Genomic DNA, 278,539 nt, shown 5'->3' on the forward strand with positions numbered 1-278,539 from the left:
ACTCTTGACAGGTATATCCTCTGCTTCCTCCCAAGGAGCTGCTGCTGGTTTCAAACCACTGACCTTGTGGTGAGCAGCCCAACATGTAACCACTCTGCCACCGAGGCTGTACAGCCTCTGAGAGCTGAATCAACGGGATGGCAGTGAGTTTTCAAGGTAGAAAGGAGGAAGGAAACTATGTCAGCCTTGGACGGGAGGCCATACAAGCATGAAGGTCATCTGAGACGTCCAAGAAGAGGTGGGTGGGTGTAGGGAGCCCCTGGCCCAAGTGATAAGTGAGGAAGTCAACAATTCAACCTGCGGGGCTGTCACTGGGTTTGCCACAGGGATGGCCGGCAATATAGCGAAGCATGTCACTAGACTCATACAGACCCAGGTTCAGATCCCGGCCAAGCCCTGGGACAAGTCCTGTTCTTTCCACCTTATTTTTCTCGCCCCTGAAACAGAGATGAGACTCCCCAGCTCGCAGAGCGGCTGTGAGGAGGAAGTGAGAGGATGTGTATGCAGACTGCGCCATTGTACCTAGGACACACTTCCCAAAATTGTGTATCGAATCTAAGCAAATGAAGGCACTGGGTGTGAGCCTCATTCCAGGGGGTTAATCACAGGGGAGGGAGGCATTGCACAACAGGCAGGGAGAGCAGAGCGGGTGAAGGGAGACGGTCTCATTGTTTCATGTTGAGGGAGACCTGTGGGCCTTGGAGAGCAGCAGAGGAGGGACGCTGCCAGGCCGGGCTGATGATGGAACATTCTCAAACCCATGGTGGTGGCGGCTATGCCACAGTGAATCGTGCAGTTGAACGGGGAGCGGATTGGATGGCATGTGAATTCTATCTCAAAAAAGCTCTTTGAAAAAAAAAAGTAGAGGCTGAATAGAAGCTTGAATGCCCTGGGAATGAGGAATGGGGGTGCTGAGGACGAGGGACAGTCAGAGAATGGAGGCAGAGAAGATCCTGCACTCCTTCCAGAGGTGCTAATTCGTGCTGTGTGTACAAGCACTAGGGAGACTGGGCCACCTGAGGGTGTTCACAGGCCTGGGGCGAGCCCACCTGGAGCAGAGTGATGGGGGGAAAGGTGGCAGGAATGAAATGGGAGCCAGGAGGAGCTGCAGAACAGGTGGTATACTGTTGGGTGTGGCTGCCTCTGGTCTCCACAACTTCCCTGACCCTGCCCTGCCCATCTCAGCCATTACCACCTGTGTCAGGGGAAGCCAGCCCCTAACACATCATTACGGTCCGGTAGGCGCAATTGTGCAGCGATAATAAGTAAAGATCATAGTAAAGTTATAGAGAGCATGAGAGATAGAAGTGAAGTATTGAAATAAATGGAGTCAGACACAATTCATGGTAGCATGCTCACCTCATCCCGCTTGATGGTCCGCATGGAGGGAGAGAGAGAGAGTTTAATGGTAGCCCCGGCCCCTTTTATATTCTCTGGGGACATGCAAGCCCCCTAATTACAGGTGGGGACATTCGTCACAGGAAGGGGCTGTACTATAGGCAAAACAGTAATGGGAAGGGGTGGTCTCGGGAAATACACGCAATAGGAAGGGGCGGGATTGGGGTATACATGTGACAAGATGGGCACTATAGGCAAAACAGTAATGGGAAGGGGTGGTCTCGGGAAATACATGCAATAGGAAGGGGCGGGATTGGGGTATACATGTGACAAGATGGGCGGACCCTAGCTCCAAGATGGCGACCTAACCTTGATCATCCTTGGGCGGGTTTGACCTGTGGGGTCTCCTACAAGGAAACAGACAACTACTATCCTTATCAGAAGGGAGTGGGCCCTATTTGTTGTGGGATAAACAGTGGTGTCTGCTTGCTCTAGATGGCTGATAGCTCTCAGGGAGAATAACCCCTGACCTACTTCTGATGACCTCCAAGTATAGACATTCCCAAGCAGCTGTCTGGCATATATTTGGGGGAGGAAGCTTGGGAGAAATCCTTCTGTATCCCACACACCTGGAGTAGATTCAGCCTCCCCATCTGACCTGGGCCACTGATGGGATCAGATGGGCCACAGGGGCGGGGGGGAGGGAGGGGTTATAGCCAAACTGGGACAGTAGAGGGGCAGGGGGAAGTGTCCCATCTAAAAGACCTGCCTGGGGAAACCCCAGAAACTGAGTCCTGAAACCCCCAGATAATTTCTAGGATACCAGTGTACACAGGAGCCCTCGGATTAGGCAAGGGGCAAATAACCACAAGGTCATCGGTTCAAACCGCCCAACACACACACACAGCCTCTCCGGAGGAGAATGATGAGGTGGTTTGCTCCTTTAACGATGTGCGGTCTCAGAAGCCCTCAGGCCTGCTTCTACTTTGTCCTGGAGGGCTCCTGTGGGTTGGCTTGGTCTCGGTTTCTCTGGTTCCAAAGGTGTCCAAGACTGGCAGCTTCAATCCACCCAGCGATGTCACAAGAGAAAGCATGATCCACTATCATACAAGTCTAGCCCTTAAAAGCCCTATGACGCACAGTTCTACTCTGGCCTACAGGGGCTTGCAGGGAGTCAGGATCAACGTCCCAGAAGCAGGTCGCTTGGCTTCACTCCATGCAGAGTGTGTGTGCGGTCTGTGTGCTGCAGTGAGTGTTGGCTTACCTGCCAACCTGAGGCTGCAGGTGGGCCAGGTGACAAGTCTGTAGGGAGAGACCTGGGGGGGAGGGGGGCACAGAAGAGCCACCTAGTGGACAGACCACACGTGACTCATGGCTCCCGATGTCATGAGTCAATAGTGGGGGGTTTGTACCCCAGCCCGACTAGTATCATGACTGCCTGACCACCACCACCCAGAAGTGGGCACAGCCTGCCTCTTCACGTCTGCCGAACTGCACCCACGCTGGCTCCTCCCTGGGCACCAGTCACCTCACCTCTTCCTGTCCATTAGGCAAACTGAGGCACTGGCCCAGAGGGAGGGGCCCAGGGGGCTCCTAGATTCTAGCCCTGACTGTATAACATCCCCCTGGGCCTCAGGGTCGCTTGCAGGGTGCAGGAGGTGAGTCTGCTGGAAGGATGACGCCAAAGTCACTGTCTGTTGAATTTTTGTACAGTCTGTCGGCAGAAAGTCCTAAATCCCTGCAGTGGGTTCTAACCGCAAAACCCTTTTTTTTTTTTAATAAGCTCCACTTTCATGTATCCAAATAGCTGCCAGACTAAAACCCCGTGCTAATTTGCCTTTTGATTCCTCTAAGGCGTGCCAGTCAGCACTGCCATGATGCATTGGCCCCTCGTCCCCTGGTCTCAGCTGCACCTGCTCCATGAACGAGTGCTCTGGCCGCTGCCCAGTGTTTCCTTAACAGCTTTAGTGGCAGAAAATTGTCATGTTGAAAATAACTGATAAATTATCAAGGGTTCACAACGGTGGGCGCGTAGGGGAAGGAAGGGAAAAAAGAGGACCTGGTACCAAGGGCTCACGTAGAAAGAAAATGTTTTGGAAATGATGATGGCAACCTATGTACAAGTGTGATTGATACAATCGATGTGTGGAGTGTTATAAGAGCTGTAAGAGCCCCCCAGTAAAATGATGTATTAAAATAATAATTAAATAAATAAAACACAATAAATTACTTTCATGTGAAAAAAATTCTCATACCATGCAATTCAACAGTTCAGTCGCATCTAGAAGAGTTGTCCCGTCATTGCCACCATCAGTTTCACTTTTTTGTTGTTGTTGTGCTTGTCACTCCCGTTGCCTCCCAAGCTCTCCTTCCACATCCCCAAGGAACATTAACCCAGGGACTGTCTCTGTGGCTCTGTAGCTCTTCCTAGGCTGGATTTCATATCCAAAAATCTCCTTAAAAAACAAACGAAAATAATGACAAAGTAAAACAGAGAAAAACCTCCATCGAAAAGACAGCAGAAGGTATTAAGCACTAGAACAAATGTAAATGGCTCAGATGGGAGACATGTGCAGCAAAGCCACTTTCCAATGCGCTCGGCACGTTAGCAAGGCTGTGCACAGCCCTGGTCTGTGGTCAGAGGAGATGCATCAGGTGCTTAAACCTTTTTCTAAGAAAAACTGAAACAGCTTTAAAATGAGTCAAAAGGGAGATCAAACGACAGATACTACATGTTGCCCTAATTACATCTGTCGTAATCGACGTTACAATGCTCTCTGTCCGGTGACAAAGCTGTTCGCACCCCTAAACTATGCAGGAAGGGGGTTCATAGAGGCGTAATCCATGGGTGGACCCTGCACATGGACATGGGGCTTCCAAGGTTGGTCCAGTGGCTGGTTTTGTCGCATTTCCTGGTGTTTCAGTGACACTGGGAGCCTGGAGGGGTCGTGGTCACACATTGGGCAGAGAAGGGCAGATCCGAGGCTTGAAGCCACCAGCGGCTCCCGGGAGAAAGACAGGGCTTTCTACTCCCGTAAAGAGTGACGTCTCAAAACCCACGGGCAGTTCCGCCTTGACCTGCAGGGACACTGTGAGTCAGCGCAGACTCGGCGGCAGTGGGTTTTTGGTCTTCAGTTACAACACTGTGGATCTCTAGCGATAACATTTTCGAGACTGAAATAATAAGGAAGAGAACGGAGAAAAGGGCTTTTGCTCAGGTACTAATAAGTTTGCTAAAGAGTTTACTAAACAACCACAACGTCTGGTTGCTAGCATTCGCATACTCTAAGAAACACCACATATAAGAAATGTTCAGCTGAACTTGCCCGGTTGCCTCTCTGATAAAAACTGATCCGAAGCCTTCCTCAGGGTTGTGTCTGGTCTGGTGCTGTGGGAGGGGGTCCATTGGGGGGGTCCATTGGGGGCCGGGGTGACACCATAAGTTACACCAGCCCTGGTGACCCCCCCGCCCTGGCAGTCTCCTCACCTTATACACAGCTGGGCGTGTGGAGGTCTGGAGCACAGGACCCGAACCGGACCCCCAGGTTTGTGGTTGGAAGTCAGCGCGTCACTAACTCAACCTGGGCCTCACCTGAGGGGAACTCAAAAGGTGCGTGGAGAAGTGGAATTAAAAGATAATGGGACTTTCCCCTGAATTTTTTGAAGCCTCCTGGTAGGTCCTCCTCGTGGCTCACTTCTTTATGTAAAACAATGGTCACCTCAGAGGTAGTGCCAGGATAAAAGGGGTTCACCCATCGAACGCACCTGGACCAGGCCGACACAAAGGGCTCAGTGGTGGAGGAGGTGGGGGTGGCGGTGTTAGGTTGGTCCCGATTCATGGTGACCTCACACGTGCAGACTAGACTTGCTTGTTGGGATTGCAAGGCTGCAGCCTTTCGGAGAGAGCCCCGGTCAGCAGTTCAAAACCACCTGCCGCTCCGAGGGAGAGAGATGAGATTTTCTACTCCCATAAAGAGTTATCATCTGGGTTGGTCTGGGTAGACTAGAGGAAACAAATCCACAGAAACTCATGTATGTATGAGAGAGAGTTTTATGTAAAGGGTAAGTGTACATTCAGAAAGCATCCATCCCAACCCAGTGCTGTCCAAGCCCACACGTCCAACTTTAGCCCATTTGTCTGACATCAGTCCACAAAGTCCTCCTCCATCTCACAAAACACACATAATGACACCGACTGCAGGTGGAAAGCTGGCAGCAGTCTCCACACGGCTGCTCCAGCACCCAAGGCTGCATCGGCGTAGGTCCATGGGGCTTCTCCTCAGAGATGTCTGGCAGGAAGTGAGTCTTGCCAGCTGAAGCAGGGAACTGGCTGAGGCAGCTGCACCCTGGTCCGACCATCTGGAAGCAAGAGATTGAACGGCGAGGCTCGCCGAGCCATTGATCTCCCCGCCCTTCAATTAAACTGCCCTCCAATGAATCCCACCTGTGTTCATCAGGAGGCTGGCACAATAAACCTTCCCTAGCACACTGGCTCAGAAACCTGCAGGGGACGTACTCTGTCCTACTGAACCGCTAAGTCAAACCCACTGCATGGCTGTGAGGTTGGTTTTCTGTGTGTGCGTGTGTGTCTGTTTGTGGTTTTAATTGGTTTGTTGTTTTTTTGTGTTGGGGGGTGACTTTTCAGATAGAGGCCCGTCTTCTTACGTGCCTTTGGGCGAATTCAAAGGACTAACCATCCAACTAAGCGCTGAGCACTTAACCATTTGCACCCCCAGACACTCCTCAGACAAGGTGAGCGGGTTTTCACTGTGGAACCCAGCGCTGGGTGCCTGGACCTTGACATTGGGATCCTGGCACTACCATTCTTAATCTGCACTTCTAAATACGCACACTATGTGGCTGTTGTTTGAGTAACCCGGTCCTCTGCAATCGGAATGACCCTTTCACCTTGGGCCTTTCACCTTGGGGAGTTACCCTCTCCCACACAAATGGCAGGTTTGAGCCCCACCCACCCCACTGTTGAAAGTGCAGAGCCCTCTGAGTAGCCCAGAGTCGGGGGTGGGGGGGTTGCTGCCCCCGACACATGCTCCCTCACTGAAGTCCTCCCCTTCGGGGGCAGTCTGTCTCCCAGCCTCGCCAGCCCCCCCCACCCCCACTTCCATGTGTGTGCCGCCAACCTTTCACAAAGCTCAGGTGGAAGGCAGGGAAATCGCAGCCCAGAGCTCGAAGCAAATACAGCATCCAGGTCAAGCAAGAGGGGGTTCAATACACCCAGTACATGCACAGGACTGAGGGGAACAGGAAAACAAACAAACTAGAGGAACCGCCTGTGCAGGGTAAGTAAACCGGGAGCTGCACATTTGCAAAAGAAAAGGGCAGTGGCTGGAGGGGAAAGACTGCTGTCTACGCCTGGCCCTGGGCTGCTCCAGTGCTGCTGGCCAAAACATTGGCAGTTCGAGGTCTCTCAGGGACACCTCGGAAGAAAATCTTGGTACCCACCACCAAGAAGGCACAGCTCTACTCACTACTCACAGGGTGGCATGAGCAGGGACCCCCACACCCACACAGCAACTGGTCTTATCCCTGGGAAAGCTACCTAAGAGGTGGGGGGTGGGGAGGACTGTCCCTCCTCCAATGCCTGGCACAGGATGACTCACACACAGACCAACAACCCCCGCCCCCCAGCAAAGGTCAAATGGGGGCAGGAGGGGGTGGATATTTAAAAAGCACTAAGTAGCTGTGAGTGGTGATGGACAATCTGGCAGTGGATCCGAGCGAGGCCACAGAGCCTTATTCAAGTCACCCGGGTCACTGATTTGTACAGGCAAAAAATGTTGGATTGGTCAATGTTGGGTGATATATATTTTTATACACACACACACAAAAGCTTGTCCAGCTGAATTGGCTTGGTGACATAAGGCGGAGGGTGTGGTGAAGAGCCAAGTGGAATTTGAGACAAGTAGGGGCGGGGGAGGGAGGGGCCATTCCTGTGAGCAGCTGACGAGTGGATTCCGACTCCTACTGAGTCCATGGGACAGGACGGAATGGCTCCTTGGGTTTCCTAAGTTGTCAGTCTTCACGGACGCAGACTGTCGCATGGTTCTGCCTAGGAGTAATTGGCGGGCTCAAACTCCTAACCCTTCGGTGAGCAGCAGAGTAGTAAAACACCCAGCCCCAGGGTTCCTGAGCGTGAGAACCCAAACCACGCCCACTGTCCTTGACGCAGAGTGAGCCTGTTGGACAGGGTAGAACTGCCCCTGCGAGTTTCCCAGACTGTAATTCTTTTTTTTTTTTTTAACAATTTATTAGGGGCTCATACAACTCTTATCACAGTCCATGCATATACATACATCAATTGTATGAAGCACATCTGTACATTCTTTGCCCTAACCATTTTCTTTTTTTTCTCCTCTTCTTTTTTTACATTTTATTAGGGACTCATACAACTCTTATCACAGTCCACACATATACATACATCAATTGTATAAAGCACATCCATACATTCCCTGCCCCAATCATTCTCAAAGCATTTGCTCTCCACTTAAGCCCTTTGCATCTGGTCCTCTTTTTTTTTTCCCTCCCTCCCCGCTCCCCCCTCCCTCATGTGCCCTTGGTAATTTATACATCGTTATTTTGTCATATCTTGCCCTATCCGGAGTCTCCCTTCCCCCCCTTCTCCGCCATCCCTCCCCCAGGGAAGAGGTCACATGTGGATCCTTGTAATCAGTTCCCCCTTTCCAACCCACTCACCCTCCACTCTCCCAGCATCGCCCCTCACACCCTTGGTCCTGAAGGTATCATCCACCCTGGATTCCCTGTGCCTCCAGCCTTCATATGTACCAGTGTACAGCCTCTGCCCTATCCAGCCCTGCAAGGTAGAATTCGGATCATGGTAGTTGGGGGGAGGAAGCATCCAGGATCTGGGGGAAAGCTGTGTTCTTCATCGGTACTACCTCGCACCCTAATTAACCCATCTCCTCTCCTAAACCCCTCTATGAGGGGATCTCCATTGGCCGACATTTGGGCCTTGGGTCTCCACTCTGCACTTCCCCCTTCATTTAATATGGTATATATATACATATATACATATATACATATACACACATATACACATACATACACACACTTATATCTTTTTTTTTTTTTTTGCATGATGCCTTATACCTGGTCCCTTGGCACCTCGTGATCGCACTGGCCGGTGTGCTTCTTCCATGTGGGCGTTTTTGCTTCTGAGCTAGATGGCCGCTTGTTCACCTTCAAGCCTTTAAGACCCCAGACACTATCTCTTTTGATAGCCGGGCACCATCAGCTTTCTTCGCCACATTTGCTTATGCACCCACTTGCCCAGACTGTAATTCTTGACAGGACTAGAAAGATGGTCTTTCTCCCTCGGAGCGGCTGGTGGTTCGAACCATGGACCTTGTGGTTAGCACCCCAATGAGTAACCTCTATGTCACCAGGGCCCCTCAAGTCCTAACTGTTCACCCGTGTTAAGCATTTTACTACAGGTCAGGCGCTCCCCTGGATGCTTTTCGTGCTTCAACTCATTTAATTCAACCAACTAGGTTCTGTTATTGGCCTCGTGTTACAGATGAAGAAATTGAGGCCCAGAGTGACTCAGAAACTTGCCTGGCATCTCACAGTTACTGTGTGGCAGGGCTGGGTTCTGAACCCAGTCTGAATGCAGAGTATCTGCTCCCAATGATTTAAATCATCTTCCAGGTCCACGGTACGGGAGCCCCTGTGGTGTAGTGGTTATGTGTCAGGCTGCCAACCGCACTGTCATCAGTTCGAAACCACCAGCTGATCCAAGGGAAAAAGCAGAGGCTTTGTACTCCGGTAAAGAGTTGCAGTCTCAGGAAACCCAGAGGGAAGGTCTACCTGCCCTGTAGGCTCGCTAGGAGACAGAACTGACTCCATGGCAGTGAGCTTGGGTTTTAGAGTCACCAACATAAAGTCTGTTACATCAAGGGAGGGAGCCTCCCCAGCATTGAGGGGAGCAGAGCCCAGCCCAGGCCCGAGGTGAGAGGGGAAAGATAGGCATGTGGACCCTCCTACCCCTGAGAGTTTTCAAGGACAGGGCGACAATTCTCAGACCAGGTCTGCTTGGAGGCAGGGGACTTGGAGCAGGTCACCTTCCAAGTCTCCACCCTCTTCTGACTGTCACCTGAGCCGAGGGCAGCAGTCTTTGGGGTCCTTCTGTGGGTCAGTGTGAAGCAGCCACTGAGACCGGTGCTTACTGCCAGGGTGGAACTATGGTCCTGCAGGAAGACCAATGTTGGCCTGTCCCCCTGCCCAGCAGACAGAGGCCTCACCAAACCTCCAACCCAGAGTGAATGTCGCCCTTCCCCACTGACACAGACAGTCCTCACCCAGGCACACACACTGCCGTCTCCGCAGGAGTTGGGGTGGAGGGGGGGAACACCCTCAGCTTCTAAATATAGCCGTCAATCCACATCCCAGCAAGTCCATTCATTCTGCAGCCCACAGGCTTGCACGGAGCTCGCTAAGCTTCAGGCCCTGTGTTTGGTACCAGGGCTGCAGGGTTCCTTAAAGCCAGTCACCAAGTGCCCAGAAATGGCTCCTCAAGGAGTCCACAGAGTTCACAGCTAGCCGGCTGGGAAGGATCTGGGCAGGCCTGAGGGACACAGGAGACCGAAAGGCAGGTGACCCTTGAGCTGAACCTTGAAAGAAAGGTGCAGGAGGTTAGGAGGAGCAGAGGAGGGAGCTTCCCAGGCTGCAGCCCGAGTCCAGCCTAGAGGGGCTGAAGGTCACCTGGGAAGTAGGTCATCTGGGGCGAGCAGTGTGTGGAGCCACGGACAAGGCTCCCCCGGGGCAAGGAAATAAGCAGAAGCCTAGGGGCCACGCAGACCCCTCCGGGGCCAGGCTTGTCCTGCAGGAGAAAGAGAACCAGCGATGGGCAGGACGCAAGGGACCTCATGGCCTCCTGCTCACTGCCATCCAGTCAACACTGACCATAGCAACCCTGCAGGACAGGGTAATCTGTTCCTGCTACGCATTTCCAAAACCGTAACTGTTTACAGGAGCAGAAAGCCCCGTCTTGCTCCCATTGAGTGCCTGGTGGTTTTGATCCGCCGACCTTTCAGATCGCAGCCCGTGTAACCATGACACCACCAGGGCTCCTGTGGCACCCTAGTGGTTCAAAAGCTCACAGAGGCAGGGAAGGGAAGAACAGAAGGGGGAGCCGGGAGGACTGGCCTGCAGGAGGGCTTGTCAGTGAGTGAGACCCACTGTGGAAGTTACATCACCTGGTGTCAATTTGAGACTATTAAGCGAAGGGGTGGAGTCTAGTCTGTCAATCAGCTCGCAGCTTGATAATGTCATTTGGAGGCGCTAAGGAGACAAATAGCTCCCTGGAGGCAGGACACATGCTCAGACCCTGTGAGACATTACTGACATTGAGCCTGATGGAGTTACGCTGATACAGTCAGAGCCCTGGAGCTGGAGGAGCCACGTGGAGACCCCTGCCAGAACTGAGATGCTTCTACCACCACTGGATCCACAAGACTTTCCACCCACTGGCTTGTGATCTTCCTGTATTCGGCGTCATTGCATGAGTCTGAAGAGGACTTTATGGATTGGTATTGGACATATGGGCTAATATCAGACTTATGGACTTGATCTGGACTGGGATCTTTTCTCAATATTCAATTGCTCTTGTATATACAGCTCTTTCTTATACTCATGAGTGTCTCTATGAATTTGTTTCTCTAGTCCCCAGACTAGCACACCCACAGTCACCAGCTCCTTCTATTCCCCATGTCAGACAGACGGCCACATGACTGCGTCCTCTGCGTGTGTTACAACCATGCTAGAAGGAAAGGATGAGGCGCCCCGCGTGGCTGCGTCTCCCCATTGTCCCAGACTCTGAAGGTGTGGACTGCTTGATGCCCCTGGGGCCAGGATCCCCAAAGACAGCAACCCACTGCTATCAACTGTAACCCGGAGCCGTGGTGGTGCAGTGGTTACACGTAGGGTCTAATCCTCAAGGTCAGCCGTTAGAAACCACCAGCCGCTCTTCAGGAGAAACGTTGCAGTCGGTGAAAAGTTAGTCTTGGAAACGCACAGGCCGCTGCTCCAGCCTGCCCTATAGGGTCACTTGAGCTCAATGTCGTGGAGTTTGGCTTGGCCCCTATTTTACACAATAAAATAAAACACTCTGTGTTACAAGTGAAACACAGAGAGGTGACATGACAGCATTAAGGTCCCCCCTGGGTCGGCCCTGCCATGCAGACTCAAGTCCAGGCCATCTGGATCCTTTCGTTCATTTGCTGTTGTTGTGGGGTTCTGCCGAGTCCCCTCCAGCTCAGCGACCCCTCTGCACAACGTGCCCTATGTCTGAGCCCCGGGCAGCAGCCACTGTCTGGATCCAACTCACTGAGATGCTGCTTCTGCTCCCGCTGGTCTGCTTTACCAAGCGTGGCATCCTTCTCCGGGGACTGGTCCCCCCGCATCAGCTCTACTGTGAGGGGTCAGCTCTTCCCAGGTCGTCTGCGTCTGCGGAGTGCCTTCCAACCAGAGGCGTCTGTTCTCTGGCTCTCTATCAGACAATGGCCCACTGCTTTTCCTAAGGTTTCCCATGGCTGCTCCCTCCCAAGTGGTCCTTCTTCTTGCTCTATCTAACTCTGGAGGATCCGATGACGCCAGGGGGAGCCTGCTGGCATTTGAGATGCCCGAGGACTAGTTGCAAGCCATCACAGCATCCTGCAGGCCGCCACAGGATGACAAACTGGCAGACGCGTGAGGACGGTTCCTTCATTTAACAAATGCTTATGGAGTGCCTGATGCACTGCCCATGGGGGCCCACCATGACGCTGAGAGAGGAGGCTGGGCCCCAAGATAATGCTGACGCAGCAGCTGACAGACAGAGCAAGTGCTCTGCAGAGAAGCTGATGGCTTCTGTGGCTCGTGAGTCCCTCACTGGACAGAGGACCCGGGCCCCTGGCCCGCAGCCCCTCCCACTGGGCTGTGTGCCCAGTCTCTTGGAAGCTCTGCCCATCTGTGTCCTGGGAGAGGAGCGTGAGGCCGATCCTGCCCAGCAGGTCTCACGCAGGACACAGAGAAAATGCCGTTGTTCCTTCCCCGGACCCAGTCCCACCCTGACCTCTCAGGGAGGTTTCTTAGGCCTGGGGACCAGAGCACATACTTTAGGGAAAGGAGCGGGGACACTGGGGCAGCCGGCCATGCTCCCTCCTGAGGGGCCAGCAATCATGACCCAGCTGCAGGCAGGGGTGGAAGGAACCGGCTTCAGTGTTGAAATCCCACACACACAGCTGCTCTAGATAGGCAGGCCAGAGCCACCTCTAAAATATGGCCGTGAACCTGCGGGTGGGGGAGCAGTGCGGAGGGGGGAGGGATCTTGGGGGGGGGGTCTGGAATTCATAGGCCAAGGGCAAGAAAAGCATCGCCTGGGTTTGTCTGCAGAGCCTTGTCCTACTCCCAATCTGTTCCTTGCTCCTCTCCCTTTTCCCAAGCTCCTCCCTGGAGCACCATGCCCCCTGAGAAGCCTTCCTGAAGAGGTGAAGAGGGGCACTTCTCTCTGAACGCACGTGGATGCAGACACAGACGGACCTCCACCTGCAACGTGATTCGTGCCTTTTCACCTGCAACCTTCCAGGAAAATCAGCGCTGCAAAAACCGCCCCACGGTTCACCTGCAACGCGGCCACCCACTCGGAGCATCAGCAGGAACCTCCGTGGGTGGCTCAGTTGGAGGACCACTGAGGCCCTGGTCGGACCCCAACGGCTTTTGTTGCAGGTCCACCCACAGCGGGCAGGTGGGCAGCGGAAGCCGACTCCAAGTCAGCTTAACAGGATGTTGTTCAACTACATGGGGAAAAGACAGGGTTTCCGGTTCCCACAAGCGTTAGTCTCCGGAGCTCACAGGGGCAGTTCTACCCTGTCCTATACAGTCACTGCGAGTTGGCATCGCCTCGTGGGCAGTGAGTTTGGTTTGGGCTTTGGTTCAAATGAATATTAGCATGTGCCATGGTGTGACCCTGGTTTACAAGTGCTTCCACCCAAATGGGAAACAAACTCACTGCCAACAAGTGGATTCCGACTCATGGCGTCCCTATAGGACAGGGTAGAACTGCCTCGCTGGGTTTCTGAGACTGTAACTCTTTACGGGAGTAGAAAGCCTCCTCGTTGTCATGCAGAACAGCTGGTTTAGAACCGCTAACCTTTATGGTTCCGGCCTAATGCATAACCCCTACGCCAGAACAGTGGCTGCAAACTGGAATGACCTGCAGATCTTCTGAAACTACTGATGCCCGATTGACTGCCTACACCAATGACATCTGCATCTCTGAGGAGGATTCCCAGGCACCAGCATTTTTGAAAGCGCCCTAGAAGATTCCACTGCACAGCCCAGGTTGAGAACCGTAATCTGGACCAGCCTCTATCTAATGCAGGTGGGAAGGCGGGTGTGCAGATAACCGGGATGGCTGGAGGAGTACAAACCAGGCATCTTGATGTGAGCACTAAGCTGGGGGACCTACAGGCCTGTGCGGAGCAGGTTGAGACCCAGGACAGGTGCACAGCCCACCATCCCAATGCGCCTCTGTGGTAGTTACATCATCTGTTGTCAATTTGGGACTGTTCAGAGTGAAGGGGTGGAGTTTAGCCTGTCAATCAGGTCGCTGCTTGATGACCTCATTTGGAGCCACAAAGGAGATAAATAGCTCACGGGAGGCGGGCTCCCTGCGAGACATTCCTGTTGACAAGACACATGGAGTTGCACTAGTGCCATGGAGCTGAAGGAGCCGGTGGAGACCCCTGCCAGTGCTGAGATGCTTCTACCACCACTGGATCCACAAAACTTTCCACCCACTGGCCTGTGATCTTCCTGCATTCAGTGTCATTGCATGTGTTGGCATGAGTCTAGAGAAGAATTTACAAACTGGTCCTAGATATATGCGCTAATATCGGACTTATGGACTTGATTTGGACTGGGCTGGGGTGTTTTCTGAATGTACAGTTACTCTTTCTAGAAAGCTCTTTTCTATACACATGTGAGTGTCTATGAATTTGTTTCTCTAGTCCACCCGGATTAACTCACTAACTCGGCCTCCTTTAGACAGCCCCTGAGGCTGAAGGCCTGAGGGCAGAGCCCGATCTGGAAATTCTCCAGGCTTGGACACAAGCCTGGATTTAACAGGAGCTCGGGAAGGCTGGGCAGGAACCTGGTGGCACAGCGGTTAAGCACTCAGCTACGGACAGAAGGATTGGAGGCTTGAATCCGCCACCCACTTCCACAGCAAAAGGATGCAGCAAGCTGCTTCCACACGATTATAACCTTGGCAGCCTCCTGGGAGGTTCTAATCCACCCTACAAGGTCACCTTGAGGCGGAACCAACTTGATGGCAGTGAGCGGGTGGAGGGGGCAGAAGAGGAGGAAGGGTGGAGCTTGAGGCTGGGACCCCATGAGGCCAAAGAGCTGGGGCCAGGGGCGCACGTGATGTCCTGACCCCACCCTGTGGGGCCTCAGCATTCCCTGTCCTGCACTCCACCCTCCCGATGACGCACAGACCCCTGCCCCCCCACCTCCCCATGCTCACCCCGATGGGGAGGGGACTTGTCTCGCTCTGGAGTCCTGATAGGTCTGAGCGATCTCAGGAGGTCCACTGGGAGCCGCGTGAGCCCCCCCACCCCCCATCCAGGCTGAGCTGTGGGGCATACACCCCAAACAGGAAGAGGTGGCCTGGGAGCCGGGAGTCTGGATTTAGAACATTTGTGGACAAACTGCCCCCTTGAGGGAGACAGTTCAGAGGGGAGTCAGGCAAGCGTTTGCAAAGGAGCCACTCTTGTGCCCACTTCGTCCTCTCTCTTCTAACCCAGTGGTTCTGAACCCTGACCACACCGGGAACCCATTGGAGGGGTGTTTTCACAAATGCTGACACCTGGGCACCAGCCCCTGGGGCTCTTCGGTCGCTGATTCTAGGTGGGGTCTGGCACCTTCTCCTGAGAGCTCCCCAGACCATGCTACAAGTGCAACCCAGAGCCAGAACCTGGCCCAGTGGAATGCCCTCACCAGACAGGACACTGAACTCTCCCTGGGCAGAGGGCAAGGCAGAGGCTGCCCTGCCGGGGGCATGGAAGAGTGGTCATCACTGAGACCCCCCACCTTCACGTCTGTCCATCAGCACACCACCACACAGCAGACAGGGCAATCGGGAGGTCGGAGAAGAGGATGGACAGGTGCTAGGTGGAATGGTCCCTCCCCAAGCCTTGGGCACATGGTAGAGCCTCTCAGAGCCTCCTGTCCGCTCTATAAGAGGGCGAGAGCGTGGCCATCTGGGAGATTCTTGTGACAAAGAAATGATGTCATCCACACAGTCCCGAGCTTGTGGTGAGCAATTCAGAGAAAGAGCAGGCGGAGTCAGTGGGACGCGCTGACCACAGCGCTGGACTCGGCCGCGCTCCAGGAGGAAGACAGACTTGGGACGGGGCTGCCCTCGGGCCTCTCCTTCCCAGACAGATGCAGGGGGACAGATGCACAGGGCATGAGCTCAGGATTTATACCGATCATAAACAGGAAAACAGGGATGGGATTAAATATTTACATGGTATGCAGGCTTCGGGATGAAAACATTAGCGAGGAGGACAGAGAGGAAGGGGAGGAGGGGCCGGCAGACATACGGAGAGTGTAAATGTTAGTAAAAGGAGGGCTGATTCCATCCAAACATCTGTTTCCAATACACCAAAAGGAGAGGGACAAGGACCAGAGGGGAGCCCCCTGTCCAGGCCCAGGGGGAGGGTGGCAGAAGCCCAGGCCCCACTGCCCCTTCCCTGGGAACCTTGTTTGTCCTGCTGGAAAAAGCTGGATGAGACTCGCAGACAACAGTCCTGGGGTTACAAACGAGACCAGTGCAGGCCGGGTCTTGAGGTCAAAGCAGCACGTTTATCGGGACAGGTGTGTCCCTCCTGACTTTGGTGCCCGGAAAGGCTCGGAGCCTTTTCTGTCCGTTCAAAGCGGTAGGTGCAGTCAGAGAGGGTGATTGGGGTGAAGGGGCTATGGGTTGGTTCGGTCGACTCAAAAAAACCAAACACCAAACACAGAGTCATTGAGCGCAGGCTGACTCGTCTTGACCCTGCAGAGCAGGGATGGTCACTGCTGAAGGCAGGACAAAGTCCCATCTTCCTCCTGAAGAGCGGCTGTGGGGGTTGAACCGGTGACTTTGCGCTTGGCAGCCCAGCACCTAACCACGATGCCACAGGGCTCCCCGTTGTTCACAAGCAAGGACAAATGGATAAGCATTTAGAGGGCCATGCAAGTCGAGTGGATCGTAAGCACATGAGACTTGCTGTCATCAAATTATGACTCGTTAGTCTAAATTGCCGTCTCCAGCGGGCGGGGAGCCTGGAAAGTAGAAATCATTTGTTGCCAGGACCCTGTTTGTTTGCTCTTTCTGTGGCTCCCTCTGTCCTCAAGCCCTTCCCCTCCCTTTCTGCCTTCCCTGGCCTCCTGGGTCCCTCCCTGCTTTGTGGGCTCTGCTTCCCCCATCCCTGTGCTCCCACTTTCCGGGGCCGATTGCAGCCCGTGTCCATGGGAGGGGCAGGTGGTACCACAAGGGTTGGCCTACCCTCAGGGCTTGCTCTCCTGCCAGCTCTCTGACCTGCTTAGAGAGCAGAGAAAGCCCTTCCATGAGTGCCCGTTGAAGTCAGACCAATTGACGGATGGACGGACAGGAGCTCTGTCTCTAACTGTGTCACTTTAGCCACATCCTTGTCCTCTCTGAAGCCGGGAGGCCATTCCAGAAAAGGAGGCCCCTCAATGTGCCCTTTCTGTCCCCAACCTCCCCGCCAGGACTGCTTGAGGGTGGGAGGAGGCAGCACTGGGATGGGAGATGGCCAGCCGTGCTGGCCCTCACAGAGATCCAGGGTCCTGGAAGTCCTGGGCAAGATGCCTCCAAAGATGCCACCACCCAGGCCTGCACACACTTTTTCTTCTGGAAAGGAGGCGATTGATCGGGGCCCAGCCCCAGGTGAAAGGTGGGAAGAGCGCCTCCTTCCTCTCCCTTTGCTCGGGACACTACCTGCCAGAGACGTGAGAGAAGCCAAGAGGCCCCTCTGGCCCTCCCCATGGAGGGTAGGCACGGTTCTTGGCCTGGCTAGTCCAGGGGATCCAGTATCCAAAACTCTTCTCTGGGGCTACATGGAGGCCATGGGCAAAGAGGAAAGAAGTGGGGATCTTCCCAAACATCTCCTTCCCTCTCTCCCCAGCCCTCTCCCTCTCCCCTGACCCCCAGCCCTGTCCCCTTCCTGTAAAGAGATCTCAGTCTTCATCCAGTGTGAGGGGAGTGGCCCTGGGGGTGTGGTCTGCATCAACTTTTATCTTAAAGGAGATAAGGGATAGATAGCACTTTGCCCTGCCTGGAGGTCCCCACATGCACTTGATGCTTGTGGTCTCGACCCAGCATTGGCTGCCTGGCAGACCAATGAGTGGTTTTTGCGCCTCGCCCATCAACAGGCCCCCACAGGCTGAGAGAGCATCTCTCCCTCCTAATTGTCCTCGGGAGTGGGCTTAACCATGTCTTGACTGGGGATGAGGTCACGACATTCTATATGCAGCCCTTAATCAGGACTGACAGCAAGATGCTAACGGACATCACGATCACGCACCCTGCTGGGCTCATGGACGCCTTGAGCACTGAGCAGACAGGGGAGTATTTCCGCCTGACCGGTGGCCCCAAAGGCCCTTCTACTGTCTGCCGTATCTCAGCTGTGCAAAGTGAGGAAGGTATCTGTTGGTGCAAAGGGGTTCTCACACCTGCCGACCCCTGATGCTGAAACCATGTGGTGCCCAGACCCTCTCACAGAGGAGGATGACACAGTCGTGATCGATTTGACGGCAGGCCTGTGAGTTCATCAAATTCGACACAGGCCGTGTCCAGACGGTGATCCGTGGGGCTAGTCTTTCCTGTGTTGGCATGACCACCCGCAGAGAAAGACACGCTGGCTCTTTTGATGCCGTGCACATGAAGGATGCCAATGTGAACAGCTCTGCCACCCACTGGCGTGCCGACATTTTTGTCACTCACTGGCAAGGGTGCCACTCTCTCTGTAGAGCGAGGCAGGAGGCTGTCTGCACAACAGATCAATGGCTATGTGACGGTAGCAGTAAGGCAGCATTTCTCTCTTCCGATAAACCAATGAATTCCAGAGAGAGAGAAGTGGGGGACCTACAGCCACACTAAGAAGGAAGAGCATGTCCTTTGGACCCAGGGTCCCTGTGCTGGAAGCCTCCGAGTACCAGGAGACAAAAGGGGAGCCAGCCCTGAGGGATTTGGACTTCTAGCCCCTAAACTGCAAGGAAACCAATTTAAATGTCTGTTAAAGCCACTCTTGTATCATTTCTGTTACAGCAGCATCGGATCACCAAGACACTCCAACTTCCTCTGCCCTCAACTGCTTCCGCCTCCCCCTGGGCCTTCCTAGTGTTCTGAGGACAAACGTCCAACAGTGAGGTCCCCAGGAGCTCATTCCAGGTGGTCCCTAAGGCTAACTCCCTCGCATCCAAAGGCCCATCCCGGGCAGTGGTCCAGGTGATCTCCTAGCCTTCTGGGGATGCCCACTGCAAACCCCAGGCAGACCTAGGAATCTCTTCCCGACTCAGGGCAGAGTTCCTGCCATTCCAGGCTGCCAGACCGTGGACCAGTCTCATCCACCCCCTCCAATGCCACCCCATTGTGTTTTGCAAAAGAAGAGCCTGAGGTTCCCCAAGGCAATGGACAGGTCCTCCGCTCTGTGCTGGATACGGTGATGCACTGTCCAGACTCCGCTTCAGGAGAGAAGAACTTATTTTTCCCAGCAGCTGGAAGTTCGGAAGGGCCACGCCCTGTGGAGGTTCCCTGGTTAATGAGGAGGTCACGAAGACTTGCTCACGACCAATGTCCTAGGGCTGTCCTGGGGTATGAAGACCCAGCCTTCTTGCCCCAATTTGGGACCACTCTGAAGGTGCGTTCCAGCTTCTGAACTTCCAGTGGGGAGGCTGAGGCATTGCAGTAAGACTCCCTGTCCCATGACTCTTCCCTCCTCCCAATCCTACTTCCTTCCCTGCCCTTCCGAGATGTTGATCCCAAGAAGGAACCCGCCACACCCACACGCTGACCTCTGCCTCAGAGGCTACCTCCGGGGGGACCCGCCAAATCTGGGACATGCTTTGAACCTGGGGCTCTCCATCACTCTGAAAGACCTTGCACCTTATTTAGGGAAATCAACTTCCCCAGAGGAAAGCAATAAATAAACTGGAGTGCATGGGGAGGGTGGAAGATGCTGACCCTGACACAGCCGGAAGGAAAGACAAGTCCCCCAGCTGACGGTCACAGTGTCAAAGGAAGGGCCTCACAAGAGCGCACAGACCGCTGGCACAGTCACATGCGAAGGCCTGCTTTGGAGAGTGAACTGTGTGCCTGACGACGGCGACAGGCGGTTACCTTGAACCATGATGCCCACAAGAGCACGACAGTGAGGCTGACTAGACAAGTCCCACCAGGCTCAGAGGTGTGACCCGCAGTGGCCCACGCCCTCCCAAGCACGGACATGTGACTACATGTGGGACGTGAGGAAGAAGGCTGTGTCGATGGTCAACGGAGAGCTCTCGGCTTCACAAGATGACCTGCTCCAACTGGGGGCTCAAATCCACTTCTCCTATACCTGGTAGCATAGTGGGCTGCACATTGGGCTGCTCTTTGCAAGGTCAGGGGTTCAAACCTATGGATTGCTTCCTGGGAGAAAAAAAGCCAAGCCGATTCTACAGCCAAGTAACTAAATTATAGGGCACTGGCAACTCATGGCTCCCCACTAGGCTGCTGAGATCTTTGAAACTCGTGAGCAAAGAATTGAAAACGTTAGAGATGATTGGGCAAGAACAGACTTGGGTACCACTGATACCTTCCAATGGTATTGTACAGCAAGGGCCATTGGGTACAATGGGAGTATCAATACCAGGAGGGTAAGGGAAGGGGAGGAGGGAGTAAAGGAGAACTGATCACAATGATCCACATATGGCCTCCTCCGTGGGGGGTGGACAACAGAAAAGTGGGTGAAGGGAGACGTCAGACAGTGTAAGACATGAAAAAAAATGTTTACAAATTATCAAGGGTTCATGGGGATGGGGGGGAGAGAGGGAGCGGGGAATGAGGAGCTGATACCAAGGGCTCAAGTATAAAGAAAATGTTTTGAAAACGGATGTTGGTAACATATGTACAGAAGTGCTTGACACAATGGATGGATGGATAGATGGATGGATGGATGGATGGATGGATGGATGGTGATAAGATCTGTACAAGCCCCCGATAAAATGATTTAAAAGAAATGAAAGAAAGGGGTCATTGGACAAAGAACGACAGGCTTGTGGCCGACTCAGACAAACTCACTGCTGTGGAGTTGACTGTGACTCATGGCCACGGAGCAGAACTGCCCCTTTGAGTTTCCAAAACTAGAACTCTTTTCAGGAGTAGAAAGCCTCATCTTTCCCCAAAGAGCAACTAGTATGTTTGATCCCCTGACCTTGTAGTTAGCAGCCCGGTGCATAGCCCACTACACCACCAGGCTCCTTGGTGTATGTGGCAGAGGGATGGAGTCGGTCACCTTGCAAAGCTGAGTTCTCTAGGAGCTGGAAAGGCCCCTCAAAGCTTACGCTGTGACACAGGCTGCTGACTACCGTCCAACGGCCAGTCTTCCATTCGTCCTTTGTCATTAGCTGTGCATATGTAGCACAGCTCTAAGAATAAAGAGGACATGTCCCTTGTAGCTTGACCTGGCTGGGTAAGTAAGTTCTGGTAAATCGGACCTAATCTTCAGTGTGTACAACTCAGAGGTGCGCGCGGCATGTTAGGCCGTTCGTCGATCATTCCTCCTTGCTGCTGTTGGAACTCAAGCATCATGGCTGGAATTCAAGCAACTATCTAGGAGCACGAGGCGGCAGAGCAAGCAGCTAGGAGCCGGGGCCTCTGCCTGCTTCTATCTTATTAAAGCACTGATATTTGGGGTTCTCCTAGCCGACTCTACACCTAAGACATGGTGGGTTTGTTGTGTGCCATCAAGTCAACACCCACTCGTAGAAGCCCTTTATGATATTATAGGAAACCATAATGTTTCCTACGTTGTCAGCTTTTTAAATAATCATATTTTGTTTTTTGTTTAGTAAGTTTACACAGGAAAATTAGATTCTCGCTTAACAGTTAACAACATAAATTGTTTGCTGAAATTGGTTACCTTCTTCACAATGTATCTTCTCATTAATTCTTTTCTGGAGGTTCCGTTTCCAATGTTCTAATTTCTCTGACTCATTCCTCTTCCAATTTTGCTTTAGATTCATTATTGACCCTGGAGTCCCATATAGATTCTCTTCCAGTGTGCAGTGTTCATGGGCGATCATCTTGTCTTATGAGTCGAGATGTTGTTTAGTTGACAGGGGATCAGACAATTCAAGGTTTTAAGAGTATGTCAGAACACAAGTATTAGGGAGTCTTATAGTCTCACCCAGGTGAGTAAGTCTGAATTCCTAAAGACTATGAGTTCTGCTCCATAATAATAGGAGCTTTCTATAATGGTCCTGGTCAGGATGGTCGGCAGTGGTGGTCGGGCACCATCTAGCTCTTCTGGTCTCAGGGTAAATGATGTCAAGGTTCATGCTGCCTATACGTTTTGTATACTCGGGTTTTTCCCTGAGTCCCGGGCATCCTTTTTATTCTGTTTGCTCCAGATGGGTCGAGGCCAACAGCTGTACCTCAGATGGCCATTCACAAGCATCTATGACTCCAGGCACTGTGTACCATACTAGAATGGAGAACATAAACCTTAAGTCTATCCTGAGGCCATGAGACTGTGGCCTTCACAGGAAACCATTTTCACAAGATGTTTGGCTATGCTTTAAGTTATCTGTAAGAGTGTCCTTTAGGGGTGAAGGAGACGCCGGATAGGGTAAGATATGACAAAATAATAATTTATAAATTATCAAGGGCTCATGAGGGAGGGGGAAGCAGGGAGGGAGGGGAAAAAAGAGGACTTGATGCAAAGGGCTTAAGTAGAGAGCAAATGCTTTGAAAATGATCACAGCAAAGAATGTACGGATGTATTTTATACAATTGATGTATTTATATGTATGGATTGTGATAAGAGTTGTATGAGTCCCTAATAAAAATTTTTTAAGTGGAAAAAAGAGTGTCCTTTATTTTTGGGGTTTTTTGGGCTTATTACATATCTGGATGAACTTATATTCGCATATAAACATACACATAGATACATCTGCATGAGAACACCTATGTACACATGTCTGGGTACGTATTGGGAGCCCTGGGAGCATAGTGATCACGCGTCGAGCTGAGTTTCACAAGGTCTGCAGGCTGAAACTACAGCCACCCTTCGGGAGAAAGACGGCAGGCACTTCCTGCTCCGTAAACAGAGGGGGTCTCAGACCCCACAGGGCAGTTCCTCCCTGTCCTATCAGGTTGCTATGAGCCGGCATCGACTCAATGGTAGTGAGAGTTGAGATGTATCTATCTCCACCCATAAGTAACCACATACTTATTTTTTTAATTGGCGGTAGTGGTGTTACAACATGATATCATATCCTGTATAAAAAAAAATCCCTTTTCTCTTGGGCACTTATCAAAGACAGCATTTACCATGGTCAAGCTGTGCATGCTCCACCTCTATTCAATGCTGCTTTTCCCGTTACTAGATACACATTGATATGCCCAGCAGATGTCTGCGATCTAGAGAGTGTCTGCCCCACGGCCACCTGTCCCTGTCACCCTCCATGAAGCTTGGTCTCTGTTTCGAGTCATCATTCTTGTCGTCCACTCAAAGTAAGATCACACAATCTGTGTCCTTTGTGATTGACTTATTTCACTCAGCAGAATGTCCTCCAGATGCCCCATGGGCCGTGCTTCGAGAACACGTCATTCCTTTCTGTGACTGCCAAGGAGGCCGCCATCCGCACACACCCCATCTGGTTGGGCCATTCCCCCACTGGTGAGTCTCTGGGCTCACATATTTCTGATGGTCTTAGGGAACCGAGATACCACTCCTCTATCCGTCTCCAGGGAGGTTCACCCACATGCAGAGACGCCCACATACGAATACCTGGCCAGTGCGAAGACTGTTACCCATGCTACACCATGCTTCAAGACATTTCATTTATTTGTCATTATAAATAAATATTTCACAATATGTCATGACATATTGTTTTTGTGATTCATCACTATGCTTTAATGATGTTCAATTTGTAACAATGAAAATACATCCTGCATTATCAGATATTGACATGACGATTCGTAACAGTAGCACGATTACAGTTATGAAGCAGCAATGAAAATAATGTTATAGGGGGGAAAAATAAAAGAGGACCTGATGCAAGGGGCTTAAGTGGAGAGCAAATGCCTTGAGAATGATTGGAGCAGGGAATGTATGGATGTGCTTTATACAATTGATGTATGTATATGTATGGATTGTGGTAAGAGTTGTTTGAGTCCCTAATAAAATGTAAAAGAAGAAAAGAGAAAAAAATGATTAGGGCAAAGACTGTACAGATGTGCTTTATACAACTGATGTATGTATATGTATGAACTGTGATAAGAATTGTATGAGCCCCAATAAATTGTTAAAATAAAAAAATAAAAACTTTCCCAGAAAAAAAAATAATGTTATAGTTAACCACTTCTGGTCAGCAGCCAAGCTCTTAGCTCTCATTCCCCTAGAGGTCTGTAACCAACACAGGCAAAATCCTAAAACTCAAACTCACTGCCATTGAGTCGATTCTGTCATACCCAGGCCTCACAGGCCAGGGCAGAGCTGCCCCCGTGGGTTTCTGAGGCTGTACATCTTGACGAGAGCAGAACGTCTCCTCTTTCTCCTGTGGGGAAACCGGTGCCTTGGAGCCTTGAATCTTGTAGCTAGCAGACTAAGATGTAAACCACTAAGCCACCAGACCTCCTTTTTTAAAAAATTATTTTATTGGGGGCTCGTACAACTCTTATCACAATCCATACATCCATCCATGGTGTCAAGCACATTTGTATATTTGTTGCCATCATCATTCTCAAAACATTTGCTTTCTACTGAGCCCTTAGAATCACCTCCTCATTTTTCCCTCTCCCTTCCCACCCCTCCTTCTTCACAAACCCTTGATAATTTATAAATTATTATTATTTTATCATATCTTACACTGTCCAATGTCTCCCTTCACCCACTTTTCTGTTATCCATACCCCAGGGAGGGGGGTTATATGTAGATCCTTGTGATCCGTTCCCCCCTTCTTTTTTTTTAAAATCATTTTACTGGGGGCTCATACAACTCTTATCACAATCCATACATACATCCATTGTGTCATGCACATTTGTACATTCGTTGCCCTCATCATTCTTAGAACATTTGCTCTCCACTTAAGCCCTTGGAACCACCATCTCCTCATTTTTCCCACTCCCTGCCCCCTCCCCCTCCCTTATGAATCCTTGATATTTTAAAAAATTATTATTTTGTCATGTCTTACATTGTCTGACGTCTCCCTCCCTTCACCAACTTTTCTGTTGTCCATCCCCCAGGGAGGTTATCCTTTTCAGTTCCCCTTTCCACCCCACCCTCCAGGTGTCACCATTCTCACCACTGGTCCTGAAGGGATCATCTGTCCTGGGTTCCCTGTGTTTCCAGTTCCTATCTGTACCAGTGTACAACCTCTGGTCTAGCCATATTTGTAAGGTAGAATTGGGATCATGACAGTGGAAGGGAGAAAGCATTTAAGAACTGGAGAAAAGTTGTATGTTTCATCATTGCTACACTGCACCCTGACTGGCTGGTCTCCTCCCCGCGACCCTTCTGTAAGGGGACGTCCAGTTACCTACAGATGGGCTTTCTTTTGTCGCTTTGTCTTGCTATACCTTGTTCTTTGGTGCATATTAGTGTCTCTACAGATCTATCTAGAGAAGACAGGCTGGGTGAATAGTCTGGAGGAGAAAACAACGGGACCAATGGTTCCGGGGGTCATGGGAGAGGGGGAGGTGAGGGAAAGGAGGTGGTGTTGAGGAACCCAGGGACAAGGGCGCAACAAATGATCCAAAATTAGTGGCAAGGAGGGTGTGAGAGGCCTGGCAGGGATTCAGCAAGGGCAATGTAACCGAGAGGAATTACTGAAACCCAGATGAAGGCTGAGCACGATAGTGAGACAAGAGGAGAGTAAAGGGGAACAGAAGAAAGAACTAGGAGGCAAAGGGCATTTATAGAGGTCTAATACAGGCATGTACGTATGTAAATATATTTATGTAGGGTGATGAGGAAATATATCTACGTGCATATATTTATAGGTTTAGTATTAAGGCAGCAGATGGACATTGGGCCTCCCCTCAAGTACTCCCTGAATGCAAGGACACTGTGTTCTGTTAAAGTGGCGTTCCACGGCTCCCCCTTCTAATGAGCGCACTAGAGACTATTTATTAGTTCGCATGCCAAGCGCTTTCCTTTTTCTTGGAAAAGTACCTCCTTCTCTGAAGCACTATCATTCATTTGCCTTTCCCGTGGCATCATGGTCAGACACTTCCACCGGGTGGTCAATCCCAAACCCAAGCAGACCGGTCAGGAATCTTCCCCTGGAGTGTAGGAACTAAAGCAGAGAGGAGAAAAGGTTTTCTCTGAGTGGCCACGCTGGCCAGCCGGGGAGTGCTGGCGGTCTCCCGGGGAGTGACCGGCCCAAGCACAGAAACAAAAGAGGGGAGGCCACGACCTGTGGGAGTTTGACTTCTAGCTCCAGCGTGAGCCCCAGGGAACCTTGTCCTCGGGTGGGTTTCCAAAGGCAGTGACTGGCTTCCTACAAAGCTGGGTGACTGTGCCTAATAGCCCAGAGAGTCCTGACCAGGGCAGAGCAGCAGGAGGCCGCAGGTTAGGCACCAGTTAGTCCTGGGCGGCAGGAGGAAAAGAAAGCCTAGGTGGATCCATCAGATCCAAGAAGTGAGATGGAAATCAAGCCTTGGAAAGTGGGAGGCCATGGAGGGAAGATGAGGGAGGGCACCAAGAAGAAGGGATGAGAGCGGGGGGAGGGCAGGGAAATGGGCAGGGGGTGCACCCAAGAGTCTGAGAGGGAGAATGAGGAAAGTAGATCGATCGTGGAAGATCTCGAACATCAAGCTACGGAGTTAGGACTCTCTCCCTCTGATCAACAGCTCTCCGGACTTAGCTGCCTCGGGAGCCCCACAGCGAGCACATGCAGGTTCCCCAGGAAGAGATTCTGACTCCTCAAATTAGGGAGGAGATGCCACCAGCGCTGCACTCCCCAAAAGTCTGCTGTGGACTGTGCGATGCCATCGAGTAGGGAAAGGACACAGGGCTGTCAGAGAAATTAGACATTCATCCCAGGCAATTGGATCGGGGGAGACTGCAGGCAGGGGTGCCAATAGGAACAACCTGGAAACAGATGTGATGCAGAAGGGCAGGCGGGGGATGTCATAAGGCAATTGCTAAAGGACAGTGCTGTCCAATGGAACTTGAACATGGGAGTGTTGGGGTGGCAGGTGATGGCCACTGGGAGTGAATGAAGGCATTTGTCCATGGGGTTTGACCTTACTTACTTACACAGGGTGCATTTGAGCTCTTTAAGAGTTGGGGGGGTGGGGGGAAGAAATTTCTGTAGGCAATCAGAGACAGGAGGCTGGCGCTCAAAACGCCTAGACTGGGGACATCAGCAGTTTCCAGGCTGAAGCTGAAGAGTGAAAGCCAATCAGGGGAATGTGGAAGGGAAGAGGGCAGAGAGACGGAGGCTAAAGATAGACCTGCCTTCTTTCTGGGTTCCAAGCAGGAGTCACACCAGTCTGGGCTCTCCCAATGCAGAAAGGAGGCCAGGCTCGTGCTTACGTAGCTGGTTGGTTCGGGCAGAGTCTGGCTCTTGGCTGCTAGTGATTCCTATGGTCTCCCTGTTTCCTTGCACGTGTTCAAAGGACCTGTTAGAGAAAGCGGGCCCATCGGTCCAAAATGTCCCACAGTTAAAAGCCTTTTCCTTATGCAAGGATTAAATTTGGGCACCAGCAGAAAGAAGTCCTGAGAGGTCCTCAGCCTGCCATCCAGCCCTCTGCAGGAATCCCAGCCACAGCCAGGGCTTGCTGAAATGTGGGAGAGAACCTGAGTGGAGTATGTCTTACTGGCCACCGCCACGGGCTGAAACTAGCCGGCACTGAGGGTCAAGGATAGGGTACACACACTTGGAAAATATCCTGAGCTGGGCCTTCAAAGCACACCAAAGGTACAGACAGGTCCACTGTCAGCAGTTTTGCTTGGGGCTTTTTAAAGATTGCATGGAAGATCTCCACAGTTTGTGTGCACTGGCCAGGCTGTGAGTTTGCAGTATGATGTCACGAGGCTCCCTTTGTGACCTGATGTAATCATCCTGTGAGTTGTAAATTCTTCTCTCTCTCTTACCTTCCGGAGGAGCCCTAGTGGCCTCATCAGGAGTTACTTGGGCTGGTAACCACAAGTTTAGCGGTTCAAAACCACCAGCCCCCACCCCCCCCTCCACCAGAGAAGGATGGGGCCTTCTGCTCCTGTAAAGATTTACAACCTCAGAAACCAACAGGGGCCGTCCTCTGTCCTACTGGGGGAGGGGGGGCAAGGAGGTTTACAGTGAGTTTTCTGTCGTTTTGTTTCGGTTTTGATGTGAATGCGGCAGCGGTAGAGGCAGTCATGTCCGTGAGGCAGGAGAGGACCTATAAGGATTGGGTTGGATTTTGAGTCCATTTCTAGTGAGATATAAGAGACTAATCACATGGTCAGGGACCGTGGCAGCAGACTGCCACCAACAAAGAGGAGCTGAGAGGGGTGGGGTGTGGAATCTTTGGGGCCAAAGTGCCTGCACTGGGAACTTTATAAAAAGTCTAGAGCCAGCCTTCAGAACTCGGACGTTTAGAATTGTGAACCATGAGAGAATGAATATGCTGGATAAAGCAAGCCATGGGCTTGTGGTCCTCGGTCGCAGCAGTACGAGGAGGGCACTAGGTGGGGCCCCACCAGCTCCACTCTCCTCCGCATTTTCCTCCTCTCCTGGTGGGGCAGCAGGCTTCCCGAAAGCATCAGGGTGGCCACTCTGCTTGGTAAGTCATCTGTCACAGGGCACATTTAGGTTTTATGGACTTCTGGGGAATATGTTTCATTTCACGATGTTGAAAGGTCAACGTGAGGAAAGGAGAGAAAACAAACAAGTCAGAGGACGCATTTGTGTTTTGGGTCAACCAGGACGAGAGCGGTGACCCCTGGAGAACATCTGTGTATGGGAGGGAGGCAGAGGTCCCTGTTGGCTGGATGATCCGAGACAGAAAGAAGAAGAGTCTGGGTGAGGAAGAGGGGGAGCACTGGAAGGTCAGTGGAAAACGTGGGAAAGTAGCCAGGACTACAGACACACCCTAACCATTTCCAGGACCACTGGGGCCCAGAAGGCCACCACCCTGCAAAGGGTTCCTTGTCCCAGGTCTCCCCGTTAGGCAAAAGAGCAGCAGCCCCTTTTCAAAGGTCAGGAGAAGCTGCATGCAGCCAGGCCAGTGCAAGGAAGGCCGGCCCTGCCCTTCCCAGTCTCCACAGAGTGAGGTGCCAGCCCTTCTGCCCCCTTCCGCAGAGTGAGTGAGGGCCCCCCCCCCGGGGGTGAGGGGGGGTGGGCAGCGGCTGCTGATGAAACCAGACCCTTCTGGGGAGGCTCACAGTCTCTGCTCCCCTCCCCCCCAGCCAGCCACCAGCCTCGTGTTGTTATGGTTGAATCCACCACTGGGCATCATCAGGGGTTTTATAAGGAAACCGCATTCATTAGGAGAAAGCAAACATGATTGTCACCTGAATCTGCCCACACCTTCCCTTGTGGGCACCCCCCTCCCACCATGGTCTCAACCAGCCGGCTCCCCTCCCCACCTCTTCCTTGTCTTTGCTGGTTCCCCATTGACATGTGTGTGGTTCTTGGCTCTGGCTCCCTCTTCCTTGGGGGGTGGGGGAGGAGGTGGAGGGGGGGTGGCTGGTAGGGCGGTGGAGGAGCACATCCCTCCACAGCTGGGACCAGAACTTCCCCAGCCTGAAGCCAGAGGGGGGTTGACCCACTCCTGGCGGCTCGGACTTGAGACTGCGGTCCTGAGCCGGCAGTAAGTGGCTAGACCAGATCTCCTCCCGGCAGCGGCAGCCAGTGTCCGGTTTTCCTTGGCACTGGGAGCCTTTCTGGGTTCATCTCTTGTGAATGTTTCCCCCGATGTCTTGACTGGGAAGGTTTACTTGGGACTGAGGTTATTGCCAGAGTTGGAGACAGGATCCAGGACGGCAGGGAGTGGAGGAAAGAAAGAAGGGGAGAAAAGCCAGGGGGCTGGGCTCTTCGGAGGAGGGAGCGGATGAAAGATTCTTGCCGGATAAGCAGCACTTCCTCAGCCTCCTCCCTCTGGCCCCTGTGCACACAGGTTCCCCGTCTGCTGCAGCTGCTGCAGCTGCAGACGGGCTCCCTGTGGCGGTAGGAAGGCAGGCAAGGAACATCGCCCATCACCCTGGAACCAAAACCCTTCCTTTGAGGGCACCAAGCTTCTTTCAGTTGGGGGTGGTGGAACAATCTGCCCCCCCCCAACAGTGATGTTTCTATTAGCAGGATCAAAGGCCTTGATGTCACCGAAGCACACCCGAAGTGGAAATGGCAGGTTTCTTGTGTGTGCGAGCGAGGGGGGAGGTTTCAAAAGGCTCTTGGAAAAATTCCAGGATCTTTCACTCCCATTTTTCCATGAGCTCTTTGAAGTGTCTCTTTGTAGAATCGTGTACACACATACACACACACACACACACACACACACGAGGGTAAGCCCAACAGTGTTGCTGGTCGACTGCTCATGAAAACCTTGATTACACAAACATATAAGAATATGACCTGCGTGTGTCTCAGCGGAACCCTCCATCCGGGCCTGTGCGCTTCTGAAGGCAGCGAATCCGTGGTCTAACCCTTCCTCAAAAGGCTCTCCACTCTCGCTTCCGTCCAAACTGCAGTTCAAGAACCCTAGAGAGACACAAATCCCCCGTTCCTTTGATTTTTTTTCTTTTCTTTTTGTTGAGGTTTGGGAACAAGAAAAGGTCTGTAGGGGCAAGGTGGATGCTGAAGAGGAGCCCTCCTGGGGCAAACTTGGCCCACCTCCAAGAAGGAGCCAGTGGCTTTGGGGAGAAGTTCTCAACACAGGCTCTCCCGGCAGTTGGCAGTTTTCTTAAAATTTCCCCAGAACAAGTGCCCATGACTGTCCCGTGTGATGTCAGAAACCCTATCAAGATGACTCCTTTGGGACTCTCACAAAACAGTCACTATAACTTTCTGAGCTCTCCTCTCGGAGTTGAATTCACTGGCCTAGCAGATCCCCACAGAATCCACTGTTTTGATTGGCTTTTTTTGGTTCTGTTTTGTTTTTGTAAGGCCCTCTAATACCTCTAATAAGACGAAGAAGACAAGTGTACAAATATGGTTAACCATAATTGGTTTGTAATAAACTCATGCATGTATGGTCTGGGACTCTCTGTACTGCCATCGAGTCGTTGGTGATTCATAGCAACCCTGTAGGACAGGATAGAGCTGCCCCTTGTGGGCTCTCGAGACTGTAACTGTTTACGGGAGTAGAAAGCCCCATCTTTCTCCCAAGGAGCAGCTGGTAGTTTCCAACTGCTGACCTTGCAGATCACAGTCCAATGTATAACCACCAGGAATCCCCTTTTCATGTTTAAAAGACCCTCCCTCTGGATAGCAGTTACTTTTTTACAGCCCCCAAATAAAGGCCCTTAGCTCTTTCACGCCACAGTGCAATTGTACTGAAAAACACGCGTGTGCGTGCCCGCACGCGCACGCGCGCGCGCACACACACACACACACACACACACACACACAGGACATACTCAATGGGTCTTCCATACTGGATAGACAGAGGATGCCACTTTTAGAATAGAAAGATAGGTTTCCAAAAAATATGATCGAATTGGAAGCAACCTAACTATAAAAGACACCACGGTCACTACTATCAAGTCCATTTCAAGTCTCAGTGACCCTAGAGGACAGAGTAGAATAACCCCTGGGCGTTTCCAAGTCGTTAACTCACCCACACAGAGGCTAGTGATCTTGAACCGCTGGCCTTGCAGTTTGCAGATCAGTTCCTAAGCCACTATCCCACCAGAGTCCAGGAGCAAGCTAAGTGCCTAACAGCTGGGGATTGGCTGGGTCAATTGCAGCCTTTTCCAGGCAATGAAATAGTCATTAAAGAGGGTGCTAAGGGACAGGGAAAGAGACCAATGGAGCCAAAGGCAGGAGGGGATGTAAAATATTTCTAATGGATGGTGCTGGGTCAACCAGAGATCCCTGTGTAGGAGAATGGGAATTCCAGGACACTTCATTATGCAGGAGCAGAAGTGTACATGGACCAAGAGGCAGTTGTGGGATCAGAACAAGGGAATCTTGCACAGTGTAAAATCAGGGACGGGTGCACCAGCGTTATCCCCTCACACCTGTTTAATCTGTGTCTCACTGCCATGGAGCCCATGCCGACGCTTACAGACCTCCTGTGGGTTTCTGAGACTGTAACTGTTTACCAGAGTAGAGAGCTCAGCCTTTCTACCATGGAACTGCTGGTGGTTTTGAACTGCTGACCACGCAGATCGCAGCCCAACGCATAGCCATTGCACCACCATCTGCATGCTGAGCAAATCATCAGAGAAGCTGGAATACATGAGGAACGTGGCATCAGGATTGGAGGAAGGCTTATTAACAATTTGCGACATGCAGCAAACCCACCCTTGCTTGCTGAAGTGAAGCAGATTTGCACCATAGTGATACCTCAGTTGCCAAACTCAATTCGTTAGATATCCATGTTGAATTGCATAGTCTCCCCATAAGAAATCATGGAAACCCCAATCATTGCTTCTGAGGCCAAAGCATTACACGTGTACATTCATCTTTCCAGAACTTTCCATCCCTATGGAGGCCTTGAGCTTTCTCACACACATCACGGTCCCAATACACTATCAGCGTCAAGTTGTTGCTACTGTATCCAAATTAACAGTCACCTTCAACCTCTTCGGTGCTCTGAATTCTGTCTCGTGGTTAACAATGTCACACCTTTCACTACATTAGTGCTTTAATCCAAAAAATTTGAATATTTTAAGGTTGATCATGTCGACGTAACCATGTTGTCATCCAGCCACCAAATCAGCTAGGTTTGATTTCTGATTCAAAATCTCTCAATGAGTCCTTTCTTTCACTCTCTCGTGGTTCCCACCGTTTCCTCCTGGCTTTACCGCGGGAGTCACTAGCTTTCTTTGGAGTCCAGGTTACGATGTTTCATAAACATAACAAGCTCCCCCCCAAAAGCACAATGTCTCAGCACACTAACATAAGCACTCTGTGGTCTGAGCGGGAGCGGAGCGTAGGCTGAAGCGTCACCCCTCTGTGGCTGCAGCGAGATGAGTCGCGTGGCTCCCTCTCAGCCCAGACATGTTTTTGAATGTCAGAGCTTCAACTCAACTATCGGGCAAAGGGACCGACACCGAGCAGATGGTTCTCAAGCTTGACTGTTGAAAGAGGGGAGAGTTCGGGCTGGGGCCACTCAACCCAGGAATCTCTGTACTTGCTGATGAAGCTCGAGGGTTGCAGCCTTCCATGTGGATTACAACTCAATAAAGAAAACCAAAATCTTTCCACCTGGACCAATAGACAATGTGATGGGTAGGTTTATTGTGCCCACCTGGCCAATGCACACATGTGGGATTAATTGAAGGGCTGAGAGCTAAATGGATCTGAGTGTTGCCTTTCTTGTCTCTTGCTCTTTGATGATCAGACCAGTGTGCGGCTGCCTTAGCTTGTTCTGTGCCTCCGTTTGCACGCTACACTACCTGTGGGACACCTAACCCATGAACTGTGTCGCTGTAGTTTGAGGTTCCTTCAAGACAGACTTCTCCATGCTACTGGAGTATACATCACTTGAGCTGGGGACTGTCGGATCCTGTCATCTGGCTGACTGTTGGTGACCTGCCTTGCTGTTTGCTGCCTGTGCCCAGATAGCCTGAATTGCTCTACAGAGGACTATCCCGCGGCCCTCAAGTCTTGAAGGACTGCCAGTGTCTCACAACTGTCTCACGGGAGTGAGTTACACTGAGCCATTTGTACTGCTCTATAGATTAATAACTGTTTATTTCTTATGATATACATATATATAATCATTAGTGTCCTGGTTTTGTTTCTCTAGAGAGCCCTCATATAGATTGTATCATTATGAACAGAGAGAAGATTTAAATTGTCAAGGATTTCCTCTTGCTCAGATCCACAATCAATGCTCATGAGAACAACAGTCAAGAGCTCAAACGACTCATTGCATTGGGTAAATCTGCTGCACAAGACCGGATGCTTCTTTGGGGACTAAGGTGCCTCTGACCTAAGCCATGGTCTTTCCTTTCACCTCGTGTGCATGCGAACATTGTACATGCAATAAGGAAGACCCAAGAAGAGCTGATGCATTTGAATTATGGTGCTGGAGAAGCCTACTGAAAGTACCCGGGACAAATGTGTCTTAGAAGAAAGACAGCTCCCTAAGAAGCAAGGACGGCAAGACTTTGTCTCACATACTTTGGATGTGTCATCAGGAGCGGTGGTCCCTGGAGAAGGGCATTGTGCTCCATCAAGTAGAGGGGCAGCAAGAAAAAAAGAGGAAGACCCCTGACAAGATGGATGGACACTGGCTGCAATGATGAGCTCAACTACAACAGCAGCTGTGCGGCGGGCGCAGGCCCTGGCCACGTTGTGCTCTGTTGTACATAGGGTTGCCATGAGTTGGACCTAACTCAGCGGCACTAACAACCACCCCATGGTGGTAGGAAGGAGACTGAACTGATTCTATCTCAGATCACAGAACAAAGCGATTGCCGGTGAAGTCTAAATGTAATGTCAAAGGTAAAACCATACAGCTTTTAGAAGGAAACATACAATGAGCATCTTTATGAACTTAAAGGGGGTGGGGGATTGACAGGGAACAAAAGGTGCCAACCATAAGGGGGAGTATGATGAAATGTACGGTATTAAAAAATATGTCACCCAAATCACCAGAAACATACGGTAGGAAAACGAAAAGACAACCAACAGAGAGCAAGATGGCATTTGTGATTTACACATCCAACAAAGTCTCCAAAATATATAAAAGAATGTCTACAAATCAGGGCAAAAAGTGTCTCTGGCTCAATATGAAAATGGGCCAAAGATAAACATTTTCCGAAATAAGGTATTTAATTGACCTACGAATGTATGAAATGCATAAATGTCTTCTTGAGGCATCAGCAAAAGGCAAGCTAGCCGTACAGTGAGACCCCACTACATACTCATCAGAATGGGCGAGGTCAAGTATGCAGGCCACAGGGAATAAGCCCCGGTGATTTCCTCTCTAACCAGAATTGTGGGTGGGAGGTACCTCGTGATCAGTGAGTACTGGAGAAATGACTATAGAAAATTAAAATGAAAATTTTGACTTGAATGGTTAAAACCTTGTGACTTGATCTCCCCTCTAGTACACTTTGGGCTTGAGCCAGTTTTTAATATTTTGTGGTTTGGGTTTTTTTCCATATTGGGGTTTATCTGTTATCTTGTCATGGTTGGTAGCCTTCTTGACTCTCGATGTATTTTTCTATACTTTTTCAGTATATGAAACTCAAGATAGATGATTCTACCAGGCGTCCTCAAACTACAGCCCACAGGCCACATGGCCCACAGAGGACATTTATCTGGCCCGCCGAGTGTTTTTGCCCCATTTTTTTTACTTCAAAATAAGATATGTGCAGTGTGCATAGGAATTTGTTCATAGTTTTTTTTAAAAAAAAAACTATAGTCCGGCCCTCCAACGGGTCTGAGGGACAGTGAACTGGCCTCTGTTTAAAAAGTTTGGGACCCCTGCTCTATAGAGTCATCCTGGGGGATACGGAGAGGGGAGTGGGGGTGGGGGAGGGGCACTGATGTCTAGGAGGAAGAAAACGTTCGGAAACTGAAGGTGGTAGCACCTGCGCGGCACTGCTCGATGGGACAGGACTTTGCGATGGTCTGATGTCTGGGCTAGCTCCTCATAAAATGGTTTGGGATGTGTACATACACATAAGACACGTGTATATGTGTACATACATATATGTGTACATACACACAATTTTTTTCAAAGCTATGTAAATTTTTTTTACAAAACAAACTTAGCATCTTCAAAGTACTCTCCATTACCCTTAATACATTTGTCAAATCCGCCATTCCATTCTTGTAAATATTTTCGAACTCATCTGTTTGGATGGCTGACAGCGCCTTTCTCGTTTTTGTTTCTGTTTTTCTTTACCTCTTCTATGCTGTCAAATCGCTGTCCAAGAGGTCAGGTTAGTAAGGAGCATGGGGCAAGGGAGGCATGTTGCTTTTCCCAAAACCTGGCGCACTGAGATGGCTGCGTGAGCAGGTGCATTGTTGTGGTGGTGAGACCAGTCCCGTCTGCCACAGATGTTATGTTATACCACACACATACTCTCTCTCTCTCATACCCAGCTGGTACAGAGTGAACTGGCATAACCCCTTGGAGAAACCTGAGCAGTATCACTATAGTTGAGCAATGGCTACACGGAGCCCGGTGGCACAGTGATTAAGCATCAGCAGCTAGATGCAAGGTTGGCAGTTGGCACTCACCTGTCCTCCCAGAGGGAAGAGCTGGCGGTCCTCCTTGCTGAGGACTGCAGCCTCAGGACCCCTGTGACTCAGTCCTACTCTGTCACATGAGGTTAGGAGCCCGAGTAGAGCATGCCCCAGCAGGTTCCACTGCTAGGGTTGTTCTCCTGTTCGCTAAAGGTCACGTCAAAGAATGCCCATCCCAGTACAAGGTGTAGCAGTCCCCACTAGAGAGTATCCAAACCCCACCAACAGAAAGAGGGGTAGAAGGTAACTGAATTATAGTATATTTTCAGAACATTCTATAGCCAAGACGATGTCTACAAGAGAGATGCATCTGACTAGTAAAATATGGATGAGATGAAGCCAGACACAACAGAGTACATGTTGTGTTATTTATATAACGTACAAAGGTGGACAAAAGTAACTCATGATGCTAAAAGCCAAAATAATCATTATCCCAGGGGGACTAGCGTGAACATGGTTAAGGGCATGTTCTGGAGTGTGGATCTGTTGACGTGTGTAGTTGTTTCATACATGTTCGCTTGGTAAAAACATCTCAATGGATGATTTGTGCTCTCATACAGGTTATACTTTAACAAAAAAAAAGTTCATAAAAGGTTAATCTTCATCCTGAGCAAAATCTGGCCCCACAGAACTATTTCTGACGTAGGGACTACTAATAAACAAATTCAGAAAAGATATCATTCTAAAATGTCACGTACATCACTATCTCCTGCTGCTAAAGGTGCATAGTGGTCATCTCTAGATTACGGATCGTATTTATTTTCTTGTGACTTATAATAGCGCTTCATTGTTCTACAGCAATCACGTGTGACTTGTCACTGTTCGAAATTCCAGTGGCTTGTTAACATACAATTTGGTTATGATAAGTTAGGATAAGATAATAAGAATGCTGGCACGAACACACTTTCCCTGTGTCCAAAACAAGCTCTGGGTGGGGCTCTGTTTGTCAGTTTCTGCCGGATCCCCAGAAGTTGGGAAGGGGTAGAGAAATGGGGGTGTGATAGAAACAGAAAGGGCTCAATGTTATCTATGCAGAGGGGAAGCAAAAGTTAAAGGAGAGCCAAGACTTTAATCCTGGCTGGGAAGCTGACACCCACACCCCACCAAGAGCCTCAGCTCCACTGTTTTTCTTTCCTTTCCCCCACTCCTAATTCCAGTACCAGTCTCACCAACCTAGAGTGGTCTTTCTCTTAAATCAGCGGTTCTCAACCTGTGGGTCGCAACCCCTTTGGGGGCTTAATAATCCTTTCACAGGGGTTGCCGGATTCATAACAGTAGCAAAATGACAGTGATGAAGTAGCAATGAAAGTAATTTCAAGGTTGGGTGGGGGTCACCACAACATGAGGAGCTGTATTAAAGGGTCGTGGCATAAGGAATGTTGAGAACCACTGACTTAAATTCTCCCATGCCAGATCTGACCTTACTGAATATTTCACTCTCTCCCTCCCTCTTCCCACCCCTCCCTCCGTCTGTCTCTGGCTGTGTGTTTCTCCCTCTGTCTCTCTCCCTCTCCGTGTGTGTGTGTGTGTGTGTGTGTGTGTGTGCGCGCGCGCGCGCGTTTTTCTCGCTCTGTCTCTATCCCTCTCCCTCTGGTGATTCCAGCCAGGCTTACCATGCTGTTATGCACCCTCCTTCCTAGTGGCTTATCCCACCAAGCTGCAGTCCCAACTGAACGATGGGCATTCTCTTTTCTCTGTCAGAGAACATGCGGTGCCCTTTGATGAGCCTGATTCTTTCCATCTATGAATGAGAGCGGGATTATGGGAGGTGGGGGGGGGATCCCCCTGTGACTTGATCATGGAGGGTGGAAAAGAATTCCCTGACCATGGAATGGAAGCAGTGACCGTGAGGTTGGTCTCACGTAGCTCAACGGGCACATCTATTCGTCCTGCAAATTCAAGAAAGGGAAGACTGCCGGGCAATCCTGTTGTCCTCCTTTTGGTACTAGAAGCAGCCTTCTCGGCAAGTACATGAAACGGATGGAAAGTGTCCAGCACAGGGGCTGTCACACTCATTTTACTCTCGACTCGCTTGCTTACTGTTCAGGTACATACTATCTCACCTAAGCTTCACAAGCCTCCACAGCATCTACTCAACAACTACATGCTAAGAGTGGAGAAACCACACTGAACAAAAAACAACGCCCCTGCCTTCTTGGTGTAAATAGCCTGATGGGGGAGTTGCAAAAGATACAGATAAATGTAAACCTGCAATGTAACATGAAATGGTAGCTGGTGCCCAGAATCAGGAACGAGGAAATCAAGGGAGGCTTCACGTGGCAGTGAGGTCTGAACTGCAATCCGACAAATATGTACACGTTAACCAGGTAAACAGCGGACAAGTGTAGCAGGGACTGGATAAGACAGTAGGGAATCAGAAGTCAACGCCGAAGAGACAAGGGCCTTTTCCCCAGAGCCTACAGGAAAACCAAGCCTCCCCAGGATTTCGACCTTGTAAACCAGACCTTCCTCAGGCCGCCATCCTTTCATGCAGTTCCTCATGTGGTGGTGACACCCAACCATATTGTCGTTACTACTTCATCACTGTCATGTTGCTACTGTCATGAATGGGGCGACCCCTGTGAAAGGGTCGTTGGACCCACCCAACCCCCAAAGGGGTCGCGACCCACAGGTAGAGAACCGCGGTGGTAGACTGAGGACATAAAGGCGTTGGCTGGGGAGGTAAAGAGGGGACAGGCGGCTAAGCCATCAGCTGTGTCAGCGTGCAGAGCCACGGGGGGGTGTCCAGAGTGAAGCTCTGCGGTGGTGGCGCCGTCGGAAACCCTGCGGGTGGCGAAGAGGGCGGAGGCTTGGTTAGCGAGGTGCTCGGATTTCTTTGCTGGTGGAGGCGGCTGGGGGCCAGGCAGGAGGTCCTCGCTTCCAGCTCGGGGTCGCCCTGATCCCGCGGCGCTAACGAGGCGGGACGGCCACTTCCGGCGCGCACCCAAGAGAAGGTTCGGCCGAAATCACGGCTGTGCCTGCGAGTTCAAGCGAGGAAGGAAGCCCCGCGAGGCGGCGGGGGCTGGCGAGTCGAAGGCCTCCCCCCGACCCTGGTTCAGAGGCCGCTCCCCTCAGCCCCAAGCCGACGCGAGGAGGAACACGGAAGCAGCGGGACTCGCAGACCCCAAGGCACGGAAAGGCGCGCGGCTCCTGGGCCTTCCCACTGCGGCTGCGCGCCCGCCGCTCCGGAAACGGAAGTGCACTTGTCCAGAGGTCACGGTGGGCGTTCCAAGATGGCGGCGCTCAGCTCGCTGGTGTCCGGCTGCGGGCGGCTGCTCCGAGGCTTCCTAGGGGGCTCGGCGGCGACGGGCTGGGCCCGGCCTCCAGCCCGCGGGTTCCGGGAAGGTGAGTGTGGGGTCGCGACCACCCTGCCGAGGTTGCAGATGAGAAGTCCCCGTTCGCCCTGCCCTTCCCTTCGCTGGGTTCTGACACGTCGAAGGGGTCGGTGCTGTTTCCTTGCCTGCCCTCCCCTTGTGAGTGCCCGCAGAGGGAGGGAACGAAGGGACGAAAGACCCGTCTGGTCCGCAGGAGCAGAAGGAAATCGGTGCCAGGGTTTAGGAAGGTTTTCAGTAAGGATTGGTAGATAATTCTCCCTTATTTCCCGAGCCGCTTCCTTCTTCATTCAAGAACCCCTGGGTCTCCCTCTCCATTTCCCCATCTAAAAAGGCTGTCATCTGTAGGCGGTTTTCTCTGTTCTTGCCTCTGGTCTCGACCTAGAGACGCGGAGGCCCGGGTGGAAAGGCCCTTGAGCGGCCGAGACAGGCAGTTCCTGGATCTTGGACCTGCTTTTCAACAATCTTATGTCTAGAAAGACGACCTGATTCCAGCAACAACTTCGAGCTTACTAAAAGCCGAGAACTTTAAAAGAGACCAGACAGCCCTTTCCCAGAAATGATTAAATGATATGTGTGCAGGCCAATACAAGGCACGCATTGATTAAATGCAGGGACGTTACCAGAGGCATTTAGAATTTTTTATAAAGAGGTGTGTCACGACAGGCTATCACAGAATGGAATCTAAGGAGGAATTTGAAAAGCCTTTGGAAACGTAGCCGACTTTGTATACTGCTAGAAGCAGGAGAAAATAGGTGTGTGATGGACAAGAAAAGTGATTACACACGCACACATCACCCTAAAAGCTAAGAAGAATCTAGAGGAGGAGAATATTCAAGGAATTAAAAGCCTAAGAGAAGAGACCAGAGGCATTGTCCAAGAAGTCTCCTTGTAGCATTCCAGCCGCAATTCCAGCAGAATGCTCAAAATCCCATTTGAGGGACTCAAGAGAGTTGATGAAGAAAAGGAAGTCTGGGGTATGTCTAAAGAATTTAGCTATAAAGGGGAGACTGGAACACTTCCCCAAACAAACAAGGTCCAGATACTGCCAAGGTAACAGTAAGTAAACCAATCGCTCCATCAAGGCATGAAAGAGGTCATATTTCATGAAAAGTGTTTCATTCCCACTCCGCAAAATAGGCCCTGTTTTTAAGGTGCAGGCCAACTGTCCATCGCTGGCTACAATTAGCACATCCTTTGTGAAATTGGAAGTGTAAGAGGGTTTATTGTTACTATGTTTCCTGATAGGCAAAAAAGCTCACTGCCATTGAGTCGATTCTAACTCACAGGGACCCTATAGGACAGAGTAGAACTGTCCACGTGGGTTTTATAGACTATTCATGGGAGTAGAAAGCTTCCTCTTCCTGCTGCAGAGGGGCTGGTGCTTTTGAACTGCTGACCTGGCAGTTAACAGCCAACCTAAGGAATATAGCTCTTGTATTCCCTGATAGGCTACAGCAAACCTTGAGACAGAAAAGACAAATCTGTCCCTCACAACAATTTAAAAGCTATTCAAGAGCCGTAAACATTTTTACAAACAAGTGAAATCACCATTATATGAAAACAAAACTATGATAGTTTTATTGTCATTTTCACTTCAGAGCCGCATGCACGGATGCAAAGAGCCTACCCCTGGGCAAGAGGAGTAGATTTTTCTTATAGTTTGCAATTAATTTTAAAATAACTTTTTCAAAAAGTTTTTGAAATGATAGACTATATAAGCCAGGTGAGTCTCTAAAAGCCCTATTCTATACACATCAAGGTAAGCCACAAATGTAATGTTCCCTAAACATTGAAACCTGTATTAAACAAAAAGCAAGGCGTGGCACTGTCGTTTAGGGCCAGGTATGTACACGTCTGAAGACAGTTTCCATTTCTCTGCTTCCCCCTGAAGAGTTCTGTGCGCGTCCGTTTACGCGCCACATCAAAGTGGCAGTGTGGGTATCCTCAAGGAACTCACACCATGTTCCTTTGCAATGTCCTTTGCTTTGGGGACACACCAAAGAGTCAGAAGGGGCAGCAGGATCAGGGCTATAGGGAAGATGGATGGTTTGAGGTCTCAACAAAATTCTCTTAAGACGGCCCTTGCTGCCCTCTAAGAATGAGCAGGTACATTATTGATACCAAAACTGTACTGGCAATGACTTTACTGACCTTTTCCCTGCAGTGCAGTTCTCTTTTTCCTGAAAACGTCTTCCTAATAGGCCCCTGTGACCAACCTATATCCTTCAAGAAAATCTATGAAGATTGCCGTTTGAAATCCAAAAAGAAAAACCGTCACCCTAACCTCTGGGCTGACTTCTTTGTCTTGGAATAAATTGGCCCAGCAAATCCCCGTAGAAGTGATTTTTTTTTTATTGGATCTCCTTTTTGAAGGCATCCTAGCAAGACTAAGACAGGTATTACTGAGAGAACTTATCTGCAACCACTGATCAGGCGCATGTTTAAACATACTTTTGTTTGGAGTAAACCCAGGCATGTATGACCTGAAACCCCAGTAGCAGTACTTTTTGATGTGTCCTCATACTTGGTTTTCACGTTTGGTTTGTCGCTTTTCATATTCATTTCAACCCTTCACGAATAGCCCTTAGCTGCTCAGTGCTAGACCGACTTGAATAAAATAGCATCTTGCATGCAGCTACTCAAAACCAAACTCCCTGCCATCAAGGCGACGCCAACTCATCCGACCCTCGGAGACCCTGTGCGTGTCCAGGAGTGTAGCTCTACAGGGCAGAAAGCCCCGTCTGAGTTGTCGAACTGCTGGCCCTGGAGTTGGCAACCCAGTGTGTGACCAGTACCCCACCTGGACTCCACATGCGGCCATACTACCCACCACCCATCATCTACAGACTTTGAGAGCCACCTTGTCTCTAAGGGAGAGAAGTTTTCTCTTTGATATTCTACCCATCCACTCTATAAGGCATAAAATAAATATTTTGCCTGAAGTTAATTTTGACTGGTCCCAGCTGGTATATATTGTACAAGTAATATTGTATACAGAGAATTTAAAGTCATGGGAGTTAGCTGGATTTCATGCTGCAGATGTTTAGGCACCCTGCTTTTCCAAGCATTGGATGGGACTGTGCACTTTCATCAAGCGAGGACTGAGCTGCAGGGCCAGTGTCTGCAGATAATTTTGGCTTTGAGGACTGGTACTACTGGTAATGCTGCTAAACATCTCACAATGCACCTTTGAGAAGCCTGCTCTGAAGCCTTGGCAAGGGAACACCCAAAGCCAAAAAGATAAATCCTTGTATATATGAAAGAAGCAAGATTGAACAGGGCTCCAAATGAAAATGACTGTTTTGTTGTGCGCTAGTTTTTTCCCATGCAGCTTTCTCAGTCACCTTTAAGGAAGTCATTGCTGTGCTCCCTTTGACCCGGCCCAGGGGCTGCCAGGGCTGCCCACCATCACACCCGGGGAGCAGCGGAACTGGAAGAAGAGCCAGCACTCTTCCCCTCCTGGCTCCCAGACTTAGCAGATTGTGTTACACCTACACCCAAACCCACTGCCATTGAGTTGATTCTGACTCACGGTGGCCGGACAGGAGCTGGTAGCATCACCTCTGTCCCGTGGAAGAGCTAGTGGTTTGAACCTAGCGGTGAGCGTCCAACAAACACGCACCCCATAAGTGCCACCCCTGCCCCTGTCTCCGAGAGCCCTCGGAAGGAGTACTGAAGGCAAGCAAATGAATGACTAGCCGACTCAGCAGAAATGAGCCATCAGGCACTTTCTGCAGAGTGTGTTGAGTAAAGCCAAAGTGGATTGGCTTCATCTCTTTAGGTTAGCTGAGGGAGGACCTCACATGCCAGACGAGGAGGTGACAGGCGGTCAGGCAGCCTGAGAAAGAAGGGAGGGAGAGAGGGGAGGTCTCTAAAGCATTCGAGACACCTATTCCAGAGTCACCTGTTCAGAGCAAAACACTTCGGTGCAACTTAAGCTAAGATGCTGGGAGCTCTGCCCCCCCAAAAAAACAAATTCAAAGTCTCTGCCATCAAGTCTGTTGAGCAACCCTGTGGGACAAGGTCGATCTGCCTTGGTTTTCAAGACCATCTCTTTCCAGAAGCAGACAGTTGCATCTTTCTCCTGCAGAACGGCTGGTGCTTTCGATTTTGACCTTACTGTTAACATCCCCATGGGTAGCTCGCCACGCCAGTGGGCCTCCTGGGAGGGTAGACCCTCTGGTTCAACTACACACAGGGCCCCGTGGTGCCCAGGTTTCAGCGGAGCCTCCAGGCTTGAAGCTGACTAGAAAGAGTTGCCGATCTACTCCTGTCCCACATAGTGCTGGAGGGTGGTGGCTCAGACCCGCCCAGGGGCCCTGCAGAAGACAGTCCCAGTGATGTGCTTCCCCACAGTCGTGGCCTCGAAAGCCCTATGGACGATTCTCTGCCCACATGAGTCAGAATCAGGTCGACAGCAGCTCTCAAAAGCAGAGTGCGGGAAGAGGCGCCCCCCGGCCGGGAGACACCAAGTCCACGGAGGCCTTGAGTACACAGTGATCCTGAGTCTGGTGCGGGCCCAGACGCTGTAAGCAAGAGCACGCTGGACAGCCTGATGGGAAGAGACTTGTGCGGCAGTAAGCCTCCTGGTTGTGCCCACAGTACAGGGGTGCAGGCCCGAGGGGGAGGGGGCAGAACAGCGATGGAAGGCATAGGAAATGTATGGTGGGAGTAACGAGGGGCAGTAACACGCAGTGAGGGGAAAGTGGTCAGAAATCAGGCACACACATCCCAAGTGCACCATACCCACCCCCCACCCCCCTGCCACTCTGTTACTCCAGCCTGTCATAGCCTGCTTGGATCTGGTCTCCATGGATCCTTCCAAGGGCCCTTGCTCTGTGGCACTTTCTGCAGTAGTACCTCCCACTCCTGAGCATTAACCCGTCCCCACTTCCTCTCTTCCCGAGGTGCAGTTGAGTCTCCACCAGGGCAGTTTACTGTGCCTGTGTTGATGTGACCACAGAGGTCTTGTGCTCACCGCAACCTAGCCACAAGTCTGTGAGCTCCAGAGCAGCATAATTCAGTTAGCCTGGCCTGCAGCCTAGGCGAGTATTTACTCAAGGACTCAAAGGACCTCTTTACGAGGCATGGACTTTATTACGGCGAGGTTCCCAGGCTTGTTTGAGTTTCCTTTCCTCCTCCAGGGCAGAGGCTGTCGTCCAGCTCTACTGCCCTCCCCACAGCCAGCAGAGCGAGGCGCTCCCCTCCTCGGGCGCTCAGCAAGCATCACCTCAGAGTGTGTATGAGAATTCCCGGCCCTCAATCCTGGTTTGAAACACCCCCCACCACCCCTCTGCAGAGTTGACTTTACACCGTCCTGTCTCAGATATAAGCTGGAGCCCATTGCGGGAGAAACAAGCTTACCTCCACAGCCCGGCTTCTCTTGGCTCCCCCCTCCCCCCCCCCCAGAGGAGGAGTAAACGGAGACAGAGGGGATGCCGTGGGGCTCAGGTTTTGTTTGGGTTTGGGCATGTTTGTGTGTGCACACCGAAAATCAATACCACCCTGATGGCTATCTCCCAATTTCCAAGACAGTGAGTCCACCGGAGCCTCTGCCCACACGCACACAGGGACCCCACCCCGATCCATCTCCATCCCGCTGAGTTCTCGAGTCAGGCCTTCTCATTTGACAAATTATCTATGTGATAAGCATCTGCCGATCGCTGGCACCAGCGGCTGATAGTCCCAGGGCTCCGGAGCTGCTGTGTGGGGAGCCGTGAGCAGAGGGGCTGGCCACGGGCTTTGATCTCCTCTCCAAGGACCAGACTATGACTTCAGGAGCTGGTTCTGTGCCGGGAGTGATGTGTGTTTTGCTAGACTTGTTTACCTCGCGGTCCGGGCCACAGCGCCTGTCCGAGAGGGGAACCACATGTTGGCCCACACTGCCTCTCGGGCACTGTCTTGTGCGGGTTCCACTGGTGCCAGGTGTCTCTGGGGTGCTTTCATATCGGGAAGCTCCTGGTTGGGGGCCAGGTTTGGCCGCGCTCAGCCCCTCTCCCAGCATGATGCTGGTGAATACCCACACTCTGCAGGGCATCTGGAAGCCTGTTGGACTGGGCATGTGCCTCCCTGCTCTCCTGAGCTGGCTGGCAGGCTGTGACCGGGGCTGCTCTCAGTGCAGGACAAGCAACTCGGGAAGGGGGGTTGGGGGGGGGGGCTTTTTCCTTTAGTGGAGAAACCAGGTTGTCTGAATTGCCAAGTGACTATGGGGGTTCCCTGCAGAGCCCCAGGGCTTTCCCGCTTGTTCATGGTGGCAGGCCTTTGTGTGCCTGGCGTGGACCCCAATGGCCAATCAGGTTGGTGGTTTGGGAGTAGTGCGCCTTTATGAATGGCCTCGTACAGCACACAAGCAGGGCTCTGCCGGCTGGCCGGCTGCGACCAATTAGGTGTCGGTCACAGTGCTCAGTAATCGCAGACGCTGCCCCGGGCCTCCAGCTGCCTTAGAACTAGCTCCCTTTACTCCTTAGACATTCTCTTCTAAATGTCTAATTGTGAAAACAGTACATGGTTACTTAAGAAACTTTAGAAAATACGGAAAGCACCCCCCCAATACACACACACAAATAAATAAATAAGGCACTGAGCTCGCCTTCAGACACAGCATTCGAAGAGATGATTAGTGTAGACAGTGGGGCTGCCTGTGGGCCCCCAGAAGCCTGCACAGCCCTGTGGACGTGCCCCAGGATGGTTTTCTGAGAGGGCCACAGCTCCGCCTGCGTTGTCAGTGGTTGAAGCCTTTTACCAGTCTACACTGCCACTCACCTGGGGCAGAGCTGCTGCCTTTCAAGTACAGTGTTTGGGCTTGAGACAGCCTAGCTCTGTGCGCCTGCGCTCCTGCAGAAGTCATTAGCAGCTCACAGGGGACTGTGGCCAAAATTGAAAGCTCTCTTTATCGAAGATCCCAGTGCACAGCATGTTTCATGGTGGGCTGCTGGCACGATGAGCAGTTCTCACCCGCCAGCGAGAAGGGGCTCTGTGCCCGCGCAGAGACGGGCAGGCAGAGCAGCCGGAGGGAGCGGTGCTCGGCTTTGCTGTGGGGTTATCGCAAGGAGTTGGCACACTCGGTGGCAGCAGTGGTCTTGAGTGTTTGCTGGGTCCCAGGCCCTGTGCTCACAGTTTCATGTGGGGTCTCTCTTTCTGACCATTAGAAAAGCAAGGAGGGATGTACACCGGGAACTCTGTCTGTCTGTTGCTCCGTCCATCCGCCCTTGTTGAGTGTGTGGTATTCCCATAGTCCTCCCTTTGACTGTTGTTGGCGTCGTCACCCTGCAGTCTGTTTTGGAAGACAGGAAATGCTGGAGCTTGCTTGACAGATGTCTTCAGCTGGTGCTTGTCCCCTGAGGTTCTCATCTGACTGGTGGCATTCTCCTTGCAATTCTGCCTGGACCCAGGTGCCTCTCTTCCACCTCCCTTTCCAGGGCAGGGGACAAAACAGCCCTGCAGGGAGAGGGGACCAGGATTTCGAACACACACACACCTGTCCTAGCGCCAATTCTTGCAGCAGGTGTTCGGGATGGGTTCTGGGAGTCCCGTTGCTTATCCTCTCTGGGGCCACAGTGTGAGGTCCAGCTTAGATTACAAACTCTCGTGTGGTCAAAAACCATCCTTGTCTGGTCCGTGCCTTTACACCACCTCTCGGTCATTACTGCTAGCACACGAGGGGGGCAGAACCTTGAACTAAGATGAAGACGCTCTCTTCGCAAAGGCAAAAGCAGTGTGGAGCCCCTTGACCCCAGAGACCCGACACTGCCTGGGCATGCTGAGCTTGCCCCACGCAGCCCCTAGGGCAGGGAGTCTGGCACCTGGGTGGGGGCAGCCGGCCGGTTGGTGTTGACCATGGATGAGTGCAAGAATAGAATTGGAGCTATTCTCTGAAAACTCCCTGTTCCTTGTTAAATGGCAGCCCTGACTGTGCTCTTTCTCTCCATAGTGGTGGAGATCCAAGACGGGAAGACAACTACAGTGAGTATCACCGAGTTGACCTCTTTAACACTTGGAGCTGCCTGCCTGCTCCTCGCAGCAAGGGAGGGAGGCCCAAACTGGCTTCCTGCCCCGGCCTCGGCTCCCTCTGTGGCCATAAATCCCACAATCACACTGTGTACTCCAGTGGGGTTAATCAGGAATGGTCTCTGTGCCTGGGCTGGTTAGAGCGGCTCTCAGAGGCCTTTGCTGATGTGCTCAGTGGTCAGTCCATTTCCTAAAGGAGACACTAAGGCAGTGGCAGGCCTTGAGGGCCAGAGGAAGTTGACCCAGGCCCAAGAGCCTGGCCTGCATGCCTTTCCTTTCTGCCTAGAAGGACGAAGCCACTCTTTAAGTGCTGCTGTTAAAAGGCGAAGCCTCTGGCTGGAACAATTCCTCTTCCACCCCTTGCCCTTCGTAGCCCGCTTGGCCTCCCTGGGCCCATCTCCCCTCCCTACCTCAGGGAGTCATGGGGCCTGGATTAGCCTATAATCCCTAAAAGACAGTGCCGTTTTCACATGGCCTGCCATGCCTCCAAGGAATTCCCTGCCACTCCACAGAGCTCCCAGAAGCCTCTCTAACTTCTCTCCCAACCAGGGAGTAATCCTCTTGGCAACCAGCCAAGCCAGTCCTCCCCCAGGCGGAGCCCTAGCTCCCCTCCCTGGTGGGGTCTTCCCTAGAGTGCGCCCTCGGCCTTTTTACTGCTGAGCCTCCAAGCAGCTCTCACCCAAGGGGCCCCTTCCTGCCAGCTCCTTTTTGGTTTCCAGAAAAAGCCTTCACCCCAAAACTGTGTTGGAGGAGAGAGCTGTCTGCGTTCTGAGGGTGAAAGAGGGTCCCTCTCCTTTTGTAGAATGCCCCTAGGGAGGGGAGGGGAGAACACACTCCCTACCCCCACCCCCGGCACAGCGAGCCGCTGACCTCAGCATTTCGCCCTGGGCTCTCGTGACACCTGCCTCACTAGCTTGTGGGAATGTGGTGAGATGCTCCTGAGCTGTTCCTAGTACAGAGCCAGATACCGGGAGTTCTGGAAAAGTTTGTGGGAAAATTCCATTGTCTCGTCATTCTGTTTTTCGTGACCTTTTTGAAGCCCCTCGTGTATATACTAGGAAGTCAGAAAGTAGGACTTTACCCCTGCGGGTCCCCCAAGGGCCCTCCTTCCAGGCCCTCCCATGCACCTCCATTTCCCATGTGGTTGGGGTTACCTGGCAGAAAGGCAGGGTCCAGGACCCTGCACAGGCCAGCTCCTCGCCCCCACAGCCCAGGACCTGTCAGCCAGCCTGCCAGGCCCTGGTCTAGCCCAGGGAGCTAACCCCCAGATCATTGGTCTGTAGTGTTCCCACAACTGCAGCACAGGAGGGAGGCCGTTTCACCTAGAGCCTCCAGAAAGCAACAGAAGCAGCTTGATGGAGAAATGAGCCTTCCTGGCTTGGTTTCCGAAGGAGAGGCGGCGCGCATGCAGGTGCCTGCTTGCACAGGCCAGTCGGGGCTCTCCGCTGCTGGTGTTTGGGGCCAGGTCATTATTGGAGGCGGGGACTGCCGACTGCCTTAGTCAGCACCCCTGACCTCTGCCTTCTAGATGCCAGTAGCCAACTGCCACCCCCTCCCTGCCCCTAAGTACCATGACACAGGAAGTCTCTCTGAAGACAGTGCCAGGTAAATGCCCCTGAGGGGCTCCATCAGCCTAATTGAGAAGCACTGGCTTAGACATGTGTGTCTGACAGGCCCTGAAGGGGAAAGTAGATTGCTTCTCGGAGGTATTGTGAAAGTCTCTACCAAGTTCATGTGTTACTGCTTCGGGGGTGGGGGGTTGGGGGGAAGAACGGTGCCAAGCCGTCAGCTTGTCCAGCAGGTGTCTTGGTTTGGTTTAGAAAGGAAAGGTAACTTTCAACAAGCCCCTCCCACCCTCCTGACAGCAGGGTGAAGTACAGGCCACTAACCATATCCTAGGGTCCACCAGAGATACAGCTTTCCGCTCTCTGGGGAGCTTGCCCCGGATCCCTGGCCCCCCTCATTGAGAAGGCCCTCTCCTTCCTAGATAGAAGGCCGCATCACAGACACTCCCAAGGAGAGTCCAGATCCCCCCAACCCCTCTGGCCAGTGTCCCATCTGTCGTTGGAACTTGAAGCACAAGTATAACTATGAGGTAAGTGTGCAGCCGGCGGCCCCCGCCCTGCCGTCCCATCTCCCATCTCATCTGCCCTGGTGAACTGGAGCCGAGGCTGCCGCCAGCCACTGATGTGGGGTGGGGAGCCGCAGCGGCTGAAGCATTTCTCCAACACCTCGCAGTCCTCGCTGCCTGTTGGAATCCTTCAGGGTCTGTAAGAAAATGCAGGCACCCCATCCCCAGGGACTGGTTGGTTGGTCTGGGGTGGAGTCTGGGTTCCTTGTTGCTTAAAGCAACTTGGATCATTGAAACGTGTGGCCAGAATTTGAGGCCACAGATTTCCTTTGTGGTTTGAGTCACGGGGTGATGCCAACAATGAGCACGCAGTGACTAACTGGAAGGGTGGAGTTCAGGCCCACCCAAAGGCACTCGGAAGAAAGGCCTGGGAATCCGATTCTGAAAAGTCTGCCCTTCAAAACCCAACGGAGTGCAATTCTGTGCTGACACATGATGTCACCAGGAGTTGCAATCGACGAGACAACTAGAAAGATTTTAGTTTGTTGCAATTTGGTATTTGGGTCACAGGCCCTGTGACTTGCAGGGTGACTTGGGTTTGGCTCCCCCTGTTTATCATGAGAGTATGTCTTTGAAGAGGCACTCGGTCCTCACTGTCATCTGGGAACACCTTATTGCCCCTTCGTACTGGACTTGGAGAGCGTCTGGTTCTTCGGGCTTTCCTAGAACTGCTGCTTCCTGGAAAGACACTCGTCGTGAGCAGCGCCTCCAGGTAGCAGGCCGGTGCTGCAGGCGCTCTGTGCGAGCCTTGTGGGCATTTGTGTGCCCTCACCGGAGACAGGGAGAGGTGGGTTAGTGTGCCTTGACTCAGCTAGCTGGTGGCAGAGCCCACGTTGCTGACGCGCACTCTGCACACCTCTGGCTGGATCCAGGAGGCCGGGGGCGGAAGAGCACCACCTGGAGACATTAAGCACCTGTCTTTGGGTTTCAGGTGATTCAGGCTCTGGGCCCATTTGACCTGCCAGGTGTCCTTTTGCCCCTCCATGGAATGGGATGACTAAGGACAGAGATCCTGGCCAGGTAGTAAGAGCAGGAGAGGCCACGTGGCTGTGTGGGACTCGAGCAGAGTGACCCAGCTAATCTCCTGTACTGGGGGACCTTGGCCTCGAGCCCCTGCTTGCAGAAGAAGGGGGAGGGAACAGATCTGCCCTATCCTTCTGCTGATGGTGCCCGGAATAATAGGAAGCATGGAGGCAGAGGGACCCTGGTCATAGGCCTCTGTGACATGGAAGTGAGCGGGCTTGCTGGCACACTCGGAATCCCACCCCCAACTGCCCTGCCACCTGGGTACTCTTCCTCCTAGCCATTTCTAGGAAATGCCCCGGGCTTGGGCTCAGTTTATCCAGCAGAGAAAAGCTAATCCCCACCGAGGGCCAGGCTGCCGTTGTTTTCCTGCACCCCTTTCCACACAGAGCACCATTAGCCTGAGCTGCGGAAAGCTGACACTTGCTTGGCAGCCGACCACAGAGGGGAGGACTGGGGCGGTGGAGTGCAGTTTATTAGCCCCGGATTAATCCAATCCAAGTTCTTTTCGTCAGATTTTGAAGATTCTAAGGATGGGAATCGGGCCCAGGGGCCCTTAGGAGCTGTCCAGTGATTAACAAATTTGGGGCTATCCATCAGGCTCCTCCCAGGCCACAGGTCAGGCTCTCCCAGACAGCTTGCCAGGCCCGGAAGCTGCTGGGTGGAGGGTGCTCTAACCCCCTCTGTATTTTTCCCACCTGTCCGAGTTGTAAGGAAAGCCGTGTCTTGGCTAGCTCCTGGCTCTGTTGGCCCCTGTTGCCTTGCTCCTTCCAAAGCGACCTGGTGGGAACATGGTCCAACCAAAGGCCAAGGCCCCACACATGTGACCTGAGAAGAGGTGAGGTGAGACCTCCCATCTTGTCTTCACACGCCTGGCTTCTCATCATGGGGGCTGGGGGTGAGGGGCAGCGGAGGGACTGTCTGCATGTGCTCTGACCCATGGCTGGGAGGCTCTGAGGGCAGGAATGGTGCGAGGTCTTCCTCTTGAGGGGAGAGTATCCCACCCAAGGAGGGTACCCTCAGACCTCTCCTCAGCAGGGAGGAGCCTACAGGGACACAAAAAGGTAGCTCTCCTGGAAGCATTGCTGTCCTCAGACTTTGGCACACCATCATCTCCTGAGGGGCACGGGAGCTCCATGCAGGTGGACCTCAGTGCCTGTGAGGATGGAGCACTGGTGGCTCAGGGAGGGGTTACACGGCGGGCTACTGACTGCAAACTCAGCAGTTGAAAACCTTCCACCCCTCTGCAGGAGGACAGGAGTCTCTGCTCCTGTAAAGAAGCCCACAGGACAGTTGGGTTGCGGAAGGTGAAGGTGGCAGTGCAGTGTACAGGTCACTGCCTAAGAGAGACGCTGGCATCTTAAGGACCGGGGTATAGGAACCTCCCCTGACCTGGCTCCCCAGCTTTGGAAACCAGCCTAGGCTGCCCCCTGACCCTGCTGTCCCCTCTAGGATGTCCTGCTGCTGAGTCAATTCATCCGGCCCCACGGAGGCATGCTGCCCCGAAAGATCACAGGCCTGTGCCAGGAAGAGCATCGCAAGATTGAGGAGTGTGTGAAGATGGCCCACCGGGCAGGTAGGAGCCCCCGAGAGTACGGTCACTGCTCCAGCCCCTCCTAGAAGGGAAGCGGTCCTAAGGCACCTCCACCCCAGCCTCCTGACCCCTCCACTTTTCGCTCTGGTCCCCTGAGCACTGAGGGGACTGATGAGATCCTCCCCTTAGGCACACTTTCCTCCCTGCAGGTCTGCTTCCCAACCATAGGCCTCGGCTTCCTGAAGGGTTTGTTCCCAAGAGCAAACCCCAACTCAACCGGTAAGCCCCCTCCCTGGACATGAGCAGCATGCCACCTGCGGCCCACACCTCCGACTGCATTCCACTGGAGAGCTCGTCTCTCAGCTCAGGGACCTGGCCCGTTCCCTGGCCACTCTGCCTGCTCCTGGCCAGCCGCACCACCCGACACTGCTGCACCCCCTCTGTCCTCAGCCTTTCCTCTCCCTCCCAGGCAGCCCCATAGCACAGGGGCCGGCTGAGGGGAGGAAGGCCCGCGCTGCTGATTGGGTGTGAGAAAGTGCTAACTGCTGTTTCTGACAGGACTTCGACAAACCTTCAGGATCCCAGCTCTCCAGCACGGGAGTTAGGAAAGGGTAGAATGAGGTCTTAGAAATGGGAGGGCTCTGGGCAGGGCTGCTGTGTGCAGCTGTGCAAGTCGTGCACTAGACAGCTTCGAGGCCACAGTCAGAGAGGTGCAGGAAAGCTGAACCACCAACACGGTGCCCACCAGGCCCTGCGGAGAAGGCCCCGACAGTGGACGGAAACCAGCCGCCCTCTGGCCTCGGGGAGAGTTGAGCTGGGGCAGCGCTCCCGCCTTCCCAGGCTTCCCCTGCCGAGGTACGGAGTGCCAGCCCGGGGCTGGTTTGTCTCCTCTGCCAGTGGTCCTGCCCTCCCTCATTCAGTGGGTCGTCGCCCCGGCCAGAACCAGCCTGAACTAAGGAAGATTAAAGGGCCCTCTAGGCACCATCCTCAATCATGCCTCCCAGATCACAACAAAACCCAAGCCCGGAAGGCTCAAGCCAGGCGCGTCCCAGCACGTGGTGCTGGGCAGGGGTGCAGGAGGTGGGCATGTTTCCTGGTCCTTTGCCTGCCTTTCCCCTGGACGCTGGACCTTTACCAGTGCCTCACCAGTATTCCAGCCCCATGCCCACCTCCACCTGCACCCTCCCGCATTGCAGCTGCCAGCTGTCCAGTCAAAAGCAGGAAAGATTAACCTCTTCATCGTTCTCTCCAACATGACACAGGCCTTTGGGTTGAGGCCGCCTCCCCCGTCTGTATAAGTCACAGCAGGCATGCAGTCCATCCTGAGCTCAGATCTTTGAAACCAGGCCAGACACCCTCCCATACAGCTGGTGTCCTTTAACGTGACACGGGATTGATGGCGTGTGGGGGCTCTTGGGTTGCAAAAGGCCGCCCTGAGGGGAAGGAGGGAGACTGATTCTACCCAGCGGCCCTCGAGCTGCCTGCACTGGCTCCGGCTCAGGCTCAGCTGGGGCCCGATGGAGCCAGGCCGTGTGCCCTTCTCCCCACCCCTCGCAGGAAAGATGGACGGGACCCTGATGCTTTCTAGATCTGCGGGGTTCCCGAGAGTTGACCGAAGGCCACCCAGGCCAGCCCCACCAATTCCCACCCCCAGGCTGCACCATGGACCACAAACATTGGGCTGGGGCCCCAAAACAGAAACTAAACTCGGTGCCATCAAGTCAGCTCCAACTCAAGGACCTTGTAGGACAGGGTAGAACTTGCTCCTGTGGGCTTCTGAGACAGGGGTGGAGAGCCTTGTTTTCCTTTCTCAGCATGGCTGGCAGTTTTGAACTGCTGACCTTGTGTTTAGCAGCCTAACTCATATAAGTACTATGCCATCAGGGCTCCTGGAGCCCAGTCTCCTTAAGTCCCTCCAGAGCATGGGGTGAAGAATAGCTTGTGGGCAGCAGCCCGGGTGCTCAGGTCCCGGTGAACACTCCCTCTGGGGCACTGCTCACACGCCCCATCATCTCTATCTGCGCTGGCCAGGGCCATGGATGTTCTTTTTTTTTTTCTTTAAGCTTATTTTTAAATCGATTCCTCTTGCTTCTCTTCCTAACTCCTTTTTTTTTTTTTTTAAATGAAAAAAACCCTCTTGTTTGAGGGTCACCAGGGCAGGCTGGTTGGGCTCCAGCGTTGCATGGCTGCAGGAAGGCTGCTGGCCTTTGCCGAAGCTGGGCCGCCAGAGCGAGGATGGGCCTCTCTGGACGGGCGCCGGGTTCCATTCTGGACAAAGCAAACCCTGGTCCCGACCGGCATGAGCCACTTTTCCGGGAACTGACAGGGCCTGACCATCCCCAAAGGAGGCCAGAGGACCATGGGCGGCAGCCCTCTTCCCCTCCCGCTATACTTACAGGAACCTGCCTGGGCTAGGTCTGGAGCTCATGCTAGCCCCCGCCCCTTGGCTCCCGTCATGTGTTGAGTGAGGGTCAGGGGTCCCACACTGGCTACAAGTGCCCGGGGGAGCACCTCAAGGCTGGAGGCCGTGAGCCAAGTGGGGAAGAGTAGAGGGCGCCTCCAGGCCCTGACATCAGCCTCCTCTCCCCCCCACCCCCGCTGCCCCGAGCCAGAGGAGTGATCTGCTCTGGAGCTGCTCTTCCCGAGCAAACTCCCAAACACCGACAACTCATAAAGATCAAGGCAGCGCGTGGCCCTGGGCTGCCGGCTGGCCCTGACCCGACCACACACTCCGGCAGCGAGGGCCCGGCCCATCTGTTTACAGCACACGCTGCAGCCAGTCCCGGAAGAGCCCTGCCCTTGGAGAAGGGAGAGCTGGTGAAAGGGTTTGCATAGATGGCGCGGTGAGGCAGTGCCCCCCCCTAGCTCTGTCCATGTGGCCACCAGCCCTCACAGCCATGCCGTGTCCCCCTCTGCAGGTACCTGACGCGCTGGTCTTGCAGATCTGCCAAGCCCATTTACAACAAGGGCCCCCGCTGGAACAAAGTGCGCATGGCTGTGGGGTCACCCCTGCTCAAAGACAATGTCTGCTACTCTCAACGACCTCTGCTGCTGTATCACTGACGGAGCGGGGCTTCCCGAAGGCACCTCCTTAGGGAAGTGAGCCAGTTCTGGGCCTCCACTGTGGGGTGGGACAGCCTGGGCCCCTCCAGCTTGGAGGATACAAGGGATCCTTGGGAGCTGCTGTGATCTCAAGACTGTCTTGGGCTACGCTCAGGGCAGGGGGCAGTTGTGCCTGATCTCATAAACCTGGGTTGTGCTCACTGCTTGGAAGTGTACGATTCAAACCCATTTGGGGCCAGTTGTGAACACTGCGTGGTTTGTGTCTTGAGGGACCACGCCAGTGCAGCCAAGGGCACTGGTGGCCCCTGGGTTTCTATCCCTCTTGTCAGCTAACTGTTCTTTAGCTTGAGGATGCAAGGAGCAGCAGCCAGGTTGGGGTGCCTGGCCTGTGTGCAGCTCCCCTCGGAGGGCCCCGGGTACCACTGCAGCCACTCTCCCACACCAGCCGTCAGCATCTCTCAGCAGCAGGGGCAGGAGGGGGTGAGCAGAACAGACAGACCCAGGTCACGCAAGTTTGTGAAAATCGCATTCACGCTTGACATCACACTCCCTGGGCGACCCCCACCCTATAACATGAAAGGCAGGTCTATGTTCTTCTCCCCGGTGCCCACGTAGATGTAGCCGTAGTTCTTGGTGTAGGGGGCGTGGAAGAAGGTGAGGCCTGGCCAGAGCAGGCTGCGCAGCACCACCAGGCCATTGCCCCGCTCCATCTGGATGCTCCAGGCACCTGCAGAGGGGTTAAAGGCAGGCCTGGGCCCGGGAACCTGGCTCTGGCGCTTTGCAGAGGCAGGGACTGGGAGCCCATTTCTTTGTTGCCGCACCGTCCTCCCAGTCTGCTTGTAGCCATTTCACTGCTCATTAAGCTGCCCTCAAGAGGGAGGGCCACAGAAACGAGGGCGGGAGACACACACCAGTCCTTTCTGTTCTGTCAGCAAGTCTTCGTGAACACTGCAGTGGGGAGGCGGCAGCAGCCATTGATGTAGCCTGGCCACTTCGCTCTCTCCACCCTTCCCTCGCCTCCCACCCTCCACCCCAGCCCGTTTTGCCCTCTCCCCAATCCTAGGAGCCCTCGGCCCCAAGATAGATGAGGAGTTTGGCCGCTTGAGGCCGCCCAGCTCAATGGCCCTTACTAGCAGCTCAGGACTAGATGCCGCCCTGCCCTCAGTGGAGGGGACTCTGGGGCTGCAGCTAATGAGCCTTTGTGCTCCCTGGGCTCTGCCCTGGTTTTCCTTCCCGGAGAGACACAGACGGGTCTGGGGCTGAGCTGTGCTGCCACGAGCACTTGGCGGGAAGGGTCTGATCCCGCTCCAGAACCCAGGGCGGGCGGGAGCCACTGTGTGGGAGGAGGGAGCCTGGGAAGATCTCCTCTGGATGCAGATCTGGAGCTTCTATTCCCCTGTGCACCAAGGCCTCTCCCCACCCAGCCCGGCTCCACGCCGCCTGCCAGGACAGCTAATGCTTTGAAGGTTGTGGTGCTGGACCAGCCAGCGCCACACTGAGGGCTGCGTGCAGGCCTTCCTTCATCAGCTGCCAGGTCAGCCCTGTTGCTTGCCTCCTGCTGCCCCAGCTTCCCACGGACCTCCCCCAACAACAGCCCACCCTGGTCACTCCACACCCTGTATTCGAGAGGCTTGGCCACTGGGAACCCCAGCCCTGTTCAGCGTGTAGCCTGTCACTTGCCCTTGTCCACAGCCAGAGCTCTGGGAGCGAGTAGGCCAGCCCTGCTCAGAGGGGGGCACTGGAGCCCACCTCAGCACTGCCAGGGTGGTGCAGACGCCACCGCTCCCCAGGTCCTCAGCCCAGCAGTCGGGAGGGAAGAGGCCTTACCCCGCATCCCTAGCCTAGTCTGGGAACAATGGGACTGGGAGCCCGAGGAAGCAGGGTTGCCGGGCACTAGGCAGCCTTTGGCCAGGGCATGGACCCTCTAAGGGATCCCTCTGCAGTGCTCCCTCGGTCACCCCACTGGAGCCCCCAGCCGCACAACCCCACCACTTGGGAAGGTCAGGGTCTGCCTTGCTCTTCCCCATCCCCAGGGTGGACAACCAGACTACCCCCTAGACAAGGGCTGAGCCCCCACCTGCCCTCACACCACCTCACCCTAGGAAAGCTGCCTCTTGCCTCCAACCAATGGGGAACAAAGGGAATGTGGCCAGAAGCATAGGACCTCATGGGGGAGGGTGCCCCCCCCCCCAAGCCGAGGGTGCTGGCAAGCTACTAGCGGCATGTGAGGGGCTGCACTGCCTCCCTCCCTTGCATTCCTGTCACGCTCCCATCCTCCCCTCCTTGTCCCTGCCTCAGCTGGTCGCCCAGGAAACACAGACTCTCCGCGTGCCAGGAGTCACGTAGCGTCTACCTGGGGAGCCGGGCACTTGCTGTCACCTTCACCCACTCCTGAATGCAACTACTGCACCAGCCAGCCCTGCCACCCCCTCAGAGCCTCCTACAGCCTGGTGTTTCTGCTCATTCTCCCCAGGCCCCCTAAGCCTCTCCTCCCTGGGAGCCAGTGGGCTCCAGACCACCTGGATTTGGAAGGTATGACAGGGGCAGGAAGTCCTGGGTCTGATGGGCCTCCGGGTTCAGGTTCGACCCCCACCATGCGAGGGTGGGGACCTACATTGGAGGAGAGCAGGCAGCACAGCTGGGGTGAAATTTGAGAGGGCAAGGGCCTAGCTGGGGACCAGGCTATGCAGAGGCTGCAGAGAGAAACGAACCTTCCCTTGCCTCACGCCAGCACCGCAGGCATTACAGGGGAGAAAGCCAGGGGCCTCAGAAGAGGTGTCCTTCCTGTCACAATAGAGTGGAACTCGTAGAGGCCTGGGGGCAGGCTTGTGTTTGATGGATGGGGAACCGGCCAGGTCCCATGGTACAGCAGGTCAAGCACCCATCAGTCGGACCCCAGGGACTACAGTGGGGGGTGGCTGCACTCCCACCCCCTGGAGAAGGCTGAACCTTTTCCATCGCCGGCCCCTCCCTCTGCTCCAATTCCCACCACACTGAATGCCCGCCTGGTCGGCCAGGCCCTTTGCTGCCCTCTCCTGTCTCAACTGGACTATGCCACTGAGCTCCCGCAGATCTCTGCCCCAGCCTGCACAGGCTCCCCACACTGCCTCCCTCCTCCTCCCTGTTCTGTATGCCCCTCTCTCCTTCCCAGGACACCAGGCACCCCACTTGAGGCACCTGTCACATTCCCTTTCCCATGTGGTTTAATTTGACCTTCCCAAACCACTCTTTTTTTGTCCAAGTGCCTGGTGTGTAGAAGCTGTTCAGTGAGCACTTGCTGATGGACATTGAATGCCAGTGTCTACCTAGGAATTTTGTCTCCTACCTCCTGACCATCGATCTCAAATCTGACTGCAGCCCAAGGCCAGAGAAGGAGGGTGGTCCTGCTGTGCCCAGAATGAGGTGATGGCTGGCCCCCAAAGCCACCCACTCCCATCAGACTGCACATCCAAAGTAAGGAAGATGGCTCAAGGGAGTGTGCATGGTCCGAGAAGTATCTTGCCTGCTCCTTTGGCCAAGGCTGTCCCAGGACAGTCTGCTGGTCTGCCTACACACACACACGCACGTGCGCGCAACAGGGACAGCCTAACCACACAGCAGTCGCCTCAGACCCAGGAAGGACAGGATGGGTCACCATGGGGAAATCATGCGCTTCACCTAGGCAGAAATCCCATCCCTCCCACCAGGTCTGGTAGCCTAGGAAACCCGGCAGCCCAGGCTCCCTGATGCTCAGTCCGCTTTCTCACCATCTCATCAGGAGAGGAGTCTGGGTGCAAAACCAGAGTTTCCTCTTCTGCCCATACATGCACACTGCCACCACCATGTCACACAGCCCCCCTGACAAGTAAAGGCTGTGCTGGGCTTCATGGGGACAGCTCTGGGAATAAGGAGCAGGAAACCCCCAGGCCTGGGGAAGTGCCCCAAGGTAAGAGCCAGGTGTGCCCTCCCCTCAGGCCCATCGCATGTAATGCCAGGGGCCCATCCCTAACATAGATGCACTGTGTGGAAATAGGAGGGAAGCCAGCAGCTGGTCCTTATCCCCCAAGACCCACCATTAGAGCCAGATAACTAAGGCCTTAGGCTATTCCAATCACCAACCTTCCAGCCCGTCTCCCCCACACCCCCAGGACCTGGTCCACAGGGCCCATCAGGGTGCAGGGCAGCCTCCCTGAGCTTACAGCTTCCTTCCCCAGGCTGTGAGGGCTCAGCCCTCTGTGGCCTTCACCTCAGTGGCAGTCAGGTAGGCCTGTTGAGGTTTTCTTAGGACGCCATCTGGCCAGGTTTGGTCTTGGCTGCTGCAAAGGTGCCAGCACCCTGTCACCTCCCCTCCATTCCCACCCACTCCCACAACCCAGAGGAGGTGGGTCCCTGGGGAGCAGGCTCTGCTGAATGAGTTGCTACCCCCTCCCAGAATCAGGGGGTCAGACTGCTGCCCTCAGTTGAAGAGATTGTCTTAGACTACCCCCTAAACCTCTGGTGCTGGGCCCCTTCCACTTTCCTGGCTTTCTTTATGAGTAGGCTGGGAAAGCAGAGCTAGCAGAGACAAAGGAGATCTGGATGTGAAATACCCCAGTCCCTGAAAAACCTACTCCCCTCCCCCAGGGCCAGAGCCCCTTTCCAGCCCTCACTGCAGGGTTGGCCATGCTCTGGATGGCTTGACTCGGGTGACCCCATGTGGCAGAGGCCAGAAATGGCTGTTCCTTGATGGAAGCAGATACTTGAGACCCTCTTCTGGTCCCCAGGGCAGTGCCCAAACCCACTCCCCCTGCATCAAGTCCATTCGGGCTCGTAGCGGCCCTGTAGGACAGACTAGGACTGCCCTGTTGGATTCCCAAGGCGGTATCTCTTTACAGAAGCAGCCTGCCTCCTCTCTCCCACAGAGGGGCTGATGGATTTGGACCACTTCAAACAGCCAAGTGCTTCGACCACTGTGCCACCAGGGATTGCAGTAGCTCCCAGATTGCCTCCTGGTCCTTCGTTTGTCCCTGCTCAGTGCACGCTCGCAGGCTACCCCAGGCCGCCAGCAGCAGCTCCTGCTTTGGCCTTCTGGGTCCTCCCAGGCCTGCCTGGCCCCACGGCAAAGCTCTCTTGCCACTAAAAATATTATAGATCTGTGCCCTTACTATGTGTCAAGCACCGAGTTCAGTATGCTGTGTACGTTAACTCTGTATACATGTTGAATTCTCATAACCATTCCAATCAAGTAGAAAATCTCGTTCCCCATAGCTTACAGAAATGAGGAAACTGATGAAGACTAGACCTCCTACCCACCTAAAGAATTACATCTCAGACACGCACAGGGGCGATTCTACACTGTCCTATAGGGTCACTCCCACTCGATGGGAATGAGTTTTTTGTTTTGTTCTGTTTTGAGTGAGGCACAAGGAAACGGAGGTACTTGTTGGCGGTCACACACAGCTGGTCAGAGACAAGGCCGGCATTCTGGCCCAGCCTGGTGGACCCAGAGCCCTTGCCTCTAACCTCTGGCCTGTCCTGAAAGAGCCCTGGCGGTGTCACTGAAATCCACTACACCACCCCCCACCCCCATTCCTGGGCGAGAGATCAGGCTGTCCGTGGCTCTGCGTGCGCAGCCTCAGAAACCAACCCTGTCCTGGAGGGTCACTAGGAGTTGGTGTGCCCCTCTCCAGAGTGCCAGCCTAGCTGGACAGCTCACTGTTCCACAGAGGTCTGCCTCCCCCTAGTGGTGGGGGTGACCACTGTCCAGCTACCCCCTTTGTAGGTTGAAAAGAAACTCCCTCCGCCATGGCCGTCAATGCCAGCGGCCTGGAGGTAACGCTCTGACATTCCATGTTTCTTTGGGCCTCGCTCTCTGCGCCCTGGTAACTGCCTGTTGGGTGGGAGTCCTAAGAGCATCCACCTCACAGGGTGAGGGTGAGGGTGAGACGCTGGTGGAGCGGGCTGAGCCCAGTGCTGGGCACACAGGAAGCGTGCCATAGCTTTGTGACTTTGTTGCCATGATCACCAGCACAGCTGCCCTTCTCAAACACCAGGCGTGGGGAGGGGGAAAAGATGGGTACTGAAGAGGGTCTGGGTTTGGTGCCTCGTGTACAGTACAGGCTCCGGGACAAAGCAGCTTTGCCTCCTGCTCAAGGGAGGGAACCGGGTGCCTGGGCCAGATGGGTTCTGGGGCCCAGGAAGGGCTCCAGCTGTGTGCATCGATCCAGAGGTTCCTCCAAAGGTTCTCAGTCCATCAAGACTGCTTACTGAGCACCAGTCATGGGTCAAGCACTCCCCCAAACCTAAACCCCGAAATGTAGCTTGACTCAGTCTGCCCAAGGGCACTTGCACGAAGTTTCAAGGAGAGCATCCCACCGTCTCCATCCAGTATTGCTGCGAGGTACTGGCATGCTGACTGTTCGTGGAAGCTTGTGGAAGAAGGTCCCATGTTTGTCATCCAGCAAGCAGGTACTTACTCCGTGCCCACTGTGACCTGGGCTCTCTACTGTGCTCCAGGGACGCCTGGTCCTCCAGAGGCTGCAGTGTCCCACCAGCTCCTACCCAGGCTCCGCGCCCAAAGGCGAATGGCAGGAGGCCTGCCCCACTGCTGACCCAATGACCTTGAACTTGTGGGCCCTTACCTTTGGGGATATCATACTCCAAGGAGTCCATGAAGTCCAAGGAGGGGTCCAGGTCAGCCTTCTCAAGCAAGGTCTTATTCTTCAGCTCAGTAGCTTCCTTGAAGTGAAAATAAGAACTAAGCTTCTTGGCCTCGGACAAGGACAGCCCTAGAAGGAAGAAACCGGTGGGGAGGGGTGGTCAGCTCCCCAGCTCCCCAGCTCTGCATGGAGCTCCTCCAGGTAACCACTAACCCACGGCCGAAGGCAGATGAGGAAGGAGGTCTCCACGCTGCCTTCAGCTCAGACTTGGTCCAGAGCCCACAATGAGGAGGGAGGGGTAGCAGGTGACACAGACCACCCCAGAAACCCTGGGGAGTGGGTCCGAGCATAAGTGCTACCATCCCTCAGGCACTGTCCAATGACTGGGTGGCCCGTGCCAACCACCGATGGCAGGCCACTGGGCACAGCCTCAGCTGGTGACGTGATTACAGCTCGCCCTTCACTGAGGACATGGCCAGCTCCCCCCTGGGCTCCTGGACATGTGCGTGGGAAGAGCTCTACCGGGAGAACTCACCTTCAAAGGTCCGATTGACGTGGGTGGGTCCCAAGGGGGTTTTGAACAAGGCGCCCCGGGGGATCACGGCCACAGCCTTGTCGATCTGGTCCACGACAGACACAAGGCGGGTCTCCTCCTTGACCTGAACCTGAGGGGACAGGAGACGAGCTCTCTCCGATGGTGCGCTGTGCTCCTTGATGCCGGCTTGTCAGAAATCATCATGAGGGCACTTCCCCCGTAGGATTCCAAGCTCCCTCCCCGCCCACCGCCACCCTGTAGGACAGAGGAGGACTGCCCTGACAGTTCTTTGGGGTTTTCTGGTTTGTTTGGTTTTTTAAAAATCATTTTACTGGGGGCTCTTACAGCTCTTATCACAATCCACACATACATCCACTGTGTCAAGCACATTTGTACATTGGTTGCCATCATCATTCTCAAAACAATTGCTTTCTACTTGAGTCCTTGGTATCAACTCCTCATTTTTTCCCTTTTTTCCCCCACCTTCCCTCCCTCATGAACCCTTGATAATTTATAAATTATTATTATTTTGATGGTTCTTTACTTTTTAACAATATGATTGATTGATCATATTTCTGATACTGCCTCAAGTTATTGTTCAAATACAAAACGACTGACAGGAAGGTAAATGCGCTACATTTTAAAACCATGTCAGTGCAGCTAACTAATAGATGTCCCGTGATTGGTGGAAGAATATGGTTTTAAATGCTGGAATTCTGTTTAAGAAAAGGGTTTCCTTGGCACACATGTCACGGCTCTCACAAGTGACTCGTTCGGTCATGTGGACAGGCTTTGTGCACAGTCACCCCCAATTCAGAAGGCTTTCTTCTTGCATCCATTGTAGTCGGCCCCCCACTGCCCCCGCCCTGCCCCTAGGTCCCTATCAACCCAGGTACTCTCAGGACCGATCTGCCTGTCCTGGATTTCACATACAGAAAACCACACAGAACATGAACAGGAAGCAAACAAACCCAAACCAGTGACAAGGACCACACAAAACAGACCCGCCTCCATCAACAGGAAAGCGGGAAACCGGAAAACCCCTTGAGGGTTTCGAGACTGCCCATCTTCCCTGGACTGGACGGCCTCTTCTCACTCCACGGGCGCGGCGGGTGCACTGAATGGAAGGCTTTGGGGCTGTCAGTGGGCTTTTGAGACTATAAATCCTTTCAGGATTGGTCTGTCTCTTCCCGCGCCCTTGGAGCGGCGGGAGCGCTGCATGGTAGGCTCTAGGGCTCTGGGCGCTCACCCCACAGCACTACCCTACCGGGGTTCCTGAAGAACACAGCCCGTGTGCAAAATGTAATACTGCCCAAGTGGCAGGCTTTCTCTCAGCCCCCCAGTCGCTCCCTCCCAGGGGTCAGCCCTCTAGAGCAGAGGTTCTCAACCTGTGTGCTACAACCCCTTTGGGGGTCGAACGACCCTTTCACAGGGGTCTCCCGATTCATTATCATAGCAAAATGACAGTGATGACGTGGTAATGAAAATAATGTTGTGGTTGAGGGTCACCACAGCAAGAGGAGCTCTAGGAAAAGGTCACCGCATTAGGAAGGGTGAGAAGCACTCCTCTAGAGAAACCGCATCATGCCGAAATATTGCCTGTCTGTGGATGGAGAAAAGCATGGCAGACGCCACAAAGCCCACTCCGAATCCCACCTCCTGAAGATCAGATACCGCCAGGCATTCCCCCAGTCTGTTTCCTTCTATGCAGACATTGGCATCAAAATCAGTCACTCTTTATCTAACTCCATAGCCTGCCCTTGGACTGGCCATTAGTTCCCCAAGCATTTTCCTAGATTGTGACATTTCTATGGAGACTAAATGTATCAAGGGGCCCCGAACAATGATGCTTCTCGGAGCTGTTTGGGAGGAAGCAGCACCCGATGAGGAAAACCTGTCACCAGAAGCACCTCTGAGCCACTGCACCAGCTACTCCCCCAAGCCACCGAGGGAACCATGGGGAGAAGAGATGGAAACTTATTTACCAAGTGCCGGACGGGGGCTGCCCACGCCCCACCTCACTTACTCAATCCACGTCAACCTGCAGAGTCAACCCTCCAGGGAGCGGGACCAAACGCATAGGAAAACTTGAAAGAGAAAAGGGCTACACAGTAGTAAAAACCCCTTTTACCAAATGCACCATAAGAAGTCTCTTTAACAAAAAATCCCTGCAAAGTAAAGGCATTTCCCTCCGAAAATAGGCTCAAGGAGGGTATGCTTGTCAGGTGCCAGGGGTTAGGGGGTCACAGCTGAGATGGTACACCCACGTGCCGACTTTGTGAAGCTAGGCTGGGCTTTCAGCTCCAGGTTCCTCTCATTTTACACCTTGGGCTTCTTACCGGGTGACCTAGCAATCCCACTTCTAGGAGGTCGCCTTATAGATAGTGTACACACACATGGGAAACAATGTGTGAGTACAAGGGAAGCGATGTGTGCACACGCTGTGTGCACATGTGTACATGTGGGAAACTGTGTGTACATGTGGGTAAAGGGACATTGGGCAAAAATTCAAAACCCACATTTCAAAATTCAAAACCCACATGAATCTGACACTGACTACCTAAATTAGGGTCCATTCACACATTGGTGAAGAGAATGAGGAGGTTCTTGTTTTTGTTTTTTTTAAGGCCCATAATAGGCAGATCTGCTAATTGGAAATATATCGCCATTGGATGGATTACTATTTGTTCACTGAAAAGGGCAAGGCACAGAAATGTGTCTATGTCACGCGCTACCATTTGTTGCTTCTCCTTTGAAAAGGTAAAAAGAGATCATGTACAGACATTTTCTGAGGTTTGGATTCTTAAGGAATTCTCCTCACACTCCACGTGAGCTCTGGGCAGCACATGCAGACGCAGGTTCTGAGGCCACAACTCCAGATTCTGTGTGCTTAACTCCCAAGGCATGGGGATCTTGGGATCCTGAGCACCCTGAGCAGCAGGATTCAAAAAGGCACACACACGCGTGTGCGTGCACACACACACACCAGTAACATTAATGCTTGGGCGGCAGACAGAGATGGCAGGGAAACTGAGTGTGTGGTTGGCTTTGCAGGGGCCTTCATTTTATTGAGGTGGTCTGGACCTCAGCCTGCCACATCTTTGGGGTGTGCCTGTGTCTGCATGGCCCTAGGCGAGTCCCTTAATCTCTCTAAACTTTCGTTTCCTCCTCGCCCTCTCTTTCTTAGAGCTGCAAAGCTTAAGAGTGAACAGGCCTGGACCCCTGGTCCCTGACCTGACCAAGGGGGAGATATGGCAATGGTTTCTCGGGCGGGGTTTCTGTCCGCCCGGCCCTCCTCTTCACTCACCACCACTTCTTCTTCAAAGGCCTTGTCAGCCTCGGTCACCTTCTGCAGCTCTGTGTGTTCGTACTCATGACTGGGGTCCCCCATGAAGCGGCCATTCACCACTGATGTCTGCAGCAGCATCTCCTCCGTGGCAGGGGGCAGGAGGCTCCACTCTACGCAGTTCAGGCTGTCAACAACATCCACATCAGCCCTGGGATGCGACGTGACCTGGATCCCTCACCCTCAGGCTTCTGCGTTCTCCTCTCCTTAGGGAGCTGAGCTCAAGAGAAGCTGTTGGATCCATCCCTTCCTCTCAAGACTGTTCGGAGACCCTCCCGAACCCCAGGTGTTTGCATCACTTTTTGTGAATAGGTGATGTCAAAGCCACTGTCTCTGTGGAAAGGTCACAAATGTTTCACCTCTATAGGAGCTCAAAGAGCTGCTTCCTAGATCTGTGGGCTGTAACATCCTGGGCGACGTTTCTGGAAGGAAGCTGAGCTTTCAGTGGTGTGTCCCTGCATGGTTTAGTCAGCCTGTCGAGAGCACAGCCATCTGCCTCAGTTCTCAGGGAAGTGCGGCCCATGCTCAAGGACGGCTCACTGTTCCTGTAAGGTCTTCAGGAGTAAGAGCACCACCCAGAGCCTGCCCTCCCTCTCCTCCGCTCCTCGGTAGCCTACTCAGTGTGTCCTCCGCCTGATCTCCACTCAGCTTCTTGCTCTTCCCTGGTCAGAGGCTCCTTCTCAACATAAAATTGCTGAGCCTTCAGGTACAGCCCACACCTCGGCCCGGTTCCCAGATCTCAGAGCAAGCCCGTCCTTCAGTACCCTTACCAGCCCTGGGGAAGGCCTCCCCTGGGGTGCCCCTGTGGGTAGCTCTGATGTGGTTGTCTCACGTGGCATCGCATGTCTGCCTCCCCCAGTGGACAGACTGAAGGCCAAGGTTCACCTTGGCCCCTCTCTCTATAAGCCCGTGTCTACCATAGCACAGGATGGACGGACACACAGACAGATACAGTCCTGCCTCCTGAACCGACAGCTGATGGGGAGCTCCGCGCCATTGTCAGGGATGGATGCTCACAAGGGGGCCCTGGACGGTCCTATACGGTCATGTCCAGGGACTTGTCGCTCCATTCCGCGTTTCTTCTCTACTTCCAAAGCGCCGCCCGCCTGCCGAGCCGTCACCTCCACCCTCCCGAAGACCCTTTTTCAAACAGCCCCCCTCACCCACCCCTCCTACCCCAGACCCAGACGGAGCCCTTGGGGTCGCCAGGCTGCACACCGGGCCCGCACCGGGTCTCCATTCTCCAAGTACCCTGACCGGCCTGCGCCCTCGGCCCTGCCTGGACGACAAACCCACCGCACCCAAGTTTCTCGGGCCGCTCCCTCGGGGCCCGCTTCCGCGCGAGCCTCCAGTCCAGCCCCGAACAGTCAGGCGGGCGGGCGGGCCCCGCCCCTCCGGGCTCGCCCCGCCCCCGCCCCGCCCCTCCTCGGAGGCCCTCCCGCAGCCGGCGCCGCCACCTGTAGAGGGTCTTGCGCGGGGCGAGCTGGTCCTCACTCAGGCCCTGCGCGATGTAGTAATCGGCGACGAGGCCGAGGATGCGGCCCCAGAAGAGGACCCGCTCGTAGCGGTAGTCGCGCTTCACCAGCATGAGGGACGTGAGCAGGGAGGCCCGGCGGTCGGGGCTGAGGCCCTGGCCACTGCCGGACGCCAGCTCCAGCGACAGCAGGAGGCTCTCGGAGTCCATCGCGGCGGCGCGTCTGCACGGCGCCCGCGGGGTTGCGGGGCGAAGCGGTCTCCATGGAGACCCAGAGCCACGCCCACAGGAAACCTGGGCGTCGCCCGCGTGACTGCCTGAAGCCCGGCCCAGCAGGAACGGCCGCCACTCTGCAGGTAACCCTCCAGCCGCTTCCCCTCCTTCCTCGAGTATGGAGCTAGTATGGGCCTTCAGCCCCGACAGCTACAGCCTTGTGCTCACTGATCAGGCAATTTAGTGTCGCAGGGTGGCCTAATCCCAGGGACACTGTGGCCCTCCTGCGCCCTTCCACATAATCCACAGCCTCTGATTCCTTCCTGTGCCCACAGTCAAAGCGCCCACCCTCGCTGTTTGGTTCACCCCATTCTTGACACTTCTTGGCATTAGAATGATCTGGGAAGAATTTGAACTAGAATTGAGATACCTCATGGCTTTAAAAGTCCAAGACTATTCACCACCACCCTTCCCACCCATTGCCTTCAGGCTTCGCCTAATGTCTCTACCTGCCCCTCCCACTGGACGATTCCAAGGAAAGGCGAATGGAGACGGGGCCAGGGGGCAAGGTCACACTTTGGGAGCACAGGATGTGGAAGGAGATACAAAAAGGGTGATGCTTTTAGATTAAACTTTCCCATCAGCTACCATGCACATAAGGCACGGTGTGGTGGTGTCTCGGACAGTCACAGGGGCAGTCCTGCCCTGTCCTCTAGGGTCCCTAGGAGTCTGCATGGACTCCATGACTGTGGGGTCAGCTACCATTTTACCTTCACCTCCCTCAGCCCCACAACAGTTCATCTCAGACCTCAGAGGGAAGGCCAGGCCCATTGCTGCCGTCTTCACTCCCTGGCCCGGAGGCCCCCCTTCACATCCACCCCAAGTTTTCCACCATGGGCAGACACACAGGTTCCTCCACATGCTTACAGCCAAGGAAGGAGATAGGCTGTATGATTAATCATTCACTGAAATTTCTGGATTCCTCGGGTATGGACTCATGAAATCAGAATGACCTGGCCCTAATGCCAAGCCTCTGGAGAAATGTCTAAATTACCCAGGTAATTACTCGGTTTTGACGGGCTGGGCATTATTTATGGTCTTTTAAAAGTAGTACTTGAGGGAGCTAGCTGGCGTGGCTTAATGCCTTTGCTCAAAGCAACGTCTAACCCTCTGGTTTGCAAACACTCCCTACTCTCGTCACCCCCTCAGATGGTCTCCTCCCCTGGGATAGGTGGCCCCGTTCCACTGGTTGAGAAAGTAGCACCAGACAGGAAGACAGCCAACAATCTCTCTAGTGGAATCTGATCCTAGTGGCCACTGCACTGAAAAGAATCCAGGCTTTGTTTTCGTCATTAAATATTTACTCCGCACCCAGCCATGGCAGGCTCCCTGGTAGGAACGAGAAGAGCAAAGCGAGCCCTGCAGTTTCCTAATGCTACCCCACTTGGCAGAGCAGGTCACGTCACGACGGATGGTCTCAAAGCAAACCATGCAGCATGTGCAGCAGAGTACAGCACAGAATCGCTGGGACCAGATGGACTGCGTCCCTCAGTGTCCCCAGGCCTCATTCATGAAATGGGGATGACAATACACCGGTAAAATCAAGGAGGCAAAGTTCTTAAAATACCCCCCAGAAGAATTTATTTCAAAAGACGGCATTGAATCTACAGCTCCAGGAGAGCGACATGTCTGATCAGAGCACACGGGAACAGATGAAGGAGAGAGTAGAGCACATCCTGGGCCACCAGGCCTTGAGGATGATGATCCCGATTAGAGCAGCCAGTCCACAGAGAGGACCACATGGCCAGCCCCACTATGAGACATGACGCCCCTCACTGACCCATAGCCCTACAGGGGACAACCCTGGAGACAGTGTGGGAATTGCACCTGATCTGATTCTGCCACACCGAGGCAAAACACTAAGGGGGTGCAAGGGAACAGCAAGGGAATGCAGTGGCGAGGTCCCCAGGGAATGCTGAAGGTGGACTTTGGGGCCAGGACGTGGTGCCCCAACAGACTGGACTGGAAAACACTCTTAAAGGCCAACAATCCTTGAACTAACTACAAGCTTATCTTTCTGGTTTTGTTTGTTGTTCTTTTGTTGTATATTGTTACTTGGTTTTGCTGTCTTGTTTTCTGTGCATGTTATTATCTTTGTAGGTCTGTGTAAATAAGATAGGCTGGATGAGCAATCTGGAGGAGAAAACAACAGGACCCACAGTTCGGGGGTGGGGGGGCGGGCTTGGGAGAGGGAGGGAGAAAGGAAGTGGTGTTAACAAACCCAGGAACAAGGGAAAAACAAGTGATCTAAATCGGTGGTGAGGTGGGTGTGGGAGGCCTGGTAGGGCATGATCAAGGGTAATGTAACCAAGAGGAATTGCTGAAACCCTGGTGGGGACTGAGGATGATAGTGGGACAGGAGGAAAGTCAAGGGAAATAGAGGAAAGATCTGGCAGGCAAAGGGCATTTATAGAGGTCTAGATAAAGACATGTACATATGAAAATATATTTATGTATGAGAATGGAGAAATAGATCTATGTGCATATATTTATAGATTTAGTATTAAACTACGATGTTGGGCCTCCACTCAAGTACTCCCTCAATGCAAGAATACTTTCTTCTATTAAATTGGCATTCTGTGATGGTAACCTTCCCGACACAACTGCTGAAGACAAAGCGGGTGAATAAGCAAATGTGGTAAAGAAAGCTGATGGTACCTAGCTATCAAAAGATATAGTGTCTGGGGACTTAAAGGCAAACAAGCAGCCATCTAGCTCAGAAGCATCAAAGCCCACATGGAAGAACACACCAACCTGTGCGATCATGAGGTGTCGAAGGGATCAGTTATCAGGCATCAAAGAAAGAAAAATCATATTGTGTGCTCACCTCCATGATATGATCGCTGAAGACAAATGGGTGCATAAGCAAATGTGGCGAAGAAAGCGGATGGTGCCCAGCTATCAAAAGATCGAGTGTCTGGGGTCTTAAAACCTTGAAGGTAAACAAGCGGCCATCTAGCTCAGAAGCAACAAAACCCACATGGAAGAAGCACACCAACCTGTGCAATCACGAGGTGTCAAAGGGATCAGGTATCAGGCATCATCAGAACAAAAAAGTTTACCATAGTGAATGAGGGGGGGGCGGGTGCGGAGTGGAGACCCAAAACCCATTTGTAGGCCACTGGACATCCCCTGGCAGGAGTCTCGGAGGAAACGAGCCAGTCAGGGTGCGATGTAGCAACGATGAAACATACAACTTTCCTCTAGTTCCTAAATGCTTCCTCCCCCCACACTATCATGATCCCAATTCTCCCTTGCAAGTTTGGTTAGACCAAAGGATGTACACTGGTACAGATGGGAACTGGAAACACAGGAATTCAAGGCGAATGATCCCCTCACGACCAGTGGTGAGAGTGGCGATACTGGGAGCTCATAGGGAGGATGGGGTGGAAAGGGGGAACCAATTATAAGGGTCTACATGTGACCTCCTCCCTGGGGGACAGATAACAGAAAAGTGGGTGAAGGGAGATGTCAGATAGGGCAAGATATGACAAAATAATAATTTATAAATTATACAGGGTTCATGACGGAGGGGGAGTGGGGAGGGAGGGGAAACAATGAGGACCTGATGCCAGGGGCTTAAGTAGAGAGCAAATGTTTTGAGAATGATGAGTGCAATGAATATACAAATGTGCTTTACACAATTGATGTATGTATAGATTGTGATGAGTTGTATGAACCCCTAATAAAAACTATTAAAAATAAAATAGAAAAAAAAAGTTCTTAAAATAGAGCATAGAACAAAAAGTGTGTATTTTAGAGAAGGTGCCCTGGTGGTGTAGTGGGTTACACATGGGTAGCTAACCTCTAGGTCAGCAGTTTGAACCCACCAGAAGCTCCAAGGGAGAAAGGTGAGGCTATCCATTCCTGAAAAGATTGACAGTCTCGGAGATCCATAGGGGCAGTTTGACTCTGTCCCATAGGGTCACCATGAGTCAAAATTGACTCCTAGCAGTATGTGTGTGAAGCATTTCAGACACATTAAGCTTTGTAACGTAGTCTAATTCATTTTTTTTAAAAAGTCCTCACAACTAGATGACTAAGCATTAAAATGGAATGAAGATTGCAAGTTGTCAAGGAACTCACTTTACTTCAGGGGTGGGGAAGATCTGGCCTGCGACCCATCTAAGGCCCAATAATTAATCCTAGTAGGAAAACACCCGTCTCATCAAAGGGAAGCAGTTCTAGCCATCCCATTAGGGGTGAGTTCATGAAATGTTAGGTCCGCATGGCCTGGGAATGAAGTTAGAAATAATCCACAAGGCCCCTGCTTTACTTGTCCACGGAAACAGTAGTCAAATAACATGATGGACAACATGGGAGAAATCTGCTGCAAATGACCTCTTTCAAGTGTCCAAAAATAAAGCTGTCACTTTGAGGGCCAAGGGGAACCTGACCCAAGCCATGGCATTTTCATTGCCTCATAGGATGGACAAAGACGACCAGTGAAATGGCCCGTGGCTGCGAGCTCAAGCATCTGCCAGTGAGGAGTGCAGGATGGGCTTCATTCTGTTGCACGCAGGTTTCCTGAGTTGGCACCTAATAAATATCATCGTGTAACAAAAAGAATAACGAAATCGTGTAACATATGTATCCTTGTCTCTATTTGAAGGAGCCCTGATGGTGTCGTGGTTACGCTGTGGGCTGCGAGGGGTGGCAGGTTGAAACTACCAGCCACTGCAAGAAAGGCAGGGCTTCCTATTCCCAGACAAGTCTTCCCAAAATGCATTGGCAGGGTCTGCACATGGACAAAGCCGCTAGTGAATCTCCTCCGATCACTGTCGAGCCAGGTGAACAGCCCTGTTAGCAGACCAAGCACTGTAAAGTCAAGGCAGACAAAGTTAGGCAAAATGTAATATCATTTGATCTCCCTTTTGACCCTGTTTCAATTTAAAACAAAGGAAACTGTGGCAACAAATGTAGTCCTGCTGGGCATGACTGAACTATGGGATAATTTTTTTAATGATTTAATATATATATTAATCTCAATTTTTAAAATGAAGGAAAAATACATGTGGATTTTTTTTTAAAGCCCCTGGCAAATCACACGCACACACACACAACCCCAATCACGGATCAGGGAGGTGAATAGCTTAGCTATCATGCAGAATGCATTGGAAAAGTGAATTGTTACAGCTGCGGTTAAAATTTAGCATTTAAAATTTATCTCCCTTATGATCCATTTAAATTTGTGCTAGTTTTCATTATTGCCTTTTTATTTGAAGTTTTTATGTTTTACTTTATAATTGTTAGTTTTGTTTTTCTCCCTATAAAATCCAAGGTAAGTAAATCTGTAGAGATAGTACTGGATTAATGGTTCCTTGGGGGTGTGACAGAGGAGGTTGGGGGGAAATGGGCAACTCATAACAATGAGTCCAAAAATGAGGCAAATGTTCTAAAACTGACTGTGGTGATGATCGTACAACTCTTTTTGATGTGACTGCACTCTTGAATTGTATGATATGTGCATTATATGTCAATACACCGTTTTTGTTTTTTTAAACTAACTAGTCTTGGGAACTCACGGGGGCAGTTCTGCCCTGTCAGAATTGTGAGTGTGGTCCGTTTGTATCTGCATCCACACAGCTCCAACACCAGCAGGGAGAGAGGATCCTGTCTCCAGTTGGCATTCAGAAAGTGTCACGGTCTCCTTCCTTGGGGACAAAGAGCTTCCCCATTTGGTGCTGATGGACAGCATCCAGCAGACAGAAAGGAGGATCAAGATGGCTGGGGAGGAACGGCTGCAGGCAGGAGGACAGGGCTTGCTTAGGCAATACTTTCAGCTCAGCAGCCACCAGAGAGCAGTGGAGATGGGTTGGGTAGAACTCCAGACTGGAGCCTGTCCCGAGGGCAGTCTAGCCCAGAGTTCCACGAGGCCCTGCAAGTGTACTTTTACTTCTTCTCAGCCCTCACGCTACAGGCGCGTAGAGCCCTGTTCTGCATTTGAGGGGCAGAATGGGCTAGGTTCTCCAGGAGCATTTAGACCCCAGAAGAGTTTGTGGGGGATTGCTGGGTCCCCATGATGGTCTCAGATTCCCATGCGATGTTTAAGTGGTGGTGGCCATGCTACAGCACCTGTGTGGACAGCTCAGCAACAGCACTCGAGGCTCCAGCTAAGCATGCCTGGTGCCGCTCTAGCTCAGCCTACAGGGAGCGCCTCTCCTCTCAGCATTCTTGCAGCACCTTCCCGACAAACCGGCTCAAGGCCAGAGCACTCCCCTTCCTCAGTGGTCCCACTGACATGGCCAGCTTCATGCCTTACCAGACTTTTGCCCGCATCAGAGGGGATCTCTGCTCTGGGCAGACAGAACCTACGAGTCACAGAACCGTAACCGCTGCGGGATCTCCAACAACTTGGGAGACTAGCTCCGGGTCGTCTACCCCTTCGTCTCTCAAAGGAAGGATCTGCAGAGGCATTGGAGCCTCAATCTGGGACTTTTGGCAGCAGCAGGAGTTGGGTGGCCGGGAGCTTCAGTGGCACTGATCTATCTCATGGCACCCCCAGCCAGTGGTGTGGCCAAACAGGCGCCTGGCACCCTTGTACTGTACTGGAAGTTTCCCCACACAGCCTCCATTTCTGTGAGCCATGAGATCTGCCCCCTGAGGGCAACTTAAGTTTGATTCAGATGGGCACCCACCCTCCCCTGCCTGGTTGCTTTTCCGTTGGGTCCACTGGTCAGCAGTCAGCTAAAGGGGGTGCCCGCTGTTCTCAGTTGTGCACAGAACTTCATCCGAGTCTCCCAAAGGAGGTAATCCTGACTCTCATCTGGAGGAATAGCCTAATGGTATTTCATAAATACTTGAAATCAGCTAAGGGCAGAGTCAGCTGAAGAGGCCCCTGGTTCCAGCCCCATCCTTCCAGTCTGACAGGTTCAGTACTTGCCAAACACTGCACTTTCCAGCTTGGCCTGGGGCTGATGAAGACTAAGACCCACAAGCAATAAAAGCCTGGAAATCCTGAAGCAGAAGAGGCCAAATACTCTAGTACAGGAAGGAGTCTCTGAGCCAAAGGTTTTTCAGGGAAATTTAGCATTAATTCATTTGTTTTATATTTAAGCTCATGTGTCACACATACATTATGTCCCAGGTAAAAAAATTCCAAAAGGCCTTCCAGAAAGTAGAAACGAGCCTCCTTCACAGGTGGGCTCACGTGCCATACTTGCTTCCCCACCCCACATGGAACCCCTGGGCCCGGCACCCTAGGGAAGATCAATCCTTTGATTCAAAGGGATGCAGCTCACAAGGGGTCTGACCATCAGTCTGCCGGAAGCCTGAGGAGGGGCGGCGGGCAGCCAGACCTGGTCTTCCTCCACCGGGCGGGCGGGCGGCAGAGCTAGCTAGCTCCTCGCCTGAGTTGGAAGATCCGGTGCCCCAGCAGGGGGGAGATAATCCAGCCATTAAGTTTTCATGATTAGGAGACACCTTCACTCACTAGTGGAAGCCTTTAAGTGTCACTGGGGCCTGGAACCAGATGTAATCCTCCCAAGCTGTGGTTGGGATGGGTGGCCTGCCACAGGACAGGGTCACAGTCAGCTTGTGGCCCCGGCTGGGCACTCGGTAGTTGAGCTTGGGTCGGAACCAATCCTCCTCACAGTCTCGATGCCCCATGGCCATAATGATGACGCCCATGAGAGGAGGAGCCTGCAGCTCGCTGAAGGCATCAGCCATGAAAATGGCTCGGAAGAGGCGGCGCAGACAAGCCGCTGTGTTGATGCTCTGCTCCATGCTGTCAGGGACGAGTCGGGACAAGTCGAGCTCGTAGAACTCCTTGGGGCTTAGGACACTGCCCCCCAGGAGGATCAGCACTCGGGGTACTAGTGTCCGGGCAAAGAGGCTTTCCAGGTGACTGAAGACGCTCTCCAGTTCAGCCAGGGCTTGTTGGCACATCCTGCTGCTCGTCTCCGCGGCGGTCCAGGGTTTCTTCCTCACCACGTCTTCCGCCTGTGGGAGAGAAAGACAAGTCAGGGGGCGTTACTGCCCCAGTGAGAACTCTTTCCCAGTCACTGGGTTTCATCAGAGGGCCTTCTATCAAAAGGGAGAGCGTCTGCATAGTACAAAATCTCAATTCTCCCCGTGCCTTCATGTGCAAAGACGCTGCTCCACACCCAGAAGGGCATCCAGAAAGAGACCATTCACACAGTCAGGGGGAGGCGGTGGCATGGCAGAGGGGATAACCGGGATGGATGTGGCATGGTCTACTAATGGTGATTCTGGATCGGGCTTTCCAGTCAAACAGAGCAAACTACTCTCCTGTTCAGTGGTGCTCCCACCTGAATGACGGAGTGGGAGGAAAAACCAAAAGGCCAAACTCACTGCCATCAAGCAGATTCAGACTAGTTTCTATGGCTGGAACTCTTTACAGAAGTAGAAAGCCTTGTCTTTCTCACAAGGAGCAGCTGGTGGATTCAAGCTGCTGCCCTTGGGCTGAGCAGCCCAGCAAACGTAACCTCTTACTCCACCAGGGATGCTTGAGAGGAAAGGCGTCCATGAAGAAAGAGCAGGAAAGAAAGAGACACACTCCCAAGGGCAAAGAGAACTGGAGAGGAGACACGGTGACCACGGGGCAGCTACAAATGTTTAGAAAGTAGAAAACTGATGGAAGGGTCTGAGTTCACAAAGAGACTATCAAGGGCAGGCAGAGGACCCCCATCAGAAACAAGCCAGTTCATCCTGCCGAACCCCAGAGGGCTCAAGAATGGGCAGTACTGGGCATTGCAGAAGGCAAGAGTGAACAGAGGGAGCTGGGTGGAAATCTGTGCCAAGCCCCCTAAGACTGCCTGCCAAGCCCCCAATCCCCAGAGAAGCCTGATGTTTGGGGTCCCCCCGACAAAGAAGCCACCAGGTTCCCCACCCAATCTCCTTAGAGTGAAGTCCATCAGCTCACAAGGCCCAACCACACACACAGCTTCCAATCACCTTCCAAGGACTTATTTTTAACTATCCCCCAGGCTCGGACTGAACCAAGATGCTAGCCAGCAGCCAAAATGAAAGGGGCAAGGAATCTGGCAGAAATGGAGACATGCCAAGTAACAGAGGGGAAATAATGAAGAAAAAAAAAACATTAAAAAACACTGCACCATACTAGGCTCAAGTAAGAGAAGTCATACAGCAAGGAGAATGGGGTCTATTCAAATGAAGCACACACCAATCACTCAGGTGTTAAGAGCATAAAGTCCAGTTAGTCTCTCAGAGCACAGAAAGACAAAAAAGGCACGGAGCTGAAACTGTGGAGACAAAAGATACCAGAAGAGTCAGTTCAGGAAGTCAGGAATATAACACACCACCCGAGTTTCGTAAAGAGAAATCAAGAACACTCAGGGAGACTGCAGTGGGTGAATGTGAAGTGGGGCGGGGTGGGGGGGGGCGGGGGCCGCACTTACAGTTCCTGAAGATTTTTCCCTGCCATGAGTGGGCATCGATTCATCCCCTCATCTCCTCGATGGCAGGGAGTTTGAGCGACCACACTGGGAAACCCACGGGATGGATTGACACTGCAGTAATGGGCACAGGGCCAGCGTGAGGATGGCACAGGACCGGCAGGGCTTTGTTCCGCTGTGTATCTATCGGGTCGCTATGGGTCCGACCAACTCGATGGCCCCTAACCACAGTGACTGAGCACCACAACGTTTGCCCATCCTCTTTCCGCGAGCGCGCCTACCTGCGCAGGTTTCCGGTAGAAGTGCTTCAGCTGCTCATAGGGCAGGGGGAGTTGCTGGCGCTGATACATGATATGCTTTATAAGTTCGCAAGTGAACCGACAGCAGCCTTCCGGGCTCACGGGCCCGGGAAACACAACAGGCACCATGGGACAAAAGCGTTCCGGAGAGCTGAGCGGTCCTGGGGCGGCGGCGCTCCCCAGCAGTTCCACCTGCGGGCCGTGGGTCTCCTCGGCTTTCTCACACCACTCCGACTCTGGCGTGTCGACAGGGGGAGAGGGCGAAACGCCCGGCGCAAGGGCTCGAGTCAGGTTCACTCCCTTCCGGCCACCAGATCTGTCACCACCGCGCAGTGGACAGCCGGACACGCACACACCGGCTCCCCCCGCCCCGCCCCGCGGCCTCTAGTGTGGACCGTGACAGCGAGGGGGTTCCGGAACCCGCTCGCCGCCCGCGTGGAAAGCGGCGGATCTTAGGGATCTGGGGCAGCGATTCCAAAGACAGTGGGGCCGAAGCGCCGAGAGCAAGAGGAGGGAGTGGGGGGCAGGAACCGGCCCGTGGCCGGGCCGTGGAGGGGAGCGGGTCACAGGGCGGAAGCCAGCAAGTGGGTGACAGGGCGACGGGCCGGAGAGAGGAAGGAGCGAGGGACAGGGGGTTGGGGTGAGCGGGCTGCCGGTGAGAAACGGGTCCTCACGGCTCCTGGAGCTCCGGCACCCACGCCTTACCTGGGACTGCGGCCGGGGACAGCGCTTCCGGCTCCGGCTCCGGCGCCGCCATGACGACCTCCTCCCCCCGCGCCCTGCAGTTTGAATGCGCGCCCCGCGGGGCATCATGGGACGCCTGCGCCTCCCGTCGGGATTGGCCGGGCAGGAGGAGGGCGGTGAAAGAGGCCGAAGGTGGGAGGGGTGGGCGCCGCGCTACCTCCCTAAGCCATCCAATCGGTCACGACTCAGAGCGACACCCCCCCCCCCAATGAAGTAGGCCTGCCCTGGGGGTTCCGAAGACTGGAACTATTTATAGGAGTCGAAAGCCCTGTCTTTCGCCCTCTCCCACCCTAATCGACACCCAGCCTCTCCTTCCCGCAGTACCCGCTGATCGCTGCCTCCCGAAGCACACCTGCCTGTGCTCTCTGTTCACTGCACCTACTTCGTGCCGACTTTGCCCTAGCTGCTGGAGACCCAGATGCGCACTCGACGCTGGCCCTACTTTCAAGGGGTTCATGGCCTTTCTATGCAATGCAGTGTGATGATGAATTATACCATACACGGGCTATGGAAGCAAAGAATAGGGGCATCTAAGTGATTAGCGCGTTTGGCTGCGATCCGAAGAGCTGGCAGTTCGAAACCAACCGCAGCTCCGCAAGAGAAAGCCTTGGCTTTCTACACCTGTAAACAATTACTGTCTTGCAAACCCACTGTTGGGGGCAAGGGGGGTTGCTTTGAATCAGCATCGCTGGATGGCAGTCAGTTGTTTGTTTAACCCTGATGGGGACGGGGGAGGGCGGCCCCAGAGGAAACTAGGCCAACGAAGCTGGCACCGCAGAATGGGTACATGAGCCAAGTAAAGAGAATGACCTACTGTTGCAGACCTTGAAAGACAAGGGCATGCCCGTTTCAAGAAATGAAGGAACACAGATTATGAATAGTTTGAGCTGGGGCATGGCAGGACCTGGCCTTACCTTGATCCTGTAAAGGAGGGGGAGGTTTGAAGGCTTTAAACGGGGTGTGGCATGATTACATTTTAATAAACCAATAGTCTCTTTACTGATCCATCGGATTACAAGAAGAATACGAGCAGAAGCAGAGACACCAGAGGAGGTACAGATACGTTCGAGGTAGGGACTGCAATTACCCAAGTTCAAGAAAGACACTCTGAGGAAACAAACCACAGGAGGGTGGGCAGACTTGAGTGAACTCTAAGGATGTTGGTTGAGTTTGATGTCTCCATAGGATTGAAAAATAAAGGTGTTCAGGAAAGTCATTTGGGATAGAAGCATGTATTTGAAGGTTATCAATATTGCTGTAGATAAGGTCACTGCAGAGAACTATGTAGAATTCAGGATGTGTGCAGCCAGGATCCTGAAGACATGATTACTTAGAGGATTCTCAGAAAGCGAGAACACATGGAAAATACTAATAAGTAGCCAGAGAGGAATTAAAAAGTAGGCAAATGTTGGATAAAAAAAAAAAAGAGCCTGCCATCAAGTCGATAAAGACTCATAACCAAGACAAGAGGGTGATGCAGGAAGTAGAGTAGGTCAAAACATACCATCAACGTGATGATTCACACAGTATGGTATTGACTCAGGGATAAACAAACCAATAAACCAGAACAGAGTTCAGAAATAAGCCTATGTTATGTGAGGATCCTCATGTGAAGGTTGATTTCCTAAGCAACTATAAAGTTAGTTCCTACCCTTCACAAGGGTAAATTCTAGATGGATTTAAAGATCTAAACATTGTTTTAAGATCTAAAGATAAAAAGCAACTCTCAAAACTACTAGAAAAATATTGGAGAATTATGTAATTTGTAATATAGGTGGTGACTAGCTGTGATCCTTAACCAGAACAACACGGAAAGGAAGAATGTTAAGTCTGAGTTTAAAGTGTAGGAAAGGCACTGTATACAATCTTAACTGACACTGTAACTCCGTACTAGAAACAATGTTTGCAAAAGGTTAATAGTCATCATGTACCTATTTACACACACACACACACACACACACGCACATATACATTGAGGAGGCTTAACAAGATTTCTGGGAAAACATAGTTAAAAGAGAATGCTTTTGTTAGGTGCCCTCAAATTGTTTTCTTTTTTTTTTTTCCAAATTGTTTTCAACTCATGAAGCCCCCATATGCAGTAGAAAGAAACACTTGCAGCTCCTGCCTCCATCCTCACAATTGCTACTTTTGAGCTCATTGTTGCAGCTACTGTGTCAATTCATCTTGTTCAAGGTCTTTATCAAGCCTGAGGCCCTTCTCTAAGAACTGGTCCTTCCTATTAACAGGCCCAAAGTACGAGAGCTGACCTCTTGCCATCTCCACTTTTAAGGAACATCCCAGCTGTACTTCGTCCAAGGCAGATGTTTGTTCTCCTGGCTGTCCAGGGAACAGGCAGAGTTTTTTTTGTCAATATCATATTTCAAAGGTATCAACTGTTCCTTTGGTCTTCCTTCAGTCACAGGCACATTAGTTCTCACAGTGACCTCTTAGCACTTTAAAGGGGGTTTCTGCAGATTTGCCCAATATGATTGAGTTCGTGATCGCTACTTCCATGAGTATTGATAGTGCGTCCAAGGTGAATGAAGTCCTTGACAACTTTCATCTTTTCTCCATTTACCATGTTGTTGTTTACCAGTTGGGAAGATTTGTGTTTGGTTTTACATTATGGTATAATCCATACCGAAGGTTTAGCTTAATTCATAACTTCCAGCACCACAGTAACATGCAAGGCACCACAATGAGTGTGTGTGTGTGTGTGTGTGTGTGTGTGTGTGTGTGTAAGACAGATACCACAGCCAGGCACCTCACAGGTATCTTATAATTTTTCTAGGAAACTAAATATACAGGGGCAGGAGTGGTGGTGGGGTGGGGTGGGGGTGGCAGGTGCATGGAGCTTCAAAAAGTGTGTAGAAAGGTGGAGTTCAAAGAGAATGGAGTTTTTCTACACGCTCTTTGAAGTCCCCTTGTTCCACCTTCCATCTCCTAGGACTCTGAGCTCCTGGATATCCATCCTTGGTTAGGCCACTTCTCTGCCAGCCTTCTTCATTCATGTCTGTGGTAGGTCAGGCTATTTAGGAATAAGACATTAGGATGGGCCATCACCTCCTATCTCTAAAAAGAAGGTCTCCACTTAGGAGGCAAGGCATTTGAGATAAACCAACTGCCATCTAGTTGATTTCAATGCACAGGATCCCTGACGGGCAAAGTCCAACAGCTCCATTGGGTTTTCCAGGCAGTGCGTCTTGACGGAAGCATGCAGCCTCCGTTTTTCCCCCTGGAGCAGCTTCTAGCTATAGCCTGTGTGACTCCCACCAAACAACCCTTTTCTGATAGGGCAGAATAAGAGAAGGTACAAGAAGACACTGATAGGATTCGGCTGTGAGTGCTTGTTACCAGGATTCACTGTGACTGCCATTCCACCAGGTACAAAGGGAGTTGGTTGTCTAAGAAGCAGCTACCCAGCAAGAGAAGTGAGCCAGGACTGGAGAGCATTCTTTTTATTTTTTCGAGCGCATTCTTGAGATCCTGAATCTGGTTTGTCTTTTGGGGGATCCAGCCCCACGGTCAAAGGGTTCCTAAGGAGCAGCATTCAAGAAGAAAGGAGTGCGATTCAAGAAGAAAAAGACGATCGGCAGCAAGGCAGAGGCTCGTTCTGATGTCAATCTCGGAACCGAGAGAGCGAATGTATTTTCCAATGGGTTTATCTAGTCGTGAGGCTTGCAAGCCTCCAGCAGGCACACGCGTAGTAGAGTGGGCAGATCATGGAGTGAGCCATGCATTTCCCTGAGCTCACCCCAGGGGAAGCAATCTATGTATGATCAGTATCAGAAGGGAGTTAGCAGTATTTTGGGTGGGACGGACAAAAGAATCTGATTGCTCTTTAAGATGAGCCTCCTCTGGGACCCGGGCGCAGAGTGAGCATCTTTTATGGTAGCACCTTCATGGAGGGCTGTTGTGGGGCATTGTTCAGTCTGAAGACCAGGCCAGAAGTTCAGGCCAGCTTCAGAAGGGGATGTGGAACAAGGGCTATCATTGTCAATGCCAATGGATTTTGGCTGAGCGTAGAGAATACCAGAAAGACGTTCACTTGCTTTTTATTGAATGTCAAAACTTTCAATGATGTGGGTCAAAATAAACTATGGGTGACCTTGAGAATGAGAATTCCAGAACACTTCATTGAGCTCATGAAGAACCAGTACATGGATCAAGAGGCAGGTGTTTGAACCGAACAAGGGGATATTGCATGGTTTAAAACCAGGAAAGGTGTGCTTCACGGTTGTATCTTCTTAACATGCTTAGTCTTTTTTTTTAAATCACACTATTCCTACTTACATTGTTATCTGTTACATTGTTATTCAACATAGAAAATATGAATACATTTAGAGTATTCCAATTAGGTAATTCCACGTTGATTTCATATTAGGTGTCCTACCCAATTTAACAAGGAATGGGTTTAGCATTCTTTTTGTGTCTTGTTATTGTTATAATAGTGATCATTCCTCTTTCTTTGGAAAAGAACATAATTTTTTTAAGAACATAATTTTTAAAAGGCTCTATAAAGCTGCTTACTGGCTTGAAGTGTTTTTTTTCTTTTTTTACATTTTATTAGGGACTCATACAACTCTTATGACAATCCATACATATACATACATCAATTGTATAAAGCACATCCACACATTCCCTGCCCCAATCATTCTCAAAGCATTTCCTCTCCACTTAAGCCCTTTGCATCAGGTCCTCTTTTTTTTTCCCCTCCCTCCCCTCTCCCCCCTCCCTCATGTGCCCTTGGTAATTTATACATCGTTATTTTGTCATATCTTGCCCTATCCGGAGTCTCCCTTCCCCCCCTTCTCTGCTGTCCCTCTCCCAGGGAACAGGTCACATGTGGATCCTTGTAATCAGTTCCCCCTTTCCAACCCACTCACCCTCCACTCTCCAAGCATCGCCCCTCACACCCTTGGTCCTGAAGGTATCATCCACCCTGGATTCCCTGTGCCTCCAGCCCTCATATGTACCAGTGTACAGCCTCTGCCCTATCCAGCCCTGCAAGGTAGAATTCGGATCATGGTAGTTGGGGGGGGAGGGGGTTGAAGTGTTTTAAAGATAGACAATAATCCATTCTTTCCACAAGGGTAAAAAAAATTAAGGTAATATTGAGAGTAGACATACCAGGAGGGGAAGGGAAAGGTGGCGGGTGATAGGGTGAACCGATCACAATGATCTACCTATAACCCCCTCCTAGGAGGATGGACAACAGAAAAGTGGGTGAAGGAAAATATGGGTCATGTATGATATGAGAAAATAATAATAATTTATAAATTATCAAGGGTTCATGGGGGAGGGAGAAGGGGAAAATGAAAAACTGATACCAAGGGCGCAAGGAGAATGAAAAGGTTTTGAGAATGATGAGGGCAACAAAGGTACGAATGTGCTTGACACAATGGATGGATGGATGGATTGGGATGGGTTGTAGGAGCCTCCAATAAAATGAGTTTAAAGAAACCCAAGGGGTTGGTGGAGGAGGGGATAGAGATGTTTGGGGAGATACGAAGGAGACGACCTAAAGAAGCTCAGGAAGGTAGAGTGTGGGATGGAAGCAATTTTACGATTTTTATATGATTGAGCTATGGAATGACATGAAATAGATATTAATACCTAATTACAGCAAATTAATTTTAAACATTCAATTTTATTTTTTAAAATAAATCCAGGAATGAAAAAAATTAAGGTAAACATCTTACTATACTTATTCAATGTGTTTGCTGAGAAAATAATCTGAGAATCATATGAAGAACTGCAATCTGCAAATCTCCAACCTGTGCTATGCAGGTAACACAACCTTGCTTGTTGGATCACATGAAGAATGATGCAGCATTAAGACAGGAGGAAGGCTTATTGACAGGAAGGCTTATTAACAACCTGTGCTATGCAGGTAACACAACCTTGCTTGTTGGATCACATGAAGAATGATGCAGCATTAAGACAGGAGGAAGGCTTATTGACAGGAAGGCTTATTAACAACCTGTGCTATGCAGGTAACACAACCTTGCTTGCTGAAAGTGAGGGGGGCTTGAAGCCCTTGCTGATGAAGATAAGGATTACAGCCTTTGATATGTGAAGAAAACAAAAATCCTCACAACGGGACCAGTAGTTAGGTAGCATCTGGTAAACGGAGAAAAGATTGAAGTTGTCAGGAATTTCACCTTGCTTGGATCCACCGTCAATGCTCATGGAGGTGGCATCCAAGAGATCAAAGAATGGGTGAATCTGCTCACAAGCCCTTCTGTAAAGTGTGGAAAACTCAAGCCTGTTCCTTTGAGGACTAAGGTGAGGCTGACCCACGCCATGGTCTTATATGCATGTGCAAGTTGGAAACTGAATAAGGAAGCCTGAAGAAGAATCAATGCACTTGAATGATGGGGGAAAGAATATTGAGAGTACCGTGGACTGCCAAAAGAACAAGCAAGCCTGTCTTGGAAGAAGTACAGTCAGAATGCTCCTTTGAAGCGATGATGGTGGGACTTCATCTCACTTACTTTGGACAGGTTAGGAGAGACCAGATCTTTGAAAAGGACGCCATGCTTGATAAAGTAGAGGGTCCGTGAAAAAGAAGAAGATCTGCCATAAGGGCTTGCATATCCCCAGAGAATATAAAAAGCCTGGGCTAGCATTAAAGACTCTTTCTCCCTCCACGTGGACCACCAAGCGGGGCTGAGGTGAGCATGCTACCATGAATTGTGTCTGACTCCATTTATTTCAATATTTCTTGTCTATCTCTCATGCTCTCTATAATTTTACTATGATCTTTACTTATTATTGCTGTACAATTGCGCCTACCGGACCGGTGATGATGTGTTAGGGGCTGGCTTCCACCACCTGACAACCACCACCACCATTGCAGTGAATCGCAGCACCCTGGGAAGTCAGGGGGGTTTGTAAGGGGTGCAGGTGGTGGTTGCTGTCAGAGGTCATGGAATGGAACAGCAGTTTGGCAAAGTGGAACATTTGGGATGGCTTGAACCTCCACCTTCTTGGGATAAGTCTGAGTTCACGTTCATGAATGAAACTGTTGCTTCCCCAGCCCAATGGTACCCCATCATCCCACCAAGGCTTCTAGAATTTGGGAGAGGACACGCAATTGTGTGTGTTCAGTTGGTTGTAAGGTCCATGTGAGAGGACAAGTGTCACCAGGTAAGTGTCTCGGGCTGTGCTTATCAGGAGGGCCCAGCTGGGAGTGGTGAAGATACTGGGGAAATGGTCGGAGCTCTCCATCCCCCACCCTTCTTGGATCTGTCACCGAATTCTGTTTCAGTCTCTCAGAAGCAGCTTCCCTGGTGGGGTTCTGCCTCTGGCTACTCTTGCCCTGTGCAGCTCAAACCTTCCATCAACTGCACAAGGTTGAGAAGAAACATGACTTGCTTTTAACAACCGAAGACCCACGTCATTGCCTGAATTGGCCGATTTTGCAAACCTTGACCCATCCCGATCTCATTGTTTTGGGGGTTATGCCACGTGGACAGCCACTCCGAGATCAGCAACCTGCGTCTCTCCGTGTGGCTGCGGGGCAGAGTCATGGAGTCTTTCAAGCCTGAGCCCTTGATGGGATCCCCAGAGGTAAGCCACAGTCTTTGCTTCCAGTTTTCCCAGGAAAACAGGTCTGGAGGGAAGTTTGCTTTTGGGCTATGGATGAGGAGCTCGCTGTTTGTGAAACTGGGGAAATGAACACACTCCAAGTCGTGAGCCCCTCGATAGCCATGGAATTTGCACCCTGGCGTCCAGCCTCCCAGCCCAAGGTCAACTGGTTCTCAACCTTGACTTTCTGATGTGTTGTGCACTGGCGTTGAAGGTGTTTACTCTCTGCTGACTGCTAGCGCCTGAACCGGTAGGGGAGGAAGAAATGGCTTGGCAAGTCTAAAGTCAACAATCTCGTGGGGCCTTGGGCCAAGTTTCTATTTCCAGCCACTCCCCGCCCTCACCCAGCTGGATGTAACTAGAGTCCCAGCCCCGCCCCAAACAGAGGCCAAGCCCCTTCGTAGAGTCCCGGTGATTTTAAAAACGACATTCTCCCGGATTGGTTCGGCTTCAAAACAAAGGGGAGGGGATTATTCACAGAGGGCATACCCGTAGCCCTTGGGCATCGGGGCTGGTTTATGGGTTCGGGCCTCGTGTTGGGGCCACTGCTGCGGTGCCTCGGGCTGCCGAAACCGGCTCCCGGACGGTGCCAGATCTCGGGTAATAAAGTAGTGCCTAGTGTGTAAAGGTGGCATAATCGCCCAACAATAACAACCATAATTAGACTTAACCACCCTCCGCCTCCGCCCTGGCAGTCGCCCTGACTCACTTCGACGGCACGCCGACCATCAGGGGACAAACTGAGGCAGGGGCGGCGCCGCGCACTCGAAGTACCCAGTCGCCCCTGATCCAGAGCTCGCCAGGTGTGAAACCTGTTGCGGGGATCTGCGCTAGGGGAGCGCCCACAAAGCTTGGTTCCGGCGTAGTTAGCCTTCCGATGCCTGAGCCGACCCTGCGTTAGGCTTCGTGGCCCTAAACTCCCGCCAGATCCTACTTAAGACGTCGCTCCGAGAGCGGGGACTGGAAACCGGAGCACAACTCCCTTGGGCCTTTTACCAGCCGAGGCGCGCTCCTGGCCTACGCTGCGAACCCACCTGCGACCCCTTGCCGCGCGATGCCTCCTGGGAGTTGTAGGACGGCGACCGGCTCTTTGGAGCGAGGGCCCAGGCCTGAGGACTCCATATCCCGTCTTGCCGCGCGGCTGTTTCTGACGCGACCCCGAGGCCAGGGGAGGGGCCTGGGGGCGTGGCCTACGCAGAGCCCCACCCCGCTCTCCGGCTGGCCCGACGCGGCGGTGGCAGTAGAGGCGGTGGTGGCGGCAGAGGCAGAGGCGGCGGCGGCGGCGGCGGCGGCGGCGGCGGCGGCGGGGGGGAGGGGCCGGGCGGGGGGCTGGCGGCAGCGGCGGATGGACTCACGGGTATCGGAGCTGTTCGGCGGCTGCTGCCGGCCCGGAGGGGGCCCGGCCGTGGGCGGATCCCTCAAGGCTCGGGGGGCCGGCGGCAGCAGCGGCTGTGGGGGCCCGAAGGGGAAGAAGAAGAACGGAAGGAACCGAGGGGGCAAAGCCAACAACCCTCCATACCTGCCCCCAGAGGTGAGCACCTGAGAAGTGGTGGGTGAGAGCAAACCCCTTCTTCCGGTCCCGGGACCCCGGGCAGGAAGATGAATCCCCCCTTCCGGTGTCAGGCCCCCACCTCCACCCCGGGGAAGAAGGGCGGGCGGGGGACCCCTTCCTTCTAGCCCCGGAACCCCAAGGCGGAGGGGCAGGGAGATGAGACGACCTCCCCTTCGGGGTCCAAACTCCCCTAGGAAGAGAAATGGGGAGGAACCCCTTCTTGCCCCGCAAAAGAGCAGAGTGGACTGCCCGGATCCTTCCCTGCACTGTGACAGGGGAAGGGGCTTGCTTCTTGGGGGCGGGGGAGAGGGGGGACCACCACTTGGTCCAAAGTTGTTCCGTAATGTGGAGGAAGAGCAAAATATTTTCTCCCCACCTTCCAGAACACACACACACAGAGCTAGGTGGACGGTGAAGCTTAGTCCTCTGACCCTTTGCCTGGCTGGGGGACAAGGAAGGGTGCCCACTCTCACTTGCTCCCTCTGTCCCAGAGGCAGGGTACAAGCAAGCCCTGGTGCCATAGTGTTTACAAGTTGGGCTGCTAACCACAAAGTCAGCAGTTCAAAACCACCAGCTGCTCCTCCAGAGAAAGATGGAGTTAAGGGCCACAGGGCAATTCTATCCTGCGCACTTTTTTCAGATGTGGTTTTGGTTTGCCCTCTTAAAGGAGAACCAGGGGGAGAGCCAAAAGCTGTGGTTGTCAATCTTTAACCTGCCCCACAATCCCCTGGTTGCCCAAACTTCTCTCTAGAATTTCACAGCCAGCAGATTCCCCACCCCACCCCATTTCTTAGAAATCCCCAGGTGCTGTGGACTCCGAAGGCCCCAGAGCCACAGTGTTAGGACCCTTTCCCTTGACCCTCATTTTGTAGCCTCCAAGTCACCCGTGCAGGTTTCACACCCAGCAGGGTTTAAAACATCTGCAGGCTCTTTGCACCTGGAAAATGCCCACCCTGGTACTCCCTCCCTGACCCGGAGGAGATGGCCCATGACTTGTCACAGCCAGAAAGCTGAGAGGAGGGAGCAGGAAGGAAAGCAAAACTAAAATGAGCAGGGAAGAGAAGTGCCGAAATCCAGAAGTGACTGAGCCAAACTCACCCGATCAGTCTGTTCCAAGTGATAGCCAGCCAACAGGACGGGGGGAAATTGTCCCTGTCACTTTCTAAGATTAAATCATCCCGAGAGCCGAAAGCCTCATCTGTCGCCCGAGGAACGGCGGGCGGTTTCAAACCGCTGACCCTGTCAGCAGCCCAGCAAGTAACCCCCTCCACCACCAGGACTGGGTAAAGCCATAGTGACAGAAGGTAGATCAGTTGTGTCAGGGAGCAGGATTAGTGATTGCTAATGAGGTTTCTTTTGGGGATGATGAATTTTCTGGAATTAGACAGTAGTGATGGTTGTACAACCTTGTGAAAATACTAAATTGTACCCATCACCAGGGTGAATTTTATGGTGTGTGAATTGTATCTCTCTCTCTTTTTTTTTAACACTCCCTTTTCCCACCAAAGTAAAGAAATAATAAGACAGACAGAATTCTCCAGACCCTTATGGAAGGAAATTGGGCTGAGGAGACTGCCCTCCGGGCCCCTGGGCTCTCTCTCCCTTGAATGACAAGCTCTAGAGCAGCTTCCTGGGTCAGGGAACCCAAACCCTCACCCCTGCCCCATCTCCTTGCACCTGAGAGGGAAAGGCCCCCACAGATGTTTCTGTGATGGGTCGTCTAGTTCAAAAAGACGGTCAAAGAGATTGTGGGGGTGCGTTCAAGATTTTCACCTCACACGAGGCACCCAGGTTAGCAGACAGGAGAGAAAGGCTCCTGTGAGTTTGGTGTGTGGAGTCTCGCCCCTTCAGTATGTTTTCCGAGTCTCGTGGGAGCCCACCTTTGGAGCTCTCACCGCTCACCTGGCCTCCTCTCCACCGGCTTGTAGTGACCGGTGCTGAGCTCACCCTTTGGTCTTGGTCCAGGACTTCTTGCAGCCTCTTATCCTCAATGACATCAGCAGAGAGGCCCCGGGCAGGAAGGAGGCAGTGTCTCTCAGGCCAGAGGCAAAAAAAGGCCTTGGGAGCCTGGGGAGAAAGGGGAGTGGGGGGGGGCGTTGATCTTGGATTTTGGAGGAATGTGGTGCTAGTGGCTGAAGAAAGGAGAGGCTCGGGTTCCGTTCCTGGCCTCCTGCACAACTCGCTGTGTCTGTAGCGGCTTCTCCTTTGGCCACACTGGGCCTGTCTGCCACTGACCTTTGGCAGGTACATGCTTAGACAGGTGCCACTGGGACTTTCCAGGCCCCCGTGGGAACCAGGAAGCCCGTGTTGGGTCCAGATGGCATATGGGAACTGCTACCCCTTTTATTTCCCTCCCCAGGCTGAAGATGGAAACATCGAATATAAAGTGAGTCTTAGGCAGGGGCGGGCCAGAGGGTCGGGGCAGGTTGATTGTTGTGAGGTTCTTCCAAACCTCATGATGTCTAGAGATTGCCAGTTGGCACCCAGACTCTGGCCCTCATTCTGTTGGAGGGAGGCTTACTGTTAAGAGAGGGTCAGGGACCAGGGAAGAGGAGTTTGGGTGGAAAGGGAGGGAGGGCTCGGGGCCTCTGGAAGAAAATGCTATGCCTGTGGGCTTTGTGGGGTGCACGTCTGATGGACCATCTCATGCTCCCCACCCCAAGCTGAAGCTGGTGAATCCATCGCAGTACCGCTTTGAGCACCTGGTGACCCAGATGAAGTGGCGGCTCCAGGAGGGCCGCGGTGAGGCCGTCTACCAGATCGGAGTGGAGGACAACGGGCTGCTGGTGGGCCTGGCTGAGGAGGAGATGCGCGCCTCCCTCAAGACCCTGCACCGGATGGCCGAGAAGTATGCCTGCCTTGTCCCTTACTTCCCTGCCCCAGGCCCCGGGATGGGGAGTGGGTGGGTGGGTGGGTTTGTGTGTGTGTCCGAGAAGTATGCCTGCTTTGTCCCTCACCTCCCTGCCCCAGCCCCCGGGAGGGGGTGTGTGTGTGGGGGGAGGGGAGGGTGTTTGGGACTTGAATTCTATCTTTGAGTTTTCCTTTTGCTTGTGTGTTTTTTTCTGCTCTCCTGGGTGGAGTGGAGAAGGTTGGGAGGTGCAGTGAGGTGTCGTAGGAGCCCCAAGCAGGCCAGGGGTCCAGAGCCTGGGCGGGGGCCCTGAGGGTCAAGTGTGGCGAACCTGGCCTTGCCGTGACAGGGTCGGGGCCGACATCACAGTCCTCCGGGAGCGAGAAGTGGATTATGATAGTGACACGCCCCGGAAGATCACCGAGGTGTTAGTACGAAAGGTCCCTGACAACCAGCAGGTGAAGCACACACTCTCCCCTGGCCAGCCGCCCTCCTGCCCCCACGTCCCCTGGGAGGGCCCTGAGGTGGTGGTCTCCCCTGGCCTGGGCCCGCCCCTTGTGCAGTAGCTGACGCCCTTGAAGCCCTGACCCTTGGCACTTCGTCCACAGTTTCTGGACCTCCGCGTAGCCGTCCTGGGGAACGTGGATTCGGGGAAGTCGACTCTGCTGGGAGTCCTGACCCAGGGGGAGCTGGACAATGGGCGGGGCCGGGCCCGGCTCAACCTTTTCCGACACCTGCATGAGATTCAGTCGGGCCGCACCTCCAGCATCAGCTTCGAGATCCTCGGATTTAACAGCAAGGGAGAGGTGCATGTGCTCAGCGGGACCCAGTAGGGCCAGGCCCTGAGCCAGGGAGGGGAGTGGTGAGGACCAAGGCTGGGGTCCGCGCGTGAAGGCTCTTGGGATTGGGCGGTGTAGAGGAGGGTAAGCAGGGAGCTGGGATCAAGCGCTAGCCCTCTCAGGAGACAACTCCAATAAGCCACCGGGCCAGTGGAGCCAAGGGTGATGAGGCCAGTGGCCTAGGGACTGATTGAGGCCAGGGCTAGGGAGACTGGCAAGTGGGCACTGAGAGCCCTGGGCTCTGGGCCAGGTGGTGAATTACAGCGACTCCCGGACAGCCGAAGAGATCTGCGAGAGCAGCTCCAAGATGATCACCTTCATCGACCTGGCTGGCCACCACAAGTACCTGCATACCACCATCTTTGGCCTCACCTCCTACTGCCCCGACTGCGCCCTCCTCCTCGTCAGTGCCAACACTGGCATAGGTAGGCAGCTTGGGGGCTGGCCTGGGGCTGGGGGCGGCAGCTGGGGGCCATACCTTGGAGGTACCAACACTTTCAGACCTGGGAGCCAGACTAATGCCCCTTCCTCCCTTCCAACTGCTCTCTCCCCTTTTTGTGTTCTGGGAGGCAGCCGGCACCACCAGGGAGCATCTGGGACTGGCCCTGGCCTTGAAAGTGCCCTTCTTCGTCGTGGTCAGCAAGGTGGACCTGTGTGCCAAGACCACGGTGGAGAGGACAGTACGGCAGCTGGAGCGGGTGCTCAAACAGCCTGGCTGTCACAAGGTCCCCATGCTGGTCACCTCCGAGGACGATGCCGTCACAGCTGCCCAGCAGTTTGCCCAGTCACCCAAGTAAGTCTGCCCCCAGGGGAAGGTTGCCCCTCTGCAAGGGCTTCTCCCCCGAGAAGGCTGCCTCAAGACCTAGGATCCCAGCCCCCAGGGCCAGACCACTTCTCAGTTCTGTGGGTCTTCAGCTTGGGAAGGTGGGAGGGCATCTCGACTGATGCCCTCCTTCCCCTGTCCAGCATGGAGGTGTCTGATAGCCAGGGACCCCTGACACCCATCACCCTCTTTGTGCTCTGGCTGGGCCTCATGTGCAGGTACACAGAGATTGCAACTAGAGCAGCGGTTCTCAACCTGTGGGTCAGGACCCCTTTGGGGGTTGAATGACCCTATCATAGGGGTCATCCGATTCATAACAGTAGCAGAATGACAGTGATGAAGTAGCAACAAAAAAATGTTATGGTTGGGGGGGGTCACCACCACATGAGGACCTGTGTGAAAGGGTCGTGGACTGAGGGAAGTGGAGAACCGCTGACTTAGAGCCTCCAGGAGAAGGTTAGCTGCCAGGAGGAAAGGTGCCTCAGCCAACCCTTTCCAGGCGTGGGCCCCAGCCTCTGCCTCTCATTGGGAAGGTCCTTACCTGTCCGTTCCATGTCCCCCTTCCAGTGTCACCCCAATCTTCACACTCTCGAGCGTGTCTGGAGAAAGCCTGGACCTGCTTAAAGTCTTTCTGAACATCCTGCCGCCGCTGACCAACAGCAAAGAGCAAGAGGAGCTGATGCAGCAGCTGACGGAGTTCCAGGTAGTGGCTTACTGGGAACCCCACAGGAAGGTACCCCATGGAGGGCCGACTCGGGGACTGGCCAGCCCTGCGTGGCTGCCCGCTGATGGGGCCTTCTCTGACTTCAGGTTGATGAAATCTACACAGTACCGGAGGTGGGGACTGTTGTCGGAGGGACTCTGTCCAGGTGAATTGCCTTGCTCGCTGCCCATCCTATTCAGCTTGCTCGCTTCCTCCTGAAGACAGAGCCCCAAGGAGCAGGCCCCTCGAACCCCACCCCCACCCCCTATTGAGCAGCGCCCACCGAAAGGCTGTGTTTGTTGACAGGTCAGGTGGTCACTGTCACAGGAAGTTGTCTGTTAGCCGGGATTGCTGCTTAGTGGGCATCGCCGGGCCCCAAGAAGACACTAGAGTGTGCCCACCCAACGTCAGCCCCCAGTGGGGAAAAGGCCAGGGCCCTTAAGATGACGAACCCAAGGGGATAACTTGGCCCTTCTGGGACCAGGGCTTCTGTGTCACCACAGTAGCTGCCACCTGCAGCTCAACCCTGGACTAGGGCACCTCCACCTCCAGGTCTGGACTTAGGACCCGTTAGCCCACTCTCAAGGATCAACATGAAGAGGGACAAAATTCCCCGGGTGGCCCCGAGCAGTAGGCCGACACTGAAAACCACCCGCCTCTGGGCTGCAGTGGGATTTGCCGCGAGGGGGACCAGCTGGTGGTGGGCCCCACAGACGACGGCTGCTTCCTGGAGCTGAGAGTGTACAGCATTCAGCGCAACCGCTCAGCCTGTCGTGTGCTGCGAGCCGGGCAGGCCGCCACGCTGGCCCTTGGGGACTTTGACCGTGCACTGCTTCGCAAGGTGAGGCGGGTGGATGGGTGGGTGAGTGGGAGCGAGACCTGGGAGACAAGGTCCTCAGACGGCGGCGCTGCAGGGTGAGCACCTGTCTGAGGGGCTGCAGAGAAACTCCAAAGCAATGTGGTCTCCAGGATGAGCAGCTGCCGATCTGGTCTGTTACCCAGACTGTGTGTGCATGCAAAGGGTTAGGCTGCTCACCCAGGGCAGACCCACTGTGGACTGGCCCTGACCTTGGGGAGCAGTAGGAAGGCTGGAGGACCTGGGAGGGGGGTAAGGAAGGATTCCTTCCTTGAGCTCAGGCCGGAGGTCCTATCCTGGAGGAAGGGGAGTTCAGGGGCTGTAAAAGGGGCACGGGGTGGACTGGGGCCAGAGGGTGTAATGCTAGGTCTGCCTTCCTTCCGGGACCTGTGCCTCCAGGGCATGGTGATGGTGAGCCCTGAGATGAATCCCACCATCTGCTCCGTGTTCGAGGCAGAGATAGTTCTCCTGTTCCACGCCACGACCTTCCGGCGGGGGTTCCAGGTGACGGTGCACGTTGGCAATGTCCGCCAGACTGCAGTGGTGGAAAAGATCCACACCAAGGTGACGGTGGCCAGCGGGTGGTTTCTCAGCGGGAAGTTGTCCTGACCTGGGTGGGCTGGCCCCTGGCATGAAGCGCATGCCCCCATGCCGAGGGCATACCACCCCCAAGAGTGGGAAGAGGCCTGGCTGGCCTCCCGGAGGGTGGAGAGCCAAGACTGGGGATGAAGGGGCCAGCCAGTAACCGCATCTCTGCTGTAGGACAAGCTGCGGACAGGGGAAAAGGCAGTGGTACGTTTTCGCTTCCTGAAACACCCAGAGTACTTGAAGGTGGGCGCCAAGCTGCTGTTCCGGGAGGGCGTCACCAAGGGCATCGGCCATGTCACCGACGTGCAAGCCATCACAGCAGGAGAGGCCCAGGCCAACATGGGCTTCTGAGCACCCCCTCCCCCACCCCCACCCCGGGGTGGGGACAACTCAATTGCCGCCCCTCCAATACACAGTGACTTCCGCCCCGCTGCCCTCTGTTGGCGGCTGTGTGTGTTAATAGGCTAGGGAGAGGGGTACTCCCTGCCACTTGACACCCCCCCCATCACCCTTCTGGGGTGGCCTGGGGCAGGGCTGTTCCGAGGGAGACGGAAGCGTGTTCAGGACAGTGGTAAGCAGCTGTGTGCCGCTTGCTGACTCCATGCCGCTCTGCTGGAGGGGGCTGGCTGTCAGGGACCTGTGATCCTGCAGGTGCTCCCTGCACTTCTGGAATCGTCGCGCCCAGGGTTGGCCCTCGAAAGCACTCCTTTGTGGATACCTCTTCTCAAGGTCTCGGAAGTTGCCCATTGCTAGCTGACTGTGGACACAGAAATCAGGGCCCTGCCCAGGGTCCGCGGAAGTGGCTCGGGCCAGCACGGTTGGCCGTGCTCTGCGCCCGTTTCTCAGCTTTACGCCCCTTCGCCTCCCCTCGTGGGCCCCACAGGTGCTATTTATTGTGCTGGCCCAGGCGTGGGGCTGCCGAGCTAAGGCCTGACACATCCAAGGTCAGCTGCATGTCCGTCAGTCTTGTCTTTTACTCTGCAGTGATCTGTTGATTTTAATGCTGGACCCCATAGGATGTTTTACTCCCCCCATCTAGTGGCTGGGGACCTAGCTCACAGCTCCCTGGCTGGCCGGCCATGCTTCCTCGGCCCTCCCTGCTCCGAGGCCTCTCACTTTGCTGATATGCAGCAACCATCCCTTTCCCTCTGATGCAGGGAAGCAGGAAGAAAGGGAGAGCTGTTGCCATACTCCCCCAACCCCCCCGCAACTAGGCCAGGCCGCCTCCTTCCCGTTAGCCTCCTGGTTCGCATGGACTCGGGGATTTGTTGGGCAAGGTTTCTTTGCATATATATATATATCATATATATATATATATACACACACACATATATTGTACAAAATAAAAGTGTTTTATTGGATACACTGTGCTTTGATTAAGATTCAGGTGTAGCCTCCAGAGCTAAGAGTCCTCTCCAGGAGTAGAACAAGGTAAACCAAACTCCAACATCGCTGACCCTGAGTCACTGGATGACACATGAGCAGTGTTCTGGCCGGTTCTACATAGTTCTCCAAGCTAGCAGAGTAGAAAGTGAAACCTACCCTTTTCAATGGGCACGGGCAGCTAGCTCCCCTACAATGAGGAGCCCTACACTCGAATGCTGTCAGAGATGGTGGGATTAGAGGACCAGCTGCTTACAAAACTGAGATGAAAGGTAATTTGGCTCTTCTCACTTTCCGTAGCTATGACAGCCTGAAGGACAGTGCATATGCTGCCCAGGGCCACCTGGATGAAGCTTAGTCCCTCTTCCTGTTTCAGAGTATCTGATGACGTTTTATAGGTACAAGTGACTGCCACCCACAGTGACCCTATAGGACAGAGTAGAACGGCCCCTGTGGATTCCCAAGACATTCTTTACAGGAGCAGAAAGACATTCTTTACAGGAGCAGAAAGCCTCAGCTTTCGCCCTTGGAGCTGCCGGTAAGCCCACGGTGCCACCAGGGCTCCTTGATAGGTATAAATTCAAATGTGGGGGAGAGAAAGGGGTGTGGCGGGGAGGGACTTGGAAAAAGTAATAGTAACAGATTCTCAGATCCCATGGGGCATTCTGCCTCCCAAGTATTAAATGGCAATTTCCTTGCAACTCCTGGGCTTAGCTATTTTTTAAACTAGCATGGGTTTGACCTGCTACTAAGAAGCCCGGTGGTTAAAAGTTTCTGTATTGGAATGTCCAGCTCCACTTCTGCGCTGCCACTGATACACAGTTGCAAGGAAAAACCAAACACTGCAGAGTTGATGCCCGCTCACAGAGATCCAATTGGACAGGGTAGAACTGCCCCTGCTGAGTTTCAAGACCTTGACACTCTATGGTCGTAGAAAGCTCCATCTTTCTTCTGCAGAGCAGGTGGTTTCCAACTGCTGACTCTACACCACCAGAGCCCCAGTCGCAAGGAAGGAAAGGTTAAATATCAGCAAAAAGGCGCTAGCGTTTACCCAACCCTGCATGGTGACGGGCTGGGCGTATCCCCAAGGAAACAAGGCTTGTTGCTGTTCTGCCACCCACCATCTCCTGCCACATGCACTACTGGTGTCTCAAAACGAGCAGAACCCGGGTTGGGACAATAGCATTTCGCCACGTGGGGCCTTCATGCCAGGAACAAGAGAACGGGGGAAAGCTTGTCAACCCGTCATTCCAACCACAGGTTTTGTTTTTAAAGTACCTTTTTTCTGGGTTAACCAAAAGGGAAGTTTGGAAAGTCATTAGACTTTTTCTGGGGCTCCTGAAAGAGTGGGGGACACTTTCCAACATGGATGGGGCATTTGTGGGGATGTACAGCTGTATATAGGCAGGCCCCCCAAGAGGATCGTTTCAGTTTGGGTAATCCGATGGAAGCGTTTTCACCACATGTACTCATTCATTGACTATCAGCTCCTCTTAGGTGCCAGGCACCATGAAGAATTCTTGCCTTCAAGAATCTATAAATCCAAAAAAATAAATAAAATAAAAAAAGAATCTATAAATTCAGTGACAAAGCCATGTACACTACTGAATTTTATTAGAGCGCTGATTTTACTTCCATGAGGGTAGAACACATAGAGGAAGAAATAATTTTCAAACTGCTCTTCTTTCTTCAAGCTAAATGTAGACTCTGCTGTAATTTATAAATAAACCAAAAAGTAGAGGTTGGTTTATGTAGATGTCTGGGGTGGGGGTGCATGGGCACACACCATTTTCCCTTCCTATTTACCCCCACTCCACCCTACTCAGTTTATCTTTACAATTCCAAGTTTCTCATGAGATGTCAGAAAAACCAAAAGAGCTGACTTCCCATACATAAGAATGGAGATTAAGAATTCAGTTATCATGTTGGACAAGTTGAAAGCGCTACAATAATGAATTTTTTAAATGGGGTTAAAACTCTAGAAGCTCACACTTCAGCAAGGAAGAAGTTTCTTAACAGGGTCAATAGCAATCTCATTCTGCATAAATACGAGAGGAGACAGGGCCAACAGGCCGCTGCCCCCGTTGTAACAGGTGCCCATGAGTCCATTTTCAAGGGCAACTGTCCCCTGGGGGCTTTCTGGGCTGTAATCTTTCAGTTGGCTTAAGCTCACCATGGGAGAAAGACCTGGTGGCTTGATTTTGTAAAGGGACCCTCCTAGGAAACCCTCAGGGGACGTCCCCTCTGTCACGGAGTGGGGACAAGTGTAAAATCCGCATCAGTTCATAAAATAACCTTTATGGGAATCGAGCACCAGATCTTCCTCGTTGAGTCACTGAATGGATTCAAACTGCCAACTTTTCAATTAGCAGGCGAGCACGTAGCCATGGCGCCAACAGGGCTCTTTCATACTAGGGTTCACTGGAGCCTAGTTTGGGATGTGAGTAGCTTTTATGTACACAGCCCTGCTTCGACAACTGCTCGTGTTTCTGGAGGGCTCCAACTGATAGTTTGGAGCAAAGTATTACCTGCACCATCACAGGACTGATGAGAAACTTAAAAAAAACCCTTACCAGTTCATACCTTCTCTGTGCCAACTTTTCAAGCTAGGCACTACATTATTTCTAACCTTTAATAATCTACAAAGCATTCTTAATTGTACAAATGAGGAGAGAAGCCTGCTCACAGGCACACTCACAGAGGCAGAGCGAGGGGTGGAACCAGGTTTCTTGGGCTCCAGGGAGCACACACTTCTCATTGTGTGGCACTGCCTCCCTAAGTGTGACAGCTCAGATTCAGAGCCGCTCTTCCCATGGAAGACGGATTCGTAGTCTCTACTGGTGAAGGGATCAGATTCCATGGCTGGGAAGACAGGCGCTATAACTCAGCACCTAACTGGATTCGTTTGCATATTAAAAACTTAAGTTATGAATTCCCTGGAGAAGTGAATCCATTTCTATCTCCCAGGGAATAGATAAGATATGAACACTATAGGGCAGCCCTAATGGGCTAGTGGTTTAAAAAAAGACTCCAGTGTCTGCATGCCCTCAGCCCTGGGCCGCTTGGTACTGGAGGCCATAGGGCTCTTGAGGTTTCTTTTGCCTTGAGGAGAAAGGGTAGGAACCATGCGGGGGGGTGGGGATTGGGGCTGCCCAAAGGATTTCTGCAACTCTAAGGCAAAATGATAGTCCGCGTGTTCCGGCATCTCCCACACTGGCACCAGGGAACCACACTGCTCACACGGCACTTGGTCTTCAGCGTCTAGGAGACGCGGAGTGGGCACTGCCTCTTGAGCCACACCCAACGCTGACCTTGGGGTGGTTAAGGAAGCAAGCGTGTGGGAACTGCTCAGGGCCAAAGTTGTCCCCACAGGAGCTGCGCCGGCGGGTCCTGCATTCAACACCTCTCCACAAGCCGGCACGCGGCCTGGGGAATCCATCGGAGAGTGGCTTGGGAACCCTTGAGGGCTGGAGCTCGGCTTTTGTGGAGAATAGGAAACCAAAGGATTACTAAACTGTTTCTGTTTTTGGGCTTCCAGACTTTTTTGCTTAAAGAAGGGCTCAATCCCTTTAGCCTGACTGGTCTGGAAAGGCAGTGCGGGTTTGGATGGTGACTTGGTCATGGGGGTCTGGGAGGTGGCGGTCAGTGATGAGAAAGATGCTTCTTTGCCTTTCTGCTTCTCTGCAGCTCTTTGGAAGAAGGATTCCAGACAATTGGGTGCTTTCTTGGTGGATGGACCACTTCCCTGGGTCTTAGCTTCTGAACTGGCACCTGGCACCTTTGGCAAATAACTGGGGTCACTGCTCAAGAAGACGGTGATGTCTGTGCCAGACCCAGGGGTAGAGGCAGAGAATTTGGAGGCCGAGAGGAAAAGCATCGTGAGAGGAGGGGACCTGTACAAAAGGAAAGAAACAAGGTGAGCCCTGATTTCCAAATTGAGGACAGAGTCAATGCCTAAAATGATTGGGAGTCTGCTTCTACCACAGAAGACATGACTACGTGGCCCAGCAGTGGTCCGGAAATGTTCCTGTGTATCTGATTGTTAACACAGGTTCAGCAGACCCGAGGGGTCAGATTACTGGTGTTTCTAGCAAGTTCTTAGCGGTGGCTGCTGCTGCTGACCAGAGACACTCTTTTGATTGAGAGGAAGACAATCACTATTTTAGCAAACACCCACCTTAGTATAGTTCCCTGACAGCGGGGGATTCTTTTTAAAACACATTTCTGATGTTGAGCTGCTATGGTTCAGGGTTACATGCACGCGCGCACGCGCACGCACACACACACACACTTCAGGGTTGGGCAAGAAAACAAAATTGTTTTTTTCATTCAAGGCAACAAAAACCCACCCTACAGCCCAGTGTTTCCTGAAGTGGGTGCTCCTGCCCCTTCAGGAGTGGGGCGCTGGGGTGATCCAGGCTGCTGCAAAGCGGTTTCCTACACTTTATCCCAGATTATGGGTGATGGCACCAAAGTTTTCACTTGCCAGGGGGGCACTGACTAATTTATTTTTTTCCTGGAAAGGGGGTGGTAGGTCCAATCAGTTTGGGAACCTGTGGTTTAGAGTAATAGTTAATTATTTAATCATAAATAATAATAATAAACTGGAAAGACTGCAAACAAATCCTTTTAAGCCATCCCAGACGGATTTTCCACTCTGCACTTTCTTGGGAATGAAATTCTACAACTCCTTTTGATCACCCATCCAGTGTCTCGGAAACAAAGATTGCTGTCACAGTTCCTCATTCTGCCCGTCACCCACATCGGTTTTCACATGAGCGGAACTTCAGAGAACACATTCTTCTACCAGATGAGTCCCTCGGGTACAGAGAACGATCCACAATGCTGTGTGTCACACAGCGAGCATGAGGCGCTGTTTTTAAATGAAGGCAGTGCCTCCCCATCCTCAGGCTTTACATTTTGGGACAGCCGACCGGCAGGTCATCTTGATGCTTCCCGCACAATGAACCTCACAGCTGTCTAGTCTGGGATTAGGCAGTGTTCAGTCAGGTTTCACACAAACACAGTACTACAATGGTCACTTATCGAAAACATTTTAGTATTTAAAACAGTGTGAAATAAAAGGTAAATTATCCTACGTAAAGAACAAAGGCCCTCAAACTTCAGAGACCCTATCATATTGTAGAGGTCTGTACAGTTAATAGTCGTGCCAATAAATCTACATACACGATGATTTCAGTGATTCACCAAACCATCATTTCAATATCGATCGTCCAGTCTGCTGTTGCTATGCGCCATCGAGTTCATCCCAGCGCTGCCCCCGAGTTTCCCGGGAGCAGATGACCAGGTCTTTTCTCCCACCGTAGAGAACTCCCTCATTATGCCACCTGGGCTCTTCAATCAATGTAATAGACATGTTGTTCATGGTCAAGTAGAGGGTCAGTGAAAAAGAGGGACATCCTCCCCCAGAGAGATTGACACAGTGGCCCGTAACAAGGGGCTCACACATTAACAGCCGGGAGGATGACATGTGCGGGACTGGGCAGCACCTACCAACTAACAACATGCAAAATAAGTCAAGGATCCCAGGTGTGAAAACCACTCCTACTTGGGCAGCAAATGAACACACTTCAAAAAGATGTTCTTCCATACTTTGTCCAATTTCATGAGCAACTGAAGCAGAATTTACAATAACAGATGGCAAAAGTTACACCACCAGAAGAACGTATAACTGAGTTGAGATGTTAGAGATAATCAACAGGTTTTTAAAACAGAACAATCAAATCATTGACAGAAGTCTCTACACATATTCTTGGAACTCAAGTTCCTCTGCCACTAGCAGGTTAACGCCTCCTTTGAGTCCTGGGAATTTGCATGCACCAAATGGTAACAAGGAGGTCCCAGCTGAGCTGCCTTGCTTCCAGCATTGCAACTGGGTTTCCTCCCTCAGTGAAAGACCGGTCCCCTCTGCTCGAAGTGTTACTAGCCAGCGTCACAAAGAGCTAAGCCCGGCTGGAAGAGAGCAGATGCTTACTCATTTTAGAGCTAAGGCAGGCCATACATCTCTGGCAAGGAGATATGCTCAAAGAGAACCCACCACTGCGTTTGGATCCCAGAAGTGTTACAGTTCCTGATGACAGCAAATGCGTCCTGGCTCATCTTGTGTGCGTCATAGTGGGTGAGGGCACAACAGCGGCGCAGGCTGCTGAGACGCGTGTCTCCTTGTATCCGAATGCTCACAACCAAATGAGTGGCCACCCTGTCGTTCTGTGGGCGGGAGAGGATGGAGACCAGAACTGAGGTTACATGAACATCTGGAATTTATGTGCTGAATTGCAGGAAAGGAAAGTACGGGGTGCCAGAGTGGTGTGGAAACAAAGTTCAAAAGTCATCAGTGCAGCTGTTTATTCCAGCATTTTTCAGGTAAGTTACAAATACAGACTGAAGACCTATTACGCACAAGACACTATTAGGTAGTCTGAGGGATGCAAAGACATTTCCTATATTCATACATCTTATTACATGAACAGTATATAGTCTATAGGATAGAATCATTTTCTTAAAAAATATTTTGGGTGCAAAGAGAAGATAGAATTGGGGTGATGAAATATTAAAATATGGAGACGATTTTGACATTGATGGAAAACCACAACAATAAAACCCATTGCTGTCAAGTCCATTCCAACCCCTAAGTCCCCTGTGTAGGGTCTCCAAGGCGACACATCTTTACGGAGTAGACAGCTTCAGTCTTCCTCCTGGGGAGAGGTAGGTAGGTCTGAGTTGCTGACCCTGCAGTCAGTAGTCCAACACTTCCCTGGCAACACCAGGAACAAGAGAGAATGAATGAAAGTGTCTGTCTGTCTATCTGTTTTTAGTAGCTACCATACGATATTCTATTTCATGTAATTGTCTAAAGGGAAGATCCAGCTAGGATGTCAAAGATGGAGGATCTGTGCAGCCTTTTCTTTTTCCCTGCTACGATTCTCTTATGCTTCATGAGAATGCACGCTTCCTGTAGCGCCTGCTCCTTACCACCCATGTGCAGAAGACACTGCGCAGTGAGCCTGCCTCTAGAGAACACAATCGCTTTTCTTGCACGCTAGGCATCTGAATGAGAAAGAGGCAGAAATCACATGAACAGTCTACATAGGGAGTTCTTCAAAATCATGGGATATTACAGAAAATGCCCTTAAGGCAAAGGAGACGAGAACAGCAGCTATTTGGGGGGTAAAGGAGGCCATGGAAATACATCGGTATACAGTTTGGTAACTTGAGAGAACACAAACTGACAAATACAAAGGAACCGTTCTCAAGCAAAGCTATTGGACGACAAGTGGATGCCCGTGGGAGCTGTCCAGGCACTAGAAATCCAGGAGAAACACAAAACACAGTCCAGATCCTCGTGGTCTCTTTGTGGTCCTGGAAGATGGAGATGATAATGGCAAAGATGCGCGCGATGGACAAGACAGAGCTGAGCAGAGTGGCTAATGTCTCAGCATGGTTGGAGCAGGATTCGCAGAGGAGCCAACGAAAGCTAAGCAGAGAACTGAATACAGTGAGCGAGAGCTGCTCGGCACGCATCAGCAGAGGCTCTCCAGGCTGAAGGACCCCTACCGGCAAAGGGGGTGAGGTGGATGCAGCAGAGAAAAGGGTGAGGGCTGGAGGGGAGGGCGTGTGGGGGGGAGGACAGATGAAGTCAGAGGAGACAGAGGCCTGATCATAAGGGGTTCTGCAGAGTGGACGAAAAGCCCAATCAATCCTTAACACGGCTGAAGCGTGAACCAGAAGCCACTGGGCTGTATTCAACAACGAAGTTGCAGAGTGTGCTACCAGATTACTTTTATGACGGAAAGTTCTTAGAAACATGCGGCTGGATAAACATTCAGGGATCTGCCAGGTGCTGCCCAGGTGGCTTACGGAGAAAGGGAGTGACACCTAGTGGCAAAGTCACACAAGCGGATGACCACAGGCCTCCGACCCCAGTTGCTTAGAGGAAGAACACGCACCGCTCGTTCCTGCTAAAAAAGGAGCAGACTGGTCATTCTGGACTATTCTAGGAAGCAACCAGTTGATTTAGAGGCTTCTCAGATGTCTCAAAAAGAGAGAACACAGCAAACTATGCCTTAAGTGACAAACAAACAAACAAAGCTCCCTACAGACAAATCAGACATCTGACAAGGGACAAAGATCAAGACTTGATGTAAAGAACTCCTAATAACTGAAAACAGAACACGTGAATCTTTAAACTGGATGAGGGCTCTCATGATACTTTTCTCTGAAGACGACATGTAAACAGCCACAGGTGAGGCTGAAATCAACACCATGAGGACCACAGTGAGACCCCTGACACCCACTGCCAGGATCCAGTTGTTGTGGAGTGAGTTCCAATCCACAGAGACCCCAAGTGTGCCGGGTGGAACTGGGGACCCCAGGTTTTCAGTGGCTGCTTTTCTGGATTGCCAGAAGTTTTTTCCACCGTGCCACTGGGTAGACTCAAGCCTCCAGCCTGTCAGTTATCAGCTGAGTGATTGAACACAGTACTGACTAGCAGGGCCAAATCAAAAAGATAGAGCAAGGAGTGGCAGCAGATGTGGAGAAGTGGGAACCCTAGTATCCTCTTAGTGGGACTACTAACTGGTGCGACTACTTTGGAAAAACAGTTTGGCATTTCCTCAAAAGGAAATGACTCAGCAATTCCACTCAACGAAAGTATATGTCTACTAAAAACTCATGAGTGTCCATAGCAACGATTTATAACAGCCTACATGTCTATCCACTAATGAATGGATCAAGCAAATGTAGTCTATTCATACAGCGTAATGTTATTCAGCCATTAAAAAGGAGTGAAGTAGCAATACATACACCATGCCTGAACACCTGCTAAGTCACAGACCAAGTCACCAAAGGCTACTTGTTGTATTATTCTGTTTACATGAAAAGCCAAGAAAAAGCAGATCTACTGAGATAGATGGATGGAAGGAAGGAAGGAAGGAAGGAAGGAAGGAAGGAAGGAAGGAAGGAAGGAAGGAAAACTGACTAGTGGTTGCCTCGGGCTGAGGACCAGAGAGGAAAATGGAGAGCAACTGCTATTAGTTAGAGGGCTTCTTGATAAAGTGCTGGAAATGCTCCAGAATTGATTGTGGTAATGCTTGCATAACTGGAGTATACTAAAATCCACTGACCTTTAAATAGGTAAATTTGTGCTAGGTGGTGAAATGTACATTAAATATTTCTTTGAAAATGAGCAAAACCCCAAAGATATACCCCATCACACCCACTAGGATGGCTGTTAAAGAGGGGCCCTCCCAATGTACAGAGAGGACCATAGAGCCGGCCCCAGGCAAGATGCAACATCCTGCACTGGCCCATGGCCCTACACAGGACAGCACCAGAGACACAACGTAGGATGTGCGACTGAGCTGCCCCCACCATACTGAGGCAAAACACTGGGGCGTGCAATGAAGCAGAGGAAGCAGCAAAGCAAGGAGGTCCCAAGGGAGCATGAAGGATGGACTTTGGGGCCAGGATGTGGCACCGCATCAGACTGATCTGGAAAGCACTCCTGAAGGTCACAAACAGATCTTGAACTACTAACAGGCTTTTCTTTCTTTTTTTTCCTCTTCTTTTAAATTTTGTATGTCAGTGGCTTTTTTGTTTGTTAGCTTGTCGGTGTTGTTACCATCGTCGCCATGTCAAAGCCAACCCCAATTTTATGCACATAATATAGCTGCAGGTCCACCTAGATAAGATAGGCTGGACAAACAATATGAGAAGAAAATAATGGGACCAATGGTCCCGGTGGGACATGAGAGTGTGGGAGGTAGGGGAAAGGAGGTGTTGGCCAACCCAGGGACAAGGGAACAACGAGTGGTTCAAAACCAGTGGCAGGGAGGGGATGGGAGGACTGGTAGGGAGTGACCAAGGGCGAGGTATCTGAGAGGAATTACTGAAACCAGAATGAAGGCTGACATGGTAATGGGACAGGAGGAAAGTGTAAGGAAATGGAGGAAAGGAGTAGAAACAAAGGGCATACATAGAAGCCTAAATACAGACATGTATATATGTAAATATATTTATGATTATGGGGAAGTAGACCTATGTGCATATATTTATAGGTTTAGTAGTAGGGTAGTAGGTGGACATTGGGCCTCCTCGTGTGCATTCCCTTAATATAAGAGCACCTTGCTCAGCTAAATGGTCATTTGATGATACTCACCTTCCGGACATGATCGCTGAAGACAGATGTGTGCATAAGCAAACATGGTGAAGAAAGCTGATGGTGCCTGGCTATCAAAAGATATAGCATCTGGGCTCTTAAAGGCTTGAAGGCAAACAAGCAGCCATCTAGCTCGGAAGCAACAAAACCCACAGAGAAGAAGCACACAGCCTATGTGAATATGAGGTGTTGAAGGGATCAGGTAGCAGGCACCAAAGAACAAAAACCATCATTGTGTGATCACCTTCCCCACATAAACACTGAAGACAAATGTGTGCATAAGTAAGTGTGGTGAAGAAGGCTGATGGTGCCTGGCTATCGAGAGATATAGCATCTGGGGTCTTAAAGGCTTAAAAGTAAACAAGCGGCCATCTAGCCCAGAAGCAACAGAGTCCACATGGAAGCAGCACACCAACATGTGTGATCATGAAGGGCCGAGGGGACCAGGTTTCAAGCACCAAAGACGGGGGGGCGGAATTTATCATCGTGAATGAGGGGAGCGCCAGTGATGGGGATCCAACGCCCATCTGTAGACAACTGGACATCCCTTGCAGAGGGGTAGTGGGGAGATGAGTCACTCAGGGTTCAGTGTAGCAACAACGAAAGTCACAATCTTCCTCTAGTTCTTAAACGCTTCCTCCCCACAACTATCATGATCCCAATTCTACCTTGCAAACCTGGTTAGACCAGAGGATGCACAGCGGTACAGATGGGATCTGGAAACACAGGGAATCTAGGACAGATGAATCCCTCAGGACCAGCGGTGAGAGTGGCGATACAGGGAGGGAAGGGGGGGAGGGATACAAAGTGGGAACCGATTACAAGGATCTACATATAACCTCCCCTGGGGGGATGGGCAACAGAAAGGTGGGTGAAGGGAGATGCTGGGCAGTGTAAGATAAGATAAAATAATAATTTATAAATTATTAAGGGTTCATGAGGGAGGGGGGAGCAGGGAGGGAAAAAAGAAAAATGAGGAGCTGATTCCAAGAACCTAAGCGGAAAGCAAATTTTGAGAATGATGAAGGCAATGAGTGTATAAGTGTGCTTTACACAATTGATGTATGTATGGATTGTGATAAGAGTTGTATGAGCCCCAATAAAATTATTTTTTAAATGCATAAAATAAAATGTATTCAATTACAAAAAAAAAAGCGGGGCCCTCCTGTCCTGGTAATAATGAATAAACTTTGGTTTATATAAAATAAAATAAACAGAGGAGGGGAGAGGGGGGATGACGAGTGCCGAAAAGGATGAAGAGAAACAGGACCCGCAGTAGCAAACAGCCTGCTGGTTCCACAAGAAGATGCAGAACAACCACAGGCCCAGTGTCTGCACACTTCGCTGAAAGCAGCACTCAGACAGACACTGGTAGGCACAACAGCCCAACAGTGGGCACAATCTAAGTTGTGTATCATCATCGGCTGAATGCATAAGCAAAATGTGATAGTCATATAACAGAAATTATTCAGCAATTAAAAAAGACATTCTGAAACATGCTATGTAACACAAACCTTGAAACCACTGAAAAAATACGTCAGCCACAAAGAACATGTATGATTCTACTTACATGAAATATCTAAAATAGACAAATTCAAAGAGACAGAAAAGTACCAGGTCAAGAGGAGGAGGGGCTGGAATGTGGAGTTATAATTTAATGGGTACAAAGTTTCTGTTTGGGGTGATGACAACGTTTTGGAAATAGTGGAGCAGTTACACAACACACTGAAGACAATGAATGCCACTGAGTCGTGTACTTACACATGGTGAAAACAGCAAAGTTTGTGATACTGCAACATACATGAGTACCTCCTCATGTTTGTGCTTGTGTGTATATATGTGTGAAGCACATCACTTGTCAGATCTATGGCTGAATACTCATTCGAAGTATTCCTGTCATTGATTCTCGGGTCCACCGTTCTTGTGTCATGCAGACTACATTTAAGTGCAGTAAGTTAGTCCAATCCTAACGGTCCCGTTTCTAACGCTACGTAAGTGGTAAGTGGAGTCAAAAGTTGATAAAGGACCACTGAATATTCAAGATTGTAGAAGGAGTCAGATAAAGTTGAATGGTAATGGAGGAGATGGAGCTAGAAGCTTTAGTTCAAGTTCAGGCTTTAAAACTATCATGCTACGTTTCATGGGTGCATGTTGGGGAAAGGTCTGTAAGATCTTAAGCAGAGTTCCTTGGGTAATACCTTTTTGCTCACTTTGTTCCTATGCCATAAAGGAAAAGCAATTGCTGTTGAAATCCCAAAGCCCACTCCAAGAAAGAAAGAAAGACGAGCTCACATCATTTCGGTCCTTGGTCAGTCTCTCCTCCAGTTCCTGGGCTAATTGCAGAAGCCACCATTGAACCTACAGAGGGGTGTTGAGGTTGAAATCTTCATTGAAAACTCTAGCTCGGCTACAGAATGAGTTGCTGGGTGTGTTCAGGTCCCCCCAGACAACAGCTCTCTGCCCTGCCCTCAATGCCTCGTCTTGCTGACATACCACAATGAGGCCAATTCAGGCATGTGCTAGCTGAGAAAAAGAATGGCCACCTACCCCAAATGGAACTCTATTCAGAACTTTAATCACTTCCACCTTCTTTCTTTTTGGGTGCGATAGTTTATTGTGCCAGTCTGGCCGATAAACACAAGTAGGATTAACTGAAGGGCAGAGGGATAAATGGCTCGGTGAGCCTCGCCTTGCTTGTTCTGTGCCTCAGTTTAAAGGGGTACACTACCTGTGGGATGCCTAGCCTGTGGACTGTGTCGCTGTAAGTTGAGGTCCCTTTAAGCCCATACGATTGGAATGTTCGTCTCTGGAGCTGAGGACTGACAGTTGATGACAGTTGGGGACCTGCCTTGCTGTTTGCTGCCTGGGTATATATAGCCCAGCTCTCTCTACAGAAGGGGACTGGCAACTGGCGGCTCTCAAGCCTTAAAGGACTGCTAGTGTCTCACTGCTTTATAATTTAACTGTTAATTTCTTGTATTATCTACTGCATATAATTTAATGGTTCATTTCTTATATTATATATCTATCTTTATAAATATATTTATATATAATTACTATCGATCTGGTTTGTCTCTCTAGAGAACCCTGGGAAACAACAAAGCTCAAGTTAAACGAGTCAGTTTTCAGTGTTTAGAAACGAACCTCTATTCTTTTCATACTTTGCCTTTCTAGAGAACTTTCCCAGCTAACCTAACGAACCTGCCACAGCTGCCAAAACCTGCCTAACCTGGAGAACAGAGGCAGTTGGTGGCATACCTGATCCCGAGTAGCCAGGGCTGTTTTCCCTGGGAAGTTCTTGCTACAGCCAATGGTTTTGGGCAGTTGCCTGGGTTTAACTGGATCATGCTCAATCCCTCGGCACATGGCGTATAGCCAAGACCTAATAAAAAAACAGCAAAAAAACAGTCAAGTGAAAATAAAATGCTCCTTCATTTTTGTTTCAACATTTATTGTGAATTAGGTGGTGGCTTACAGATCCTTTTTGCATCCAACAATTCAACAACCCCCCAATGGCTTGTCCTGTTCCCCCACCCCCCACTCCCCACCTCATCTCCCTCTTGTTGAATATTGTCTCTCCCTTCACCCAAGTTAACACCTTCTACCCTTTACCACCGATTACTTCCCCTTTCCTCCCTGAGCTCCCACCCCGGGTTACCCTCAAATCTGTTTCTTTGGCTATGCAAACATTTATCCTTTATGACGGACTAATTTCACTCAGCAAAATGCTCTCCAAGTCTATGTCAGGAGGTGTTTCACAGGTTCCTTATTCTCCTTTAATGTTGTAGAGGAGTCCCCTGGGTGCATGTACCAGTTATTGACCCACTCTCCCCGCACGGTTGTTTCCGTCGTCTCGTTGCTGTGAGCACTGCTGCAACAGTGAACATGGCCGTGGCTGTGCCCGTAGTTATTTGTGCTCCGGTTCCTTATTTCTTAAGGGTAGACACCCAGTAGAAGAATGGCTGAGTCATGTGGTGTCTTGTTTGAGGAAGCACCAGGACGCTTTCCACATTGGTTGGACAGTTCGCACAGTGTATGAAGGTTCTATGTTCTCTACACCGTCCCTAGCATTCGCTGTTTTAGGTTTGGGGGTCTGTTTGTTTGCTCTTTAACTTTGCGATCAATACTAGGTGAAGTGGTTAAATGGTTATTCCTATTAAGACAAATACTTCTATTACCCTGGCATTCCTTTGATGAAAAAGGTACATTTTGTCTGCAACTAGATGCACCTGACCTCTGACATTGAATCCCTGCCCCTTCTACTGAATCTTTGCTATAGAAAAGTCCCAAGCAAGCCATAGACTCAGTTCCAGGAAGTTTTGTGGTTTTGTGTGTACACATGTGTGTGTGCACACACATTCACGAAGGCCTAAACATGAAGACAAGGATCCCTGGTAGCACAATGGTTAAAGCACTTGGCTGCTATACGAAAGGTCAGCAATTTGAACCCACCAGCTGAAATGTAGAAGCAATTTGAGGCAGTCTGCTTTCATAAAGCTTTATAGCCTTGAAAAGCCTATGGAGCAATCCTGCTGTCCTGTGGGGCTGCCGCGAACTGGAATGGACTTGCTGGCAAGGCAGTGGGCTTGGTGTTTTGGTAAACACAAAGATGTTAGGGAACATTGCAGCACACATAGATGACGCAGTCGCACAGCAGGTTCTCATTGTGAGTGGTTGTTATGTCCCATAAAGTCAACACAAACACAGCCTAGTGAATCCTGAACCACTGCTCTGAGGGGAAATACAAGGTTACAGTCCTGTAAGCTTTCTCTCACGACACGGTCAACTGACCTCACAAAACATCATCAAGGGGCTCTGCGTGTGTTTCTGTTTAGGGACACATGCGTTCTGTTGATGCATTAACACCGAGCTCACGGCCAGCAGCACTGTAACTCGCGCCGGAACAAAGCTTGGTGGACACAGGTATTTTCTCTGTGGGGCGAGCTCAGGTGCAGGAGGCAGCACACTTGAAACAGGGACACCCTTAGAGGCAAACAACATGGCAAACTGTGACAAGGACGCTTGTTCCAGTGTGAGCAGACACAGGAAGGTGGACATTGTTTTGTTCCCCCTCAGCAGGGCGCTGTCTGTGAATGACCATGGCAGCACCATGAGTCCTGACGCTGGGCTACAAAATAAATGCCAGCAAGCAGGCCCATGCACGACAGAATCTGTGAGGATCATCTGGAGAGATCCAGGCTCCAGAGTAACAATTCCTACTGAGCCAGCTAGTGGAGAATAACAGGCCATAGTCTAGGACCTAATATTTTAAAGTAAGATGGACCAATGAAATTTCCTCAGTAAACATGAACCTAGAGATAGCTGTACCGGGCACGTCTGTCTGTATTTACATCCATAAACGTTCTCTTTGGCAAGAGGAATTGCTCACCCATTCTTCTCCCCAAAATGACTCTGGAGCTGGGCTTCAGTGAACTGGGTCAGTTCACCCATGTACTCTATCCCCAGGATTTCAACGACAGAGGCCCCAAGCTTTCCTCCGAGGTTGCGGCTGATAAAAAGGAGAGAAATAATTTAAAGGCATTTGATAAATATCTGGTTAGCATAAAATATTCTGCTTCTGTTACTGGGTCTCCACAAAGTTCAGGGAAAATTAGAGCACTGAGTTGGTCTCAACTTGCCAGTGCAACTCTAGATGCTTCTGGGAATCCAGTGATACGCTGGGAGCTAGGACCTACAAAAAGGGTTAACAGGAGCTCAAACAAAATGTCACCGCCGGACTATCAAGCCAACTATAAATAAACCTTTTAACTGCACAGGATTCACTGTCTTATTTTGGAATTAAAATGTCAACACTCAAATAAATCCCTTCTTCACACCACAACCTTCTGGAGTTAAGAATATGCTCAGCCTTCTTGAGCCTGGCCCTCATGTTCCCTATGACTTTGTCCTTCCGTCTCCTATCTTTTCAGTCCACTTTCCAGCTACTTCTGCTCTTCAACATGGTCTAGCTGAACCGATTTATCAACACCCATCTGTCAGTCTGTTACACCATAGTGGCTATGTGTTGATATGGTGGTGGAAATGACACCATCAGTATTTCATCTCCCAGCAAGGTCACCATGGCTACCAGACTTAGAAGAAAGGCCTGGCAATCTACGTCGGAAAATGAGTCCATGAAAACCCCGTGGATCACAACAGAACACACTCCAGCACCGTGCTGCAAGATGAGCCCCCTAGGTTGAAAGGCACTCAGCACACAGTGGCACGGCACTGCAGCACAGATCTGTGGGATACAAAAACACTTTTCCCCAGCTCTGTCTCCCCCAAAGATATGCCAAACACTAGAGGTTGTTTCAGAGAGAACCTCTCTGAAGGCATTCATCCATCAGACTACTGTCTGGTCCCACCACAGGTGGGGCTCACTCGCTGAGGTTAGGAACAATGGACTGCTTCCCCTGAAAGCTTAGGCTAAATTACGTCTCCAACTCAAAGGCAATCAAGGTTGAGCCACCATCATGAATCTAGGATCTGCCCAACTTGTCACATGTGTACCCCCATTACCTCCCCTTCCTATTGCATGTACACCCCTAGATCGTCCCCCTCAATACTATAATACCTATAGTACAACCCCTTCCTGTGACGTATGTCTTTACCTGTAAATAGGGGGCTTGCACGCCCCCAGAAGATATATAAGCTTTGGTTAGTACTATATCTCTCTCCTGCCCTCTCTGCCCAGGCTGTGCATGGACCTGGCTGTTGAGATCATGGCCGTCCAGGTGAGCATGCTACCAAGAAATGTGTAGCATTTATTTTACATTCTCTCCCATCTCTCCTATCACTCTATGACTTTACTGTAATCTATATATCTGTATCTCTCTCTCTATATATATATTAACCATAACATTGAGCCTACAGAAGCCGTGATTAGTTGTGGGGGCTGGCTTTCCCCCACACAGATCCGTGTCTCCGATGATTGCGGAGATGACCCAACAACATTTGGCTCTGCTGCACATGGGCCGACTCAACACTGACTGACCACGACAGCAGGGCTACGTTCCGGTTCACTGGAGACCCTCGGCACTTTCTCCTTTTTTGTTCAAAACGTCTGCACACCAGCACTGCTCTCCTGGTCTCACCGAAGTCACTGCAACCTGCCAGACATCCAGACAAAAGCACAGGCTTTTTGCCCTGAATCCTTCTCAGATCACTCCTTTTCTTCTGTTAGGAACTTTGGGAACTGCCTGCATATTTTCTTTAGCAATTACTCAAGTGCAGTCTTGTGATGGCAGTTTCACTGTTACCTCAGTAACAGGATAAGCCCTATTGTCAAGGACACATCATTCCTAGGGTCAACCTGATGATTCATCTGATTTGGCTCCTTTTCTCGTGCCCAGGATGGGAGCAACTCAGCCAGGTACCTATTTGCCCTGGCGTCAGTCATTGCTAAGGAAGAAACCTCCACCAGAGAGTACCTTCATGTGGATACAAGTGAAATGTAAGGCACGCCCTGAATACTTACATTTTGCTAACAGGCATTTGGCTGAAGAGCTGTGGGACCGAGCCGTGGGAGACCAGTGTCTGGCGGTTGGGCTTGTTTAATCCACAGGCCAGTTTTGCCAGGACCTAGAGCATGGAGAGTATAAAAACCTCACTACTGTCAACCCCCCACACACAGACGGTTGGCGAATATTAAAACACACACACACACACACACACACACACACACACACACACACACACAGAGGTTAAGGGTAGCTAATGGTTTCCACATTCAGCATCAAACCAAAACCAGAAATTCTAGACATCCCTAAAGCCTGGTCCCACATCCTCAGTGGAAAATATGACCCATTATCATTATCCTCATTGTTCTTCCCACAGCTCTTCCACGACCAGTTTTCCTTTCATCTTCTGTCCTCCCCTCATCTTCTCTTTGAAGTCCTCCCACCTCGAGAGGTTTAAAATGCAGACAAGCTGAAGAAGACAGTCCAACAGCATGGAGCTCTCGGGGTGCTCATCGGCAATACAGAAACCACCTTGTTTTACCCGGCACCATCTGTTTACATGTCTAGTGAAAGCTTCCTCTGTTTATCGTCATCTGGAATCTCATCTGCCAACGGCAAACACCTCATACAGTCTAAACCAGGCTTCAAAATGAAAACAAAGGAGTGATAAAATTGTCTAGAACTCCAAGAAGGTAGCACTTCAGAGGGGTATTTTATCACTGATGGGCAAAGTAGAAAAACATCAACAATCATCAGAGGGCTACTCTTGAAATTTCTTCTAGGCACCCTTTGTCTAGTCTATGTTGGAACTGTTGTCCCCTCCCGGCCTCTTGGGGGCAGGGGGCTATACAACGACGACTGATTCCGAGCAGGCAGCAACCAAGGACAATCCGCTGATCCTTCCTCATGGTGCCTGGTCAGGAGAGAAGGACATCCCCGACTTCTATCGCTCTTTGCTCACACGTAGTACCCAGCCGGCTCCACGTATGAAAATGATGTAATGCTAGACTAGTCAGCAAGTGAAAAGAAATCCATTTATCCAGCAAAATCTGCAAACATCTGTGTAAGGCAAAACCTATCAGGAAGGAAACCCAAATATTTCCCAGAACAGGGTAGGAAAAGTGGTCAGATTTCCCTGGCCATGGTGGGAAACTTTCGAACTCTGGGAAAATCAAGGCAGTCCTGCCCAGTTCCGGCTCTCGACTGCTTTCCCCAAGTCCAGACCTTCCATGGCTGTCCTCCTCCTCTGGCTGGTTCAGCCATTAAGGAAATGCATGGAACCCAACTATACCGTCAGTGTTGCAGCCTGCTTTGTAGGGCAGTGCATGTTTAAATGTTAACTCTCATGTGAAAGGACAAATCAGGCCTTGTTTGAACGTTAAGATTCATTTCAAACAGAAACACATTTCAAATTGTACGTCTGAATCATGTCCGACACGCCCCACCCAGGTTGGTCCTTGCTATGTGCACTAACTAAAGAGCGCCAGGCTTGTGGTCATCAGGACTCTCCGGCTGGTCTTCACCTTGTTGTGGGAGATTCCTGCTGAACACTGGAAGCCCGTCTGCCGTTCTATGGCGGCTCTCATCTCCTCCACAATCACAGCGCCCACAGTGAGCTGTAGGTCTGGAGAGGCAGGGTGACCAAGCTGAAGGGTGTCAAGCCATTGACATAGGCCTGTTTGTCGCATTTCCTCTGAAAAAGTTGAAGGGGTCATAATTAGACATCGTTTTGAAAAACCCTTCCATGGTGCTAGCTAAGGCAACAATGCTCAGATTCTGAGCACTACAGATGTAGGCTTTCACACACAACAGGGAGGAGAGATGTGCAGGGCCACCATTTCAGAAGACTGAGTAGCAGAGGGATCCATTTTCCTTCATGGGAATGCCAGCAGCTTCAGCAGAGGTTGCGCTTTACAGTTCTAAAATGCGCCACGTGTTTGCTGTTGCTATCATTCATTCAGGAGCCAGGATTTATTTATAAGGATATCTGTTTTCTCTCCCCAGTTTTCCTGAACTTTCTTCCTCCCACTTCCCCTTGAACATCTATACGTTTTATTGTTGTCCAATTAGAAAATATTCAAAATGACATCAAGCTTCCGCGTCCATTTGCAGTTAGTAGGTTACACATTTTTTGGAGGCTGGTTCCAGTTGTGACTTAAAATCCACTAAGAAGCACTGCAAGATTTGTTCTTCTGACAAGTTAGATGTGGCTTTGTATCTTCGGTATCCAATTTAGAATGAGCCATGATTTTTTTCCCCCCTCAAATCATTTTATTGGGGGCTCTTACAGCTCTCATCCAATCCATCCATCATGTCAAGCACATTTGCACCTATGGTGCCATCATCGTTTTCAGAACGAGCCATAATTGTGAAGAGCACATTAGAGCACGAGGGTGGGGTGCAGAGGAAACGTAGCCATGCTGGTTTAAAGAGGCAGCCTGGAGAGCTAAACACCGCAAGAGAAGTATGCTGGTGCTGCTGAGATCAGAGATGAGGCAGGTGAGCCCTTGTAAGGACAGACTTCCCACTAGAGTGACAGTTTCCTCCCTCCCCTTGGCTAGCTTGTCATCCTCCTCACACACTCTAACCTTGGGCTCTGAGCAGCGTTCCCTCGTCTCTATACAAACACATTCTCTCTTGGTAAACTCTCTTATGGGCCAACTGGTTTATGGTGAGCAAACCAAAGCCAACCTCACTGCTGTCCAGTGGGTTCTGACTCAGCAACCCCATAGGGCAGAGCAGACCCCCTGGTGTGGGTTTCCAAGGCTGTACTGGAGCAGAAAGTCTCTTCCTTCTCCAGAGGGGTAGCTGCTGCTTGTGAATGGACTTAAACCTGAGCGGTCCAGGGCATGATCCACAGCCTCGCCAGGGCTGTGTCAAGTAAATGCAAATCTTTATCCCTCAATTCTGACTTGAATTAAAGGTTAAAAATCCAGATATTCATTTTTTCCATTTCCATTGACAGCATTCTAGACAATGCCCACAAATGAGGTATTCCTAAGTATCAACACTGTCAATCTTATCCCCTATTCAATACTGCCACTGGGTCTTTCTTTCTGGTGAAATGGTAATGATTAGCATCACATTATTTAAATCTTGTATTTGACATCAATACCACACTCCCCCAGTTACTGTCGATTTACAGTTAAATCTCAAATTCAGTTAGTATAAGACCTCCAACTTCGTTCTGACTAGTTCATGTCTCCGTATTTCCATATACACTTTAGCATTCACTTTTCTCAACATCAAATGTCTCCTGTCCAACGTAGCTCCCCTCGGAAACCAGCCGGTCTGTGGCTTCCACCATCAACACCCTGAGGCCGGAGAACAATCGTTCAACCCAAGTTTTCCCAAGGAGGTCTACTAATTCCCTTTAGCACCACGTCTTCAAGATATTACAAATCATCTTACAATTGTTGGACAACAACAAGAAACTTCCCACCTTGTTTTAAAACATCCAGCGCAGGGAAATGTGTTACTGTAACGAAAATTAGTGAAACTCTTTTGGACTTTGTTCTAGACAAATCTATATTGTTTCTGCAAGTAATAACAGATTGAAGTGACCCCCTGCCCCATGCTACAGATTTATGTCCAGGCAGTTTCTTTATGGTTAAAGCCCAACAACCCACATGTGTTCTGAAAGAGCCCTTCTGAATAGGAATAATGTTACAAAATCACAGTTCTAAAGGTGCTGTTACACGAGAGGGGAACAGATACACTATTTCAAATATTGCCATTATCAAAATTTCTCTTGGAAACACATGTCAACACACCCTTGAAAAGATGTCTAATTCTTTGCTCTGGGAGATCCAACCAAATCTTGCTTTCATAATATTAAATTTAAAGAAATATAAATCTCTATTCTTCATTAATTCTTTTAAATCTAGTACTTACAACTATCATAATCCATACTTGTGTTCATTCCAAAGAAAGGTGATCCAACAGAATGTGGGCATTATCAAATAATATCACAAACAAATAAAATTTTGCTGAAGAAAATCCAAAAACAGTTGTAACAACATATTGGCAGGGAACTACCATAAAAAATTCATGTGGGTTCAGAGAGGATGTGAAACAAAGGATATAACTGATGGAGTCAAATGGATCTTGGCTGGAAGCAGAGAATGCCTGTGTCTTATTGACAATGCTAAGGCAGTAGCCCATGAGGATTGTAACACATTATGGACAGCACTGTAAAGAATGGAATTCTAGAACACTTCATTATGCTCCTGCTGAAGGTGCACAAGACCAAAGGCAATTGTTCAAATAGAACAAGAGGATCATGAGTGGTCTAAAATCAAGAAAGGTATGAGTCAGGGTTGGATCCTCTCGCCATACTTAGGCCATCTGTATGCTGCCCAACTAATCCAAGAAGCTGAACTACATGAAGAACGGGCATCAGGAATGGAAGGCGACTTATTAAACAACCTGCTAAATGAAGATGACCGGCTTTACTTGCTGAAAGCACGGAGGCCTTGAAGCACTTACTGATGAAGATCAAAGCCTTCCATATGAATTACACTGCAACCCAGGGCAAACAAAAGTCTTTACACACGGGCCAATAAGCAACAGCAACAGTAAAAAGGCGAGAAACCAGATGGGAAAATATGCTCTGATTATAAATAAGCAAAATTCACAGAGCAGAAACTCAATTGGCCAATAAGTCTATGAGGAGCTTCTCAGCCCTATAACTAGAGAAATGCAAACTAAAGTAAAACACCGCTTGTTAGCCATCATACTGGCAAATATATTTTAAAACTGATAGCACCACACATTGATGACGATATAGAAGAAATAGGGCCTCGTATGTATAGCCATTCTGGCGAGAAAGCTAGCAGTACTTGGTGAAACTATATATACAAAAGGGCTTCAAACAGTTCACGAAAAAATAGAACTCAAGGTAACAGAATTTGTCCACAAAGTATTTGAAGGCTCCTTTGTATGCGTTACCCTATGACCTGGTAGTCCCATTCATGAGAAATCCCCTAGAGACTGTGAGTCGTCACTAGCAGAATCCTCTGTAGACATGATGGTTCCACATCACGGAACGTTCTGCTAGAGTTCCTCTCGCTGTCCTCGAGTCCGGGGACCCAGCACGTCAAAGGAGAACTCGACTCCATAAGGTTTTCAGTGGCTGTCACCTGACAGAGGTGGAGTGCCAGGCCTTTTCTCCATGGTGCTGCTGGGTGGATTCAAACTGGCAGGCTTTTGGTTAGTAAAAGCAGTCAGTTACATGTAAATATAACCACCACAGGGAGAGACCTCTAAATTGCCATTGCAAAAAATAAGAAAAAAGAGAAAGAATTCACCCTGAAGCCTGGTTTGTGACCCAAGTGAGTTTTATAAAAGTTAGAAGCAGTTTCAGGTTTTACAGTAATGGAACGAACACAAGCCAGAGTCCGAGGCATGGTTGGTGGGACGTGGCACAGCTGTACGGGGCTGTGTAGTCCAGCCGTGCTGAACTGTGTGTTGGAGGCGCTGGGAGAACGCACCAGAGCCAAACCTCTGGCTTTTCAGGAGTCCCATGGGGAGGCGTGGTCGACAATACTGGTGGACCCCATTGGCTGAATCAAAATCATCTGGCCCAGATCGGCCAATCCAGGTGCAATGCCCACCTAGGTGTACCACCCCTTCCTGGCTGGGAGCTCGAACCTAACACATATACACGAATTATATACAATTATAATACACATCTACAGAGATACTTCACACACAACAACCAAGGGTGGGTGGGAAGGGAAGGGAGCAGTAGAGCACAATGAGGGGCCAGGCACGGCCCACTGGTGATATTCTGCTGTGAACTACCCAGAAATGCCGAGTGACTTAACTTCCTGTCCCTCAGACCCTCCCCAAATTCTCATCCTTATTACAAATGAAGAATCCAAGACACTAAGCTACAATCATATAAATTAACCTACAGTTGACAAAAGTGCGCATTCAGCTTCTATTCCTAACACTAACCCGCCTTACTTATCTCTAAGAGACTTGCTTTTACAGCTTCTCAGCAGCCATGTACTCAGAGACATAAGAGAACCGGTGCACCCTATCACGGGAGGCCTGGCAATTTATTCAGTTCAAGAAGGATCAGCATGCCCAAGCAAAGCAGGGTGCAAAGGCAGGGAGCAGAAGCAATAGGAAGCTATAGATGTACCTTTCTCAACAGTCCCTTCTGCTGTTGTAGGGCCATGGGGCAACCCTTCAATGTAGGTGGTTGGCAGCAAGTCTGCTGAGATAGGCTGGCCTTCTAGCTTCTGTAGTCTCTCTCGTACAGCATTGGTCAGATCTACATAAGCCTCATCAATGCTGGCACGTTCAATCACGGCAAAACGAGACATTACTCCCATCACTTCAACACTGGCTTCCCGGTACCTGAAAGTATACGGATCATATGTGCCGGCAGTACACAGAGGGAACAATGAGATGACTGACTGCATTCCAACTCTCTCAGAATGGAGTAATAACATACAAAATCAGTGCAGAAGCTCCCTAAAGACACGTGGCCTGACAGAGACCAGATAGCAACCAACACAGGGTGAGTAGGCTGGCAGATGGATCACCCTAACAGTAGCAAAGACAAGGCTGACCCCTGGAGGCCAACAGTTGGAGTGGGACTTGAGCACTGTCAGGTAGAAAGCATCCAGCCCGTGAACGTGGGTGTCTATGTGGCAAGGAGCAGTGCTCTAAAGAAGAGCCATGTCCTCACACTCGTTTGACCAGATAATACTTCACTGTGATTGCTTGGGCCTTTTGCTATTTGCATATATGGGCTAGGCAGGCTGCTGCTTCTATTTGGTCTTCACATCTTCAAACAAGAAGGAACTTACTTACATGAGGAAAAAAACACTGATGAACGGGCTCAAGAATCTGGTCTTCCTCAAAATACTTTTCGTTATAAATTACTAGATGATATTATGAATTTTATATGTGTCACTGGTTAGTTTGTTTAACCTAGGAGCTGGTCCTCGCGCTGTCCCTCCTAGTCCAACTCCAAAGGCACGTGAAGCCGCTCTCCCAGTCCTACAACATGTTTTCTATGGCAACAGGTGGCTGTCTTCTTTGCTCTGCTGTGGATTTGCTGTGGAGTTTAAAATCAGTTCTTTGTTCATGTTGGACCTACTTTGAGCCAGAGAGGGAAATATTTGTACGTCTTCACTAAGAGTCCTGTGAAAATTAGTATACATTCTTTAAAAACATGCTCACATGAATAAATTACACAGACTTGGGCTTTCCCCCCCCCCCTTAAGCTACTCTTGTGGGGGAGTGGGAGGAGAGAGAGGTATAGCACCCCCACCCTTCCCCACCAGTCAGGAAAAGATACACCATTTCAGAACTGGAGATTGGGGTGTCTTCACAGCCTCCTGAGAAAAACTACTCCATGGTATTTAAAGAAATATATATAAAACCTTATAAACATAATTAGAAGATTAGCATGGCCTCTGCACAGTGTCTTTTAAAAAGTACTTAGTATATATTAGGTCTCCATAAATAACATGTTTATCACCTCTCAAATTAATTGTTAAAATAATAATTCTAAATTTCTAGGAAGAATCGATGTTTTTGAATTATGGTATTGGTGAAGAACAGTGAAACTATCACGGACGGCCAAAATAGCACACAGATCTGTCTTATGTACTTTGGACATGTTGCCAGGAGACATCAATCCTCTAGCCCAAAGGTCAGCTGTTTGAAGCTACTAGCCCCTCTGCAGGAGCAAGATGAGGGAACAACTCCACACAGCTCCCAGCCTTGGAAGCCTTACAGGGCAGCTCTCTGTCCTATAGCGGTTCTACAGAGTCAGAATTGACTTGATCACATGGCCAATACTGGTGGCTACCTTATAGCAAAGTGAGGTCTAGCGATACTGACTATAGAGAACTTAACACAATGCCGGGCACATCATATGTGCTCAAAACATACCAGCTCTTAGGTGTATTATCGTGGCCGGGACTTGTGCCTACCTCTGACTTAGCTATGCCAACAGCTGTCTCTTGTCCCAAAGCTAAACTTCTAAAACTTGAAGATCAAAGGGAATTTTTTCAGATCTAATTTATACAAAGCAAATTTGAAACACCAGTTCCTAGCTTCATGGAATACTACCTCCAACCCTTTTATTCCCTGTTAGGCCACTTTTTCTTCTTACTTGGTGAGGTTAGCTTTCCCCCGGGACTCACGAACTTGTGCCAGCAGAAGATTGGGACACAACTTCTTCGCATCGTCTGCCCACATGTTTCTAGTGACCCCGTAAGCACGAGCTTCATAACTCACTGCAATTATTCTAAGGTAAAAAACAGGGAGCGGGAACAAATGATCACACGATAATAGGCACGTACACACAGAAACTTGGCAACACAAAGATATTATTGCCACATAAATGCACACACTTTTTGGCCATATAAGCCATCGTTCAGCCACATACACAGCCTTTCAGAGATCAAAACCATAAGCGACTAGACTGCTGCAATGGTGATCAGGATACATACCCCCCACCCTTCCATGATTTGTACTGCACGACTGCACAAGGCTTATTCCTTAAGTGAGGATTTTGTCGTTGCTCCACTTGGACAAAAAAGCAGTCCATGTCCACCAGGGCAACCACCCGATCCTGTCCAGGGTAGCTGGCGGCCATCCTCCTGAAAAACAATATTTTACAGATGGTTAGACAGGATATTTATTGGCAATGAACTCTTAGATATAATGCCATTAGCACAAGTTAGCAACAAAAACTATGACTCACAACTACCTCCTGTATTTGGAGTTCACCGTTTCCCCACAAACGTCCCTTTTCTGGTCCAGGTGCTGTAATGCCCATAGTCATGCTGTCTCCTCAGACTCCTCTAACCTGTGACGCTTCCTCCGTCGTTCTTCGTTTCCATGACAGTGACACTTCTGAGGAGTACTCGTCAGTTATTTTGAGAAAGGTCTCAGCATGGGTGCGACTGAGCTGTAGCATGATTACACTGAGGCTGCTTTTTTGGGGGGTGGGGGAGGCAGCTCCTATAAGTGTATCAAATCAGGAGCTGTGCCTTCTACGCAGGAGATCTGGGTTCAAGTCCTAGCAGTGTCCCTTGAGTGCAGTCACCTGTCAGTGGAGGTGCATGTATTCTCTGATGCTGAACAGACTTCAGTGGAGCTTGCAAAGACAGACAGAAGAGGAAGGCCTGGTGAGCTATTTCTGAAAAACTAGCCAATGAAAACACCATAAATCACAATAGCCCCTCAATTGTCCTGTATGCGAGGTCTCCTTGAGTCTGCACTACCAACAAAGAGGTAATGTTTTCTGGGTTTCTCACTGTCACGTGACTATTTTTCCTTTTGTAACTGATGTACTTCTTGAGGTAAATACTTCAAAACTATGAAAATAATCTGTTTCTCCTCAAACATTTACTCCTTTTAGCACCCATCAGTGTCAGGAAATGGACTGGCTGTAATCAGTGCTATTGTTGTGTTGTTACAATGAATTACTTTTATATGACCCTTCTCCCAAGCACTTCTAATAGCCACCAAATGATTGGATTGGGCTATGCAAAATAAGGTAACTGTGGTCCACCAAAAAGATTGGACAATTTGCTAATAATGCAAATAAGATGCATGGCACCCCAGAAGTGGGACCATGCAAACAAAGTGCATGGCACTCTAATGAGGGGACTAGTGAATTCTGCGATATCAGTAGGCTTAAAAAGAGCCACCCTAGAGGCATGAAGGGAGGAGCTATTAGCAAGAAGGGGTGGGAATGGAACACCTCCATTGAACCCGAGGTCCCCAGGCTGGGAATCTCCTAGACTCAAGAGACAAAGAACTGTGACACCAGAGATGGTGAGAGATGGTGGCAGCAGAACCAGGAGAACAACAGGTGGCAATGTGATGGCCTTCCTAGTCCATGGAGTGAGAGCCCTGAGTGCCTTTGGTTGGGCAGTAGGCGCACTGGTGGAGTTGGGTGCCTGCAAGCATTTACTGGTCAAACTACAGGGCTTTGTAACACTTGCTCAAAAAGGCACAGGTCAAAGAAGGGTCTGCCTGCAGGCATGGCTAAGAAGAGGCTGTCCTGATAGAAAAAAACGTATGAATCTCAAATCATTTCTGATCCTGAATTATAACCAGTCACTTCACTAATAAACCCAGGTGACAGCTACTTGTCAACTTGTCTAGGTCGTGATCCTCAGTGGCTTGGCAGTGCTGTTACGATGCAGTTATCCTCCGTTTTGAGCTATGATGGGATCACCTCCATGATGTGAACAATCAGGCAGTTTCCTCGGGGGTGTGGCCTTCCTTCAGTATGTATCCATGTTGTAGCAAAGCTCACTTGCTCTCCTGCTCACTGTCCATGCTGAATCTGGAATCACGTCATCATCTGACCTCTAGTTCTTGGGACTGATGCAGCAGCCAGCCATATTGCGGGCTCACGCAGGGGTTCATCATCCCCTGAAACTGTGAGTCAGGAGAAGCATCTAGCCTGATGGACTTACCATCATCAACCACCTATAACTGCAAGAGCCATTTCCTTGAGATAAATCTTTTTTTTTCTTTTTTAAACATTTTATTAGGGGCTCATACAACTCTTATCACAATCCACGCATATACATACATCAATTGTATAAAGCACATCCGCACATTCTTTGCCCTAATCACTCTCAAAGCATTTGCTCTTCAATTAAGCCCTCTGCATCAGGTCTTTTTCCCCCCTCCCTCCCTGCTCCCTCCTCCCTCATGAGCCCTTGATAATCCACAGATTGTTATTTCCTTTTAATCAGTCCCCCGTTTCCAACCCACTCACCCTCCACTCTCCCAATATCGCCCTTCAAACCCCTGGTCCTGAAGGTATCGTCCACCCTGGATTCCCTGTGCCTCCAGCTCCCCTATGCACCAGTGTACAATCTCTGCCCTATCGAGCCCTGCAAGGTAGAATTCGGATCATGGTAGTTGGGGGGAGGAAGCATCCAGGATCTGGGGGAAAGCTGTGTTCTTCATCGGTACTACATCGCACCCTGACTGGACCATCTCCTCTCCTAAACCCTTCTGTGAGGGAATCTCCAGTGGTCGACACTTGGGCCTCCACTCTGCACTTCCCCCTTCATTCACTATGGTGTGTATATATATATATATATATATATATATATATATATATATATATATATATATATATATATACATACACACACACGTATGTATACACACACACATACATACACACACATATACATATATTCACACACATATATTCTTTTATTTTTTGCATGATGCCTTATACCTTGTCCCTTTGGCACCTCGTGATCGCACCAGCTGGTGTGCTTCTTCCATGTAGGCTTTATTGCTTCTGAGCTAGATGGCCACTTGTTCACCTTCAAGCCTTTAAGACCCCAGACACTATCTCTTTCGATAGCCGGACACCATAAATCTATCTATCTACAATGTAGTGGTTAAGCATTTGGTTGTGATCAGCAAGGTCAGCTGGGGGAAACTGAGAAGCTGGAAGTGTAAGCAGCTTAATCTCTACACTTGTGACCACAGGGCTTGGAAGACCAGCTCTAGTGTTTAGAGGAAAACCTCCACAGTCCTGAGAAAACAGATAAACCCCAATGTACATATTCTCTAGGAAGAACTTTTCTTCACATCCACCCTCCATAAAATGATAAGCTGTTTCCTACAGATGTGCTCGCCATATGTGCAGTTAAAGATATAGACCCCTATCTAGATCTATCTTTAATTTCTATTTATTTTCTTATGTGCCCTAGGCATGAAACAGCTCTGGCTACAATCTAGGCATCAAACTAGGATGAACAAAGGGCTGCCAGTCTGCTCTGTCCCTGACTGATATAAGAGCACCACCACCAATCAGGTGTCTCTTTGCCCACAGCCAGGGGTTCATCTGTCTCTTATTCTTTTTATTTATTTATTAAACATATGTTGCCATCATTATTTTTTTGTGTCTTTTATTCTTAAAGAGCAATTGACACCATTTGTTTCTCACCTGCCAGACACATTCTTTGAAGTGCTCCCCTATAGAGCTTAAGATATTCTAGACTGATACATTGCCCATCTCTTCGTATGTACTAACAAGAGGATTACTAACAAAGGGATCACTATAAAATCTTTTTGTTGAATAAACTCAAAGCTCTTCTCTTGATATTGGAGATCAGTCCCCTGTGCCTCCCTTTCCTGTCTCCTCTTTTCTATAACTGTACACATAGCTCCTAAGAGCCCATTTGACTGTGGGGATGGACCCCACAGTCAGCAGTTCTACACCACCAGCTGCTCCACAGAAGACGAGGGTTTTCTACTTCCATAAAGAATTAGTCTCAGAAACTCACAGGGGCAATTCTATCCTGTCCTTTAGGGTTGCTATGAGTCAACATTAACTACACAGCAGTGAGTGAGTGAGTGATCTAGCCACCTATTTACATATTGAATGGATTCACTGATTTTGCTTCTTGAGAGAACCTAGCCTGACACCCCGAATCCTGAGTATTGTCTGAGTTTTGTGTGGCTACTGTCATAAATTAACTATCAAATCTATCAGAGGAGTAGCGAGTGCTTCTGGAAGGGTCACTGGTGTCAGAATTGGTAAGAGGAGGGTGTTGTACAGGGTGCAGGAATGCCTGACCTTGGCTTCCCAGGATCAGCTTTGGGCTGATGCTGACAGTGATTTCCCCCTCATAACGTCAGAAAAGGGTAGATGCCACCGCCATACTATCTTTACAGTTCTAACAGTGATTTTCTACTCACTCAGATACATTAGTTTAGTATCAAAGAAAACAATACTACATGCTGGTCACGGATTAAAAAAAACTCAACCCACTGCCATTGAGTTGATGCTGACTCAGAGCGACCCTCTAGAACAGGATAGAACTGCCCCCTATGAGTTTCCAAGACTGTAACTCTTTACAGGAATAAAAAGCTCTGTCTTTCTCCCAAAGAGCAGCTAGTGCTTTTGTACTGCTGACCTTGCAGTTAGCAGCCCAATGTGTAACCACTATACCAGGGCTTCTTGTTCATACACATACACAAAGAATAAGATATGGGTGACAGACTGACAGCACCAGCACACCTTACCTACTTGAGAGTGGGTACAGACTAATGTTATCATTCAACCGTGTCAAAGATCTAGATCAGTGGTTCTCAACCTTCCTAATGCCAGGACCCTTTTAGTTCCTCATGTTGTGGGCGGACTCGCCTAGAGCCGGATAGAGGAGCAGTGTCTTGGTTCCTCAGACCATCCGAAATAAGGTCTTAGGCGACCCCTGTGAAAGGGTCATTCAATCTGCAAAGGGGGATCTAGAAGAACTCAACCTAAAACAGGGGTTCCTAAACTTTACATTGGAATCACCTAGGCACCTTTCATCGCAATCTGGCTGCCATCCTCAGGCATTTTACTTTAATTGGCCTGGGTGCTCTCTGGGCATTGCGATTTTTAAAAATGTCCCACGTGATTGTCAGATGCAGCAGAAGCTGGAAACCACTAACTGATAGGATAGCTATGAACATCTGAAACAGGCTACACACTTGAGCAAGCACCCAGCTGTCTTCTAAAAAAAAGCATCTACCTTGTAAAATAGGGGGGCATGGAACTCTACAGCTGGAAGTGGAAGGAGTGAGGAACACAGAAAGTCAGAGTAGTCAAGGCAATCATTCCTTCTGAAGACATTCCCAATGTTCACTCACCTAAGACAGGCAGGTGATACGTCAAATATGTGTGCATTTAAGCCTTGACATGTCAGAAGTCCCTGGAACTTGGAGTGGCTTTTCAGAGGTACTGGGATAACGGGGGAGAAGGGATGAGGCTGTTTGCTACCTTGAAGATTCTCCATTTTGGAAGCCCTAAATAGGAGTTCTACTCTGGCCTAAAGGGTGGAAATGAGTCATACACGACTGGTAACAGTGGGGTGGGTAGATGAGTACAGGTAACGTCCTTATAAAAATAGTAAATGCATTGTAACAAACAAAAAAAACCCAGCCCCAGGCATCACAACAGGCACCGTTATCAGGAGTGGAGCAGAAATAGGAAGGAGTGATTTTAGCCCAGCCAACATTTTGCTAAATATGCAAATGCAAAAACAGATATGCAGCTCAACAGAAAATAAAACGGTTACAGTTTTCCATGAACGTGTTTGGCTGGGGAAACGGGAGCTTTTTAAAGACGGAAAAAGAAACAACACTTTGCTAAAATCGTCAGGACCGCCCAAGCCTTCAATAATGGGATCCTTCAATCCCTCCATCTAGCGCAGCAAGTACAAACAAGTCTGAAATGATACCGTAGCTCCCTCCCCCGGGGGCGGGGGAGGAATGGGTTACAAATGAAAATGTCGATTTACGCTCTATAGGGATGAATATTTTTTTTCTAAAAGAAAATCCCACTTACAGGACCATACCCGAGTCTTAACTATGTCTCTTCTTCCCGAAACCTGCAGCCCAATGTTGTTCCCAGACCGGCAGCGCGAGAAGCCGGGCTGAGTTCTCTCACCGCGGTGAGGAGCACCTGTCAGAACCGTCCGAGGCAGAAACGTCGCCGGGCAAGGAGGGTGGACGGGTCCTGACTTCCTTGTCGCCTTTCCCAGGGTGGTCCATTTGGTCTGGACAGCAATCTGTGGAAACGGACCCGGAGTCACCCAGCAGGCGCCCTCACGGAGGCGGTCCACCCGGGCCCGGGCGCCGCAGGGCGAGCGCGGCCGACAGCTCAGACCGCGCGCGCTCGGACGGCGGTTGACGAGCCTGCGCAGCACGGCGCTTCCGCCCGCGGCTCCGCCCCCCGAGAGGCGAGCGTGACGCGCTTGCCGCCACTTCCGGGCGCGCGTGCGCAGTGGCGGCCCGAGCGCGTGCGCAGCGCCGGCTCCTTCCTGGCTGGTGCTTCAGCTGCTCACGCTCCTCCCCCTCGCTCCCCGTCTCCCCCAAGCCCCGCGCGCCCCAGGACCAGCTTGGGGTCCCGCCAAGGGCGGGTTCGGTCCGCGCCTCGTGCTCCCGGGACGGCCGTGCGGCGCGCTCGCGGCGCGCGGCGTTCGCCATGGAGATGGATCAAGTGAACGCGCTGTGCGAGCAACTGGTGAAAGCGGTGACGGTCATGATGGACCCCAGCTCCACCCAGCGCTACCGGCTGGAAGCCCTCAAGGTAGCCGGGGTCCTGGCGCCCCGGGCCTAGGCCGAGACCCTCCCTCGCCCCCACGCCGCGGGACCTGCTCCCCCCAGCCGTGGAGGGGGCCTGCCCGGCGGCTCTCCACCCCCGCCTTCTCGGCCCCTCGCGCCTGCCCTTCGCTCGCCTCCCCTCTCCCCTTGGCTCTGCTCTCTTCCCGCCCGCGCTGGCCACGGGCGTCTCCGGGCCCCCCGCCGCGGGCGGAGCCCCAGCCCACCCCCCTTTCCCAAGGGCGCACGTGTGGAGCCGCCCCCGGCACTAGCCTCCTCCTCAGTGCTTCCTTCTTCCCCGCTGACCTCGCCGCGCCCCGGCCCCCGGACTGCACCTCCTCTGGACGTGCACACGCCTCGTGCTGGGCCTTTTCGGGGTCCATTCCTAGCACACTCCCCCGCGCACCGTGCTCGTTAGTGTGCGATGGTCTCCCGGGCGATTTTCCGCCAAGTTGAACTTGGACCGCTTACTTTGCATTTTAACAAGGGTGCTTTGGTTTCCTGAAAGTCCTCTGCGTGTGTCCCGGATGCTCTCTCGGACCTGACTCCTGCGCTCCCATTTCGGGATTCTCATAGAAAGGGGGGTGCTGTTAAAAACAGAAGCTTGTCGCGCCCCCACCCCTAGCCCCCCTATCCAAGCCGCCTTTCTGAGCGCTGAGAGATGACTGTTGAGGAAAAAAAATTTTTTTTTTTTGCTGAACATGTTTGAAGTGATACAACGTAATCAAATAGCGCCACTTGGAGGGAACTTTCCAGTAGCTGGATGTATGTCACAGGGTTTGAAGTCTGCAACAGTTGAATTCTTCTAGGAGTTTAATACTGTTATTTATTATGGGGCGTTTGAAAATAGTACTGCAGCACGGAGCACAAGCATTGGAATACCTCCTGGATGATGTAGCACCTCGCTGAGTGTTTTATAAGATCCTGCATATAGGGTTTCTATGAGTGGGGACACCTAGCAACAACAACATTTGAAAATAGAGATAGTGCCTTACCCTGACCCTGCTTGTGCTGGTCACCTAGATGCAACAGTTTTAAGTTCTAAATACAGTAGCATATGTTAAAATCTAATAAATCCTAGGAATTGCCTTTCACTTCCATGTAGCTCTGCGCTGTATCTCTGAAACAAGTAGTTTTAAAATTTTTTGCCTTGCTTTATTTTCTTTTAAAGTATTAGCAAGATCATACCGTAGAAAATCCAGAACCCCCACATTGAAAACCAGACTCACTGACATCGTCAAGTCTAAAGCATGATGACCCTATAGCCCCTGTCGGTTTCCAAGAAGTAGCCAGCCTCATGGTTCTCCCTTGGGAGTAGCTGGTCAGTTTGAACCACTGACCTTGTGGTTAGAAGTTCAGTCAATAAACCACTATACCACCAAAGTACCTTATCAAAGTGAAAGAAATGGTTGTTGCTTCTTTATTCAAATAATATTGATCTGTTTGGTTTGTGTTGTTTTTGTAACTTCAGCTGTAGCTCAAAGTAGAATTTCGTAAGATATTGCTTAGTCTCGTCTTTGTTAGTTCCCAAGAGAAACACTAACTTTCCCTCTTTCAGTTCTGTGAAGAATTTAAAGAAAAGTGCCCCATCTGTGTCCACTGTGGCCTGAGGCTGGCTGAGAAAACCCAAATGGCCATTGTCAGGCATTTTGGCCTTCAGATCCTGGAACACGTTGTCAAGTAAGACATCCTTGGGCTTGACCATTGGAGTATGTGAGTGGGCAAATCTTCTAACCTTAGGTGGCTCGGTGTTGTTCTTTAGGTAAATAGAAAAGAGCAGTCCGGAGGGAATAAAAAAGGAATGATTCCCAAGAGGTTAGCAGAAGTTCATGGGAGCTCTTACTCAGGGCCGAGCGCTCCACTCTTCATTTTCTGCATCTGTAAAGTGCCTGGCATGTGGGAAGCAGTCACAAAACATTAGCTGCTAGTCATTCGACCAACCTATTGCACTTCTCTTATGGGTCAGCAGGCTCTCAAGCCTTTTTAGAATTGTGCACCAAATCCCAAACCAACCCACTCTCAATCAGTCCAGCAGCCCTATAGGGTTTCTGAGGCCACGGCTCTACAGAAAGAGACGACCTCATCTTTCTTCCTTTCTTTCTCCAAGCTGCAGGTGGGCTCGAACCACCAACCCAAGTTTAGCAAGGGCTCCCTTTTCTGAATCGCACACCCTAAGCATGATTGTATGCAAATAACTGAACACTCCTCCTAACCTGAGTAGCACCCCTCCATGCCATCTCATCCCCAGCGTCTATAGAAGTCACCTTTTAAGATTTCATCACAGTTGGAAGGGAGCTATTATTATCTTGTAAATCAGCATAGTAAGGTGAAGTATCAAGATTGTATTGTCTGGAAGAACAGCTATATACTTGGAGTTGACACAGATGTATGTTTGCTCTCATTCTGTTCAATAAGATTGGGGGGGGCACTTGGTTTGTGTCTAAACCCTATGTGGATTTTAATGAACAACGGCTGCTTATAGAAAACTTTTCCCAGGAATTTTTCTGCTGTTGGTATTTTGGCTCAATGTGAACTCTCTGTCCGATCGTAGACTGGTACAAGATCCAAAGTATAATTTCTTAATGAACTTGGCAGCCCATCCTGACAGGAAGCCGAGGTAGTCTGTGAAGAGTAGACTTCTGATGGGGTTCCGTTTCCTTCTCCCCCTGGTGGGCAGGTTTCGGTGGAACAGCATGACTCGGCTGGAGAAGTTCTTTCTGAAGACCAGCGTCATGGAGCTGATTGCAAATGTAAGGGATAGTTGGTTGGAAGGCACTTTGGGCGACACGCGCCCCTCTGTACAGTATTTATGTACAGAGTCACTGGAACCACATAGGCTGAGAGCAGATTCTGTATACTCTTCAATGTTCACCTCTGTGGTCAAAAGACCACCACCGCAAGAAAGCTTACTGCGTCGCATTTCTCTTGCGAGGTTTGATTCCATCCTTGATGTGCTGACTCGGCTTTGAACAGAGGAAGGTAGAGCAGAAGCAGCCTGCGGACGAATGGAATCTTGATTTACTATTTGTTTCCCTTTCTATGTTGTATCACACTAATGTGCAGAATGAGTGGTTTCCGCAGTTATTTTAAATATTCAAAAAAGGAAGGAAGGAGAGGGGGCTGTGGGCTTTAAATATGCTTATTTAAACTTTTTTTTTTAAAACCGTGTGAATGATGGGATCTCCTACCCCTTTTCATCTCCCCAAAATAGTATCTTTAATAGGAAAAGGGTCCTTTTAAAGTTATTAATTAACTTATTTGGCTAGCACTTGGAGCTATTTCTTGGGAAACCCAGTGGACACCGGTCCTGACATCCATCTCCTAATGCTAGTACTATGGGTGACCTATTCACTTGCTTCTCCAGACCCTCTGGTTTTATTATCTCTCTCAATGTACTCCACGGTCCTTGTTTCTGCACACCTCCAACCCTGACTCAAAACGAGTGAGCCCCGCGTGCGCGTCTCTAGAGTTTGCAGGGAAGAGCTGTGATGTCTCCCTTGCTTGGCGTGACAGCGCTTTATAAGCTGGCCCAGCCCTCACTGAAGCTGTCCGAGGGCAGGGTGATTAGTGAGGATGCAGGACAAGCGAGTCAGACGTGGTGAACAGGTTTGTTTGTCTGCTCGTGAGTTTTCGGCCCTTTCACAGCCCCGTGCTGTGGGGATTCACTTGTGGCAGATCTCAGTATTTCTTGCTGTTTTTCAGGGAACATTAAACATTTTGGAAGAGGAAAACCATATTAAAGATGTGCTGTCTCGAATTGTAGTGGAAATGATCAAGCGAGAGTGGCCACAGCACTGGCCGGACATGCTGGTGGAATTGGATACTCTTTCCAAACAAGGGGTATGAAGGACCAACAAATTAATTCAGTATACCCTTCGTAAATCCTCAGGGTTTTTATGCTATCTTTTTTTAGGGGGTGGGTCTTAGTAGTTTCATTTAAACAGCTTTTTAAAAAATTACTTTATTGTGGCTCATACAGCTCTTGTCACAATCAAAACATACATTGATTGTGTCAAGCACATTTGTATATTTGTTGCCATCATCATTCTCAAAACATTTGCTTTCTACTGAGCCCTTGGTATCACCTCATTTTTCCCCTCCTTACCTCCCTCACAAACCCTTGGTAATTTATAAATTATTATTATTCTTTCATGTCTTTTTCACTGTCCGATGTCTCCCTTTACTCACTTTTCTATTGTCCGTCCCCCCAGGGAGGAGGTCACATGTAGATCCTTGTGATCGGTTCCCCCTTTCTACCCCACCTTCCCTCCACCCTCCCAGTATCACCACTCTCACCACTGGTCCTGAGAGGATCATCTGCCCTGGGTTCCCTTTGTTTCCAGTTCCTATCTGTACCAGTGTACCTCCTAGTCTTGCCAGATTTGAAAGGTAGAATTGGGATCATGGTAGTGGGGGGAGGGGGGAGGAAGCATTTAAGAACTAGAGGAAAGTTGTATGTTTCATCGTTACTATATTGCACCCTGGCTGGCTTGTCTCCTCCTCGTGGCCCTTCTGTAAGGGATGTCCATTTGCCTACAGATGGGCTTTGGGTCCCCACTCCACACTTCCCCCTCATTCACAATGATAGGATTTTTTTGTTCTTTGATGCCTGATACCTGATCCCATTGATCACAAAGGCTGGCGTACTTCTTCCATGTGGGCTTTGTTGGATGGCCGCTTGTTTATCTTCAAGCCTTTAAGACCCCAGATGCTGTATCTTTTGATAGCTGGGCACCATCAGCTTTTTTCCATCACATTTTCTTATGCACCCGCTTTGAAGAGCATATTTCTGTTGCTGTAGGAAACACAGACAGAATTAGTGATGTTCATCCTTTTGCGACTGGCAGAAGACGTGGTGACCTTTCAGACACTTCCCCCTCAAAGAAGAAGGGACATCCAGCAAACACTAACCCAGAACATGGAAAGGATCTTCAGTTACCTGCTTAACACCCTTCAAGAGAATTTAAACAAGTACCGGCAAGTGGTAAGGGCTCCCTCCCCACCCTTCAGCAAGGAGCTAGGGTGTCTACTCTCCACGAAAAAAGGGCCATGTCACATGCAGAAAAGAAAGGGGGTGGCGGGAGGGAAAGTGAACTCCTTTTCTAACCAATCAGTTCCGTGAGTTTCTGTGCTCGGGAAGAGAAGGTGTCCTTCACAGTAAGGACACTTAATATGAAAACAAAGGCTCATTCTGAATATGTGGAAGCCCCGGTTTTTGATGGGTCGGGGTGATCTTGTTGAAGTGACCGTCTCCGTCCTGGGACTGAGGACGCACAGGGCACGCCTGTGTCCATCTTGGCTGCAGTGAGCCTTGCTGGTTTCTCTTTCTTTTAATGTGTTTTACTGTGGGTGGGCCCATTCGGTGCATTGTCTTTCATCTCACTGATTGCAGTCCCACACGGAGTCATCACTCACCCCACGTCCTCCCCGGGTTTCCTGTTTCCATCCCTTCTCTCCTAGCCCTGCTGAGCTCTGTCTTGGAGCAGATGCTGCCCTTTTGATCTCACAGGAGTGATTCTTTTTTTGTTGTTGTTTTTAAAATCATTTTATTGGGCTCCTACAACTCTTACCACAATCCATACATAACATCCATTGTGTCAAACACACTCGTACATTTGTTGCCATCATCATTCTCAAAACATTTTCTTTGTACTTGAACCCTTGGAATCAGCTCCTTATCGTTTCTCCTCCCTTCCCACTCCCCCCTCACTCACGAACCCTTGATAGTTTCTAAATCATTATTTTTGCATGTCTTACACTGTGCGGCTTCTCCCTTCACCCAATTTTCTGTTGTCCATTCCCCAGGGAGAAAGTTATATGTAGATCCTTTCTATCCCACCTTCCCCCTTACCCTCCTGTTATGGCTGCTATCATTGGTCTTGAGGGGTCCTATCCGCCCTGGAGTCCCTGTGTTTCCAGTTCCTATCTATCAGTGTCCATCCTCTGGTCTAGCTGGATTTGTAAGGTAGCATTGGGGTCATTGGAGAACTAGAGGAAAACTGCCTGTTTCATCATTGCTACATTCCACCCTCACTAGCTCGTCCACCCCCAGGAGTGATTCTTAAAGGTTATTCTTCTCTGCTTAGTCCTGTCTGTTGTTTGCCTAAAAATTGAGCCATATGGGTCAGAGCTCATGCCCAGAGGTTAAGGGTTTGCCCCCATGAGGGTGTCACTGACAAGTACACCGTTTTGTTGGGTTTTGTTTTTGGTGGTTTTTTTTGGTAATTTTGAGTTTTGTTCCACATTCTATCCAAGACCTGTGTAGAATCCCCTTTAGAGCAGCTGGAGTCCTAACTGGCCCTTCTGGATAATCCAGTCTCAGAGTCGAGGAGACTGGGTTGGCGTGGTCCGTCCAATGGGCTATTGGACTAATTGTGTCCACGTGACTTCCATTTTGGGTTTTCTTTCCTCTAGAGCAGCGGTTCTCAACCTTCCTAAGGCCACGGCCCTTTCATGCAGTTTCTTGTGTTGTGCTGACCCCATCCATAACGTTATTTTTGTTACTACTTCATAACTGTCATTTTGCTCCTGTTATGAATCAGACGACCCTTGTGAAGGGTCATTTGACCCCCCAAAGGGGTCGTGACCCACAGGTTGAGAACTGCTGCTCGGGACGAAGCGAGACCAGTCACGGCAGTCCTAGATGTTCTTGTCCTCCCCTTTCTTCTGCAGAAGAGGGCGAGTAGGGTGTGCTCGGTCAGCAGAGCCTCTTCAGAGCCCGTGCGGGAAGCTTATCTAAGCTTATCTCAGCCGGGCAGCTTTGCTGCGCCTCGTGGCACATTGGAGACATTGTCGCAGCTTGGGGTGGTTGTCCGTATTTCCTTATGCTGCTGAGCATCCTGCAGTGCACAGGACAACAAAAGATGGTCTAATTCACCCTCTTCTGTCCTTAGTGCCCTTATGCTGCTGAGCATCCTGCAGTGCACAGGACAACAAAGGATGGTCTAATTCACCCTCTTCTGTCCTTAGTGCCCTTATGCTGCTGAGCATCCTGCAGTGCACAGGACAACAAAGGATGGTCTAATTCACCCTCTTCTGTCCTTAGTGCGGAGGCCGAGAAACCCCAAGCTAGCATTCTCAGAAGTACTTATTTCACACAAGAGAATAAACGGAATTGGCTGCTATGCCCATGGCAGCTTCCCTAGGTCTGTTTTCAGAGGAACGCTATCAGATGATGAAGAAGAGAGCCTCTGCGCTGCTCCGAGAGACGGGGGTGGCGAGGAGCTTGGGAGCACTGCCATTCCTTATGCTTGTTTGACACTCGATAGGTCCAGCACTGTATTTCTGTGCAAATGCGGCATATGGTCTACACTTGCTCGTTTTTTGCGAATCACACAATCCCCCGAGTGTTAGTTTCCTATGAGTGGTGAGGGCTCTGTGAGGGCCCCTTACATGCTAGCCCTATGGTGATCGTCAGCATATTGCTAAGCAGCAGAAACAGTTCTACCTGTATGACAGGTGAGGCACCACGCTCAGCATATGATGATGATGGAAGCGTCTCCTTCTGAAAAATGGTTGACTTAGAATTCCAGTCTTATTTTTTTTCTATTAGGTATAATCTTTGTCCAAAATAGCCTAAAAGATTCTTAAAAGGTAAACTTGCCAAAAACTTTGCATTTAAAAGCATGCGTATTAGGGGCTGTTATTTTGTGCCCCCAGTTTAAGCCCTGGGAGAAGGGGAGCTTTTGTCACACAGAAGAGCCCTGGCCATGCCTTCTGTAATGTGGACCCACTCGTGGGGACGCGGTCGGGAGCTCTGAGAAGTAGCTCAGAGCCTGACGGCTCGTGGTGGTAGCCTAGTAACTGTCTATGTGTAGACTTCTGTCTTTTTAAAATCCTTTTCATTGGATGTTTCAACATTCCACAGGAAAAAAGACAAAGTTTTAACTCAACAGGATAGTAAATTACAGATCAGCTGCATAAGATGAATTGAGATCTTACTCTGGAGTTTATGAAAATTGATAGGTGAGTGGTAAAATGCTAAATGAGTTGGGATTTGTAGGGCATCAACGTTTTAAAGATGAGTGACCTTGCATTTTTTCAAGCAGGATGCCTGCTGTGTAACATTAAAGATCATCTGTTGCTCGTGGCTGGAACACTTTGTCAAGTTCGCTGATTTTCAAGTATTTACAGGTTATCTTAAAGCATTCTTGCAGCACAAGCTGACCCCAGTTAGGAACATACCCAGTGTGGTCTCCTCCCTTAGCCTTGGTTGGGCTCTCAATCCACTAAACCAGGACACCCCCTGTGCCCGAGACCAGGACACATCAAGTGCTACTTTGCGTGCCCCAGCTTCTCAATTTGCTCACTGTTTCGGGCTCTTTGCCCTCCCAGTGGATGCATGGGTTGAGTGGTCCCCACGTCCCACTGCTCTGGCTGCTTCCTGCACTGGTCCCAGAAGCACAGAGGGTCAGAATTCGTGGCAGCAGAGAGGGTGGGGCTTGGCATGGGCTGTTCTCACTGGATCCCTTTCCTTTCTTGGGCAGCATCAGTAGATGCTAGTGGTGGTTTCTGCTCAGCTCTGCCCGTCCCCACCTCTACTTGGCGTTAGTGATGACAGCGCCTGTGGGACATTGAGAGAAGGCGCTGTGCAGGAAATCTTTTGTGGCCCCCCCCCCCAGGGGTGGTTCCTTTCCAGGTACTTCAGGAGTTGTCACTCCCGCTTGGCTTGTCTTGCCGTTACCTGCCTTCATTGACTGTATGTAACCCTCATTCAGGAGCTTCTAGGGAAAGTAACTATGTATTCGTGAATTGTAAACACTCTAGCAGCATTATGGGAGTTGCAGTATGAGGATCAGAACCAGCTGTAATCACACAACTGGGATAACCATTATTTTGATTACTTGGTGCGTTATACTTTGTGCTTAGTGTTTTGGTGTGTGTATGTGTGCAGTTTTTTGTTTTTTGGTTTTTTTTTGTATTTTTGAACAGGATTTTCTCCATCATATGCCCACACCTACGATTCAAAAATTGTATGCATATAGATTTGTTTTGATTTTTTTCCCCCCACATTAACACCGTGCCAGTGAGAGTTTCTTTGAATTTTAGCATGGGAAGCTGGGCTTTGCTTAACCTGTCATTTCATCACTCTTAGCCTTATTCATTGTTCATCTTTCTTCCTTTGTGACTGCTTGACTGGCGCTTCATCCACATGCCTTACTCACTGTTCACCTGTATACGCTTTGTTCAGGCAATCTCAGATTTGTGAATCTCAGTGTCCTCTGACAAATTTGTTTAGGCTTTTCCAAATACTTTTTATGCTATTGCAAAATTTGAAGTTGCCTGCCCTCCTCACAGGAATAGCAGTTGTCTGTTCTTAGTCCAGGTAACATTTTCCAGGACTCAAGTTGTCATCTGTATCTTCGAGGATTACTCTTCAAGGACCTATTTCCTGGGGGGTGGGGGTGGGGGGGGCAGGAATGATTACCTAGTCTGTTGCTCATTGAAAACCTTGAATTTCATGCTTCTTGTCTTTCAGAAGACAGACGCTGCTCAGGAGTCTCAGGTATGAGCCCCGAGGAGAATCAGGAGGGTCTGTGAGGTCCCCAGGTGGGGCGACTGCTGTCATGTGGGTTCTGGCCGCCCTCCAGAATCTCCAAGGCTGTAGATGTTTGCAGAAGCACACTGCCACATCTTGGTCCCACAGGGGCTGCGGTTTGAACGGACCTTCCGTCAGCACGAACCACTGTGCCCCAGGCTTCATTTCATAGGCCTGGTGGAGGGTCAACTAGGCGGTGGGAGGGTGGGGGGTAGGACAGAATTTGGGATTTCTCAAAAGAGGAAAAGTGTCACACCGGCCAGCACAGTCTTGTTGAGAATACCAGTGCTTGGGAAGCAATCACATATCGGAAGGAAACCTCTCATCAGTAAGTATGACTTGAGCGCATTAAAGAAAGAATCCCCTTAGAATTAGCAAAAAGAAGAGCATGCCCGCCGTGAGTATTTCATCGTCAAAGAGGCTCTCTTTCCGCGCAGGCCCAAGCGAACTATCGCGTCGGGGTGGCAGCCCTGAATACCCTAGCCGGCTACATCGACTGGGTGTCCATGAATCACATCGCTGCTGAAAACTGTAAACTCCTGGAGATGCTGTGTGTGCTTCTGAATGAACAGGAACTGCAGTTGGGAGCAGCCGAGTGCCTGCTCATTGCAGTCAGCAGAAAAGTAAGTCCCCACTGCAAGCTGACTGCTTTGCCCGTAACCTCTCTATGGACAGTAAGCCCCAGGTTACCAGCTTCTAGGAGACCACTCAGCCTTGCCCTCTATTGTTCGAGAGACTTGCCCTCACCATGAAGCCCTTACCAACCCCTACTTAAAACAGATTCTTCATACCCCCTATATTGGCTGCATGTGCGGCTTTTTAATCATTGGAAAGACTTCGAGTTTGGGGGGCAGGGGGTTGGCACTAAGCCAGTTCTGTCCGACTCGGTGAGCCTGCAAGACAGAGTGGAACTGCTCCAGAGGGCTCCCAGGTGTGAACCACAGACCTGACCCTTGAGCCACCACACAAGCAGGGCTCATTTCTGGAACTAAAGTAAGGCAAAATAAGGATGTTGTGCACCTGTTTCACCTTCCTACAAGTTCAACGTAAGGCACGCCTGGGAATGGACCTTGTACGTAATACGGGGCCTTCCTGTGTCTCAAATTGCATAATCTGGCAGAGCATCTTGAAAGCATCTACAGGTTTGATGGTTGGTTGTTGTGATGGGTATTTTGAGGCCAACTTCTTGCCTGTCTACAGTCCCTTGTGGCAGTAGTGTTCTAATTTTCTGGGAATATTCAGAGATGTAGAATATTCAGAAATTTCTCAGCGGATTGGTTCTTAAAACAAATACGAATCTGGACACTTCACCTATAGGAAATGAAAGTGATAAGTACTAAGATTTAAGACTAACAGGTTTTTCTGTTTGTTTTGTTTTGGTGGGATTTTTGTGTTTTTTTAAGACGTAACAGCTTTATGTCAGAGAGTCTAAAAGGTGACGGACTATCTGTTTTGGCAAACTGACGAGATGACGGCTTGCTTCCTATGGGGCTATTATCCTGTGGATATGGACTGACTTAAGTATTTAAGTCCTGCCTTGTGTCGTTTTCACTGTGTTGCGATTTGGATGGACATGTATATAGAGTAATTGGATTCACGTGGGCATCTCCGACAGCACTCCTCCCACTTTCTCCCTGTGTGGGCTCTGCGTGCACCCTTCTTTCTTCCCGCCCTCCAGTGCCCACCTCCCCACCATTACTGGCCTTCCTTTGATAGGCCCATCACTTGGCTGAAAACTGAGTGGTGGAGGTGTGCTCAGTCCCCATGGGAAGGTGACTCAGGGCCATCGCTTTCAACGATGCCCACCAGTTTCTCTCAGGCCAGCACCAGCCATTGCCAGTGACTTGCCTCTGACTGGTCATGCCCCGGCTGGGCTTGTGAGCCTGTCTATCTTCATGGGAGCAGACAGCCTCGTGCTTCTCAGGTGGATCGCAGCCCCGTGCCTCGCCCACAGCTCCACCGGGGCTCCCATCAGTCCACTCAGCCGGATCTTTTTTTATGATTTTGAGTTGTGTTCGTATTTTTCTCCTACTCTGTCCAGGACCACCTTTTGTGATCCAGGTGTGTCTGGCTTTTTTCTAATGTTCAGTCAGTCCTCAAATAGATGAGAAACGATGAAGTCACTAGGTTCGATGATGTAAGTGGAGAAGACGTTGGTACTTAGAAGCTGGGAGTGATGCCGTTTGTTTGACTGTGTGTCTAAAATTGGCTCTAGGGCAAGTTGGAAGACCGGAAGCCCCTGATGGTCTTGTTTGAGGATGTGGCCATGCACTACATACTCTCTGCTGCACAGTGAGTAGCTTCTTTTCCTATGGGTCCCTCTCGGCGTTTTTGTCCCCAGTGGGTGTGCATGAAGTCCCTACCCAAATGCTAGCCATTCTACAGTCAACGCTCTCTAGATAATGCCAGTGGGCCCATCTTCAGGAAGATCGTTTGCTAGAAATGAGTTGTGCTTATTGACTTAGCAACCACTCACTTTCACAGCTCTCTCCCCACCCACTTCATCTCCTTGATTCTCTTGGTAGCCAGGCGATCTGCTGGACTACCTATCCCCAGGCCAGCCTCATGTGCAGATTGGCAAGGTGCTTTCCCTGTCAATGCCTGCAGTGCTGGGGGTCTTGGAAGTGATGGAACCAACTGAGCAGGGGTGTCTATGTCTGTCCTTGCTCCTGGTGTGTGCCTGTTGCCAGGGAGTGGGATGGAAATGTGTGTGGCATTAGTTGGACCTGCTGCCCTCTCCTGCTCCCTCCCCTTCTCTTACTTTCAGGCCCAAGGGTAAAGAAAAGGGGAGCAGCTGAGCATCTTAAGCTCTCTCCCTCCCATTGGGATGTGGTGCTTTGTCCCCGTGGAGGCCGCAGTGCTCTTTTTAAGGATCCTGGTTATTAAACGAGGGCACTGTCGGAACTATCTCTGGGCCTTTTTTAAGTTCTGTGAGAGAGCCTGGCCTGCATACCAAGGAGCCCTCTCTCTGTGTGTGTGCTGCAGACAGCGAGTCACCCCCTGGCTAGTGGAGGCACGGTCCAAACGCAGGCCGTCAGACTCCAGATCTTGTACACGCTCCCTTAGCACCACGTCAGCAGCTCTTAGTTACCTGAGCCCAGGCCACTTCCGTTAGACTCCGGTGCTTCCAAAGCCAGCTAAGGGCATGCTTACACATTCTAAGCAAAACTCTGCAAGTCAGTTGCTACCTAGAGCAGCGAGCTAGGATGGAGCAGAGCTGTCCCATCCCGCCACACTTCCCCACAGGCTGCCCATGTCAGGTAGCACTTGACTTCTACCCGAGCACGTTAACCCCTGTGCTACCAGGGCCCCTCTTATTCACACGGTGGTTCTCACCTGTGACTGGTGGGACTAGTCTGAGATCATTGCAGGTCAGGCTTGGCCACCCAATACGTTTAATGACACCCCACCCCCAACACACACACCCAGTTAGCAGGCCTATTTGGAGTGTAAAATAGATAAAAGTTTGCAGACCTGAGGGAATGATTTTTAAAATGGAGGCACAGCCATATTTTTAACACCCTTTTTGTGTCGGTAGTATCAGGAGTGGTTTACATGTCCGACCCCCCCCCCCCCCATCTCTAGTTTCCCTTGGTATCAGCAAGTACTTCTTTGTGCATTCTAATGCATGGGCACATGCATCATTTAGTGTGATCATCTTCAGAGCTTACTTTGGCATCTCCCGGTTCCCAAGGGCGGTGTGAGGAAGGCCTGGGGCTGGAAGGCCTCTGGAGGTTCAAGACTGGAGTCTTCTAGCGTTGGCGGTGGTTCTGCTTTGCTGTGGGTTGGCGGGGTGGGTCTTTTATTTGAAACACCTACCAGAACTTGAGTGCTGAGGCGCAGACCACAGCGAGCACATCTGATGGGAAGGCTTTCCGTTCTCTCGATGCGGGACTAATTGCACCCGTGTCTTACAGAACTGCAGACGGCGGGGGCCTGGTAGAGAAACACTACGTCTTCCTGAAGAGGCTCTGTCAGGTGTTGTGCGCTCTGGGCAATCAGCTGTGTGCACTGCTGGTGAGCACTTCCTTCCTGGGGGCGGGGGGGGGGGGGGGGAGAGCCGTCAGAGGGAGCAGTGGTGTTTGCAAGCGGGCGACAGGTGCCATTCAGTTCCGTTTGATGGGGTAGCACACTACAGACTGCATCCGGCGTGTCTGGGCTCCATTGTTCTAATGTAATAGGGTTGGTGTGCTGCACGTGTCTTTGCACCAGTCAGTCACTCATGGTGTAAGAAGAAAAATATGAATGTCGGGTCTCCTGTGAACTGCCCGACTTGTAGAACATGAGTCTGCCGAGTACCTGCCCTTCTAACACAGAGTGTGACTGAGAAGCTGTTCCCCAATGTCATGTCTGTGCCACCCAAGAAAACTGCAGGCTTTGCCCTGGAAGCATGTTTAACAGTCTTACAAGCTGCGTCACTGGGACAGACATGGGGATTTCGTGTCTGCTGTTTCGAGGTGGCAGAAAGGGTGGTGTTTCTAATGGGTGATCCACAAAACGGTTCTCTAAGATGGGGGGGGGGATTTCTTTTATATTTCCAAAAGCAGTATTCTTTATCAGTTTACTAGTTAGGCACAGAATGGGTCTTGATGATGATTGAGGCAATAGATTGGAGAGCCCTTGAAATGATGCCTGTCTTTGACCAGAGATATGTTTCCATTTTTCCTGCTCCCCTCCCTGCACATGTAAGCATTATAAATGTAAAAATTTTTCTCTCCCCACAGGGTGTAGATTCTGATGTAAAGACTCCAGCAAACTTTGGAAAATACCTCGAGTCTTTTCTTGCTTTCACAATCCATCCAAGTCAGGTAATGTCTCCAAAGTGTCTGTGAACTGAATTCAAGCACTGAGATCGGAAGTGGTAGAGTTAAGGCTTCCCCTTCCCCCGAGAAACAACCCCAGACCCACTGCCATCAGCTCAGAGACTCTACGGAGGACAGAGTGGAGCAGCTTCTTTTAATAAGTTGATGCTAATGTTAGGGATTCAGAACTTTATTCGAGCAGACAGCCCCTCCTCCCCACATGTGAGAGCAGCCTGGTGCTTCGCCTGCAGTGCCACCAGGACTCCTGAGTCCTGCCCTGCCCCTGACCCCCATCCTGCTAGTCTGAATACAGTGGGCATCCTCCCGAGCACTGCAGTAAAGGGAGGGTTGGGGGACTACAAAATATGTAGATGGTTGTGATGGGGGTGGGGGGTCATTGTCAGCCTGAATAATTATCTTGGTTAGATAGAATGCAAATCTTCACTCTGAAGTTTTTTGTTTGTTGTTTTTTTTACCCCTTCAGTTTCTACGTTCTTCAACACAGATGACTTGGGGAGCCCTGTTTAGACATGAGATTCTGTCCCGTGACGCTTTGCTATTAGCAATAATACCAAAATATCTTCGGGCTTCTATGACTAACTTGCTGAAGGTATGCAGTGGGATCTCGACATGTGGAGTGCAGCAAGCTCACAGCATGGACACCCTTGGCAGCCCATCCTCAGTCACCAAGAGCCTCCTCTGGGCGTGCTGTTCTCTTAAGCTTCAGAGACCGCTTGTGACGAGTGTCCTTTCATATTTCCGAGCCACTAGTAGGAGGGAGCATTGGTAGAATTCTTCAGTTTCTTCATCTCTAGCCTTAGGGGTCGATGCATAAATTTGAGTAATAGTTGTATTGACTATTTCCTTGTGTTTGGATAACTATTATCACAGGCAGCATTGTCCTTCAGGATCGATTTTGAAATGTCTTTCCTCTTGAAACTCATTCCTGTCGTAATAAATTACATGATTTTCTGATTCAAAATGACCAATGCCAACACATTTCAGCTCACTAACACGTAGAATATCAATTATTACATGTTGCATTTCAATTTTGACATCTTCCAATTTTCCTAGATTCATATTCTGCACATTCTAAGTTCCCGATTATTAATTAATGTTTGCAGCTGTTTATTCTCATTTTGAGTTGTGCCCCATCAGCGAGTGAGATCCTGAAGGCTTTACACCATCCACATCGTTCAGGTTGAATGGAATCGAGAAGACAATTGTCTTTTGAGTGCCTCCTGACCGGAGGGGCTCATCTCCGGACACTCACCTCTGATAGTGTTCTGTATCTGACACTATTTCTCACAAACCTATCCAAAGGTTGTCAGTGAACACTCCATTGTGCTCCTGCAGAATCTGTACATGGATCAAGAGTCAGTTGTACAAACAGAACAAGGGAAACTGCATGGTTTAAAATACAGAAAGGTGTGTGTGTGTCAGGGTTGTATCCTATGCTGAGCAAATAATCAAAGGAGCTGGATGATAGGAAGAAGAGAATTCAGCATCGAGATTGAAAGGAGGTTTATTAACAACCTACAATATTGCAAATGATAGACCCTTGGTGAAAGTGAGGAAGAACACTCGCTGACGAAGTTCAAGAATTGCAGCCTTCAGTATGGATTACAACTTGATGTGAAGAAAAAAATTTTCACACTGGACCAGGAGATTACATGATGAATGGGAAAAAGATGGAAGCTGTCAAAGATTTCATCTTGCTTGGATCTCCAATCAGTGGTCCTGGAAGCAGCAGTCGCGATCCGATGATGCATTGCACCGGATCAATCTGTACGCTTTGAAAAGTAAGGATGTTTCTCTGAGGACTACGGTGTACCTGACCCAAGACCTTGCATTTCCAGTCCCCTCGTGTATATAGAAGTTAGACATTGAATAAGGAGACCGGAGGAGGTTTGATGTGTTTGAATTGTGCTGATGAAGAGTACTGAAAGGACTGGGGACTCCCTCCCCCCCCCCCCCCCCAAAAGAGTCTGGAAGAGGTCCAGCCAAGATGTTCCATAGAGGCAGAGAGAGTGAGCCTTTGCCTCACGGGTTTTTGACATGTTCTTAGTCCTTGGAGAAGGCCATCGAGCTGGGTAAAGTGGAAGGACAGCAAGAAAGTGGGAGAATGTCAACAAGATCGATGGATAAAGTGACTGCAATGGGCTGGCTGCGTCAGGTGTCCCTGCGTTGTACAAAAGGTTGCTGTGAATCCAGTCGACTCCGCAGCATGTAGCAGCAGTATGAAGGAGCTGTGAAAAGCTGGAAAATTCCACAAGGTGTTTTCTTTCCCCCAATTCCACTTTGCCACAGCCCTTTGAAGCCCTTGTAAAGTCAGAGAATCAACCCCATTAAGGAACATCCCTATGTGTACAAATAGTCCCCCGAGCAAATAGCGCCCCATATTTAATTCTCTGCATAGGGGCTCATCACTTCTCGAATGAAACACACTTTCGTGTTTATTCCTAGAGTTTAATTTGTAATGTAACAAATAGGAACTTGCTTTCTCGCCTGCTACTCTCAGGAATATCAAGCTGGGAGCAAAAGATGGACTTGGAGTCGAGCAGAATTGGCTACTTAAACTGTCTTGTGCAGACCCTTGACTCTGGACGTTAAGTGCTTGGACTCCCTTGTTTACTCCCACCCCGATCGCCTTTCTCTTTCCAGGTGGGCTTTCCGTCTAAAACAGACAGTCCCAGCTGCGAGTACTCCAGGTGTGATTTTGACAGCGATGAGGACTTCAACGCTTTCTTCAACTGTGAGTGACAAAACTGGCCTTGAATTTCCCCGCACAGGCTTCTCAGAATGGTCGCTAGGGTTATGGGTGCTGATGCACACCCCCGACTTCTTAACTCTAAGAACACCCAACCCATTGCTAGCAGGTTACTCACAGCAACTGCACAGCCCAACTGCCCCTGCGCGCTCCCGAAGCTGTAAATCTTTCTGGCAGCAGACAGCCTCGTCGTTCTCCTGGGAAGTTGGTGAATTTAAACCATCCACCTTGTGGTTAGCATCCCAAAGCATAGCCTATTGTACCTCCAGAACCTCCTTGGTTTTGCGTTGTCACCCTCAATTCAGATGGCGGCTGGCCAAAGTGCTGCTTTCCCCTTGTGCCATCGTGCTTGGACTTCCAACACGCGCCCACACTCTGCCGGACCTTTCTGTTGAGGGATCAACCGTCTCAGGTCCTAAGAAGTCACTCTTAAATTCTCGTCCGGTCGAAGGGTTAAATGCTACCTGTCTTTCAGTTCTCTTTTTCAAAAAAGAGGGAAAACCCCATTAGATTCTGATATCCTAATTAGGTGATTTATTTTTTCTGTAGCCTTAGCCTCCTCCCCTCCCCCCCTTTTGTAGATTCACTTGCCCAACAGGTCACCAATTGCATAATTCAGGGACGTTCTGATAGTCACTGAGTTGTGCACACTGAGTTTTAGAAAATTTCCATCAACAGAAAAGCCTTGACTCATCAGCCATCACTCTACTTTCCCTCATCCCAACCCACGACTCATTGACCCCCTCTGAGCTGTCTCTGTCTCTGTGCTGGCCAGTGGTGGCCCTTCCTGTCGCAGGACCCCATCACTGTTTGCAGTCTTTCGTGGCTGCCTTTCTGTCCTTGCTGTTTCCAAGAGCCCTCCTGTGAGAGAGTTCAGGTGCTTCCCATTGCAACAGTTACCTTTCCTGTCAGTTCGTCAGTCAAACATTGGGGGTTATTCCCACTTGGGGCTATGGCAAGTAACATTGCAGTGAACCTTGGTACACACGCGTTTGTGCGGGCTTGGGTGGAGATGGAATTGCTGGCTCCTAGGATCCTGTGTTTAATGTTTTGATGTACTCCCAAACCATTTTTTAAATTGTTTTATTAGGGGCTCATACAACTTATCACAATCCATACATACATCAATTGTGTAAAGCACATTTGTATATTCATTTCCCTCATCATTCTCAAAACATTTGCTCTCCACTTAAGCCCTTGGCATCAGCTCCTCATTTTTCCCTTCCCTCCCCACACCCCCCTCCCTCATAATGATAATTTATAAATTATTATTTTGTCATATCTTGCCCTGTCCGATGTATCCCTTCACCCACTTTTCTGTTGTCTGTCCCCCAGGGAGGAGGTCACATGTAGAGCCTTGTAATTGGTTCTGCCTTTCCAATCCACCCTCCCTCTACCCTCCCAGTATTGCCACTCACACCACTGGTCCTGAAGGGACCATCCGCCCTGGAATCCCTTTGTGTTTCCAGTTCCTATTTGTACCAGTGTACATTCTCTGGTCTAGCCAGATTTGTAAGGTAGAATTGGGATCATGATAGTGGGAGGAGGAAGCATTTAGGAACTAGAGGAACATTGTATGTTTCATCGTTGCTACATCTTACCCTGACTGGCTCTTCTCCCAGAGAACTTTCTGTAAGGGGATGTCCAGTGGCCTACAAATGGGCCACCCCCCCCTCATTCACTGTATGTTTTTTTGTTCTGATGATGCCTGATACCTGATCCCTTCGACACCCCGGGTTGCACATACTGGTGTGCTTCTTCCATGTGGGCTTTGTGGCTTCTGAGCTAGATGGCCGCTTGTTTACCTTCAAGCCTTTAAGACCCCAGACACTGACTCTTTTGATCTCCAGGCACCATCAACTTTCTTTGCCACAATTGCTTATTTACGGGCTTTGTCTTCAGCAGTTGCGATGGGAATCATCATAGAATGCCAACTTAATAGAAGAGTATTCTTGCATTGAGGGAGTATTATTTGAGTGGAGGCCCAATATCCTCCTGCTAACTTAATACTAAACCTATAAATATATTCACATAGATCTATTTCCCTATCATATATAAATATATTTATATATATATATATGAACATGCCTTTATTTAGACCTCTATAAATGCTCTTTGCCTCCTAACTCTTTCCTCTATTTCCTTTGACTTTCCTTCTGTCCCACTATCATGCTCAGTCTTCATTTGGGTTTCAGTAATTCCTCTTGGTTACATTACCCTTCATCACTCCCTACCAGACCTCCTACACCTTCCTCACCACCTCTTTGGATCACTTGTTGTTCCCTTGTCCCTGAGTTTGTTAACACCACTACCTTTCTCCCCACCTCCACCTCCAGAACCGTCGGTCCCGTTGTTTTGTTCTCCAGATTGTCCATCTAGCCTATCTTATTTAGACAGACCTGTGGAGATAAAAACATGCACAAAAACAAGACAGCAAAACCAAGCAACAGTACACAACAAACCATGACAAACACAAGAAAGAAAAGCTTGTAGTTAGTTCAAGGACTATTTGTTGGCCTTTAGGAGTGTTTTCCAGTCCAGTGTGTTGGGGTGCCACATCCTGGCCCCAAAGTCTACCTTCAGCATTCCCTAGGGACCTCGCCGCTTCGTTCCCTTGCTGTTCTGTTGCACCCCCTTAGTGTTTTGCCTCAGTGTGGCGGGATCAGATTGGGTGCAGTTCCCATACTGTGTCTCCGGTGTTGTCCTCTGTAGAGCTATGGGTCCGTGAGGGGCATCATGTCTCATAGTGGGGCCAGCCATGTGGTCCTCTCTGTAGACTGGCTGCTCTAATCGGGAACATCGTCTTCAAGGCCTGGTGGGCCAGGAAGTGCATCACTCTCCTCTCTTCCCCCTTCATCTGTTCCCGTGTGCTCCAGTCATATATGTCCCTCTCCCGCAGCTGCAGATTCAGTGCCCTCCTTTGAGATACATTCTTCTGAGGGGAGGGGCAGGTGTCCACATCGTAGTTGGGATTGGGGTGGCCCCTCATCCCCAAACCATTTGCTACAGCAGCGACCTCCCACTTTCTATCCCTCTCAACCTTCCTTCCTTTTCCCTCATCAGAATGGAGCTAAGGGCAATATTCGTTTGCCACTGACAGGCTTGAACTGGGAAGGGAGTTTGTAGGGTAGTTTGCTTGTTTGCTGGCTTTTTAATTCTGAGATTTTTTAACTCAGCAAAGCTCCATTGAGCATCTAGTGTGTTGCAAGCGCAGGTCGACAGACTGTTTCTCTGAGCATCTCCGTCGGGGATGAGAGAGAAACATCAAGCTCCTGATGTTTGCCAGCTATTGATGTGCGTTCTTTGCTTGGCAGCCTCCCGGGCCCAACAAGGAGAGGTGATGAGGTTGGCATGTCGTTTGGATCCCAAGACTAGTTTCCAGATGGCTGGGGAGTGGCTAAAGTACCAGCTCTCAACCTCGGTGGATGCTGCGCCCATGAACGGTAAATGTTTGCCTTGCGGTATAGCAAAACCGATCTTTTTGTTTTGCAGCATAATCAGTTCTTTGTTGTTGTTTTTATTACCTTACTCCAGTCACCATCTTGACCGATTTCAATTGAACGTTTTTGAGCTTTTCAACCAAGTTCTTGCACAGGAAGCTCAGGACGACTACCTTATCAGCCAAGCAGAGCAGTTCAGCTGCTTCTAAGTCAGCTGAAGGCCTTTGGGAAAGGCTGCTTTTTGTAGTCCCACGAGCCCCCTCTGCCCACTGGTGCATGGCAGGTCTCTCCTCCCTTGTCTTCCTAGCCCATGCTGTGGGTGGTGGAGGAGAGTGGTTTCCAAGCACGTGGTCCCTTTCCCAGGGCATAGTGACTGGGCACCAGATTTGGCACTCAGTCATTCTGAATGTTCACAGTGGACTCGGAAGGCCCCAGACGTCTAGTAATGTGACATTTTGTGGAAGCATGGTTCTGTTGTGCCTTTAAGGAGCTAGTGAATGGCAGCGTTATATGGAAGCAAGAACAGCAATTTGTGAACCATTTTGCCTGTGTTGTTGGGGTCTTAGGCTCCGGTGGTATTTGTGAACTTGGAGGATGACAGTTTCTGATAACAGTCTTTCCAGGGCCAGGATGCTACTGGATAAGCAGCAGTCTGTGTCTTGTACCCGTTTCTTGTTGGAAGGCCTTTTAGAATACTAGTAGGCCCCCTTGAGTCCAGCTCCCCTGGATATGTAGTGCTGCCCGATAGGGGTGTTGTAGGCTGCAGTCTATGGGAGCCGATCGCCAGTTCTTTTCCTGCAGAACCACTGTGTGCCCTCCCGCTGCCCACCTTTCAGTTAGCACCCGGACAGTAACCATGGCAGCACCCGATTTCTGTAGTTGAGTATAAAGAGGAACAATAGTGGACTTAGTATTGATCAAGTGCCTGGTTTTGATGCTTACACACACATTCACTTCTCACCGTGGTTTTACAGACAAGGCCCTCAGGTGAATCCAGGCAACTTGGTGTTTAGCGGTGGAGGCTGGATAAGGACCTCTTCTGCCTTCAGCACACGTGCTCTTTGTATTTGTTTTATGAAAGAAGCCAAATTGCCCTATTACTTCAACGGTGAAATTGCCAAGTGGTCTCTATGGCCCTCCTGTTTCTCTGTTCTGTGATCCTGCAGAGAGGGAGGGAGGGAGGGAGAGAGAGAGAGAGAGTGTGTGTTAAAACCCTGTTCTCCTACAGCCGGAGGAACTGGAGAGGGCAGCCTCTGCTCCATCTTCTCGCCTTCATTCGTGCAGTGGGAAGCCATGACTTTCTTTTTGGAATGTGTGATCAACCAGATGTTTCGAACACTAGATAAAGAAGTAAGTAACTCTTATTGCATAAAAGTTGTGTTTTTTTTTAAGTTGGCAGGAGAATAGAAAACGTATTAATTAACGTATTAATGCAAGACGTTATAGAAAAGGAAACTGAGCCTCTGAGTGGTTGAAAACATGGCCTAGTTCAGCTATCCCTGTATCTCTAACTCAACTCTAAAGGCTACAACATCTGGTGCCCATGTTTAAGGATGACACTACGAGCCTGTAGTAAGTAGACTCCTCAAGGAGGGTGACTTGTGCTGGAAATCTAAACTTGAAAACCTGAAGAGCTCTGTAGGTACCAGAGTAGTTACGTGGCTAGTCTCCATCAGCAATGCTCAGTCCGTACCTCTTATTTTTGGTTTTTGTTTTTCATGCATTTCATACACTGAATCACCTTTCTCTTATTAGGTAGGTCTTATTGTAGCTCTGATGTAGCTCCAGTGTTTGGGTAACAGTGTTTACCAGCGTAGCATGTTACTCTGACTGAGATCTTGGTTATCACAGCACACTGTGGGGTGATGACACTTTGATGCATGCTGGGCTGGGTTGGAGAAGCAGTCTCTACGGCCTTGCTCAGATAAGGGACGCACAGTGTGGTTTCCACGAGGATAGCACACTGACTGACTCGCGTTCTCATGGTGCGTTACTTAAGCACTAGAAAGAGCCCATTGGAAAAGTAGTCACAGGACCCGGTCAGATGGTTATAGAAGAGAAACTAAAGTGGGACACAAATAGGAAGGAGATTCATCTTTGTTAGTAATCAAAGAAATGCACATTCAATAAGCTCATTTTTAACCTACTCAATAAGTGAAGCTTTTCAGGATTGATCATGACTGTCTCTGAGCCTGGGCAGGGCTCGGGGGTGGGCAGGGCACAGGTGGGCAGAGGACTCACCGCCTTTTAGAGCAGAAAAGCAACTTGACTTAGAAATCTTAGAAATTCATGACTTTGGACCCATTAAATCCAGTCATCTCCAAAGTTTGTGATTCTTATCCAAATGACATAAGTGAAAATGGTAGGAGCTACCCATCTCCCCCACCCGCCCCCTCAAAAAACGGTGTATGAGTGTTAGTGGTATTGCCAGCGGTAAAGCCCTGGAGACGTCCGGGGGTGGAGAGTACCACATCCCAGTATGGCACTTGGCAGCACTGTTGATGAGAATTTTCAACAGTGGGCTAACAATTTGAATGGTAAAGACTAAAAGGCAGCATCTAAAACCACACATGTACCACATATGACCATGCGATTACATATTTACCATCATCGAACGGGAGCTAAACAGATGGACGTGGGAACAGCTGAGCAGCCTCCTTCCTCATCTGTCTGCAGGAAGTTCCTGTGAGTGAAGGCATAGAGCTGCTGCAGATGGTCCTGACCTTCGCCACCAAGGATCCCCTCATCCTGTCCTGTGTCCTCACCAACGTCTCGGCCCTCTTTCCCTTTGTCACCTACAGACCAGAGTTCCTGTCCCAGGTCTTCTCCAAGGTAAACTCCACCTGCTTCGTACACGTGAGCCGGCTTTTCTGAGCGGAGGAATGTCTTCGCTGCTGTTGAAAGTGTGTGGGGGGAAGCCGGCTGGGAAACACCGGCAATCGTGTTAGTCACGCTGCTTCCTCTGGGCCTGGCCCTTTAGAGAGAGACGCGTCTGAGAACCAAGGTATACCGACAGATGCCATTCCCACGTGGCAGTGCAGTTACCAAACGTGTGTGCCAGGAAGGGAGAACCGTTTTCACGAGGGACAGTTCCTGAGCCAAACTGCAGTGACTAGAGTGCCCCCGGAGATGTGGCCGTCAGAAGGGATGTGGTGTGGGGGGTGGGCGTGCCTGCAGGAGTTTGGTGGGGGTAGAACACAAAGAAGCCAGTGGAACAAGAAAAATGTTACCAAGAGGAGCCAGCCTCAGAAGGTGGGCCTTTTACAAGAGAATCGGCGTAGAGTTTTCCAAAAGCCAGTGTCATGTGAGACATGGCAGAGGGCCGTTGGAGATTTAAAAGCATTGGAGAGATATGACAACTGTTAACCTTGACTGTGTCCTGATTTTGGGGGGAGGGAGGAGTACCTTCAAAACTTTCTTTGAGCCATGGAGGAGTTCATATGTGAAGTGGGTTTTGAACTGGGATGGGGGTGCTGTCCCCCATGCTGGGTGATGGAACCCTCCAGGAGTGGGTGGGAGAGAAGTCCGCTGGGCTTGGCCTTGGCCTTGATTGAAGCTGCTCATCCAGGCCTTAAGTGTGCATTGAGCACTGCGCATGGCAGGCGCGACGGGAAGGCGCGGCAACGAGTTAGGGCTTGTCCCTGGAACTAGAATGTCCAGGGAGGAGCATCAGTAAGCATTGTTGGCGTGCCAGGCAGCGGGAAGTGCTCTGGAGAAGGAGATCAGGTATTGAGAGCATCGGGGTCCCCTGTCAGTTGGGGAGGGGACTTGTGAGTGGAAGGATGGTAAGGCGGTTTTCTGGTTTCTAGCTTGTGGGCGTAGGAGCGTGCTGGGCCACCACCTGCGTGAGCATTCTGGCCCAGGAGGCAGGACAGGAGCAAGGAAGAGAGGAGGGTGCTTTGGCTCAGAAGTGCTGTGTAGAACAGGTGTAGCGGGGTCACCATGCCGCAGGCCTGGACTTGAGGGCGTGGCGAGACAGTGACGGTGCACCGGCACCCGCTGTAGTCGCAGCCTAGAAAGGAGTATGTCAGGAGCGTTGATGGATCGGCCAGCCCAGCGAGTCCCCATTGGTCAGTGGGGACAGGAGGAAGGGTGCAGTGTCCCCAAAGGAACGAGAGAGAGCTGGTCAGAGAACTGCACGGCGCGGTATCAGAGGCAACACAGACCTGGGAGATGTCCTTCCTGCCATGAGCCCCACACTGAGCTGTGCTTCTTCATTGTGGCCCGGGCAGAACCGGGTTGCTAAGCACTGCGTGTGAGGCTTGCAGACGGGATCAGAGAGAAGAGGGTTCTTTTGATAAAAAGTGGAGGGAGGCAGGCATCACCGTAGCTGAGAGTCAGAGGGGCCACGTGGCTTGTTCTGGGATTCTGTGACCTTCTTTCTAAACTGTGTGACCACAGCTTTGTGAGTCTCAAGCGTCTGTAAAAACACCTGCCCCCTGCACGTCTGAAGCTGTGCTCCCTCAGGGAAAGCCCTTTGGGGTTTCTGTTGCAAATTGTCTAGCTACTGCTGAGAAATCTGATGGTCTGCTCTTCCTTCCTTCCCCTCAGCTGTTTTCAGTGGTCACTTTTGAAACTGTTGAAGAAAGTAAGGTAAGACCATTATTCCGTCGAGAGCCTGACTTGAGAGCCTGACCCTGCCTCGGGGTGTCTGTGGAAGGGTGTTTGCCAAAGGCACTGGGTGGCCACTGCGGTTTAGATGTTACGGTACAGAGAGCTCAGTGCTAGGGCTCACTGCTGACTCTCCTCTCTGGTGGTTTTCTCTGCCTTGCTTGGGGGCTGCACTCTTTCTTAAAATCGTTTTATTGGGGCTCATACAACTCTTATCACAATCCACACATACATCCATTGTGTACTGCACACTTATACATCTGTTGTCCTCATCATTCTTAAAACTCTCGCTTTCCGCTGGGGCTCCTGGAATCAGCTCCTCACTTTCCTCCCCCCTCCCCCCAGGGGATGGTGCACTCTTAAGAGCACTTAATGAGCATCAATACATAGCTCTAGAGATGTGGATTCAAGTGATAATATTACATACTTTGCCCAGAATGTAACTGTGGGCCAATGGCGACTGTGAATGTCAATCTATTCAACCCTTTACATTTGTGAAGCTTCAATGCAAACTTGTCTCTGGTTCTGGGCAGCACCCATCAGTTATTTTACTTTTGAAGTGACCGCGTCTTTGTTGCCTTCCTCTTGGCAGCCCCCGAGAACCCGGGCAGTGAGGAATGTGCGGAGACATGCTTGCTCCTCCATCATCAAGATGTGCCGGGACTACCCGCAGCTCGTGCTGGTGAGCAGCCCCTGAGGCCTGTCCACGCGGCTTTTCTTCCTCCTTCAGCCCAGCCCTAGTGACTGCTCCACAGACAGACACATTTAGAGACTGGCCTCTTCACGGTTGGCTCTTTGCCTGCCTCCCTTTTGTAGTGCAGCTGAGACACGCAGATACACCTCTCCCTTGTAAAAGAGCGCTTCTTTCCGAGGTAGCTGGTTTTCCCTGTGAACGTACAGTTCTTTAGTGGGTTTTGTGACATTCTTTACCGCCTAATTTGGAGAGAAACCAGACCCACCTGGTTTGGGGATTTCAGTAAGAAATTTTACATTCCTACAGAGTACAAATTAGCCAGAAATCCCTGTGCTGAGTGCACAGAAGGTGTTTGTTGCCACGTGAATAGAAACAAACAGCTCTTTGCCTGTGAAGGGACCTGGAAAAGCTCACGTTGAACAAGGTCACTGCTGTCACCCAGGTGCTCCAGACAGTGGCCACTTTCTGTCCAACTGGCCTTCCTAATCACCACACTAGAGAAGAGGCTGTGACCCCGTTACATAGTGACAGCCTTCTAGGCCCGACCTCCTTCTTTCCCTCCCGTTGATCCGTCCGTCCGTCCGTCCATTGGTCACCAACCCTGCTTCTCTCCTCTGCTCCGCAGCCCAATTTTGACATGCTTTATAACCATGTGAAGCAACTCCTCTCCAACGAGCTGCTCCTGACCCAGATGGAGAAGTGCGCCCTCATGGAGGCCCTCGTTCTCGTTAGCAACCAGTTCAAGGACTACGAGCGGCAGAAGGCCTTCTTAGAGGAGCTGATGGCGCCGGTGGCCAACATCTGGCTCTCTGAAGACATGCACAGGTAGAGGAGACTGCCCCGCACAGCGCCCTCTAGGGGCACTCCAGCCCGCCCCCCCCCCCCCCCCAGTCTGTTCATGAGCCATGCCCGGGCAGGGCTGAGGCAGCGTAAGCAGATTGAGGTGTGGTTCTGCTGTTCACAATTGCTGACATTCTCTGAAAGTACCACTTGCTGCCCCGAAGTGTAGCAGAGAGGAGGGAATGAGTGTGCTCACGCTCGTGAGACAACGAGCACATCAGCACAGGGACTATGGAAAGGTGGAGACTGAGACCGTCGGTCACCAGTGCCAGCTGTCGTCTGCTTTCTCAAGCATAGAATCTTTTGAATTCTTAAAGTGCTGCTGATAACCATCCAGTGGTAGAGCCAGGCAGTTGAAGCTTTCAAAAGACAGCTGGCAATCTGTGTGACCTTCTCAAATGGTCACAACTCTCCTCCGGGTTAGAGACCCAGGGCTGCGCCGTGTCTGGGGGGGAAGTTGTTCTCCTTTAGCCCGCAGCGTTCAGGTAGAACTTGCCTCCCCGCCCAACCTTCAGAGTGCTGGGAGACGTTGACGCCTTTCTGGCCTATGTGGGCGCGGACCGGAAAAGCTGTGACCCAGACCTGGAGGATCCCTGTGGCCTGAACCGAGCTCGGGTGAGTGAGCCCCTCCGGGGCGGCGCGGCTCCTTCATGAGTGTATGTCCTGTTTCCCATGGGTTTATTTTCTCTACTGCTGCGAGAAGGCTGGTCGTCCACATCCCTAAGCTGCGTATTTTACTTCTGTGGACCTGAATTATCGAGCTGGTCCCCACCACAGAGTGAATGACTTGTTTATGAAGGCATTAGTGAGGGGGCACCCCCTCCAAAAAGAATTTTTTTTTAATCTATGTATTTAAATTCTTTGCATAACATTTATCACCTTCAAGGTAATCTCCATTACACTTAATACAATTGTCAAATCTGCAATTCCATTCTTGGAAACATTTTTCAAACTCATCTGTTTGGATGGCTGACAGCACCTCCCTCGTTTTTTCTTCCCCTCTTCTGCATCGTCAAACAGAACTTCACAGCTGCACACTGGTCTCTTGAAAGGACCATCACACACATAAAAAAACCCTGAGGTTCGAACAAAACTGCTTTTATGAAAAAATTCACTGACACGAACCTTCCCAGGCAATGCCACTGGGTGCACTAACTCAGCAAGTTGCTCGATGCTCACTAAGCGGGAAAAATACGTACTACAAAAGCTTCACCCAGCGGACACTTTTTTTCAGGTTTTTTTGTGTTTTTGTCTTGGTGGGTATTTTGGCTTTGCTGTTTCTAAGGTACCATTAAGTCAAATTTCTAACTCAAGGAGTCGAGCCATGCCATAGGATTTTCTTGACTGTAATCTACTGAAGCGCTTCATCCAGTCTGTCTCTCCCAGGGCTGCTGGGTGGATTCAAACCACCAACCTGTCGGTTAGCAGCTGAGGGCTTATCGGGGCCTCTGTTTCAGATCCCTAGATAGCTCTGAAGAATGAAAGTGTCCTCGGGAAGTAGGTCAGAGATTGGTTAGCAGGGTGGACTCCATTACTCTCTGGCATTTTAAGTACTGCAAACTGATATTTTGTGGTTCTTTGCTGTTCAAATAAACTTTGCTCCTGGCTCCATTATACCAAAAGTCACATTAGTTAACCAGCAACTACTAGGCCTACTGCAAAGAGCAAGGGCAGTGGGGCAGGGGTCTTAGGAGTCTAGTTGGAGGGTGCAGGGTGGCTAAGCCATCTCATTGTCCACGATTGATTTGACTCAATGATACCTCAACAACAGTAAGGGCACAACCACGCTTCCTTCAAGAACGGCCTGGGGACTATGTCGCGTTGGGAGAGGGACAGCGGGTGGAGGCTGAGGGAGCTTTCATTCCCTCCCACCTCCTCGTCGCTGTTGCCATTGCCCCGAGTAGATCTGATAGCCGTTGGCCTGCCATCTCTCCTTTTGTGCTTACCTTTCATTTTGCCATTTTTCCCAGATGCGTTTTTGTGTGTATAGCATTCTGGGCGTCATAAAGCGAACTTGCTGGCCCAGCGACTTAGAAGAGGCCAAAGCTGGGGGGTTTGTGGTGGGTTATACACCCAGTGGAAATCCAATCTTCCGGAACCCCTGCACAGAGCAAATTCTGAAACTTCTTGACAATTTGCTTGCCCTTATCAGGTGAGTCAGAGTAATGGTTTTTATCTGCTGTGTCTTCTTTCCGACCATTGTGGGGAGTGATGGGGGATTAGATCTTGCTTCTTCCCAGAAGTGAGCTCCTTTTAGAAGTAACAGCTCTCACTTGTACGGCCTTACATTTCGTGTATGTGAACTCGTGGACAGGATGCCAAATGACCTTTTTAATTGTGAGCCTCTTCCAAGCTCTTCTCCCACTTCCTTCTGTCTGAGCCGTGCTCTCGTGTGGCCTGTGCGTGCCTGTCATGAAAGGAGCCCTTCATTGGGAGCATGGCAGTTTGTTTCGGCCGTGCTTCTTTGGGCGCTGTTCAAATACACCGATATGAGCTCATCAGCGAAGTCCCTGGCCTCAAGTGAACCAAACATCCACCGGCCGAATGTGCCAAAGGAGGGGAGTGAGAGTTACCATTTTTCATTTCAGTTTTCTGGGTCTTTGCTTCTCAAAGTACAGTCCTCAGGCCACCGGGCTGAGCAGGCATCCGAGAATCTGTTTGCAATCAGAATCAGGGCCTCGGGCCCCTGAAATCGTCGTCTACATTTCGTTCCCAGGTGTCCTTATTAAAGGTGGTCTAGACCCCTGGGCTAGCGTATTCCGAGGAAAGGAAGCCAAGTGTAGCGCAGACTTGGTGGTATGAGACCTGTGTGCTGTCACGGTGTTTTCTCAAGAGGAAGGTCGATTTGGTGTAAAATTCATACTCTTCCTGACAGAGCCGCGTTTGAGTGCCTTTTATACCCCACTGTACTATTTCTAAGTTAGAGCTTGAAGCTCTGCTCCAGGGCCGCTTGGAGAAACCACATTACTCGAGTCCCCGAGAAGCTCTGCCAGCTCTTGGCCAGAGCCTTGGACTCAAAGGTTCTGTGCTGGTTTCGACCAAAGCGGTTGGGTGGAGTGCCTGAGAGAGTTATCATGGTGGTACACATCTGCTGACGTAGACACCAGTATTTTGTTCTGCTTTAAAAGGAGAAAAGGTTTCAATACATAAATATGGTTTGAGTGTTGAGAAGGTAGTTAAAGATTTAGTCTTGTTTCCGTATTGTTGTTTGTAAACACAACGTTGTGCAGCTTAGAGAAACGTGAGTGTGATGGAGTCGTGAGGGCAGAAGGTTTGCCTGTGGCCCAGGCTCTTGCTGTGAGTCCTCTGGTGGCCCTGGAGCAGGAGACCAGGAGGGAGGACCAAGACCTGGAAATGGCCTTCATCGCTGTTTGGCTTAGGAGACCACAGCCATAGAGTGATCATACTGGTATTTTTCGAAAAGAGTTCAATGTTTTTTGATGAAGTATCAATTAAACCCAAAATTGTTGGCTGTCGTTCCTGAGCAGCTGGTCTCCTTTAGTGTACAGCTGGAGCAACTAGGGTTTGCTCTCTCCTTTATTTGTGTGTAGGTGAGTTTTCACAGAGGGCACATGCAGGTAGCCAACACACACGTCCAGACACTACCATGCCCAGCCCCTCTTCCCAGTCACTGCCCCTCCAGAATGCCCACCTCAGGTTCCTTCTGCCTGGGTCTTTGGACTCCACATGAAGGGGACCAGAAGCACACACTCCTTGGTGCCTGGCTTCTTTCGCTCAGCATTGTGTTGATGAGCCGGGCCTGTGATGTGCATGCACTTTCCGTTTACTCTCCTGGAAGATATACTCCCTAGACTGAGTAGCTTCTAGTGCTTCCCCTTTATAAATGGTGCTGCTGGGTACATTCTTGAGAAGGTCTTTGGATAATTATGTGCATGTGTTGGGTAGTCACGCAAGAATAGAATTCCTGGTTTATAGGCTATGTATATTTTCAGTTTTCATAAGTAGAATTAAACCGTGGTTGTACAAGTCGACAGTCTTACCAATTATGTATTGAAGCAGTGAATTTTCAATAGAGAAAGGTTTGTTTTCCTTAAAAATTGTATTAGTAGCACTTGTGCCAAGGCATCTGATGACTGAAGAAGGTGTAGGTGCTGGTGCTGTCCCTGCCTAGAAAAGGCCCTGTAGTATGCATGTGCCGGTGTGAGGACCTGAAGTGGACCTTCACTTCATACTTGCACTGGACAGGTAGTGATTTATGAAGCATCAACGATTTATAGGTGATGGAGGTGGACAATATACAGAGCAAAATCCCACTCGCTCCAGGTGGCTAGTGCACCTGAAATGGAGTTACTCTGAATTGAGATGAGCTGGAAGTATAAAATAATGCAAGCCAGATCTTAAAAATAGTTTAAAAAAACATGAAATACTTCCGAGACTTGTTTATATTACTAATGCACTGAAATAATATTAACTTTACATCTGGGTACTACCGGGTGTGACTCACGGCTCTCTGTTGTCGGACCGCACTGGCCAGCGGGTGGCAGGGGCCAGACACTGGGCGCAGAGCTCTGGCTTACTGACCTCACCATCTATTTAGAATGACAGCTCATTCTCAGATCTCCCCCAGGCGACTTATTGAAATAATGACTATGTGAAATTAGCCTGGTGCTCATACTCTTAGCTGGTGATGCTAAAAATGTTTTAAATAGGTGCAGATCATACATTTTTATCACCTGGCTATCCTTTTCTTGAGAGCCACGTAATACCTCCAGTCGCTCTTACTCTGGAAGCGCAGCACCAAGTTGTGTGTCAGGCAGGTTTTCCTGAGATAGTCCAGGAACCCAAATACCCTAGAGGTTTAGCTTATGAACTGCTAGTCTAGCATTTGAGCTATGTGAACTGTGCATACTCCTGTCACGTGTCATGTCCTTGAGGACAGAAAAAGGAGGAGACCATGATACCAGATGTCAAGGACATTGAAAATTGACCTTACTGTCTTAGACACACACACACGCACGCATCTATCACTTTAGGCCGCAGTCAACATGTAATTCAAAAATAAAAACGAACCGCAAGTGGGCTCTCTGTCATGCCTTACACTATGGACGCCTTCTTGGGAAGAGCTGATTTTATCAGAGATCATTTTATGCACTCTATCAGATCTCTTTCCCTCCAGATACTAACTTAGTTCATCAACTACAAACACGACAAATTGCAGTTGTTAAACGTTACTTTGCTTCCTAGCACTGGGCTGTCAGGCTCTCCTACTGTCTCTGGATTGGGGTCTCAGGTGTGGACTGCTCTCAGGTGTTGCGTACTATACTTTTTCTAGTCTGCGATGTTCCTTTCCTGGGTGACTTGTAAACGTGTATGCTTCCTTTTCCTTGTTAAAAGTATTGGTCAGATTTGTCTGCATGGTAGCATGGTCCTAGAATGTGATTGGCCGGATTGTAAAGGGAACACCCACTGATTTCCCTTCTCAACGGACTACAAACAGTTCACAGAGCGCCCTTGTCTCTTTCAGGACCCACAATACTCTCTATGCACCAGAAATGCTAGCCAAAATGGCAGAGCCTTTCACAAAGGCTTTGGACATGTTTGAAGCAGAAAAATCTGCTATATTAGGTAAGACTTCTAGGTGTCCTTCCCCTTCTCTCCCAGGGGCTTCCTGAGCAGGTTCAGCTCACGGGCGTCTTCCTCCTTGTTCGTGTGGGGCTCCTACGGCCTCCACATGGACAGTGTGCTTGCTTCATTATTGTAGCCCACAGAAGAGGCTCACAGAGCCAGGTACACCCGGCTGCATTTTACACCGTGGGCTGCTAAGGTCAGCAGTTCAAGACCACCAGTGGTCCCTGGAGAGAAAGATGAGGCTTTCTGCTCCATAAAAGAGGTACAGTCTCGGAAACACAGGGCAGCTCTGCCCCATCCTGTAGGGTCGCTCAAAGTTGGCAGGACAGTGAGTTTGGGGTTTTTGCTTTTCTGTAAAGCTATTAGGTAGTGGGGGGATGCGGGGGTCAGAGCCATTTGATTATAATGAAACCACGCACTCTTGGTGGGCATGAATTTCCTGTGTTAAAACAATGAAGCTTAATCAGTAAACTGTATAATCATTAAAAGCATTTTTTATCGGTGTTACTCTTTTTCATTGTATTTTTTATTGTAAAGAATTTATACAGCAGAGCACAAGCCAGTTTAACACTTGGTGCCCGTACATTTCCGTGCCAGTGACCTTACTCCGGGTGGGTGTGCAGCCATTCTCAGCCTCCTTTTCCATTGGCTCCCCGCCACTGTCTGCTCTCTCGAGTCGCTCTCGACAGTGCGACCCCAGAGAGATGGTTCTTAGCACAGTGCTCAAGGCCAACCTCGGGATTTTTTTAAAACAAGACTGTGGCACTTAAATGACCTTGCTTTTCAGTTTGTGCTTACCAAAGTTAGCTGCCTTTGAAATAGTTGTTGGATGCTATTGAATCAATTGCTTTCATATTGATCCCTGGTGACAGAGTAGAAGTGACACCAGGAGATGATTTGAAAATTATCTCTGGGCAGTAATTTCAAGTTTATCCAATCTCAGTGGCTTTAGAAAGTCTGGATTCCCAGCGATTTTGAAGTTTCTGCCATTCTGTTCTACATATCCCCCATTAGTTGAGGATTCTTGTATACATTCTTTCATCAAAGCATTCAGCATTAGTACAGGGCATCATTCATTCATTTATAATAAGAACTTGTCCAGGAATAGATTACGAGCCATGTTTCCCAGTTGTTCCCAGGGGAAACGTGAAGAATAAGTGAGGCCAACCCACACCGGGCGGGGCGAGAGGAGGTGCTGGCGTTGTAGGCCGAGTGGGAGGAAGGAGATCTGAGTTTGGCAGGGAAGAACGTGTTCTAGGACTACAGAGGGTGGTGGCTCTGACTGAAACCTGAAACACTGGCAGCACAGTATGAGTGTGGCTTGAAGTTGGAGCCCAAGACAACCAGAGTTGATTAACCAAGTGCCCCCAGCCCCAAGCTTCAGGCCACCCCACCAGCACAGCCCCACGGTGTCTGTTCCCCGCCTAGCCAGAGCCCAGTGTTCGGCCAGCCGTCCTTAGCTGTGAGTGTAACCAAAGGAAAGGTATTGGTTTGCCTTTCCAGAGCCCTGATTGTCCTCAGTGGGGCCTTTTCCTCTGGCCCCACTGAACTGAGGGTCCGTCTGCTAAAAGCCTTAAAAGTAGAAACCCTAAGGGGTCCCCATGGGTGTGAAAAGTGAGTGCTGCTTCACCACCCTCTTCACTGCCCCCCCCCTCCCCGCCCCAAAACCCCAGCTATTGAAGGCTGTGGCCGTGGAGAACATGCTCCAGTGGGCAAACCATCCTCTGGTACGTCCCAGCGAGGAGCAAGACCCAACTAGAACTACAGATCTTTGAAGGCACTTTATCTTTAAATTATTAAACTGTTCAGGGGGGCTTCATTTCAACTTGTTACACGTCTTGGGCTTTTGCATAAGATTTTGTTTGGAAATGGCCTTCCACACCTAAAAGGTGGGATGGGGCAATCAATCACCCAGGGCTTTATGGACAGATTCAGAGAGACCCTGGCCAGTGTAGGAGTGGCCAGGTCTAATTTAAAATCTTGGGCACTTTAGGATCTCTGAGGAATCGCGGAGAGCCTCCAGCTGGTGGTCTTGAGCAGCTACTCTATTCTCAGCGCTCCCCCACCCCGAGTCTGCCTCCTGCCACGTGTGTGCTCCTGATCCGTCTTTCTCTGTAGGATTACCTCAGCCTCTCTTGGAACTCAACAACACTGCAGTGTACAAAACCGTCCTGGAAAGAATGCAGCGTTTCTTCTGCACCCTCTATGAAAACTGGTAAGGAAAGAAGGCCACCCCTCCCATGTCCAGCCTGTTGCCTACTCTTCATGGAACTCTGGGAGGCAGCCAGCTGGGGTTTGTGTTCAGGGGTGCTGGGAACGGGCGGCTGACCTGTGTGCACCCGACACCCAGGGCCTTCACCTGTTACATAGCCCTCTAATCAGCCAAGCTTCTGGAGGGCCTGTCATTAATGTGAATCACATAGGGTGTGAGCTAAGGGTCCTAAAAGCAGCGTACTTTTCACTTACGATCAAAGATCAAGTCCACACCTCCCAAGGACACTGATGGAGCTAAAGGTCTTGTGCACAGTCTTCTTTCTCAGAGATTAGAAGTGAAACCCCCTGTCGGCAGGACTGCTGGTAACAGGTGCGATGCCCCCTTTACAGCTTCCACATCCTCGGAAAAGCGGGCCCCGCCATGCAGCAAGACTTCTACACCGTGGAGGGCCTCGCCGCCCAGCTGCTCAGCTCGGCCTTCGTCAACTTGAACAGCATCCCCGACTACCGGCTCAGACCCATGCTCCATATCCTTTAAAGTCACGGAGGGGCCCAGCCACAGGCTAGTAGATCAGAGGCAGAAATACCTTTGTAGGACCCTGGAGGCGGCCAGTCGTGTGGAGATGGGTCATTGATCTCTGAGTTCATCTGGTCCTGGTGATGGACGGAACAGAACAAACCTAAAGGCCATGCAGGGGTTCTGGGAAGCTCTTTGCTGCCGCTATTGTACAAGCATTTTCCTCAGGGGCCAATCTCTCCCCTCACACTTCTTGGGGCCACAGAAGGTGAAGCGTGTGTCCCTGTGTTAGCTCAGGTGCCTCCCCTTTGAAGTAGCAGGCCCCCCCCCACCTTTTTCATCGGTTGTATTGGCATTCCACCCACATGTCATACAAGGCGGTAATGCAGCACATCAAGAGCAGTTTAGTCGTCACCACAGTCAGTTTTAGAACATTTTCTTCTTCCTTGTGCTCATTGTTTCTCATGTGGTTATTATTTAAATGGTGGCAAAAATATACACCACAAAGCAGTCTCCATTCAACTTCTCCCTGTATAATTCCGTGCCGTTGATTGTACTCTTGGTGGCCTATGTTCTTGACATCCTTTTCCAGGTTCTCCCACCATCGACATAAAACTTTCGGAAGTGGTGCCTTCAGGCTTCATCCTCATTCTGATTCACATGGCTTATTTTTTTAACCATTTTATTGGGGGCTCGTACAGCTCTTAATATCACAATCCAGACATAGACCCATTGTGTCCAGCACACTTGCACATATGTTGCCTTCATTATTTTCTTTTTTTTGCCATCATTTTCAAAACATTTTCTTTCTATTTGAGCCCTTGATAACAGCTCATTTTACCCCCTCCATTTTGAACCCTTGATAATTTATAAATTATCGGTTTTTTCATGTCTTACACCAACTGCTGTCTCCCTTCACCCACTTTTCTGTTGTCCTTCCCCCTAGGAGGGGGTTGTATGTTGATCATTGTGATTGGTTCCCACTTTCTCCCGCCACCTTACCCTTACCCTTACCCTCACCCTCCTGGTATCGCTACTCTCATTATTGGTCCTGAGGGGTTTATCTGCCCTGGGTTCTCTGTTTCCAGTTCTTACCTGTACCCGTGTATGTGCTCTGGTCTAGCCGGATTTGTAAGGTAGAATTGGGGTCATGACAGTGGGGGGAGGAAGCATGAAAGAACTAGAGGAAACTTGTATGTTTTGTCAGTGCTACACTGCACCCTGACTGGCTCGTCTCTATGGTTTGTTTGTTTAACTCTTTGTGAGACTATTTCTTCCCTGAAGTGAAGATCTGAGGAGGCTGGTGCATGGGCAGGCTCATCCAGGGATGGCGCTCTCCTTACCTCCCTGCTTTGGGGCAGCGAGAGCTTGCTTGTGTCTGTGCTGCCTGTTAAAAAGGACCATCATCGAGTCAAATGTATCTTGAGTAACCACGCAGCTTAGGATCTTAGGAAAAGAGCTTGAATATTTTCACCTACTAGTCCAGGATGTTCTTGGCGTGTTGCAAGTCCTTTGGGGGCTGAGTGCCCCCGGATGCATGCAGTAGTGTGCCTCCAGACTGTCTCCATCCTGTCCAGGGAGGGGTGCTGTTTTGGAGGTGGACTGTGTGAGTGCACTCAGGCTCCTTGACCTGCTGTGCCATGGGTCTTCGTGAAGCCTCTGGTGCTCTGCTGCCCCCCGGAGCACTGTGAAGCCCTGGTGTCACCCATCCTTGGCCCTCTCTTCACCTACCTGCACATGGTAAGTGAAAGAGAGCTGGCAGTATTTTGGGGGGCAGGGTCCCCTGGAAGTGCTCTCCCCAACCCTGCCTGGGCGGCTCTGCCCTACTGACAGTCACAGTGGGCTGAGCAGCCCCTGCAGAAATAAGGTAGTTCAGTTTCTCTTGAAGACTCAGATTGTGCACTTCCCTAACCTCCTGTGTGAAGGAGAGGGGGCTGGTGACTCAAGGGTCTGGAACTGGGCGGGCCAGGTGGATAGGGCCAGAACCACCCAGGAATCCTGCAATGTTAACGTGCCCTGCACAGATGTGCAATGCATGCAATGCTGCCCTCGTCTGGCGGTGGCGGAGGTTGCAGAACTTTCTGGCTTCAGGGGGTCCGACTAGACTCTGCCATTGATTGGTTCATTTAGACCGAGAACAGACTCCACTACTCTGGTCTGCTTCAGTGCTCCCCAATTCTAGTACTTAAACTCCTCTTCCCCCCACCCCCCAGCGGCTGTCCCAGAAATGGCAAGTCATCAACCAGAGGAGCTTGCTGTGGTAAGAAAGAAACCTTGCTTCTTTCGAGTTGGGACAGCAGGCAGCCCTGCCACCGGCCCTTCGTAGGAGACCCGGAGGCTCCAGTGTGGGCCAAGGCTCACACTGTGAACCACAGAGCTGTGGTTCTGTGACAAGCTCCCGGGGGGTCTCAGTGGGTCATCACGATCCATCCCGTAGAACGCGGCCCAGGAGGTGGTGGGCTCAAGGGTCTGGTGACAGTCGCTCTCTGGAACTTGGCCCCCTGCTTCTGTGCAGTGGAGAAGATGAGGCTGCAGAGGAAAACCCTGAGTCTCAAGAGATGTTGGAGGAGCAGCTGGTGAGGATGCTAACCCGAGAGGTCATGGATCTCATCAGTAAGTGGCACGTGGGGGCGGGACACAGGAGAATGCTCCCCACCCAACCCGTGACAGACACATGCAGCGATGCCTGCATCAGCAGTCCCGGCAGTGACCACTAGTCTACTAGAGAGAGTCTAGGTGGGCCTCATGCCATCCCAGGGGTGGGTTCTGAATTGAGTTGAATTGTGTTTACTTGTGTTTGTTTATACGTAGGAGGAAATGGTGTGAAATAGCAGAGATTACAAATAGGCTGGGTTTTACCAAAGCTTGCTAAACGCCGGGACTTGGAGATTGCGAATTATCATTTTTCTGGAAATGTTGAAGGAAACCTTACTGGGCCTTGAATCTGCTTAAAATCCACAGTAGGAAGGATGGGGTGGTGGGTTTTGTATCAGGCATCCTTGCTTGCTTACTCGCCTGAGAATTCTGTCAGTTCCCCAGTTCATTGAATTTGTGGAGGGACCAGAATGCGGTCTGATCAAGCACATCCTTCTCCCTCATTCTGGAGCTGGCTTTGTATCCAGATAGTACACCCCCTCCCCCCTCCCCTGCCCAGAGATCCTCCCCTCAAAGTAACCCCGCTCTTTTGCTCTAGCTGTTTGCTGTGTGTCCAAGAAAGGTGCGGACCACACAGCTGCCCCCGCTGCAGATGGAGATGGTGAGTGAGTGGGCTGCCTGACTGTGGGAGGTCTGGTTCTAAGTATTGTTCCTCATAGAAGCAGGCCGGTGCCTGTAGGAGTTCTTACCCTGGTTGTCTGGCGTGGGTGAGAAGCCGTACGAGGGGCTGTCCTCTGTCCTGATCCCTGTCCTAGCATGACTGTCCTTGCCCGCCCGTCAGGTTCCCTTCCCTTGCTTCTTGACGCCTCTACAAAGTTCCCTGACCACCTTCTCCAGAGCAGCAAGTGCGCCGCCCCGTGACCTCTGCTGTGTCTCTTTGTAGTACTTACTGCTAGCCCCCGTTTGTTGACATGCTCATTCATTGTCTTCTCCACTAGGATGCTAACTCCCATCAGGATTTGTTCACGGAATAAGATGCTAAGCATTAACAGCTCTTTGAGCTATTCCCACTACATCTCATTTCTCACGACTGCATCCTAGCCTCTCCCAGAACCTCTCCTGGCAAAGCCCAGTACCACACAGACCTCGTCAGTGCCCCATCAGTGCGGGAGACTCCAGTTGTTCTTTGCAGTTCAGACTCCCACCGCCTCTGTCCTTGTCTGTCCTCAGAGGCGAGAACTCACCATTTTGCCCTCTGCTTGCAGATGAAGAGATGATGGCCACAGAGGTCACCCCCTCGGCCATGGCTGAGCTCACAGACCTGGGCAAGTGTCTGATGAAGCATGAGGTGAGCCCCTGCGCCCCCAGAGTGGTTGGGTGGCACTCCTACATCGGAGGGAGCCCCTATTTCACAAAGGACTTGGACAGCAGGGGAAATGCAGGACCTTGGCCAAAGACTCAGAATGAAAACCGCAAAAGCACAAGTCCCCACACCTTGACCTCATGTTCAGCCTCGCCTGGGTTCCTGCTAGAAGTGGTTTTTTCCTTGCTGGTGGGGGGTGGGGTGGGGTGGCCTACCTGCTGTACAGAAAGAGAAAAAATAAAGTGGCTTATCTTAAGCGGCGGGATTCACTTCCTGCAAGCAAGGATAGATGGTTGTACTTAACTCTCCTCCTTTCGCTCAGGAGGTCTGTACGGCTCTGTTGATCACCGCCTTCAATTCCCTGGCCTGGAAGGATACTCTGTCCTGCCAGAGGACGACCACACAGCTCTGCTGGCCTCTCCTCAAACAAGTACGGCTCGTCGCCATCCCTTCCCTTCCCTTCCCCAAGGGAAGCACCATGGGAGCAGGGGCAGGCGATGTGAGTCCCCCCTTTGTCCCTAAGCAATTTGGTCTCCCCAGGTGCTGACAGGGACCCTGCTAGCAGATGCAGTCACGTGGCTCTTCACCAGTGTGCTGAGGGGCCTGCAGATCCACGGCCAGCACGACGGGTGCATGGCTTCACTGGTCCACCTGGCCTTCCAGATCTACGAGGCGCTGGTGAGCGGTCACATGCCCTGGCCTCACGCTCTGTGCTCCCAGTCAGTCGGACCTCTCCCTACTGTCTGCAGGTTAAGCACGGGCTGCTCACTGCCAGGTTGGCAGTTAAGACGCAGCTCTCTGCTCCCACAAAGAGTTAGTCATGGGTTTGGGGGTTTGGGCCTGGCCAGTTATAGGAATCGAGATGGTGGTGAGGCTCCAATCGACAACACTGTTTGTCCCCGCTTGTCAGCGCCCGAGATACCTGGAGATACGCACTGTGATGGAGCAGATCCCCGAAATGCAGAAGGACTCTCTGGACCAGTTTGACTGCAAGCTTCTGAACCCCTCCCTGCAGAAAGTACCTGACAAGCGCCGGAAGGACCAATTCAAGCGCCTCAAGGACCAATTCAAGCACCTCATTGCTGGCTGCATTGGGGTGAGCCTTCCCTAGCGCCCCCAGGGGGTGGGGGCGGTGAGCCTGCTGTTGTCATTGGTCAGGGCCCAGATTTAGTTTCTTCTCGTGTGTTATCCACAGAAGCCCTTGGGGGAGCAGTTCCGGAAAGAAGTCCACATTAAGAACCTCCCCTCACTTTTCAAAAAGATGAAGCCAATGCTGGAGGCAGACGGACTGGAAAATGAAGAGAGCGTCCTGGCCACCATCTTTGAACCCTGAATCAAGTTTCTGGGCAGCCTACCTTGTCATCTCTTCCTCCTCCTCTTAGCCACTCTAGGTCCCTCTCCACTGCCACCTGCTTCCCCCATTGTCCACCTGGAGGGGTATTCCAGGTGTGGAGCTGCGAGAACGGGCCCTCCTGTGGGCCAGAAGCCGGGACAACGGAGTCCGAGAGAGGGAGGGAAGGAGGACCTCGGCCACCCAGGCTGGATCTCCTAGGTGTCTCCAAGGGAGAAGCTGGGGCAGAGCAGCCCTTCTCCCCAGACCCTCCCACCCGTGCTCGGTGCAGGACCCAACACTGAGACCAGTGCTTGCAGCCAGGGTTTCTGCTGGGTCACTGTGCCCCCGACCCCCTTGCCCACTGGCATGTCGGGTCAGCTGCCGAGTGCCAAAACGAATTTGGCCAGCTCTCATTTTCTTCAGAGCAAGTATCCAGCCCTCTAATGGGAGCCGTGATACAGGCAATTACTACTAAGCCCTGAGCGCGATAACCAAGCCATGGCCAGAGATTGGAGCTCTCGCATCTTGCCCTTCAACCAGAGAGCCCTGCGTCCACTCAGGCCCAAGAGCCACAGCACCCTAGGGCGTGTCTCATGACACCATCAAGGAGGATGCAGACCAACTGTGCTACATCCGGGACGAGTAGCTGACAGCCACTGGTCTCCTAGGTGAGTCCAGGTGCCTTCAAAAATTGCACGGTCTTTCAGGTCCCTGGTTACTCATCCTATTTCCCAGCACCACCTGCTCCGAGTCTCTGGTCCATTCTGAAGGGCAGAGGGAACATGGCTGCAAGGTCCTAGCACTGAGGTGATGTCAGGCCCACAGCCTGCTGCCATCCACTGCGCAGTCTCATGCCATCCCTGCCCCCTTCAGGCAGCTCTGTGGAGGCGGTCTCCCTGCAAACAGGACAGCCGCCTAATGCGGGGCCGGGCCTTGGAAGACATAGTTGTATTTATTGTGTTGTAATATTTTTAACATCTTGTGACTTCATGCTAGAAGTTTTCTATTGTTTATAGAACCTTTTTTGTAGAAACATTAACTCTAAAGCACATGTGCATGTCAGTAAAATTCTCAGTTTTATATAGAAGGGTCCCCCTCTGCCTTCTTCCTGCCCTGCCATCAGTTATGTATTTCAGGGCCCTTGCTCAGCCAAAGGCTGCAGGCCAGCAGCCAGATCACTCTTCCCTGGCCCTGGACCCTCCATTCTCAGCATCTAACAGTCCTTTCACGGGGGTCACCCAAAAATGTTACTGACCCCAATCTGGCACTTCTCAAGACACACTGATCTGACACCTGAGACCTCATTTATCTTTGGGCCAAAACCAGGGTGCTGACAAAAAGGATTTTTGTTTAAACGTGAGTTTATTTACATGAAAGGCCTTACAAAGGCATGATATAATTCATGGCACATTTAACAAAATGTATTGTTTGAAAATAAAGCTAGAACTGTCCCAGAAAGCCCAGGACCTTCCATCCCAATGGTTTGGTAGCAGCACTGGGTGCAGGTGAGAACCCAGTTTTCAGCGAGGGCCAGGGCAAACAAAGCTCAGTCCATCTGGACCGCGTCGAGCTCCTCCAAGAACCGCCGGCACTTCCCCATCAGGACTTTGATGGCCTCGCTCACCAGCACGTCTGGTGGCAGCACCCCTGTGGACTCCACAGAAACTGGGGGCCAAAAATAGATGTTAGGGCTTACCTGAATCCACGTGAGCCATGAAAGGAAGCTAGAGCTATCAACCCTCCCGATCCTGCCTGATGACCCCAAAGACTCACAGATGTAATGGTCCCGAACCCGGGCCAGCCGCACCATCTTCTTCAGCTTTTCATTCCGCAAGACTTCTCTGCTGAAGGTGTCCAGCCGGGGGTTGGCGACTCGGGCCACCTTCTTACCTAATGACAACAGGCCATCATGTGATACTGCAGTGGAGCAAAACCACAATTTTTAGCTCCTGGCCCACACCCCATACCTTGGACTTCCTGCACCTCAATAACGCCAGGTGAGAAGCACTTCCTCAGCTCCTCAGCTGCCTCGCCTTCCACCGGCTCCAACAGGGTGATGTCTGGCAGGAGCCTGTAACTGGCTGTGGCCACAGGGGAAAACTTGGCATGGTCTTTGCCTAGGGAGGGAGTTGGGGGAGAGAATAGAATCAAATGCTTGTGAGAACGGACCCCTGACAGCAAAAGGGCAAGCTGGGCAGGGTCGCCTCCACCAAGCCTGAGTCACACCTTAGCCCCATGCAATCAAACCACCCCTCCCATGCCAGCCGGGGCAGCCCACACGGTTCTCACCAATGCCTTTGACACAGTGCATGAGCAGGTCAATCTCCTGGCCCGGCCGCAGCTGAGCAATGAGAATGTCGTCGTGCACTGGGCGGATAGTGCCCTCTGGGAAGACGTCAGCCTGGTTCCCCAGGGGCACCCATGTCATGTGCCTGGTGTACACTGGAAGAAGATGGCTGCCCCTAGAACCTCTCGCCCCGCTCCACCCAGGCAGTACACACTCTGTCTTCACCTTCCCACGGCTCACCTTTGTGGTTCACATAGAGTTCATTGGGGTCAGAGGAATCTTTAGAAGCTTTGGGGTTCCGTGTGCACCTGACCTGCAGCCGGAACTGCAGAGTGTCTATTTCCGTGCCTCCTTCGTCCTCTGCATAAATGAGAGGAGGCTCTCAGAGACCAGCCTTGCTGAGACCCTGAGGTTCATGTCTCACTCAAGTCCCCGGGGCCCAAAGATGAGCTTTCCTGAGTTCCACCAGAGTCCTGGATCTTCACTCTAGACCAGGCCAAAGCTTTCTTTTCCCCAGCGCTCACCTTGGTTCCGATACTCAAACAGACGCGGATCAGCATGAATGGGAATGAGCCCCAGCCGATGAGCGAGGATCTCGTCCTGGACAATGGACGTGTTGTTGTACACCAGTACCTTCTCCACAGCCATGGTTGGCACCTGCCCCAGGAAAGAGTTGCCCTGCTACAGAGACCCAACAGGCTCTTCACCCCGCCCCCCAAGGAAAACACCCGGAGAAATGCCCAAGTTTGCAGGAAAAACGAGCGTCATCTTGTGATTCCTAAAGTTGGCAAGTGAATCACCAGCATGGTTCCTCACACACAAGCCCCTCCTCACCACCATGCCCACCAGTACCTCAGCTAGTAAAATGCGCCGGAAAGCATTGGCAATCGCTGCATCGATCCCCACCATGTCGAACTCCAGTGAGCTTTCATCCAGGTGTACCACATCCACACGGAAATTCTAGAGGGCGGGAAACCGAGGCCTGACTGTGGAGCCCAACCCCCCACCAGCTACTCCCTTAACATGTGACCCCCCCCCAATTCAGCCAGGAACCCTGGTGGTGCTGTGAGCTGTGTGTGGGACTGCTAACTGCTAGGCCAGAGGCAAACCCACCAGCAGCTCCCCAGGAGAAGCTGAAGGCTGTCTGCTCCCCCAAAGATATACAGCCTTGGAGAGGCCACTCAGGGTCACTCTGAGTCGGAACGGACTTGACAGCAGAGGGTGGGTTCATCTAAACACCTCCCCTATGTTCAGATGCCTCTTTAACCCCACAGTCCATTTTTTTTCCAAATCATTTTATTAGGTCTCATATAACTCATCACAATCTATACATACATCAATGTGTCAAGCACATCTGTACATTCATTGCCCTCATCATTCTCAAAACACCTGCTTCCTACTTAAGCCCTTGCTATCAGCTCATCCATCCCCCCCCCAGTCCTTTCTTGAAGTCTCATTTTTCCCTTCCCATTCATTCTATACTACCTGTACTCTGCGTCCAACCAAACCAAAGATCGGAAACTTCCATCGTTCGCCGTCCAGTGTCATGACTGCATTTACCACTACTGGAATCCTCGACTACATTTGCGATTTTTAATAATAAAATCCCTTTTAAAATCTCTACTCCCTTGGTTTCTGAGCGCCAATCCTCTAGTTCTCTCCTTTCTCCTCTTCTACTATCCCAGGCTCTTGTCTCTCAGGTGACCTCAACTATGCATGGGTTTTAGCAACTTTCACTAACGACTGCCACAAGTATGTCTCACTTAGAGTCTCATTTGAAACAGGGCAAGTCCAAAAGTGATGCTAGGAAACACTAGTAAGCTAGCAGTGGTACATTTCAACAATCAGAATGTGGAGCTACAGACGCAACAGCCGTCTAGGTCTGTACTTCCCAAGGCAGGATGTGCCTGCTCTTTAATCTGCACATCATTGAGATCCTAGAGATCCCAGGGCCTTTAAAATAGCTTCTCAATTTTAGGAGAGAAAAAAAAAAGATGTCTCAAAGGGAATGCTCAAGGCTGTAGGATGAATGGGGTTTCCCAACAAAATTAAGAAGATACACTGTCATGACAGGAAAAAGGATTCCTAGGCATAACTTTCCTGGTCTTTTCTCATCAATGCAGTGCTCAATTAAAACTTCCTAATTGCCCCTGGTCATTCCTGTGTCCTAAGAATATCTCACCAAGATTACCCCTTGGGAATTCCCCAAACAGTAACCATAACCTTGTGAACTACCTTGAATTTATTTCACTAACTGGCCTGGTCGATCCCTTTGGAAGCTGTTTTGATTGGGTGTGTGTTTTTTGGAGGCTCCTTAAGGAGACGAAGACAAGGAGTCCTGGTGGTAGAGTGGTACTCCACGGGCTCACGGATGCAAAAACAAGTTTAAAACCGGCTTTGTTTGGAATGAGCACAGGCATGTGCAACCCACGTTGAAACCTTGATTTATCCTCATATGCCTGTATATGCCATCGGGCGATGCAGCTCGACAGTGGAGGGCAGGTGCCTTTCCAAGACTGTAACTGTATGGGGATAGAAAACCTCCAAAGCAGCTGATGGTTTCTAACTGTTGACCGTGCAATTCACCCAACACCTAACCACTGCATCACCAGGGCGCCTTCGTAAGCAACACTAGCCTGCTAAACCGAGTGCAAAACATTCAGTGCCTCATCACTGCTCTCTGCTAAATCCATGCTTTTCAGAAGGGGAGGCCAGCACCGTCCCTCATCACAGCAGGTCCTAAGCTAGAGGTTACTCCGCACTTCCTTCTCACCTCCGTAAATCATCAATTTCACTTTGGGTCCCACCTCTGCTCAACTCGCCCCTTTCACTGCAGCTCTCCTACCTCACCTGCCTGCCCCACGTGCTCTTCGCACCACTCTCCCCCACACATCGGGGGTGGGCCGCGTAACACCCGCAAACGTGTCCTGCCCCCCGCAGCGACTGCTGCCACGCACTCGCCCGGGCCGGCCCCTCGCGTTCTAGCGGCACTGAATCCACTCGCCAACCCCGGGGCGCGTCTCCCGTCTTTAGAGCTTCGCTTGAGTTCGCGGCGCGTTCAAACTAGCTGGGCACAGCTGCTGCCATCGTTAAGGCTCCGTCCCCACGGCCCCGCCTCCGGGGGAAATTTCCCGTAGCACCCTCTCGCCCCAAGCACACCCCTCCCTGTCCATCGCCAGCGACTCCCTTACCTAGTTGGGCTGGATTTGGAACCACTGCTTTACGCGCGTTGTGCCCAACTGGAATGAAGCTTTTACTCACAGCCCTGGGCAGAAACGGCGGCGGCTCCGATGCCCAGCACGCGGCGTCATGCACGCGGCGGGCACGGGGAGCGGGGCCCGCTCCGTCGGAAGCTGGCGGACCGGTGGGCACCGAGTCCGCAGCACCTTCTACCCTAGCGGCTCCCGTCCTCCCGCCCACTACGCCTTCTTCACCTTCTCGAAGCGCTCCTGGTCCCACGCGTCGTCATACCCCGAGTAGTTACCGGGGAAGTCGGTGGTATGAACCTGGAAGGAGAAGCGAGTCTGGCCGCAGGGGAGCAGGAAGCCCGGCCCGCCCGCTCCGGCCCGCCCGCTCTGACCCCGACTGCTCCCGGTCCCGTCTGCGCTCTGCCGCCCTCCAAGCCGGGCGACTTACATTGCGAACGCCGAACTCCCCTAGGACCACGCGGGTCCGCATCTCCTCCACCGCCTGGGCCGCCGCCATCTTCCAGCGCACGACGTCCCGAGGGCGTCGGACGCGCGCGTGCGCGCTGGCCGGCGCCGCCGTCTCCTTGGTAACGCACTCGCGCCGAGATCGACGTATCGCGAGAGTTTGCCCCGCCTCCGTCCACGTCCCCGGCTTCCGTCAGCCCGTTTGAGCCAAACATCCGGGTTTCTCCTGTGGGTGTTCCGGCTGGTCCCATCTCTCCTTCTCGCCCCTGGACATCGCCTTCCCCCGGGCCCTGCTCTCGCCCATTTCTCCGCGCGCTGGGTAGCGCGGGCTTCGGCGACGGGAACCCTCGAGGGACATGGCAGCGGCGGCGGCGCCGGGCGGCGGCGCCCGAAACGGGGCTGGCCCGGAATGGGGAGGCTTCGAAGAAAACATCCAGGTAATGGCCCCAAGGCCCGGCTGCCGGCTTCTCCTTAAAGCAGCCGGGAGGTGTTGGAGGGCTCTCCCTTGGGGCCCGGAAGTCCGCGTCTGCCCTCTGACCTGCTCGCGCCGGTTGCAACACTTCCCTCCTTTGAGTCTTCGCACAGAGACCGGTGGGGTGGGATGCTGACCCAAAAGGGCCCAAGTGATGCGCCTGCCGGCGGGCCTCGAGCCTGTGGGCCCGCCCGAGGCATTAGGAAGAGGGTGCTGTTGCTTTCGGGGCAAGTTGGGAAGTCGGCCGGCATGAAGAGAGAAGGGGGAACCGCTGGCGCTGGCTGAAGACACTGTAGGCACAGCGTGGCCCTGGGCCCGGGAAAGCTGAAGGAAACGGGCGCTTTTGCAGCACTTTGGGAGTTTGATAGGAAAGGCGTGGGTGGAAGACAGAGATGGTTTCCCAGGCTAGAAGAGAGAGCCTCAGCTAGGACCCAGTCCTGAGAGCACCACAGAGGCAAGATCTGGGGTGATGCCAGCCCCACTCCTGGCCCCTGGAGGAACAAAACCCACTTGCTGGATGGACAGGATAGGGCCTAACAGCTGGAGAGCGAAGGGAAGGCCACACACTCCTGAGAGCCGGTGTTTCCCCTTTCCCCAGGGTGGAGGCTCGGCTGTGATTGACATGGAGAACATGGACGACACCTCCGGCTCCAGCTTTGAGGATATGGGTGAGCTGCATCAGCGCCTGCGTGAGGAAGAAGTAGACGCGGATGCAGCTGCCGCTGAAGAGGAGGACGGCGAGTTCTTGGGCATGAAGGGCTTTAAGGGACAGCTGAGCCGGCAGGTGGCTGATCAGGTAAGAGGGACCGGGTCCCTGGCACGTGGGAAGGGCTCATCTAGACAGGCCCCAGGTCCTGGAGTTGGTGAAGCCCACCACAAATGAATCCCGTTAGAACCATGTAAAAACCCAAGAGGAAAATAGGCAACAGTCCCCATTTCTGGCCCCGCCCCACACCCCAATTTCCTTGCTGCAGATGTGGCAGGCAGGGAAAAGGCAAGCCTCTCGGGCCTTCAGCTTGTACGCCAACATCGACATCCTGAGACCCTACTTTGATGTGGAGCCTGCCCAGGTGCGAAACAGGTAAGAGCCTTCTGCTACAACTACCCTCCTAACAGTCAGCCTTACACCCTAGGGACTCTTCATGACACCCCCCACCCCTCATCACTACACCCTATTCCCTAGACACACCAGAGCTCCCTCCAGCCACTGCACACAGCAGAACGTTAACATCGCCTTCAGACACTGCGGCCCTCAGAAGCCAACGTACATGCCACTTCCTTTTCCTCATTCTTCACTGCCACCCCCATTGGCCTTCCCTGATGCTCCAAAGAACCTGGCGCTTTCCTTTCACGCAGACAGCTGGTCCACTCACATGTCCCTTCTCCTTCCTTTGTCTCCAGAGGCCAACCGCTTTCTGGGAGCCGGTTCTTGCTGGTTCACCTATTTTTATTGCCAGTGCCAGCAGAACTGTTTGTAAACCAGCATCTCCAGGCACAGTTGCTGAATTCAAGAACTGGATCTAATCTTAGCTTGATTCTTTGTCCCTTAATTTAATTAACACCTATCAAATGCCTAGGACACCCAATAAATGCTCATCCTGGTGCTCACTGAAGACAGATGGGAGACTTGTCCTGGTGTGGGATTACAAGACAGACCTCTGTCCCAGCAAAGACACACAGGAAGGACACCTGACCCCGGGCAGGCTGGGAAGTGGGGCAGGGCAGGAGTCCCAAAAGAAGTATAATTTCGAGAAAACCTATGGCTGTGGTAGAAGCCAGTTACTTACGAGCAGGGAAGGGATGTGCATCCCTTCTGTCTGGGCTTTTTCTAGCCCATCAAAGACGTTTCAAGAAGACACAGGCTTGCGTGTAAGCAGGAAGAGGTAGAAGGCATGCAGCTTCCGCAGTGCCCTCATCTAAACCTCCACTGTCACAGCCCTGACCTCTGGTGGGCTCCGCTCAGGTCTGCGCCTTGTGAGAAGAACAGGTCATTCGGGCCCTTCCGCAGGGCCCAGCCACATCTCACTCTCTCTGTAGTTGCTGATGCTGCTGCAGTCAGCATGGCATCAGAGGACTGCCTTCCCTGAAAGTATTTTTAGGGCCAAGGAGTTCATTTCTCCATCTCATGTCTATCTGTCTGTCCAGCCCTCCTCTCCCACAGCCACCTAGCGTTGTCTGCTGGGATCTGAGGGATCGTGAGACAGCGCCCAGCCTAGTGCTGCCTCTATTCAACATCTCCTCTCTGCCTCCTCTCCTCTCCCAGGCTTCTGGAGTCCATGATCCCAATCAAGATGGTCAGCTTCCCCCAGGTGACTAGTGGGTGGTATTTCGTGGGAGGCGCCAAGGCAGAGCCAGGGTATCGCCCAGCCTGACTGAGTTGGTCTGTTGTCAGAAAATCGCAGGTGAACTCTACGGACCGCTCATGCTGGTCTTCACGCTGGTAGCCATCCTCCTCCATGGGATGAAGACGTCCGACACTATCATCGTAAGCAGACCAGAGGCTGGTCGGGTGGGGGAGGCAGGCGCTGACCTAGGCTGAAGCTGCCCGGGGAAGATGAAGTGGTGCAGGAGCTGTCCTCGGAGAAGGGCCTGCATGAGGCTGCGGTGAGCGCCTCTCCAGGGCTAAGCCAAGCCTTGCCCCTGCAGCGGGAAGGCACCCTGATGGGCACAGCCATCGGCACCTGCTTCGGCTACTGGCTGGGCGTCTCATCTTTCATCTACTTCCTCGCCTACCTATGCAACGCCCAGGTCACCATGCTCCAGATGCTGGCCCTGCTGGTAAGGAGCCAGATGTCCAGGTGTGGGGCCGGGCAAGGTTGCTCTTCGGAGAGCAGCCAGGCATTGGTCTGCACGGGAGGAGCTAGCCAGTGGAGCCTTTGTGGTCCAGGGTCCCCATTGAAGGGCCCAAGCCTGGCCCAGCCCGAGTAGTCTTCTCCACCGTCCTCCTCCCTAGGGCTATGGTCTCTTTGGGCACTGCATTGTCCTCTTCGTCACCTATAACATCCACCTCCATGCCCTCTTCTACCTCTTCTGGCTGCTGGTTGGTGGACTGTCCACCCTGCGCATGGTAAGCTGGGCAGGGTGCTACCCAGAATGGGCTATTCTCCCAGAGCTGAGGGGGGAGCCCCCGGAGGCTTTCTGAATGGGTGGGGAAAGACCCAGCGGGTTCTGCCCACCTGTCCCTGAAGCCAGGCCATGTGGGCGCTATCCTTGGTGAGCCTAGGTGGCAGTGTTGGTGTCCCGGACTGTGGGCCCCACGCAGCGGCTGCTCCTGTGCGGCACCCTGGCCGCCCTGCACATGCTCTTCCTGCTCTACCTGCATTTCGCCTACCACAAGGTGGTGGAGGGTAAGTGGCAAGCAGGGGCGGGGTGGGGGCTGCACCTGACCATCTGCCTGTGGGGCAGGCCCAGCCTACTCTCGCTCACCTGCCATCACCCTTCTTCCAGGGATCCTGGACACCCTGGAGGGCCCCAATGTCCCCCCCATGCAGAGGGTCCCCAGAGACATCCCAGCGGGGCTCCCGGCCACAGTGCTCAATGCCACCATCAAGGCTGTCGCGGTGACCCTGCAGTCACACTGAGCCCGCCTGAGGTCCTTGGCCGGCCCCTCCCCCAAGCTGCAGAGCGGAGGAAGATTAAAGGACAGTACTGATGACACGTGGTCTCTTTGATGGGGTCTCCTGCTGCCCACTCGCCAGGGCTGCTGAACTGGCGGCCAGGATGGCAGGCACTGCAGCCCAGCCAGGCAAAAAGTGGGTCAGCCCCTCTGAGGCCCCCTCACCACCCATCCCTGCCTTCCTCTTTCTCTCTCCCAGTGTCTAGCTAAATATAGACTGGGTAATTAAAACATTGATTGAAGTCTGGGACGGCGGCTCCCGTGCCAGTAGTCCTGCCTGCCACTCTGCTTCCTGTGCCGGCAGCTGTGCCGTCTGTCCGTCCATCCGCAGTGGTCACGTCACCTGTTCCCTGTTCTGTGCCCTCACCAGAGGCCCGGATGAAGGTGGGACAGGCCAGAGTACATAGGAAACAGGGTTGAATGTGGAGCCTGCTCCTGAGGGCAGGGGGCACTGGCGGACCCACGAGCAGCAGGAAGCCCCAAGTGCAAGAGCTCCAGGTCTGGGGAGCAGAGTGCACCCACTCCCTTGGAAGACAGGGGAGCAGTAACTCCGGGACAGGAGCTTCCAGACGTGACGCGCTCCTGTTTGAAGCCACACTTGACTTTGCCCTGGGTGTACTAAAGAAGGTCAAAGAAAACGAGATCCAGTCGAGTGTTTTCTCTGTGCTGTGTCTTCCTTCGGGAGTGCTGTTGTTCTGTAGTCAGAAATCCCAGCCCTGGCCGCCCTTGCTGGCCACAGGCTTCCGTTGGCTTCAGTAAGGCGTGACTCCGGTGCCAAGTGGAGAATCGGGCCATTGGACTTCCCTTCACTGCACTCATGTTTCCCTTAGATTTATTTTTTTAAAACCCTCCTAGGAACCCTGGTGGTGTAGTGGTTACACGTTGGGCTGCTAACTGCAAGGTTGGCAGTTCAAAACTGCCAGCTGCTCACTGCCGCCGCTCCAGGCCCGCTGTTTATTTTGGCTACTCCATCTCACAGGGCTGAAATGCCATAAGGGCATCATGGAGCCCCAAGCCCGTGGGGGAAGGGTGTCACGGGCCCTCTACCAGCAGGCTGCTTTGAGGACCTTTAAGGGGCAGCACAAGTTGGCCTTGCCGTGCAGTCGTCCTTGGCGCGTGGCTGGCGGGCACTCCTCGCTAGCCGGAACTCCCACGCATGCCCGCGCAGCGCCTGGCTTCATGGGGAGGTGGAGCGAGGAATAGCCGGGGAGGGCATGGGGTGTCACATTCTGGAGAGTCGGGAATCTAGCCAAAGGAACGGAGCCGGGAATGGTCTCAAACTCCCCTGACAAGAGGACCCTTCATGCCCCTGTCCCCGCGCGCGCGCACGGTTGTTTCTCAGTCCCCCTACCGCCGACCCCCCTGTCCCAGGCCTTAGCCCCGTGCCCTTCTCTCTACCTGCCCCCGGCCCCACACGCAAGGGAAAGGTGTCCCCGTGCCCGGAAACACCCGGAGCCGCGTGGCCCACCCGGGCGGGGGCGGGGCCCGCAGCGTGACGCTGCCGTTGCCATGGGGACGAGCCGGCCGCCCGGCGGCGCAGGCGAAGCTGAAGCCGGAGCTGCCGGCCGCCTCCCGCCCGCGCCGGGCTCTCGCTGCGGCGCCCGTGACCGGGCTCCCGGGGCTGTGGAGGAGCCGGGCCGAGAGGCAGCGGGCGCGGCCTCCGATCGGGGCCGGTCCCGCGCGCCCTAAACGGAGCCCCCCACCCCCCGAGCCGCCGCCACCGCAGGGGACGCGGAGCAGCTCCCGCCCGGCCCGGACCAGGCGCCCCAACTCGCCTCCCAGACACGGACGGCACGGTCCGCCCCGTCCCCCGCGCTGCGCGACCTCAGCCGGCCGGCGACCTCGGCGTGCCCGCCACCCGCTCCCCGCTCCGGCGCGCTTCGGAGCCCCCGGGCCGCTCGGTCCCCGGCCCGGGCCGCTGCCCCAGCCCCGCCGGCGGCCCTGCAAACCTCGGCCCGGGCCCCGGAGGCCCCGCCGCAGGCACAATGCTGCCCAGCTCCATCCAGATCTCCGGGGAGCCGCTGTCAGGCGCCGAGGTGCGGGACATCTGCCGCGGCCTGCGAGACAACGCCGTGCGCCTGCTCTCCCTGCGCGGCTGCCGCCTCTGCGACCGCGACTTCGGCCGCATCTGCCGGGCGCTGGCGGGAGCCACGTCCCTGGCGCAGCTCAACCTTAACCTGGGCGTCGTGTCCAGCCCCAGCCGCATCAAGCAGCTGGCGGAGGCGCTGCGGACCAACCGCTCCATCCAGTCCCTCTTGTGAGTGCCCCCCCTCGCAAGGGGGCCCCCGGGCACCGCGCCCCGCCACCGCCACCTTCTGTTCCTCCACGCCTGCCTTCTCCCCTTCTACACACACCTCATCCCACCCGCATGCCATGCCGCCACCACATCCGGACTGGCCGCACACGTGCGCCCCACCTGAAATCACATGGGACACCCACCCCTCCAGGCAGTGAGCAGGGTGGCTGCCCATCAGAAGACACCCCACCCAACCCCCGCCCCTGCGTCAACCACCACCACCCACATACCCTTTTGTGCCCTCCCGATTTCTGGATCCCAGGCCCTGCCAGGGAGGAGAACTGAATTCTGCTTCTACCTGTGTTCATTCCCAGTGTGCAATTCTTTCCTCTAGCCCAGGGCTGACCCAAAAGCTGTGATTGAGTACTCTCCCTACCCATGGGGGTTGGGGGATTCATAAGAGGTACCCCTCCCCCTATTGATAGAGGTGAAGACTGTGATTACCTTTGCCCTCTCACCTCATCCTCCCCCCCCCCAGCCTGCATGGGAGCCCCCTGACAGATGCTGGGCTGGCCTTGCTGAACCCAGCGCTGGCCCTCCACCCTGCCCTGGTGGCTCTGGACCTGGGGGACTGCATGCTGGGTGACGAAGCCATCAACCTCATCTGTGGCCTCCTTCCCCCGGACGGGGCCAAGTCTGGTGAGCAGGTCCCTGCTAAGGGCATGGCTTGTGTGGCCTTGAAGAGCTACGTGCAGAGGGAAGGGCTCTGGCAGTGTGGATGACAAGGTTCTCAGACCCTCTAGAAGGGGGAAGGACTGGGGCAAAGCCTAGGGAAGCCTCTGAAACTCAGGCTGGTGGGAGGACAAGGGAGTTTGGGGTTCTCCATGGCACCCAAGCTCTGTGGTTCAAGTTGGACAGCCCAGATAGACATGGGTGGGAAGGGACCTGAGGAGGGCCTGACGCTCCCCACCCTGGCTTCTCACGGTCCAGGCTTGAAGGAGCTGACGCTGAGTGCCAACCCTGGCATCACCCCAAAGGGCTGGAGCCGCCTCGCCATTGCTGTGGCCCACAGCTCCCAGGTTCGCGTCCTCAACCTGGACTACAACCCCCTGGGTGAGGCTCAACACTCCCCATAACCACCTCAAGAACCTGGGCCCACTGGTCGTCTTGGTATCCTTCCCTGCAGAGGGAGGGTGGGCGAGCTGGAATGAGGGGAGTCTGGGAGGTGTGAAGATCCAAATGGCAAACAGGTAGATGGAAGCTTCAGTCACCAAGCTTCCTTCCTGTGGGCCCTTCCGGGCCTAGGAATGAAGACCGAGGAGTGGGGTCTGAGACCCAGTGAGGTAGGGATAGTAGACAAGCAAGAGCGCAGGTGAGTGTGTGCTTTCTCCCCAGGTGACCATGTGGCTGGGATGCTGGCTGTCGCTGTGGCCTCTAGCCGCACCCTAGAGGTCCTGGACTTGGAGGGGACTGGGCTCACCAACCAGTCAGCCCAGGTGAGAAGGTTTTGTGACTAGGGACAGGCTAGGAGGCAGGGTGGGTCTGTGGACAGACTTAAGGGCTGGGGTCTGAGGATCTGCTTAAACTGTCCCCACCCATTCCCACGCCCTTGCCTACCCCCAGACCCTGCTGGACATGGTGGAGAACTACCCTACAGCTTTGCGGAGCTTGGTGCTGGCTGAGAACAGCATTAGCCCAGAGCTGCAGCGGCAGATCTGTGACCTGCTCTCAGAGGGGGAGGAAGAGGAAGAGGTGGCAGCAGGGGTTGACGATACCCGGGAACGGGAGAGAGGGAGGGGCAGCAGCTCCTGGATGTGCCCTAGTGGTAAGAGCCCAGAGGGTCAGTCTGTCAGGGCTGGACGAGGCTTGGTTACCAGTATGAGTGGGAGGGGGCACCTAGGCTACCTATCAGCAGCCACCAACAGGGGAACAAGTGATAGCCTGAGCACCTCTCGGTATTCCAGATCCCGGCTCGCAGATGGTGCTGATGACGTCAGGACTGGGGGACAACCTGCTGGCTGAGACCGAGATGTGACCCTCCACTTGGCCTTCATGACATTTGTCTGTATCCCCAGCGCCTCAGCGCTGGATCTCAGGGTCCTGCTCTGGGGCATGGGCCCGCAGGGGTTGATGGGTACCTCAGGCTCTGGCAGATCAGGCCTTGGGGTGGGAGGCTCTGGAAGCTGTGACTGGACCACAGCCTTAGGGGGTACCTGAACCCAAGGGAGGCCTCTGGACTTGTTAGCAGCTCCGGCTGCAGCCCGCTGGATCGGAAGAGATTTTATGAAACCACCACCTGGTGTGGCTGTGGTCACTGGGAACCTGGCAGGAGGGAGGATCTGGAGTCACCACAGAGCACCACTAGGGGGCAGTGCCACCCAGCCCGTTCAGTGTGCACGGGCATCTCCTAACCCCAGGTTCTGGGGTGACTCAGACAGGATGGAGGTCACAGCTCCAGGGCTGTGATTTGGGGTGATGCTGTGCCCAGGTGAGCCCCAGACCAGTCGCTAGCAACAACTAAGGTGAAAGCCACTCACAGACCAAGCAGGAGATACCAGTAAAATAGTTTATTTGATTTTAAAATAGTCTGCAACGTGAAATATTCCCCAAACGGGGTGTAACAGTCTAGAGCCACGGTTGGGGGGAGAGTGGGTCTCACACAGCTTGAGGCCCCTGAACCTCGCCCTCCATTCCCTTCCTGAGGGAGGAGGGCACTGCGAGGCCTGTCCTGAGTGGGCCTCCTCCTCCCCTCCCTGGAAGGCCACAGCTCCTGCAGCCTCTGCGGGCTGAGGGTAGCAGGCTGCTTACAGAATGACCCCAACCACACCCCACCCAGCACCCTCACATCCTCCAGAACAGGAAACAAGCCCTGTGGGTCCCACCCTGTTACCACGCCCTCGGCCCCTACACATTTGGAGAATCGAAAGCTGAGGAGCGCAGGGAGGACCCTGCCCCCAGGCAGCTGGAGAAAGGCCCAGCTGGCACCCTAAACCACCCGGTTGCCCCAGCAGGCAGGAGGGCTAATCCAGCAGGTTGCCCTGCTCCTGGGCCTGGGTCAGGCTGTCTTTTCGGTGCAGGTGGTGAACCCCCATCCTCTTTGGGCTGCGCTGGGGGCGGTTGGCATTGGCCAGTGGCCAGGTTCTGCCTTCAGTGTGGGCAGTGCCAGGCCGCTCCTCTGTGCCGCTGTCCTGGGGCAGGAGGCGCTGGCGCTCCTCCTCCTCTTCGGGGCTGGCAGGCAGACTGAACTGCTGCTCCTCCTCCTCCCCAGGAAAGCTGGATTGGGGTGCCATGTGGAGTAGAAGCCTGCTCTCACCAGGAGGGGGAGATGGTGTTAGGGCCTCCTCATCTCCATCGGAGGGGCTCAGGGCAAAATGGCGCTGCAGCTCTGGGAGCACATCCCGCCCAAAAGCAGTGCGCTGGGCCACAGCAGCAGGTGGCGGGGTGCGGTCCACAAATGCCCGCTGCCAGCTGGCCAGCAGGTCGTCCTCAGAGCTGGCCGAGCTGGCCGGGGGGCTGCATCCTGGAAGCACAGGGCTGGCCTGGTGGTGGGGGGAGGCCTGGGTCGAGGCGGGGCTGCTGGGGCCAGCGCTGAGGCGGGCCCGCTCACTGCCCTCCTCCACCAGGCTGAGGGAGATGGCCTGGCGGGTGGCATAGGTGCAGTTGGGCAGGGGGCTGTTCCGGGGAACCCGCACCTTTTCCTCCGAGAACTCTATGACCTTGCGGCCGGGATACAGCGGGTGCGGTGGGGACGGTGTGGGGTAAGGGCTTAACTTGTCAAAGGTCGGCAGGGGCTGCTCTTCCTCCAGGAAGGCCCCGGCAGTGCCCACAGAGAGGCATTCTCCATTGGGTTGGGGGGCAGGGCTACCAGGGACCGGAGGACTGGCCGGGTCACCCAAGGCATCCCCGCTCATGTCCACGTGCACGAAGACGTCCTCAGCCAAGGGATGCCCGGCACTGCCTGACTGGGCCGAGTTGAGCAGTAGAGACTCCGGCTTCTCCAACACGCGGGCAATGATGGAGGTGGGCACCACAGCCCCTGCAGCCAGGCCGGGGGCAGGGCTCGGGCTGGCAGCCTCTTGTCCACTGTGCAGGTGCTTCCGAACCATGTCCTGCAGCTCACAAGGCAGCTGGGTATAGGGCAGTAGGGAAGAGCCAGCTCAGAGCAACGATCATAGCCCCCACGCCAATCAGCCAATGCCAGCTCAGGCTGGGCACTATGCGTCCGTCTCCCGTGGGAACAGCACATCACTGTGTGCCCCAACCTCACGAATGGGGGCTCAGTGCAGGTCCAATACCTGGAAGCTCTAGATGTGCTCGCTCACCTCCCCGGGGCTTCTGCCCAAACCAGACCTGTTGGCAATTACCTGCCTCTCCCCTTTGTATGTATGCCCCTCAACCTTGGGCCCGGACCTCTGGTGTCGAACTTGTCCCTTTGCTAAGGGATCAGGTGGGTTATGGCCAACAGATCTAGCAACCCCCTCCTTCCTGCCTGGGGTCCTGAAACTGAGTCTGTCCCTCCCCGCCTGCCTGCCTGCCTTCATTCTAAACACCAACAAGCAGTGGCCCAGCCCTCGGGAAGGGCCCCTGACTGCACAAGACACCAACGGAGAGACCTTGGAGGTGAGGGGAGGTAGAAGGAAAGGGGTTTCATGGCAGAGGAGGACAGGGTAAGGGGGCAGAAGCCAGCGCTGGTTGGAGAAAGCCTCATAAGCTGGGCAGCCCGGGGCTCACCTCTGCGAGCTTGTGGTTCCGGAAGTGAGACTTGTTGCACTTGAGCAGCTGCACGGCCAGGTTGCAGTCGAGCCGGTAGCGCTCCTGCAGAGAGTGAGCGGGTGGGCGGGCTCAGAGGCTGGCCCTGTGCTGGGCAGGGAGGCAGGCCTGCCAAGGCGGGCGCAGGGCACGGGATGCGGGGCGCAGGAACGTACATTGAGCTCCTCCAGCTTGTTGATGGTGTTCTTGGCGTCCAGCAGCTTGTTGGTCAGCTCCACGATCTCCCAGTCCAGTGTCTTCTTATCCATCTCTGCCTTCTTGATCTGAGGCACACAACACTGGTGGGAAAGGTGGCTCCTGCCCCCTGGCTCCCGCCCCATCCCACCTTCTCCCAGACCTGAGACACAGGAAGCCACAGGTACTGGGCCAGCCAAGGCGGACAGAGCAGACAGATGACAGGACAGACACAGGAGACCAGGACTCCTTTCCTGCTCTCTAAGCTGCCTGGGGGGGGGCTCTCTGAGCATGGCCCACTGCAGTCAGGGTCAGCAGCAGGGCTGTCCACCACAGGGATGCCTCAGGGACTCTGGGCATTGGAAGAGGTGGCTGGAACCTCAGAGGCATTTAACTGCAAACCCTGGGTCCGCCATGGTCATGGGCAGCTGCCTTCAGGAGCAGCTGAAGTGAGGAGGAAGAGGGCTGGGAGGCAGTCAGGGGCCCTCATGAGATGATCTAGCTGAGAAGGGAAGGGGCTAGACTCAAAGGTCGTTTTATGATCTCATGGGATTGCATCCTCTCCCACCCGCACCCACACCCACACCTCCCACCCCTTGCCCCCAAAAAGCCTGGCTTGGGCCTGCTGCCACTATAGCCGAGGGCCGAGTGTGCACTGGGGACGGCAGGAACCCAGCACAGCCTTGCAGCGGTCCCCCGGGGAGAGGCTGGGGCTCCAACTTCCAGAGCAAAGGTGTGGGAGCCACCCTTGAGGGGCAGAAGGAAGGAGCCAGGGCCCAGCCATCCCAGAGCAAGGAGGAAACGCAAAGTCAGACGCAACTGCAAAGATCCAGCTGTGGCTAAGGGAGGCCTGAGAGGAGAGCGGCAGCACCGTGGCAGCATGGGGGAGACGAGGAGAGAAGAGAACAGAACAGTGTGAGCCTTCAGACAGTCCCAACGAGCACAGCACACTGTAGCTCCCGCCCCGTCCATCTCTCCGCCCAGGCTCGGGGCGCACTGCATTGCCTAGCCAGCCACACTGTCTTGGGGGCAGGTTACCAGCGTGTGCAGCTTGTCCTCCAGCTCCTGGTTGGTCCGTTGGGAGGCCGTGTAGCTGTTCTGCAGCCTGGAGAGGGAGCAGGGCAGAGGCCTGGGCAAGAGCGGGCGCTTTCCACCCCGCCCGGCCCCCCTTACTACAGGGTCTTTCTTGGTAAGTCATCTATCTCAGTGGGGTCAGGGGCTCCCTGGGCCCTTCAGGGAGCTAGTCTTCTGTGCATGGGGGTGTGAGGTGTGTGCTGGCCCCTCATTCTCACACCTGCGGAACTTGTCTTTAAACTTGTCCAGCTCCTCTCGACTCTGGCCCAGCTCCAGCTCCAGGCAGTCCTGCCCGATCTCCAGCTCGCGCTCCAGGGCCTCGGTGCGCCTGGTGGCTGCGGACAGGCGCCGGCGCAGCTCCTCATTCTCCTGCTCCAGGAGCCTGGAGGCACCGGGACAGAAGGGTCAGCCCCTAGCCCCTGGCCAGGCTCAGGAAGGAGAAAGGGGGACAGGAAGACAAGCAAAGAAGGGAAAGACTCCCCCAAATCTGGCTTGAGTTTGAGGCAACATCGTTCACAGGCCTGGGGCCCTGAGCACACAGCCCGGGCTGGGAGGGGTGCGACGGGCACTCCCCCGCCCCCGCACTGGATAGCTATGAGGAGACGGAAATAAGGGGGCTCTAGTTACAGCCCGAGACAGCTGGCCAGCAAGCCCCCAGCTCTAGTTTCCCTGCCGCACAATCGGGCTTCTCCATTATTAATCTCTCGGAAATCCAGCCCAGCACGGCCCTGTTTTGCCGGGGTCTCACGTGGCTGGCAGGGAGGCAGCTGCCCTGCTTGCTCCAGGCCAGGAGCTGGGCCCATCAGAGGGAGTCACATCAGGGTTTCCCCTGGGAGCCCACAGAACCAAGTCCTGTTCCAGAAGGGACCACCACAACTTCAAGTCTCTCCCTAGAGCATCCCTACCCCACCTCCCCTGCCCCACCCCCCGGCCTTTGCCTCTACTTTAGGAGAAGCCTAGCTGTATCGGAAGCCAGGCCTGGAGCCGAGCAGGACAGAGGTGAGGTGGGCAGGGCAGTCTCAGGGGCAGCAGACACTCACTTCATCCTCTCCGCATCCGTCAGGGGGCCCTGCACAAAAAAATAACAGAAGTTTGAGGTTCAGTTCTGGGCCACCCACTGGGTTTGCCCTGACGCGAGTCCTGGAGTCTCACCGCGGGGTGGGCTACGGGGCCCTCTAGTGATGCAGGAGGAAGCCCACTGATGCCCAGACAAGACTACCCTCTCCCACAGCCCTGAGAAGAGTCAAGAGCCCCTTCCACCCACCCCCAAGCCCCACCTCTTGGCCACCTGAGCTCTAGGCCCTCTCCTAATTCTACGGCCAGGGGCCCACGGGCCCACACACGCTGGCTCTCTCTAGCACTGCGCGGTGGAGACTTTCAGCTGCTCACTGGGCTTCTCCCCACACGCTGCCCAGGACCTTGCAGGCCGAGTGAGAGGACTCTGAGCTCTGCCCAAGGCCTCCCAGCCCCTGCAGCTCAGAGCCCGAAGAGGCCCCTGAGGTGCAGTGCTGAAGGACGGAGCAGACTTCTGGGGACAGGGAAGAGCAGCAGGCTGTGGGCAATAGCTGGGCCGCCTCCTCACTGCCTCCAAGGGGGCCGCAGGCTGCACTGGACGGCTCTCCTTCATCAGCCGCCACCAGCAGGCCAGGCCCCTCGGTCTACACCCCTACCAGAATGCCCTTGCAGGGACCGTAAGATTGTATGGAGTCTTTTCTGCTCAGCTATGGGACTCGGCTTTGCCAACGGGTGGGCAAACCCTCCCGAAGGACGCCTGCACAGCCCTGGCAGCACTGCTGCGGGGAGGCCCCCAGGCCTGCATCCACAAGGGCACACTCCCAGGCAGGAGGGCAAGTCAGCCAGTCACTAGGCAGGCACAGGGATGGGCCTCTGCCGGCCGGGATTCCCATCTTGCTGACCTCCAGCTCAAGCCTCGATCCAGGGCCTTCCAGGCGCAGCTCCCGATGTTCGGGCGGTGCCTTTCGGTAGGGTTTCTTTGCTGGGGCTGCACTGGTCATTCTGGGATGGGGGTCCTCAGCCTACTGAGGGAAGCAGGGCAGGAAATGGGCTTAGAGGGAGGGTGATAGAAGGAAACCCGAGTCAGACCCACAGCTAGGGCCCCTGCTGGCATCCCAAGAGAAGCAGACAGAGAGGCTCAGGCCAGGTCCAGGGTCTGTATCCAAAGAGTGGGTGAGTCTTAGGGAGTTGGGGCAGGGAGTCCACAGAGCAAGTCACTTCTGAGGCCCTCAGAGGGCAAAATGCGGGTCTCCTCAGCCCTGGTCTGGGGGCCCGAGCAGCACCTGCTGTGAAGAGCAAGGGAGCGAGCTGAGGGAGGGGACCTAACAACAGCAGAGCCTGTTACTTAGGAAATGTCCTACGATTAGCGTCAATAGAAGGCAGCGACTTTGAGTGTCCCCTCGACATAGGCTCCTCAGTGGGGAGCTCAAGAGCTCTCGACCCAAGGCCACTGAGGCCGTGCCCTCCAGCCCCCACCAAAAGGGGCCACCTGCCTGCCACCTCCCCGAGCAGAGCTAAGGGGGGGGGGCAGGCCTTGCAGGGGCATACCGTCTGCTTGGCGGCAGCTCCCTCTGTTCCGCTGTCCAGGAGTCAGCCCTCGGCCCTCGGCATCCCACAGCCCCTCCACTTCCTCCAGCCCACAGCTCCTGAAACTAGAGAAGGGGAGAAAGTGGAAACCAGGTGTCAGCCGCCCGTCTGTCAGTGCCCAGGCCAGGCCCCGAGGGAGAGAACCCCCACAGTGGGGGGCAAGGGAGAGGACAGGCAGCATGGGGCCCTGGCTTTCTGCAGACAGGCACCATGCCGGGCCCAGGTGACAGGCATGGACACAGCTGTGCCAAGGTTTGGGGTCTCTGTTTACCACAGGCCCGATCTAGAACGGGGCTAGTCCCATCCTGTCTTACCCCACCCTGCACCTAGCCTTCCTCTCACAGGCCTCTGGGTCTGAGAGATGTAGGGGACATGGCTGCAATGGAGAAGCCCGAGGGACAATGTAGAAGAGGGGCAGAGGGGTGCTGGGAAGGGAGCAATGTCCCCCCAGGGGCCCAGTGCCCCCCCTGCCCTCACCCCAACAGGCGCTCTGAATGCCCCCCGTGCCGCTCACGTGAAGGAAGCCGGTGAGTGGGGAGTGTCAGAGGGCATCAGTATGTGGAAGAGCAGAGGTGGGCAGGAGATGCCACTGTACAGAAGAGCAAGCCTCCCTGTAACGGGCACCCTGAATCTGACCTCTCGCCTCCCAGGTGTGAGGAAGCACATTCCTATGGCTAAAGGCACCACCGCTTTGGGGCAGAGACCAGGGAGTCTGTCTAGAGCAAAGCGTGAGGGGAAGACCCTGGGAGGCCTCATGTCGGGGAGTTGAGACACCTGGGTTACAGCCTTGGCACCACCAACACCCTGTGTGGCCCTGGACAGGTCCCTTCCTGAGTGGATAGGCCCAGCCCTCGTCTACACCGAGCCCCCCTCCGCCCCCATCTGTAATGAGCTGGGCCGCAGCATGGGGGCAGCAACCACCACAGCGCTCAGGGGTGGCAGTCACCTTAGGTGGCCTGGGCCTACAGAAATCATGGGCTGAAGGGAAGCCTTTTTGGCTGCAGCATGTGTCCCCGCTGTCCAGACATGCCCTGGTCGTGACTCCTGTCACATTCCAACAGGGCCTAGGGCAGGGGGCAAGGTGGGGAGAGGGGGAAGGGGGCAGGAGTGGCCGCCTGCCTCTGTCTGGAGGTAGTCACAGAGGTAGACGCCTGGTGCCTGGCTTGAGGTTCTGGGCGGGGCAGCACAGGCACGAGCCGCCAACCTCCGCCCCTTTGATGGTGAGACAGACGTGTCCCCACAGGGCACAAGCAGCATGCCGTGTCGGCTGACTCCCTGTGCAGGAATCTGGGCGGGCCTGGAGGACAGCACATTCCTGGGGCACTGGGGAGCAAACAAGTCCCCCCCACACGCTCCCGGGGCCCCAGGGCAGGGGCTCCTCTGATAGCTGCAGGCTGGGTGCCCGGGTTCTCTCTCTCTCACACGGACATGTCCAAGCTGGAACAGGGTGGGAGCAAAGACGGGGTGAAGAGGGGTAAAGAAACATGGACAGAATAAGGGGAGGCCCCACCAGCTCGCCTCTGCCTTCTCTACTCCATAAGGAGCACCTTCCCCAGGAGCTCCAGGCCCCTCCCCCTGCCCGGATGTCCCTGTCCCTCTCAATGCCCACACTGTCCTTGAGGCCCAGAATGCTCTTCTGATCGGTGGGCATGGAGGGAGGTTCCAGGGCACACTCAGGCCTCTGGCAGTTCTGCGTCAAGAGCATGGTCATACTGTGTCCCATAGCCCTGGCTCTAGTTGCCACATGTCCTACAGCCCCCAGTCCTGCAGCCCGACTGTCACCCATTGCATAGTCCCAGAGAGAGCCGGGCGCCGGAAGCTCTTCAACCAGAGCCTGCTCGGCTAAATCAGAGGCAGGCAAGGCCCGCTACAGAGCCTGCAGGGTTCTCAGCACAAGGCCACGAAGGAGCGCATGCTGTGTCCACAAATAAGTTCTCAGTTGAGATTCTCGTGCCCCACCCCCCACCACCATCCCTGCGCCCCACGAGCCCAGCCCTGACTGAGCAGGAGCCCAGTGGGTTGGGCAGGTGCTGGCCAGGACTGCAGTGTGGCGGCCAAGGAAGCCGAGAAGCTGAAAGCTGGGGGGCAGCCTTTCCACAAGGACCCCACCATCGCGGACCACCTCCTGGGCCTGGTTCCCTCCATCCAGAGCAGTGGGAGCTCGTGATGGCAGCCTTCAGGAAGAGGCTCTTCCAGAGGGAGCTCTGGGCAGTGACCAGGGAAGCTGGACTCCCACCGCCCCCCAGACGCCCTGGGCCTCGTGGGGTGTGGGCTACAAGCACAGGGTGCCCTGGAGAAAGGCTGGAGGAGGCCCTGCACCAAGGCCAACAGTTTGAAGCCCCCTCCCCAACCGCTTCTCCAGAGAAAGAGGCGGCTCCCTCCTCTTGGAAGGAGGGATGGACGGCCTCAGAGACACACGGGGGCAGTGCTCCCCTGCCCTGTGGTACTGAGTCCGGGTCAGCTGGTGGCAGTGAGTTTGAGGGCAAGACTGAGACCTGGGGTCAAGGCCTTGGCTGGCCAGGACTCCCCAAGCCGTCCTGCAGACTGTGTAGGGCAAAGGGGAACCCTGCTCGCCCACCCCTCCCCGTCCTCTTCTGCAAACAGCCACTCCTACCTTCCCTCGCCATGGCTCAGAGACACTGCCCCGTATCTGCTGGGGCGGGGTGGGGGGGAGCTTCCTAATTGCCGTGTTGCAATCTGCTAGTCAGTACAGGCCGCTTGTTGCCGCCTGCCCCGTATTAAATACCTTCTCCCTGATTACAGCCCCATGGGGCACGATTAGCTGTCTCCCGAGAACAACGTTGACTTTCATTAGAAACGGGAGTAGGCACACTGGGCAAACCTGTACCTCGGACCCACTGGACAGCTGGGCCGAGGGCTGACACAGGGACGGACAGCGAAGTCCGCCCCAAAACTGGCCAAGCAGCATCCTGCAATCCCAGGACAGCCTGCCACACATTGCCCTTGAACCAGGCACAGGGCTGAGCCCTGCTCTCGGGGTGGGGGTGGGTGGTGGGGGGAGAAGCTGAGACCGCTGCTGTGAGAGAAAGCTCTGCTGAGGGATTCTTCCCACTGCCCCACCTGCTCCTCCCTGCAGCCCCCACAGGAGGCAAGAGGTTCAAGGCCAAGGACCAAGGACGCCCTCATGCCCCAGACTGCCATCCCTCCCTTCTGTGGCGGCTGATCTGCCCAACGCCCAGGGCAAAGTCGGCGGTGCCTGACAGGGAGGGAGGGCCCCAGGGCTGCGCACAGCCAGTTCATGAGAAGCCGCAGGAGAGTGCAAGATGCACAGGCCACACCTGCTTGTCCCCAAGTCCACGTTCTCCAGTGGCCGGGCCCCCACCCCCTCGACACTGGCATAGGAAAGAGAAGCAGGATCGAATCCAGAAAAGACATGCTCCCTGGTTTTCCGAGTCCAGCCAGGCCCCCTGGGCACCAACAATGGCTTTCTATATTCTGCACTGCTACCTCATGCCACCACTCGATGGACCCCATCCTACTGCCCAGCCTCCTCCACATCCCACATCACCAACCACTGCTCTGGGCTCGCCGCTTCTGAACTAACTAACCTGCCTTTCAGCTCACAGGGTCAGTGAACCACATAAGCAGGAGACCTTGCGGGGGATCACTGAATGAACTTTCCCCAATCAGAAAGGTCCGCCCTGACCACAGGCATGATTCCAGCTCTTCCCAAGACATCCAGCCCGAGTCGGTCACGGCTGCTGCTTTGCAGACCTAAGAGAGAGACGGTGGCCATTTCTGAACGTGCCAACTCTGCTGGCTACTGCCTTGTCCCGCCGAGCCCAGCAGCACAGAGGCATAATAAAAGCCCAGAAGCCCTTCTGAAGGCTCCACAATGTGGGTGTCCCATCACCCGGGGATGAGGCCTCCCTGCAGGGAACTGTTCCCGAAGGTGGGGGTCTCTGGTTTGGCCAGCCATGGGCACAGGCAACCCTCCCACATTACAACATCCCGGAGCTCCCAGAGCCTCCAAAATCCAGGCCATGCCTTCGAGCAAGACCCAAAGCACAAAACTGGCTCTGCCCTGTGATGGCCCACCCAGCGGAGGTCCTGGGGATTGTCTGGGAGGACCACCCCCATCATTACAATGCCCCCCACACCCACCTTGCCTGCCAGTGAATAGAGTAGCCCCTGCACCCCAAGCCCAAACTACCAGTCTTGCCTCCAGTGTCCCCGGGGGCCCCTCCTGCTTGCCACCAGCCCCCAGTTTCCAGCCTGCAGCTGTTCCTGAGACACATGAGCCAAGCCTTCAGCAATCTGGGGCGCGTGGCAGGCAGGCAGCCGGCGGCTCAAGGGGCGGGCCCTGGGCCCACAAGGCTGGAAGGTGCCAGCTGTGCCTGGACCAGCTCTGCTGCCCTGCATGCCGAGTGAGTGAGTGAGCGAGCGGCACGGCCGGGTAGGCCTGTGACAGCCAAGCCAGGCAGGTGGGCAGGAGACAGCGCCCGAGTGATCCTGAGCGCTGCTAACCCATAACGGCGCCCCTGAATCCGCACAGGGCAAAGCCCTCAAGTCTGCCCACTGGCCGAGGGTTCAGAAAAACGTGTGACAAGAACAAAGCCCTCCAGTAAGGAAGGCACCAAAAACCCCAAACAGAGCACTGGACCTGAGACTCGGGCTGGCTCATGGACAAAGCGAAGGACTGATCCACAACAGAACGGGGCTCACCCCCAACCTTTCCACGTTCCTGATCAGAGACAAGCCACACAAACCAGCCTGCTGACACCTACCCAGGGTCCCTAGGAGCCCCTGAGCACCCTGCACTGCACCCCCATGCTAACAGCCCACAGAGGTCAGAATCCACTCAGGGCTTTTAGCCTGAACTCCAGAGACGGGCTTCCATATGTCTCTAGAACCCAGCTCTTTCCAAAGTCGGAGAGCGAGGGGGTTCACAGCAGGGGCACCCCTATGCAGGCGGCACTCACCGGTCTTGTAGTCTGAGGTCAGGGTCTCTGGGCCCATCAATGGGGGAGTCCACAGCCAGAGTCTGCCCCCTCGCTGGCTGAGGCGTCCCTCCCAGCTCTTCTTGGCTAAAGTCCACTCAAACCTCCAGACGTGGAAGGGGGTGGAGGACCAAACCCCACCCACTCCACCTTCTGGAGCAAAGGTCACCAATAGGAGGGGCCTCTTGGTGGGTACATGGTTCTGGGCTGTGGCTCTCATCCTACGGGGGCTTCCTTCTCCCTCTGTGAAACTCCCCACAGTCAAGTCACGGTTTCCAGCACCCTCTCCCATGCCGACTAAGAACTGCACAATTGCCATCCTGGGTGTGAATAGTGCAGACCCTCCCAGCCCCACACCCGTCACAGCTGTCCCAGAGGCACAAGGAGCAGTGGCAGCCCAGTGACGGGGCATTCTCACAGCCCTCGGTGCTAACGGGCACAGACAGTGAACAGAAACCTCTGCCAATGCTGGACACACTATGGGGAGAGAGCCTGAGAGGGACTCCAGTGGCAGGCTGCCAGGTGGGCAGGAGGCCACGTGGAGAGTGGGCGAAGGACACTTCCTCAACCTGGAAGAACCCAGTGGTCAGGAGAAACAAGAGAGCAGAGGAGCCAGCAGGATGCCAGCTAAAGAGAAAGTGGCCAGGCTTGGGAGGGTGGAGGGCGGTGGCGCAGGCAGAGGCACGGTTGGAGGCACCCTCAGCGCAGGTTAGCTGGCCGGGGTCAGACTCACAGGGTTAGTGTCTTCTCCCTAGCCAGCCAGCTCTCCCAGGGAGCACGGTTATCCACACTCATGGCAGCCGCCCTCCGGGCACTCCATAGAAACAGACAGTCGGGTCTAGGAGCTGCAGAGAGAGAGAGAGCAGACGGGACACCAGGCTGCAGGGAGCCCCCTAGTCCCCATGGCCGCCCCTCACGGGCGCAGCTGACTTCCCACCAGGCCTTCAGGTGGCTTCTCCTCATCAGGAACCAGTACTGTACCCACCCTGCCATCCAGAGGGCCCAGCTCACTGACCTCAGGTCCTCAGGCTCTCTGGTTAGCCAACCAAAAGGACAGGAGGGGGCTACTGCTCGGGGCAGCTCCCTGCTCACTGCTGCCAGGCTGCACCATGGCCTCGGGGAGGCCAGTCAGGAACACAGAAAGCCAGGCTGTGAGAACAAAGCCACCCACAGCTGCAGCTGCCACCCATCCCCGGCCGGTGCCAGCACAGTCCACCCCACCACCGCCCGTGGGCGCTGAGGAGCGGGGAGGGAAGGGACCAGCCCGGGGATCCGAGGCTGCCAACAAGAGCTGCACAGAGCCCACAGGACAATGAGGACAGTGTGGGACCCAGATTGGAGTCAGGCCAGTCTGGCAAAGGCAAAGGGTGACACACGGCCACCTCACAGGGTCTGAGAGGGTCAGAGGTACCCTCGGGAGTCAGAGCTGCCCAGACTCCAAGAGAAAGGCTTGCACACACTGAGCATGAGCAGTGCCCGGGAAGGGCAACCCAGCCCTCACAGGAAGTGCAGGGGACCACCGACACACTCTTTCCCACCCCGGCCACAGCACACCCTGGCTTAGGGGTTCCAAGCAAATGAGAGCCCCAGGATGCCGGTGAGGTGGCCACACAAGGAAGCTACAGAGGCACAGCCTCTGGGATCACTTGGGCAGGACGGCAGGACAGTGACCTCCCACGGGCCTGGCCCTTCTCCCAGGTGCAGGTCAAGAAGAAGGCAATCAGGCCTTGCCAACAGTTACTCCCTGGGCTCTCCTCCAGGTTCCAGCAGCAGCCCTGAGTCTCAACAGGCCAAGGCCTGGCCATGGAGTGAGGAGGCCGTCATGCACAAGACGAAAAAGGCCACTCTTCTCGGGGCCAGACCTCTTCCCTCCACTGAAAGGCCGTGCAGCCCTTGCCAGGTCCCCAGACCATGTGGACACAGAGCCGGTGCTGGCTGGCTTTCAAAGGTAGAACGGCAAGCGATCCAGTCCAGAAACCAGGCACGCACTCGGCACCGAAACGGGAGGTGCCAGACCAGACACGTTTTCTCTGAACGAGGGGTAGAGGGCAGACTCTCATGCAAAAGGCCACCCCGGTGCTCGCCCTGTTTGTCTCCATGCCGCTTCCCACTCAAGGGCCCTCCACGCTGGCCAGTCTCATCTCAGAACACAAAACCAGCCCCACACAGGGAAGCAGGGTGTCCGCTGTCGCAAAAGCTTCTGGTCCAGTTCTGCAGCCCTCCTAGGGAGCCAGCCAGGGCGAAAACTCCCCAAGCCTGGGAGGAAGGCTCTGAGCGGACTCCTCTCAGACTGCAGCGAGGGCTCGTCTTACCAAGGGAACAGAGAGCAGTGCGCTGAAGGGCAGCATGTCTTAGGATTGAGCTGTGGGTTTAAGACAGTGCATGTTGAGGCCATAACCAGGAATAACCCTTAAAACACGGTTGGGAGGAGGAGCTCCCCATCTTTGAGGCTGGAGCTGGGTGAGGGCAGAAATAACTGCAGGGCTGGTGATTTACAAAAAGGAATCTTGGGGGGGAGCAGGGAGGGAGGGAAAAAATGCGGAGCTGATGCCAGAGAAAAGCGAGTGTTTTGAGAATGAGGAGGGCAGTGAATGCACAGTGTGCTTTACACAATAGATGTAAGTATGGATTGTGATAAGAGGTGTATGAGCCCCTAAAAATGATTTTTAAAAAGGGTTCTCTAGCAATTCCCAGACATGCATAAAGCCTCCATCTGCATCCTGGGCTTTGTCGCCCCCACGCCCTTTCCCGTGGTCCTCACCATCTGGTGGGCAGTACTACCACACTGTCCAGAGGACAAGTGTCTGGCCCAAGACCACGGGCAAAAGTAGGGCAGCATCCCAGTCTCCTGTCTCCAATTGCAACGCAAATCAAGAAGCGGAGTCTTCCCCCAGGGAGCCACGGGAAGCCTGCCTGAAAGGCCTCTGACACGGAATCCCCTACACAGCTTACCTGGCAAGGGGCAGAGAGGCTACTCACTGCTCAGCTCCCCAAACCCAGATGCCCGGGGCCTAGCCCGCAGGCCCAGAGGAAGTCCAGTGTTTCCAGCCTTGGCAGACTTCCCTGGAGGCAGTCCCTCCCTTAGGGGGCGAGGACAGTCCCCAGGCACCTAGCACTGAGGGGTTCTAAATGTCACCACAGCAGACAGCACCTCCACCCACACACTCACAGCCATCGAGTCAATTCCAACGGCCAGAGATCTGATGAGGCAAAGCAGAACTGCTCCTTATGGTTTCCGGGGTTCCAAATCTTTCCCCAACTCCGGCACCCCCGGAGCCTTGCGAACCACCACCATATGGCCCGGCTGAACTCCCAACCCCTCTCAAGTCTGCGTCACATAAAAAGCAGTTTATCACACCAGCCAAGAGGAGTCCAGGGAAGAAAAGGCAGTGCCCACAGCCAAGGGAAGGGCCTAGGGGAGACTGCTTCCTCACTGAATAGCTACTGGCTGCCCCCTTGGGATTCGCCCGAGCATTAGCCACGCTGTAGTAAACTCTGTGAGCACAGAACCCCCTAGATGAGGCGAGGGATCCAACAAAACAACACAACCAGGAAAGCAAGCAGACACCCCCAGAGTAGAAGAGTGCTTGATAGTAACAGAGGGGGTGCTGGCAGCCAAAGACATTTTAGGAGAGGCTAGCGGAGCAGGAGACATTTCCCACAGGGTGCTTTGTCTCCTCTTAGGGAGGAGCCCGGGGGGAGTGGTGGGTCACATGTTGGGCTGCAAGCAGTTCAGAAGCCCCAGCTATTCTGTGGGAGAAAAGACCAGGCGCTCTACACCCAGTTACTGTCCTGGAAACCCACGAGGGCAGTTCTGCTGTCTACAGGGCCGCTATGACTCAGAACTGACTTGACGGCAGTAAGTTAGGGCTAGCTTAGGGAGCCCTGGGGGGCTGTGATAAGCTTTGGGCTGCTAACCACAAGGTCGGGGTTCAATCCCACCATCTGCTCCTACGGAGAAAGCCAAGGCTGTCTGCTCCCAGAAAGTTACCATCTTGGAAGCCCTACAGACAGTGGCTAGGCATTGGAATCGACTCAGTGGCAGTGGTTGCTGGCAGAGGGACGCACCAAGGGAACAGGAAAAAAGCTGAAAAGGGAGACAGCTGAACCAACCACCTGGAAACTCATTTAAGCCAAGGTCATCCAACCCTGGAACAAAAAAGAAGTCACTAATACTATAGTTAGTTATTCTGTCCCCTTTTGTTTATGTAAGGCCTTCCTCCCCTAAACGTGTTTCCATGTACTCTGGTCTCCCGGCGGGAGGACTGGGTTGGGTCACATGGTAGCCAGGACTGCTCAGCAGCACCCACGGCATATAGGCTACATGCACAGCCTTCAGAGATCTGAAAAAAAGACACTGTCCCTAAGTAGGGGACATGGGTGAGAGGCACCAACACCACAGCTAGCGACGTCCCTGGAGAGCGCACAGTGAGGGGCCCAGCGAGGGCCAGGGTTCAAGGAGCAGCCGAGGCTGCCGGTTACAGTGTCAGAGCCAACACCCTCTTCATCTGACTGGGCACTCATCCTGGACACCACACGGCATCACCCGGTGAACAGGCTCCTTTAGTGTGTGTTGAGAATCGGTGCCTGAAGGATTGCCCACATCTCCTGCACTAAAAATAAAAGGCCAAGAATGGACCATGCCTCTCAGCTCCCATCAGGGGCTCTGGGACACAGCGTTGTTGGGCCCACTCTTCGTCATCAGTGCTCTCTGATTCACCCAAGGCTCTTCAGTTAAGAAAACACTAGGGGACGTGGATCCTGAATCTACGCCACCCCACCCACAGCCTGAGTAACACTGCTAACCCACCATCCACCAGCGTCCAGTCATGTCCACGAGGATGATCCAGCCAGGAGCGAGAGAGCCCAGTGTGCCCAGCTCCTGTTGCACGGGACACACCCTGGGGATGTCCCCAATTTCATTTTCTTCTTGCTGCATTCCAAGAAAGGAGACGCTCTCAGTTTTACCCCTGCAGTAAAAGTATTCCTTGCTTCCCTGCAGAAGCCAAAGGGACAATTCGAGCTTGAATGAAACAAAGCCCTTTCTAATCCAGTTTTCCCAAATGAGGACCACTCACTCAGGATCTATTTACTGAGTGCTCATCCTAGCTAGACCTCTAAGTCACGCTGGTAGGGAAGTCAGGGAAACAGACAAAAGACCCCCGGTGAGAGGGGCTGACCTAGGGGCTGCAGAGTGGGCTCCAACCTAGTGTGGAGCTGGCACAGGACCGGGCAGTGTTTGGTTCAGTCACATACAAGGTTGCTATGAGTCGGGACCCACGTGACAACATCTAACCACAGGGTGCTCCCGCTCCAAACACGTAGTTCCAATGCTCAAGACAAAAAGGTGCAAAGAGGTGAATGCCCCCTCATTTTACACAAGAAAGAGCAAGTATCTGCTCAGTAATTTGCAGTCACCCAGCTGGTTCAATGGCAAAGCTAAGTACTTCAACTGGGCTGCATCACACACTCTGTGCCCCATCCCTCCACTCCCCCCCCCCCTAGCTCCCTTCCTATGATCATAAGGGCCCCTTCTTGGAAGCTCAGACAAGTAAATCATTCCACAGCTAAGTGCCAAAACCAAGACCAGAGGGGGGAGGATACCGCGAGAGAGCAGAGAGGGTAGGGAATTCAGGGGAAAAGCGCACTGGAAGCCACAAAAGCGCTGGGCCTTCCGGGATGAGCGGAGTTTCGGAGGCAGAGGTGGGCATTCGGGACATGGCGAAGCACACAAGCAAAGAATAATAAAGGAGCAGGATGGCCGAACCAGGTCGAGAGCAGGACGGGGCGGGTGACGTGAAGTGGCAGCGCCTCCAGCTAGCGAGAGTTCTGACTTTTCCCCCAGGGCACTTCTCCGGGAAGCCGATTCTGACAGAAGCTTAGAGATGGACTTCAATCCACTCCACATGCAAATGAATACTATACAGCACCTACTCTGTGCACGTGATCCTCAATGTTAGAGAGAGTACAGTCTCCTGAGAGTCAAGTAAATCAGAAATTACAATACAGCACTCATGGAAGTGCGTGGTGCAGGGTTAGGCACTCAGCTGCTAACTGAAAGGTCAGCAGTGTCACCCACCGCGGCTCAGGGGCCACGTAGTCTGCTTCCGTGGAGTGCAGTCTGGGGCAGTACTCCTCTCCTGCAGGGCTGCTGTGAAACAGCAGCTGACTGCAGTGGGTTTGGCTGGGTTGGGTTTTGGTGCAAGTGTCTGAAGTACAGAAGAAGGGCTCTCGTGGGGTGTAGGGTCTTAAAGGGGGTGGCACTCAAGCTGAGGGTGAAGGGCAAAGAGGAAGGTAAAGGAAGAAGAGGGGAAGAGACCATGAAATGGACTCTAGACCGCAGGGCCTGTGTGTGCAAAATCCCTGCCGTTAGAAAGGGCGGGCTGATGCATCCCGGGAGCTGTTAAGAGGCTGAATCCAGATGAGAAACAAGGGTTTACCCAGAGGTACTTGGCACTCAGCATACGGTAGGGTGATAAGGGAGAGGTGAAGGGACTAGACTCACAGATAATGCATGAATGAGGGCATTATGAGAACATTTTTTAATAGCACGACAAAAAGAGAGGGCGTGAAGGAGAGGGCTCAGATTCCATCAGCCCTCGCTTTGCTGGGCAGTTCCATCCAGTTACTAACCGTGACCGCAATCCAGAGGCTGAGGACTTCTATCAAGGCACACTCTCGGGAGGGGAACGGGTCTCGGCACGCAGGCTTGCTGCAGCACAGAGCAAGATCAAACACAAGATCCTGGGCCACGTGGCTCCTAAGAGTCACTGCAGGAGAGCAGAGACTCGCACATGCTGCTTGACTTCAAAATCACACTAACCAGCAAAGCTCGCCCCAGAGCTGGGTAGGGTTGGTTAAGAATCCTTGGGAGGGGGGGCAGGGGGAAGCCCTCAGCCTTGAGCCTGGCTTCTCTGAAACTTGGTGAGACCCCAGGCCCTTGGCTCCCCTCATTGAAGGGTGTGGAGTCCCAGGTAGAGGGAAAAGATGGGTCCCGAGGGCATGGTAGGGAGGCAGGACGTGACTCAGAAGCAGGGGAAGAGTGAGCACACAAACAGCCAAAGGAAAGCCAGCCAATCAGGCCGCACGCCCCTGCCCCAAGGCTGTGCTAGCGCCTTCTGCCAGAACGAGGAGCCTTCCTCAGACCTAAGCCTCGGCGCAACACCCCTGTTCGCTACGCTCTTCCCCTCAACCTGGGGACGGGAGATATTTCAGATTTCATCTTGTTTTCTGCCCCTCCTGTGTGGTTTGCTAGGTGCTCTGTTTAAAACAGGCACTGAGACTGTCTGCACACGTAACACAAAGGCTATTTCAACCACTAATGTTGGTGACCCAAGTGAGACTGAAGTCCTCCAAAGGTCAGGGCCAAACGGAATTACGAAGGGAGAGCCGAGGTTTGGCTAGCCCGGCCCAGAGCATTCCCTCTCCCTCACCGCAGTCCCTGCACCAGTTTCTGTTTCTGGAGAAAGGGGGAATGGGGTGAACAGCTCCACTCGTACATGTTTGGGTTCTTTTTGATAACCCCAAATCTTTTCATCACATGCATAAATTAAGTCAGGACCAACAAACATGATCCAGGATAGGGTCAGAAACCAAGACATGTAAATTGCCACTTGGCATATTACAACAAATGTTGAAATGCCAAAGTCAGCCTGCCCGGGTTGGAATCTCTCTCAGCTGTTACTTTCCAGCTGGGTAACCTTGAGGAAATGTCCTTTGCTGCTGCGCATCTCCATGTTCTCATCTGTAACATTTGTTACGCAGCATCCTATCCCTTCCCAGTTGTGAAGGATATCAAATTTGTTAACCCATGCCGACAAGCAGTGGTTAACGAAGTGGCACTTACAACAAACAGTGCCAAGCAATTACAATGTGAGTCGGAGCCAACTCGGTGGCAGAGTTCAGGAATGCTGGTGGCTGCGTGGGCTACACATTGAGCTGTTAACCACAGGTCAGCAGTTCTAACCCACCAGCTCTGCAGGAGAAAGACGAGGCCCTCGACTCCGAAACCCACCGGGTCAGCTCTCCCCCGTCCTATAGAGTGGTCATGAGTCAGTCCACATTGACTCCATGGCAGTGCGTTTGGAGTCTGGTTCTACATCAGTTTCCTGTGAGTTGGGATCGATGCAGACTCATGGCGACCCCACACGTTTCAGAGCAGAACTGAACTCGGTTGGGTTTTCAGCGGCTGTGACCTTTCTAAAATAGACCGACAGGCCCTAATAGCCTCCCCATAGCACTCACCATCGTCACTACAGCTCACCTGCAAACACAATGATCCTACAACCTCACAGCAAGAAATTGCATTTGATCTATTTCCAGGGGACCCTCAGGACCCATTATTCATAAAGCAATCAGTGGGTTCCTGGGGGAAGGGGCTAGGGGAGGGGAGGGAGGGGATAAAAGGGAGCTGATCTCAAAGAGTTCAAGAAAGATGTTTTGAAACTGATGGTGGTAGCAACTGTAAAATGATGCTTAATCAAACTGAATTATGGATTGTTATAATATCTCCCAATAAAACTATTTTAAAATATTATTATTAAATATACATTACTGATAAGACCAAAAAAAAAAAAGCAGCCACTGGCTAAACCCTCCCAATCCTTCTTCCTAGTCTGTCCTCCACCACTGGTCTGTCTGTTTTTCCTCGCTGCGGTGGCGTGTGTGTTGCTGTGAGGCTGAAGGCTACGTCCCGGGTATTTTGTCACCCAAAGAGAACAGGTTCCAGCAGTTTGGGGACTGTAAAAAGGGAATAGACTGTCCGGAGAGTCCGAAACACTGTCATTTACTGAAAACCTAATGAACAGAAGCAGAGTATTGCCAACATTGGGCTCCAACATCAGAACCATCGCGAGGAGGGTGGGGACCAGGCCGCATTCCATCCTGTGGTAGAGGCCACTTTGAATCGAACAGATTTCACAGCACCTAGAAGCTTCAGCTGTCTTGAGTCTGAAACCTGTTCACAGCTCAGTGATTCCTGGCATGTGAGATACCTGTGAAAGGGCTTCCAGCATGACAGCAGCACACCAGCGCACAGTGGGACAAACTGGCAGAGGAAGAGTGGCAACAATGCACTGAAACCTAACAACTGAGAACGTGGCTGCAGGTCATGGGGGTGGGGGTGAGAGAGGGGTGTCCTTTTGATCTGCTGGACGCCGCAGGGTTGCTATGAGTCAGAGCTGACTCAATGGCACCAAACAACAACACAGTCAAGCTAAGAGTGCCTGGCGGGTGCAAATGGGAACGTGCTCTGCCAACTAACCACAAGGCTGGCGTTCGAACGCACCCAGAGGCATGCTGCAAGGTAAGCCTGATCCTCTGAGAGGTCGCTGCCCTGAGAACCCTAGGGGGCAGCTTTACTTTTCACACCAATCACCGTGAGGCTGGCGTGGCTTCACAGTGGCAACTACCATCCACACGAGGCTGCAGCCCAGACACAAGATTCAACCATGAAGTCGGCGCTGAGACCTCACAAAAAAGCCTTTGAGACGGGTACTCCATTCGACAAGAAAGTTGAGTCACAAAACACATAAGCAATTTGGGAAGGTTAACAGGGCTACAGATGGCAACGCCATAAGCTAAAAACGAGGGAGACTGGGCGCCAGCCCGTGCTCCTCACAACTAAGTGTGCTCGGCCACACGGCCTTTGCTGGCTACAGTCACAGAAAGAAGATCCCCAACCTTCTAGAATGAAGTCACAGCTAATTGGCTATCAGCCTGTCAGATACACGAAAGTACTGGAGCTGGCCCTTGTCTGGGACAGTAAGCCTTGTTTTGAGTGGGGGAGAGGAGGGTGTGGAGTCCCAAGTCAAAGCAGATCCCCCTCAGTCCAATCATGGCCCTGAACAGGCTTCTCTAGCAAGCTGCTCCCAACTCTAGCTGAGGCATAACCCCAGGGCACCAAAGGAAGTGAGGACCGCATAGGGTCTACTTTCTGGCTCCAACCCCTTTCCCTTTCCCCGCCCAACTTTAAGTCGACTTATCTCTCATGTCAAGCTTGGTCTCACCAGGAAAACATTTGTTGTTGTTGTTATTGTTGTTGAGAATACAAAGGAAGAGAAAAAATTTACCAGAAAAGTATGGTGCCAAAATTTAAAAAAAAAACAAACCCACTGCCATCGAGTCAAACTGACTCATAGCCTCCCTGTAGGACCGGGTAGAAGACTGTAACTGTCTCCTCGTAGAAAGCCAAGAACCACAATGACAAACAGAACAGAACTAAGAACCTAGAAATTGAGTCTATCAACCTATGGACAGCTCATCTTTGACATAAGGGTTGAAGATCATTACATAGGGGAATGACTTTAACAAATGGTGCTGGAAATTAAATAGGGCCCCTATCCCATATCACATGCATTTCATTTGCAGGAACATGAAGAAGGCCCCCTACCTCACACCATATACAAAAATGAACTCAAGATGGGTGCAGGGAGGGCAAGCTCCATAATCCTTTCTTTCCATTACTACACTGGTCCCAACTGTAGTGCACCTGTATCTGGATCTCCGAAATCAGGGGGTCTCAGGTCACAGGAAGTGATGGAATAAACATTCCCAGAGCTTCACATCAGTCAGCTTGCCTTCTTACCATAAGCTGCCCTCTGTTTGCTTCTCCCCCATCCCATCTTGATCTTTCCCGCCCGACTTTCCTTTCCCCTTCCTAACAAATTCACATCCCCAAAAGAACTCTAAAGAGCACCTCTTGACAGAAAAAAAGAAGAAATGAAGTAGACAACCAGCAAGAAGGAATTCTTCAGGAGCTGGTGACAACAGTACCTGTGGACCCCATCAGAAAGTTGCTTTCTCCTGAAAGCATGCACCTGTCTTCCTTCTCAGGTAGGCTGCCTGAATGAAGGTGTGAGAGAGATGGAAGGAGATACGGCATACACACAGGAAATGGCTCATGGCGTATGTGTGTCTGAGTACTTGGGAAGAGATACAGCGTGAACGTAGGAAATGGCTCATGGCGGATGTGTGTCTGAGTACTTTCAGCCTAAGGTTCTGAAAACGGGTGGGGGTTGTACAACACTGCGACTGCAATGCCACTGAACGGTACACTAGCAGATAAAAATGGCAAACCGACAATATGAGGTAGACTTTACCGCGGTAACATTTTAGAAATATACGTTCAGTCGGAGCTCTGGGCCCTTGCTCTGGGCTCCATCACACAAGGCTGAATGCTACACCCACCTCTCAAAAACCTGCCTGGAACCCACACAGAAAACTAAGGTAGGGACAAGATACCAAGGACAACCGCTCTAGAAGCGCTTCCCTCTCAGACTAGTTCTCAGCATCACTCCACAGCCCATGCACGCTGCCAACCTGAAACCTGTCACAGGTAGTCCGTCAGCTTACCCGCTCTGGGGACTGGCTGCGACAAGTCGCTACCTCTTCTTCCCAAGCAGGCACTTGGAATTTGTGCAGTCCCTGGGGCCCCTGAGTCTTCGGCTGAAATTGGGGCAAATGATGCTCCCTGGGAAACGAGCTGTGGAAAGGCGGACCTACGCCGGGAAAAGGGCATGTGAGTGGCTTTAGTCAAGTGCCCTCTTAGCAGACCCGCCCAGCATTCTCTAGGTCGCTGCCCCGCCACAGGAAAGCCACCTTCCCCTCTCTCCCACCAGCCTCTGGGCAGCAGTCCCGCTACAGCCCCGCGGGGGCTTTCCTCCAGTCTCTCCTCCGGGATAGGGAATTCCCCTCCCATTGGTGACTCAGTCTCCAAGGCCCGACACCACGCGCCGACTGGGTCCTCCCACCCCCAGACTGCCCACTGGGTCCCAGGCCCCCTGCCCTCCCCCCTTTCCTCTCCGCCTCCGACCCCGCCGCGGCTCCCGCGCCTCTTCCTGACGCCACGGCTTCTCCGGCCTGCGCCCCGACTCCGCGCGAGGGTTTCCGCGACCCCCCCAACTCTCGCCGCGCCCCCGACCCGACTACTCCAAGCCCACAACAAACTTTCCGCCGCCGCCCGCTGCCTTCAGGCCGCCATCTTGCCGCGGGGCAGGCCGGGTAGTGGCCGGGACGGCGGGAATCCCCACGCACTCGGCGCCGCGCGTCATGAGGGGGCGGGGCGAGGGGCGGGGCCGGGTGGGGCCGGGGCGGGGCCTCCGCCCGCGGAGCTGGGGCACCGGGTGGTACTGCCTACAGCCGGGGAGAGCAGAGATGGGAGGCAGCCGGAAGGTGGTGGTAGCAGTGGGCACAGCAGAAAGGGGACAAGGATTCTGGCACTCAAGATGTGTCGGTGCTCAGTAAATATCCAGTTGAATTGAAGCAATATGAGATTAAAAAAAAGAAAATGAAAAATTCAGTGCCCTCGAGTCGATGCCAACTCACAGGGACTCATGGGACAGGGTAGAACTGCTCTTGTGGGCTTGTGAGACCGAAACTCTTTACCGGAGTAGGCAGCCCCACCTTCCTCTCTGATAACTGAAGCTTTCCATCTACTGACCTTGCAGTTAGCAGTCCAACGAGTAACTTCTACAGCGCCAGAGCTCCCGGTGAGATGAAAATAAACTTTATAAGCAGAACAGAGGAGCATATCACAAAAATTAAGTAAGGGAGTCCTGGCATTGGCCTGGGTAAAGGCTTGCAAAGGTTCTCCATCACCCCAAGGGTAAAATCTGAGATTCTCTGTCTGGTGAACAGAGGCCTGCCTGGCTCAGCCTCTTCCACCCCCACCGACCTGATTTTCCACCTCTCCTCAGGTATTCAGGTTCATGAATTCTGTTGTTTCCGGCCACAGGTCATAAAATGTCTAGCCCTTCAGTCAACGTTACCACTTCCTAAAAGCCTACCCCAAATCCCCTGGGAAAATTGGATATTCCTTTCTTTGGACACCCTCTAGTAATTTCATAACTTTATTTTAGCTATTCCAGGCTAAACTTACGCATTACTTATTTAACTATATGATACATCCCATACTAGGTTGCTGCTCCTTCAGAGCAAAAAAAACCCATGTCTGGTTGTATCTCCATCTTCCCTAGCAGGTGCCTGGCACACTGTTAGTTCTCAGATTACTCAATGAATGAATCATGTGGCACCTTCCCAGACTAGTGTTTGCTGGGTCTTCTAGAGAAACAAGGCCAGTGATTCTTGTTTGTGTATGTACAAGGGGTACCCCCCACATACACACACACACACACACACACACACACACACACACACACCCCAAACAGAAAAAAGCTCCACGGAGCAGAGCTTTGGTAGTGTGCATTTTTCCCGCTGGGTGAGTATCTAACTTGCTCAGAGTTAGTGCACCCAGTGGCATCGCCTGGGGAGAGTCTCTCTGGTCACAGGGAACTTTTTCGTACAAGCAGTTTCACTCGAACCTCGTTTTTTGTGATGGCTGATTTAAGAAAACAGCGTACAGCTGTGAAATTTTGTTTCCTGCTCAAGAAAAATGCCGTAGAAACTTTTGTGATGTTGGATATAGCGAACAAGGACAGTACTATGGGGAAAAACTCAAGTGTACTAGTGGTTTTCTCATTTCAAAAAAAGGTGAAATGTCGACTGATGACAAACCTCATCTGGACTTCCCGCAACTTCCCAAACAGACGACAATGTCCACTTGTAGTGCATTTGGAGTTCGTTCCACCAGGTCAGACTGTCAATCAAGCTTTCTGTTTAGAGGTTGTGAAAACATTGTGTAACAGCATGCTACAAAAAAGGCCTGATTTGTGGCAGGAGGGGGACTGGTTTTGCCACCACGACAACGCACCTGCTCATGCAGCCATCTCAGTGCACCAGTTTTGGGCAAAAAACAGCATTGCCTCTCTGATCTCATGCACCTTACTCCCCTGACCTCACTCTGTGTGACTTCTTTTTGTTTCCTCAAATGAGGAGGCACATGAAAGAATCGTGATTTGAAGATGTAGAAGAGGTGAAGAAAAAAACAAGGGAGGTGCTGTCAGCCGTCCAAACAGATGAATTTGAAAAATGTTTCCAACAATGGAATCACAGATTTGACAAATGTATTAAGTTTAATGGAAAGTACTTTAAAGGTGATGAGGTTTTTTGTGCCAAAAAATTTTGATAGGTAGCTTAAATATTTTTGAACCCCCTTGAATATCAAAAAGAGATTTATATCAAAAATGGTTCACAGAGCAGTAGAAGAGGGTAAGTCCAGTCAAATTCAAGTCCATAAGTCAGATGGAAGATGGAAACATCTCTTGGTTGTGTCTCTGCAGAGACTAAAGAATGGGAACCAGGAAGACCACACATTGGTAGATGCGACGCTGAATGTATCTAAGATTGGGTGTGTGCTGATGCCTCCTGAGATCTAACAGGAGGTCAATGAATGGGAGGCAGGATCCAGACGGAGCAGCAGAAGCAAGCTAGCTTCAGCACAGTGTCCATCTGGACTCAGAGTAGGCCACACCCAAAATGAAACTCCCGCAATTGTATCGAGCCCATGGCCAGATTAAAGAGGGGGGTGTTCAGCCTATTCTCCCCACAACTACTTGGCTGCTTCACAGAAGATCCCGTTATGGAGTTGACCACAACACGTGAGGTACTATCGTGGGAGAATTCTGGTGCAGCAAAGTTGACACACAACCTATTACAACTAAGCATACTGTCTTGCTCAGAGCCACTGCCTTTGCGGTTTCCTGCAGATGAAGGTTCTCCTGCTTCTTCTCCCACTCATGTCTCTGTTCCAATGCCCCTTCCCTGACCTCCCCGCCTGACACGTCATCCTCACTCACTCTCTCTGGTCCTGAATGAGGGCTTTCTCTCACGATCTGATATTTCAGGCCATCCTTCTTGGTTTGTTTCTTGACTGCCTTCCCCGACGACAGCGCAAACTCCAGAGCTCCAGGACACTGTCTGATTCATCACAGTGTCCCCAGTGCCAAGAACAAAGCCTGGCCTAGTAGGTGCTCAAGTGTTTACTGCATGAATAAGTGTTTACTAGATGGATTGTGGAACACAGTGGAGGTGCTGAGTGAGAATAACGAAAACTAGGAGATGTAGAGGTGCAAGTCACAGGCCCCGAGGCCAGACTTGGCCTTATCAGGAATGGCAACAAAGAGAGCCCAGCAAAGGAGGGGGGCATGAGCACCAGGTGGGCCCAGGCCTCCTGGGAAAGCCCGAGGACAGCCAGAAGGCCAGGTTGACAGCAAGGTGGGCTGGAGGTCAAGGAGTTACTCAGACCCCAAGAGGGCATCTACCCGAACCCAGGCCCCCTGACCAGATGGTTCCGGAGATACCTCAGCACCTGTCCCTCTATAAATTATCCAGTGCCCCCTCCTGTTTGTGCTCTCTGATGACAGCCGGAACAATTGTTCAGGAACTCCATCTGCCCCCTTGATTCCCCTCCCCTCCATAGCTCATCAACATTTCACAGCCGAGAGGTGTCCCCTTTCCCTGGGCTTAGGGACAGGAACAGGAGCCAGGCTCATCTCCTCCTGGGACTGACCGCAGACATCCACCCCCTACCAACACACAGAGATAAAACCTCAGCAGTCCTTCCTGCATCCAACTACCTTTATTGCCCGTTCTGCCCTTGCTTTCCTAGCCCACACGTATTTTTCAAAAATGCATAAAACTACACGAACGCCATCTCAGAGGCTAAAAGAAGGGCCCCCTCAGACTGCCTGTACCAAGAAACAAAACCCCGAAAATGTAGACCCATGGTGAGCCCACGTGTTCCCAAGTAGAACCGTTGCATAAGGTAGTCTCGGCTGTGATCTTTACAGAAGCAGGTCACCAGGCCTTTTGCCCACAGAACGTCTGAGTGAGTTTGAGCTGCCTACTGCCGATGCCCTGTGTGAACTTTCTGAGGCTTTAAATCTCTACGGAGCAGACATGGGCATGAGGCTCCCCTGGAAAGACGGGTGGGTTCGAACTGCTGACCTTGTGGTTAGCAGCCCACTCTGTAACTGGCTTCATCACTAGGCCTCCTCTAAGGTGAACAGTCAGGTGTGAATTGACTGTGCCCCTCAGGGACCTCTTACCCATACCACGCTTTCAAAATGTGATAGCTGGTGAGAATCTAAGGCCACAGACTCAGGGTTGTTTTTGTTGTTGTTGCTTTGTGTTGTTTTCTCTGTTAAGAACGAAAGAAAACCCTGCTTGAAGACAAAAGTGCGGGAAGCTCTTTTTCTTTCATAAGTAGCCATCACCCCCCCAGATCCCCTCTCGGCCCTTCGGACCCACAGGGGAAGGAGGCTCTTATACTCTCTAGGAAACAAACTCATGGACCAAATATTTGAAAAGTCATTCATTCTGAAAACAGCAAAGTGTCAGTAAACACAACAAAGCACATCTGTTGTTGTTGCTGTTTAAAAACAAATAAATCACAGTCTGCCAGCACTTTTAACTTTCAGGGTCTGTGCGATGATATTCTCTGTAGTACAGGGAGCCCTCTTGCCCCATCACCCACACCCCTTCTGTGGAGGGACAGGTGCACACATGCTTCCTCGTCTGTCCATTTCCTAGGTCATGTCCCTGCTCACCGTCCCGGCAGCTGGGTCATTTCAAAGGTGGGGCAATAAGCGTGCCTTTGCAGGCTTTCAGGGTTTTTAGAAATAGTGGCGGTCTGGTATCTGCTTGTTCTTGATTTTTTATTGGGAATGAGGTGGAAGTTTTTACAGAGCCGATCATCAGTTTAACATTCAACTATTCAAACGCATTTTGACTCAACTCTTCCACTGCAGTCCCCTCCTGGTCCCATCACTTCTCCCACTCTTCTCTGGCCCCAGCCTCCCTTCTATCCTTGTCCGCTCCACTCTGTCCTTGGGTAACTGCTGCCCTTTGGAGTTCAAAGGGGGGATTGCTCAACCACAGGGATGAGTCCCCTTCCAAACCTGAAGGTGGAGAAGGGTCATGGCCTGGGGGTCTCACCTGTCTCGGTCCGGCCAGTAAGCCTGATCTCACTTGCGATGTTGAGTTCTTGTTCCACATTTTCTCCCACTCTGTCCAGGCCCTTCTAGAATCCCTGGCGGTACAGTGGTTCCGCACTGGGCTGTTAACTGAAAAGGCAGCAGTTCAAAACCACCAGCCCCTCCGAGGGAGAAAGACAGGGCTTTCTACTCCCGTGAAGATTACAGTCACCGAACTCACAGGGGCGGCTCTACCCTGTCCTGCAGGGTCGCTATGAGTCAGGATCGACTCGATGGCAGTGAGTTTGGGTGGGGTTTATCCAGAACCGTCTAATGCGATCCTTTTGAGAGTGTTAGTAGTGGTAGCCAGTTCCAGTGGGGAGACTGCTGTTTGTGTGGTCCATCAGCCTGCTGGACTGATCCCTATGTTTTTCCATGTTCCTCCCTCTTGTCTCCTCTGGAAGTGGAGAGACTAATAATTGCAAGGTAGATGTCCATTCCTACACATTTATGGCCCCAGTAACCACCCACCAAAGTAGAATGTAGAACCTAGTCTACTTCTGGAAACCCTGCTGTGAGATGTCTACGAAGCAGAGTTCCACTGTCCCACACAAGGATTGCCGTGAGTCCAAATTGACTGGAAGGCGACAGCACGTCCATGGCTGTCCCTCGATGCCCCCCAGGTCCTGGTTCGTGCTGCAGGCACGACCTGCACCATGTGAGCAAGCATTCCCGGATCACGATCCACCTGGGTGCAAGGCATCTCCTCCGATTCTGTTGGTCTAGACTCACTCTCCCTGCTGTCATGAATGTTGAAGTTCAAGGTTGAACTAATCGATTCTATGTAGACAAAAAAGGGTTTTGGGAAAGAAGGGGGTCTTCGACAGCGACAGCCTGTGAGCTCCTGGTAGTGGAGAACTCCTGGGAAGGAGCTGAAGCCATGCTGGGCTCAGTCCCAAAGGCCTTTAGGAGGTTCATCCTGACAGCTGGAAGGGCCTTAGGTCAGAGGGAGCTTTTTTGGGTTACATTTGACATTATTTGTCTACGAATAGCCTGAAACCAGGAGGCTGTTTCCAAACTTATTTGTAACCCTGATTAGACGTGCCGAGTCCTGTGTACATGATTGTTCTGACTCTGAGCTCGGGGATCATGTAGTCACCGCTCTAGCTTTCCCTGAGCCTCGTTTCCTAAATCTGCCTTTAGTGAGAGCCCACAGATGCCACCCTGATAGATGCACTTTTATTCTATGCAAATGCCTTTCTCCGAAGGGAACGTTAGGTTTGATGAGAGCCAAACAAATGGAACTTTAAAGCCACACATCTGGACGTGATTGTGATTGTATGATACTGTTCTCCGGCTTCTGGAGGAATCAACCATCTCCCAACTCTAGGTGCCCCCGAGCTGGTCTTTCCCTTCATCTCAGACTTTGACCTTGCCTCCTCCCCAATCTCAAACTCGGAAAATTCGGAAGCAGCAGCTTGTCTCCTTCCCCCTCTCTGGGACTGCCATGCATCCAGTTGGCCAGGCCCTGCTCCCCTCTGAGCGTGCTCTTCAGTCTCCTTGCTGCTTCACGGGTAAGCTTCTCTCTATTCAGTCGGGTCATCGCCAGCAACTTGGCCTCCAATGTACGTGCTCAGTTGCCCATAGCACGTGTTTATCTGGGAAAGGCCAAGAGAGGAGACCCGGGTTCTCAGAGAGTCATGGACCCTCTGAGGCTGCTGGAAGGTGAGAGGGGCTTGGTGAACTCGTGAACACCTGGTACAGCTGCGCTTTACACTGGGCGTTCTGCACAGGGGTGGCCCTCTGGTCCTGCCAGGACAGCTATCTGCACACCTTGAGGGTCCTAAGTGGATGGGGGTCCAGTCTTCACATTCTGCACACTAGCCATGTGACTGCAAAGACTCCCCTTCAACCACCGCTCAGGGAACCCCAAGCCAGCCTCTACCTTCACCCAGCTTCCTCTCTGCCTGAAAAGATCTTCCCGGGCACTCCAGGCACGGTATTCGGGACCTGAGTCTTGGCACCGTTGTTCCCTGATGCATATCGAAGGCTGTGCCAAGACACACACAGTCAAGTACAGCCAAGAGGTGGGAACAATGGCTGGGTTTTGGTTTCAGCCCTGGAGCAGCTGGATCCAACTCTGCTGTCAGGCAGGAGGGGCGGTGGGGGTGGAGAGGAGGACAGAAAACAAGTCAAGACGGTGGAGGTGGGCGTGGAGGTGGGGGTGGGGGCATTTGCTTCAGAGAAGGGTGGACTAGTGAGACATGGCTCCCCTACAGAGCTCTTACACAAGGCACCCACTTCTTAGGTTGACCAGCCCTGGCTTGGGAAGGCAGTGAGAGGAAAGGGTCAGCAGGTAGATGATGGCCTCTTGCCTGGTGAGGACAAGGACTGATGTGCCTGCCCCTGGGTCACTATGATGTCCAGATCCACAGGTGCATCTGCTGCCCTGACACACACACACCCATTTACTTGGTGTGGGTGAGGGGTGAATCGGAGGTGTCTGCCAGACTAGACTGTAAGCTGCCTGAGGGCAGGGGTCAGACTGTTTTCTCGTTTGTACATTAGTGTATTTGCTGAATGGCTGCACACTCCCCACCACAGCGCCCCCTACTGTGCTGGGCTGCAGCGGCAAGGAGCAGGTGTGTGGACGGATGACCAAGGGAACGGTCCACCGCGCTCTCTTCCCTGTCCTTTGCTTGTCTGTTTGTATTTTAATCGTTTTATTTGGGGGCTTGTACAATCCATCCATCCATTGTGTCGAGCACATTTGTACATTTGTAGCCTCTGTACTTTGATTTTGTTCGGATCTGATAAAATTTCCTGGATATAAAGGAGGTTGGGAGAGAGAAGAAGGAGACCTTGTGAACCTGGAGGGGCCTGGAGGAGAAGCCGGTTGTCACATTCCAGAAAATGAATGGTGCGCAAAGGGAAGGAACCTAAGAGTTGGAAGGAAGGTGCTTTAGGGCAGGGTGGCTACTGGTCAGGTCTGGGGTCAAAGTCAGAAATGAGCCTCCTTTGTCTAAAAGCTTCCCCCCAAAAGAGGTCATGGTTAAACAAACAAACAAACAAAATAACCCAAACTCACTGCCATCTAGTCATTTCTGACCGATGGTAACCCTATAGGGCAGGATAGACCTGGCCACCCACCCTACCTTGCGGGTTTCCAAGACTGTAGCTCTTTACAGGAGTGGAAAGCCCCATCTTCCTCTCTCAGAGTAGTTGGTGGTTTCAAACTGCAGACGTCATGGTTAGCACCCCCACAGATAACTACTACGCCATCAAGGCAGGCTTAGGAGAACTCTGAAGTCATCCGGCTCTGCAGTGGAGTGAATTATTGAATACGGTTCTTCCAGCCACAGTGTTTGCAATTCCCACCAAAGGACCTTGTCTGGGTGGTGTGAGTTAGAGAAGGGGGTGGGGGGTAAGAAAATGGCCCAGGGGCTGTGCCTGCCTGTGGAGAACCCCCTCCACATCTTAAAGAGGACAGACATCTTAAAGGTCACACCCGCCTCCGTCTGTCCATCACTCCCTTCACCCTGTTCTGACACCAGGCAGCCCTCCCACGACACTCTGCTTCTTTGTTGGGTTTGATCATCCATGATCATGACCACTCGGAACTCACGGACAGCACTCATGATGAAGGGGTTTCTGAGGGAAGCTCACTGGCTACAAAGCGTCAAGGATACAGATCTTCTGCAGCCTGGGCAGTCAGGTTCTCTGGTCCTCACGTCTCAGCCACAGGGTCCCTTGGCCTCCGGCTGCTCAGAAAAATACCCGAAGGGCACCCCCCTCTGACAGCCAGCCTCCTGTCCAAGGGCACTCAACTTTCCTCATTCCGTGGGCCCAGAGGACAACCCGCTGCTCTGCCACAAGGTCTTGGTGCTGCTCCTTGGCTCTGTCTCATGTCTGTGCTGTGGCCTCCGTGTCTCTGCTGCCTCTACCACTGCAGGCAAGGATTTTGCACGTGCTCTGCCAGTGGCTCTTCGTTCTTGATGTTCATGGGATGCCTGTTTCTAAGACGGTTCCCTTGATACTCAACAGAATGACAAAGCTGACCAATCCCTGAACCCTCTCTGCACCTTGTTTGCATAGGACTAGGTAGAAGAGCCATCCCAAGTAATTTCCACATCATCCAGCGGGGGAAGATCCTGATTGGAGTCTATGATTCAGTGGTGAGTGGTTGCTAACAGGGCAACCACTGCTGGGTATCAAATGAGCCACCGCAGAAGCAGGAAAGGGGGATTTCACTACTAGCAAGAATGACGAGCTGGAGTGAAGAGTGTCCTTTGAACCTCAAGGTCCCTGTGCACCAAATCTCGGGATCCAGCAGCAGCTGTGACACCAGAGGACACGCGGAGCAATGACAGCAACAGCAGCAGAATCAAGCGCCAGAGCACCAGGCAGAGCAGTGGGCTTCCCATTTAAGATCAAAAGAGAGCCTTTGGGCAGGAAGCTGGCTTGTGGAGTGGGGTCTCTCTGGGAATTTAATTGGGAGAGCTAGGTTTGCTGACCCACAGCGCTAGAGCTGAGTGACTTTGAGCTCAGGCTTCTGGTAAGTTGGCATGCCCTTTGGGCATTTAATGACATTACTAAAAGAGTTTTGTAACCTTGGCAGTGCTGGGCAGAGGCAAGGCCAAGAGGCTGAAGATCAGAGAGGGGACGAACTGCCTGTGAGCACAGTATGTCGTCACTGAACAAGTGTATCCTGCACAGTTCTCACCTAAACGGTAACCAGGCAACCTCCCTAATTAACCCCTGATGGCGAGGGGTCGTGTGTGTGTGTGTGTGTGTGTGTGTGAGAGAGAGAGAGAGAGAGAGAGAGAGAGAGAGAGAGAGAGAGAGAGAGAGAGAGAGAGAGAGAGAGAGAGAGAGACCCGGTGTACTTTGTCCTTGGGCACATGTTGTCCTTTGGACATCAGATGGTTGATTAGTCAAATATGGGGTTAAGGTCAGTTCCTGGCCTTAAAGGTGGTTAAGGGCCATAACTTTGGGGTCTCTCTCCAGTGAGTCTATCTATCCAGTAAGCCTGAGCTCTATTCAAATTTGGGAGTTTTGTTCCACATTTTCCTCCCACTTCATTGTAAGTATTGTCTCTGAATTCTATCTGGCCATTCAAGGAATTTTTTTTTTTTTAGTAAGAAGCCTTACTATATGTTTTTAAGTTTTAACAATTTTATTGACATATACTTCACATTTCACACAATTTAATGGTTTAAATATATATATATATATATATATTTTAAAGACTTGTACCATCGTCACCATCAACAGTTTCAGAATGCAGTGAATTTTTTAACCCAACTGAGAAGCAGAGGGAGTGTTGGGAGGAAGATGGACGGAGGCTGGAGGAACGGCCTTTGGCAACTGATGCTGATGATGGTGCTCTTCATTCACATTGGGTAGCTGGAGATGGTCAGACATGACAGCCTATCCTGTTCCCAAATCCCTCCAAAGGACACAGAAGTTAAAGCCAATAGTGAGTCAGCATCATACCTGGAGTGGAACAAATGGTTGATGTGCTCAGCTACTAACTGAAAGGTTGGTAGTTCGAGTCCATCCACAGGTGCCTTAGAAGAAAGGCCTGGTGATCTACCTCTGCCATGTCAGCATTAGAACCTGGTGGAGCACAGTGCCCCTCTGCCAACATGAAGGTGCCCCGAGCTGGAGTTGGCCCCCTAGGAATCGTGAAGGGAGGGCCTCCACCACCTGGCTTAGCCACTCGGCGGCTGGGACAGAAATGTCACAAGGGGATGACTTTAACCAACAGAAATGTATCTTCTCTCAGCGCAGGAGGCTGGAAGTCCAAATGCAGAGGGGCAGCTAGGGGTGAAAGCTTTCTTTCTCTGTGGACTCTGAGGAAAGATCCTTCACCTCGGTAGGGCCCACATCCCTCGGAGGCCTTCATGTGACTGCTAGTCCATCTTCCCTGGGTCTCGGGCTTCGCAGGGCAGAGAGCTCAGGTCACACAGGGCACTGCACGCCCGGCTCTTTCTTTTTGGCGGTAGATTCCCTCTCTGCTCATGTCTCTCCTCTCTCATCTCATATTTGTTGAAGGGAACTCCCCTGACCTTGGATCAGGACCGTGAAGCAAGGAAGGGTTTTCCAAAGAGGTGACCCCACAGAATGTGGAAAGTATAAAACAATATTATTAATATCACGTGCAAATAAAAGTTTGAAGGTAATTTTTTAAGTGGCTGCAGCAGGACATTCACTGGGAGCTGCCAGAAACTTTAGCCAGATTCTCAATGAAGGGGAAAGCAGGGAATACCAGGAAGATGTTTACTGGCACGTCATTGGCCATTCACAATCATTGACTCTCTGAGTACTAACAAGCTCTGCACTGCAAAGAATGGGAATTCCGGACACTTCACTGCGCCCCTGCAGAACCTGCACTTAGACCAAGATGCAGTCATTTGATCAGAACCAGACGCTAAGGCCCGGTTTAAAACCAAGAAAGTTATGTGTCAGGGTTCTATCTTTTCATGATACTTATCCAATCTGGGTGATGAGCAAATAATCTGAGAAGCTGGATTATATGGAGAAAAATCAAGTATCCGGATTGGAGGACGGTTCATTAACAGCCTGTGATATGCCCGTGGTGCACCTTGCTTGCTGAACGTGAAGAGAACTTTAAACACGAACGGATGAAGACCAAAGACTATTGTCTTTAGTATGGACTGCAACTCAATGTAAATAAAACAAAAGTTCTCACAACTGAATCACTAGACATCCCAAGAAACAGAGAAGAGATTGAAGCTGTCAAGGATTTCATCTTACTTGGGCCCATCTGCAATGCTCGTGGAAGCAGCAGCAGCCAAGAAATCAAATGATGTCTTGCATTGGGCAGTCACCCACACAAGACCTATTTAAAATATTCAAGAGCAAAGGTAAGGGACACGGACCCAAGCCTGGGGTTTTCAATTGCCTCATATGCATGTGAAGATTGGAGAATGAAAAAGGAGGACTGAAGAAGAATTGATCTTTCCGAATGACGGTGTTAACAAAAAAATATTGACATTACCTTAGACTGCCAGAAGAATAAACCAGTCTGCCTTGGAAGATGTGCGGCCAGAACTTTTTAGAAAGGAGCACGGTCTCACATCATTTGGGCCTGTTAGTAAGAGGACCCTGTCCCAGGAGAAGGCCATGGTGCTTGGAAACAGGAAGACACTCAATGACAAGACAGCCCTTGTGAGGACTTCGCCGGATCGAGTACTGCTCCCTTCTGTTGTACATCGACTCACGAGGGGTCACAGCTGGCTAGACAGCACCTAACAACGCAACCTCATCCTTGTTTGTTTGTCACCTCAGACCCCAAGGCGGGGAGTCATCCCCGTAATACATGTCACCAGGATAGAATTGGAAAATGGTGGAGAATCATGACCCAGGCAAGTTCAATCCACGACCTTTCTCCGGTCACTTTTCCCAGCATCCAAGCAGCACGCCAGGGTTCATGTTCTCCTCCTCACGTTCCTGAAGTTCCCTGTGTCTTGGTTTTTCTATCTGTAAAATGGCGTCGAAGCATAAAATCTACCGATGCGTTCACACTTGTCAAGCACTTAGAATGGCGTCCCGGATACCATGTGTCCATTTAAGCAAAGAGCTTGAAGGCTCAGAAAAGGTGTGGATGACGATGCCGGGATTCAAAGCATCATCTGGTACTCTTGTTTGACTATCTCACAGTCCTGGGAGCCAATCCAGACTGCGAAGGCAGGGAGCGAGAGAATGCCAACAGTGTGACAGAGCCTGGGTCCTCAGGTACCCTGCAGACTGGGTGCTGGGAGAAAGGGTCTAGGAGGGAGCCACCTGGCCTGCGTATGAGGTGGTGAGGAAGGCATAGACAAGGGCTAGGGGAGCGGGGGGGAACCAATCCCGGGTCCTGGGAAGGAGGACTGGACAAGGTTTGGTGACCAGGTGCACTAAGGGAATGGAGGAGAGAGAGAGAGGCGTCAAGGATGACGTTTAAGGCCTTAGTTACCTGGAGGAAGACGGGTCTCTGCCAGAGATCCACGATTGGGAGGGAGAGTTCTTGAAAATTTCAGAAGTACAACAAACTTTCTCCTGGGTGATCTTTACTCGGACAAGGGTGTGCTTATGGGAAACAGTTTGCAGGGACAGGCACATGATTTGCGATGCCTTTTACGTCATGGGACTTGCGTCCTTCCGCCCCCGCCTCCGCACCTCCCGGTGAATACCACTTCCATGTGATTCTTGCAAATCCTAGGTAATGTTACATTAAGCATGAAATGAAATTACCAAGGGCACATGAGGGAGGGGGGAAAGGGGAGGGAGGGGAAAAAAAAAGAGGACCTGATGCAAGGGGCTTAAGTGGAGAGCAAATGCCTTGAGAATGATTGGGGCAGGGAATGTATGGATGTGTTTTATACAATTGATGTATGTATATGTATGGATTGCGATAAGAGTTGTATGAGTCCCTAATAAAATGTAAAAAAAGAAAAAAAACTTGAGCAGAAAACACTCCTAAAAGTAAAAAAAAAATAATTCATACATTATCAAGGGATCATGAGGGGGGGAGGGGGGGAGGGAGGGGAAAAAAGGAACTGTTATCAAGGGCTCAAGTAGAAAGAAATTATTTTGGAAATGTCGATGGCAATATATGTAAAAGTGTGCTTAATAATATTGAATGATGGACTGCTGTAAGATTTGTAAGAGCCCCTCAGTAAAATGATTAATTAAAAAATTAAATAGCAAAAAAAAAAAAAGCATGAAATGAGACAGACCTGATTGTGTATGTGGGGACTTCCATCCTTCTCCACCTTCCTAATGCCGCCATCCTTTCATAGAGTGTCTCATGCTGTGCTGACCCCCAACCGTAACATTATTTTCGTTGCTACTTCATCACTGTCATGTTGCTACTGTGATGAATCAGGCCACCCCCAAAGGGGTCGAGACCCACAGGTTGAGAACCGCTGTTGTAGTGGTGCATTCCCAAAGCTATGGGAACAGAAACCGCTGATGAAGACAAGCCACAGCACTGTCCAAAACATCCCGCTTTAACTTCCCATCTTGTCTCTCGGCCCCAAGCCTCTGCCCTACTCCAGGCTAAGAAGCAGACTTTCCCATGGATGGCCCAGAGCTCAGCAACTGCTCTGCCCCCAACTCTCTGTCCCCCGCTCATGTCCACCCCTGAACTTTCCCACACACTAGTTCCTGCTATCCTGGCAGCAACCCTGCAAAGTCTCCCCATTTACAAAGGAGGAAACAGGTTTTAAAAGGCTATGCGAGTTCCCCAAGTATCTTATCCTGATGATCTATCGTAGTGCTGCTCCAATAGAAATACCCAAAGGGAGTGGCTTTAATGAATAGAGATGGATTTCCTCACAGGAGAGCGCTCTCTCTCAAACCATTTTATTAGGACCTAATCTAAACATCATGCCATTAAATAGTACAAACAACGTTGTACAAACGCTACCACAATCAATTTCAAAACCTTTTCTTCTTTCTTATACCATCTCCCCACTACCTACCCCCTCTTTCCTGTGGTACCCCCAGGAACCCTGATGCTAGTGATTGTCTATAGATTCACCCACCCTGGGGTTCATAGACTGAAAAACATGGAAGCACACATCACAGAGAGTCAAGAAGACTACCACCAATGACAAAGCACAACAGAGCTAAACCTCAATATTGAAGAAAACCCCCCAGAAAATATTAAAAACTAGATCAAGCGCAGAATGTATCAAAAGGGAGATCAAATGACGAGGTTTTAAGCATTCAAATCAGCTTTATCATTTTACTCTACTCTAGTCATGGTCACCACAGTATTCTCTGTCTGATAGTCAAGTCACCCCCACCCCTCCTTGGTGGTCAGAGGGAGATCACCCGAGGCTGGCTTACTGCCTGTGGAGTGGCTACAGATGTAGTTTGGCTTCCACTGTCATCCATGGCCAGGGACGCACTCTCTTACTCTCTCTCTTCTTCTTTCTCTCTCTTTTCCCTCCCTCCCTCTGCCCCCCTCCCCCAGCTCTGGAAGAAGGTCCTTGTCTCTTCAGCTCCTGATCCTTGTCAATCTGCATCTTCCTTTAGCGGAACATCCCTCTCCCATCTGTGCATCCTTGTTTCTGTGCCTGATCAGCTTTTAGATCTCAAAAGCGATGGATTTAAGCCACCCCCTACATCAATGTGGCCTCATGAACATATGAAAGAAAATCCCTTTCCAGTTGGGATTCCATTCACCTGTATGTTAGGATTCTGAGGGGAAACATTCCATTCTTAGCACCAAGGTCACACAGATACCAGGTTTGAAATCCTGTTCCTTTTACTTTGTTACATGATACCGCCACCTGAACAGAGCTCAGCAGATCTCCTGACCCCCATGGGTGTCTGCAGGTCCCTCGCTTTCTCTCTCTGGTCATCATAAAATGGTAGAAGGATGACTGGGGGCTGAGGAGGCAGTAAAAATGGACAACAGGGAACGTGAGAACATCATGGAGAAGCGCCAAATGCCAGGCCTGGAAACACCTTTGGAGACCATAGAGTTTACAAGGGAAACTGAGGGACAGAAAGAAGAGATGCCCCTGACAGCTGTTATGCCCCTGGTCCCGTCCATCAATGCTGCAGATCATAACACCCAGCAGCACATAAATGCCTGAAACAATAGCCCGCTTTCCTCTCTCGTGTTTCTGTGGTCTGGGATCTGGGAAGGACCAGCTGGGCAGTTCTGAATCTGGTTCTCATGGTCGGGGGCTGGAATAGCTGGCTCTTTGTCCTCACATAGACTCAGGTGCCCTCTGTGTGGTCTCTCCACCTGGGCCACGTTGGGCTTCCTCCTGGAAAGATGACTTCAGGACATCAGGTGGATGGCATGGCTATTCAGATTTCCCAAGGCAGGCATTCCAAGAGAATCAGGTGAAGCCTGTGACCTCTTTCATGACCTTGCCTCAGAAGTCACGGAGTGTCACTTTCCCCATAGTCACAAGCTGGTTCCAATTCAAGAGCAGGGATCGTCTACCTCACTTCTCAATGGGAGGAAGGTCAAAGTCACGTTGTTAAGATGAATGTGTGGAAAGGGAGACCTTGTGGGGCCATCTTGGAAAGTGCAATCTGCCACTCATTTACATAACAACCTAGAGTCACCACCTGGCACAGGGGCAAGGCCTGCCAAACCTTGGCTTCATCACTTCCCCATTCTGGGATTTGGGCAAGTCACCTAATCCCTCATACCCTCTCTTTCCTCATTAATAAAACCGTCGAGTTGACTCCAACTCTGAGAGTTGGCCTGACGTTAGCCCTAAGTCCTGGTAAGTAGCCCATCTGTGTCAGTGTAGAACTCATTCTACCGGGCTTGCAGTTATTACAGCCTCAGGGGGAGGATCCTGGTGGTGCAGTGGTTAAGCACTCAGCTGCTAACTGAACGCTTGGAAAATCAAACCCACCAGCCACTCCACAAGAGAAAGATGTGCCAATCTGCTTTTGTAAAGGTTACAGCCTAAGAGACCCTGTGGGGGCAATTCTACTCCCTTCTACGCGATCATTGTGGGGTGAGGGGTGATCATTTTATTTCAAGATGAGGGAGTGTGATAGGAATGATCGCATAGAACAGACACACTGATGGTGCAGAAGGGGGGATTTGTATGTTGTTATATAGAGAAGAAGGGGGGAGAACTCGTGCCCAAGTGGAGGAGTTTACCTAGACAAGGACACAGGCAGTTCATCTATAGTTACAGGAGGAGTGGTGTGCAGACAGAGGCAGGTAGGCGGTGGGAGTCTGTGGAAATTCCCTTCAAATTGCTTCTATTTTCTCCCTGAAATTGGCAGTAAGTATAAAGGTGAAACTGAGGTACAGGGAAACAAACAGACATAACTGATAGGACAAGGGAGAGCAGAAACAGAAATAGCTTTATTAGGGGGAGCTCCCAGATGAGGTTCAGTGACCTAGGCCAACCAGTCAGGGAAGTCGTGCTCAGCAGCTGGGGGCTAGGATTTCTAAAGGGGTGGTGAGGAATGTATGGCAATTATGGCAATTAGCATATGGGGTCTGAAAACACTGAGAATTGCTTGTCGACTCCTTGTGGCTTGCTTTGAACTGGGAACATCTTGTCTCACCTGTTATCTTATCTGGCCCCCTTCTGCTGCTGAAGTGCAGGGAAACACATGTAGGGCCCTGACCTGATTAGGCTTAGCCCAAACATTCCAGCCTTTTTAGTGATAAAGGGGCATCAATGTATGATCTGACTACTTCCTGCTGTAAGGGGCGACTTGGGGAGGGGTATGGGTTGGTCTGTTCCAGCATTGGCAGGTAGGGGGCCATAAGAATGTAACAAGAGTTGGTTAGCAGTTAGATTGTATGTGTCTTTCACTCATTCTTGAAGGAACTTAAAAGGACAAGGGGTTAAAACAGTAACAGTAAGTAAATTATTACTAGGAGCCCTACTAGGGGCATGACCCAGGACATAGCAGAGTTTTGGAACCAGGAGGTGATTGCTGCGTTGCTCCAGCAGTGACTTCTGATTTCTTCGGCCACGGTTTTCACATTTTGCTTAACAACTCCCAACTCATTAATATAGCAGCAACACTCTTTTCCTAGAAACATGCATGTACCTTCTTTGTCAGCTTTTAACAGGTGCAATGCACGATGGTTCTGAAGGATTGCCTGTTCCAGGGATGTAAACTGTCGCTGTAAGGAGGTGAGAGACTCCGGGGTGGAGTCCATGACCAGCTGGAGTTGTCTGTTAAAGTTCTGTGTTTGGAGCATGCTGTGCTCTAATGCTCTACTAGAAATCTCCGACGCTGCCAGGGAGGAGGCAAAACTAAGGTTTACCAGGACAGGTAGGAATACAGCTATGCTTTGCCTTACTATCCCTGATTTATTATCATGACAATGGCACTCTTGAACTGGCGCTGCAGGGAGGCTAGCGAGACGGGGTGGATTAGGAATGCCGCTCTTCTCAACCTTTGGGTGGGGAGTAGCGATACTCGGTCAGCTGAAGTTGGTGGTTGGAGGTCCTTTACGACCCAGCATCTGTCTAGAGTAAACCCTGGGTGGTGGGGGTGAGGCACAGGCCTGAATACATAATAGCGGAGTGAGATCATGGTGCCTTGGAGGGAGAAGTTGGGCCATGTTTGCTTTAGAACTGTTTTAGGAGGGGCTGCATGTAAGGGCAAATGCATGCTGACAAGCTGGGTTAAGTGCGATGGTGAAAAAGGTGAAGTAGAGGGGGGAATGTGGGACAAAAGAGCATAGGGGTCAGGAACTACCGGGTGTATGGGGCAGCAATTTCATTAATGAGGCGCAGGTCCTGCACCAAGTGATAAGTACCATCTGGTTTCTTACAGGTAAGATTGGAGCGTTGCAGGGAGAGTGGGTAGGAGTAATGAGGTTGGTAGAAAGGAGGCATTGCATGATGGGTTAACATCGGGAAGCAACGAGGTCTGTAGGGGCAGTTCTTCCAGGTCGGGTGAAAGAAGGGGAAGGAGCAGAGGTGCTGTAAGACCAAAAGTAAGGTGTAAGGAGGTTCCTAACTTATCTAAAATGTCTCTTCCCAACAGACGGACCAGGCTTGAAGGGACTAAAAGGGAAGCAATGAGTAAAGAGCTAGTACACCATCCCCTGGCTGTGGGCAAAGAGACACCTGATTGGTGGTGGTGCTCTTATATCAGTCAGGGGCAGAGCAGACTGGCAGCCCTTTGTTCATCCTAGCTTGATGCCTAGATCGTGGCCAGAGCTGTTTCATGCCTAGGGCACGTTAAAAAAAAAAGAAAAGAACTAGTATACCTGGGGCAGGTAGGCTTGCCATCAATATCCATGACCAAGATTGAGGAAGGACTGCCTAGCCCTGAAAATGAGGGCAGGAAAGGTAGCCTCTGTGTAAGATGGAAATTTACTCACCCTATACCTTGAGCAATACCCCAGGCTCGGCAAGGGTGATGGTGGCGGGGGGTACATCCACTTAGGGTCTCCTCAGTCTTTGGCCAATTCCAGCAGGGCCAATGGTGGGTCAGGAATTGGAAGGACAGTCCCCTCACATGGAGACACAAAGGGTCTGTCGTGTTTCCAAGGACTGTCGGACTTCCAGTGTCCGCTTTGACCGCATGCCTGGCAGGGTTTGGTTGGAGCTCCAGGCCTGGGGCACTCCCATGACCAGTGTCCCTCTTCCCTGCACTTGAAGCAGGTGCCAAGTGATGGTCATTGCTCCCAAACACACCCACCCCATGCTGCCCTTTTGGGGTCACGGGGGATCACTGGCCTTAGGGCTGCTACTAAGGCTTGGGTTTGAAAATGTACCTTCTGCCAGAACCAGGCATCACAGGCTGATTCTGCCTGCTCCTCATGGCTGTTAAAAATCTTGAATGCCATATTCACTAAATCTTGGACGGGATTTGAGGGCTTTTGGGGTTAAAGCATTAGTTAAGCGGCTTAAAAGACGGCTGAATTCTTGTCAGGCTTTTGAGTGACCTTCTTAAGTTTATTAAAATTGACTCCTATATGGGAAATGGCCTGAAGCCCAGCCAGGACACACTGAAGCACTTTATCCCTGCGGGCACACCTGTCCCTACCTGCTTGATTGTCAATTTGATCACTCCAACAGGCTTTGGTCCGGGAGCCACTTAGATCAGGGTGGTCAGAGTGCTGCTGAACAAGAAACATGCGTTGTTCCCTTGTATCTGCGGTTAGGGTGGAGGAAAGGATGGCAAAAATATCATGCCAGGACAAAGCAGAAGCTCGAGTTACATTTGGAAACTCCTTAATATAGGTGGTGGGATCATTAAAATGGGAGTCTAAACGCTTTTCAACCTGAGATAAATCAGTGAGCGAGAAGGGAACATGAACCTGACCACTCTCTAGTCTCAGCCACTTTCCAGAGTGGTCAGAGGAGAAGGGGGGTTCTGCGATCACATGTGCTTGCTAACTGGAGCAGCGAGTGCAGACTGGGGTTCCTCCAGCAAGGTGGGAGATCGGGAGAAGAGGATGTGGGGGCTCTGGGTGGCCAGAATAGGGAGAGGGGTGAGTAGGAAGGGAGACAAGGTGTTCAGTCAGGTCTGAAAAGGTAGACACCAGAGGGGGTGCAGAAGCAGGAGGAGAGGAGGAATTTTCTTTAGTCCAGAGGACTTGGGAAGGGGAGCAGGAATTACAGAGAAAGGGACGGGCACTCAGAGAAAAGGCAGCCTGAACCTCAGACTATTTGTGAGTTTACTGGCAGAGATTTCAGAGGGTATTGAAATCAAAAGTGTGGCAGACGATTAAAGTTGTTACTTCCCAGAGCTTCCTGACCCCTCCCTCCTGCCAGTCTAAGGGCAGATGACCATGGATTTTTTGAAGGCTGTTGGAGGCTGTGGGTGTTGGCTCAGAGGAGGCTGAGCAGGGAGGGATCTGGGAAAAGGAGAATGTGTGTGTGTGTGTGTGTGTGTGTGTGTGTGTGTGTGTGTGTGTGTGTGAGAGAGAGAGAGAGAGAGAGAGAGAGAGAGAGAGAGAGAGACTGACTCCAGGGAGTCTGAAGGGTCTGGTGGCTCTGGGGAGGGGACGGGTGTCGGAGGCAGTCACCTCAGCCTTTGGGAGTTGAGGGGGTAGCGGAGGGAGGTGGTGGTGGAGGTACCCAGAATATGGAGGAGGCTTTACTGGGGGTGCAGACAAGGAGTCAGGGGGTCTGGAGAAAGATGGAAGGGGAGTACGGTCAGGGGCCTGATTAAGAGAGTGTTTGGCTAAGAGACCTTGACTAGGGTGACAGGTTGTGGAGAGGGACAGGAGCAAAGAAAGAAAAAGACCTGAACATATGGGGCTTCTGATTATTTACGAGTTTGTTGACAAAAATTGTTGCAGTTACAGAGAATGTTAAAATCAAAAGTGCTGTTTTCTGGCTAGCTCCACTCATTGTCCAATTGGTTTTGACGCTAAACTTGGTTACAGAAAAAGACCAGGCGTTTAGGGCAGAGATCAGGAGCCAAACCCAATTCAGTAAGGTTGGCAGTAGGCACCCCAAAGGACTGTCCTTAGGGTATTGGGACAGAGGACTTCCCATTGTGTCTCAAACTGCAGGGGGGACGGACAGAGGAGAAGGGCGTCCCCTGTCCCGTTCACACCCATCAGTCAGAAAGTGGTCTGGTAACTCTGAGGGTGAAGGTTCCCTGGCGCAGGCCTGGGCTTTCGTCCAGCAGACAGGGACCTTGGATCAGAGAGAGCCACATGGAAGTGGAGGAGGAGGGGGTGGGGGGCTGATTTTATGGCCGGTAAAATGGATTTTGGTCAGAGGCCTTTGTTCAGGTTGAGAGAAAGGGGAAGTAGGAGATTTTAGAGAAGGCACCACAGAACCGCAAACACAAAACACATGAACAGGTAGGAGAAGCTCAGACACACCCTCTGCGTTCTAGTCCAGGCAGAAGGTGCAGTGACTGCTAGGCCTAGTGCTAGGAGTCCTGTTCTCAGAATCCCAGGAGGTAAACACAGAGACAAAAGGCTGGAGGCCACTTGAGAGAAGACAGACGCAGAGAAAAGATGGACACGAGAAACTGACCTTATCATCGCACCCCTTTCGGGGAAAGGCAGTTATTTCCAGCTTCTCTTATTAAGGGTAGCAGAATAAACCCCTGCAGTGGCAGCCTGAAAACCAGGGACTCTAAGTTCCCATATGAGTTTGTTGGTCCTCAGTGTCTAGAAAGACAAACAAGACAAATGAGACAGAATGAACATACGCAGAGAGATACTGACCAGAAGTCACTCTGGAGACAGGCTGGAGAGGTTTGAGAGCAGAGGAGGGGTGGGCTCTGTCCTAGCCCAAGCAGGACCAGGACAGCACGGAGCCCATGTCCCTATCTCTCCCAAGTTTCGGGCCAAAATGTAAAGGTGAAACTGAGGTACAGGGAGACAGACAGACATAACTGACAGGACAAGGGAGAGTAGAAACAGAAGTAGCTTTATTAGGGGGAGCTCCTGGATGAGGTTTCATGATCTAGGCCAACAGGTCAGGGAAGTTGTGCTCAGCAGCTGGGGCTAGGATTTTTAAAGGGGTAGTAAGGAATGTATGACAATTATGGCAATTAGCATCTGTGGTCTGGAACTCTGAGAATTGCTTGTCCACTCCTTGTGGCTTTCTTTGAACTGGGAACATCTGGTTTCACCTGTTACCTTATCTGGTGCTGTCTGCTGCTGAACTTCGGGGACATGCAGGGCCCTGACCTGATTCCGTTTAGTCCAAAAGGGCCCACAAAAGTCATAATGTGGCACAGAGAGAGATCCCAGTGGACAGAAGAATTGTTTGAGTCCAGGGACCAGAGACTGTGGACTAGACAGAGTACATGGGATGTTCAAAATTGAGATTATGAAAGATGTGAAACTATTGATAGCAATTGTGGTAGTCTGGGTAGACTAGAGAAGCAAACTCATAGACACTCATATGTGTATTAGAAAGAACTTTGTATACAAGAGCAATTGAACATTGAGACAACATCCCAGCCCAGTGCAGATCAAGTCCATAAGTTCGATATTAGCCCATATGTCCGATACCAATTTATAAATTGCTCTTCAGACTCACAAAACACATACAATGATGCCAAATGGAGGAAGATCCAGGTCAGTGGGTGGAAAGTCTTGTGGATCCAGTGGCATGGTTTTCCATGTGGCTTCTCCAGCTCCAGGACTCTAGTGTAGCTCCATGTGGCTTGCCAGCAGGAAAATGAAGCAGAGAGAGCTTCTCTGTATCTGGCTATTATTTTCTGTGGCACCTCCAAATGAGGTCATCAAGCTGCAACCTGATTGACAGGCTAGACTCCACGCCTTCACAAGTCTACACCAGATTATGTAACTACCACAGTAACCATACCTAGGGTGTGACCATCTTTTTCACTGGAGAAAAAGAAATCAAAGAGGGTTATTTTTAATTGTTTTTTTAATTGTTTTTTTAAGGGCTCTTACAACTCTTATCACAATCCATACATACATCAATTGTGCAAAGCACATCTGTACATTCATTGCCCTCATCATTCTCAAAACATTTGCTCTCTACTTAAGCCCCTGGCATCAGGTCCTCATTTTTTCTCCTTCCTCCCCCCTCCCCCCTCCTTCATGAGCTCTTGATAATTTATAAATTATTACTTTGTCATATCTTTGCCTGTCCGACGTCTCCCTTCACCCACTTTTCTGTTGTCCATCCCCCAGGGAGGAGGTCACACATAGATCCTTGTAACCGGTTCCCTCTTTCCAACCCACTCTGAGGGTTTGTTTTTTAAAAAAATCAGTTATCTGTTGTTAACAATCTATTCCCAAACTTAGTATCTTTAAACAATCACCACCTCTATGCTTATGTTATGCAATATGGGCTGGGCTCTGCTGGGCAGTTCTGTTCACCTCGCCCGAGTTGACTCACCTGGAAGCTTGAATGGAACTGGACACTCCAATATGGACAATCACATGGCTGGTGGTTAGCTGGGACTGTCCCTCAAAGTTCCTCTCTTCTCTTTTGTTGGACCTGTGGTTCTATGGTAGACTAGACCAAGCTTCTTTACATGATGGTGGGAATCTTCTGAGAGGTCAAAGGGGGAAGCATCAAGGTCTCTTGAGACCTAGACTCTGGAACACACACAGTATCATTTCTGCCACATTGTTATAAAGCCAACCTCTTGCTGGGAAGAGCAACAAAGTTATTTCAGATGGTCATGTGGAATTGGAGCGAGTATGTGGTCATTGTCACAATCTATCATACTGAATCACAGTCTCAGAAACCCACAGGGGCAGTTCTACCCTGCCCTGCAGAGTTGCCATGCACTGGCACCTCTTCGATGGTACTGAGGGATTGAGCGAGTGATCGCATTGATTACTGGCAGAATAGTCCAGTTGGTAATGAATCATTAATAATCCCCAAGATTTAACAGAAGTACAAGAGAGGGAAAACAAGTCAACAGACAATTTCTGGTTGGTTCAGAGAAATGGAGCAGAACTGACTTCAGAAGCCCCGAAGCATGTAGGGATACCAACTGAAAGAGCTTGATCCTTCATCTCCAAAAGCTTCCCATCGTTTTACCGATTTCTGCAGCGAATTGCAATGGATGGCACCAGGGAGAAGGAACTATTCGTTTATCAAAATGTTTGGACTCAGTCACTCATGTCTTCAGACTTTATTCAAAAGAAAGGACCCAAAACTCACAGAACCTCACATACGAGACAATGGGTAGCATTCTGCACTTCCTTCGTAAATGTGAGGTTTGAGTCCATTGTTGCAGCCACTGTGAAATCCACCTTCTCAGTGCAGATCTTCTGTGACCCCGTGCTTTATCAAGCATGCGTCCTTCTGCAGGGACTGGTCTCTCTTGGAACTATGTCCAAAGTACGTGAAATGAAGTCTGACCATCCTTCTTTCTTTTTTTAAAAACAATCATTTTATTGGGGGCTCATACAACTCTTATCACAATCCATACACACATCCATTGTGTTGAGCACACTTGTACATTTGTTGCCATCATCATTCTCAAAACATTTGCTTTCCACTTGAACCCTTGGTATCAACTCCTCATTTCCCCCTCTCCCCGCCCCACCCATCCTTGTTTCTAAGGAGCATGCTGGCTGTCCTTCCTTCAAGTTAGGTTTGCTGATTCTTCTAGCAGCCTATGTTAATTTCAATAATCTTTGCCAGTACCATAATTCAAATGTATCCTTTCTTCTCTTGCCCTCTTTACTCATTGTCGAACTTTAACATGCATGTAAGGTGATCGAACACGCCATGGCTTAGGGCACATGCATCTTAGTCCTCAAAATGACATGTGAGCTTTTAAACACTTGACAGAGCTCCTTTGAGGTAGATTGGGCCAGTGCAATACATAGTTTAAAGCAATAATGTAGTATAATTAGTAAAGAGCATCTGCCTTGAACATTAAAATAACTCTCTATATGGGGTCAAATTGACAGTAAAACCAAACTCACTGCCGCCATCAAGTTGATTACTCAACTCATGGAGTTTGCTGGGGTAGAAAGCCTCATCTTTCCTCTGCAGAGCAGGGGGTGGTTTCAAACTGTTGGCCGTGGAGTTTGCAGCTCAACATGTAGCCACTACACCATGAGGGCATCTCCAAATAGACAATAACAACTTGGGACATTAGAAGGAAGTTAGGGAGCCACGAGTCGTTTCTGTTAATGGTAGTGGAATAATTAGAAGGGAGGTGGAATGGTCGCACAATTGAGGAAAGTCATCTATGTCACTAAATTAGACACAGAAATGTGCTGAGTTTCTGTATTGTTTAGCATGCGTATTTTCACCACCATCAACAAAATAAAATTAAAAATATATAATAGTCTATATATATAGAACATATTCTATATATATGTAATTGATGGCATTACTATTTATCTAGGGGCTACATTCCCGTTGCACAGAAAAATGCCTAGCGCAAAATACATGCTCAGCATGTATTTGTTGAGTCCATTTGTCATGGCAAAAAGTAAATACACCCTGTTGTTGTTGTTAGGTGCTGTCCAGTTGGTTCTGCATCATAGCAATCTATGTACACAGAACCTAGCGATCTTTTTTTTTCATCTTTATTAATACAGTATTTATTTGTCTTCCCTTTGTCAAACCCTGAGCCAATTTCTTTCCCCGGGCTGCCTGGAGAGGTGCAGGGAAAGCAGACATATAGGGCAGACGAGGCGCCGGACAGAGAACTCTGGGAGGTGAAGCAGGCTCCTTCACATGGCGAAGAGGATGAGGAAGGCCACCATCAGGCAGAAAAGCCCCATGGCCTCCGAGAGGGAGAAGCACAGGATGGCGTAGAAGAGCTGCAGCTTCAGAGAAGGGTTCCTGGCATCACCAATGATGAGGCTCCCAAACACAGTCCCAATGCCAGCTCCAGAGCCGGCCCCTCCAACTGTGGCAGCCCTGGCCCCAATGAACTTGGCGGCTGTGTCAATGTCCCTGGAGACGGTGCTGGTTTGGAAGCTGCGACTAGGGATGCGTGAGGTCAGGGGACATGGGGCTGTCCAGCTGCTGAAGTGCTCGTCTGTCAGTGTCTCAGGCCGTTTCTGCACCAACACAGACAGTGGTCGGCTCAGCAGCTGGGAGGTGCTCCTGACCAGGGAAGGGGTGGAGACGAATTTGGCGCAGGCGTACATTTTTAGGGGTGAGGGGCAGTAGCAGGCGAGCTGCTCCTAGTGCAGAGAAGACAGAGAGCAGACCCTAGCGATCACATGTACACAGAGCGGTCCTGTGCCATTCTCACAATTGGCCTGCTTGAGCTCATTGCTGCAGCCACTGTGTCGATCCATCTCGCTGATGGCCTTCCTTTTTTTTGCTGCCCTTCCACTTTATTACCAAGCATGATGTCCTTCTCCAGGGACTGGCCTCTCCTGGTGACACATCCACAGTACATGACACAAAGTTTTGCCGCCCTTGCATCAAAAGAGCATTCTGGCTGTACATATTCCCAGGCAGATCGATTTGTTGGTTCTTTTGGCAGTTCCTGGCATTTCCAATATGCTCTGCCAGCATCATAGTTCAAGCGCATAGATTTTTTTTCTTCAGTCTTCCTTATGCAACATCCAACTTTCACATGTGGATGAGGCGATTGAAAATACCAGGCCTTGGGTCAGGCATACCTTAGTCTTCAAAAACATCCTTGCTTTTCAACACTGAAAGAGGCCTCACCTAATGTAATTCGTACTTTGATCTCTTGACTGCTGCTTCCATGGGCATTGATTGTGGATCCAAAAGAGATGAAATCCTGACAACGTCAATATTTTTCTTTCTATTTATTATAATATTACCTATTGGCCCAGTTTTGAGGATTTTGGGCTTTTGGCCGTGAGTTGTCATCCATATTGAAGTCTGCAGTCCTCCATCTTCATCAGCAAGTGCTTCATGTCCTCCTCCCTTTGGGCAAGCAAGGTATGTCCTCTGTACATTGCAGGCTGTTAAAGTCTTCCTCCAATCCTGATGCCGAATTCTTCTGATTAGAATCCAGCCTCTCTGATTATTTGCTCAGCATATAGATTGGATAAATATGGCAAGAGGACTGTGTTAGTCTGGGTACTTTAGAGAAACAAATCCACAGAAACTCAAGTATAAGAGAGAGTTTTGTATAAAGGTTAAGTGCACATCAAGAAAACATCCCAACCCAGTGCTGCCCAAGCCCACAAGTCCAACATTAGCCCATATGTCTGACACCAATCCACAAAGTCCACCTCCATCTCACAAAACACACAATATGACACCAACAGCAGGAGGAAAGCCGAGTCAGTGAATGTATAAGCATCTCAGCGCTGGCAGGGGTCTCCACACAGCTGCTCCAGGACGCAGGGCTGCATTGGGGTAGGTCCACGCAGCTTCTCCTCTGGGATGTCTTGCAGGAAGTGAGCCTTGCCAGCTGGAGCAGGAAACTGGCTACGGCAGCAGCACCCTAGTCCGACCATCAGAAAGCAAAAGACTCAAGAATTAGAAAGGCGAGGCTCACCGAGCCATTTATCCCTCCGCCCTTCAATTAACCCACATGTGTTTATCAGCCAGGTTGGCACAATAAACAAACTACCTCAAGGACACAAGTCTGATGGATATCTTTCCTGATTTTAAACTATGCAGTATTCCCTTGTTCTGTTTGCACGGCTACCTCTTGATCCATGTACAGGTTCCGCATGAGCACAATAAAGTGTTCTGGGATTCCCATTCTTCTTAAGGTGATCCATAATTTATTGTGATCCACCTAGTCAAATACCTTTGCACAGTCAATGAAACACAAGCAAACACCTTCCTGGTATTCTCTGCTTTCAGATACCTAATAGTGAGGTTTAGGTTAAATAAATTATATCTACTTAAAAAGAGAATATGCAGTCATCTACAGTTATGCTTTGGAGGATAATCACCACACAGCATTGAGTAATAATAGCAGGATACAACATTATAGGAACATTATGGCTCTACCTGTCAGAACTGGTGGCTGGAAAAAGAGAGGGGTCGAACCATCATAGAGTTTTTGTCAAACTACTCTGATTATGGGTGATCTTCTTTCCTTATTGTCACTAAATTTCTTTTATAATGAAAAAAGGTTGTACGCATTGGTTGTGAAAAGGTAGAAATGCTGAAAAGTATCAATAGGAAAGTAACTTGTAATCTTAGCAGCCATAGAGAATCACTGTCAACAGAGGGAGTTTCTACGTGGTTTCTCACTTTCCCCCACTTATTTTTACTTTTGGGCATCTTTCACTCACTGCCAACTCATAGCGACCCTACAGGATAGGGTAGAACTGCCCCAGTGGGGGGTTTCTGAGATTCTCTCTCTCTCTCTCTCTCTCTCTCTCTCTCTCTCTCTCTCTCTCTCTCTCTCTCTCTCTCTCTCTCTCTCTCTCTCTCATACGTGTGCCCACCCGCCCAACCACCTCCCTTCCTGACTGTAACTCTTTACAGGAGTAGAAGTTGCCTTTTTGATAGCTGTGTCATTTCAACGTACCATATACTCTATTTAACAGAAGCCCTAGTAGGTGGCTTAGTGGGTTACGTGTTGGGCTGCTAACCACAAGGTTGGACATTCAAAACCACTCACAGCTCCTAGGGAGAAAAATGAGGCTTTCTACTCCCTTATTGAATCACAGTCTTGAAACCCTCAAGAAGCAGTTCTACCCTCTCCTACAAGGTCACTATGAGTCAACTCGACTCGGTGGTAGTGAATTTGTTTGGTTGGTTATAATCCATTTACCTCTATAATTTGTTTGCAATTCTTCATGGAAAGAAATGAAACAAAATAAATAGAGTCAGATAGCATGACTCAAATCCAATTTTCCAGGAAATTGAGGGGAAGCTGGCCAGAGAGATCTGGTGGGATGGGTGTTCAGCCCCACGGAGGCTGCAGGCAGACAAAGCCTGGCGTGTCTGTGAGATGTTCTACGAGTGGATAGCGACTCCTCCTTCCAGGGTTAAACATGGTGGAATCTTGATCTAGGGGGCAGAGATGCACAATGATGGCCCTCTTTTGTCCTGCTCAAGAAAAAGCCACCATGCCTGTGCCCAGCTCTTGTCCTGCAAAGGTTTCTCTGAGCCATTAACCCATTGTGGCTACTACTCCCCACCCCGCCCTACCCGCCCCATCTGAGAGACCAGTGGACCGTGGATGAGCAGGGTACGGATGGGAGTGGGAACTTGGACTTTGACAGTCAGGGGCGTTCCCGGCTTCTCCCTGTGGGCTGCGCTAAGGAATGGGGTCGACGGATTAACCGGATGGGGAAATAGAGCGGGCTGGCCATTTAGAGGGCGCAGGGTCAATCCTGGAAGGCTGTGGGTGGCTGAGAGAGGGACAGAGGCGAGGCGGCAGGAGCAGGCAGATGGAGCGGGGGTGAGGGCTTTCCTAGCAGGGGCGATGTGAGCTGGTGATAGGAAGGCAGGGCGCGGCCAGGGTGCCCCGAGTGTGGCAGGGAAACGAATGAGAAGAGCGGTGGGAACCGACTGGTAAGAACAGAGGTGGGGCGTGCGGCCAGGGGCCGGGGGCGAAGACAGCAGGGATGCGGAACGCCGCGCACTTTAGACAATTTCCTGCTCGGATCTTCTCCCTGGTGGAAGAAAGCCGGGTTCGCAGCAAGCTGGGGGCGCGGGCGGCGCGGCGCGCGCGGCGGCGGCCAGGGGCGAGGTGCGCACTGTGCGTCGCGGGGGGGTGGGCGTCGGACGCGGCGGGCGGGGGGCGGGCCGGCGGCGGCCCCAGAGGGAGGCGGGCTCCGCGGGCACACGCCGCCCCTGGCAGGCGGCCTGAGCGCGCGTGAGTAGCCACCGCCACCGCCTGGGGTCCCTTGGAGACCCAGATTCCCGAGCGCCTCGCACGCATGGCAGCCGCCTCGGCGCCTGGCCCCGCGGCCCCTTAGGGGCGGCTTCCAGCGCCGGTCCGGCCCCCCGGAGGAGCCCGCCCGACCCGGCCTCGCCCTGCGCCCTGGGCGCAGCGCCTCCCAGCCCGAGGTGAGGACCCGGCGGGCAGGGGCGCACGGGGCCCGGGCGCTGGAAGGGGTATGGAGTCTAGGCCCTGCGTCGCTGCGAGCCTCGCGCGGGGCAGACGGGAAGAGGACGTGGGAACGAGTCCTGGGGGAAGGTGGGGGGTGCCTGGAGGTGGGGGGTGGAGACTGCTCGCTGCTGGGATCGGCCCCTCCCCCCGGTCCCGGAGTCCCCGCCGTGCTCTAGGCCGCCTCTCGGCTCGGTCCACATCTCCGAGCGCACCCCCTGGCCCCTGACTGTACCCCCACTCCTGGCCCTTCCCCGCGCCCTCGCGCAGCCAACATTTCGCCTCTCCCTACAGACCTCGCTCTCGGGTTCCTGCCTGCAAGCCTCGCCAGCTCAACCCTTCCCCGCCCCCGCCCTGTCGCGGCCCCCACTCCTTCTTCTGTAGGGACGCCTGTCGTCCGCCGTCGGCTCTGGTCACTCGGGACCCGAATCCGTGCCGCTGTCTCCACGTCTGGCCGCCTCCCAGCCCGCGCCGTCCCACAGGTGTCCGGCCGGCCGGCTGGCCGGCCAGCCATCCGCCCGTCCTTCCCCGGGTCGGCGCTGACCATGCCCAGCGGCTGCCGCTGCCTACATCTCGTGTGCTTGCTGTGCATCCTGGGGGCACCCGGTCAGCCCACCCGAGGTGAGCGCGCCGGGGCTCGGGGCCGCGGCCCTGTGCGTCCGGCCATCCCTCCTTTGCACGTTGTCCTCTGCCGGCCAGAGACGGCACTGCAGCCGCTCCGACCTGCAGGCCTGGCGAGAGCCAGGTCTCCCCTTCAGAATGAGATGGGCCTCGCCCCAGTACTGGGGCCTGACCTCCTCCCCCTGATTTCCACGACCTGGACGCTGACCGTGGGCTCACCCTCTCCCACGGATCTCTTGCAGCCGATGACTGCAGCTCTCACTGTGACCTGGCCCATGGCTGCTGCGCGCCAGACGGCTCCTGCAGGTAACGGCACGTGCCTCCAGAATCGGGACACATTCCCCACCTCTCCCCAGCCACAACCGGGCCAAGTCCCTGGACAGCGTTTGGTTGCTTCTGTCAATTGTCCACGATGGATCCCCTATAGCACACAGGGGAGATGGGTCAGAACTGCCAGCCCTGTGCTTGCCCCGGGTTTTCCCGGTTTCTCTTTGGCTTCTTCCAGCTTCTATCTTACTTCTTTACTTTCCAAGTCTGAGCAGGGGGTGGGGGGTGTTGAAACACGTGACCTCAAGACACCAGGACCTTACCACCCAAGTCTTGAAAAAACAGGGCTAGGTTTTTTTGTTTGTTGGGGGGCGGGTGAGCCATGAAGAAAGGAGAAACTAAAGAGAAGAAATGGTTCACCCTTGGGAACAAACCGTGCAGGCAGGGCTGCTGGGGAGAAGCATATGGAAGAAAGAAGGGTCTTCCTTGGTGACTTTGACTCCTTGACGCCCAGGTGTGGGGCCGGTGGTTATGTTCTGTAGAGAGAGGAGAGTGTTTCTGGGCTTCTGGACATAAGGAAATGAGCTGACAGGGAGAGGTTGGTTGCCCAGAAGGTGCTTGGGAATCATCCTTGGAAGATCTTTGAAATATCCGTCAGGCATTTTACCCTAGAGTCAGAGGTAGGATGGGCCTGGTGATGACCTTTCAAGGTCACTTAAAAAAAAGTTTGTGAGGTCCTATTAGTGGTACTGGAGACATTTATAGACCTGCATCATTGTGTCTTCCTTAATCATACCATCTGAGGACTGTATCCCTGATTTACAGAGGGGGAATCTGACACTCAGAAAGCTTCCACAGGACATGAAGGCTGGGGTCGTAAGGACTGACTCCAGTGTGCCCCTGTACCTACTTGGGATAGGCCTTCTTCCCCTTATTGTTGAGTGTCACACAACAGTGTCAACTCACAACCGCCCCACGTGGCAAGGAACTGCCCCCTAGGGCTCCCTAAGCTAGGATCTTTGTGGGAGCAGGTCCCAGTTTTTCTCCCTCTGAGTTACTACTGGGTGGGTGTGCACCTTCAGCCTTTCAATTCGCAGGTGAGCTTTTAACCACTGTGCCACCAGGACTCCTTCCCTTGGGCCTGCTGTGGTGTGCTGTCCATTCTGATCCATGGAGACCCTACAGATGACGGAGTGGACTTTCCCTATACGGGTTTCCAGGCTGCTCTATTTACAGGAGCAGATCTCTTCTCCCATGGGACAGCAGGAGACCTTGGAGCCACTACCCATTTAGCAGCCAAATCACCGCAGCACCAGGGCTCGGGCTATTTCACCTGCTTCCACTTACTGCCCCAGGCCTGCCTCCTTCCTTTCCTCCCATCTCCTGAGCCTCTGCTTCTCCCTGCCAGGTGTGACCCAGGCTGGGAGGGGCTGCACTGTGAGCGCTGCGTGAAGATGCCTGGCTGCCAGCACGGATCCTGTCACCAGCCCTGGCAGTGCATTTGCCACAGTGGCTGGGCAGGCAAGTTCTGTGACAAAGGTAGGGGGACCAGCGGTGGCTTTCGGGCTGGGGACCCCATGTGTCTTGAGATAACATCCCTTTAAATTTACTAAGCACCCATGTTGTCCTGTGGAAGCCCTCAAGCACAGGGCAGCACCTCATTTCCGTCTTGCACACATCGATCGATAACCTGCATTGATCTTCCTGGGAAGCCTGTGCGCTTGGCAAGGCAGCTGCGATAAATGATCGCCGGCGAGGGGGAAGCTGGGGCTCTCTGGGGTGCTGGGAGACAGATGGGCAGAGGTAGGGCTAGGGAGCGCCCGGCTGCAAATTTGGTGGGGCTCTTCTAACTTTGCGAGAAACGCCTGATAGTTGACTCCACACTCACGGAGCCTGTGGCCCGAGAGCCCAGTCTGCCTTGTCTCCTCTCTAGATGAGCATATCTGTGCCACGCACCCCCCCTGCCGGAACGGAGGTCAGTGTGTGTATGACGGGGGCGGTGAGTACCACTGCGTGTGTCCACCAGGCTTCCATGGGAGAGACTGTGAGCGCAAGGCTGGGCCCTGTGATCAGGCAGGGTGAGTGCTGGGGTCCCGGGGATGGAGGGGGGTCAGATCAGGATCTGATGACACAGGTGAGAGGGAGGAGGGATGAGGGTATCGGGGCTGAGTCAGAAGACCCACATGCACACCCTAGGGAAAAAAAACTCCCGCTACAATGGCCAGGCTTTTGTGTGTGTGTGCACCTCCTGAAACCGTTTCTCAACCCCAAACCAACACAACCAGTAACTCTAGGGGCTGGAGGTATACCCGGATGAATGTGCCGCTGCTCTGGTGGGGAAGGTGGGTGTGGAGGAACTGAGGGGCTAGGGCTCCCCTCATCCTCCCACAAAGGCTGGCAGTTAGCCCCTAAAGCTGTTGCACACAGCTGTCTGGGGAGGCTTAATTGTACTGAAGAGGAAACGGGCAAGTAGAGGCTGGACTGCTGCCCTGGCTTCCTCTGCAGGCCCGAGTGCCTGAGAGGGAAATCCTAGCACTCACCCAGAGCCTGTGCATAAGGTGATCTTATTGAGTGAGCCCTTCTGACTTGGTAAGCCAGGTCATCTTATTATTCCTTTATAAAAAGTGGCATTTGAGGCTCAAGTGAGGGTAGCCCAAGGTGACATGGCTAGAAAGTGGGGGAGGGATGGCAGTGGTCAGGAGGCTACGGCCCATGTGTAAAGTGGTCTCCACACCCTCTCTCTTCTGTCCTCCCTCCCTCCAGCTCCCCATGCCGGAATGGCGGGCAGTGCCAGGACAACCAGGGCTTTGCCCTGAACTTCACGTGCCGCTGCCTGGCAGGGTTTGTGGGTGCCCGCTGCGAGGTGAATGTTGACGATTGCCTAATGCGGCCTTGTGCCAATGGAGCCACCTGCCTGGATGGCATCAACCGCTTCTCATGCCTCTGCCCCGAGGGCTTTGCGGGTCGCTTCTGCACCATCAACCTGGACGACTGTGCCAGCCGCCCGTGCCAGAGAGGGGCCCGCTGCCGGGATCGTGTCCATGACTTTGACTGTCTCTGCCCCAGTGGCTACGGCGGCAAGACTTGTGAGCTTGTCCTGCCAGTCCCAGGCCCTCTGAGCACGGTGGACATGCCCCTACGGCCCACTTCAGCCGTGCCGGTACCCGCCACCATGCCAGCCCCAGACAGCATGGGGGCTGGCCTGCTGCGGATCTCCGTGAAGGAGGTAGAGCACAGGCAGGAGGCGGGCCTGGCGGAGTCTAGCCTGGTGGCCCTGGTAGTGTTTGGGGTCCTCACTGCCGCCCTGGTCCTGGCCACTGGGCTGCTGACCCTGAGGGCTTGGCGCCGGGGCATGCGCCCCCCTGGCCCCTGCTGCTACCCAACTCCGCACTACGCCCCTGCACACCAGGACCAGGAGTGTCAGGTCAGCATGCTGCCTGCTGGCGGCCCCCTGCCGCCAGACCTGCCTTGTGAGCCCGGAAAGACCACAGCGCTGTGATGGAGGTGGGGGGCTTGCGGGCCCCCGTCTTCACTATCTCCACACCTCGGACTGCCGTCGTCCCTTCTCATTACCCTCCCCTGGGGTACACACGCGGAGGGACCTCAGCCTCACACCAGAAATACTATTTTTTTAATACACAGAATGTAAAATGGGAATTTTATCAAATAAAACTATGAACATGCCAGTGGGCTCCGAGCCCCAGAACAGCTGGCTGCAGTCCCAGATGAGAGAGACCCAGAGGTCTAGTGTTGGAGGTGTCTCTGGGACCCACCCACCTGGGAGGAGTGGTGTCTGGGTGCCTCGTCTCCCTGCTAAAGGAGGTGAGGGAGTCCTCAGTGGTCTCGGCCTCTGGGCCAGCCCAGTGGCTGTGGTAGAAGGAGGGGAGACCCAGGCCCTCAGGTGGAGGACGCGGCTCCCTGCTGGCTGCTCTGCACCAGCTGCTGGAAGAGCGAGCGGGGCTGGCTGCACAGGGCAGCAGGGGAGTCCAGCTCCATGACCCGGCCTGCCTGCAGCACCAGCACCCGGTCTGAGTTCATGATCGTGTTGAGCCTGTATGGAGGAAGGAAGGGAATTAGTGTGGGATATGGGGGCTCAGGACAGTGCCCTCAGGGAGAAGCCCCTTCTCCTGCAAGCACAGTTCCCTCAAATAATGTGCTATGAAGAGCCCAGGCCTGCGATGCCAGGGCCAGGTCCAGAGGGCGAGGAGCTACGGAGGGGCGGAAGGGACAGGCGTCCTGGGATGCTCGTTCACCTGTGGGCGATGGTCAGCACGGTCTTGCTAGCAAAGCGGGTGCGGATGGTCTGCTGGAGCAGCTGGTCCGTCTTCTGGTCCACGCTGGCCGTGGCCTCGTCAATACACAGGACCTGGGCAGGAGGCAGGGGAGGGGAAGCCTGGGTTCCAACTCAGGCACCAGCCCCACCTCGGCTCTCACGGGAAGGAGACCGGCATCTTCTCTAATTAGGGCCCTGAAGCTTTTTCCAAAATCGGCTGCCTCCCCGCTGGACTTCTGGAATGTCCCTCCCACTGGCCTTACCTTGGCATCTGTGAGGAGAGCCCGGGCCAGGCACACCAGCTGCCTCTGCCCCAGGGACAAGCTCCGGCCCCCTTCACTCAGCTCGCAGTCCAGACCCCCTGCGGGAGAAGCCTCTTCATCCCCAAAGTTCCAGGCCTCTCACACAGCCCCCCTCCCCATCAGGACCAGCCCCAGCCCAACTCCCGCACCCTCCCTCCCTGCAGGGCGGGGCCTAGCACTCACCCATGGACTCAACCACCTCTCTCAGGTGGCACTGCTCCAGGGCCAGCCACAGGGCCCTGTCCTCCTGCAGGCCCCGGGGGTCCAGGTTCTCACGAACCGTCCCGCTGAACAAAAAGGGCTCCTGGGGAATTATGGCCAGCTGGGACCTGCGGGTGAGGAGAGGGCAGGGCATGGGGACCGGGCTGCAGGTGTGGGCATCTTGCTCTCAGCTCACACTCTCAGTGAGGGGGCCAGGGTCTCCCGAAACGCTGGGAGCCAAGTCCTGAGCAGGTGTCTCTGGGCTCTCCCTCCCACCACCACCGGAGAGAGGAGCAGCCTGCCTTTCACCCAGAGCCACATGGAGCCCTGGAGCCGCCCCAAGGAGAGGAAGGCCCCGGCTCCTGTCCTCAGGGAGCTCAGGCCTCCAAGAGGTATGTGCAAAATGAAGGAAGAGTGGGGGCCACGGGCCTGAGCTGTCAGATGCTTCAAGAGCTGCAGGACACAGCCGTGGCCTCCACGCGGAGACAAGAAGAGAAGGCCACAGGGCCTGGCACGGGGGTCACATGCTCAGGGTGTGAGGACAGTCGTCCTATCTCAGACGTCCTGGACGTCAGAGAAAATGAGACCCCATTCCCCTGGGGGAGGGGGCGGATCGTCCCAGATGAAGCTGCTTGTGGTCAGAGGCACTGGCCCAGGTCTCAAGCTGCCCTACGCTGTGCCTGCCACGCCTGAAAGCTGGCGGTGGATGGGGGTTTAGTATCTTGGGGCACAGTGTGGAAGCTCTTGGAAGCAATGCCTGGTGGGTCTGGGGGAGGGTGGGAAGTACACAAGAGACCCCCTCTGCTATGCCGGGAATGTGGCCCTGAGTAGGAGGATGATGTCCTCACTGCTCATCTCACCCTCCCTCTCAACAACCCCCACCCCCCGCCATCGAGCCTGGTGGCCCGAGTCTGTGTCCACCTCCCCAGACCTGAGCTCGGCCAGCTCCAGCTGGCTGGCGTCCACGCCGTCCAGCAGCACTCGGCCGGCACTGGGCTCCAGCAGGCGGAAGAGCACCAACAAAAGGGAGGACTTGCCAGAGCCTGTGCGGCCCACGATGCCCAGCTTCTCTCCGGGCTGCACACGGAAGGTTACCCCGTCCAGGGCATTGGGCAGCCCTGGCCTGTAGGTCAGCACCACGTCCTGGAACTCCACACTCCCCTGGGTCAGCCAGCCGATGCCCAGCTGGTGGGGCCATGGGTGGGAGATAGACAGGTGAGAGGTGCAGGGGAATGGGGAGGAGAAGAGAAAATGGATGAGGAGGGAGGCAGGGGCAGTGCAGAATGGTGCGGGGAGGGGTTATGCAAGAAGACAGGCAAGAGGAAGGTGGGCAACTTGGGCAGAGATGGGGGACTTCAAGGGATCTTTTAGGGTCCCAGAACTCGGCTGGGGCGGGTCTGAACAGGGGCCCAGGCCTACCTGCAGGGAGTGGCCCTGAGGCTCCTGGGGCAGGTCACAGGAGTACTCCTCCAGCCGCTCCACGCTCACCAGCATGGCCTCCGTCTGGGTAAAGCTGCTCACCAGGCCGGACAGCAGGCCGGTCAGCGATAGGGCATATGACAGTGACAGGCCCACCAGACCTGGGGAGAGGAGCCCAGCGCTAGGGGAGGGGTGGACACTGGTGTGTACCTGTGGGTGGAGGGAGGATGGACGGGGCAGGCGGGCAATAGGTACTGGAAGAAAGGCAGTAGCAATGACCACAGGGCTAGGTGCCGGCCAGCAGAGTGGGCCAGGGGCAGCTATGAGGGTCAGAGGGTAAGGTCAGCCCTATTCCTACTGGGAGCAGGTCAGGGCTGCAGACTCGGTTCCTCAACTCTAAGATGAGGAGGAGGGTGATGAGGGTAAGGACACCATGCTCGCAGGATGCCCTGGGTGGGAGGGAAAGAGGGTGGGGACAGGGGCAATACCCGGGCAGGGTTGGGGTTGGAGTAACTGCAGGAGGAAGGGTCTGGCAAGCACCTGGGCTGGTGAGGCCCTGCTGGTGCTGCACCAGGGCGATGCCTGCGATTGCGCTGACCACGGCGGCCCCCATGAGCTGCAGTCGGATGTCCAGCCACTGCATCGCGGCGCTGGCAGCAAACTGGCACCTCTGGTTCAGCTCCAGGAGGTGCTGGTTCTCCTGCTCAAACCTGAGGAGACCAAGAGGGGAGTGAAACTATGCCACTGTCCCACTGCCCGGTCCAGACGTGGCACCCAGAGCTGCCAACATACTCTTCATAGTGGGGTCTGCCCTGCCCTGCAAAGCCCTTTTGCCCTGGTTGGCCCCACCTTTTTCCAAGTATCCGCAAACCTTCCCTTCTCCCTACAGGTCTCTCCACCCCCACTCTCCACCTGCCCTCAGCAATTCTTCTCCCAGCCCCCATCCCTGGGGGCCCTGGCTGGGACAGGCAGCCCCCACCCACCTGGAGGCAGCCCCGGCGGCACGGAGCACAGGGAGGCCAGCCAAGGTATCGGCCAGGTGGGTATAGAGAGGGGACAGGGTGAGGCTGGCCAGGCGCCGCAGCTCCCGCGAAGAGGCCCTGTAGTGCCGCTGCACGCAGTAGTACACGAGGCTCAGGGGCGGCAGCAGCAGCAGCAGCCAGGGCAGGCCCGAGGCCAGCACAGCGAGCAGCCCCAGCAATCCCACCGAGTTAGCCAGGAGGATGTTGAGGAGGAAGGGCAGGCTGTCGTCTGCGCAGGCCACGTCCGAGGAGAAGCGGTTCAGGACCCGACCCGTGGGTGTGGAGTCGAAGAACGTCACTGGAGCCTGGTAGAGGGCATATGGGCAGGCAGGTGGGCTTGGTGGGCATCCCTGGGGGCCAGGGGGTGGTGGTGGAATGGGACAGGAAGGGAGGGCCAAGGCAGAGAACAGGAAAGGGTTGGTGTCCCCAGGGCTTGGGGACAGAGAGAAGGGACTGGCAGAGCTTAGAGGAAGAATGTCCCACCCACTGGCCAGTGGGGACCCCCATGGCAGCCCATTTCTCTGGCCCTGGGCCACACAGGCCTCCTGTCCTTTCCGGGGCGGGGGGCTGGTGCTCTAGGTGAGGGGGATGTGTCGGAGCTGCTGAGGGTGGCAGTCATGCTCAGCACGATCTCCTGGGGAAGACGTCGGAGCCACAGAGACTGGCTGCAGTTGGGGTTCCAGCTCTGCCACTTCCTACTTGTGAGCCACCCCCCCAAGGCCCGGGGCTTCAGCTCTCCAATGCCTGATGTGAAAAAGGAGTCTGGAGGGGACCCCTCACCTCACCTCGCAGGCTCTGGGAAGGAGAGGGGGCCACAGAGGCAGGTGTCAAATGCGAGGCCTAGGCTGCCTGGCCCGGAGCAGGAGTGCCCGCAGCTGCCCCCTGGCTAGGACCCTGTCAGGGAGGTCCAGTCGCACAGGGAGCTCATGTCCCCTCCTCACTTTGCCCATGCTGCCCCTTCACTGTCTGTCGTTACTTTGGGGCCAGGCGTGTCTCAGGCAGGGGATGAGACGGGGTGACTTTCAGGAGCACCTCTGCTGCCAGCTTATGAGCAAAGGAACCCCTTCGGGCCACACAGCTGCAATGACCTTCGCCAGCTCACCCACACCCTGAGCCTGCGTTTCCTCTCCAGTAAAATGGCAGCACTACCCCTCACAGGGCTTTGGTGAGGCCCTGATATGCTAGTGGACGAGCAAGGGCCTCAGAAAAACAACAGCCACAACAGGAATAATAATAGCTATCCGAGTCCTTACCGAGGGGTGCCACACTGGGCTGCTAACTGCAAGGTCAGCAGTTCAAAACCACTAGCCACTCTGAGGGAGAAAAATGAGGCTTTCTACTCCTGTAAAGGGTTACCATCTTGGAAATCCACAGGGGCAGTTCTGGCCTGTCCTGGGGGGTTGGCAGCAACTCAACGGCAGTGAGTTTGGTTTCTGGTGTTAAGTACTAGGGGCTTGTATGTAGCACTAAGGACGTTCTGCACGCCCATGGAGGAAGGAACAGACTTCATACAGAGTGACGAGGACAGATCTTAGCAGCAGTCCTCCGTAGAAGTGGTCAGAAAGAGGGTAGACCCAGCACTGCCTTCCCTTATGTAAGTGGAACATACCAGCGCACGAAGCGTAGGCTTGTTGCAAACTCAGACAAACTGATACACGTGGGAACATACAGAATGCTGTGAACCAGAGGGGAGGGGAAATGGGAACAGGGTGTAGGAGTAAGGGGGTAAATGCGCATGGGCGCGCAAACACACACAGCTGCCACTGAGTCGCTCCGACTCCCAGCCACTCCATGCACACCCTGATGGAACCACGGTTCCTCCGGTTTTCAGTGGCTGGTGTTTCTGAAGTCGATCCCCAGGCCTTTCTCCCTAGTCTGTCTTAGTCTGGAAGCTCCACCTAACCCTGCTCAGCGTCCCAGCAGCACACAGCCTCCACTGAGAACTGCGCTTGAGGCTTAGTGCAGGACTCAAACCTCGGCTGCAGAAGTACAGGAACATGGCCTTGCATGAACCCGGGGGGCTGACTGACTCAGCCCTCTGCAGCCTAAGTGGAGAGCTAAGTAGCTTGGACACAATTCTCTTGTTCTCCCCGTTGCACGGCTGAGGAAGCCACCAGACTGAAGGGACTGGGTAGGAGACCGTTCCAAACTGGGCCTCCCCAGGCCTTGGAGAGCATCGAGAACTATACCCCCCCGCCCTCAGTGAGGAGCGGGTTTGTCCCTGGAAGGAGATGTTGGATGGGGTCCCCCATGGAGCCCCCTTGGACAGCGTACGAGGCCCCCGCCCCACCCTCCCATGCGCTCACCCTAAGGACTCGGCGCAGCAGGCGGCGGTGTAGGGTGGCAGCTGCCCGCAAGGTGCCGGCGGCAAAGAGCACTGCCCGGAGCAGGGTGCAGAGGGAGTTGATGCCGGCGATGGTCGCATAGACAGTGAGGTAGAAACGGACATCGGCGGAGCCATTGGGGGCAGCTTGGAACAGTGGGGGCACTGGGGCGCTGGGTGGTGGGGAGGGGGCTGTAGGTAACCAAAAGGAGGGCCACTCAGGGGTCCCTTCCCCACCCGGTGCCGCCGCTTTCCACGCTTGGTGACAGAGCCCCAGGTGCCACCAGCCCCCAAACCACACTCCCAGCCTGCAGCCCCTCTGAGAGCAGCTCGCCACTCACTAGAGGCTCCCGGGCGAGAAGAGGAGCAGCTGTAGGGAAATGAGTCTCGAGGAGCCCGGGCTGCGGGGGGCTGGTGCCTCCTGGGAGCTATTCCTGGCTGCCTGCAGCTGAGAGACCCAGTGGGAGAGCCACCAGTCCGCCGCATTCCGTGTGCCTGGGGGCGGGGAGGAGAAGTGGTGTGGGCTCCTGCTCTGTCCTTCCTGGGCATCTCTGGTTCCTAGCCCTCTTCACATCCCAGGCCCACCCCTCCACCTGGCCACGTTCTCACCCCCCCCCCAACTGGGGTGCACGTCCTTCTTGGGCTCACTGCCCTCAGGTCTGGGGGGAAGCATGCTATTGGGCTTGCAGACTGGGAACCAGCCTGGCGGGGGGTAGAGGCTGTGGGTACCCTCCGTAGAATCTGGGCTGTTACCCGTGCATGGTGAGTCTCAGTTTGGGGACTCTCTCTCTGCACCCTCTGTAGCGCAGCCCTGGGACGCTCGTTAGTACTCAGTGATGGCATCCTGGGCACCCTGAGGACATGGGTGGTTGGGAGCACGGTCCGGGGGTGCACACCCACCTTGCATGAGCAGCAGTGAGAAGAGGATGGCCAGGGCCAGGCCCCAGCCCACTGCCCTCCAGTATGCCCGGTACACGTGGAAGGCCACAGTCCCTTCCTTCTTGCTCTCCTCCTGCAGCAGGCGGCTGGGAGCACTCTCCTCCACCGCAGGCCCCGCCTTTGCCTTCTCTGGGTCCCACACAGACTGGCCTGGGTCTGCGAGAATGGGGTGGGGGGTGCAGATAGAGAAGTGTTAAATTTGCAGGCCAACAGTCGTAAGCCTCCGTGTTTTCAGGGAGGTGAGCAAGGTACTCTCTCTGCAGTTTGGTGGTGAGGAAGCAAGCCCTTTCCTCCCACCCCTGGGCCACACCTGAGTCCAACGTCTGTCCCTCCTCAGGCAGGGCTCTGGGAACAGCTTGCACCAATGGCAGAATCTCAGAGGGCGGTCCTGCAAGGCAGCAGGGGAAGCATGGCAGGGCTTAGGCAGGCCATAGACCATGCCTCTCTAAGTACCTGCGCTGACTGCCTTCGGACCTCTCGGACCCAGGCCTCTGCACAGGGTTCCCGCCCATCCCCCTGCACCGGGGTCCCATCAGCACACAGAGACGCATGCTTGTCCCGGAAGGGGGAGTCTCAGGTGCCAGCCAGTCACCACTCATGGTGGTGGTGGTGGGACAACTCGGGATCATACAGAGCAGGGCCCCAGAGAATGTCCTAGGCCACCATCTTCATGGGAGGAAGCCCCAGGGAGTGGCTGGTGGGGTCTGACTCCCGTCTGCTCAGTTAGGGGTCCCGGGCCTTAACCATAGCACCACCAGGCCTTCACGCCCCCTAACAGCCCTCAAACCCCGGTTGCTCCCCATGAGCTGAGTGACCACGCTTCAGTTTCTTCTGACTGCTCTCTCTTCCCAAGTTCCCACATTCTCAGCGCTCTCTCCGGCATGCAGAGTGCTCAGTTCCAGACCCTCCAGGCCCCAGTGCCCCACCCACCAGCATTCCCCTAAGGACAAGGGGCCATCTCTGCCTCCATTTTCCCACCTCAGTTCTGGGAAGGTCAGTGGTGGTGGTGGGGGGGGGGGGGGAGGGTGTTTCCCAGGAGGCAATGACCAGGCCCAGGCCACACGAGGAGGGGGTGGTTGTGTCTACACTTGACAATGCATCTGTCTCCTCCCTGTCACCTCTTACTATATTTCCTCTCCTGGACCGGGCGCCCGCCCCGGCTGCCCACGTTACCGGCACGGACGAGGTGCCCGGCCTCCATCAGCAGCACGACGTCAGCCTGCTCCAGGTACTCGGTGCGGTGGGTGCAGAGCAGCCGTGTGGTGTGGCTCAGGACTCCCAGGATGCACCTGTGCAGCAGGTGGTTGGCCACATCGGCATCCACAGCGGCCAGAGGGTCATCGAGGAGATAGAGCTCCTTTTCCTAGGGAAAGATGGGGGCACGTGGGCACCGAGCCCAGGTCTTCTGTCCACGTCTCCCCAGAGTCTCCTCAGAATTGTCCTCGAGACGGTCAGAGAAAGGAAGTAGTTGAGAGGATCTCTGGGAGCTACCCCTACAGCAGCAGAGGATGGTTAGACCTGAGGGTGGACTTCTCTCCGGTCAAGGTCAGGGCTTGGGGGCTACTGTTCAGCTTTGCTGGGTCCCGAGTCCTCAAACCAGGCCTTTAATTCTGCCTGCGACGTTCTGCAGGGGTGGGGGTGGGGAATGGGACTGCCAAGGGGCCCATCAATGCCTCGGGAGCTTGGTGAGGGGCGTAGAAACCAGGTACTGACTGTGTACGTCCCTATGCAACCCCCCACCCCACCCCGCCAGCTATGCTCTGAGGCTGCCAGCTCCCTGCCCAGCTCACCTTGAGCTTACCTGGTAGACAGCACGAGCTAGGGCAATCCGGGCCCGCTGCCCGCCACTGAGGGTCACCCCCCTCTCTCCCACCTCCGTCTGGTCTCCATCGGGGAGGATCTGAGGGGACAGCCCCCCCAAAGAGCACTGGTCAGAGTCCCCCAGCACTTCTCCACCCCTGTGCAGAGAAGCCATGGCAGAAATCGAAAGAGCCTTGAGCTTCAGGAGACGGGACATAGATTGGTCTGAGTGAGCCTCCGGAGACAAGCAGACAAGCCACAATTCCAGCAGAGGCAGGCATCTGTTGAACACTTACATCCGTGATCTCATCCAATCCCCTAACAACCTCACCCACCCACTGCCATTGAACCGACAACTAGCTCTCCATGGGAGTGAAGCCCTGTCTTTCTCCTGTGGAGTGGCCAGTGGGTTCAAACTGATGAACTTGCAATTAGCAGTCCAGCGCGGAACCACTACACACACCACCAGGGTTCTCTGATGGCGCAGAGAGCCTCATCTCTCTCCTGGGGAGCTGCTGGTGGGTTTGAACTCACCCACAGTTCCCACAGGGCTCCTGAAACCTGAAGAAGGCTTGAGGTGCGATTTCCTTTTAACAGATCACAGGAGCCTGTGGCTCACACAGGCCAACAACCTGGTCCAGGCTTCTATGGCCCGGACAGGGCGCGACTGAAGCCCGGGTCCTCAGCCTTACTACTCTGTCTTGCTTAGGCAGGGTTGATGGGAAAATTCAACGGAGGGGTTTTCATAGGCTTCAGAGGGAAACGTAGCCTCCAAGCCTTCCTCGCTGTACCCAGAGAAATGCCTCGGGTCCATGGATGGTGAGCACCTGTGGAGAGCCCCTCACTAGTCATTGCTTTTTAAGCACCTAGGACCCAAGGGGCATTTGGAATGGGCTTGAGGTAGAGACAAATGAGAAATGGCCATGGTCTGCCCGTGGTCGAATCAAAGGTTCTCCTTGACTTGGGCAGGGTGGTGGCGATGACAGTTCTGGGTGGGGAAGGGCGATGGCAAGGGCAGTCGTGGGAAAATTCTAATGGGCTAGTCTGGCTTCCATGGCACAGCCTGTAACCAAGGGAGACCGGCTCTCCCCAGCCTTCCTGCATGGAAAGCTTAGGAAGGCTGGGTTGAGCTCAGCCTCACAGTGAGCCTGCCCTAGCCCCGGGAGCCTAAGGACTCTTCCAACTGCTGGGTGGGACGCCCAGCCACACGACCTCTCTGGGCCCTCTGGGAAGGCAGGCAGACAAGGCGGGCAAGCAGCTGGGCCTCTGGGAGGATGCAAGGCAAGTGGCCAGGCCTGACGAGGAACCCATGCCCCCAGACGCAATTCTCTGATCTGAGGGGCCAGGGACACCTGGGGAAGCAGGTGGGCAGAGAGGTTTGGGGGCGAGCCGCTCACGTTCAGGTCATCGCCGAGGGCGCAGGCCTCCAGCACTGTACGGTACAGCTGGGCGTCAAATGTCTTCCCAAAGAGGATGTTGTCTCGGATGGTGGCAAACTGGATCCACGGTTCCTGGGTGGCCAGGCCAAAGCCCTTGGACAGCCCCGGCACAGCCACGTGTCCACCCAGCCTGTAGAGGTCAAGGTCAGGAGCATGGGGGTCAGCGCCCCATCAAATCCCTTCTCCCTCAGCCCTGCCTCCGGGTGGCCGACCCAGATGCTGTCTCCTAGGGGTTTAATGATCATTAGCGGTCACTGGGTTTGACACAGCGGCTGTAAAAATGGGCTCAGACATTGTGAAGATGGCACAGGGCCAGGACCGGGCGGTGTTGAGGTCTCTTGTACATAAGGTCGCTCGATGACCCCCAAGGACAACAAGAAGCTGAGCAGATGTCAATCTAGGTGGACTCAGGGGAGACTCATGCTCACATTCATGTGAAAGCCCCCACCCCTCTAAGCTCCCTTCCTATCACCACCCCGTTTCCTGGGGGCAGGAAATCCCAGTTAGCGCTGGGTGCTTCTGTTTCCTTTTCTTGCTCTTGTTCTCTGAGGGGGTTTCAGAAAGTGTGTGGGGAAGTGAAAGGAGAGAACCCCGCCCCCCAACACCTCTCAATGGTTAGGATTCTCTGTCTTGCCTGCCCTCAAAGGGTGCCTGCCATGTGGGAGGGGCTCAGTCAGTGCTCACTAAAGGGGCGCCCTGGAGGCAGATTACCTGTGGAGTTCCCCAGCGATGGCGGCCAGTAGTGAGCTCTTGCCGCTGCCCACCTTCCCCACGATGCCCACCAGGAAGCCCTGCAAGGAAGGCACAGCAGTAAGTGTCCGCTGCTCACAGAGGCAGGGCCGTCTTCCTCCAGCAGCTCTGGGTCTTCCCCTCTGGGCCCCACTCAGTCTTCGGGGCCGCTGCTGGCTGGGCTGTGTCCTGGGGACTGAGGCCTTGCTGGTTCTCTGCTCCCCCCACAGAGACTGACCAGTGTCCACATGCACGTGAGCTGTGGAGGGGAGTCTGGGAAGGAGACTGCCCCAGAGTCCCCCAGACAAGCTCAGGGTGGAAGGGCAGACAGGAAGGAAGGACTGGATGCTCCAGAGCCGGGATCCTGGGCCAGCCCGGGGAAGCCCGCCGGTGTCCTGGCTAACAGCGGTGCTTTGGCAGCTGCTCCATTTGAGCTCTGCAGTCTAAAGGTTGTCCTTTGTCACTTCCATTCCCACCTGAAAAATATACACCCCCCCGCCCCCCCGTCCCCCTCTTCTCTGCAAGCAGGGTGGGAAACCCAGAAGCTGTCTGTCTGTGATGTCTCACGACACCAGCTGAGCAGACACAGACGACGGATGACTGGGAGAGTGCCCCCTGGGGGTCTGGGACTAGCCCCAGGGGGCAGCTCCATTCCTTTTGGTGGCAGCCCGTAATCTAAAGGGTGCCCTACAGTTGCATCTGCTCAAGGGTGAGTGAGCCCGGAGACAAGGGAGCAGGCAGACTGCTCAGCCGTCCATGCGAGTTGAGGCCTGGTTCTGGGCTGCTTCCCGGCTCTGGCTGCGCTCAGGCCTTGGGGTTCTACGGCTGGTCTCATTATACTACTGGATCCTTATTATGAAGTCTGGTTTGCTTAAGCGAACTCCAGTGGGTTTCTATGGCGGACGTCCAAAAACAGCCCCAAACGCACACATTAGTAAAATTCCTTTGAGACATTCCAGCCTCGTCTTGCCTCAACGCAGAAAACAAAACAAAACAGTTGGCCAGCCCGAGCCAGGAAGGTGAGCCAAGTGCGGTGGAGGTAGTGCAGCCGGTACTGGGGAAAGCTGGGTTGAGTTGTGGGGCAAGGGGTTGGGCAGAGGTCAGGGGAGAGGGAAGCCTAGGACCGGAGGTGGGGGCTCAGGTGTGTGGGGGTGGGCACGGGGAGCCACCTCCCAGACAGGAATGCTGAAGCCTTTCACCCTCTTCTTTGAGCTGAGCTGTGACTCACAGGGTGTGAGTCCTCTTCCCCAGGTTCGGGGAGGGTCTAACCCACTGTGTGGAATCTTTTGTTGGACGGGCCTGCTGGGCTTCTCCCCCAGACCCCCAGCCTGGGGCCATTCTGCAGATGCCCTGGGGTGTGTTCTGAAGGCTGGAGCCTCTGAGGGACCAGGAGAAGCAAGGCTGCCCGCTGGGCTGGGCTGGGCTGGCTGTATGTCTAGGGCCTAGACTTGCGACTACACTGAATAAGGCGTCCGAGGCAGCAGGGGATTCAGAGACGTGGCATCGCCTCCTTTGGGATCAGAGCCTGCCCCCATCACAACCCTCCCGTCAGTGGCTCCGATGACCATTAGAGTTGCAGAGCCCACTGTTCTGATGGGCTCAGCCCTGGTTCACCTCTCGCTGAAGTCGAGTCTGGAGACTCGCCCAGGTCAACTGGCCAACGAACCTTCTTCACTGCAAGGTGATGGATGAAGGTCTCCTGGCTGGTCCCAACTGGGTCCCAAGAGAACAGGGCTCCACGCAGCTCCAATATCGCCGACGGCTCTGTCGGGGGGTCTGAACGAGAAAGAGGTGAGTCAACGGGGCTCTTCACTCACAACCTACCTGTTTGGGCTCGTTGTTGGCTCGTCTGCCCCATGTCTACCTGCTCAGAGCCAGTTTGGCCTTAGACTTAGTCTGCGGGCCCTCTCCCAGGCACTGGCCTCTTGACTCTATCTGGATCCTGCTGCCTCTGGCTCATTTTGGCAGTATCTCTACAGAGTGCCCAAGACACCAACGGCCCCTCCTCCTCCTCCTCCTCCTCCTGTGCCTGGCCCTGCCCTCTCCCTTCCCATTACCTGGGCTGTAGTAAGCCTGAGGTTTGTGGTTTGGAAGGTCGAGGAAATGTTGGATCCGATCCAAGGACACTTTGGCCTCCAGGAGCCCATTGATCACCCAAGGGAAGTTGTTGAGGGGCAGAATGAGCATGCGCACCAGTGCCAGGGCTGTGAACACCTAAGTGGGGTAGAAGGGGTGGTGTGGGCATCATTCAGTGCCCAGGACAGTGAACTATCAGAGGGATCTGTGGATGGGCGGGGGGTAGGGGTGAAGAAGATAGAGCAGCAACAAAACTGAGAGGAAGACTGGCCAATCCTTGGAGAGGTGGTCACTCCAAGAATCCTAGAGACTTCAGGTCAGTCTTTCCAGGAATCCAGGTAGCATCTTTTTATTTCTTTACCCCCCCCCACCCAGGTAGCATCTTGATGAGTGCACAGGTTGAGTTCCTTTTGAAACCCCCTCAGAGTTTCTAAGAAGCAACATCATCTGGCTCTGGCCAGACCCAGCCCTGGATCATGGGTTCCCACACCACCCCCACCCTGCCCGAGTCATCAGAAGGAAAATAAGGGAAACTCCCCACAGCTGGAAATCCCTAGAAATTGGTGAGGGAAGAGGCATGCCTTCACAGAGGGCAGGTTGTGGCAAGAAACGGTCCCTTGAGAGAATTCCCTTCTGGTTGCACAAGGACAAGGCAGTCAGGGGTCCTCCTGCCCTATCTTCCAGCCAGCACCACAGGGCCTGAGCCCCCGCCTCTCCATCCTGCCCCGCTGCGGTCTCCCTCCCCATCTTCCAGTTTCTTCCCAGCCCCTGGCCCTGTCCTCACCTTTGTGGCTGTGAGCTGGTGCCCCATGAGGACGTACGTGATGAAGATGATGATGGAGATGACGACAGGCAGGGCTGCCCACAGGTACACACAGGCCGCATCCAGGTATTTGATGACCCGCAGACGCCCCAGCTCGCGAGCTCGGCAGGCCTCTACCCGGGTCCCCAGCGCCTGCTCCCACCCACAGAACTTGATGACCCGAATGCCACTCAGCAACTCCGTCATAAGCTGGGGACAAGGGACAAGGAGCAAGGTGAGGTGAAGACACTGCCCAGGTGGCTTCTCCTCTGTCCACTCTGCCCAGGTCCCTGGCAGGGCACATCAAGTGCACTGCACTTCTAGGAAATCATATTCCCTTATCCCCATTTTCACTTCTTCTCCGGCATTAGTCCTTTCGGGAAATTCTGCCCCTCAGACCCTCTCAACCCTTGGGTTGCATCTTCTAGTCGAATTTCCTCACCACCTGCTCCACTTGGGGACAAACAAGTCAGGGAGCCCCTCTGAGGTTGGCACCGGTGCTGCATAGCCTCAGGACTGCCTCGCTCACTGCCAAGGGACCAGCACTGCTGAGCCCAGAATTGAGTCGGCCAGAACCCTAACATGGACAGTGGGCCCAGCAGGGAAATAGCCAACTCTGTTTTCTACAGTCCATCAACCTTTAGAAGACAGGGGTTCACCTAAATTCTCAGCACAGTCATGGGGCAGGGTGGCAGTGCCTTAGACAAAGAGGTGGGAGACGGGGGTCTGGCTCTGCCGCTAAAACCCCATCTGGTCTCAGGGAGGTCCCTCCCTACTTCCGCAGGCTGTGGATCCACCTGAGCGAACACTTCAGAACAGCGCAGGAAGCACATTGACAGCACTTTCTTGGTGACAGGCACAGTGCAGAGCCTTAGCTCATGAGATCCCAACAGCCACTCGAGACCAGCTCTTATGACCCTCGCTTTGCAGATGAGGAAACGGGGCCATGGTGAGGTTCATGATTGGTCTGAGGGATGGAACCAGTAAGTGGTAGGGCCTGGATTTGAACCCAGATCTCTGTCTCCAGGCTCAGCAGTTCACTTCTAGACTGTGCTCACTCACCTAGGCAGTATGTGTGGGAAGGCCCCAGGGACTGGGCTGCTGGGCGTGGGGTTCCAATTGCTGGGGGCCCCCAGCTACTCCTCACCTTGACCCGAGCATCTTTGTGCTGCAGCATCTCCTGGTTGCTGCCCATGATGCGTGTGGCCAGCACCTTGTTCACGGGCACGAGCAGCAGTGCCAGGGCCAGACCGCCCACGAACGCGATGCCCACCTGCTGGTGCAGCAGGTAGAGTGTGATAGCCAGCTGTAGAGGTAGGCCCCAGGCCTCATGGAAGCTCCCAGCAAAGTTGAGCAGCCGCTCAGAGTCAGTGCCCAGGAGGTTCAGTGCCTCCCCAGCAGGAGGCCGCTGGGGCCCCAGGTGCAGTGCCTTTCGGTACAGGATGTCCAGCACGGCCCCTCGGGCCTGAAGCGTGACCTTGCGGACCTCATACCCATACTGGTTCTGCAGCAAGGCCGCCAGCACAGCCCCGCTGGACAGCCCCAGGGCATAGAGCAGGCCCTGGCTCAGGGGCTCCTGCTTCTCTTCCAGGAAGCCCACCAGTAGGGACAGCAGCAGGGGTCCAGAGAAACCTAACATGGTTCCCACCAGCTTCAGCAGTCCAAGCGCCAGGTAGCGCCGCCCAAAGGCTCCATACAAGGCTCTCCACAGCCGGGCACCCTCCTGCCAGTGTGCATAGAAGACACGGGCCAGATAAGTGGGGTGCAGCCGGGAGGGGAGGCGGCAAGTGTCCTGGGGCTGCCGGAGCTCTCCCCGGGCCCCACGGGCCAGCAGGGGGGCCAGCCAGGCATAGGAAAAGCGGGACAGCCAGCTCTCCCCATCTTCAGCCACCTCAGGCTCCTGACTCTCAGAAAGGAGGGGTTCCTCGGGCCAGGGTTCCCGCCGTCTCCCGGGCACTGCCCAGCCCAGTCCATAGGCTAAGAGGGCAGCCAGCTGCAGGATGAGAAAGCATAGGCGGGCAAGGGGCCCTGGGAGGAGGGGGGGGCTAAGTGTGCCCCGCTGGCAGTGCCACAGCAGGGTCAGCACCAGGGCTGGGGTGGGCAGGAGTGCAGCCAGCGCCAAGGCCAAGGGCCCTCGGGAGCAGCCACGATGGGCACGGGCCAGCGCTCGCAGGGCCAGGCTGTGACTGATCCAGGCCACAGTGGCCACGCCTGCTGCCAGCCCCTCTAGCTCTATGGGCCCTGGACTGGCCCCTGGTGGCAGGGCGGCTGGCAGGAGGTCTAGCAGAGGGAAGACGGAGAGCAGGAAGGAGGTGGTGAGTCGGAGGCGCCAGCCTGGGCTGCAAGGTCGGATGTACTCGGGGCTCCTGGGGAGGAAGGGGAGAAGAGAAATGGCAGCATGGCATGGTGGACTCGGCGCCCCGACCCACTCACCTCCTACCTCTCACTTACCAAGAGAGACTCAGCTCCCAACCCTACCCAGCATCAAACACGAAGACAAAAGAAAACACGTTTCCATGCAGATAACCATGCAGTCCGTGACGGTTTATTTTTACAAGATTATCCACTAAAGGAGCCCTGGAAACCCTACAGAATGGTTAAAAGCCTGACTCAGATACTGCTTCTGTACTCTAATACCATTACCCAAGTTTATGAAAGGTCAGAATATTCTTCCCTGGGTATCCACCACCCTGGTAGAGGCTGGTGTGGGTCAAGCCTGTGACTTCTTTAGCTGGAGAAAATCCTTTTCTTTGGTATTGTCTGTCTCTTCTTGGCAGGCAAGCCTAAGTAACCAGAGGGGGTGACTGGTCCGCATCAAGGGGCTGATGCAGGAAAACATCTCCAGCAGAGAATGTTTGAGCCCCTTGAAGGTCTGTTGCACACCTTGGTGGCAGGGCTGGGCGGTGGAGTTTAGTTGCAACTAAAATGCTTTGGGGTTCCTTCATGGTCCAGCTGAAGACAATTACAAGGAAGGGTTGAGTGGAACCAATGTTGACTAATGATTCTACTTTCTAAAAAGTGGGGAGAGAAGCAACATTGAGCCCATGGGATCAGGCATAAGGGCCCCACCAACTACCTGCTTTGGGACTTGTTCCCTCTCTACATCTTGTTTCCCCCAGCAGGACAGGGAGGGGTTTGAGCACAAGGCCATGAGGGCCTTTCCTGTCTGAGACTCTAGGTCTTTTGTTTCCCCCTCAGACATGTTAAGCTCTGATAAGTGACGTGAGATACAGAACATCTACTGACTGCACGCGGGTCTCTCTTGCCTACCATGGACACGGCAAGATGTCAGAGCTCTGGGCCAATTATTAAAAAGACACGGCCCTGAGCCAGCTGTGCATGTCTGTGCTGCCCAACTCTTTCTGGACTGCTAATGCCGGGCCAGAACCAAATGGGCATTCCCCCAGACCATGCCTATCCACAGTTTCTCCATAGATTCGGCAGCCTTTGGTTTCCCTGTTACTGCCAAGGAGTGGATTCCAGCTCACTCACAGGAACTCTCTACAGTTTCCAAGGCTGTCCATCTTTATGGGGCAGACGTCCACTCTCCGGAGGAGCAGCTGGTGGGACTGGGCGGCTCACTTTGCAGCCAGCAGCCTGACCCACAGCGCCACCAGGGCTAGGAAACCCAAGGCCAAAGCCAAGCCGCACCTCCAGAGAGACTACCTTTACCAGAGAGGAACAAAATAAAAATACAACAGGAGTTGAGCACCACGCCTAAACGGGGGGAGGCTTAAGTCTGATGTACTGTTTCTTCTACCTACTGCCTCCTTGTTGAGCCGACATATGAGTTTCTTAGCTCAAGAACACTGAGGTTTCGTGGAGGGAAGTGTTGAGAAACGGAATCTTCAGCCTAAATACCAGTCATCCTGTTTGGTTAAAAATCATTTTTGTTTTTACCAAGTTTAGCCTCCCATTCAGGGCAGCTGTCTTTTGAGCACCTCAACATCCACCGTCCTGTTGCCGGGTGTCTCTCACGCAGAAGGCCTTTGAAAGCGTGCCGGGCGCGCAGGGTTACACACGGAAAGGCCTTATCTGGTGCACATCGCTCAGAGAAGACGGGTAACCTGCCCAGCTGCACACCTGGGAAGTGACCAAGCCCGGCCTGTCGTCTGGCTTTGCACTACACGAGAGCCATCCCAGTCCCGTGACACGGCCGGGAGACAGGGCTTGCTTGCGGCGGTGGCCGAAAAGCACACGTGGACAAGAGATGCCTGAGCTCATCGCTACCCACCTCGGAGTGCTCAGGTAACAGGCGCTGAGCACGGCGAGGAGCGCGTGGGGCAGGGCGCTGAGCACCAGCTGGGTGAAGCAGTGGCCCGTTGTGTCCCCCTCCCACAGCGGGAGCGGCCGCGCGACGCTGGTGCCGCACAGGTGGGAGAGGAGGCGCTCCATGGAAGCCACACCTGCAGGGAGGGGATCGGGTCACCAAGGTCCAGGGAGGGAGCCGGGGGTGGGGGTGTGGGGGGAGGTGAGGGGGGCGGGGAAAGGGGGCAGGTGGAATGGGACGCAGATCAGGAAGGGAAGTGGGGCGGCGCGTCACCCCCGGATCTCCCACGTCCAGCCCCGCCCTCCAGCGGGGACCGCCCCTCGCTTCCGTTCCCAAGCCAGACCCCATCAGTGCTCGCGGGGCCTCAAGGGGGACGGAGGGAGGTTCGCGAATCTCTGGTCACCCCCGCTCACACCCTTGTTTCTCACACGCACACACACATACACACCGCCCCTCCCTGCCCCCCAAGGTCCGGAACCTCTAACCTGAAAGTGCTGCTTCCCGCCGGACCCTGCAATTCCGAGCACGGCGGATCCCGAGGGGCCGGGGCCGGTGCCGACCAGTCTCGTTGAGCGCCCCCTAGAGGCGGGAAGACCTTTCAAAGAGGCTGTGAGCCCCTCCCGACGCGAGGCCTCTGCGCATGCGCACCACCCTCGGTCCCCCGCCGCCGGCTCGTCTTTTATTGCGGCCCAGCGCCGGCTCTAGCCGACGTCACTCACACCCTGCCACGGACCATACCCGCTTCCGTTTCTTTGACACCGACTAGTCACCGGCCTTGCGCGGTCGTTCAGAACCTAATTTACAGAGCTGGGAGTCCAAACAGGCCACGTGGGGACATTTAGAAGCCATTTCTTTCCTTGCCCCCAAGACCTTATGACCTTGAGGGCATGTGCCTTCACTACCCGGCTTCTAAACGGGAAACCTTACCTGCGACATGGGCCAGTAATTATAATACCAGTAACAGTACAATGGAGAGGGTTAAATGAGGTGCAGAATGGAGAGCATCTAACAAAGAGCCCGGTGACGAGGTGGGTTACCTGTAGGACTGTTCATTGCAAGGTCAGCAGTTCGAACCCACCAGGCGCTCCTTGGGAGAAAAATGAGGCTTTCTGCTTCTGTAAAGGGTTAGTCTCGGAGGCCCACCGAGTCAGGTCTACCCTGTCCTGAAGGGACACTGAGTCGGAATGGGTTTGACAGCAATGCGCTTGGTTTGGGTGACAACCAGCCAACGGATTCGGGCAAGTGCCTGCGAGAGGAGTTGCTAGGTCCCCCCAGTGAGTAGCTCCAATAGCTAGAAGCACAAGCTTCCAGAAGCCCGGACAGCACAGGAGTTAAGTTCTTAGCTGCTAACCACAAAGTTCAGTCCCAAGATTTGATTCCAATCCATAGCGACCTTATAGGACAAAGTAGAACTTTCCCTGTGAATTTCCAAGACTATTTACAGAGGAGCCCTGGGGGCCGTGGGTTGTTAGCCGGCTGCTAACTGCAAGGTCGGCAGTTTGAAACCACGATTGCTCCTCTGGGAGGAAGATGAGGCTTTCCCGTATCTTAAAGAGTTACAGCCCGGCCTTGGAAGCCCAGAGGGGAAGTTCTATCCCGTCCTATAGGGTCGCCGTGAGTTGAAATTGACTTGAAGGCAAAGCGTTCTGTTTAGCCACTTCTAGGAGTAGAAGCCACATCGTTCTCCTGCGGAGTGGCTGGTGAATTGGAACCGACCTTGAGGGGAGGAGCCCACTATAACCCATCCGGGCTCTTCCGTAAAAAGTGCAGCCTTGGAAGGCCTATGGATGGGGCAGTTCTAGGAGGGGGCTTTAACAAGTTTGTGGAGAAATGGAATGAAAAGATAATGGAATTTTCCCACGAACCTTGTGAAGCCCCCTCATATTCTGTCTTGTAGGAGCACTATGACTCGGAATGGTGCTTTATGGTTGGATGGACCTGAGTTAGGATCCCAACCCAACCAATTTGTAGCAGTGAGCTATGTCTGGTCAACTTACTTGGCATTCTAGTTTTATTATGAGTCTGCTGGGGCAAAATATAGTATCTACCATAGACCAGCATGTTCAGTGTGATTCAGACCCACCAAAAAAACTATTGATCTGCCCTTTGGGTTTCCAAGCCTTCAGGTCTTCACGGAAGCAGATAGCCCATCTCTCTCCCTTACGCTGGCTGGTGGGTTCAAACCAGGCTGACTCTCTGGTCAGTAGCCAATGTGTTGCCCACTACGCCACCAGTGTCCATTGAGGCAAAGTAGGAGCTCAGCAAATACCCGTGATTATCTGATTGCATCTTATTAACAAGCCTATTGCCACCCAATGACAATAATTAATGTTCCTATGTTTAAAAGTGAAGAACTGGAGGCTCGACTTTTGCAAACCCTAGTGATAAAAGAATCCTCTAGGCTATGATCATTATCGACTGCTAAAGAGAGATCCAGACATTACATGCCTCATTATGAAAAAGATTCTTGCACACGCACACAAAAAATCATTGCAAACAGATTGAGCCACTAGATCCAATAATCTATATTTTCGAGAATTACAGGAGACCGAAGAACATAGTAAACAATGTTACCAAAAATGTCATTATCAATACCCAGATTGTGAAAATCTGTATAAAATTAATGACCCTGTTTATCCAACAACAACAAATTTCAAAGGGAAAATAGATGGAGAGGGAAACCAAAAATTAAAAGAAACACGAGGCATGGTAACCAATGATAATATATGGATTTAATTTAGGCCTTAATTTGAACAAATTATTTTTTAAATGTGATGAAGCAATCAGATAGATATTCTATTCTAATGCTGTCTGGATATCGGATAATTACAAGAATTAATATTTAATTTTTCAAATTAGCAATAGTCTTAGAGTTCCTTACTTTTAAATTCCTTATCCTTTATAGACACTGAAGTGCTTATGGATGAAATAGGTTAGTGTCAAGAATGTTTTCAAACTCTGGAAAAGTAGAATAGACTACAGCTGAAACAAGATCGACTCAAGTTTTTTGTTGAAGTGGGTGACGGGTATACAGATGTCCAATATATTTTTTCTAGTTTCATATATATTTGAAATTTCTCACAATAAAGTAATTTTATTTTCAAACTTTTCTTTTATTTAAATCATTTTATTGGGGCTCTTATAGCTCTTACCACAATCTATACATCCATCCATTGTGTCAAGCACATTTGTACATATGTTGCCATCATCATTTTCGAAACATTTTCTTTCTACTTGAGCCCTTGGTATCAGCTCATTTTTCTGCCTCCCTCCCTCACCCTCCCTCCCTCCCTCCCTCCCTCCCTCATGAACTCTTGATAAATTATAAAAAAAACTTTCATGTCTTACATCAACCTCTGTTTCCCTTCACCCACTTTTCTTTTGTTTGTCCCCTGCGGGGGGTGGGGGGAGAGTTATACATTGATCATTGTGATAGGTTCCCCTTTTCTCCCCCCACCCTCCCTCTCCCCTCCTGGAATAAAGTAATTTTAAATAGAGATTTTATTAAAAAAAAAAAGAGATTTGAGCAGTTGGGGACAGTGCTTCTCAAAGCATGGTACCACTTTTATTAGAGTAATGCACAGTGCTTATTAAAATCATATTCCAGGGTCAGCTCTAGACCTGCTGGATGAAACTGGGAGAGGGGCCTACAATCTGCTTCCGGTACTCTCGCCTTCAGGATTAATCCCCACCGATGTCAGGAGCCTTGTCCAGGATGGCAGGACTACTGTGCCTCAAGCCCAGGCTCGGAACCAGGAACTTCAATAGCCAAACTGGCACCTCTCCTACAGGACCTGAGTCCAATTTAAATCCAGGAAACTTCCTGAAGATTTTGATTTGAAGTGTTCTCCAACACAAAATATACATGATTTTCATTTTGATAGCATGTTGTTGTTGTAAAAGCAAGACTTTGTAGACAATGTGGAAACAGAAAATTACAGGGAAGATCTTTAAGGCCACTGTGGCATATTTGACTGAATTCCAAGGGAGGGTCAGCTGGAAGGGGGTGGTAGTTGGGGAGCAAGCATCACGTTTTGACTGCCTTCACCACCCGCCCCATGGGGAGCCTGGCAGCAGTCCGTTTCTGGCTTTCTTTGGCAGTGAGTGCAAGGTGAATGGATCCAGAATGGCTGTTCTTGTTGAAACATTGAACGTGAATTCTCATTCACAGGCATAATTGGAGACCTTGGCTGCAGATATGCTGATGTGCCCCGGAGGAAACTCACAAAGTGTGACAAGTGAGTGCTTCATATCCCTACACACACACACACACACACACACACCCATCACTGGGCTCTAAACTCTATCCCTGTTGTTGTGTGCTGTCAAGTCCATCCTGACCCCAGTGACCTTACAGACCTCATAGACCTGCCCCATATGTTTTCCTAGGCTGTAATGCTACGGTACTGTTATTTTAATGTGCATAAATAAATTTTCATAGATAAGGCCTCTCGTCTTATTTCTTGGTCATGTCCACGGTCAAGCCACAGTGGCCGGTGGTCCAGGTGTGATTTCTGTGCGATCTTCAGCTCTCTCGGTGAGATCTATGTGTTTGTTCCTCGACACCACAGGACCACATGGTCACCCCACATGCCTAATGGCAGCGATGGCACAGGCTCTATGTTCCACAGCCCTTTGATGGTCTTGTTGAATGTTCACAAAACGTCTTGGAGCTTCTCGGGCATTGTTAGAGACGTGGCTGTGGTAGTGGCCATGGGTAGGCTTTGGTGGAAGGCCCTCGGCTGTCATCTTTATTGAAGCAGGTTGCTAGGTCTTTCTCCCCCGCCTCCCCCCCCTTAGAGCAGTGGTTCTCAACCTGTGGGTCCGACCCCTTTGGGGGGTTGAACAACCCTTTCACAGGGGTCACTCGATTCATCACAGTAACAGAATGACAGTGATGAAGTAGCAATGAAAATAATGTTATGGTTGGGGGGGGGGTCGCCACCACATGAGGAACTGGATGAAAGGGTCACGGCGGTTGAGAACTTTTGGCCTTTTGGTTAGCAGCTAAGCTCTAGGATTCCCACTCATACTGACTAAACAGCAGAGTAAACCTTTCCCAAAGGGTTTTCTAGGCTGTCATTTTTCCCCCCGAGGGAGCCTCAGGGGGCCAATGGGCAAAAGCTAGCATTTCAATCCACCAGCCAACGTGTGGGAGGCAGATGGGGCAGTGTGCTTCCTCACAGATTACAGTCTTGGAAACCCTAAGGCAGGGGTCCTCAACCTTTTTAAGCAGGGGGTCAGTTCACTGTCCCTCAGACTCATTGGAGGGCCGGACTATAGTTTAAAAAAGAAACTATGAACAGATTCCTATGTACACTGCACATGTCTTATTATGAAATTAAAAAATGGGGCAAAACACCTGGCGGGCCAGATAAATGTCCTCGTGGGGCCTGTATGTGGCCCTTGGGCTGTAGTTTGAGGACACCTGCCCTAAGGGGCAATTCTACTTTGTCCTAAGAGGTTGTTATGAGTTAGAATCTCTTTGATGGCAGTGGGTTTGGATTTCTGTTTTGGTTTAAGATTTATAAGAGCAGATCTCCTACTCCATTCTCCAGTGGAGCACAGCTGGGCAGGCCGAACGTCCGACCTTTCAGTCTGCAGTTGAGCACTTCACCACTGTGCCACTAGGGATCCCTGCTTCATTCCCATCCCTGCCTCATTTCCCAGACTTTTGTGTGTCTCTGAACCTCCAGGTGCCCAGGGAGACTTGTAGGTTATATAATCATTCCTGATCTGGAAAGCCCCATAGACAGGCAGGTTAATTTCAAGGACTCTAGTTCATCCCAGGAGATAAAAGACAAAATGGGGGGAAAAAAGAACCATTCTTTTCTTACTCATTAAAAATGAGTGTGAGATGATGCAACCATTTTGGAAAACAGTATGGCAGTTTGTCTTAGACTGAGTTCTCTAGAGAAGCAAAACTAGTGATACATATATATATTCATATCAAGAAAATGGCTCACAGAGTTGTGGAAGTGGGAAAGTTTAAATCCAGGCAGTTCTAAATCAGATGTGAAGTTGGAGGCTTCTCCTAACTTCTGCACCTCTGGGAACTGATGAACCCAGGATGGGCAGGAATATCACATGCTGGTGGTGGATGAATCCAAGGTTGGCTGAACAGATGGGAGATCACCAATGGGCTCCTGGAATCAGCGGACAACACGGCAGGCCACTGGCTCAAGTCCCAAGGGCTGGAGGTCAGCGGGCCAGACGCAGGACCCAAACCCAGCAAAACAGCAGGCAAGCTTTCTCACAGCCTCTCTTTATATAGAAAATAGACCACCCCCTGCAGAACCAAAGCCTAAAGTCAATTTCAACTCACAGGGATCCCATAGGACAGAGTAGAACGGCCCCGTGGGCTTCCGAGGCTGACAGAAGCAGAAGGCTTCACCTTTCTCCCACAGGGGGTCAGGTGAGTTCAAACCGCTGACCTTGCCATAATGGACTCTGCTACAGGGGCTCCTCCCCTGAAGTGACTTCCTTTCAATTGCATCAGGGTGGTGACCTGATTGGTGGGTTGCGTTCCACCTTAATCATCTTACAGGCAGGTGGTGGTGGTGGGAATCCCATTATATGTGGATCTGATAACATTTTGTTAGGTCACATCTTGGGGGATGACTAGGCCTTAGCTACCAAACCACTGAGAAGCCTGGTCCAGCCAAGTTGACACCAAGTCTCCCTCTCACACCTCAAAAGTTGCAAATCGAAATACTGTATGATCCAGCAGTCCCACGATTTGGTGATCTTCCCGAGAACTAAGAGCTGCAGCAGGAAGAGGCCATATGAACACCCATGGTCGGTGCAGCTCTGGTCCCGGTAGCAAAGGAGGGAAGATGGAAGCAGCCTAAATGCCCATCAGTGGGAGGAAGGGTAAGCAAACTCTGCTGCGTACATGCCCACAGTAGAGTAGTCTTTACCCAAAGACTAACGATCACCCCATGAAACACCTCATAACTCCACGATTAGGCGGAGTGAAAGTAGGACACCACAAATGGACGGATATTGTATGAAACCATTGCTGGAAAAGATGAAGGAAAGTTTCTCACGCACAGAGAAGCATTCTCTGATGATTACCAGGGGTGAAAGGGGAAAGAAGGTGAATCACTAACTAGAGGGTAAATATTAACCTGGGAAATATTAACCCGAAAGGGAAGGCAATATGCTCTAAGAGGGAGGTCAGCAAAAATCGATGTGAGGAGGACATTAGGAGTGACGGGCAACCGAAGTAATTACAGTTACAGACACAGTCCTGCAATAACGGAGATCCATGAGGGGATGCATGAACACACACGAAGGGTGAGCCAGTGTGGGACGGAGAGTGAGACTATACGCACAAGTATACATAGCTTTGGCAGAGGATAATTCCACACGTGTATTTGCCATGCTGCAAATACACCCAAGAATGTGGGGAGCATGCAGGGACAAAGTTACGAACACTTCTTAGACACAACCAGACACCTTGAGGGCATGGGTTGCTGGCCTGGGGGCACAAGGAACACCACGGTCCATTGGCATAACATAGTTCACCAAACAATGTGCTCACTCCGACTTTGGGCAGTAGCAACTGGAGTCTTTAAATCTCAAAGTAGCCATCTAAGGGGCAAATATTGGCCGCTCCCTGTCCAGAGGAAAGAAGAGTGATGAAAATTGAAGACTCATGGGAACAATTAACCCAGTGAATTAATGGGCCATTCCAACATCAGTCTCCCTGACCCTGAGACTGTTAGGTAGTTTAGCTTAGGGACTGGGGCATCCATTACACATACTCAGAGGTCTGAACTATCGGCCAGGCAGGAGTGGCACACTGCGCATGCTCAGAGGTTCAGGCTTCCGGCCAGGAAGGGGAGGTACACCTGGATGGGCGCTGCACCTGGATTGGCCCATCTAGGCCAGGTGAATTCAATTCAGCCAATGGGGTCGACCAGGGTCGTTCGCCACGCCTCCCTCGGAATAGTGGAAAAGGCAGGATCCTTGGGGCCGACCATGTGACTTTCTGGGCAGGCTGCATGGGGTGAGCGGCCCTGCAGGTGCTGGTGTAAACCTGACACTTCTTCTAACTCTCATAAAACTCACTTGGATCACAAACCAGGCTTTGGTGTGAATTCTTTCTCGTGCATGGAGCCAAGGGCCGAGATATTTCTCTCCCCCTGAGAGATCTAACAAGACCAGAAGAACTAGATGGTGCCCGGCCACCACTACCAATCGCTCTGACAGGGATCACATTAAAGGAGGCCCTGGATAGAGTAGGAGGAAAATGTGGAACAAACCTCCAAATCATAAAAGCCAACAGGCCTGCTGATTGGAAAGGGACTGATGGAATCCCCAAGATTATGGTTTTAGTCATCCTTCAAAATGAGCTCAACACCCATGACACAATTTTCAGACAAACCATAGACAGGTCTGTAAGGGAAACAGTAACATTAATGAGACACACCTTAGAATAATCAGCCTTTTGAGATGAAAAGCGCAGCTTTCCTCACAGACAGAGTTCAGAAGGACGAGGAAAGGATCAGTGAAAAGGAAACACGGGGAAGACATGAGATGGTTCGTGTTACGTTGTGACACACGTGTTCAATGACAAGCAAGATGGTATGAGTTGTTGAATGAGAAGCGGATTTGCTCTCTCAATCGGCACCCAATTCATACTGTAACATTTTAAAAGAAATGCATGGGAAAGTAGAGATTTGAAAATTTGCATTAGCCACTCTAGATAAGCATATTGTCCTGCCCAGAGGCTGAACTAATATGCATGTGTACAAGCCGAATGGGGTGAAGTCTGAGCTCGCTAAGAGCTGGAAGGCAACGAGGTCTTTAGAGGCCACTTCGGAAAAGAAGAGGCGTCTGCTACTGCTTTCTCTCTTCTTACCTCAACCCAAGGCTAATTCAGTGCTCAGTCATGCCAGGGGAAACTGAGTTCCCAGCAACCCTCTGAGGAAGGTGCAGAGCATGCTGTCCTCCGATTTTTATAAGATCTTTGGGTCTTCAAAAGTTGGAGATGAGGTGGGATTGGGAGAGGCCAATGCCAGCCGGACCTAGAAGCAGAATCTTTCATGTGGAGAAAAAAGTGTGGCAATGTTCCCTACGGATTCCTAAGTAAGTTGATGCTGAGCTTGCTATTAGGGAATGCATAGGAGCACCTGTGGCCCTGTGGGATGCTTGCCGGGCTGCTTACAACAAGTTTGGTGGTTCAAACCCACCAACGATAGAGAGATGAATCCCGTACAGGTTACAGGCTCAAGAAAACCTCTATAGGGGCACTACGAGTCAGAATCAACTGGATAGCAGCGAGCTTGGTTTTTTTCGTCCTGATTTTCTTTTTTAAACATTTTATTAGGGGCTCATACAACTCTTATCACAATCCACACATATACATACGTCAATTGTATAAACCACATCCGTACATTCTTTGCCCTAATCATTTTCTTTTTAAAATTTTTTTTACATTTTATTAGGGGCTCATACAACTCTTATCACAATCCACACATATACATACGTCAATTGTATAAAGCACATCTGTACTCGTCCTGATTTTCAATGAAAAGTTTGACATAAGAATCATACCATCAGTGGAACTCTTTCCGATGGCCACAACCAATCAACAAATTCCCATTTTCCTAGGTCATAAATGAGGAAAGATCATCAAGACACCTCATTCCTCTTTCCAGCATGACCTGACCCCTAAGTTCCACCCAGTTTCCCAGAGAGCCAAAGGCCCACGTTTGTCTCTTTCCTTGCACTGTGAGGAATTGTTGGGAAGTGGAGGAACAGCCCACTGGGAAGAGGAATTGAGGAGGGAAGGGATGAAAGCATTGGCCACTAGATCATCCACAACCAGAAAGTGGAGGAAGATTCTATCACTTTGGAGACTGGCTTCAGGTTCAGCAGGCCTGGGCCGGACGTCTGAGGAGCCTGACTGACCAGGCATGCACAGAGATAGTAAGGGTGGAGGTGGGTTGATTCCGCGAAGGGTCTGAGAGGGTTTGGGAAGGATGAGAGAGTGGGAGAGGTACCTTTGAGGAATGTAGAAGAGTTCTCTCGGCCCAACAGCTTTCCAAGACACTTGGTTCTGTCTCCCAGGTGCCCACTTTGCCGACTTTCTCCCTTCTGCCTGCACTTTGCACCCTAGTTATCAGCAAGGTGATTTGCTGGAGGCCAAGGTCTGGGCCAGTCCCCTGCCACACCCAGACATCCTCCAGCCCATATCCTCCCCCTGCCAGCAGTGCTGCATTCCCCAATAGCAAGCTCAGCATCGACTTACTTACGAATCCGTAGGGAACATTGCCACACTTTTTTGTTCACATGAAGGATTCTGCTTCTAGGTCCGGCTGTCATCCTGCCTCTCTGCCAATCCCACCGCCTCGCCATACCGAATCAAAGCCTCTTTTCAAATGTACAGTTCCCGCCAGGGCCAGAGAACCCAAGACACAAAGGAGGCACAGGCTTACGTGTGTGCGTGCTCACTAATCTGTAGTGAATACTGTCAACCCACGTGGAATTGTTCACTACAGATTAGTGCATAAACACAAGCAATCCCATGCTTGGTAAAGCCGAGGGGCCGTGAACAAGAGAAAGACCCTCAGTGACCTGGATGGACACAGTGGCTGCAACAGTGGGCTCACACCTAAGGACGGCACAGTTAGGTGCCGGGCAGTGTTTCATTCGGCTCAACAAAGAACTGAGATACATCCCAATCGACCCCATGGCATCTAATAACCACAGCAAGTCCAGGTTTCCCTTATTTGCTAGATAATCTGCTTCCGCTGCCAGGTGCTCCCTGGAGAAACCACTTGGGGTGGTGCTTGTCTGCAGGCTGGGAAAAGAGCCAACACTAGACCTGCCTTCCTCCAGAGTCAACAGAGAAGGAAACCCTTCCCTGAGAGCTGGCAGCCTGAATTCGGACTTCTAGCTTCTTAAACTGTGAGAGAATATGTTTCTGTTGGTTACACACTTGTGCTACTTCTGTGAAAACAGTGCCAAGTGGTGAAGACCAGGGTTTTGTGGTGAACTTAGGTTTTGCTTTTGAACCCTGTGTTAGACAAAACCAGACAAAACTAGACAAAACCAGATTGCTAATAATTGTGTATATATATTTATACAGATAGATATATAACACAAGAAATAAACAATGAAATTATAAAGCAGTACAGATGGCTCAGTGCAACTCACTCCCGTGAGACAGTTGTGAGACACTGGCAGTCCTTCAAGTCTTGAGGGTCACCAGGTAATCCTCTGTAGAGAAATTCAGACTATCCGGGCACAGGCAGCAAACAGCAAGGCAGGTCACCAACAGTCAGCCAGATAACAGGGTCCGACAGTCCCCAGCTCAAGAGATGTAAATTCCAATTGTGTGGCGAAGCAGGTCTTGAAGGAACCTCAAATTACAGCGACACAGTCCACGGGTTAGGTGTCCCACAGGTAGTGTAGCTTGGAAATTGAGGCACAGAACAAGCAAGGCAGCCGCATACTGGTCCATTGGTCAAAGAGCGAGAAACAAGAAAGGCGAGGCTCACCGAGCCATTTATTTGTCCGCTCTTCAATTAATTCCACATGTGTTTATTGGCCTGGCTGGCACAATAAACTAACTACCTCAGAAAGTGACAAACTATTTAGCAAAATGTTTGTGTTCTTTTATATCCAATGTCTGAAAGCTCTTGTTTCTTCACATCCTGGCCAACATTTGCTTTGTTGTTGTTTTGTGGGGTTTTTTTTAAGCCTTCGGAGCATGTTTATTGTGTTTGAGATGAAATATCGGGTGCTCTCTGAGCTACGAAGGGTAAAAGGACATCCTCTCATTACAAACCGACAGGGGTAAAAGGTGACACATTTCCACAACAGCATGGGCCACCTGCTCAGAAACAGATCTGGGTGTGAGTAAAAATGACAAAATTCCTCGTCATCCCCAGCTACATTTATAATTTCAGACAGATAATGACGAACGAGAATACAATGCACTATACTATTTGGTAGTATATAACACTTGGTATAAAATGCACTTGTAAAAAATGGCAGCATGAGATTGCCTTCGTACAGCACAAAATACATTTTGAGATCCCAAAGAAGCAAGTAGGTATTTTAAATACAGCTGATCTATAGTTACAAAGTTTTTCCCTTGATTGCATGTATCTTGACAGGAGTCTCCCTTCTCCAAAGAATAAAGGCAGATTAGAGTTGGGATAGCAGATACACAGAAGTCCCTGTGGCAAAGGCTGTCAAGATTTGCCTCCAGCTTCTTCACCCTGCATGCAGATTATGTGACTGATGTTGCGCATTCCTTGGCCACTGTCTGGCTATCCGGTCATGCGCTGCTCTGTTGGTCACAGACTGAGTGGCCCTGCTTCCAACCAGAAGATCAAGAGCGTTGCAGTCGGTCACAGGGGAACAGACAGACAGCAAAACCTTTGACATCGTCAAAGCAGGCCCCAAGTCGTCTTTAAGGAGGCCTCCCCGACTGTGTAGGTGGTGTGGAAAGGAACCTTTGATGGCTTCATGGATAATCTGATGACAGTGCGATCTCTAGAACACACCCCACCTTCATATCTCTCCGCTCATAGATGCGAGCTCCTGTAGGCCCAGCTCTGCAGGTAGCAGAAGGACAGTTCAGCTGGCTCCTTCTCAGTTCCCTTAGCACCAGTGGATCGTTTGGCCAGAGAGTTTGGTGTTTCACTTCTGCGGGTGGCAGAAGGTTCCCTCTCTTCTTGTTCTTCAGGCTCTCGGGTGCCTGGGTCTTGCTGATCTGCATTGGAACTTTGTGGTGCTGGGGGTTTCCTCATCTGACCTTTGCCCTCCCCTGGACATGGGGGTGGGAGATTCTGCCTCTCGGTAGGTCCGCTTGCACACCATTGCGATGTTGCCCACATATGTTGTGGTTTATAATCTTATTTATTTTATTCCTTCTAGTGGGTGTGGGTGGTGGTATCTCTTCATTGTGGGTTTAATGTGCATTTCTTGGATGGCTGATGACATGGAACATCTCAGAGGCTTATTTTCACAGGCATATTAGCCATTTGTATAGTGTCTTTGGGTAAGTTTATTGATTTACTGACTTTTAAATTGGGTTGTATTTTTAAAAGGCTTTTATCTTACATGTTTCAAAATATTATGTTTCCTATATGTTTTATGCGCCCTGGTGGCACAGTGGTTACACATTGGGCTGCTAGGTCAGCAAGTCAGCAGTTTGAACCCACCAGCTGCTCCACAGGAGAAAAATGAGACTTTCTTTAAAAAGTTACAGTTTCAGAAGCCCAAAGGGGCTTTTAGTTCTACCTTGTCCTATAGGGTCTCTAAGCACTGGAATAGACTTGATGATAGTGAGTTAGTTATAGGTTTTATATTTATATACCTTATGTTTTGCATAGACACATTTAAAAAATAGAGGAGTCCCTGAGTGAGTGGTTAAGTACGCAACTATTAGTAGAAAGGCTGGTCTTAAATCTCGCTCTGTTTGAATGACTGCCCCTTGGGCTAGCCACGGGTTCTGGATAATCACAATGAAGTGTTCTGGAATTCCTATCTATAATTCCTTATGATTCACATGATCAAGTCCCTTTGAATAGTCAATAAAACACAGGTAAACATCTGTCTGGTCGTTTTTGCTTTGGGCCAAGATCCATCAGACGGACACCGGCCATGATGGGCTCCATTGCATGTTCTCTTCTGGGCCCAGCTTGCCTCTCTGGCAGCTAGCTCCCTGTCAATGTACGGCTGCAACTGGCATTGAGCGACCTTCATGAAAAGTTGACTGCATGTGACATTAACAATACTGGTGCATTTGCAATGTCTTCATCTGGTGGGTCACCGTTCTTTGGAATGGGCATAAATATGGATCTTTTTTAGTCAGTTGACCAGAGAGCTGTCTTCCAAATGTCTTGGCATAGCCTGGTGAGTGTTTCCAATACTTCACCAGCTCGTGGAAACATTTCATTTGATATTCTGTTAATTGCTGGAGTCTTGTTTTCCACCAGTGCCTTCAGGGTAGGTTGGCCTTCTTCCTGCGTTGATATCCATTCTCAATCATATGCTGCTTGTTGAAATGCTTACATAACATCCGATGCTTTGGGGTACAGTGATTGTGTATTCCTTCTACCTTCTGATGCTGCTTCCTGAATCGTTGCTTATTTTGCTCCTAACCCCCCCGCCCTGGATCGATTCTGACTCATGGTGATCCTATGTAGGGTCTCTCTCCGGCTGTACATTTTCATGGGAGCAGATGCCTCATCTTTTTCCTGCAATATGGCTACTGAGTTTGAACTGCTGATCTGGTTGTAAGCAGTCCAATCCTTACCCAATAGTCCCATCAGGTTTCCTTATTTCACCGATTAAATCCTTTAGTCCGGCAACTTGAAGTTTGACGTTTTTCTTCAGTTCTTTAAGCTTGAGGTCTGCGGAGTCTGTCCTCCCTTTTTGGCTTTCTAACTTCAGGTCTTTGCACATTTCAATATAATAATTTGTTTTAGGTTCTTGAGCTGCCCTTTGAAATGTTCTGTCCAGCTCTTTCGCTTCATAATTTTTTTCATTTGCTTTCACTACTCTCAGTTCAAGAGCAAGTGTCAGAGTCTCTTTGGACATCCCTGTTGCCCTTTCTTTCTTTCCTGTCTTTGTAGTGGCCCCTTGCTTGCTTTATGTTGCATGCTCTTGGTGTCACCCACAGCTCATCAGGTCTCCTGTCATTAATGCTCAGTGTGTCAAGTCTGTTCTTGAGATGTTCTCTAATCTCAGGTGTGACAGACTCAGAGTTGTATTTTGGCTCTTGTGGACTTGTTTCAATTCTCGTCAGCTAAAACATGAACTTAAAGGAAAACAAAGCGAAAACGTTGTCATCGAGTCAATGCTGACTCCCAGAGACGCGCCGGGGTTTCAGAGCCTGTAGATCTTTATGGGAGCAGATAGCCTCATCTGTACCCTGAGCAGCGATTGGTGAGTTTAAACGGTGGACCCGTGGCTAGTCCAACACTTACCTGACAGCGCCACCAGAACTGGCAACCGATGGTTTGTCCCACAGTCAGCCAGTGGCCTTGTTTTAACATGTGGTATGGAACATCTCTACCATCTTTCCCCACAGATGTAGTCAGTTTGATTCCTGTGTAATCCATCTGGTGAGGTCCATGTGGGTCTATACTGAGAGTCACCATTTATGTTGTTGACAAGGGTATTTGCAATGAGGAAGTCATATCTTGCAAAATTCTATCACAGCATCTCCAGCTTGGTTTCTATCACCAAGGCCATATTTTCCATCAACTGATCCTTCTTCTTTGTTTCCAGCGTTCCCATTCCAATCACCAGTTAATTATCAATTCATCTTGATTACATGTTTGATCAAATTTCAAACTGAAGTTGGTAAATTTCTTTATCATTCGTTTAGTGATTGGTGTGTCAATTTTTGGGGGGGTTATTTTTGTTTTATTCTCTGAAACAGCTTTTTATTAACAGTAAAGTAGAATTGCAGCACAATTTTCAAATGTTTGTAAATTAGGTCACAAAAGCACGGTGATTATTATGTATCCAAACAAATATAATACATTTAATAAATCATACTTCCATCAATGTAATCATAAGATTATTCCATGATTAACAGTTGGTGTGTAAATTTGAATAATAGTATTAGTTGGACTTCCTTGTAGATTTACAGGTATGATCACAGGCAGATATTATACTTTGTTATTTGTGATAATGAATGTGAAGCCATTCCTGTTTCGTTTGGCATTCCTAGCATGCATAAAACTCAACGTCGAACTTATTGCCATTGAGAGATTCCAGTTTATAGCAGGCCTACAGCACAGAGTGGAATTATCCCTGTGAGTTTCCAAAGCTATGAATATGGGAATAGAAAGCCCCCTCACCTCCTGCAGAGTGGCTGGTGGGTTTGAATTCCTGGCCTTGCAGTTGGCCCTCCATGCCCTCAGGGCTCTTGATTCCCAGCATAGTGAGTGTCTGACTCAAAACGGCCAATACCAGTCCACTTCAACTCACTAATGCCTAGGCTATTGGTCTTAGCGTGCTCTGTTTAGTTTTTGAGGATTTCCAATTTTCCTAGACTTAGACTTCACATATTCCACATTCCAGTTTGTGGCAGTTACATAATCTCCTGTCAACTTGCGAAGGGGTGGAGTCTAGCCTGTCAATCAGGTACCAGCTTGATGACCTCATTGGAAGCACCTAGGTGATTAATAGCCCCCTGAAGGCCAGATATAGACAGACTTTCTGCTTCGTCTTCCTGCTAGACATTGCTGTCGACAAGCCACATGGAGCTATGCTGATGGTAGCCAGAGCCTTGGAGCTGGAGGGGCCACGTGGAGACCCACGCCAGCGCTGAGATGCTTCCACCGCCACTGGATCCACAAGATTTGCCACCCACGGGCCTGTGATCTTCCTGCACTTGGTGTCATTGCATATGTTGCGTGAGTCTGAAGAGGAATTTAAAGACTGGTATTGGGTATATGGGCTAATATCAGGCTTATGGACTTGATCTGGACTGGGATATTTCCTTAATATGCAATTAGTCTTTTATATAAAGCTCTCTCTCACACACACATGAGTGTCTATGAGTTTGTTTCTCAAGTTCCACCCAGACTAACACACAGTTATCAATGGATATTTTCTTCAGCTGTTTCTTCCCATGTTGAGTCATGCCCTATCAGCAAATGAAGGTCGTGAAAGCTTCACTCATCCATACCATAAAGGCTGACTCTACTTTGAGGACGCAGCTCTTCCTCAGTCATATTTTTGAGTGACTTCCAACCTGAGAGGCTTATCTTCTGGAACAAACATCTGGCGATAACAATGTTCCATTGCTATTCATTAGGTCTTCAGTGACTAATCCCCGCAGAAGTGGACAGCATATTACTTCTTCCTAGGTTGTTTTTCGTCTGGAAGCTCTGCTGAGTATCATGCTTCCAGTGTCACAGCAACACACAAATCACCATAGTTCCACAGACAAATCGTGGCTCCTCTTCCTGACCCATCTACTGCCTGGCTGAAAATTGATCCATGGGAGTGAGCTCAGTAGTAGACCTGGAGGGGCTAAGGCCATAATCTCAGAGATGCCATATAGATTTGTTTTCTTTATTTTGTTTTCTAGAATAAACAGAACAAAATAGACACCAATTCAACAGTTTCTATCTGTACAATTAGTTGACATTGAGTACATGTCTGAACTCTCAATTCTGTTTCATTAGTCTGTGTGCATATTGTTATACCAGTATCAGACTCTTTGGATTCCTGTAGCTATAGTTTTTTTAAATTGGGAAGTATGCATTTGATCTCTTTCAGCTCTGTTTCAGCTATTTAAGGCCTCTTGCCTATCCAAATAGAATGGAGGGTTAGTTTTTCCTATTTCCATAAAGAAGGCTGTTGGAATTTCGATCAGGATTATGTTGAATCTATAAATTACTTTGAATAGCATGGACATCTTAATTATATTCATTCTACAAATCCATGAACATGGAACATCTTCCCATTTATTTTATCTTCTCTAATTTCTTTCATCAATGCTTGATAGTTTTTATTGTAAGAGTCTCTCATCCCTGGTTATATTTATTCGTAAGTATTTTATTCTTGTAGGTCCCTAGTGGCACAGTGGTTGTGAGTTGGGCTTCTATGTGTAAGGTCTGAAGTTTGAAACCATCAGCTGCTCCACTCTGCCCGATAAGGTTCTGCCCGATAAGTTACAGTTCTACTCTGCCCGATAAGGTCACTAAGGGTCCCCACTGGCTTGATGGCAAGGACATTTTGTTCTCTTAGATGTTGTTTTTTTTCCCCTAATTTAATTTTAATTTTTTATTAATCATTTTATTGGGGGACTCTTAAAAATCTTATAACAATCCATCATTCAGTTGTATTAAGCACACTTGTACATATGTGACCATCAACATTTCCAAAACATTTTCCCTCTACTTGAGCCCTTGGTATCAGCTCCTCTTTTTTCCCCTCTGTCCTGCACCCTCCCACTCTCATGAATCCTTGATCAATTATATATTATTACTGTTATTTCATGTCTTAAACTGTCTGTTGTCACCCTTTATCCATATTTCTGTCATTCATCCCCTGGGGGTGGGCTAAATACCTAACCTTGTGATGGATTCCCCCTTTCTCCTCCTCCCTCCCACACCCCCATCCCCCTACACTCATGATATTGCTACTCCCACTACTGTTCCTGAGGGTTTTATCTGTCTTGAATTCCATGTGTCGAACGCTCTTATCTGTACCAACGCATGTACTCCGGTCTAGCCGGATTTGTAAGGTCTAACTGGGCCATGCTAGTTGTGGGGAGAGGAAGCATTTAGGAACGAGAGGCATGATGTGTGTTTTGTCGGCGCACTACTGCACCCTGGTTGAAGCATCCCTTTCTAGTAACCCTTCTGTGGGGAGATGTCCAGTTCTCTACACTCCAACCCTCTTTGCACTGATATAATTGTTTGTTTTGGATCTTTTGATACCTGATACCTGATCCTGTTGACACCTCAGGGTCACACAGACTGGTGTGCTGCTTCCCTGTGGCATTATTTGCTTCCGGCTGGATGGCCTCTTGTTTAACTTCAAGCCTTTAAGACCCCAGAGGCTATCTCTTTTGATAGCTGGCACATCAGCTTTCTTCACCACATTTGCTCATGCACCCATTTTATCTTCAGAGATTGTGTCAAGAAGGTGAGTAGCAAAGAGTGCCAGGTTATTAGACCAAAGTGTTCTTGTGTTAAGGGAGGCCATGAGAAGGGGCCTGCTATCTAAATACTTAACATATAAATATATGTATTTGGCCTTTATCCCTTTCATTACAAATGAATACATTTACATACATATATGCCTATAGCTATACTTCTATACATAGCTTTTGCCTCCTACTTCTTTCCTCTACTTCCTTTCATCTTCCTCCTGTCCCACTATCATGCTCACCCTCCATTCAGCTCTCAGTAATTCCTCTCAGATACATTGCACTTGATCAAACCCCACCAGGCATTACACGCTCTCCTAGATGCTGTTAATGGAATTATTTTTCTAATTTCCCTTTCAGATTTCTCAAAGCTGCTGTGTAGAAACCCAATCGATTTTTGAAAACTACAATTTTATGGTGGTGTGTGGGTGAAAGTTTACACTGGTTTCCATTCAACAATTTTAGACACATTTTGCTTTGCAAGAGCATTCTCCCCACGTCCTCCCTGGGCCTCCCATTTCGACTTGCCCACCTCCCCGCCCCTTCCGGAGCTTTGTTTCTCACAGGTGCTCCCATTCACTTGAAGTCTGTCTGTTGTTTCCTGAAAGGTGAGCTCTGAGAGTGGAAAATCCATCCGCTCTCTGTTTGTTGACTTGCACCCTGTGATTTTGCTACCTTCTTCTATTAACTGTAGAAGTTTGCTGGTGGATGTTTGGGATCTTGCCAGATAAATATGCATTTTCACAGCAATTTCTCTTCTACCAAATGTTCCCTCAATTAAAGTAGGTTCATAGGAACCCTGTGAGGACCACATCTCACTTATGAAGTTCAATGCCAAACAGAGAAGCTATGGAGTCTTGCACTGTGTTTGTCCTTGACTCAAATAGTTTTTTTATCTGCTCTACATTCTCTTTGTCTGTTCTTGGGGGCTTTCCCTGGGGAGTCTGCACTCTCCAATAATAAGCAAGGAGAAGGAGATAAGAGGTTTGTAGGTAAACACTACCATCTCTCTGGCCACATACAATATATCTGGATTCAGAATATCTCAACACAGATCAGCATCCTCCATTCCTAATCAGGCTTGTCCATGATAGAAACAGGTGTGAGACAGGGAGAGAAAGAACCACTGGGGGGGGGGGGTGAGGGGGAGTGGGAGAGGAGACTATTTGTTTGGTTCTTGCTCCAAAAAGATTTTTTCCCCAAGAAAATGTTAATGACAGGGAGTTTAATTTTTGTGTTTCTTTTGTACTACATTTTCTCTTTCTTTTTATTCTGAAATAATTGTAGACTCATGGGTAACTGTAAAATTAGTACAGAGAGGTCTCCTGTTCCTTTCATCCGGTTTCCCCCCATGGTGACATCTCATACAATTATCTCAGAACCAGTTTGTAGTCCAGGATGGCTGTCCTCCACCTTCTCCAGCCTCCTACACCTGCACACCCATTTTCACTCAATCGATGGCATTGGTTTCTGTGCCACAAAGAAAATAAAAAACAGCAGAAACACGCCTTTCTAATGTTCAGCCATCGTTCTCTTCCATCACCGTACCTACCGCCGAGCACGGGTGCCCATCCACTCTTCCCAAGATGCTGCTTTCTGGAAGGCCACCTCCCCCACTGGACGAGTCATGACACCTCTTCTTTTCTTAAGTCCTCTTAAGAATCTTCAGACTGCCAGCCATTCCCTCCCTCCCATTCCCTGTCTCTTGAATCATTCCTATCAGCAGATAAAGCAGGCCAGGACATCTTCCAGTCGCTGGGTGATAGAACAGTTGAGCTTTGGACTACTTTAAATCCAGTTGGAGGCCTCAGAAGATGGGCCTGTGCTCTGCATCGGAATGGTCACAGCTTTGAAAACCCTATGCTCC

At 52.0% G+C, this 278,539-nt stretch overlaps 12 protein-coding genes, 2 non-coding genes and 2 pseudogenes across 30 annotated transcripts; 7 read left to right on the top strand and 9 right to left on the bottom strand.

Moving 5' to 3' along the window:
* Positions 1–24,894: 24,894 nt before the first annotated feature.
* Positions 24,895–67,280, bottom strand: RSPH9 (radial spoke head component 9). 2 transcript variants are annotated; one of them, XM_075555031.1, is made up of 5 exons: positions 67,031–67,280; positions 65,535–65,700; positions 62,228–62,357; positions 61,675–61,821; positions 24,895–27,250 (listed from the first exon to the last, which is right to left on the bottom strand). In XM_075555031.1, the coding sequence occupies exons 1-5, from the start codon at positions 67,255–67,257 to the stop codon at positions 27,213–27,215; spliced, it is 708 nt and encodes a 235-aa protein (XP_075411146.1). In that variant the 5' UTR covers positions 67,258–67,280; the 3' UTR covers positions 24,895–27,212. The 2 variants fall into 2 exon arrangements, with proteins under 2 accessions (XP_075411146.1, XP_075411145.1); XM_075555030.1 differs by lacking the exon at positions 24,895–27,250 and adding an exon at positions 55,605–55,802.
* On the top strand, positions 39,181–55,294 carry MRPS18A (mitochondrial ribosomal protein S18A). The gene is made up of 6 exons (XM_075555032.1): positions 39,181–39,327; positions 47,248–47,279; positions 49,312–49,419; positions 51,931–52,054; positions 52,222–52,291; positions 54,931–55,294. Exons 1-6 carry the CDS (start codon positions 39,216–39,218, stop codon positions 55,073–55,075), a joined length of 591 nt encoding a protein of 196 aa, XP_075411147.1. The 5' UTR covers positions 39,181–39,215; the 3' UTR covers positions 55,076–55,294.
* Positions 67,281–74,294: 7,014 nt separating the features above from the next.
* Positions 74,295–77,773, bottom strand: MAD2L1BP (MAD2L1 binding protein). Its single transcript, XM_075555033.1, has 3 exons — positions 77,702–77,773; positions 76,979–77,232; positions 74,295–75,261 (listed from the first exon to the last, which is right to left on the bottom strand). Exons 1-3 carry the CDS (start codon positions 77,751–77,753, stop codon positions 74,752–74,754), a joined length of 816 nt encoding a protein of 271 aa, XP_075411148.1. The 5' UTR covers positions 77,754–77,773; the 3' UTR covers positions 74,295–74,751.
* An 8,867-nt stretch (positions 77,774–86,640) lies between these two features.
* Positions 86,641–94,903, top strand: GTPBP2 (GTP binding protein 2). Of its 2 annotated transcripts, none has more exons than XM_075555035.1 (12): positions 86,641–86,864; positions 89,245–89,271; positions 89,573–89,733; positions 90,083–90,191; positions 90,342–90,539; positions 90,823–90,997; positions 91,146–91,365; positions 91,963–92,098; positions 92,206–92,264; positions 92,768–92,939; positions 93,354–93,518; positions 93,717–94,903. In XM_075555035.1, exons 1-12 carry the CDS (start codon positions 86,679–86,681, stop codon positions 93,891–93,893), a joined length of 1,785 nt encoding a protein of 594 aa, XP_075411150.1. In that variant the 5' UTR covers positions 86,641–86,678; the 3' UTR covers positions 93,894–94,903. The 2 variants fall into 2 exon arrangements, with proteins under 2 accessions (XP_075411150.1, XP_075411149.1); XM_075555034.1 differs by having other exon boundaries at positions 86,642–86,864; positions 89,549–89,733.
* A 1,624-nt stretch (positions 94,904–96,527) lies between these two features.
* On the bottom strand, positions 96,528–127,253 carry POLH (DNA polymerase eta). 4 transcript variants are annotated; one of them, XM_075555040.1, is made up of 12 exons: positions 126,919–127,253; positions 121,306–121,695; positions 121,046–121,195; positions 120,706–120,840; positions 118,717–118,934; positions 114,089–114,258; positions 112,583–112,686; positions 110,492–110,611; positions 108,361–108,484; positions 107,395–107,460; positions 100,984–101,153; positions 96,528–98,818 (listed from the first exon to the last, which is right to left on the bottom strand). In XM_075555040.1, the coding sequence occupies exons 3-12, from the start codon at positions 121,189–121,191 to the stop codon at positions 97,927–97,929; spliced, it is 2,145 nt and encodes a 714-aa protein (XP_075411155.1). In that variant the 5' UTR covers positions 121,192–121,195; positions 121,306–121,695; positions 126,919–127,253; the 3' UTR covers positions 96,528–97,926. The 4 variants fall into 4 exon arrangements, with proteins under 4 accessions (XP_075411155.1, XP_075411151.1, XP_075411154.1 ...); XM_075555036.1 differs by lacking the exon at positions 121,306–121,695 and having other exon boundaries at positions 127,021–127,253; XM_075555039.1 differs by lacking the exon at positions 121,306–121,695 and having other exon boundaries at positions 126,929–127,253.
* Positions 124,282–124,425, bottom strand: LOC142454118 (small nucleolar RNA SNORA48). The gene has a single exon (XR_012785640.1). It is a non-coding gene; the product is annotated as a small nucleolar RNA SNORA48 (small nucleolar RNA).
* A 127-nt stretch (positions 127,254–127,380) lies between the features above and the next one.
* XPO5 (exportin 5) lies at positions 127,381–171,883 on the top strand. The gene is made up of 32 exons (XM_075555041.1): positions 127,381–127,662; positions 129,232–129,353; positions 130,351–130,423; positions 131,376–131,513; positions 132,475–132,657; positions 137,152–137,178; positions 137,649–137,834; positions 139,427–139,503; positions 141,129–141,228; positions 141,936–142,019; positions 142,498–142,623; positions 144,678–144,768; positions 148,098–148,226; positions 149,452–149,573; positions 150,900–151,055; positions 152,775–152,816; positions 153,427–153,516; positions 154,154–154,353; positions 154,884–154,983; positions 156,339–156,520; positions 159,854–159,954; positions 162,076–162,172; positions 162,562–162,698; positions 164,331–164,428; positions 164,902–164,948; positions 165,204–165,301; positions 165,882–165,944; positions 166,549–166,631; positions 166,969–167,076; positions 167,187–167,324; positions 167,557–167,742; positions 167,842–171,883. The coding sequence occupies exons 1-32, from the start codon at positions 127,558–127,560 to the stop codon at positions 167,977–167,979; spliced, it is 3,627 nt and encodes a 1,208-aa protein (XP_075411156.1). The 5' UTR covers positions 127,381–127,557; the 3' UTR covers positions 167,980–171,883.
* POLR1C (RNA polymerase I and III subunit C) lies at positions 169,323–174,019 on the bottom strand. Of its 2 annotated transcripts, XM_075555043.1 has the most exons (9): positions 173,903–174,019; positions 173,701–173,772; positions 171,119–171,226; positions 170,791–170,923; positions 170,507–170,626; positions 170,269–170,421; positions 169,947–170,096; positions 169,753–169,869; positions 169,323–169,644 (listed from the first exon to the last, which is right to left on the bottom strand). In XM_075555043.1, the coding sequence occupies exons 1-9, from the start codon at positions 173,969–173,971 to the stop codon at positions 169,526–169,528; spliced, it is 1,041 nt and encodes a 346-aa protein (XP_075411158.1). In that variant the 5' UTR covers positions 173,972–174,019; the 3' UTR covers positions 169,323–169,525. The 2 variants fall into 2 exon arrangements, with proteins under 2 accessions (XP_075411158.1, XP_075411157.1); XM_075555042.1 differs by having other exon boundaries at positions 169,323–169,869.
* A 102-nt stretch (positions 174,020–174,121) lies between these two features.
* YIPF3 (Yip1 domain family member 3) lies at positions 174,122–178,255 on the top strand. The gene is made up of 9 exons (XM_075555044.1): positions 174,122–174,356; positions 174,990–175,187; positions 175,366–175,472; positions 176,655–176,700; positions 176,784–176,876; positions 177,038–177,169; positions 177,345–177,458; positions 177,615–177,738; positions 177,839–178,255. The coding sequence occupies exons 1-9, from the start codon at positions 174,276–174,278 to the stop codon at positions 177,970–177,972; spliced, it is 1,029 nt and encodes a 342-aa protein (XP_075411159.1). The 5' UTR covers positions 174,122–174,275; the 3' UTR covers positions 177,973–178,255.
* A 1,131-nt stretch (positions 178,256–179,386) lies between these two features.
* Positions 179,387–182,795, top strand: LRRC73 (leucine rich repeat containing 73). Its single transcript, XM_075555055.1, has 6 exons — positions 179,387–180,264; positions 180,782–180,942; positions 181,234–181,356; positions 181,639–181,739; positions 181,867–182,068; positions 182,208–182,795. The coding sequence occupies exons 1-6, from the start codon at positions 179,993–179,995 to the stop codon at positions 182,276–182,278; spliced, it is 930 nt and encodes a 309-aa protein (XP_075411170.1). The 5' UTR covers positions 179,387–179,992; the 3' UTR covers positions 182,279–182,795.
* TJAP1 (tight junction associated protein 1) lies at positions 182,796–205,854 on the bottom strand. Of its 9 annotated transcripts, none has more exons than XM_075555050.1 (11): positions 205,770–205,854; positions 205,176–205,321; positions 194,557–194,668; positions 188,824–188,927; positions 188,178–188,297; positions 187,302–187,330; positions 186,482–186,643; positions 186,226–186,292; positions 185,169–185,276; positions 184,975–185,058; positions 182,796–184,370 (listed from the first exon to the last, which is right to left on the bottom strand). In XM_075555050.1, the coding sequence occupies exons 5-11, from the start codon at positions 188,274–188,276 to the stop codon at positions 183,264–183,266; spliced, it is 1,656 nt and encodes a 551-aa protein (XP_075411165.1). In that variant the 5' UTR covers positions 188,277–188,297; positions 188,824–188,927; positions 194,557–194,668; positions 205,176–205,321; positions 205,770–205,854; the 3' UTR covers positions 182,796–183,263. The 9 variants fall into 9 exon arrangements, with proteins under 9 accessions (XP_075411165.1, XP_075411164.1, XP_075411162.1 ...); XM_075555049.1 differs by having other exon boundaries at positions 188,178–188,300; XM_075555047.1 differs by lacking the exon at positions 194,557–194,668.
* An 18,348-nt stretch (positions 205,855–224,202) lies between these two features.
* LOC142454117 (small nucleolar RNA SNORA48) lies at positions 224,203–224,346 on the top strand. The gene has a single exon (XR_012785639.1). It is a non-coding gene; the product is annotated as a small nucleolar RNA SNORA48 (small nucleolar RNA).
* Positions 224,347–231,235: 6,889 nt separating this feature from the next.
* On the bottom strand, positions 231,236–231,686 carry LOC142452937 (ATP synthase F(0) complex subunit C2, mitochondrial pseudogene; annotated as a pseudogene).
* Positions 231,687–236,088: 4,402 nt separating this feature from the next.
* On the top strand, positions 236,089–239,930 carry DLK2 (delta like non-canonical Notch ligand 2). Of its 3 annotated transcripts, none has more exons than XM_075554092.1 (5): positions 236,089–236,164; positions 236,407–236,470; positions 237,840–237,970; positions 238,365–238,509; positions 239,195–239,930. In XM_075554092.1, the coding sequence occupies exons 1-5, from the start codon at positions 236,089–236,091 to the stop codon at positions 239,928–239,930; spliced, it is 1,152 nt and encodes a 383-aa protein (XP_075410207.1). The 3 variants fall into 3 exon arrangements, with proteins under 3 accessions (XP_075410207.1, XP_075410208.1, XP_075410209.1); XM_075554093.1 differs by having other exon boundaries at positions 237,840–237,952; XM_075554094.1 differs by having other exon boundaries at positions 237,840–237,952; positions 238,458–238,509.
* Positions 239,931–240,050: 120 nt separating this feature from the next.
* ABCC10 (ATP binding cassette subfamily C member 10) lies at positions 240,051–258,242 on the bottom strand. The gene is made up of 21 exons (XM_075555057.1): positions 257,991–258,242; positions 254,904–256,122; positions 253,739–253,966; positions 252,936–253,092; positions 252,545–252,654; positions 250,861–250,940; positions 250,108–250,279; positions 248,712–248,810; positions 248,084–248,273; positions 247,221–247,298; positions 246,872–247,066; positions 246,313–246,466; positions 245,955–246,144; positions 243,610–243,953; positions 243,167–243,336; positions 242,627–242,787; positions 242,139–242,392; positions 241,190–241,335; positions 240,968–241,065; positions 240,685–240,797; positions 240,051–240,482 (listed from the first exon to the last, which is right to left on the bottom strand). Exons 1-21 carry the CDS (start codon positions 258,149–258,151, stop codon positions 240,329–240,331), a joined length of 4,473 nt encoding a protein of 1,490 aa, XP_075411172.1. The 5' UTR covers positions 258,152–258,242; the 3' UTR covers positions 240,051–240,328.
* A 264-nt stretch (positions 258,243–258,506) lies between these two features.
* The window catches only part of LOC142452501 (26S proteasome non-ATPase regulatory subunit 6 pseudogene), a 25,583-nt pseudogene continuing 5,550 nt past the window's right edge, over positions 258,507–278,539 (bottom strand).

This window comes from Tenrec ecaudatus, chromosome 7 (genome assembly GCF_050624435.1).
Source record: "Tenrec ecaudatus isolate mTenEca1 chromosome 7, mTenEca1.hap1, whole genome shotgun sequence".
NCBI classification, from domain to species: Eukaryota; Metazoa; Chordata; class Mammalia; order Afrosoricida; family Tenrecidae; genus Tenrec; species Tenrec ecaudatus.

Excerpts from the sequence above, each read along its gene's own strand:
- YIPF3 (XM_075555044.1), top strand. The coding sequence starts at position 174,276 with ATGGCAGCGGCGGCGGCGCCGGGCGGCGGCGCCCGAAACGGGGCTGGC. Across the intron at positions 174,357-174,989 it reads GCTTCGAAGAAAACATCCAG|GGTGGAGGCTCGGCTGTGAT; the intron begins GTAATGGCCCCA and ends CCCTTTCCCCAG. Across the intron at positions 177,459-177,614 it reads GACTGTCCACCCTGCGCATG|GTGGCAGTGTTGGTGTCCCG; the intron begins GTAAGCTGGGCA and ends TGGTGAGCCTAG.
- POLR1C (XM_075555042.1), bottom strand. The coding sequence starts at position 173,971 with ATGGCGGCGGCCCAGGCGGTGGAGGAGATGCGGACCCGCGTGGTCCTA. Across the intron at positions 173,773-173,902 it reads GGGAGTTCGGCGTTCGCAAT|GTTCATACCACCGACTTCCC; the intron begins GTAAGTCGCCCG and ends TTCTCCTTCCAG. Across the intron at positions 170,422-170,506 it reads ACTCTATGTGAACCACAAAG|TGTACACCAGGCACATGACA; the intron begins GTGAGCCGTGGG and ends ATCTTCTTCCAG.
- MAD2L1BP (XM_075555033.1), bottom strand. The coding sequence starts at position 77,753 with ATGGCGGCGCCGGAGCCGGAGCCGGAAGCGCTGTCCCCGGCCGCAGTC. Across the intron at positions 77,233-77,701 it reads GTCCCCGGCCGCAGTCCCAG|AGTCGGAGTGGTGTGAGAAA; the intron begins GTAAGGCGTGGG and ends TCGACACGCCAG. Across the intron at positions 75,262-76,978 it reads TCTACCGGAAACCTGCGCAG|GCGGAAGACGTGGTGAGGAA; the intron begins GTAGGCGCGCTC and ends TCTCTCCCACAG.
- TJAP1 (XM_075555047.1), bottom strand. The coding sequence starts at position 188,276 with ATGACCAGTGCAGCCCCAGCAAAGAAACCCTACCGAAAGGCACCGCCC. Across the intron at positions 186,293-186,481 it reads TTTAAAGACAAGTTCCGCAG|GCTGCAGAACAGCTACACGG; the intron begins GTGTGAGAATGA and ends CTCCCTCTCCAG. Across the intron at positions 185,059-185,168 it reads ACAAGCTGGAGGAGCTCAAT|GAGCGCTACCGGCTCGACTG; the intron begins GTACGTTCCTGC and ends CACTCTCTGCAG.
- POLH (XM_075555036.1), bottom strand. The coding sequence starts at position 127,124 with ATGGACCACCCTGGGAAAGGCGACAAGGAAGTCAGGACCCGTCCACCC. Across the intron at positions 110,612-112,582 it reads CAAATGCCTGTTAGCAAAAT|CCGCAACCTCGGAGGAAAGC; the intron begins GTAAGTATTCAG and ends CCTTTTTATCAG. Across the intron at positions 98,819-100,983 it reads TCTGGGATCCAAACGCAGTG|GTCCCCTCCTCTCACGATGC; the intron begins GTGGGTTCTCTT and ends CCTTTTGTACAG.
- RSPH9 (XM_075555030.1), bottom strand. The coding sequence starts at position 67,257 with ATGGACTCCGAGAGCCTCCTGCTGTCGCTGGAGCTGGCGTCCGGCAGT. Across the intron at positions 61,822-62,227 it reads CGTCAATCGGACCTTTGAAG|GGCTGTCCTTGTCCGAGGCC; the intron begins GTGAGTTCTCCC and ends TCTTCCTTCTAG. Across the intron at positions 55,803-61,674 it reads GGAGTATGATATCCCCAAAG|GTGCCTGGAGCATCCAGATG; the intron begins GTAAGGGCCCAC and ends ACCCCTCTGCAG.
- ABCC10 (XM_075555057.1), bottom strand. The coding sequence starts at position 258,151 with ATGGAGCGCCTCCTCTCCCACCTGTGCGGCACCAGCGTCGCGCGGCCG. Across the intron at positions 248,811-250,107 it reads CCCTCGGCGATGACCTGAAC|ATCCTCCCCGATGGAGACCA; the intron begins GTGAGCGGCTCG and ends CTGTCCCCTCAG. Across the intron at positions 241,336-242,138 it reads CTGGAGCTGGCCGAGCTCAG|GTCCCAGCTGGCCATAATTC; the intron begins GTCTGGGGAGGT and ends CCTCACCCGCAG.
- LRRC73 (XM_075555055.1), top strand. The coding sequence starts at position 179,993 with ATGCTGCCCAGCTCCATCCAGATCTCCGGGGAGCCGCTGTCAGGCGCC. Across the intron at positions 180,943-181,233 it reads CCCGGACGGGGCCAAGTCTG|GCTTGAAGGAGCTGACGCTG; the intron begins GTGAGCAGGTCC and ends CTCACGGTCCAG. Across the intron at positions 182,069-182,207 it reads CTCCTGGATGTGCCCTAGTG|ATCCCGGCTCGCAGATGGTG; the intron begins GTAAGAGCCCAG and ends TCGGTATTCCAG.
- DLK2 (XM_075554092.1), top strand. The coding sequence starts at position 236,089 with ATGCCCAGCGGCTGCCGCTGCCTACATCTCGTGTGCTTGCTGTGCATC. Across the intron at positions 236,165-236,406 it reads ACCCGGTCAGCCCACCCGAG|CCGATGACTGCAGCTCTCAC; the intron begins GTGAGCGCGCCG and ends GATCTCTTGCAG. Across the intron at positions 237,971-238,364 it reads AGGCAAGTTCTGTGACAAAG|ATGAGCATATCTGTGCCACG; the intron begins GTAGGGGGACCA and ends TCTCCTCTCTAG.
- GTPBP2 (XM_075555034.1), top strand. The coding sequence starts at position 86,679 with ATGGACTCACGGGTATCGGAGCTGTTCGGCGGCTGCTGCCGGCCCGGA. Across the intron at positions 91,366-91,962 it reads CAGTTTGCCCAGTCACCCAA|TGTCACCCCAATCTTCACAC; the intron begins GTAAGTCTGCCC and ends TCCCCCTTCCAG. Across the intron at positions 93,519-93,716 it reads TGGAAAAGATCCACACCAAG|GACAAGCTGCGGACAGGGGA; the intron begins GTGACGGTGGCC and ends TCTCTGCTGTAG.
- MRPS18A (XM_075555032.1), top strand. The coding sequence starts at position 39,216 with ATGGCGGCGCTCAGCTCGCTGGTGTCCGGCTGCGGGCGGCTGCTCCGA. Across the intron at positions 49,420-51,930 it reads AGCACAAGTATAACTATGAG|GATGTCCTGCTGCTGAGTCA; the intron begins GTAAGTGTGCAG and ends TGTCCCCTCTAG. Across the intron at positions 52,055-52,221 it reads GAAGATGGCCCACCGGGCAG|GTCTGCTTCCCAACCATAGG; the intron begins GTAGGAGCCCCC and ends TCCTCCCTGCAG.
- XPO5 (XM_075555041.1), top strand. The coding sequence starts at position 127,558 with ATGGAGATGGATCAAGTGAACGCGCTGTGCGAGCAACTGGTGAAAGCG. Across the intron at positions 137,835-139,426 it reads TCATTGCAGTCAGCAGAAAA|GGCAAGTTGGAAGACCGGAA; the intron begins GTAAGTCCCCAC and ends AATTGGCTCTAG. Across the intron at positions 166,632-166,968 it reads AGTGTCTGATGAAGCATGAG|GAGGTCTGTACGGCTCTGTT; the intron begins GTGAGCCCCTGC and ends CCTTTCGCTCAG.